This window comes from Vulpes vulpes, chromosome 2, assembly GCF_048418805.1.
Source record: "Vulpes vulpes isolate BD-2025 chromosome 2, VulVul3, whole genome shotgun sequence".
In the NCBI taxonomy this organism is placed as follows: domain Eukaryota; kingdom Metazoa; phylum Chordata; class Mammalia; order Carnivora; family Canidae; genus Vulpes; species Vulpes vulpes.
In genome coordinates, this window is record NC_132781.1 from 164,412,725 (window position 1) to 164,648,566 (window position 235,842).

Genomic DNA, 235,842 nt, shown 5'->3' on the forward strand with positions numbered 1-235,842 from the left:
TCGGGTGGGAGACTCGCCCTCTTTGGGCTTCATGAGTGCAGATGAGGGAGGCGTGGGCCACATGGGGGCTGTCACCCTCCGTAGTCACTGCCCGTCGGCCACAGCACCCAGACGGACCCGCACTCCCCTAGCACCCCCACCCCCCCGACCCCCAGCCAGTGCGGCCCTCCCCAGTGGTGGTGGTGTCCGAGGTCAGTGTCGGAATTTAAGCCTCTTTAGCATCCCAGGCGCTGGCTCAGCTCCCAGGCTCCTCCGCGGTGTCAGTGGCAGGTGCAACCCCAGCGCTCTTTCCCCTCGTCCTCCTCAGGCTCTGAGAGATGGAGAAGCAGGTGCGTCCTCATGGGCCAGAAAGACGTGTCAAGGGGGCAGGTGGCCTGTCCCCTCCTCCAGGCCCTCCCAACCGCCATGCTCTGCACAGCCACCCCCACTCCCTGATGAACGCCTCCGCACTGATCCTAACACAGCCACGAGGCTGCAAACGTGACCTTCCCCGTGAAGTCCCTTTGCCTCCAGGCAGGGACAGCGGAAGTTGCCTGGAGAAGGGGGCGCGTCCTGCCTGCAAGATGCGACTCCACGGCAGTCGGCCTCCCCACTGCAGACCCTGCTTCTGGAGATGAGGAACCCGTCAGGATCCCCCACGCCAGGCCCTGGGCCCGGTAGGGATGAATGTTCATGTTCAGGATAAATGGGATTGAATGAGGTGCCCGGGTTCCCAGCGTCAGGGGCAGGATGTCCTCAGGGCCCTGGCGCGCTCCTGCCAATGGCACCCCTTGCAGTTCGCTGGGCCAGTGCCTTGGCCACCTCCCGACGGGCCCGTCCTCCGGGCCTCAGGGTCAGTGCTGCCGGGTGCTCGGGGCCGACAGGTGCGGGCCCGGGGGCTGCCAGCGTGCGCCGCACAGCCTGTCTGGCCTGACTCCCTCCTGGTGAAGCGGGAGGCGCGGGCAGGCGGCGGCGGTCCCACTGGCCTCCAGCCAGGAGCCGGTGGCAGGGCAATGGGGCGCTGGGCGCAGGCAGCTTACTGCCCCCGGGAGCCAGGAGGGCCGCACCGGGCTGCCCTCCCCCCGCGCCCCGCACCTGCCTCGGCAGGCGGAGACCCCTCCCCTGCCGCTCACCGGGACGGGCCACACGCGGATGTTCGGGGAGGAAAGGCCCATCTGGAGGAGCCAGGCGGCCGCCTGCCCCAGGGATCGGCGCGGTTGTTACCGGGAGGCTCTCCCTCCGCCTCGCAGAGTAATTGCTGAACAGATTGCACCGGAAGGAGAATTCCCGGATTATGGAGTCATGATTCTAAACGGCTGTTTATCTGCGTTTTGCTTCGTTCCTTAAAAGAAAAACGGTGAGAATTTAAGTACGTGAGCTGAATGCCAGGGACGTGGAGGACGGTGCGGGGCACCCAGGAGACGCGGGGGGCGTGATGGTCGCCCTCCTTGTCTCCACGGCTTCCCCCTGCACACGCGAGGGAGCAGAGCCCAGGGGCTCCGGTGCCCGGGTCAGGGCCGCCTGGGGGATACGCGGCATCGGTCAGTCCGACCCCCAAGCCGAGCTCCCCGACTGCCCGTGGCGAGCCGGGGCACCTGTCCGCCGCTTCTCCCTGAGGCTCCCTGGACGGCTGCTCTGAGGTGCCGAGGACACAGAAGCCCCCACGGTTCCCACCCGGGCTCGGTCAGCGAAGACGGGGGAGCCACCGCCCTCGCCTGCGCCCAGGGCCCCCAGAGTCTGGGCGAGGAGACCGAGGGCCCCCATGTGGCGAGGTGCGAGGACAGTGCCGCGTCCTCAGCCCCAGGACACGTCCGTGTGCCTGGCTCCACCACACCGAGGCCGGGGCCTCTCCTGGGATCGAGAGTGCGTGATCCTCCCGCCACGGCTCAGGGTCCTCCTCGGGCTGCGGGATCCAAAGCTCTGCCCCTGTGACCCACCCGTCGTCAGGCCGTGGGCCACCCTGAGCTCAGTTTGCTGGTCTGCAAAATGGGGATACTGAGAGTCCTGCCTCGTGGGAGAGTAGTGTGGGGCCGCGCCTGCTCCCCGAGCCGGGGCTCAGGAACTGCTGGACACACCACATTCTTCCCCCAGGGAGCCACTTACCCAGGCCTGTGACCCACAGGCGAGGAGGCTGACGGGGAGGGGCACGCGGAAGAAGCCCCCCCCCCCCCCCCCCGCCAGCGGCAAGCCTGGGGGCGCCGAGGGAGCCCGGAGCACAGGGTCGCTGGAGGCTCCCGGGAGGTGACAGTCATGGGGGGGCGGAGGCACAGGGAGACACAAGCCGGGCATCCGGCAGGAGGAGCAGCGCACGGAGGCCCAGAGGAAAGAGAACGCCTGGCACATCTAGGGAGCCGCACGGGCCCGCGATGGCCGCGCATCAGGGCTGAGTGACCGGCAGCGACGAGAGATGGGGGTGCAGACCGCGGGGTTCGGGGGCCCTTGGGGTTTGAACCGTGTCCCCCAGGAAGATGCGCTGAGGCCCCAACCCCTGGCACCTGTGGATGTGACTTGATTTGGACCTGGGGTCACTGCACAGACGAGGCCGCGCCTGGGGAGCCCAGGGCACCAAAGGTAGCCGGAGCTTATTGAGCACCACTGTGTACCCGGCGCTGCCCTGAGACCTCGGCCTGCTGCGGCTGCTAAGGACACGAGGCAGGAGCTGTGAGTCTGCCCACCTTGGAAACCACCCTACGGAGGAAGAGAATCGAGGCTCAGGGACGCACAGCTGACATGTGGTGGGCCCCGACCCTGCCCTGGATCCAGGGCACCGCAGCTGGAGCACCCGGCAGTGAGGGTGGGGTGGTCTGTGGAGGGTCACCCAGCCCGGGGAGGCTTCCTGGAGGAAGTGGGTCTGCAGGAGCAGAGAGCTGGGGAGCGCTCAGCCCGGGGACGGGGGCCCACAGGAGCACAGGGCAGGCCCGGGGTCCTGGTGTGGGCGGCTGGGGGACAGGCTCCAGCCTCGGTGCCCTGGAGCGGGAACCCCACGAAAGGAGAGGCCAGAGGCCCCGTCTGCGTCTCCCTCACCGTTCAAGGGCTTCTAGCCTGAGGTCAGCTCCCCAGAAGGGGCCCCAGTGCTCTTGGCCATCCCCCACCCCCCCCCGACGGTGACAGGGGCTCCCTCCTCCCCCACCACCTCCAAAACTCCCTGCACCTCCCCTCACTGCCCCCCCCAGGAAGGTAGCCCTGGGCTTTGACTCGGGGTCCCCAGGCCTAACACAGGAACCGTTTCTCTACGAATCAATGAATGAGTCCCTGAGTCGAGCTGCGGGAAAGGAACAAATGCGAGCATCTGACCCAGCAGCCCCGCTAAGGCCCCCGACCCCGTGGCCGCCTGCGCCCCCCCTCCCCTGGTACAGCCCAGCCCTCGCCCCGCGGGGGGCTCGGCCCGTCACCCCAGCACAGAGAGCCCCGCCGTGCGCGTCTTGCCTCTCCCCGCAGCCTCAGTGGTGGGGGGACCCGGCGCCGGGGGACAGGCCGCAGACCCGCTGGGTCCCGGGCGGAGGCAGCGCCGCGGGGGGAAGCATCCCAGCCACTGTCCCCGCCCCGGACTCACCGCGTCCTCGGCCACTGGGCAGGCTCTCCATCTTCCAGGGCCTCTGATATTTAAGGAAATTAAGGTCAGGTCTGGCTGCTAAATATTTGTCTAAGCCGAATAGAAAATGGTGCCAGAGAAGAAGGCCTTCAATTTTATGAGCAAATAAATCATATGATGGGAGAGTGGGCTGGGAAGAGGGAGGGGGCCCATGCTCAACTATTTAGGGCAGAAAGTGCCTCCCAGAGCCTGGGGTCCGCCCATGCCCCCCCCACCTGTAAACCATGGACCCTTTGCTTTGCTCCGAGGGCCAAGGCCGGGAGCAGGTTAGGGTCACGCATCGGTGACCTTGAGGTGGGGCGATGCGCCCGGGTCCCCGTGTGGGCCCAGTCTCATCCCAAGGATCCACTGAAGTAACGGAGGGAAGCAGGGGCGTCAACGTCAACGCCACACGGCGGGAGGAAGCCTTGAGCAGCCGTGGCCGGCCTCGCGCGAGGAAGGACGGAAGGCCTTGGCCCCGAGGGCGCCCCTGAGCTCCGGGACTGTGGGGTCATGCATGTGCCATGTGTCCGGGGCGTGTTAAACGGCGGTCACGGGGGCCTAACGCCGTCCCTACGAGCAAGCAATGCCATCGCTACCCAGCTGTCACGCAGGGAGCCGGGAGTCCTGGGTCCCCGTCCGGTCCCCCTAACTGGCCGACCTGCCCGGGGCAGCTCCCCGCTGCTCGCTCTCCCGGGAGCTTCTGCACCACAAACCACCCTCTCGGCCTCCTGTCTCAATGCTGAACATCTTCTCGTTCTAATCGTCGCCGGGGCGGTTCCTGTGCTGCCCCCCGCCCCCCTTTCCACCTGCAGTCTGCTCCGGGGCCAGGTCCAGGCTGAACTGGAAGAGCTGGCCGCCCCCGGAGGAGGGAGTTAATAAAGGCGGGAGGAGAAGAATCAATGTGCGCTGACATCCCTATGACAGATTGGGGCGAGCGACAGATTTAATATCCTGCCGTTTCCCTTCCCCAGCCTGGGGGCCGGAATTGATTAAATAAATTAAAGCTCCGCAGCGGCTCGGGATGCTCTGGGTAAGGTCGTCTAGTCCTCCTGCTGTCACCCGCCCCGCAGCCCCGGGCACGGGGGTCCTGAACAGCCGGCGGGCCCCGGCCTCTGTTGGGGCCGCGCAGGGATGCAGACGGACGGTGGGTCAGGCGGGAAGCGCGGGATGGCGCGGGGAGGTGGGAGGGGAGGCGTGGGGCCCCCGCGGGGAGCCGGGGCAGGGGGCGCAGCAGTGAGCGAGACAGCTGTGGGCCCCGCTGCACGTCCCCGCTGCACGCCTGGGCTCCTGCGGGCTGGACACAGCAGGGCAGCGGGGCGGGAAGGGACCTGCCCCAGGAACGTGCGGCCAAGCCGGAGCCGGGCCCCGCTCCCCGCCGCCTCCCTCCCAGACCGCCCCGGCCCTGACCCGGCAGCGTACTGGCCGCGCTGACCTCCCTGAGATTGCTCCAAAAAAGCAGGCTCACCTGAGGCTGGAGGATTGGGGGTGACGTGGTGTTGGCGGGGTCAGCACCCTACGCACCCCGGGTCTGCCAGAAGGACGGGCTGCCTGGGGCGGCCTTCCGGGGTGTGCGCTCAGGCCCCAGGCTCCAGGGCGCCCCCTCCCACTCCCTACAGCCTCTGCTTGAGGCTCAGCTCCTCACGGGCGGGGACATCTCTGACCACCTCTCTTCTCAGGGTGCTCAGGTCATCCGGTTGGTTGAGTCCGGGGCAGGTCCCCACCGACGAGGCCAGAGCCGGAAGCCGCTGCCCCAGGTCACGGCTGGGGCCTGGACTGGAGCCCCAGGTGCCTGACGGTGCAGCGGGGACGGTGGGCGGGGACGACACCGGAGGCTCCGACGCAGGAGCAGGAGTGGAGGGGCCCGGGGACACCTGCCCCCCTTCCGCGCTCTGCCGAAGACGGCACCGGCTTCCACCAGCCCCCGGGACGGGCGGGCCCTGGAGTCCAAGCAGCCGCGGTGCAGGTGCGCGCCCTCCAGCACCCGGGGGCCTCAGACCAGCCGCCGGCCCGAGGAATCAGGCCCCCGTCCCTGAAGTGGCAGCGGTGAAGGGACCAGCTCCCCGAGAGGCGGCCCATCCGGGAAGGCGACACAGGGCTCGTGGAGCCTGCAGGACCCCACATCCAGGGACCCCCCCACGGGGCACAGAGCGGGCTCAGCGACTGTCAGCCCTGCGGCCCGCGGCCAGCACCTGCTCCTCTGTCATTTCCCAAGGTTGGGATCAACTCGCAGGTTCGTGGGACAGAGTCGTGGTGTTGGGGGAGCCAGCGGGGCAGGGGCAGCCCCTCCCTTGTTTATGAGGAACTGGGTCGGCACCACCCAGAACCGCCGTCGCTCAGCCCTGAGACCTCCGAGGGCTGCAGGATCGGGTCGGACCGGCCCAGAGCTGGCTCCCCCCCCCCCCCCCCCGCCGCCCCGCAGCTGCTTTGCTCGGGCTCAGGCGTCCCTGCTCCTGTCTGTGCCGTGACCCGGTTCTGTTTTCCCCATTCTCATGGTTGAGGTGAGAGGAAAGGCAGCCTGGCACCCAGGGAGCCCCCGATGTCGCCCTTGGCTGTCGGCCTGTCGGGCTCCCGCTCCTACTGCAGCCCATGGGGCAGCCTCTCTCTCCCTCTCTCCCTCTCTCTCTCTCTCTCTCATAACTAATTCCTGCTCCAACGTAAATCCTTCCCGGGCCTGTCGAGCAGGGGCCGGATGCTGGGAAGCAGGCCCCGCCGGAGCCAGCACGGGGGCGGGAAGCCTGGCGGTGTGGCGGGAGGCCCAGTGCAGGGGACGGGCTGCTGGCCCACTTCTCAGATTCTGCTCCCGAGGCCAGAGGCAAGCCCCAGCCGCCCTCCCCTCACCCCGGGCCAGCCCCGACCCAGCTCTTCCTTTTTCCCCAAATGTGCCTTCGAACCCCAGGCTTCCCGTGTTCGCGCTGGGGCCACCCTCACCCCAGGGAGCAGCCTTGAGGCAGGGCAACGACAGCCCCCGCTGCTGAGCACCCCCAGGGCGAGCAGCTGGGCCGCCGGGCGCTTTGCACCTTCGTCGCACCCACACTCAGTGGCAGGTGCGAAGTCCACGCCGGTTTCCAGAGGAGAAATGAGGCTCTGGGAGGAGTAGTGACTTGGAGGCCGAGCAGGAGGCGCCAGCGACTCCTGCCCCTGGGGGCTCCCCATGCCACGTCTGATTCCTGCCCTGTCATCCCTCCAGGTGATGGGACTTCTCAGTCTGCCCAGCCCCCACGATGCCCTTCCCCCATCCAGGCCCGGGCCCGGACGCAGGGAGGACGTGCCAGGTGCTGCCCTCCCCCACCCCTCCCCACCCCTCCCCACCCAGCCAGCGGAGCTTGTCAGGGAGGAGAAGCCACCCTGGCCCAGGGGGGTGGCCGGGGCCTGCCCAACATCATGGCCACGGAGCGGGGCCGCCCAGGACAGCGAGCTCCTCTCCCTGGGCCCCTGTGGCCCCCACAGGGGAGGGAGCTCACACCCCAGCAGCTCCTGGTCCACGGACGCAGCACCTGCTTCTACGTTACTCTGGGCTGTGTGCGCCGTGGCCTCGACCTGCCCGGAGGAGCCCCTGGGAGGTGAAGGAGTCGCCCCCGGAAGGCAGAGGGGCTCCCGTCCTCTGCTGCTGGGGGCAGGGGACAGATGGGGCTTGGCGGGAGCTGGAGGGCTCCGACTGAAGGCGGCGGGCAGCTCGCAGACGGGAGGTGCTTGGGCGGCGGCACGCGGGGCGGCAGGTCCAGGCCTGCCCGGGTCACCCGCCGTCTGTCCTCGTCCCGCTCAGCCAGGCCGTGGAAGCCGCTGCCGAGGTCCCCCGGGCGGAGCTGCACCGGCCTCCTGGCAGCACAGAAGGGAGCTGAGCTGAGGCCCAGGGAGGACCCCCAACTGCCCGGGCGCAGGAGCCGCAGCCTCAGCCCTGTGCCAACGCCCCCGAGGTAACGCTGAGTCTGTCGCCTGGGCCCGGGGCAGGTGCGTGGGCCGCGCAGGTGCGGGAAAAGGAGGAGCCTCGTTGGCACAACTGTTTTTTAAATGCGTTTTGTGGGGCGTCCGGGGGGGCTCTGCCGTCAAGCGTCCGCCTTTGGCCCAGGCTGTGACCCCGGGGTCCCGGGATCGAGTCCTGCATCCCCACATGGAGCCTGCGTCTCCCTCTGCCTGTGTCTCTGCCTCTCTCTGTGTGTCTCGTGAATAAATAAATAAAATCTTTAAAATAAAAGAAGACACATTTGGCAACACTTGTGTGTGGTGTCAGTCTATGCAGGGTGAACAGCCGCCCCGACTCTGCCCCTGCCCCTGCCCCTCCTCTGTCTCCTTCTGTTCGTCGTGGGAAAGTATCCGTGGCAGAAAACGCACCATTTTAAGTGTGTCTAAGTCACGACGCGGTGACACGGAGCATGTTCTCGCTGTTGCGCGGCCGTGACCACGGCCCTGCTCTGGGTCTCCCGCCCCCGCAGGAGTGAACTCGCTCCCACGAGGTAGCAGGTGTCCAGCAAGTGCCCGCCCGGCTGGCGCGGCCCGGGTCCCACGGCGGCCTCTCCAGGAGGAGACCCTGGAGACCCTCGGCGACCTCCCGGGCGCCCTGCCCCCAGCCCCTCCGGTCCCCCGCGGCCCCGGGGCTGGCTCCACGCGGCACAGCGGCCTCACTCCGTCCTGGACTCAGGCCTCCCTGCGCCTCGGCCCGTAAGTCGCAGGCCCCAGGGGTCTGGCAGCGCCTCTCCCCCGCCCCGATCCTGCAGCCTTACAGGATTCATTGCTGACAATAATTAGGTCTCACAAGGATAAAACTTAAACAAGTCCGGAGCCTTCGGGGACGGTATTAGCACTAACTCTGTTTGTGGTTTAAATATTAATGTCAGAGAGTAGTTCCTACCCCTCCTGTCGAAGGCAGTGGCTTGGAAACAGCCTCAGCCCAGCGAAGGGGACCATCCGGCCCGGATGGCAACGTGCACAGGGGACAGTCGGGCATCCGGGAGGACCCGGGGCTCTGAGAGTCCGGGGCGTTTAGAACAACGGGTACAAACTGGCAAGCGGAGGGCCCAATCTGGCCGCGTACCTGTTTTGATTTATTTTAACTTTTTAAAAAAAGATTCATTTATTTATGTGAGTGGGGAGGAGCCGGGGGAGGGGAGGGGGGCTCTCCAGGGGGTGCCCGCGCCGTGTGGCCGTGTGGCCGGCTCCACCTCAGGGCCCTGAGCGAAGTCAGGAGCCGGACGCTCAAGCGACCGAGTGAGCCACCCCGGGGCCCCGGTACCTGTTTTTAAATGTTGGTCTACACCACGTCTAAACCAAGCACGTGACCCAGATTTATAATGTCTCTCGGGCACCGCCGAACCTCGGCTGCGCAGGCCCAGGATCCCACAGGGGCCAGTGGGCTGGGCGGAGCGGCAGCAGCTCCTCTGGGGACGGGCGCTCACCGGGCCTGCTGCGCCCCCGGGGCCCCCCCGCCCTCCCGGCCCCTGTGCTTCACCTGTCTGGGCCCCGGCGGGGTGGGGGGTGTGGGGGGGTGTTTGGCTTCGCAGCTCCTGGAGGAGAATTCGGGCAAGTGTGGAAGGAAGAGGGTTGGGATCACAGAGCTAAGAGCGGGGAGCCGGAGCCGGGAGCCAGGAGCCTGGGCAGGGGCTGCCAGGGAGGGGGTTGTGGGGCTGGGGGAGGCGTACTGGGGGGAGGGGGACTGGTGGGCTGGGGGGAGGGGCTGTTGGGAGCCACAGGACCGACCCTGGGCCAAGGGGGAGGGGGTTTGGGGGTGTGATGCTGGGGGGAGGGTGCATCAGGAGCCGCAGGACTGGACCCCTGGGCTGGCGGGGGGGCTGTAGGGCTTGGAGGACTGGGGCTGGGGAGAGGGGCTGTCGGGAGCCGCAGGACTGGACCCCCAGGCAGGGTGCAGGGGGGCCGGGTGGTGGGGCCGTGGGAGCAGGGCTGTGCCGCGTTCCTTGGACAGGCCCAGGGGCCCACGTTCCCATCAAGGCGCCTCCCCCGCTGACCTGGGCAAACCGGGCAAACCAGGGGTTCGTCATTGAGTCTCAGGGCACCCCCCGACCCCCAAGGACAGGAGGGGCGGGGCTGGAGTCCGAGGGCCAGGCGGTGGGTCAGGGCTGCCTCTCGGGGCATCAGCCGTCCCTCTGTCCCTCTCACGGTCCCTCCCCGCTCTTTCTGCTTCTGTCTCTAGTCCTTTCTTTTTTCCTGTGTGTCTCTCGCTGCTTCCCTGCTTCTCTCGGTGTCACTGTCTCCATCTCTCTGCGTCTGTTTTTGTCCCTCTGCGTCCCTCCACCTGCCCACTTGGTCCTCCCGGCAGCACGCAGCTCTCCCCCAGCCTCCCGCCGTGTCCAGTTCAAGCGTCTGCCCCTTGGAGACATCGAAGCGCCGGCTGCCCTGCTCCAGGTCTCCACACGGAGGACGCTGGGGGCCCAGCCTGGTCCGGCTCCCAAACCCTTGGTCCAGCCCACCCTGGGGACCGGGGAGGACACGCCCAGGGCTTAGCTCCCATGGGCCTGCATTTCCTAGAGAACATGGGCTGGGCCAACCCCAAGGTGCCTCGGGACGCTGTGGTTGGGGGTCAGGTGGCCCCCAGTGGGTTGTTGGCACCGTGAGTGACCCTGGCACGTGGCAGGCAGTGACCTCGACAGTCAAGGGGTGCCATAGGGTCAGCCATCCTGCCACCACCACTGAGCTGAAACAGGGGAGCTGGCACTCAGGTCTAAGGAGGGAGCCCCCCCTTGCTCCCGGGGACGGATGGGCTCCTGGAGGTACCAGCACCCTCGCTGCCCTACGGGGGCCCAGGCACCTCCCTGCCAGCAGGATGGTGTAGCCGAAGGGGGGTGGGAGCTGGGCAATGACACAGGGCACGACCTCTGGTATGCAGCTGGTGCGTCGTGAGTGTTTGCTGAACTGTCTCATGAAGGAGTGGTCAGGTGGGGGCAGAGTCGCAGATTTTTTTTTTTTTACTTTTTTTTTAAGAGTCGCAGATTCTAACAGGACAAGGAGCGGGGAGGCGCAGAGCGCGGAGCAGAGTGGGGCAGCAGGAGCGGAAGGGAAAACCCGGGCAGAGGAGACGGTGGGGGAGGCCGGGGACTGGCTGGGGACTATACCGGGGAGCAGAGAGGGGAGGGGGGAGGACGGACTGCAACTCATTTCACTTCATCTCTGTTCATTTTGGACAAATAGAGCAGAAACTGCGGCCCAAGGAAGGAGGAAACAGGGCATGAAATTGCACTGCGCCTTGGAATAGGTCCGCCAGCCGGAGGCCAGGGGCTAATAACCCACCGGGGCAGCCTTGACCCGCCCAGGAGCTGAGCGGTGGGCACCCACCCCGCGCCCAGGCCAGGCACCAGCACGGCGGTGCCGGGGGGACGGGGGCAGCGGCCCAGGGAAGCGGCTCTCAAGCTGGCTCACCCTCCGTCCGCCCTCAGGTGCAACAGGATGCTGCAAGGAGCCAGGGAAGGGAGAGCAGAGAAAAATCCCTTTGAGTTGAAGGGATCTGGTGAATTAATACAACCTGGATTTAGATGATCCAAGGCATTTCTGGAGAGGTGGAGGTGGCCGGATGGCGGCTGCTGGAAACCCCGGCTGGAGTGAGCTCGGGAGCCTTCCTCCCGTCTGCAGGGCGCTGGTTTGAGGTGGCGGGTGGAAGGAGGATTGGGCCCGGGGAGGCTCCAGAGAGCTACTAGGGCCCTGGCGGTGCAGCCTGTCCCCTGATGCCCCGTCTGGGCCCACTTGCTGGGGCTGTGCCCACCAGCCAAAGTCCAGAGGTGAGGATTCAGAGTAGGAACAAATTCTCCGACGACAAACTCGGGTGCCCAGCTTCCTGAGTGGGTTTTCCTCCAGGGGAGTATGGAGGGCGGTGTGGCGGGAGGAGCCCCAAGCGTCCCCTCCCAGTCAGAGTCAGGTGCCACGGGGCACCCCGCTCGAAGAAGTGCCTCTCCTGATGCCACTTACATCTCCCTGCAGGTTAATCTTTGTCCAGCTCAGCTCAACCCCACGTCCTCCCTGCATAGTGGACCCTTTTGGCTTTGGAATAAATCACATCAACCCAAATAGCAAATGCTGCCGTCGTCTTATTATATCCCAAACACCAGGCCACGCCTGTGACGTGCATCAGCCCACGGGGCCATCAACGTCCCATAGCTGCTGACATCACCCCCGTTTAAAGAGCCCTGGCCATCGGCTCTGGGGTTTATGATCTTCACCGGGGCTGGTGGGTTGGGTGGCGGGTGGGTGACCTGAGACGGATGGTTTGAACAACGGGTTGGGAGGTTGGGTGATGAGTTGATGGATTTGGGGTTGGGTAGGTTGGTGGCTTGGGTGAGCGGGCTGGTGTGGTAGATTGTGTGTGTGGGAAGGTGGTTGGTGACGGGTTGGGTGTTGGGTGGCTGGGTTGGTCTGGAGGCCTGAGGGGTGTGTGGGAAGATGGCTGGTGATGGGCCGGGGTCGGGTGTCGGTTTGGAGGGTTGAAGGACTGGATTAGGGCTGGACAAGATGGACGGTGGATTCACTGACCCTAAAACACATCGTGCGCTTTCCAACCTCACAATCTCAGCTTTGCGGGTCCTCCCCAGGGACCCCTCCCCTCCTCTTCTCCCTCCCCCCCTCCACTACTCCTCTTTCCAGGCTCCGCCTGGATTCTGGGCCAGTTCTCACAGCAGAAAGCAAGTTTGTCTCTGCAGACAACAAAGCTTCACCCTGCGGCTCGTCTGCTGCTCTGTGTCCCGGTTCCTTCCCCCGGAGGATGAGCCCAGAAGCTGGTCCGGGGCAGGCGCCGCGTTCATCTCGGCATGAGCGACGGTGCCCCCATAGTGCCCAGGACACCCGGCTGGACACGCAGGGGCTCCTGCCCAGGGCCTGGCAGCGTCTGCCCCGGAGCCTCCGGAAGCCAGGCCCCGGGCGCGGCGGTGCTGGTGCTCTGGGGTCACGTGGGGTCACGGCCGCAAGCTGCCTGATGTAGCCCCGGTGCTCCCTGCTCTGCCGGGCACTGTCCCCTGGGCAGCCCACGGCCACCGGGTCCTGTGGGTCCTGATGGTGCGGCTTGCCCAGGCCTCAGAGGCTGCACGGATCGGCCCGGGGACCCGCTGCCCAGGAGCTGGTCTCAGAAGCTTCTAGCAGCCTCTGGGCCAGCGTGAAAGGCGAAGCCCGTGGCAGAGGAGGTCCAGGCCAGTCTCTGACGCCGCTTCACGAGACCAGGCGTCGCTGCTGCGGGTCCTCACGCTCCTCGGCGGGTGACATTCAAGCACAACAAGCCCCTCCTGCTTGTTCACCCACTTTCAGAGGCCCTGGGGGGGCAGGGCCCTGGAAGGAGAACCAGTCACCCCCTATCAAGGCAAATCCTTTTTCTGCTAATTGGTATTTGCATGGCAAATCTCGGGTAAAGACGGGATCATTTGCATGTTCTAAGGGTAATGATATTTGATGTTGTCAACTTATTACAACCTTAATCACCACTCAATTTCCTGCTTTCCGAGCTCCCAATCACGCTGCCACCCGAAATAACCACGTCTTCGAGACTCTGGCGGAGTCCCACGGAGGGAGGGAGCCACGTGGGATCCCACCGCCGAGGGGGCTGCGTGACATTCTGAGCCCGTGAAGGTGCTCCCCCTCCTCCCCCCTCCTCCCCCCTCCTCCCCCCTCTCCCTGCCGCCTCTCCCCTTCTGACCCCTCCCGGCCTTGCCTCCCTCCCTCCTCCTCCACCACCCGTCCTCCTTCCTCTCTTCCCCCTTCTCCTCCTCTGCCTCTCCGTCCCCCTCCATCCCCCTCTGTCCCCCTCCATCCCCCTCCGTCCAAGGTACAGGGACCTCACTTGCTAAGTCCATTTATCCTCCGTGGGAGACGGGAAGGGGAGTGGGTCTCCATTGCAAGGACAGGGAAAGAATCTCCCCTAAATGGCCCGGCTCCCATTAGGCTACTTGCTTCCAGGAGCAAGAGGGGCTCTTCTCCAAGGTCACCCCGGGGCCCCCCTAGGCCCCCTTACACGAGCAGTAAGTGGTTCACAGGAATATGAAGCCCTGATGTCTAGAGGGCACCGTGTGCGCCGGGCGCTGGGCCCAGCCGTTCTCTGGGATTCCTCACTGTCCCCCGTCCACTGGCAGTAGAGCCGGGGTCCTCACGGGGACCCTGTGGCCCCTCCTCACCTGCCCTTGTCTCCCATGCCCTGGCCTCTGCCCCGGCCACCCCGGCCACCCGGCCTCCAGCAGCAGGTGTCCTCCTTCAGGCTCGCGCTGGCTGCTCCTGAGGCCCAGACGCTCCTTCCCCAACGTCTGCTCGGCCCCTGGGCTCAGCCCCCTTCCATGCAGCCTATGCTGACCCCCCCTCAAATCCCTCAACGGAGCGCACATGCACGTGCACACACAACCCCACCCCTGCTGCCAACCCCCGAAGCCTTCCCGTCCTGATGGTTCCCTGGCCCCTCACGCCTGCCGTGCTCGGTGTGTCGTCTCCGTCCCACCCCCAGACCACGGCTGGGATCCTGTTAGACACTCGATGAAGACTTACCCCTTGAGTAGAGGAATCTTCACAATAACTGTAGGAGGGGGATCCCTGGGTGGCGCAGCGGTTTAGCGCCTGCCTGTGGCCCAGGGTGCGATCCTGGAGACCCGGGATCGAGTCCCACGTCGGGCTCCCGGTGCATGGAGCCTGCTTCTCCCTCTGCCTGTGTCTCTGCTTCTCTCTCTCTCTCTCTCTCTCTGTGACTATCATAAATAAATAATTAATTAATTAAAAAAATAACTGTAGGAGGTAATTCGTTGCCTTCACTCTACAGACAAGGAAACTGAGGCGGAGGGAGGTTCGGTATCTTGCCCAGGGCCACCGGGGGGTGGACGGCAGGCCCAGGACCTGCACCCAGTGCTCCCGCCCCCAGAGCTGTCCCGGGAATGCTGCCCTGGGCCCCCCGCCCCCCGTTTGCCTGGAGTGGACGCGACGTTGCCCTGCCAGGTCCAATGGGGCAATCCCCGTCGCTGGCGTGCGCTGGCGTGCACTCGGGTGCAGACCCCGACTCACTACCTAGTGCAGTCACGTGCCATCAGCCCGCGTCAGTGTGGGCCTCCCAGAGCGGGTGAGGACTCCGGGGGCTGGCGCTCCTAGACTAAGCAGCGGTCCTGTAGCCACGGGCTCAGGGACCCCCGGCTGCTCTTGTGGCCACTTCTGGGAGGTAAAGAAGTATTTCTCAGGGTTTGGGGGAAGGCTGGGTGACCCTGGGGCTCCCCGCAGGGGCGTGGATGCAGCAAGCTGGTGGGGAGCCCTGGTGCAGAGCGCAGGGCCGTGGGCTGGGCCAGCGACTCGGTGGGGCCTCCTCGGGGTCCTGGGCACACCTGCCCCGGGAGTCTGCTCCTGATACCCTGAACTTGCTGAGTTTGCGCAGCATCCGCCTCCCGTGATAAGTCTGGTTGGTGTTATGACGTCACCACCGTGTTGTCCGTCCGTCCCTCGGTGGAGAGAAAGTGGAACCGGCCGCAGCGCTAGGACACACAGGAAGGGGGGTGCGGGGAGCCACAGGGACTCCGGCGGCTCAAGGGGGGCGGAGGAGGAGGGCTGAACCGGCGAGGAGACCTGTCCCGGTCCGCGGGGCCCAGGCCGCAGGAGCAGGAGCTCCGGTGTCCCGGTCCCGAGACGCCCATAGACGGCCGACCACGAAGCTCAAGCCGCACTTTTCCAGATCAGGGCGGGCTGGGGCTCCAGCGAGCGGACGAGCCCTTCCTGGGGACGGGGGAGCGCAGGTGGACTGGGGGCTCCCGGCCAGACAGCCGGCCCCTCGCTGGCCCCACGTAGCCCCATCACTGGAGACGGGCCCCTGTACTCCACTGATGACAGCTGTGAAGGGGGCAGGACCACCCCCTAGGGGCCGCTTCCCCAGGTCCCCTCCTGGAGACAGCCCCGCGCCAGCAGCACCCCCCACGCACACACACGGGGAACCCCAGCCCCCAATCAGCATCCCCGGGTAATCAATGCTCTCATTTTTTTTTTTTGCCTCTAAACAGCCAAGGAAGATGATCATTAAATACTCCTGTAATTGTGGCCTTTTCAACCATCCCGAGGAGGGGAACCTGGGCTCCCACCCAGCCCTGCTCAGTCCTCCCGGGTTTCTGGGGCCGCCAAGCCGGGGAGCAGCCCAGCCAACGCGGTGGTGGCTCGGCGGGGCGCAGGGGGACACGCTCCACCCGAGGGTTTCCCGGGAAGCACTTTGAAGGAAGGAGGTGCCGGCGGCTGGGGGGCAGCTCTGAAACGATGAATTAAACATTCGCCGAGCTCGGAGCAGCTGCTACCAAAGCGGGGAAATGCTTTAATTAATAAAGCACAGTCGGGGAGAGGGAGCTGTTTTCCGACACCGCACCCCGGGGCTCCGGGAGCAAGATAAACAAAGCAGATGCCGCCGCGGGCGCCGTGCGGGGAGGGTGGGGGCTCCCACGTGGAGGCTCCCACGTGGGGTCTGCACTGAGCTGCTCGGGTGTCACCCAGGGGCGAGGGGAATGCCCGCTGCCGGCCTCCAGCCCAGCCCAGGACTGAGGGCACTCGGCCTGCGGGAGACCCCGGAGGTGGCAGGAAGAGCATTTAACCGGGAGTCCCATAGCCAGGCCTCGGGGTTCAAAGTTGCCGGGTGACCCTGGGCCAGTCTCTGGATGGTGGTTTCCTCGTCCGGGCTTCTCGGACTGGGTTCTGCGGGGCCTCGGGGTCCTTCTCGGGGCTGCCTCTGATGGTGGGAGCTCGGGCAGGCCAGGGTGGGGGGCTCTGGGCCTCCAACCCGGCTTCAGCCAGAGCAGCTTTGCTTTTGTCTGCTAATACATCGTGGGCTTCGTGTAAGATGTTCTTTTGAAGAAAGAACACAGTAGGCTTAAAAAAATTTAAAAAAAGGAAAACCTTTGGCTTAGATGTCCCTCCTCTCTCTTCAGGAGCCGGGCCTCAGCGCTGGGCGGTTCCTGCCAACAGCCGTCGGGCCAACACCGGGAACGAGCCGGGGCAAGGGGGGCTGCAAAGGGGATACTGAGGCCGCACCTTCCGTCCAGGGGTCTTCAGGCAGATGCGGGCACACAGGCCACGGTCCCTGCCACTCTGCCCGTGGCGGATTATCACTGGCCGGTCATGACCCTCCTCCCGCGGGGGGCAAATGTGACCTCCAACCCTTCCCCAACCCGGGGCTCCAGACAGCTGCGGCCTATCAGCTGGCCCTGCCCAGGAAACGGAGCCTTTCCCTGCCCCTTCTGCTTGGTTCTAACAAACAGCAGTTTTTCCCCCAATGCGATGGGCTGCCTCCTGGGGGGTGAGAGACCCACCCCTGTTTGCTCCTTCAGTCAATAGGTGTTTGCTGAGCACCTGCCCCCTGCCCGGTGAGGTCTGGGCACACAGCAGCCGGACGGACAGAGGGAGACACAGGCAAGTGGGAAGGGGGGGGTGTCTCGGGTGGTGAAGGTGGTCCCGACCATTGAGCGTAGGGCGGTAACGAGGCAAAGGGGCCGGCAGGGCGGTGACACATAGGGCGAGATCCGCAAGCCGGGAAGGAAGTGGGGGTGCGCACCCCAGACCGAGGGCACGGCCGGGACAGAGGGCCGCAGCTCACACGCCTGGGCCCGGCCCCGGCCAGCCGCCGGTCGTCCTAAGAGGCCACAGGCCGGTGACAAGGGGTCCCCGTGCACACACGCTCACCGACGGCCTGCAGATTAAACGGATCCCACGCCGCGGGCGTCTACACAAGGCCGGGGTCCGGGGCAGGAGGACGCCGTGCGGGTGGTGGAGGACAGATCTGTGCGTGGGCGGGGCTCCCGGGCCATGTGGGGGGGAGCGCACCCAGTCGGCGAGGCCCTGGGGCCGCTGCGCCCCGACTCCCGAGGCGTCGGGGCCGTGTTGGCTGTGCCGTCGGGCAGTGCCGGGAGCTGGAGCGTCAGGGCCCGAGGTCCTAAAGACACGGACGGAAGGGACCGCAAACCGGCCCGCAGCGAGGAGCGGAGGGTTTATGGGCTGTTTGGGTCATGCTCTGCGTCCACCCGTCTCAGTCTCCCGAGTGTGTCCTTGAAACCAGATTATACAAAAGGAGAGAGGCCTCGAGGTGCACGGGGAAGACGTGCAGGACACACGGCAGAGGATCCCGCTCATGCGGCCCTGGGTCCTGCTGGGGGCCCGGCCTGGGCGTGGGAGGGATGGAGGGGACAGGCAGCGTCCAGCAGCGGCAGGACAGGGGCTGGGCCAGGTCCCTGTGAGGGGCTCTCAGGCCGCCGGGCAGACGGGAGCCACAGCCTCCCCAGCCCCCCTCCACCCCGCCATTGGTCTCTCTTCCACCCAAACTGGACTTCTCGAGGGCAAAAGGGCCTTGGCTCACCTTAAAAAAAAAAAAAAAGAAAAGAAAGCTAAAACCCTGTGTTCTCATTCTGATCTAGGGAATGAAAGTCTATATAAAACGGCTTCTCCTCGGCGGCTCTGACTCTTTATACCTTCAAGGCCCTTTATTTCACTCCGCTGGCAAATTTCTCCCGACAATTATGCCTTTGAGGAGCCTGCCAGGCTGCAGCAGGCGGGCGGGCAGCTGGTCCTCACATCCTGCCAGTGGGAGACACGGAGCCCGGCCCCCTTTCAAAGGCAGGACAGGACGGGCGAGGGTGGCGGGAAGCGCAGCGCCCAGGCCCCCACCTGCCAAGAGGAAGACCACCAGCTGCTAAGGAGCCAGATGGGTCTGGGCCTCAGTGAGCCTGAGGGTGCCCAGGAGGAAGGAGGGGCCCGCGGCTCCCCAGGGCGGGCACGTGGTCTGGCTCCGGCCCAGGGGCCCAGGGCTTCACGGGGTGGGGCTGCCCCAGTCTCCCCGGCATCACGCTGGAGGTGGGCCCGGGGAGCAGAGGGCTGCCGTCCAGGCGGCCTGTGGGAGCTCCGCGGCTCTGCCCCCCATCTGCTCCCTGCTCCCCGGGGCTGAAACAGGCCCCAGCACCCGCCCCCCGCTCCCGAGCTGCAGGGAAAGGTCCCCGGGGCTCCGTGCAGCCGGCAGCCCGGCCAGGAGGCGGTGACAGGGGCCACTCCTGGGTGACGGGCTGGTCCTCAGTGGGTGATGCGCCCCTTGGGCTGCTCTCCTGGCTCAGCCACCGGGTGGTCACTCACAGGGCACCTCCGCTGCACGGACCCGCTTCAAGGCCACGGCGGGCCTCCTGCCGGAGCGGGCGCACGGCCGGCCAGTGTAACACGACAGCCACCCCACAGTGGGCCAGTGGCCCAGGGGTCAGCGGCCGGCTCTGCCCCCAACGGGGACATCAGCTGGTTTTCGCGGGGACTCGCTGCTGAGATGCCAGGACTGAGCCCTGCATCCCCCCCAGCCCACACCTAGGGCAGAGGCTTGTGGGGGACCCTGACCCCTGGCCAGCCCTCCTGCTGTGCTGTCTCGGGGCAAATTTCTCCCGACAATTATACCTTTGAACCATAACTCACCTGGGTGAGCCAGTCACTCACCTGGGGACGAGCAGGGAGGACCAGGGAGGACCAGGGAGGACCAGGGCGGCCCCCCCACCCCACTTCGCTCCCCCTCAGTCTTGAAGACCCTCCCGCAGCCCCAGGGCCGCCAACGGGAGGGACTCCGCGCTCGTCCCCAGAAGCGCCAGGGTGCCGGGGGCTCCGTGGAGGCTCGCCCGCGGGAGAGCAGAGCAAGGCCGGCTCCCGGGCCCCCCTCGTCCCAGAGGCCGCCTCGCTTTCCCGGCCCAGCCCGGCACCTGCTTATTCCACAGACGGCTTCTGAGCACGCACGGGGTGCCGGAGGTTGCGGGAGACCAAGGCATCCGGGCCGCGGAGGCCCATTCTCCTGCGGGGGGAGGAGCAGGCGCGAACAAGTCAGGGACGCGACACGGCGGAAAGCACGGGGCTGTGAAGGAAGCAAGGCAGGGAGCAGCGGCCCGACGGGCCTTCCACGGGGGGGGTGGGGTGGCGGACGTCGGAGCAAAGGCTGGAAGGAAACGAGGCCGTGGGCCTGGGGGTGTCCGAAGGCCGGGGCGGCCTGGGGCGGGGCAAGGGCAAGGGCAGCGCGCAGGCCGGTGTGGTGAGGGGAGGGGCCCGAGCCCCCAGGGACCAGCGGGGCCCCCAGGATGCGTCCACCTGTCCACATTCCCACCGCCGGGGCCTGTGACGGTGACCTCACTTGGGAAAGGAGCCTGCGTGTGGCTAATCAGCGGTATCGATAGGAGATCGTGTGGATCATCTGGGGCCGGGGACCCAAGGCCAACGACGAGTGTCCTTATGAGAGACGGGAGGGGCGCAGCCTTGTGAGGATGGAGACACGAGGCCATGAGCCGCGGAGCTGAAGGGCCGGCGAGGTCTCACCCGACGGCTGGACGTGTGGCCTCCAGAGCCCCTAGAGGTCACTGCCTGCCGTCCTAGGGCCCCGTGTCCACGGTAATCCGTCACCGCGGCCCAACGATGTAACGAGGAGGCCGTAGAGACGCCCCGTGCCACTGGGAAGCAGGACCCAGGGGAGGGCTCTGGGACGTGGGGCTGGGGTCGAGGTCCCCGGGTGCCGGTGGGGGCAGGGAGGGGCCATGGCTGTAGCAGGACGGCACGACTCCTGCGTGAGGGTGGGACGGGGCGGGGGGGGGGAAGCACTGCCCCAGGACGGAGCCCCCTCTGAGCTCGCCGCCCGGACACAGGGAGCTGCGGCCGCGTGGCCTGTGTGGACGAGCCCACAGGGCGGGGGACAGCGCCACGATGGTGCCTGCAGCCACCGAGCTCACCTACTCAGGCTCATGCCTGCCGCCAGCTGGCTCCTCGCCACCTACTCTCACCTCGGCGATAAGAACCGCGGGATGCTGTCCCCGTATTGCAGAGAGAGAAACTGAGGCTCGCCCGGACTCATGGAGCTGCCAGGGCAGCGCGGGCGCGAACCAGCTCGGTCGGCTGCTGAGGTCCTGTGCGTCGGCCGCAGCAGAGGGAGAGCGGCCCCGGGACCCCAGGGCTCACGGGCCCAGTCCCCGCGTATGCAGGTGCAGGAGCCACAGGTGCCCGCCGGGGCGGCCGGGGGCGTCTCCTCTGGGCACAGGGGACCCCACACTTGGGGAGCAGGAGGGTAGGGGGGCCGTGGCCGTGGGGACCCCAGTCCAAGAGCTGAGTCGTGCAGCGGAGCCCACCCACCCTGCCAGCCGACCACAGGGGCCCGCAGCCCTCGGGGAGAGAGCGGCAGCGGCGCCGGGAGCCTCCTGGGCCTTGACGACTCGCGTGGGCGCCGCCTCCCCACCTGCTCCCGCGTGAATGTTATCCTCTCCATCCCGAGCGAAATCAGCCACACGCCGGCAGCTTATTTTTAATTGCTTCCAAATACGCATCCTAATTACGACGCGGGTCTAAATCGGAGGTGATGGCAGGAGCTGCGCGGCGGCTTCGGGGACACGAGGAGTGAGGATCACACGCTCCCGTCCCCACAGCCGCCTCGGGGACCCCGAGCCCCCGCCTCCCGCCCGGTGTTTTGTCTCCTCTTGTAGCTGCTCTAATAACTACATCAGGCCAGAGCGCGGAGCGCGGAGCTGACACCTTCCATAAAGCCGCCGCGGAGATTGGGCCCCGGGGAGGCCCGGCTGACGGGCAGGAGAGAAATGGAACACGGCGTGGAAGCGGGCGGCGCGGCGGCCAGGGCGGGTGGGACCCGTCACCCGAGGGCGCCTTCCCCACGCACCCCACTGCGGCGGCCCCGGGTCACCCCAGCCCGCCCGCCTCGGTGGCCGTCCAGCTAAGGCCTCCTGGCACCGCGAGCCTTAGTTTGCAGCGGGCGGAGGGCGGGCGGTGGGGGGGGCCTCTGAGAATCAATAAAAACTGTAAATTCTCTCCCCCTGATAAATGTGCACACGTGCGATCCTGAGGGCGGGGTCGCGGGCCCTGAAGCCAACCTGGGTCCCCGTGAGCCTGCGCCAGTGGCCTGAGTGCGGCCGGAGCGTGGATCTGAGGGCCGTTCCGCCGAGCTGGGCCGTAGGCAGGTCCCCAGGTCCCCTGGTGCCGCCGCCGACCTGCCGAGCGACCCCAGGTGAGCCACTGCGCCTCCTACCCGTGGCGCCTCCCCGCGGGGCCATCCCGGGATAAGGAGCCCCAGAGGCCGCCTCCCCCGAGACCCCACTATCTCTGGCCGCTGCTCGAGCCTCAGGTGGAGACCCAGGAGGCAGAGGCGCAGGCTGGGCCCATCGGGGAGGGCTGCCCGAGGAGGGGGCGTCGGGGAGCAGGAAGGTTCTGGGTCTGACGGGAGGCAGGGAGGGACCGACCACGGGGTGGGCACGGCCGAGGGCAGTCGGTGCCCGTCAGCTCCCAAGGCCCCGTGCACTTGGCGGGCACCCAGGAAGCGCTCGCACACGGGCAGGCACAGGGCGCTGGTGTGGGCCCCCCCGGGCGGCTTGGGTGCGGGGGAGGCAGCGTCACGACCTACGAGCAGCCACAGCCACCAGACCCACCGTCCCACTGCCCTGGTCACTCGTGGTGTGAAGGTGCACGTCGTGCTGGGACCCGGGGGCGGGTGCATGGGAGGGTGTCCCCCGCCCTGACCCCAGCGTGGGCCTCTGCAGGCTGCGGCTTGGGCTGGGTCCCAAGGGCAAGGGCTCCAGGAGGGCAGGGGCATGGGCCGGGGTCACAGAATGGGGGGTCAGCATGAGCAGGCCGGGTCACCCCTGAGGGCTGGGGCCGGCGGGCTCGGGAGCCTCAGTTTCCCCGACTCTAAAATGGGGCTGAGTCGTCTGAAGCCCTGAGGTGGTGTTCAGAGCGTGGGGCTCGGCGGCCCCCGGGGGGAGTTGGGGGCGCGGAGCCTGTGTTTACTGGGACCCCGTGGGGCGGGAGGGCCCGGGGGGTGGCAGGGCACGGACAGGCCAGGCCCTGAGCACACCAGGGTGCCCGCGAAGCCGCTCTTTGGGCTCGACTCTCACCTGTTGACCTTGGGCCACACGCACCTGTTCAGGTAGAGCACCTGGGTCCCCATCTCCTCCCTGGGACCCGTCTCCTGGTGGGGGCAGGTTCTGGAGAGCAGGACACAGACCGACCTGACGTCCTCACTGTTCTGGGTGCGAGGCCTCGGGCCTGCGGGGACACGGCTGTGCGTGAGCCCATCATGGGGAGGGGACTGACCGGGCTGCTATTCCCGGGACAGGGGGTCCCCCGCAAGCCCCGACGGTCCTCCCTGGACAGGCCACCGGCCGGGACACACGACACGGCCTCATGCTGAGCGGAGCGTCTGCGGCTGGACAGCAACGCCCGGAGACTCGAACGGTGGCGAAGCCCAGACGCCCCAGGAGGGAGGATCGTCCGTGTCCAACGATGCCTGAGGCTCTGCTGCTGCCCCGATGGGGGGAAATAACGTCATGAGATGCACCGGGTGGAAAATCACACCCAAACCAGCGCATCCGACTTCACATACGAGCTTTCAATAGACGCACGTGATTAAACTGATAAGTTAAATGTTATCAGATTTAACCACCTTTCCCGGCGGCTTATGAAAACAAAAATTCGCGTTGGCCCAACAACTTTCTTTCACGTTCTCCTTGAGGACCTGGAGCGCCTCCTCGCACTCGGAGCCCATCTGCTGGCTGGGGTCTCTGCGCTGTGCCCCGCGCCATCCACCCCGGGGTGACGGGGTCGCTGTGGGGAAGCCGATCCGTTCACACCGGGCGGGACTGGGGACCTGCTCGCTCCTCCGCGCAAACGAGTATTTATTGAGCCCCGTGTGCCGGAGACTCGGCGGGTGGCAGCTGGAAAAGAAAAGCACAGCAGTGCCCGCTCCCCTGGAGTGGACGCGCCAGCGGGTGACACAATCACAAGTAAAGAAAATGTATGTGGTGTCGGCAGCATGAGCTGCAGAGAAAGCACAGAGCGTGGAAGACGGACGGGACGGACGGCGGAGGTTGACGCTGCAGGAGGAGGCCGGGGCAGGCTTCACCCAAGAGGGTCATTTAGTAAAACCTGAAAGGGATGAAATACGCCGTGTGGACTTCTGGGAAAGCAGGACAGGCCCTGGAGCAGGAGTGGCCAGTGCAAAGGTCCTGGGGCAGGAATGGGGGGCCTTGAAACAGCGGTGAGGCGAGGGCCGAGGGGGAGGAGACGCGGTCAGAGAGGAAGTGGGGAGGTCGCAGGCCACAGCAAAACCGTGGCTTTTCTTCTGAGGGAGACGGGGGTCCTGGAGGCCGGGGGAACGGGGCGGCAGCTGCGGGACACGCACGCGGGGACGAGGAACCAACCACTGAACTTGGCGACGACCGTGACCTCGGGGTGGACGGACCAGATGGGGCAGAGGGGCAAGAGCCCGAGGGGTGGGTTCGGGGGACGGCGTGTCAGGGAGTTTGCTGTAAAGGGAGAGAGACCGAGGGACGGGGACGAGGGAAGCAGGGCAGAGGGGGGCCAGGGGGCGAGGGACCAAGGACGCAGCTGCCTCCCCGGCGGGTGAGCGCGGGCGGACGAGGGTGCTGAGTGCAGGTCCCGCAAGAACCTCATTGTTTGTCCTGAGAGCGAGCGAGGGAGCGAGCGTGGGCCAGAATCCGGGGCAGAGCCTCCGGGGCCCCTGACGCCGACACCGCGGCCCGAGCCAGGACAGCCCCGCCTGAGCCCCGCGCCCCAGGCGCCCCGTGGGCAAGGATTCTGGGGAGCAAGCTCCGGCCCGACGGACCTCGGCTCCAGCCCGGGCCCTGCCACCTCGAGCCACGTTTCTGCGCGGACTTAGGGCGGTTTTGGCTCTGAGCCTCAGGTTTCCTCTACAAACAGGGACTCGCGGCACCTGCTTCCCGGCTGGCGGAGGATGGAGCCCGGGTCCCTGGAGACGTCTGCACGTGGCGCTGCGGTGTGCAAAGTGCTGCAGACGGCGACGTGCCCTTATCATAAGCAGCCCCCCCGCGCCCCACCCCGAGCTCATCCAGAGGTTGATGAAATCCAGCGCGTAGAAGGCCGCGGACGCAGCTGTAAAACCGCAGTGCACACACCCCACGACCGCCCACGGCTGTCCCGGCCGAGTGTGACCCTCGGTGACGAGACGGCCCTGGGGGCCCGGCTGTTCCCTGGGACGACGCCCGGGCCTCTTCCCCGCAAGGAAGCGGGTGGACGAGTGATGACGACCTTATTAGAGAGGGAACATTCAATCTGCTCCGCTTGATCTTTTTTTAAAAAGGCAAATTACTCACAGGAGTTGGTCCTTCAATGGCTGTGAGTGACGGCTTCGCAGCTGACGCCACTCCGGGGTGGCGGCGGCTGCGCTGTCGGCTGCGGAAAACCAGCAAACGGAAGCCTGAGATGAGCTTGGAAGGCCAAGGAGGGCTTCCTGTGGGAAGTGAGTCTTTGAGACAGAAGGGATGGGGGCGCCCGGGGGCTCAGCGGTGGGGCGTCTGCCTTGGGCTCAGGATGCGACCCCGGGGTCCTGGGATCGAATCCCGCATCGGGCTCCCTGCATGGAGCCTGCTTCTCCCTCTGCCTGTGTCTCTGCCTCTCTCTCTCTCTCTCTCTCTGTCTCTGTCTCTTGTGAATAAATGAATAGAAATTTAAAAAGTTATCAAAGACGGGAAGGCTCATGTGGTTCTGTCTTGTGTGTGTTTTCTTAGCAAACAACGGAGCCAAAGGGTTTGACCGGGTTTGTCCTGTTTGACCCCGTGCCGCAGCCAGGGCCACTTGCCTCCTCCCCAGGACTCGGTCAGGGCCCCACGTTGTCACGTTCCAGGCGGTTCTGACCTCCGCTTAAGCTCCAGACGCCATCAGCGTCCACGGCCCTAGGAAGCCGCGCAGGGGAAGGCGCTTGGGGCAGGCGCTTGACCTAATCCAGTTCCAGGGACAAGCCCGGTGGACCCGGGGTGCCCAGCAGGAGATGGAGAGGCGTAGGCCGGGGGGCAGCGGCTACGGTGACACTTGGGGAGTCCCACACGTGGGCCCCGGGCCAGCCCTGCCGGGGTGAGCGGGTCTCCCCACAACTGCAGGAAGGTGCTGCTCTGCCATTTCGCAGATGGGACCAGCGGGGCCGGGAGGTTGGCTGACCGTCGGGGGTCACAGAGCGGAGAGGACGGGGCGGCCGGGGCGGCGGGACGCCAGGCGGGACCGGGGCCTGAGGGGAGCAGAGATCCTTTGTCCCTTTGCGGAACCAAAGACAGGGCTCCGCCTCCGTGCGGTGCGGGCCCCAGACCCGAACCAGACCTCCCAGACTCCCTTGCAGCGGCTCTAGGCGGGAGCGGCTCTGCCAATGACCTGGCCGTGCTCGGACCCGGTGACCTCCCGGCAGCCCATCGGCGGCCACAAGGGACCAACTGACCCGGCCCCAGAAACAAGGAGGGTCCTGGTCCCCGGGGTGCAGGTAACAGACCTCGGGGCAGCTGGGGCCTGCGGGAGTGGGGGGGAGCCGGGCATCGGGAGGACCACGGGGCGGGGGGGGCGGGGGAGGCCGGGTCAGAGTCAGCGTAGCCCAGCGACGGTTACGAGCACAGACCCCGGAGACAGACCGTTGGGCTCTCACCCCGGCTCCGCTGCCCCGCAGCCATGTGACCTTAGACAAATTACTTGCTCGCTGTGCCTCAGCCTTCCCATCTGTAAACTGGGGCAGCGCCCGGCGTAGGGCACCGATGCAAGAATGGAGGACGTCACGGACGCGACACAGGACGGGGCCTGGCACGCGTGAGCGAAGAACAGACGGGAGGCGCTCTCATCCCTCTGCTGGGTGCGCTGCAGCCCTGAGCAGGGCGTCCTGGGCCCGTCCTGTGTCGGCCTCGCAGCCTCCCTGCCGGGCAGGTGGCGCCCCTTCACGGTGCAGGGCCAGGGTCCGAGGGGTGCAGCCGGTAGGCAGCGTGCTGGGAGATGAGCCCCGACGCCTGGTCTCCCGGGGCCTCTCAGGGAGGACTCCCCCGTGGGAGGGCTCCGGGGCATCAGGGGACCCAGGCCAGCAGGTGGGGATCCCAGTCCTCATTGCCACCCCCCCCAGCCCACAGAGTCCCAGTGTGGGGTCAGGGCACTACCCCAGGCACGGGCGGGCCCTCCTGTCTGTGGGACCTGCATCTGGGGAGGGCCAGGTGCTGGGGTGGGAGCCTGGGGCCGGGGGCGGGAGCACTGGAAACACATTTGCATCGCTGGAAGTTGAGGCAGCTGCTGCCAGGGGCTGGTCCACAGGGACACAGAGCGGGAGGTGGCTGGTGGGCGGGACCCCCAGCTCCGCTCCCCAAATCAGCCCCCCCACCCCGGACTCCGGGAGCTGCCAGGAGGCCTTTTCTCAGGAAACTGAGTGTCCGGATGGGGACACGTCCTGAGCCTCTCTCCCTCCTCGGCCCCACTGGCCTCCTCTGAACAGGGGGTGTCAGGGCGCCTCCCCGGGCGGCTGAGGCCACAAACGCTCAGTCAACAGTCGCGGAGCATCTCCCTGGGCGGGAAACGAGAACGTCCCAAATGAAGGCGGAGGGGCAGGCTTGTGTCGCCTCATCGGAAAGCCTCCCTTCTGGGTCTCGGGGTCCCCACTTGAAAACCCACAGTTTGGGGCTTGAGAAAGACAGAACGACGCCCCCCCGCCCGCCCCCCCCCCCCCCCCCGGGGACGTCCATGATCCGTGGGGAAAGCATCTTGGCAGGTGTGATACAGCTGAGGGCCTGGGGCTGCAGAGATGATCCTAGTCACGAGATCCTTAAAGGGGAAGAGCCTGGGGCGCGGTGGCCGGGCCGGTGGGGCGCCTGGCTCTTGGTTTCAGCTCAGGTCGTGATCTCGGGGTCGTGGGATCGGCCCCCAGTTGGGCTCCAGCTGCGTGTGCCGGCTGCTTGGGATGCTCCCTCCTCTCCCTCTGCCCCTCCCGCTTGTGCTCCCGCTTGCTCTCACTCTTGCTCTGGCTCTTTCGAAATGAATGAATAAATCTTGGGGGGGGAGGGGGCGTCAGGAGGGAAGACCCTGCCCTCCCCGAGCTGAGAGAGCAGCAGCCGCGGCCAGAGCCAGAGACCGTGGTGGCCCCTGGACCCCAGAAGAGGCGACAAAGCCGAGAGCACACAGCCAGGCCCACACCTTGATTTCTGCCCATGGGGCCCACGCAGCTCCGACCCCAGGAACCCCGAGAAGAGATCTGCGGCGATTCGACCCGGACCCAGGGCGTGGTCGAGGCGCTCAAGCCACCTGCGGGGATGGAGTGGGTCGGGGTGCGAGGCCGCGGGCCCAGAACTGTGGCCGGGGCGGCCGAGGAGACGACTGGGGAGCTCGCTCGGGTCCCCGTGACTGTAGGTCAGATTGACACGTGCGGCTGCCGCGGTGGTCGCTGTGACACGGGACGCTCGCAGCCCCCCGGAGAGCTCCGCGGACAGCCGATGTTGGCTGCAGAGAGGCTGTGCCGCTCGGAGGAGCTGGGGCCACAGGTGCCCCAAGATGAGTCTCCAGCAACGGTGGCCTCAGTCGGGGCTCCCTGAGGTCTGGAAAAATCCGGGTTATAGTTCCTGTTGGAGATGAGCTTCGGACGGCCCCCAGCTCCCAGCAGGCCCCTCAATCTCAGACACGGAGGAAGACCCCCAGTTACCAAGAAGCAGCCTCGTCCTGTCTTTCCTGAGTAATCTGGACACTGAGGAGGCCGTGTCCTCCTGGGGGGAAGCGTCCTGGGACCCAGCACCCCAAACTGCCAGCAAGATGCTCTGGATGCATTCTCAAGGCGTATCAGTCAATCACATTCATCAGATTTTGAAGGGGTCTGACCCCGTCCCCTAAAAATGTTCAGAAACACTGCTTTCTTGTGGCCTCGAGAAGCCCTCCCTGTCCTCGCCCCACCCCTCCTCAGCTCTCCTTGCCTCCCACAAATACTACCCAGGCCTGCACCCCCCACCCCACCCCACCCCACCCCGCCGCCGGGACGTCCCTCTCTCTCCTCCTCTCCCCTCCTCCACCTGCCACCCCCGCCCCAAGCAAGGCTCATCAATTCCAGGGGAAACCCCCAGGCATCCGATGTACTTCTTGGGGGAGACAAAGCGGGATGCGAAGGGGGAGAGCGTGTACAAACAAACTGATCTCCAGAAGAGAGGAATTACGCGAATTACAATTGATTTTCCACCGTTAATGAAGCATGAGCCCGTGTGATTGCATCTTGAAAAGATTTATAATTATTCATTGAATCTTGGAAGATAATTAAACTTCATTAAACGCAGACATGACAAGCCTTCAGAGCGCGCCGAGACCTCCGTGCAGGGTTCCAGATCAGAGCGGGCGAAGCGAGGCCGGGACCCTGTCGGGTGGGGGGGCTGGTGGGGAGGACGGGGTGGGGGGCAGGAAGGGGCGGCTCAGGGAGGTTCTGTTGATTCGCAGACACTCTTGGGCCTCTGGATTTCTCTCTCACCCCCCAGCTCCAGCCTCCTGTGCCCCCCATTCCCTTCCTCTTGGCAAGATCTGGGGACGGGACTGCACCTCCGTGTTCAGGGTCCCTGAGAGCCCAGGGCCTCCCAGCAGAGCAGCAGTCGGGGCGCAGCGAGAGGCGGGGGAGGGTGGAGGTTCTTCTGGACCCGTGGGTGCCAAAGCAAGGGGGGCGAGTGGATGTGTGTGTGCACGTGCTTACACACGCACACGCATGCAGGGGTGTGTGGGGTCTGCTCTGTCACAGGAGATTCGTGCGTTCTGGGGAAAGCCATCTGGCAGGAGACTAACCAAACTGCCGTCAACGGTTAGTTACCTCTGCGAGGGGACGGGAAGGGGGTGGTATAAAGAAAGGAATCTCACTTTTTCTCCATCATATGCTTCTTCAGGGCTTGCATTACATAATGAACATCTACTTGGATATAGCACATGTAATTAAAAAGATCGTAAGCGTGGAGCAGAGCTGCTCACCAGGTATTTATAGTTCAGAGCCAGGCTTCTGGCTCAGGGTGCTGTGGACAGAGAGATAATTGAGGCGGTCCAGGCCCTTCCTTGGGGAGTAAGTACGCCGTTGTGGGTGTGAGCGCGGCGGGCTGGTTGTGAAGAATATCTCCTACCCCACCCCCGGGGGGGCCGGTGGCCCTGCTCCTGACCTCCTGCGGGTGGGTACCCGGTCCCCCCACCCTTCATCCATTCCAAGCCGTCCCTCTGCATCCTTTGGACACCCCTTCCTGAGGACCTTCTGCTAGGCTAACCCCTCGCAGTGATGCCCTGAGACCCTTCCTCCTGCCAGGTACACAGTCCTCCTCCCCCAGTGGCTCACGGTTCCCTGCCAACATGACAGAAGGAGAGAATATTAATGAGGCTGCCCTCACCATATCCTTTTCATAGAGCTGCTTCTTGGCAGAGAGGAGGACTTTCTAAGGACAGGCTTGGAGGGAGTCATGCCCAGCAGGGATCTGGCCCAGGTTCCATGGCAGGGCTAGGTGGTTGAGGGGGGAGGCAAGGATTGAGGGATGGGAAGGCCTTCGAGGCAGGAGAGTAGAAAGGTGGGGAACCGTCTCTTAGCACAGAGGTCAAGATCTTCGTTCCTAAGCCAAACAGCCTGGTTTCCAATTGTGGCTCGACTACCTTGCAACTATGGGACCTTGGACAAGCTATTTTAGTTCTCTGTACCTCAGTATCCCCATCAGCAGCTCCCTTCTGGGCTGTCAAGAGAAGCTGATAAAATGATGCATGTGGAGTCCTTGGCACAGTGCCTGGCATAACTAACGGAGGTGCTCGGTAAATGGCAGCGGGTGTTCATTTGGAGGATTTGAATGATTTCCCCAAATACCATCAGTCGTGTTTCACGGCTCTTTACCTCATGGTGTACGCCCAAGAACAGGCTACGTGTCTTACGGATCTCTGTATCCCCTCTGCCTCACCCAGGACGTGGCCCCTAGCAGGTGCTCCAGGAAATAGGTGTCACATAAACAAGGGGATGAACAAAGAACAAATAAAACCGGGCCATAGGACTGATTTCTAATCTCAAGATATCTTCCCAACACAGAACACTTGGAATGGCTGAATGAACAAATTAAAAGATTCTTTTTTTTTTTCTTGCACATGGATAGGCTGGCAGGAAAGTAAAGCAAATCTTCAGAGGTCAGAAAGGACAAGAAATGCAGTTCCAGAGAATTAAGTGAGCATCTCCCTGCGGGCACTTGGTCAATCCAAAGCCTGGGCAAAGGCAAATCAGCTGCCCTTGCATAAAGTAGGGTCCTGCCATCATGAACTAAGAAAAGCCCGCTGTGACTCCGGTGGGGAGGGGGAAATGGAGAGGAAAAAAAATCTCCCTCTGTTGAGATTCTCACCCATAAGCTCACCCTCACTTGGGCTTGGGGCCAGAAATCATTGTATTCACGTGGCCTAAAAATCCACAAACAGAAAACTGGCCCACCAGTTCCTAACAGCACCCGACAAGAGCGTAAACAGATCTTCTCCAAAGAAATTCCCTCTTGAACCCAGTCCTGAAAGAATTCCTACAGAAAACAAGTTCCAAGAAACATGGGTGCTAAAAAAAAAAAAAAAAAAAAAAAAAAAAAAAAAAAAAAAAAAGCCAAAACACACAAGGAAACAAGCAACTATGAGCAACAGTCAGCAGAAACAGCCACACATGAGACCTGAAAAGACCAAAAGTGTTGGAATCGTCAGATATCTCGAATATAAAACAAATGTGCATTTAAACCATTGATGCGGACCAAAGGTATGACAAAGGGGGTTGAGATTACAAGAAAATACCAGGCTGATTTGAAAAAGAATCAAACAGAATATCTAGAATTAAGTAAAGACGTGGAATGGGTACAACAGAAGCTAAGATGAAGGTAAGCTGGGAAAAAGGTAAGAAAAGCTTTCCGGGAAGGCAGGAGGCAGAGAGAGACAAAGAGAGCAGAAATAGGGAAGAGACATCAAGAAATATGAGAGATAAAAATGAAAAGATCTAACGGAGTTCCAGGAGATACTAGAATAATGGAAATCCAAATTTAAGGAGAAAACAGCTAAGAATCTTGCAGAACCGTGAAAGACTCAACCCTCCGATTCAGAAATCGGAGGGTTGCATCCCAATCAGGATGAATAGAAAGAGATCTCGGCCTCCACGCACCACAGGGAAACCACAGAGCATTGTAGACAAAGAGAAAATCTTAAAAGCAGCCAGAGATAAAAGAGAGATTCCCTAAAAAGGAACACCAAATAGACTGATGTCAGGGCTCTCCGAGAAACTGGAAGTTCAGGAGACGGTTGAGGAACACCTTCAAAAAGCCGAGAGAAGATGTGTCCCGAGGATTCTGTAACCTCTGAAACTCGTTTTTAAGAACGGGAGCAAAATAAAGACTTTTTAAAAAAAAGATTTATTTATTTATGATAGACAGAGAGAGAGAGAGGCAGAGACACAGGCAGAGGGAGACACAGGCTCCATGCAGGGAGCCCGACGCGGGACTCGATCCCGGGACTCCAGGATCGCGCCCTGGGCCAAAGGCAGGCACTAAACCGCTGGGCCACCCAGGGATCCCCAAAATAAAGACATTTTTCAGACAAACAAAAACTGTCGGAGTTTACGAGGAGCGGCCTCGCTGCAGAAAGTCCTGAAAGCGTCGATTTCAGGCAGGAAGGAAAATGAGCCCAGCAGGACGGCCGAGGCGGCGAGAAAGAGCAGTGAGCAGAAGACATGGCACACGGAGGGTAAATTTAAATAAACGCCGATAATTGGAAATGTTTAATTTGTGGGGTTAGGACAAACAAGAGAGAATCAAAATACAGGGAACCAGGGTTAAAACATGTGAGATGCCTGGACTCGTGGAGGAGGAAGGTGAAGACGGAGCTCGTGGCTGGCAATTAGAGCCCGGAGACGTGCGACGCCTTTCCAGGGTAATCACAAGGGAATAAAAATAGCAGGTGTTATAGCTTCCAAGTTAGTAGAGGAAAACATGAAACGGGGAGAACCTTCCATGAATACAATTGGAAAGAGGCAAGAAAAAAGGAGAAGGAGGGAGGGAGGGAGGTGGAGGGACCAGAGAGCAAGCGACTCACCCAAGGCGACGCAGCAGGTGAGAGGGCAAGGGTGAGGGGCTCGTGCCCCAGAACGGTGCAGCCCCTTGGTCTCCGCGGGGATGGTCAGAGCCGGACTCTCAGCCCCGCCTTCCCAGCTGCGGTGGAACCACGCGCACCCCTCGGGCAGCTCGTGGGAGGCGTGACTAAGACACGTTTGGTCGGCACACACGGGTCCTCGGGGTCGTGTCTGCAACGACGTCATTGCCAAGAGCCCGGCGGCTCCCAACGCAGGCCCCTCTGTGTGTGACTCACTAGATGCTCACAACCACCCCGTGAAGGGGATGCTACTAACACACTCGTGTGTGCGCCACCCAAGGACGAGGAAGGTGAGGTCACCATCCAGGGTCAAACCACTGGGGCCTGACCCCGGATGCTGCCCCTGCCCTGGCTCGGTCCGCGTGCTCGGAGGCTGGGCTGCGCCTGTGAACCTCTGCATTCGGGGACAGGACAGTAGAGGTAGGCAGTGTGCTGGGCTGATCCGAATTAGATCCTGGATCTAAAATAATAATTTAAAAAAAAGAACAGCTACAAAGGGCATTTTTGGGTAATTGGGGGAAAATTTTTTTTTAAGGTTTTATCTACTTTTTCATGAGAGACATAGAGAGAGGCAGAGACACAGGCAGAGGGAGAAGCAGGCTCCCTGCATGGACCCTGATGCGGGACTCGATCCCGGGACCCCACGATCGCACCCTGGGCCGAAGGTAGATGCTCCACCGCTGACCCCCCCGGGCGCCCCTGATGGGGCAAGCTTGAACGGGGCTCTCTGTTACCTGCCACTACGCGGGATCAAGCGACTCGGTGTGACCACCGTGGTAGCTCATGCAGGGGGACGGCCTCGTGGTGGAGACAGAGCCACAGCAGGTGGAGAAGTGCCGTGGTGTCGACAACGTTCCAATGTTACGGAAGTACACGGAGAATAAAGCAAACATGGCAAAATGTCGATAATAGGTAAATCGAGGTAAAGGGTAAATGTTTATTGTTGTTTGCATTTAGAAGCCATCCCCAAACTTAAAACAGCAGCTACTTCTGCATCTTTAAAAACTTATTTATTTATTTATTTGTTTGTTTGTTTATTTATTTATTTAGCAAGCCCCGGGGTCACCGACCGGCCGTTGCACCGAGGCGGGCTGGCCTTCCTTCGGCACCTGTCAGCAGCTAGTGGGTGGGCCGTGGCCCGGCGGGGCGAAGGTGGCCGTGGCTTGCGCGGCTCAGCTCTCGCCCACCAGCTCCTCACTTTGGGCAGCCGGGTTGGCCTGGGACTGTCTTCCTGGCAGCGGCAAGAGTCCAAGAGAGGAGGAGGAGCAGGAACGCGTGCGTCTAAGCTGCTGCTCACGTCACTGTCCTGCTGCCCCGTTGGCCAAGCCCAGAGCCAGCCCAGGAAGACACGTCCAAAGACGGTGACCCCGGGGGGCAAGCGTCGTTGATGCGGTGCCCTGGCCACAGCTGTATTACTGTCTTAACTTTTCGATACGTTTGAAATCTTTCTTTTTTAAACATTTTTTTTTCATTTGATTTTAAGTTGGACTTGCCGATATGTAGTATCACACCCAGCGCTCATCCCACCAAGTAAAAAGCTAAGAGGGGTGTATTAGAATGCTCTAGAGAAACAGGACCAGGAGAACGGGATTAAATATAAAGGGGATTTATTGTAAGGAACTGGCTCACGGGATTCTAGAGGCTTGAGAGGTCCCCAGATCCGCAGCCAGTAAGCCGGCAACCCTGAGGGCGGAGGGTAGCTGCGGTGTGAACCCTGGCGGGCTCAACGGCCCAGGAGAGCGGATGTTTCAGGTCAAGTCAGAAGGCGAGAAGCGATGTTCCAGCTCTCGGGCAGGAGGCGCCCCCTTAACCACAGGAGAGTCAGTGGGTTTTGTTCTATTCAGGCCTTGACCTGATAAGGTCAGTCCCACCATCCGGGGCGGGGGGCACTTTTGAGTGTCGCTCTCATCAGAGGCACCCTCACAGTCACACCCACAACATCTGACCCCATACTGGGCACCCCATGACCCAGGCGACCGGACCCACGACATTAGCCATCAGCAGAGACGAAGGAAAAACAAGTCAGTCTGACCCTGTGACTCCTCCGCGCCGACCGTTCCCTAGGTCCACGGTGAGGCGCGTGTGTACAAGGGCGTCCACTGCAGCTCCGCAGCTCAAACCGCAGACTGGAGACCACCCTGACGCCCTTCAGCATCATCACGGAGAAGTAAACGTGTCCCTAACGTGGAATCCAACATGGAATGATAAACGGTGGCGAGGGAGACGCACCAGAGCACACAAGAGCGTGGGGAGTCCCACCGGGGGAAACCCACACGCCGCGGGGACGTCTGGGAAGAGAGAAATCATCGACAGCGGAGCCTTCGTTGGGGAGGGGCATGAGGCGACTTGTCCCGCATCTTGGTCGGGGGCCGAGGGTGGCTACGTGGACATGTTCGTGTGGAAAAATGTGTGAAGTTGGACACTTCAGACTTGAGGGCTTATTTATTTATTTATTTATTTATTTTGAGATTATCTATTTGAGAAAGAGAGAGAGTACGCACAAGCCGGAGGCAGGGCCGAGGGAGGGGGAGAACCTCGAGCAGACTCTGCACTGAGCGCGGAGCCCGACTCGGGGCTCGATCCCACGACCTGAGGTCACGGCCGGAGCTGACACCGAGAGTCAGACGCCCCATCAGCTGAGCCACCAGGCGCCCAAGACCTGAGAGCTTTCAGTCGAATCTCAAAAACCGTAGGGACACACGCGCACCCAGTGCTGATTCCTGGTTCCCCCTGAGCAAGACCCGGACTCCTTAACGCTCAGTTCAATTCAACCGAGCGCAGTTTTGTTCTCCCCCTAACGTGGCGGCACAGCAGCCCGGTGGACTTCTCAGCGCCCTGCCCCGCAGAGCTTCTCGAAAACTATGCATAGAATCCACGTGGGGCGGGGATCCCTGGGGGGCTCAGCGGTTTAGCGCCTGCCTTTGGCCCAGGGCGTGATCCTGGAGACCCGGGATCGAATCCCACGTCGGGCTCCGGGTACATGGAGCCTGCTTCTCCCTCTGCCTGTGTCTCTGCCTCTCCCTCTCTCTGTCTCTCATGAATGAATAAATAAAATCTTAAAAAAAAAAAGAATCCACATGGGAGCCTCCAGGGCGGGGACCTCGGATGCGCCGGGGGTGGCATCCCGGTCCCTGGCTCCATCCAGGCCCCTTTGGCGCCTGCGCGCAGGCTCCCTCTTGCAGAGGTGCCTTCCGCCCCCTCGTCCGCCAAGGCCCCCAGCCACCCCCTTTGCTCAGTGCTGCACACTTTACGGCCATTGTCAAACATAATGATTCTTACCCTGGAGAGAAATTGGGTTCCATTTCATGTTTTATTGCCTCAAAAAGGACATTTTTTACCTCCCCGCAGTCCGTACCCAGCAGGAACAGGACGATAAATCTCAGCAAAGGTTTCCTCTGAGATAGATGGTCCAGCGAGGGGACCACTGTGCTGCGGGCGGGCGGGGAGGAAACAGAAGCATTTGCACCTGCTTTGCCCCCCCAGCCCCGTGCCCCGTCCCCAACGCCACCTGGCAGCTTGGAGCTGAGCATGGGGTGGGGTGGGGGTGCTCCAGAGCCCAACGACAGCCAGCCGGTGAGGGAAAAAGCCTGGACATCGGAGCCTGCCTGTCCTCCAGCCTCGACACCTTCATTCGGAAGAAGCTTCTAGCGAGAGAGCACGTAGGAGGCGCGTCACGCACTTACTGTGCGCAGGCCGTGTCTTAACCCCGTGCTTTCAGCAGCCCCCGTGCTTGCGGGCGTGTGTTGTCCCATTGTACAGACGAGGGGACCGAGGTTTGTGGCGGTCAGGCCCGCAGCCGGTAAGGAGCAAGCTGGAGTTTGAATAGGGGTCTCGGGGGGGGGGGGACCCACTCGCGATGCTCCTGATGGTGGCTTCTTCGCGGTCCCCTAGGAGCCGGCCCGGGGCACCAGGGCAGCCGTGGGCAGATGGCAGCAGGAGTCGCACAGCCGCTGCTGCAACAGCCTTCGCCGCGGCCTCCTAGGCTGGGGGCCCACTGGGGAGCTCCTCTGCGTGGCCTACGGGGAGAGTGGTCACTGCGTGCACGTCCCCTCGGTCGTCATGTGGCTCGGACGGACCCGTCAGCCTCCCCAGAGAGGCTGCCGTCCTGTGCAGGGTCACGCACTGCAACATGGAATCAGGACTGGAGCTCAAGACCCGTGACTCCCGGCCCAGGGTCTTTCTTCTTTCTCCCCCAATTTCTTTTTTTGTGGCAACACACACGTGACGTAGAATTTATCACCTTAACCATTTCCAAGCGTACAGAGGCGTGAGATACGTTCACGATGTCGCGGAACCTCCGCCGCCATCCAGCTCCAGGCCTCTTTCCATCTTCGAGACTCAAACTCGGCCCCCGGCGAAGAAGTGACTCCCCTTGTCATCCTCCCCCGGCCTTGGCCACCGCCTCTGTGCTCCCTGTCTCTGAGCTTGACTCCCAGGTGCCTCGGGTAGGCAGGAGCACCCAGCGGTGGTCCTTGGAGACGGGCTCCCTGCCAAGTCCCAGTACGATGTCCTGGGGGTCCATGCACCCTGCCGCACCTGTCGGGACGCCCTTCCTCCTCCGGCTGGGAGATCCTCCAGCGTATCTCGAGACACCGCTTGCCCGTCCGTTCACCCACCCGTGGACTTCGGGGGCTTCCTCGTTTTAGCTCCTGCTGATCGCGCTGCCGTGAACGCGACCTACAAACGTCTCTCCAAGACCCGCCTCTCTTCTTACCCGTGACCCTGCCTCACTGGCTGCCTTCGACGATTTATCAGTGATCTCTTCTGAGACACGGAAATGCCTCGTGCAGCCCTTGCTTATTTAATAACCCGGAACCTACCCCACAGCATAGACCAGCCCCCCCAGGCCACGGGCTGCATGACGCCGTTGATGTGGAATGTCCGGCGTGGGCAACTCCGGAGACAGAAAGCGGGATCCTGGCAGCGTGGGGAGCCGGGCTGGAGTGACGGAGATGCTCCGAAATTGGTCGCGGTTCGGGTCACACGACTCCACGGATACACTAAACAACTGATTCAGGGGGTCGTTGGACTATGTTAAGAGCCCTCAAAAGCCGTTAAAAAAAACCCGTTAGACCCTCAGCCCATTTCCTCGCCTGTAAGTTAGGGATTGCGAGAGCCCCGTCTGCGCCGTCACCAGGCCGGGTCAGTACGTGGAAACCTCCCCGCGCCGCCCCCCGCGTCCCGCACTCGACGGCGTCGTCAGGAGCGCGGCTCAGGCGTGAGTTCGTTCGGCAGGTGGAGCGCGGAGCCCGGGTGTCGGAGGCCGCCCTGCCCCACGGCGTGTTCTCGGGCCCACGGGGGTCTAGCTCTGCGGCACCAGGTTGGGGCCACTACTGAGCCCTTGAGGTGCGGCCCCTGTGACCGTGACCGAGCCACCGGGCTTCCCTCTTTTCTTTCCATTGATTTACATTCAAAAAGCCCCCGTGGCCGATGGCTGCCTCGCTGGGTTAGGAGATACCCCAAGTGCTGGAAAGGACGCAGCGCAGAGCGGCCCCCCGGCCTCGTGGAGCCGACAGCCTGATGCGCAGCAGGTATTCCTGACGCGTAAGCCTGGAAGAAGCCCCGGTGGAGGCGCCGGGCGGAAAGGACGGGTGGGGACTGGCCACACGGGGTGGCGACCCCGAGCACAGCAGAGCACAGCAGAGCACAGCATTCCCGGCTGAGGGCGCGGCAGGAGCGGAGGCCCCGACGCACTAACTCGCGTGTCCAACTCAAAGAAGAGCCAAGGCCAGTGCGGCTGGAGGGCAGGGGTGGGTTCGGGAGCAGGGGGCAGCCGGTGGCGGGGCCGGGGCCACGGGAAGGGGCCCAACGCGCTCAGGCGCCGCAGCTGGGCGGCCAAGCCACCGGGCGAACAGGAGCCCCAAGGGGACACGGGCACGAGGGAAACCACCGAGGGAGCCACGGACCGGGCTGGGCAGGACCAGCGAGAAGCTGACGGGGGGCGATCGCGGCGCCCCCGGGGCGGCTCAGGGGCCCAGGGCTGGGCGCCGGGGCAGCCGGGCCTTCAGGACACCGGGGAGAGTGGGCTGTGAGCCACGGGGCGCACCTTGGGTCTGTGGGCCTGAAGCCCGTCGGGAACCCCCAGGATGCGCGGGAGTAGGAAGGCTCCAGGGTCCCCGACCCGCACTCCCCGGACCTGGGAGGTGGGGCCTGAGCCCGTCGTCCCTGAAGGTGAAGAAGGGGCATCACTAGTGGGCTGGGCGCGTCCTGCCCGCCGGGTGTGGGGGGTGCTGGCCTCCAGCAGGAGCGCGGACCGAGGCCTCGGTGCCTCCAGCAGGGCCGCTGGGCCTCTGCGGAGAAGCTTCCTCGGCATCCCCGGCAGGCGGTGGGGACAAGGGCCTCTGGACAGCCAGCCCCGAGCTGGAGGCTGACCCCCGGCGGCCCGAGCTGGAACAAACCAGATGACGGCCGAGAGGAAGGACCCCGACAGGCTGCCTGCTCGGTCCCGGGGGAGCTGGAGGCGAGGGACCAGCCTGCGTCTGCTTGGACGCAGCACAGCAGGCAGCAGTGGCGGAGGAATGGGGAGGGGGTCAATGCTGGGAAGACGGAGCACTGGCCCCTGCCCCCATCATCCACAGCCTCTGCCGCTGGCCCTGCTGCTGCCGACAGCCCCTCCACCATGCGCCCCTGCAGAGATGGACCGGGCCAAAGAAATGTACCTGGATGGAAGCTTCCAGAACTGCAGACCCGGAGTTGCCCCTCCGCAGAGCGGCCTAGCAAGTCCTCAGCTTCAAGGACATGTACCCACGCATCCAATTACCACTCGCTTCCTGAGGGCGTCTAGGTGCTGGCCGCTGTGGGCACCCGCGCTACACCCATGAACACAACAGACGATATATTCCAGTAGCGGGGGGGGTGGGGTGCGGGGCAAGCAGGGACAGACCAGAGCTAAGTAGGACACAGTAAGTGGGGGAACGGGGCGGCGAGCCAGAACAGGTGCAGGGCCTGTGGGCGAAAGGCAGGAAACAGCAGAGTAGGCTTAGGGGGTGAGGGTGGGGTGAGCAGTTGTCACCTCAACTAGGGCGGAGGAGGCCTCCCGCACAAGGTGATCCCTTGCAGACCCTCAGGCCGCTTTGACCATCAAATTGACATCAAAGATGACCCGGAAGGAAAGAAATTTTGTACCTATGAGAGCTCATAAAAATAGGAGACTCCGAGAAGGAACCAAAGGAGGCAGGTTTCATCCCTTTGATGCAGGGAAGCAACACCCGGTGAAGAGCTGACAAGACAAGGGGTAGATGCTGGAGGGGAAGAAACCAGGTCGGCCTCCGCGGTGCTCGCAGCCCAGAATCCCCGTCTCTGGGGATGAAGACGCCTCTCTTCTCCCGCTGCAGGGACGGTGCCTCTTACGTGGGAGATTATTTCCTGCTTTCAGGGCCCAGAGGAGGGTCTGAGTGTCCTGCCTATACTGGCTATTTCTTACACAACTTTAATTTGAAATAATTGCTATACCAAAGTGGCATATCTTGGGGCGGCCTGCCCTGGGCCCCACCAGTTCCCTCCTCTGAAGCCACTCTGGAAATTTCTTTTACTCATTAAAAGCTGAGTAGATGGGGACCCCTGGGTGGCTCAGGGGTTTAGCGTCTGCCTTCAGCCCAGGGTGTGACCCCAGGGTCCTGGGATCGAGTCCCACGTCGGGCTCCCTGCATGGAGCCTGCTTCTCCCTCTGCCTGTGTCTCTGCCTCTCTCTGTGTGTCTCATGAATAAATAAATTAAATCTTTAAAAAATATATAAAGAAAAGTAAAGAAAAGCTGAGTAGATGGCTGTGGAGGGAGGAACCACGTTGGTGGCCCAGCAGCCGATTGCTGCGTGTCGCACCAAACCGGTCCCTAGTCCCGAGAACAGTTGTGAGTCCCTTCCAGAGGCGGTGATGCGGGGGGGCTCCCAACGAGAGGCCCCGACTGCACACGTAATCGATTATTTAGTAAGAGGCCACTCTATGGAAACAAAAGAAGGACGATGCTTAGAGATTAGGGCAAATTATAAACCAGTTTCTGGGTTTCTGAGGGTAGCCCGTTGAGAAGATTTCTAGACCTCGGGCTTGAAGCATTTTCAGATAGGGTGAGGGCGGGCGATGGGCGTCTAACAGATTTTCCTGGTTTGAATGTATTTGGGGATCTTTTGAGCGGCAAACACAGCAACGGTGCAAAGACCTTCCCTGCGCGAGCGGCTGTCGTTTCTCCGAAGCCTACATCCAGTTGTCAGGTTAGCTTGTGTGGCTTCGGGGGAAAAGGCTGCATTAGTGTTAGATGATCCAGGTCAGAAGAATGGGAGAAAAGCTGAAAATATTGGCCTAGAGAGTTGTAGCCAGACACTGGAGGAAACGAAAAGATTTAGGATCTAGTCCAGTTTACAGGCAGAGAACAAAACCTCAAGGACAATGAGCAGCCTGGAGCCAGATACCCACAGGGCGCCGTAGAGATTGTTGCTAAGACAAGCGATTTCTCCCTGTTCTCATCGGAGATCACAAAAGACGAATTTGTTTACGAAATAGGTCTGGTCTTAATAAGCTCAGCTCGACTGCTTACATGAACGCGGCGACAATATACATATACTGACCACACAGGATGTTTTAAACCGCTTTGCTACAACTTGGTGTAAGGAATCTCTTTTTATCTTGCTGTGAGGATCGGGCTTTTAAAAGCCTCTCAAAGCTCAGAGGTCAAGCTATACCTGTGGATTTTGGTGAATTCCTCTTCTCAAGGGCCCCAAATATCCTGAGGTTCTTGCACCTGCCTCGAAGTGGCCCGGTGAGGCTGCGGGAAGCCCTGTGAGCGAAGCGCCGGGCTGATTTTTTCCAAAGGGTTTTATCGGCTCCGTAAAGTCGGCCTCAGTTCCCTCCAGCTGTCTGGTCATATCTGAGCCTTTGAACATCTGTCTTGGCTATGACCTTCCAATCAAAGGCTTGGTAACGTGACCCATATTTCCAGTTGTGTCCTGTTACGAGGAGAAGAGATTCTGAGTGAACTTACGCAAATCGCCACATTGCCATAAAAATAAAAATACTCACTGAACAGCTTCTGAATTCTAGAGGGGCCGGGGAGGGAGAGAAAGATAAATGTTTCATCTTTATTCCGAAAGTCAGGTTTTACCGAATTGCTGTGAGTCATAGACAGCTTGCGAGAGAACACGCTTTCTTTAAATATGGGGAAAAAAATTTTTTTTTTAAATCAGCACTGTTCCAAACAAAACAGCAATAAAACATTATAATCATCCTCATCAGTTAATTCAATCTGGTGTAATTGACTCTTGTTGATCTCTTGTTAAAAGCCATGAAGACATTAGTTTCTCCGTTAGGAGACTCTAAACCCTTGCCCAGGCCAGCGGTGTGATCCGGGAGTTCTCAGACACCTGTTCTAGAGCCCTTGGCGGAGTCCTCCCCGTGAATACTTCTGTAGGGTCAAGCCTGCGAAAGCCCCAGAGTAAAACAGGAACTGCCTGTGAATGACGAAGACCTCCCCGGGCCCGCGGCTACAGGTCCGATTAGAGTTCGTTACAGGGCGATGGACAAGGAGGTAGGGCTATTTCTGCGACGCGCAGTGTTTCAAGATAAAAACTAGAATCGTGACTGGTAACGTTACACCAGGGCCTATCCGAGTTTGGGGAATTTCATACAATTTCTACAACACCGAGGAATGACATTCACCCGCAGTCTATCATCTACGAAGCCTTCCCCTCACTCATCTGACGATGCTCCCCGTGTAATTACCAAATAAGCTTAATTAGTGTGATTCCTCGTGTAAGGGAAGAGAACAAATCTTTTGAGACGTTCCGGAGGCCCTCTGGAAAATCCCAAGTAACTTCCAGGTCAAAAGACTTTTTTTTTTTTTTTTTTTTTTAAGATTGTATTTATTTAAGAGACCGAGAGTGGGCATAATGCGCAGAGGGAGAGAGAGAGAGAGAAGGAGAATCTCGGGCAGACTCCGTGCTGAGCATGGAGCCCACCCTGGGCTTGACCTCACGCCCCCGAGATCATGACCTGAGCCGAACCCAAGAGTCAGACACTTAAGTGATGGAGCCACCCAGGGGCCCCCAGGTCAAAAGACTTTATTTCAAATCTAATTTTTTGGAAAGTTGGTCAAAATATTGGGAGGATTTTTTTAAACACTTGGCCAAACAGGATCATAGGTCATTGAAACAACTTCGTTATCCATTTAATCATGGTGACATTTAAAGACCTTGCAGGTGAACACAGAAAGTTAAACAGTTGTAAGTAAAACTTAGCTCTTTCAATAAAGAAGACTCAATTTTCTTTTTTTTTTTTTTAATTTTTTTTTATTATTTATTTATGATACAGAGAGAGAGAGAGAGGCAGAGACATAGGCAGAGGGAGAAGCAGGCTCCATGCACCGGGAGCCCGACGTGGGATTCGATCCCGGGTCTCCAGGATCGCGCCCTGGGCCAAAGGCAGGCGCCAAACCGCTGCGCCACCCAGGGATCCCCCAATTTTCTTTTTAAGTAATCAAAGATCTCAGGGCTCCCGGGTGGCTCCGCTGCCTTCAGGTCCTGGGATGGAGCCCGGCTTCGGGCTCCCTGCTCATCAGGGAGCCTGCTCCTCCTCTCCCTCTACCCCTTCCCTACCATGAGCGCATGCACGTGCATGTGTGCACACTCTGTCTCTCTCTCCCAAATAAATAAATAAATAAATTTTTTAAATAAAAAAGAAGATCTGATAAAAGCAACACAAGAAATTATTTTGATAAAACACAAATTCTTCACTTTCTAGACAGATTACTTTAAAACCCAGGAAGTCTTTTATAATCTCTTATCAGGAGCAGACCAATAGTCCAAGCAAATTTTTCCCTCGAGCAGACGAAAGAAAATTAGGTTCCAGTTCTACATTAGTACACCATGGCTATTAAAGCTTATTTTTAAAACCCTTACAACAAATTCATTCAATTTCATCCTGCTTGATCACACACAAAATTCCTTCGCGAGCATTCCTTTTTCACAACCTTCTCCAACTTTCTATTTTGGCTCAATCCCTCTCCCATTCAGAAACAACCAGTTTTACTTTAGGACAAAATTATTTTCTTTCCTTCCACAAAAATGCATCCCCATGCCTCATAAAAGTCATCAAAGAGATTCGAGAAACTGAGGAGACGCACCATAAAAGGGTCATCGCTGGAACATTCACTGGAAGACTCTTACATTCTCCTCTTTGGTTCATTTGTTCTTCACGATCGTACCTCGATCGCCCACAGTGATTTCATGAGATGTTAAACCGTGAGCCATCATCTTAAGTTTTTTCTCTTGGCGACAAATTTTATAACAGAGACAATATGAGCTTATTTGACTTTCAGTAAATCTAGATAAAAGTATGATTCTTAATGCCAACAACTCTAAAGACACGTCTACATTAGTTGAACCAACAAACTTTTTTTTTTTTTTAAGATTTTATTTATTTATTCATGAGAGACCCAGAGAGAGAGGCAGAGACACAGGCAGAGGGAGAAGCAGGCTCCATGCAGGGAGCCCGATGTGGGATTCGATCCCAGAACCCCGGGGTCACGCCCTGAGCCAAAGGCAGGCGCTTAACTGCTGAGCCACCCAGGGGTCCCTCGAACCAACAAACTTAAACTAGTTTCTATTTACCAAAAATTATCCTGGATCATGCCAACCTGCAAACAGTTGGGTTGGTTTCTATTACATTTCTGAGATTTTGAAATACTTAATATAAGCACTTATTTTTAAGCCGGTTACACAGAGCTCTATACATTAATTCTAGCAGCACCATCTGGAAGGAGGAAAATCTCAGGTTTCTGATGTACACCCATGGGCATAATGAGCAGACAGACACCGAGATGTCATAACTTTAGCCACGAATCAAGCCCCGAGCATTTGTCGGATACGATACAAAATGTGCTAGGACGACACGACACTCACGCGTTTACAAGTAACTGTGTCTGGCCGGTAAATAGGCGAAGATAAATTGCTTAAAAAGTCTTTCTTGCTAATATTTGTGGAGAAGTCTTAAGATCTGTATTTCTTCTTGACCAGTAATTTTAAGGAGGCCGTGTGGCCTAGAGTTTGGGCAAGAGAGCCCTTCTAGGAGTTCGGATTTTTTTTTTTTTTTAAGATTTATTTATTTTTTCAGAGAGAGAGAGAGGCAGAGACACAGGCAGAGGAAGAAGCAGGCTCCATGCAGGGAGCCCCACGCCAGGGCTCCAGGATCACACCCCAAGCTGCAGGTGGCACTAAACTGCTACGCCACCACCACTGCCACCGGGGTTTGGATTTTTAAAAGTTTGGATTTTTAAAAGGCCTCTTTCTCTCTCTTTCTTCTTTTTTCTCCCATATGGACAGAGTTTTAATGACCTCCTGGGGTGTTTACATTCCAAAGACCCGGTAAGATTTGCATCTTCAAGGGACAGAAAGAGCGTCCAAGTTTTCCCTGGGACTTTTGCATCTATTTCTCTATTATCAGACTTTCAGGGTCATTCCTATTTAAAATGTTTTTACCTTTTTCTTTTCTCTTCTTTTAAAGATTTTATTTATTTGACAGAGAGTAGGCGCGCAGGAGCACAAGCAGGGGGAGGGCAGGCAGAGGGAGAGGGAGACACAGACTCGATCCCAGGACCCTGAGATCATGACCAGAGCCGAAGGCAGACGCTTAACTGACTGGGCTGCCCGGGTGCCCCCTTACCTTTTTCTAAAGTGCGGGACAACTACTTCCCACGTCCTGAGTTCTGATAATATGTGCAAATGTCCGGAGGCAAATAGGAAAGGCTCTGAATGGATTTCGAGTTGCTTTTCAGAGTTTCGCCTTTGTTTTTGTGAAGAGTCAAGTTGTAAATTAAGAAATGTTGGGGCAGCCCGGCGGAGGGGAGGGGGAGGCGCCGCCTTCAGCCCAGGGTGTGATCCTGGAGACCCGGATCGAGTCGCACATCGGGCTCCCTGCATGGAACCTGCTTCTGCCTCTGCCTCTCTCTGTCTTTCATGAATAAATAAATAAAATCTTAAAAAAAAATGTTGATCTTCACTCTTTTTTTTTCTTTTTTTGGTCTTCATTCCTGCAAGACGTCTTCAAAGAACTGGGGACCTTTTCCATCATTAGGCTTAGGCATAGATGTGTCCTCTGAGCCACACTATTTTGAATTGACCTTTTTATATGAGGGACAAAATTTCCAACTAAGATGGAAACCGACAGATTTCTATGTCTTGCTGTCCAGCGGACGTGAATTCTTTGGGTGGGGGTTTAGAATATACCCACGAAGGACCCTGCCTAGGAAGGCCTGAATCTGGCAAAGCCTGATTATAAAGTCCAGCAAAACAAGCCTTATTGTCCATCCCGGATGCTTCTGTTAAATTTATTTCCTGGGTTTTAGCATTTGCATGAGTGTATCCTGGGCCTAGAGATTAGGCTGGGTTGTTCTCTGTAAATCTTGTAGGAAAAAGGAAGCTGAAATAAGCAGCTGATATTTAAGGGATTTTCTGGGGAACGTGGAGGAGTCTGGAGGCTAGAGGAATATGCTGAGAAAACAGGACCGAATTCTAAGACGGGGAAGTTATGTCGGATGGGGACTTCAATTTTCATTCTCATTTCTGTTCTTTCATCTAGTTGAAAGGGAGTCCCTAAGGCTAGTTGTTAGAGTTCTTTGTGTCTAATTTTTAATTTGGTCTTTCCAAAGGTACCAATAAGATGATTGTTTAGGATGAGAGCTCTCTAAAAAAAAAAAAAAAAAATTTCTTTCAAATACAGCCAGTTCAGAGGACCCATTGATCCCATTGATCCTCTGGCCATTGATGAATAAGGTCTTATATTCATCTCAGTAACAACTCAAACCACTGAGAGGTGTCCCACAAGATGGTGCAGAAGGCGCGGCCCTCCCAAGATCCAGGAAGTTCATTCTAGAGCTTGCCCAAAAGAGGAAAGGCAGCGACTGTGAGGGGCTCGGTGTTTATTTTTATTTTTTTCTCTTTGTAAGTAACTTTTATTTTTATCAACAACAGGATGGGTGGTTTTGTTCCTCTATCTTTAGGGACAGTTAGCAGCAGCAGCCAGATGGAAAGTCCCAAGTGAAGTCCAATGCATTCGGTCCCCGAGACAGCTCTGGAAGCTCGTTGGCTCGGTCCAGTCCTGCTTCCGCCACCGGCATCAGCACTTCTTCATCCTCCGGGTCCCACGACAGCGCAGCTCTGGGCACCGGGAGAAGGAGAGAGTGACCCCACCCCACCCTCCTGAGCTCTAAGCCCCAGCTCTGTAGGGCCCTGCCTTCCCTGGTGGGAGAGCGGCTCTGTTTTGTATTTTATTTTATTTTTTTTAAGATTTTATTTATTTATTCATAAGACACAGAGAGAGGCAGAGACACAGGCAGAGGGAGAAGCAGGCTCCATGCAGGGAGCCCGACGTGGGACTCGATCCCGGGTCTCCAGGATCAGGCCATGGGCTGAAGGCGGCGCTAAACCGCTGAGCCACCCAGGGATGCCCTGTGTTTTGTTTTATTTTTTTATTTTATTTTATTTTATTTTATTTTATTTTATTTTATTTTATTTTTTTTATTTTATGTTCCCGCCAAGTGCTCTGTTTTTATTTTATTTTTTGAATATTAAAATAAAATATTTTATTTATTTATTCATGAGAGACACAGACAGAGAGAGAGGCAGAGACACAGGCAGAGGGAGAAGCAGGCTCCATGCAGGGAGCCCGATGTGGGACTAGATTCCGGGTCTCCAGGATCAGCCCTGGGCCAAAGGTGGCGCTAAACCGCTGAGCCACCTAGGGATGCCCTGTGTTTTGTTATTTTATTTTATTTTATTTTATTTTATTTTATTTTATTTTATTTTATTTTATTTTATTTTATGTTCCCCGTCCCCCTGCCAAGTGCTCTGTTTTTATTTTATTTTTAAATTTTAAAATATTTTATTTCTTTATTCATGAGAGACACACAGAGGCAGAGGGAGAAGCAGGCTCCGTGAGGGAGCCCAATGCGGGACTTGATCCCAGGACCCCGGGGTCACGCCTGGACCCCGAGGCAGAGGCTCGGCCGCTGAGCCCCCCGGGCGCCCCAAGGGCTGTTCCAACGCACAGGGATCACATTGCCCTCGGCGCCCACCGCCCTTTAGCACAGGACCGGGTGCCCTTCCAAGCCAAAAGTTCATCTCCCTCCCAGTGTTTTTCAAGTACGCATCCATCCTCGGGCTGGGAGAAACCGGAGAGAATATTCCCACTGGCCGTAAAGTAGACAAAACAACGACCATCTGTGGCAGGAAAAAGGATCCATAGTAAACCATACCCCTCACCCAGTCTCTCCAGAGTCGCTACACCCCAGGCGCTAATTCTGCAGGTATTTCCCCCACGAATCTACTTTTAGAAAAGGAAAGATCCCTGCAGGCAGAGATCCTAGAGCCAGGCTGGCAGGAAATGTCACCTTGTCACAGGTACCAGGGGCTCTCAGCTGCAGCCCCCGAGTGAGCGGTGTCCAGACAGGGGGGTCCCCGGCATGGAGGGACCAAGCTGCGGTGGGGGCACAGCTTCTCTTCTTCCCTTCTAGATCCTGAGGCCGGTCTAATAATTTTTTTTTTAAGATTTTATTTATTTATTCATGAGAGACACAGAGAGAAAGAGGCAGAGACACAGGCAGAGGGAGAAGCAGGCTCCATGCACGGAGCCTGATGTGGGACTCGATCCTGGGTCTCCAGGATCACGCCCTGGGCCAAAGGCAGGCACCAAACCGCTGAGCCACCCAGGGATTCCCCCGGTCTAATAATTACATTGATACGAGACAGATTAACAGGAGAAAAGTCAATTTAAAATAAATAATAATATGAGAGGCACTTGGCTGGCTCGGCCTGTGGAGGGTGGGAGTCTTGATCTCAGGGTTGTGAGTTCAAGCCCCACATTGGGCGAGAGCTTTTATATGTATATATATATAAAATCTGTTATGAATAAAAATAGGAGACTCAAAGAAGTGACCAAAGCAAGCAGCTTTTATGCCTTTTTTTAAAAAAAAAGATATTTATTCATGAGAAACACAGAGAGAGAGGCAGAGACATAGGCAGAGGAGAAGCAGGCTCCACGCAGGGAGCCCGGTGCAGGACTCGATCCCAGGACCCTGGGGTCATGCCCTGAGCAGAAGGCAGACGCTCAACCGCTGAGCCCCCCGGGGGCCCCACTTTTATGACTTTTTTGACAAAGAAACAATCCATCTGTGAAGAGTTGACAAAAGGGGTTGGGGCTTGGGGTAGCTGTCGGAGAGGAAGTCAGCAGGTTTGTTTCTAGGGCCTTCTCAGGCCAGAGTCCTTGTCCCTGGGGATACGATGTCCGATGTCCGTCTTTCTCCTGCTGCAGGGAGGGCACCTGTCACATGGGAGACTATTTCCTGCTTTCCTGGGGACGGGGAGGAGCACAGTGTCCTCCTTAGACCAGCTGTTCCTTAAATAACTTTAATTCGAAATGATCAATAGGCCACAGGGGCGTATTTGGGGGCGGGCTGCCCTGGATCCCTCAGTGAGGGGTGAGCTCAGAGCTCCCTCGGGAGCGAGGGAGGCTCCTGCCCGGGTGCCCCCTGCCCCCGCCTCCCCGCGCCCCCTCCCTGCCCCGCCCCCTCCTACCTGCTGCTCCCGCACCTCCCGCACCCAGGACCCGCCATCTGGGAAGGAGGCTTCGCGAGGCCCTGGCCCACTGCCCAGGGCAGGTCGCCTCCGCCTCGGCTGCCCCAGGGCCCCCCTCCCACTGGGAGACCCGGCACCCAAGGCCGAGCACCCCGAGCACCGTCCTGGAGCGGCGGCCCCTCGGCGCCCCACTTGCCACCCCCCGGCTCGACTGTGCCAACCGACCACCGCCCCTCGCACCTCAAGAGTCCCAAGTGCTACATTCTACGCACGACATGGGGGCGGGGGGCACAGCCTCCACACCTCCTGCCTGGACACAGGGGGTTTACGGAGGCGCCCCCTCGCCCGGAGCCCCCGGGCCGACCTGCGCGGCCCACGCTCTGGGCCAAGGGGACGACGCAGTCCTGGAGGACCAACAGGATTGAGCCACCGGGACGCCTCCCGGCCACTGGGCAGCCCAGCCCCCAGGTCTCACCGCGGCCCGTCACCAGCTCCTCCGGGCAGGGCCAGGGCCAGGCAGGTCCCCTCCAGGGAGCATAAGCCCCAGAGCTCCCTGAGGCTCCCGGCTGAGCACAGAGCTCTGCTGCCATGTGGCTGCTGCCCCGGGGACCCCGGAGACCCGCTGCCCCTGGGGGACCCCCGCACACACCCCAGGCGTCCCCAGACAGAAGCGGGTAGCAGAGGGAGAGCGGCTGAGGGCCAGGGGCCCGGTCGGCTACTGAGGCCCCTTAGGACACGGGGGCGCCCTGTGGACAGGACCCTCCCGCCTGGGGAGAGGGGAGCAGGGGGCGGGGGGGGGGGGGGCAGGTGAGCTCGGCCTGAGCCTTGAAGCCTGGGCTGCTGGATCTGGGGTTTTCTCCACCTACACATGCTGAGCAGCCGCAGCCCGGTGGGGGGGGGGCAGCAGGGTCCTGGCAGGTGGGCTGTGTCCTTGGGGAGCTGGGAACCCACGATCGTCACTGTGGCAACCGCAGTGTCTGCTGGAGAGAAGGGGCCTGGCTGAGGCCCTGTCGCCTGTCGCCTGTCGCTGCCCCATCCCCGGAGGTGGAGGCGGAGGAGGGAGGGGGACGGAGGGGGCCCGCGGGTCATCACCCTGTCCAGGCCACGGGGACACACGCACACCGGGGGCGAGGGCGTGGCCGTCTCCCGCGAGACCTCGCAGCTCGGGGATGCAGTAAACCCTGCGCGGAGCGGCTGTGAGGATTCCCTTGGCTTGTTTATGCCAAGCTCGGGGCCGCTGACCTTACCTGCTGACCTCACCTGCCGTGGGCGGGACGCCGAGGTCCGGCTGCGGGGGGCGCGGGCGCTGCAGAGTGCGAGTCTCGGGGGTGTGGTGTGCGTGGTTTGGGGGGACGCGTGTGTCGCGACGCGGGGTTTACGGTCGTGGACAGGACGAGGACGCTCTGCCCCGGGATTGCTTCCGACGGAGGCAGAGCGGCCGGCAGGACCCCGTCGGGTGCGGCCAGGCCCGGGCCGGGTGACTCCTGAGCTGCCCGCCCTCGCCCTCATCCTCGGGAGCCCCTTTCAGCCAAACTGGCCATAACGGCCAACCCTGCGGCGGGGCCACCCCAGGGCACCCGAGGTGACCAGAACCCCAGGGGCGGCCTCACCCTGGAGAAGGGGCCGGGGGGGGGCGCGGCCCCTCCAGCCATCAGACCCCCTGACCGGGTCGGGCCACGCCCGGGCCCCCCAGGACCAGAGCGCTCCCCAGAGGCGGGAGCACAGTGCGACCTGCTGGCTGAAAGGACCAGAAGCTCCGGGGGTGATGCTGTCAAAGGCCCGGCAGAGGGGGCAGGGCTGAGCCGAGCCATAGGCTCCTTCCGGCGGGACAGGGGACGAAGAGGGAGCTCCCCCAGCGCGGGGCCGTGTGGGGTGAGCTGGGCCTGAGCTGGGCCAGAAATGACACACCTGCCCGAGAAGGGCTGCGGGGTTGGGACACTCACCCCGGGAACTGTTTCCTCCCTCCTGCCTCCCCGAGCAAAGTGGACACTCGCAGAGCTGCAGAGAGGCCACATCCTGCCCACCCCCCCAGGCTCCCTCTCGACCTGGGGCCTCGAGCACCTGCCACACCGAACTGCCACACCTGCCACCATGCCAGGCTCGGGGCCCCGCCCCCACCAGCTCCCGCTCCTCCTCCGGGTTTCAGCTGAAACAACACCTGGAGACAGAAGCTTTCCAGGACCCGGAGATGCCCCAGCTGGGGTGGCTGCGCCCCTGTGCTCCTGGGGACCTGCCCGCTGCCCTCTCCTTGCACACAGAACTCGTCTGATAACGGCCTGTGGGCTCCTGGACCAAAGAAGCCGGGAACGTGGAGCCCCCATAAGCGTCGGCTCGGCGGGTGGAGGGGTCTCGGGTGGCCAGATGGGTGGGCGATGAATCTGGACAATGAGCTTCGCACTGTGGGAAATCTGCTTTTCCACTGGTGCTGATGGCATCCCCCCAGCACCCGGACACGCCCTAGAGGACGACCCCAGAATATGACGCGCATCCTCCTCCCCCGGGCCCCTCCGGAGGCAGAGGGAGGACTGACACTTGGCGGCTGGGACTTTGCGAGTCACAATCCAGCGCCTTGAGCTGCAAGAAGGAGCGACCCGAGCAGGAAAGGGAACCATGCGATGCAGCCTCAACCAGCCGGCCCGCCCAGGCAGGGCCCAACGGCAGCAGGTTCTGGAAGCCAGCTGCCCCCTGCCCACCACGGTTCACGGGCCTGGCCCGCCGAGCTCAGCAGAACTGACATCAGCAACAGGAAGGGCAGATGCGCCATCAGAGACGGCGGGTCCGAGGCGCGGGAACGAGAGGAGGGAGGAGGCCGCGTGTCCTGCGTCCGCACGAGGGCAGAGCCAGAGCGGCCCCCAGGCCCCGCGCCCCAGCTTTCTCCACGGGCTTGGAGAGTCACGTGGGACCCACCTGCCGACTGCATGCAAAGAGCAGTCCTCCTCTGCCCCCGGGGAGGGAGACCGAGTCTGACCTTGAGCATCCTAGTTGCTTAGGAGCGAGGCGGGCCCTGCTGCGGGCGGGGAGTGCACACCCCCCCGCCCCGGCCAGAATCGGACACCTCCCAGGGCACACTCTGCGGGTCCACACTTAGCTGTGCTCCCTGGGGGATTCTCAGAGCAGGTGCCCCATAGTCCAAGTTGGCTGCTTGCACCCCACCCATCACAGCTGCATTCTGGCAGCAGGAAGTAGGAAGAGAGAAAAGCGACCAAAGGGACGGCTCCTCTCCTGTAAAGAGACGCCCTGGAAGTCCAGCCCGTCACGTACGCTCCCCGCCGACCGGCCAGGACCTAGTCACAGGGACGTACCCATCTCTGGGGACTCCCTCAAGAGCCTTGGGGGAACTGAGGACATGGAATATCTGCATTTGTAAGTGTGGGAGCAGATCCGGGGCCCCAGGGAGCCCCTCCTGTGCCCCAATCACCCCGCCAGAAAGCGAAATAGTCGAGATGAGAGCCGCTCCCCCTGCCATCGTAGCTCACGCTCTTCGCCGACACACGGTTTCCCTGAGTCCCAGCCCAGCTTCGCCCCCCAGCGCCATGTGGCCCTAGTCCCCGGGCCCCGATTTCTGTGCCTCTACAACAGGAGTCGTACCCATGGCCTCCCACCGAGGCTCGTGGAGCAGGACAGGGAAGGCCTATGAGCGAAGGCCAAGGTCACGGACGTATCAGACCAAGAAGCCGGGGATCTGAATCTGCTTAGTCTTGAGTTGAAGTCCCAAGAAAGGGCCTGGGTCCTGCTGCCACGTAGGTGCTGTCACAGACCTGCTGACGGCAGAGTCGTCCTACGGGGTGGGAGCGGGCGGGGGCAGCGAGCCCCCTGCAAAGTCTGCTCCGCGGCGCAGTGGCAGGAGCAGTCGCCTGAGTCCTCATCCCCAAGAACAGAGGCAGGGCCTTGTGGTTCCCTCCTCCGAGTCTGAGGGTGCCTCCTCCTCCCCATCGCATCCCCGGGGTCTGGCCCCGGACCCCAAGACCGTCGGCCGGTTCAGACAAGAGCAGCCCGCAGAATGAGGGCCGTTGCCATGGAAACCAAGGCCAGAGCCAGCCCCCTGCAATTCATTGCTCACGAGCTGCCGCGGGTGCCAAGTCCCCAGACAGCCCTCCCAGCCAGCGCACGCGGCAGCACACGCACTCGCCACCCGGCCTGTCCCAGAGGCCCGAGACTCTCCAGCTGGTGACACCAGCTCTCTGGCCAGAGAAGCCAGGCCCGGTGGCGAAGGACAGCAAAGGGCGAGGCTGACGAAGAGGAGCTGAGACAGGCCACTGAGGGCGACCCTCGGCCGTCATACCCGTGGGGCCACCCGCTCGGGCCGGTGCACACAGGGGCCTCACAGCGCCACGCACACCAGGGCGGACGGGCTTCGGGATTCCAGCGTCACCTCTGCTCCCGGCCAGGACCATCGGTGGCCGCGGTGGCGTATTCAGTCCTGCGGCATCTCCGCAGACGACGTGCTCATCACGAAGGGGAAAGACGTCTGCAACGGAGAAATCTGGTGACCCAACGGAAGGTCCCTCAAAAAAGGACAAGCTAACAAGCCTGCCTTTCGGGGTGCTGCACCAGCGGGTTCAGGGCACGCGTCCTGCCGTCTGCTCGCGGAATCCGGTCCGTGGAGGAGACCAGCGGGCATGGTCACACCGCGGGGCGCTTTACAGGACACGGGCCACGGGCTCTTCTAAACGCCAGTTACAGGAAACACCAAAAGACCAGATGGAAGGGGACCCGAGGGACGCGACCACGGAACGCCGTGCACGGTCCTTAGAGGGGGAGTCGGCCACAGCAGGCGTTCTCGGGGCAGTCGGGGGTCTGAACGCGAGCACTTCATCAGCTGACGTTATTGGGCCGGGGCTAAAGTCCTGGGCCGTGGTGACCTGTCACGGCGGGAACGGCCCGAGGGCCTCGTCCGCAGATGCCGGGGAGCGCGGGGCCAGGAGCCGACGCGGCCGTAACCTACTTTCGCACGATGGGAAGACGGAGAGAGCTCGTCAAAGCAGCCGGTGTCAGGAACCGGTGGGCCCGTGCGAAGGGCACCCCCGGGGTGGACTGCCTGCCCTTGCACCTTTTCCGGCGGTTTGAAATTTTCAGAATCTAGAAGTAAACACTCAGGGGGGAAAAGACTCTTTTGGAAGGAGTCAAATGACTCCATATCCTCCCCAATTTTTCTGGGCGTTTCTGTGCCGAGGGATGGGGGGGCCTCTTCCATCTTGTCCCGGTCACTTGGGCTCTGAGCTCTGGCTTCGCCCAGGTTAGCTGTTCGTGGACGGTCTTGCGATCCCCCGCGGCTCTCCCCGGCCTGCGCCAGGTCCCCTGTGGATTCCCCCCTCCCAGGGAGCTTGACGGGGAGCGGCCACCGAACCGACGGTCTGGGCTAGAGGACGTGGCCAGGGCAGGAGAGCCAGGACGCCGCCGCCTTTTCTTAAACCGATGAGCTGCTCGCCACTCCCTCCCCTGCAGCCCCCGGCAGGCGGCTTGGCTGTCCTCTCCACTCCCTCCCTCCCTCTCTCCTCCTGGCTTTTTCCTCTTCACCTTATTCCTCTCTTCTGTCCTGGGCCTTCACTACCCGTGATTGCTTCGAAGGACTCCTGCGGGCCTGAGACCCAGGGACCAGCCCAAGCTGGGTGAACGGCGGAGGCTCCCCCATAACCCTCCCCCCAAATCCGGGGAAGCCAAGTTAATCTTCCATACCCTAAACTCAACCCTTTAAGGAAACCCAAGGGCTGCCCAGGGGGCTCAGTCGGTTGAGAATCCGATTCTTGATTTCAACTCAGGTCATGATCTCGAGGTCGCGGGATCGAGCCCTCACTGTACTCGGTGGAGTCTGCTTGAGACTCTCCTCCTGCCCCTCCACCCCCTCCCCACGCACTCACACAAGCACGTGCTCTCGCTTTCTCATAAATCATCAATCAATCAATCAATCAATCTAAAAAAAATAACAACTGCCCGTCTTTGAGCCCAGACCACCTGCCAGCCACTGAGCCAGGCGTTCTGGAGTCATCACCCCTAACATCCCCCACAGCCCCACGTGGGGGGCGAGGAGGGCACTAAGGAATCTGAGACTCAGGACGGTGGATGAACCAGCCACCAAATGGACAGACGCTTCCCCCTCCGGGCCTCTTCGGATGCTTTCCAACTTGGTCAGTGCGAATCCCGTAGGCCCAGGGTGCACGGCCCGCCAGAGGTCACATGACTGCTCAGATAAACCGAGGCACGTCTGGGACGCAGAGGGCTTCCCCCCAGCTTATGTCCTCACCTGCTGGTCCCAAGTAGGCACCATCCCTCCTGCAGAAGGACAAGGCGTGCTCCTGCCGGGGATAGCTGGGGAGAAGCTCAGGCCTCAGAGAGGCTGGACAGGCCGAGTCTGGGGAGCCCGGGGCGGAGACTGGCAAGTGGCCAGGCATCCACCGCAGCGCTCAGCGGGCGGGCCTGGGCCAGCCAAGCCTCCTGCTGCAAGAAGCGCCCTTGGGTCCCAGGCCTTGGGTAGAGCGAGAGGATGGAGCTGGTGGGGATGGAAAGAAGGTCCGGGATGTGGGTCGGCTCAAGTCCCCCCGTCCGGAATGTGGATCCCAGGCATTGGGGGGTCACGGGGGTGTCTCCCTCAAGTGGGAACGGCCGCTCCTCCCCGCCCCCCTTCACCCCCTGACTCCCCGGCCATCTCCAGAGATTCGGCTCCTCTGCTCCCGCCCGGCTCCAAGCAAGCCAGGGGCCCCAGGGGAAATAAATGTGAAAAGAGACTGGAAATTTAATCAAAAGTGGCAACAATGAAGTGTGGCTGCAAACCGGGGAGGCAACGGAGTTGCAGGCGGTTGTGAACAGCAGCAGAGGCGGAGTCTGGGAGGCCTGGGGGGGGGGGGGGGGCAGCTCAGACCTGTGGCCCCCAGGGCAGGAGGCGCTCCTGGGTCCCTGGGGAGGGGTTAGCTCTAGACCAGCATTTCTCTGGGGCGGGGGGGGGGGGGTGCAGGGAGAGCCTCGTGCCCTCTCCTACCCTAATCCCCGGAGGAAGGCGCTGTCGCGTCCACCTTGCAGGTAAGAACACTGAGCTCCCGGGGGCTGCGTTAGCTGCCAAAGGCGCAGTGAAAGGCAGCTATGTGGAACTTACCAGAAGGGCTTCCCTTCAAGCGCTTGGCCCTAAGACAAGGTCAGTGAAGTGGGAGACAGAGGACCTTCCTGAGTTCCTGAGGCCCACATCCGGCGCGAGCAAGTGTGAGACCCAGAGGCAGGGAGGTAAGGATGGGGAGGCAGGGGGAGGCAGGAGGCCGGGACCTCACCCGCGAGTCCACTTCTAGGCCAGCTCACCGGCCCCACGACCTGGACTTCGCACAGGACCAGAGCAGCCACGAGGGGACGCACGGCGGAAGCATCCGCAAGGCGAGCACAGGGGGCCGCGTCCTCCCCGAGGGGGCCACAGAGCCGGGGGGTCCCCTGTGACCACCGCGCCTGGGGTCGGCTTCGTAGTGTGTCATCGTAGGCAGCCACTCAGCCTCCCTGGGCCTCAGTTTCCCCTTGTGTAAGATGGAGACATGAGAGTGCCCTCGTCGGAGGGTCCCCGCACCCTCACCGAGGGCCCCAGGAGCCGAGAACCGCAGCCTGCGGGAACCCCCCTTCTACTTCCCTCCTCGAGCACATCCTAGGCCCCGCGAGCTGCGAGCAGCCCCCACAAAGGGGCCCCGGGCCCACCTTCCGAGCTTCCCTGACGGCCCGCGTGCGGGGCCAAACCTGTGTGCTCCTCAGCGGTCAGCCTCAGGCGTCCCCCCTGCCCCTTGCTGCTGCGCCTTGGACTTTGCCTCCTCCCTCCCACTTCCGTGCTCACTCCCGGACCCTGGAAGGAGGGGGAGCGCCGCCGCCGACCTCCCGGGGAAACAAACCCGGGTCAGAGCTGCATGACCGGCGTCGGGAGGCTCGTCGGGAGGCCTGGACCAGCTCTGGGAGGGAGGCACGCAGCTGAGGCGCGGGGACGTGTCGACAACGACGCGCCACAGCACAGCCGGTCCCCCAGGGAGCTCCAGGGCTGCGCGGCCCTTCGAAGCCGCCCGGATCAAAGCAGAGGGGCAAACACTTGCACCCCTGCATTGACCAGCCAGTGAATCCGGGCCCCCCTGGTAGACGGCAGTGCCAGTTCCCGGCAGCCCCGTGTTGGTGCGGGGTCCTCGGTGGGAGGTCTGTGGGCTCACGCAGCATCCACTGCAGCCCACCCCTCCTCGTTCTGCTGGGACCCACCTGCTCACCCACCCACGGACAGGTTTTCCAGAATCCCGGTTGATCTCCTTCCCTATAAAAACATAAAAGAAGGGGATCCCTGGGTGGCTCAGCGGTTTAGCGCCTGCCTTTGGCCCAGGGCACAATCCTGGAGTCCCGGGATCGAGTCCTACATCGGGCTCCCGGTGCATGGAGCCTGCCTCTCTCTCTCTCTATGTCTATCATAAATAAATAAATTAAAAAAAAAAACATAAAAGAAGATGACTAGTGGGTTGAAGTAGGACGTGGCTGCCCGGACAGCCAGGCCTGGGGCTGTCGCTGGCACCCATCATCCCCCCACCCCACCCCACTTTAGATGCCCTCCAAGCAGCTGGCCCCCCTGCTGGCCTAGATAGTTTGCCTCGTGGCCTGGCCCAGATCCATCTCGAACCCATCCGGGGCCCTGGTCACCATGCCCTTGGCCTTTTACTGCTGAAAACGGACAAGGGCACACCAAGAGACAATCTAATGGATCCCTCAAGTAACAAAATGGATCTTCTCTCTGCCGGCGTCGTGCAAGGGCAACCCCACCTTCTCCCGCCCGTTGATGAGGATCAACCTCTCCGGCTGGGTGGCTCCTTCCCTTGCCTGCTGGCCTCGGTACGGGGACTCTGAAATGACCAATTGGCGGAAATAGCTCAAGTTTAACGGAGCCCTTACTCCGTACCCTGCTGAAAGCACTCCCCTCTGGGAACCAGAACACACCCCCCCGACACGCAGCGCTTTGCTAAGGGAGTCCCTGGGAGCGACAGGTGAGCAAGGCCGCTCCTTCCTGCACCCCTCGGGTCCCAGACTCCCCCACGCTGCCCACTGGGCACGTGGCACCCGATGGTGGCCGGGAATTGGGGCTGTCTTGTGTTCCGGAGGATCGCTCTCCGTCCTCAGAGGGCGTCACGTGTAAGCCGCCTCTATCCGGCTGATGGGAGCCCCGGCTCTACCGAGCCCCAGAAGCACAGGAAAGCTATTTTTCAAGCAGCGTGTAGTTCTCCACTGCAGATGGCACAGCCTTGGTGCGGAGCTCTAGGGATCTCTGCTGTCATTCTGCTATCGGGGCTTGCCACAAACTCCGCATTGTGTCTTTTCCCACCACAGACACGTCTGTTATCAGCCTGCTGGGTCACGTGCTCGCAAGGCAGCCCCGAGCTGCTGCAAACCCTCCCCTGCCGTGGCCCCTCCCACAGCTGGCGAAGCGGGCTGCAGCGCTATGTGTCGAGTGTGGAAAGTGTTGCTTAAAGAACCTAAAGACGCGCATCAGATGCTGTGTTCCCTTCTGAGCGTGGGAGATGCAAGATGCAATAATTTCTCCTTTCCTTTGGAGGCTACGTCCTGGCTGTACCCCCAAAAACTTCACTGATATACCATCCCCACCTTCGGAAGCATGTCTGTGTCTGTCTCACTGGGCCTCCAAAGTACTTGTCACGGCTTCCTCACCCAGACCCGTCACCATGATGTAGCTGATAGAACAGGCAGAGTTGTGCTCCACGGGATGATGGGGTGCTCCACAGGATGATGGGGTGCTCCCTAGGATGATGATGGGTCCCCCACGGAGTGATGGGGTGCTCCACGGGATGATGGGGTGCTCCACGGAGTGATGGGGTGCTCCCTGGGATGATGGGGTGCTCTCTGGGATGATGATGGGGTGCCCACAGAGTGATGGGGTGCTCCATGGAGGGATGGGGTGCTCCCTGGGATGATGATGGGGTGCTCCCTGGGATTATGGGGTGTCCCACAGAGTGATGAGGTGCTCAACGGAGGGATAGGGTGCTCTGGAGCGTCCCGGCCTCCCCAGTGCAGCACTGGGCCCACTTCCAACCCCAGTGGCGGGGCCTGTGCTGCGGACAGGTAGCAGCGCCCCTAATTCCACCCCCTTCGGTGTCCTAACCAGAACCATCTCTAGACGTCGTCGCCAAGTGTTTTCGCTCAAACCCACTGTTTTACGCTGTTTTGTGACAGCGGGGATCAGAGTTCGCGCGCGTCAGCAGGACCGTCCTGTAGGCTGTGACCAAGCCGCCGGAGCTCCCGTCCTGCCAGCGGGAGGCAGGGGCGCCTTCGGCTGCGGTCAGGACCTCGGCCGGGCTGGGGCTTCCGCTCTGCGGGGCGTCTGCTCCCCCCTCGCCCCCGGCTCCTTAGAGGACGCGCTCGCCTTCTCTCTCTCTCTCCTCTAATAAAAACCAGGGGGTGGGGGGTGCCTTTGCCAGGTCAGCAGCGCACGCTGCGTACCCGAGGCCCGAGATCTGCCTGAGCGGACGGACAACCACCGGCACCTGCGCTGATGGGAGCCCAGCTCACCTTCTAGAATCCTCCCGGCTCAGGTGGACGCCCCACACTAGTGCGCGCGTGAGCAGGAGCGCATCAGCCGGCAGCTTGGGTCTCTAGAGGTGACTACACCCTGCCCCCCCCCGGGGGTGTTTGGTTTGCTTTTCACTTGGCCAGGTTGGGGCCGCCTCACAGGCTTCCCCGCGTGGGGCCTGCGCCCCCGGCAGAGCTTCGGCCCTGGAGCCCGCGGGAGTCCTGTGACCCCGTGTGTCCGTGGGAATCCACTTCCAGGAATCGGAGCTGGGAGCGTTCTTGGCCTCAGTGGACCCGCTCAGTGGGCTGGACTCCCCCCCCCAGCAGGACCCCTCCCGTTCCCCGCCCCTCGGATCCCGCCTCCCACGGTGTCTCCAGTGTCTGGTCATTCCGCCTTCCAGGGATGCGGTTACTGGCTAATGAGGGCAGGGCCCCTTGCGGGAGGACGGGGCACGGTGACCGCGCACTCGCGCTGCGGTACCTCGGGATCTCCTCCCTGGGACCTCGCCGTCCCCCCAGATCTGGGCCGGAGCCCTTCCCTTCCTTCCCGGGTTGTATCGTAACTTGACTCCAGTCCCTCAGGTTCGGGGGCCAGAAGGGGAAGTGGAGGCATCATCTCCAAAGCCAGAGGTCTCTGCACCATCGTCCAGCCGGGGCGAGCACCTGTCTTCAAGAGAGGAGTGGGCGGCTTCGGCTCGCCGACCGGGTGGGGCGCGGTGACCCAGGACAATGTGGTGGCTCCAGACCTTCCAATGCATCCACCCAGATGTCCCCATCCCACGTCGTACATCAGCGTCCCGCTCCTGCCAGTCAGGCTTTGACCTCGCAGTGGCAGGTCCTTCCCTGCAGCTCCACTGTGGTGCAGTCTGGCCCGGTCCCCAGCTGCTGTCCCCGAGCAGAGCCATAGGAGATGAGCGCCTCCTGCCGCCAAGCAGGCTCTCCGATGTCACTCTCCACTTACCCGGGTGATTCGCCCCTCGGCCGCCCCCCTCCCCGCACCCCCAGCGACAGCCTGACTCCGCGGTCCTGTAGTTATTCCGTCCTCCAAGCCCTCAGGTCCCCGGGGTCTCATGCCCAGCGCTCCCCGGCCACGGCTGCTCCAGCCCGGTCCCCCCAGGCACAGGCTTGGTTACCCCACTGCTACCGCTTGGCAGGTCCTATGGGTTCCCCACCCGCCTCCAGGGACGGGGTTCTCGTTACCAGCTGACCGGCAAGTGATGCAACTCGAAAAATCCCATTTTAAAGTCCATTTCCTACAACCGGCTCCAATATTAAGTGCCTTCAATCAGAACTCAGGGGTATGGCTTAAAAAAAAGGAAAAAAGGAACCTAGAGGTAGAGACTTTTTTTTTTTTTTTTAAATTTTTATTCATTGATGATAGTCACAGAGAGAGAGAGAGAGAGGCAGAGACACAGGCAGAGGGAGAAGCAGGCTCCATGCACCGGGAGCCCGACGTGGGATTCGATCCCGGGTCTCCAGGATCGTGCCCTAGGCCAAAGGCAGGCGCCAAACCGCTGCGCCACCCAGGGATCCCTAGAGGTAGAGACTTTTTAAGGGAGGACAAAGCGGAAGTAGGCAGAGCCGTGCACCGTGATGCAGGGGCCACGGCCGGTAGTGCAGGGAGCTCTGGGCTCAGATGGCCCTTCAGGGTCCCCCCAAATCAAGGAAGCGCCCACGACCCCCGAGGAAGGCGCTGTCACCACTGCTACCCAGGCATGAGCGCGACACACGTGTCTGCTCAAGGTCACGGAGGGGCAGCGGCTGGGTCGGGATGGCCACCCCGAGCGCTCGGCCTCGAACGCTCCTCCAGCGTGTCCTGTGCCGCCTCCAGGCTGGGGTGTCTGGGGACCCTCTGCTTCTCCCGGGGCGGGGAGCGATTGCAGGGGAGCTTCCTCGGGACAGGCGTGTGGACTTGTCGCCCCTCCCACACCTGGGAGCCAGAGTTCCCCGGGGGGCCCAGCACCCCGCCCCCACCCGACGACCCGGGAGCCCGCAACATGTCAGGTGGCCGTGTGCCGGCCGCCTAGGACGGTCTGGGCCACGGAAAGGAAGCAGGGTCCCGCTCTTGGATGACGAGCAGCACCAAGCACCAGCAGCAGACCCGCCAGTGGGTTTGGGGGGCCCACAAAGTGCCCACGGGCAGGAGGGACAGGGGGCGGCTGCAGGGAGCAGCCAGGTGTCTGGGAACTCGGTCCGCCCAGCCCGCTGCCGGGGCCCTAAGCCTGGAATCCAGGAAGGGAGAGCGCACCTGCCTCGCTCCGGGTGGGGCCTGCGGGGCGTGTGGGCCTCAGCCCCCCACTGCAGCCTGCACCCCTAGGAGACCTCCGTGCCGCATGCTGCCCCGGGGGCACAGGTACTGTGCCGGGGACCAGGAGCCTGTGAGCGGGGGCGGCGAACACCCCCAGAGCACCCTGGAGCACAGGGCCCAGCCCAAGGGGGCCTAGGGCCGGCACCCGGGGACAGGAGGACCGGGGAGCACGGGCCGGGCCGCCATGGGGCTGCCGTGGGCACATCTCGCGCCAGCCAGGTGCTGCCTGCAGCGGCCAGGCTGGGTCAAGGCAGGGCGGTGGGGGCGCCGGGCACACGCAGACACACGCACACACGGGAAGGGGCGCCCGGTCCAGGGTCCGCCCCCTTGCACCCCCTTATCCAGAGCCCTCCGGGACCTTTCCTAATCCGCCCCGCCCCGTCTCTAGGGGGCTAGAGGCCCCGCGCCCTAGAAGCGCTGCAGGGAGCGAGCAGGCTGGCGGTGGGCCGGCCCCGGGGCAGTGCGGGCAGGACGCTCCCTCACCTGCCGCAGCCCTGGCTGCTCTGACGTCAGACGCTGGCCCTGGGGACAGCCCCGCAGGGCGCTGGGGATGCTCGGAAAGAGCGAGCAGCCTGCTCGGGGGCCCCCGGCTCCGCTGCCTCCGTCCAGTGCTCCCTGCAGCCGCGTGTTCCTCACAGGCCGGGGGGGGGGGGTGCCCGGGGTGGGGGTCAGGCCGGGGGAGGACACTGGGCAGAGGAGCAGGGGGGAGACGAAGGGTAAAGACCCAGGTTCCAAAGCCCAGAAGTTCGGAGCACGCACTTCAGAGCCGGGCACCCTAAGTTCAGATGTCCTCTCCACTCGTCCTTGGGGGCGACGTCACTTCCTCCCAAGCCTCGGTTTCCCCACCTGCACAAGGCGGTAACCTGTAATGTGCTCGCCTGGGAAAGGCAACCAAGTCTTCGCGGGTCGGTGTGAAGACCAGTGGGGACAACGCGGGCTCGTCTGCCGCTCAGTAAATAGGTTATTATTAGACATTAACGAGGGGGGCTTCTCACCTTCTCCCTACTGACAATCTTTTGCCAAAACCCCCAAAATATGGCATTTGTCATCTGATGCCCCCATCCATCCTCTTCACATTTTATATGGAACCAGGATGCTTGGGTGGGGGCCTCGGGGTGGAGCGTCCCCCTTCGGCTCAGGGCGTGACCCCAGGGTCCTGGGATCGAGTCCCGCCTCAGGCTCCCCGCATGGAGCCTGCTTCTCCCTCGGCCTGTGTCTCTGCCTCTGTGTCTCTCATGAATAAATAAATAAAGGTTTAAAAAATGAAGTTTATATGGAACCAGGTACGCGCGCCAGCACGAAAGCCGATCTCCCTTCGGAAATACAGTCCTTTAGCAGGAGTTCGGTGCCGCCAGCGCTTTGACTTCTCGGACCCAGCCCCAGGCCACGCAGCTGCTCGGGGTCTCCCCCAAGCCCCAGGCCCCCCTGCCCCCCGGCAGCCGGTGACCCCCTCCTGCCACCCAGTCCCGCTTCCCAGAGGCTGAGGCCGCTGTCACCTGGGTTTCATGCTGAGCCCAACTTCATCTCATCAAACCAGATTAGCAGCTCGTTTCGAGTGCTCCTTTGGGTGACGCTGACATCTCTCCGCCTCTTGTCCCTCGGCCTCCACCGAGCCGAGCCGTGCCTCCTCCCTCCCGCCGCCCACACTCCTCCTCTGTTTCCTTTGCCACCTCCTCTTCGTCACCAGTCCTCCCCCCGAGCTGGGGCTCCCCACCGAGGCCGGGCCTCAGCCCTCCCCACCCACCATCCCTTCCTATCTCCCAGCAAGCCAGCCAGTCCCCTGACTTGAAAAGCTGAGCAAAATCAAGAGGCACCTACGTTTTAAAGATTTTATTTATTTATGAGTTTAGGGAGTGAGCACGAGCGGGGGAGGGACTGTCCGGCAGACGCCCCCCCGAGCAGGGAGCCCAACGCGGGGCTCGGCCGCAGGACCCTGAGGTCAGGACCTGAGCCGAAATCAGGAGTCAGATGCTGAATTCACTGAGCCCCCCATCCCGGGTGCCCTAAGAGGAAGCTCCATTTTAAAGATATGAAGAAATAAATAGCTCCAAAGAGCAGAAGTGACTTAACCAAAGGCAAATAGCAAATTGCTGTGGCCAAACGTAGTTACCCGGTGATTTCTCTCCTGGGGAGGCCCCCAAAAGAATCGAACACGGGGACTCACAGAGGTGCTCGGACCGGGATGTTCGTAGCTGCGTCGCTCACAAGAGCCAAAGGGGGGTTTTCCACCAGCGAGTGTCCACGCACAGGTGGGTGGATGTCAGCCGGCCGTGGACCCGGAGTCCTGCTGCGTGTGGGGCTGCACGGATGAACCTGGAAAACGTGAGCTGAGTGAACTAAGCCGGACACCCAGATCACACCCAGATCACACCCAGATCACCAAAGGACAAATACCGCGGGGCTCCACTTACTGGAAACAGCTGGATCCACAGAGCCCGGCAGTGGACGTTGCCAGGGGCTGGGAGGAGGGAACAAGCCTATCGCTGCTTAGTAGACACGTTTGTCAGACGTGGGGAGAAAGTTCTGGAGATGGATGGTGGCGGTGGCGGCACCACGACGTGAAGGTACTGGCCGCCGCTGAACCTAAGATCGGTCACGACGCGGACCTTGTGTGTTGGCTGTATGGCTGTATTTAAATGTTTCTCTCTTTTTTTTTTAAGATTTTATTTATTCATGAGAGACGCACACAGAGAGAGAGAAGCAGAGACATAGGCAGAGGGAGAAGCAGGCTCCATGCAGGGAGCCCGACGCGGGACTCGATCCCAGGTCTCCAGGATCACGCCCCGGGGCTGAAGGCGGCGCTAAACTGCTGTGCCACCGGGGCTGCCCTGTCTGGCTGTATTTTACCATAATAAAAAAGAATATACTTATTTTCTTGACGACATCATTCTGGGACCTGCAGGCAGCTGCTGCTGTGCCGTTAGTACACCCTGGCTCACCTCTTCCGCGGCTGCAGCACGTCTGAACTGTCGCGGGCCGGTCCCCAGCAGGTGCACGGCCACCCCTGCGTCCCGAGCAGCCCCGCAATAACGGCCGCCGGTCGAGCTCCTCCCGGCCTCCATTCCAAGGGCATCGCGCTCACCCCGCTGCTCCAACTCGGAACACCCTCCGACTCGGCCCCCTTCCTCCTGCCCCCTCCGCTCCTTGGGCAGGCTGCGAGGCTCCTGTCCCCTTTCTTTTAAGTACCTGCCAGCCCGCACCCCAGCTCACCTAACTTCTGCTCCAACCACCCGGTTGCCTCTGCACCCCCGTGTGCTCCCGCCCTGGGCACCCTGATCACACCACCCAGCAAACCTCCGAGCGCGCCGTCTGCTGCGTAAAGGCCGCACACAGTCCAGCAGAGCGGCTGTAGCGGCGGCGGGAACCCCTCCGGGGACGGGCAGCTCGCTTCCCCCGGGCCACCGGGAGGCTCCGAGCTCCTGGCCCGGCCTCTGGAGATCTGACCCCAGCCCCTCCTCGAGTGGCCTTCAGACGGCTCCTCCGTGTCACCTGCCTTCCGGCCAGGCCTCAGCGACCCGCAAGGTCCAGCACCCGGCACCCACTTAGGCCCCCAAGCCTTTCCCCCCGCCGTCCTGCTAGGGATTCCCTTCCTCGTGAGTCAGAGGGTTTCTTCCTTAGTCTTCAAATCCCAGTTATTTATCTTCTCTGTGAAGCCTTCTGGGACGCAGCCTCCCCGGCCGCGGAACAGAGGATCCATCTTCGCGCCCCTGCCTCTGTGCCCCGCTCATCCCGCAGCCCCGCACACGGCGGTCTGGGTGTCTGGGTGTCTGGGTGTCGGGAACTCCCCGAGGTCAGGAAACCAGCCCGATCCCTACGTTCCCAAGATGTTGCCTGCGCCAGCGTTTAACACGTGGCTCGTGTTTATCGAGGGAGCAGTTAGCGACTCTTATTGACGAATGTCCAGTAGAAACAAAGGACCGGGGCCGCTCTCCCAGGCCTTCCCGGCCCGCAGGAGGCAAAGAGCAGCCAGCGTAGACAGAGGCCCGGATCGGGCCCTGAGCAAACAGACGCCGAGCGAGAAGCTACCGCGGAGCCTTCGCTGCAAAACTGATGAATTAACAGGTCAAAGATGAATACATCGCCCGACCCGAGGATGAGCTGTGAGCACGCGACGACCAGTCATCAGGGAGTGGTTATGGACTCGGACTCGGGAACCAGGCGCCGGGTCCATATCCTCGATGGGCCACAGAGTAGCCGTGTGACGCTGGCGACTTACAGACCTCTCTGTGCCTCAGCTCACCGGTAACACGCGGGATAACGGGAGGATCTCAGTTCCCTGGTTATTGGTCCATCTTGGCTGCGTAACGAGCGACCCCAAAGGCTCGGTGCCTGACAGCTCGGTACTCATCCTCCCTCGCACAGGTTTGCTGGGCAGCTGCAGCTCGGCTGGGCTTACTCAGGGGCACTGGGGGTCCTCGGGGGCACTGGGGGGTCCTCGGGGGCGCTTCCTCAGGGTCAGCCATTCTTGGGTCCAGGGCCCTGAGGGGGTTCAGGTCAGTTCCACGCGTGTCCTCGTTCTCCATGGCCCAGGTTCCATCTGTCTCACACAAGCGTGGAAAGACCAGCCAAATCCATCGAGGGGTGGAAACCTTTGCGGGAGTGCACGGCAGACACATCCCTGGCCACGGCAAGTCACTGGGCCAAGCCCCGTGTCAGCAGGGTGGGGTGTCCGTCTGCCTAGGCTGCTGCAACCGAACACCACAGCCTGGGGGCGGGGGGCTGGGGGAGGCTTCAACAACACACACTGATCGCTGCACAATCCTGGAGGCTGGGGGCCCCAGATTGAGGCGCCAGTGGCACTGCTTTGGGGCAGCTGGCAGCCGGTCACCTTCTCACCGTGTCCTCACGGGGCCTTTCCTCTGTGCACACACGCCCCTTCCCTTCCCCAGTCCTGTCCGGCCACAGCTCCAGCCCTATGACCTCATTCAACCTTAATTACTTCCTTAAAGGCTGTATCTCCAAATGCAGTCACGTTGGGATTAAGCCTTCAACATATGGATTCAGGGAGGAGCACGATTCGGTCCATAGCAGATGGAAAAATCAACTCCCGCTGGCGCCGGCGCTCCTGCCAAGTCACTGGACAGAGGGCGTAGGAGCACCACGGAGTAGGAGGGCGCGGAGCGACGACAGCAGTGGTCCTCTCTAGCACAGGTTGGGATGAGGCCTAAATATACACGTTCATGTAAAACGTCTAAGATAGTTTTGGCATTTAGTAAACTCTAAATGAGTTTGGCTATTTGTTGCTGTAGGTTCAGCTAAAATCCCTACTGTGTGATGATTCCACGGTTGCTTTTTTTTTTCTCGGTAGGTTCCATGCCCAGCATGAGCCCAACATGGGGCTTGAACTCATGACTCAGATTGACACCTGAGCTGAGACCAAGTGTGGGTTGCTTAACTGACTGAGCACCAGGCACCCCTAGTTCGCGTTGCTCCTGATGGGCTTGCAGACGCGGTGGGTGTCACGGTGCATACGTACGTCCGACTTAGCAAAATGTGTATTTTGTGCACGTGTGCGAGTCATTGTATGTCAATCATGCCTCAATAACGCTGTTTCATAAGTAACCGCTAACCACCTAGACAGACAGACCGATGGATGGATGTGTTTATTTCTTAAAACTCGAGGCCCCTCAATGCAATGTGGCATCCCGAATTGGATGCTGAAGCAGAAAAAGGACATGAGTAGAAAAACTGATGAAATACGATCCAAGTCTGAAGTTTACTGAACAGATTGTACCAATGCTAATTTCTCAGTTTTGATAAACCTACTGTAATTATGTAAGATGTTACTATTACGGGGAACCTAGTGAAGGGTGTCCAGGCGCTCTGTGTACCATCCTTGCAACTTCTCTGTAAATCTAAAGTTATTCTCCTAAAAAGTTAAAAACAAACAACACCCTCATGGCTCCCTTCTGCCTACCGCGGGGATGAGGAATTTCTGGCTACGAGGCCTCGCCTTATTGCATCTGGTTTGCAGGCGAACTGCCAAGATCTGACCACAGATCCCAAAAAGCCAACATACATCTTCGAGCAGATGAGAAGCTGAGCTGGCAGGAAAAGGCCAAAGACACGCAAACTCTCGCAGGCACCAGGTGGTGGCTTGGAGCTGCACCGTCCAGCGTGTCACCACCAGCTGCATGTGGCTGCTCAGCACGTGGAGTGCAGCTGGTCCACACGGATGGGCCCTATGAGGATAAAAACTCAGCAGGAAAAATAGGATGTAAAATAGCTCATTAGTGATTTTTTTTTTTTTTAGTGATTTTTTTTAATCGATTATACATTGACACAATAACGTGTTGGATATTAAAATTGACTTCCGCTGTTGCTTTTTCCTTTTTTTAATGTGTCTTCTAGAACATTTTGAACGGCCTACGTGGCACGAATTACATTACTACTGGCCAGCGTGGGTCTGAAGCGAGGGAGGTGCTGCAGGAGCGCAGGAGGGCCCTGCCCTGAAGTCTGGAGCGCAGGGTGGGAGCGGCTTGACCCCAAAGGAGGCGAGAAGTTCAGGCAGCTGGACACCCCGTGTTTCAACCAGGCCCCACCTGGAGGCGGTGGAGGCGCACAGGTAACAGAACACCGGCGGGATCAGCACAGACGGCCCCCGCGTGCACATCTAACCTTCCCACCTGCAGGGCCGTCAGACCAGTGTTGGGGACGCGGCCGCCCACCCTACAGCTGAAAATGGAAAAGACCAGAGGGTCCCGAGGCGCTGGCAGCACCCGGGGATGGAGGCCGACATGGGGGTCCCCCCAGAGGCACAGGAGCCCCCCGGGTCCACGGGGTGCAGCAGGGTGTTCCCCTCGCCCCCTCTGTCCCCGCCCCTTCTCCCAGGAGGTCACCTCCCCGCACGCAGGAGCCTCGGCCAGCCCCAGGTTCCCGGGGAACCGAGAGACCGCTTCCCCGCCCCGCCCGTGCGCAATCCCAGGGAAGGATTCTGATTGGCCCAGCTTGAGTCGCATGTTTGCCCCTGAGCCAATCGCTGGCGCTGGGCCTGCGTCACGGGGTCGTGGCGAAACGTGATTGGCTGCCGCAGAGCGAGGAGGGAGGGGGGAGGGGGAGGAGCGCTCGGCGCCGGCGGGAGCGGCCTCATCGGTAGAAGGGCGAGCGGGGCGGGCGATGCGGGCAGGACCCCCCCAGTGCCCCCCGAGGATCCCCAGCGCCCTTGAGGACCCCCCAGCGCCCCTGAGGACCCCCCAGCGCCCCTAAGAACCCACCAGTGCCCCCGAGGAACCCCCCAGTGCCCCCTGAGGACCCCCCAGCGCCCCCGAGGATCCCCAGTGCCCCCGAGGACCCCACAGTGCCCCCGAGGATCCCCAGCGCCCCCGAGGATCCCCAGCGCCCCCGAGGATCCCCAGCGCCCCCGAGGACCCCCCCAGTACCCCCGAGGACCCCCAGCGCCCCTGAGGACCCTTCAGTGCCCCCGAGGAACCCCCCAGTATCCCCAAGGACCCCTCAGCGCCCCCGATGAACCCCCCAGTACCCTCAAGAACCCCCAGTGCCACCGAGGACTCCCAGCGCCCCCGAGGACCCCCCAACGCCCCTGAGGACCCCCAGTGCCCCCGAGGACCCCCCAGTACCCCCGAGGGCCCCCCAGCGCCCCCGAGGAACTGCAGCCCCAGCGCCCCCAGGACCCCCCCCCCCAGCACCCCCGAGCCCCACCCCCCCAATGCCCCGGAGCTCCCCCCCTCCCCCAGGGCCAGCTGGGCTGCTCTCCCGCGTGTCAGGCACACTGAGCCTTGGCCCTGGAGAGGTCCTCACAGTGGAGCCAGAAGCCGAAGCCACATCCCGGGGCTCTGGGGACCCCTGTGCGCCCCCCAGGGGTGAGCAGCAGGGGGACCCTGGCGTGAGTTTCCTGAGCTGCATGTCGGGCTCTGGGGCAGACCCTGGGGGCCCAGGGGTCCAGGAGGCCGTGTCTGGGACAGCTGCGGTGGCACCTGCCTGGGTACGGGCGCTGTGTCCCCAGGGCGCACCTCTAACGTTAGCAGCAGCCTCAGAGGATGGGCGGCGAGGACCCAGCCCCCCGCCTGGATGCCCGCAGACCCAAGACCTGCTAGGTGGGTGCAGCCCAGAGTCGGAGGCGTGGGCACTGCCAGGGCGACCCTCCGCTGGTGGGGCCGGCCCTCAGGCGCGGGAGGCATGGGGCCTGCGCCCGCAGCCTCGCCTGCTTGTCCTCCCGCCTGTACCCGCTTCAGCTGCTGACGCTGAGGTCCTCGTTCTGAGTCCCGCTTCGGGGACGGGCCAGCCCCAGGAAGACATCCAGGACTCAGCCCACAGAGATGCAGAGACGGAGTGGGGTGGCCCCCGCTCTTGGTGCCGCCGAGTGTGACGAGCGGCAGGAGGACCCCATGCCGCAGTTCACGGGACCTCCGGGGAGAGCCCAGCATCCACCCCCCAGTGACGCCCGGGCCAAGGCGCACCTGCCCGGCCGAGCGCAGCCCTGCTGAAGTCCCCGGGGAGCCGCGGCGGCCCAGCTGCGATCCCAATCTCCACTACTGCTCTCCGGAGCCTGGCCCACCCCGCCCGCTGCCCTCCTCCTCCTCCTCTTCTCCTTTCTCCGCCTCCCAAGGACAAGGACACAGAGACATGGGCCCCCTGGGCCCAGCTTGTCTTTCTCAAAATGAGTTTCTGAAATGGAATCGGGGGTGACAGGCAGACTGCGGCTGGCACAGCCCCCGAGGGTGGCTGCTCTGCGCCCCGCCAGGCCCTGGGCTCTCGGCGACCTGAGAGGGCTGGAAGCTGGAGCCTTCACTGCGCCCCTCGCCCCCGGCCCTTCGCTCCTCCCGCATTCGCTTCTCGACTCGGGTGGTTAGTCCCTCCCCCCTTCCGCGGTGGCTCTCTGTGACAGAGGTGCCCGTGCAGCTCGCCAAAATCCACCGTCTCCACGTCGCCCAGACCCCTTGCGTCACAAAGGGCCCTGTGACTTGTTCTGGTGGAAAGGTTGTAAGTGCGGGTCACGTGAGCCCTTCGGGGCTGAAACGCTCCGAGCCCGTGTGCAGACTCCACGTTCCCCACCGGCTCTGTGACAACCACGGGAGCTCATTTCCAGATGTCGCAGGTGGCAGATGGATGATGACACAGCCTCCATCAGCCTGAATCCCGGGCAGGTGTGTGGGCGGAGCATCTCCTGGCCCCCCGGGGCCACACGGGGGGGGGGGGGGGGGGGGCCCTCTGGCTTGGTGACTGATGCGTTATGCGGCATAAGCCCACTTCCTCGACTGAGACGTTTGCTTCCGTGCTCCCCTGACTACATATCCTCTTGCTCGTCTTCCTCTCCCCTCTTCCTTCCCCCTCTATGCGCCACATGCACGCCCGCCTCCTCCCCGTGGTGGCTTCCGGAACAGAGAGGGAGGGCAGCAGCTGGCCACGCACAGGCAGACGGGGTTGCCTTCCCGCGACTTGATAACCTCGTTGAAAGAACCTGTCACTGATCCAACGGTTGACCCCAAGTTACAATTTCTGAGGATATGGTTGTTGGCCAAAGAGAAAGGAAGAACAGGAGGGGAGGAGGCTGCTACAGAGCATCCCACTTCCAAGAGCCTCAGAAGTCCTGAGAAGCCCCACCGCCGCTCACGGATGAGCCAGAAAGGTCCATGGACTCGCCCAAGCTCCCGTGGTGAGGACCCGAGACCCCAGACTCCCGTGAGAACACCTGTCTTCCAGGGGCTTGGAAACATTTCAGGAATTACAAATGCCGGAGGCAAACCTCCTGGGAACCCAACTAGAGCCCCGCGTTTCAGCAAAAGTCATCAGGTATGAAGCGGTGCCAACATGCAGAGCCTCAAAACCCATTTTAATAAAAGCAGAAGAAATAGAAGACCCAGACCCCGCTCAACCAGCCCGCTGACGGGACCTCAGGATAAACACCCTCAAATAAGGAGGGATGAGATACTCTGGTTTCATCACCTGGGTGTCGGCACTCAGCTCTAACACAATCTGGGTGCTGTGTGGCCACGTTTCCTTTCCTTCCCTCCTCTCAGCCTTGTCTCTTCCTACTTACAGGACCTATAAGCCACTTTCTGTACCCAAGGGACTTTGGGAACAGGTAGGTGAGGAAGGCCAAGGACGTAAGGTAGGCCTGGCCACACACCTCCAGGAGAGAAGGCTTCCCAGCTCGGGGGACTCCCTCATCCCTCCCTCCGTCCTCTGAGGCCTCTGTGAGCTGACCTGACTGTCCCCTGGGGCCCACCCCCAGCCCCGGCCACAGCCTCTGTGCAAACCTCTGTTGTGGTTCACGCGTATTTGATTATGTGTCTGTGTATTTGCAAAGCCCCTTGTTGCACACAGTCACTTCTTATCAGGTGTTTAGTGATCAAAGATGGATGGAAGGATGGATGGATGGATGAGAATGGACGTGGATGGACGTGGATGGATGTGGGTGGACATGGATGGACGTGGGTGGACGTGGATGGACGAGGATGGACGTGGATGGATGTGGATGGATGAGGATGGACGTGGATGGACGTGGATGGACATGGATGGACGAGGATGGACATGGATGGATGTGGATGGATGAGGATGGACATGGATGTACGTGGATGGACATGGATGGACGTGGATGGACGTGGATGGGTGTGGATGGGTGTGGATGGGTGGGTACATGGGTGGAGGGATGGATGGAGGGACCGGTGGGATGAGATGTGTCCGGGAGACACTAGGATCAAAGCTCCCATTTAGGAGCTCTACTGTGTGCAAAGCGCCCTAAGTCCTTTAGACGTGCATTTTTGTCATTTACCTCTTACAGTGACCTTATGAGTTAAATAATAAGCCCATTTGCGACAAGAAAATAAGAAGCCCGAGGCCGAGACTGTGTGCTCGATGTCACACAGGCAGAAACCATCAGGCGGACACCCTCGGCAGAGTGAGCGCCCCCGGGGGGCATACCCTCGGCCACCGTGGCTTACGGCCTCCGTGCGGACACACTGCCTTCTCTCTGCGCCTTGGTTTGTTCATCCATGAAATGGGGATGACCGCGGATGACTCTGCAGATTGCATGTGTCAGGGTCGAGCTGGGGCTGTTGGGGCCTCCAGGTTCCCAAGAGCATGTCTTTCTGGGTCCCCTGGCTCATGCCCGTGGGCTACCTCCCCACCCCCCACCCCCGGGAGGAAGCTTCCCTGCATGGCAAGAGCCAAACTACAATGCTTGGTTCGGCTCACTGGTCCCCAGGTTGGCAGGGGCAGTTGGGGGCCCTCTCAGCACACCTCCCTCCCCAGCTGCCTCTTCTCTCCACTGCACCTGCTTCCTTTAGGTTCAAGAGGTCATAAACGTGGCACGTGTCCATCTCATTTTTCTGTTCGGAGCAACAAATCTCCCACCGTGGAAATCCGCGTGATTGCTCTCAGCGGCCTGGGCGCTATCAGGTTGTGCGAGATCCCGGCTCAGAGCCGACCCCAAAGCCACCGGCACCGCAGCTCCCATTCCGTATTTCTGACTGTTCAGGGGGATACGGAGATTTGTCCAGGTTTTCTGGACAAGGGTTGAGAAGGTAGCTTGTTGGCTGAACCGACAGCAGGTGACAATCCTTAGCTGGCCGAACCCATTTCGATCAGGGTGGGCTTCCTGGAAGAGGAGGGATTTAAAGCAACGTTGAAATTAGGGTGGGGACGGGGAGGTAGTCTGCTCGGGGGAGAAGTAGTGAAAGTGGGGTGTTCTGTTGGAAGTGAGAGAAGGATGAGAGAAATGGGGTGTGTCCGGTGAGCTGCGGCGGAGGCTGCCGGGGGTCCCCGAGGTGCTGGCCACACGCAGCGGGAATCACAGGGCGGGCGCGGCCCGGCCGTGTCAGGTCAGCGGCAGCTGGTGGAAGGCGCAGCCAGCGCGGCCGAGCCTGAGCGGAGAGCAGAGCGGTGCTTTCTAAAACAGCCAGGACCTGGGGAATAAATGGCCTTGCTAATTGGCCGTTTTGTTTTTTATGTATTGTTATTAGCAAGATAAAATAACAACTAATCATGTAAGTGTCCTCTGTCTGGAAAATAAATGCTCGTTAAGCACTTGAGTGTTCTTGGCCACAGGGTGGAGCCGCAGCCCTGCCCCAGCTCAGCGCGGGTCACAGGCTGCGGGTGGCGGGAAGGTCCCCCAGCCAGCCTGCCCTCCGCCACCCCAGGCAAACACCCCAGAGCCAGGACTGGGGGGGGGGGGGACGGCGGAGGGGGGCAGACGCTCACTTAGCACCTGCCTGGGGGCGGGGAGGCGAGGCCTGGGCTGGGAGAGGCCCCCACGCCCGCGGGCGCTCCTCGAAGGACCAAGCCGGGGCGCCCCCGCAGGCCCACCTCCCTCCCTGGGCTGTGGAAACCGAACCAGAGACGGGCCGGGACGGGTCGCTGAGCAGACAGATCCCGAGCTCATCCCGACTCGGCCTAATTTGGCTCGTTTTGCAGGCGACCTGGCCAGGTCCCTTCGCAGACACGGCGGAGGACCCTCAGCACAACCTGGTTCCCCAAGGCTGACGGGAGAGCGCCGCTGGCCAGTTCGTGCCCCAAAGGAAACTCGGGTAGTGCCGCCGTCCCGCGTGGGGCTGCTTCATAACCCCACCCCGCCGCCTCGTTCCGCGTGTCGGCTCGGCTCGAGCGCCCCTCGTTTACACGCTGTCCCCGTGGTGTGTGCGCGAAACGCCCTTACCGGTCGCCGCTTCTGTGATCCGCGGGCTTTATTTGTGTGATTTCTGACCTTTTGACATTTCACGGCATCAGAAGTGGAATCCAAACACCACTGCCAAGGACTCAGAGGCTGGCGAGCGGGCCGGTGCTGGGCCCCACGGAGCCCACTGAGCCGCTTTCTCGATGACCCTCGACTTTGAGGGGAGCCCTCCCGGACCTGAGCTCTGCTCTCTTTGCATTCCGAGCTCTCAGACCTAATCGTGCGTGTCTGTGTTTTGTTTGCCGAAGCTTCTCGGTTTGTCACACTATTGTGTTCAAAAGGGGCAGGGAGGGCTGGGGGACACGGGATGCCTTGTGTTTTGGAACAGTGACAGAAAACAAGGCCCCTGACAGCTTAGACACCTTGGGAAGCCTAACGACAAAGGTGGACCCCATGTGGTCTGTGCACCTGGCTCCCGGGCCTTTTTGGAAAGGTGAGAACTTCTGGAATTGTAGTGGCCGCTTTAGGGAAACTGTAGCTTATATAAGTCGACGTCAAGGAGCACCCTTAAAAGGAAGGGGTTCGAAGCCTCGCAAAGACAATGGAATGAATCCTTTGGTTGGCGTACAGAAGCTTCCGTAGGACAAAACACACAGCTCCGAAAGATGCGTACTTGGAGCATGCAAATAAAAAATCTTTAGTAAGAAACTTTGCCCATCTGTGCAGATAACCTCAATCCACTGCCGGAAGGCCGTTTGGATCCAATATTCTTTTGAGTTTTGTACCTGAGACAGGGCTAAAAAAAAAAAAAAATTAAGATTTTTAAAAATTTTTATTTATTGGAGAGAGAGACTCAGCACATAGAGGGAGAGGGAGTGAGAAAGGGAGAAGCAGGCTCCACGCTGAGCAGGGAGCCCCGTGTGGGCCTTGATCCCGGGGCCCTGAGGTCATGACCTGAGCCGAAGGCAGACACTTAACCAACTGAGCCACCCAGGCACCCTGAAACGTGGCTAAAATTCTTAAAACAAAAGCTCTAAGATCCCTGTTGTGTCTCTGTGTGTCTCCCTGCATGTTTGTGTACATCTAAGCATGTACATATGGTAAAGATGTGTGATCTTTTTCTAACTTTGGATGATATTGCCAAAATTAAGTTGAAAAGGGCTCTATTGAAATGGCTTAAAGAAAATGAGGTGTTTATATAAATCAAGTATACTCAGAAATATAGGAACTAATCCAAATATTTTTCAAATTCACATGACCTGGGATAATCTTTGATAAATAAAAGCTGCTTTAAGCGTGTTGGTTTAATAAAAGCAGGCATGTCTTCGAAATTTGTCAATGAGAAAAATAACTTTAGGTGGTAATTAGCTGTTCAGTGTCTAATCCGAGTGTAATTGTTAGAACCAAGTAATTCAAATAAATATAAATAAAAGTTCATACTAAGTGAAACCAAATAATGGATGTTCATCGAGTATCTAAATATTTTCCAAATAATAATTAAGTGCTAAACATAAGTTTATCTGCTTTTGGCTTTTCGATTTTTTTACAGACAGACAAAAGATATTTGGGTCTATTACTAAACATGTTTTGTGCCACACTGAAAAATCTACTATGAGGAAGGATACATTTCTAGAAATTATGAAGTGTCTTTTCAAATTATTAACCTACTACAGGATGCTAATATGTGATCATTCAGAAGTACCTGCTGCCTAGTTTTCACTGAAAAGCAAAAATTACTGGTATTTAAATTTATAATCAACATGTAAAAATAAAACTACCAGAAATAACAAGGATGAAAAACTATATCTGAACAGCAGGTAAGAAATATAGAATGTTTTTTAGATAAGGAGAGGTATGAAGGACATGGGGTTGTTTTGTCTGTTTTGGTAAGGGAAAAAAGAAAGTAATTTTGTCCTAAAGTACAATGATTATTCCAGAATAAGAAAAAAAAAAAAAAAAAAAAACAGGACAAAACCTAAATGGATAGAGGAAATTGCAGAAAGTCCGCGGAACAGGAATTTCGAAGAAGAAATTTAACATGTGGTCAAGCGGACTTAGATTGGAATGGACTTAAATTTTTAAACGAGATAATTCTAGTATCAAAAGTATATTGGTACAAAATTAGGATTTGGTCTTCTCTCTGTTAAACTCACACACAAAAACATTTTTAAGTAATCTCTGCACCCAATGTGGGGCTCGAAACCTCGACCCCGAGATCCAGAGCCACCCGCACGCTCTAGCAACGGGGCCAGCCGGGAGCCCCCGAGCCACAGCGCTTTTAGATTACGGGTCTGCTCTTAATTTTAAAAATTGCAAACAAGGTACCTTTAATGCAACCTGCCTAGGAAACAAAGACTCTACATCTTGTGAAGGTAATTTCCTGTGCTCCAGAACAGGGTCTCGGCGGGTGTTTGACAAGTGGACAAGTTAGAAAAACAAACACGGGGTCTCCTCTATTATTAAAAGACCTAAAGTTTTTTACAACTATGTAACTTTCTGTATTTGCTTTTGAAATCTTCTGTCACTTTAGTTGAATACCTCAGTACCTCAGTATTGTTTCACGGTGACCTGTGATCTCATTTGATCGTGTTTTAAATCTTCTGACAATTTTTTAAAATATTTATTTATTATAGACACACACAGAGAGAGAGAGAGAGGCAGAGACACAGGAGGAGGGAGAAGCAGGCTCCATGCAGGGAGCCCAACGCAGGACTCGATCCCGGGACTCCAGGATCACACCCTGGGCCAAAGGCAGGAGCCAAACTGCTGAGCCACCCAGGGATCCCTCTTCTGACAATTTTAACAAACTTTCCCAAATCAAATTCTGAGTGAAGTAGAAAGAGAAATGTTCACTTGCTTAGGCTTATTGATTATTTAGATTAAGTCGCATGGGAAACATTGTCAAATAAAAAGTGATATGTAGCCTTCTTAGATCATATTTAACCAGGATGTATATACCGTTAAAATAAGTGATTCCGAAATTATATGAAATCCCTAAATATCTCATATATCCTGATACAAGGTTATCGGTCATAATTCCAGGCATCTTAAAATATTATATAATCACAAAACTAACCAAATGTACTTGTCAACTGCATCACCGTGCGTGCGTGTGCACGTGTGTACACACGAGTGTGCATGTGTTGGTGCGCACACGCGTGTGTGAACTCTTAGCAGACCGTTAGCCATGATCATTTTTTATTCTTCTCACTCACAGTCATTGTTTTACTCTTGATTCTTCTCTGAAAATATTAATAATCAACAACAAACATAAGTGTTTCATCTTCAGAGAGGTTCGTGGAAAAGACCCTGACAAGTGCTCTAAAAGGCAGGTTTCTGATAACTTTAAAATCAGTTAAAAAGAAATTTTAAGAAATTTCTAAACTGAGGGTAACAATTTCTGAAATGTTAAACGGAATGAACTGATGAAGATGATTATGATTTTTATTATTTCATTTAAAACATTGCTGGTTCTCTACCGTGTGACCCAGCCAACTGCACTGCTGGGGATTCACCCCAAAGATACAGATGCGGGGGACGCCGGGACACCTGCCCCCCAGTGTTCCCAGCAGCAGTGTCCACAACAGCCAGACTGGGAGGAGCCTCGGGGTCCTTGACAGATGATGGATGAGAAGCCGTGGCCTGTGTACAGGGGGTGTCCCTCAGCCGCCAGAAACGACCACCACCCACCATTAGCTTCGACGTGGCTGGAGCTGGAGGGGGTGATGCTGCGTGGAGTCAGTCAGTCGGAGAAGGACAATGAGCATATGGTCTCGCTCACACGGGGAATATGACATAGGGGAAGGGATCGTAGGGGAGGGAGGGGAGCTGAGGGGGAAGCAGAGGGGGAGACAAACCACGGAGACTCCTGGGTGTCTCCTGGAGACTCTGGGGAGCGACCAAGGGGCAGTGGAAGGGGAGGCGGGCGGGGGTTGGGGTGCCTGGGTGACGGGCACTGAGGGGGGGCACGTGACGGGATGGGCACTGGGCATGATGCTGTACGTTGGTAAATCGAATTTCAGTAAAATATTTTTTTAAATAAAAAATAAAAATAAAACATTGCTGGTTCTTTAATATTTTGTTCTCCTTAAAGGACCGCTTTTCCTTCTTTTAAGCGACCTGTAACTTACAGCAATTTGGTAAAATGCAACCAAGGCCAAAACATGTATCTTTCTTCTCCTTAAACTGCTCCCTCCAGATTTTGGAAACTCTTATTAAATAGTCTTATTTTTTTATATGACAATGTATGTATTCGCATAAGTGCAAGAAAAACCTGTTCTTGTAGCAGGATGTAGTTAGACCAGCGTTTAGCTTGGCTCCCCAGCTCGGGAGGCTTCGGAAGGTCCAGTCCGGGGTTCCAGCGGGGGAGAGTTCAGCGCCGACAGCGGGGCGCGAGGGTGGCCCAGTTAGGGGCCCACTCGTGATTTCAGCTCGGGTCATGATCTCAGGGCCCCGCATCCGAGCCCCCATGCTGAACCCCGCAGGGAGCCCCACTTCAGGCTCTAGGCTCCAGGCTCAGCCGGAAGTCTGCTTCTCCCTCTGCCCCTGCCACTCGCTCTCTCAAATAAATAATTTTTTTAAAAGATTTTATTTATTTATTCATGAGAAACACAGAGATGTGTGAGAGAGAGGCAGAGACACAGGCAGAGGGAGAAGCGGGCTCCATGCAGGGAGCCTGATAAATAAATAAATCTTAAAATAAAAAAAAAAAAGAAGGAACCTATATAGTCAATCAGGATTCTTGCTGCACTTATGCAAATAATCAGGCCACAGTTTGTTGAAACTGGGCTTCATTTGCAAACAAATGAGACCTGCTACCCCTTGTCTTGGCCTTTAATAGAAATGGAGATGATGCGAAAGGGAAAAAGTACGTCCCAGTAACACAGCTGTGTGGGCATCGGACTTTAGTGCCCTTCGTGGTCTTTGAGGTTTTGCCCTCTACCCTATAAATTGGGGCGGATCCTGAATTCTCCTAGTTCCCGCCAATATTTGGCTAGAACTTTCCAAACCAACATCTCCGACTGCTCCCACTCTTCTGACTCGGAATCACCGCGAGATTAAACTGCCCTCCTCCCAACGCCGTGGAAGGTGCACGCGGGCACCCCGATAGCGGCGTCAGGGAGGCCACAGGGCAGCCGTGCGCGGACGCGCTCCGTGCCTGTGCGACGTGGCCGCTCAGAGGTCACCAGAGATGTCCAGGCCGCACCCAGGGGCCCAAGTCCGACGGCGGCTTCCGGCCTTGGCTGCAGCTCAAGATGCTCAGAGCCCAACATCCGCAAACCCCAACTGGCTCTTCTCCAAACTCAGAAACTGAATTTCTAATTTGCTTGAACTATTAACCTTTGTTTCTCTTCTGTTTCCATAGAAATGCCTCTCGTGAAGTCACCTGCTTCCCATCTAGGCGAACCGCCCCAGCAACACCACCTCCCGAGACGCAGCGTCGCCGAGTTCCTCTTGCGAAGGCATCGTGTCGCCCCATGACCCCCCAGTCGGCCAGAGTTGGGCCCCCGGGAGTCCCTTTAGATGCTCGGCTGCGGTTTCCTTGTGGTCATCGCACCCCCGCTGCAGCGCATCGGATACACCCAGGCTCTAAGCGCCTGTCGCAGCCCCTCACTCGCCAAATGCCAGCCCTCAGCATCGACGAGTGGACGAAGCAGCAGCAGCCACACGCATGGCGAGGCTGGGGACGGCCCCCGCCCCATGACCCAAGTGGGTGAGAACGCGCGTGGGATTCTTCAGCCTGCCTCCGTCCGCGGTCGTAGCCCAGCATCGTGCGACGCGGGCTGGTCATAGGCTGAGCCTGCCGAGAAAAGGATCGGGCGGGGGGGGGGGGGGGGTGTCAAAACACAAAGGACAAAGGGACACCAGCCCCGAACACTCCGAATGGATGGGACCAGCGCGGTCTGGCACACGGAGCTCAGCTTGGCTTGTTTTGCCAGACGACCCCGACCCGCGTCATTTCTTGCTTATGCCTCTGAAAGCCATAGGCAGAGCTTAAACTGTTTCCCCAGATTGATACGAGGTCGTGGCCGCCGCTTCCTAGCGTTCCGGAAGATTCCGGCGTCAGAGCCAAGGGCCGCGCAGAGCCAGCAGCCTCGCCGCCCGCACCGGGCTCCGCGCTGGGGCCCGAGCGCCCCGGATTTGCAAACTCCCGGTGGACGCACATTCGGCTTCTAGTAATTACTACTTCTGTGGGTCATTGGCTTTACTTGTGTCGTTTCTGGACTCTGGGCACCTCGAGCCCCCGTGTTCTCAGCCAGACCGGGATCGCCCCCAGAGGTCCCCTCTCGATGGCCAGCGTGAGGCAGGTGCTCTGGGAGGGGGCTGGGTCTCCACGTGACCCTGTCCGCTCGCCCTCCCAGCACGGGCGGGGTGGGGGGAGGCTGAGGAGGTGCGGTTGGCGGGGAAGTGGGGCCACGGAGCCTGGTTGCCCGGGCAACTCCCTGAAGGTCCCAGCCGAGGGCTCGGCTCCCACAGGTGGGGGCTGGTGTTGTCATGGAGACTCCGGGGCAGCGGCAGCATCGCCCGGGCCGCGGGTTGGGGTACGGCTGGCAGAAGGGATCAGGAGCCTCTTGGAATAATGTGGGTGTCAGAGCGGCAGTGTGCCAGGAAAGAAAGTTCCAGAAGACGGTGCGCTCTCCCCCCCGCTTCTCCGTACACACGCACACACGCACACACTGTCTGCCCTGCTCTCCGCCCGCCTCTAGAAATCTGCGGGTGCCCAGCTCTCCTCCGTGCCATGTGGTCCTGTCTCTCTGTCTCTTGGCCCTTCTCTCTCTGCGATGCTGCTGGTTTCAGGCAGAGCCTCCCCGGGGGTCGCCATGACAACTAACCAAGCCTTTGGTCTCCATGGCAACAGGCCCTCAAAGTTATTTTTATTTATTTATTGGGAATTTCAAAGGATTTTCCGCTCGTTGGCCCAGGCCTGGTATTCGGGACACGGCGACGGGACCCTCCCTCTTCCCGGGCCCTGGAAGACGAGAGTAGTGTCAAGGGATTGACGGCTGAGACGCGGCCGAAGGGTGGGCCTAAGGCCCTCGCAGCCGGAGGCAGGGCCTTCCTGGGTTCTTCCTGCATCTGCCGACGCCTGAGGAGGGTCCGAGAGCCCCCCAGCAGCCACCACCCTGATGGAGGTTCTAAGGGCGGCTTCAGGGGATGGAAGGGTAGACTGAGGCATCCCCTGCTTCACTCTAAAGACTAACGGACGCCGATTACAGACACGTACAGAGGGACCCACGGACGGAGGAGAACGCCAGGCGGAGGGGACATCACGAATGCGCCGGCCCCAAGGTCCTAACGATGCGTGACGGGTGCCACACACTGAGCTCTGGGCTGCCTGGTGGCCACGGCAAAGGAGGCAACAAGACTCATGGTCCTTAGTGGAAGAGAGAGGAAGGGGGGAGCTGGCCCTGCGGTTCCCCAAGCCTCCGCTGGCGCCTGCTTGTTGGCCCTGCCCCGTCAGTCTGCTCCTCTTCCCGGCGAGCCTACTCCGTAAGCCGTGCCGCGTGACGCCGTGCGACTCACCCCGACCCGGAGCGTGATGGAAACCAGAGGGGGCCCGTGTGACGGTGCACGTCGCGCAGCACCTGAACACCGTCTGGAGTGAGAGCCGCTGCGGGTTTTCGGCAGCAGGTGACAGCAGGCCCACCCTGCATCGGCTGCACCGGGAGGAGAACAAGACCCTCTGCGGCAGGACGAACCCCGAGCTGTGCTGGCCTCACCCGGGCCCCTGGTGCCTTTCACCCCGAAGCTGCACCACGGTCACGGTGTCCGTTTAGCCTCCTCGGCGCGGCCATCGGGGCTCCCGCCATCACACGCAGTGTACCCAGCAGGGAGAGTGGGTTCATCTGCGGTTCCCAGGGAGCCCCCAGCGGACACCCCATCGCGCGTCCCGGGCCACATCTGGTCACCTGCTTCCTGTTGACCCAACCGAGGCCAACGGGGACGGGAGGGAGTTTGGTCACAGTGAGTGGTATTCACGCCGACTCACACGGGGATCGGGGTGCGGCAGAAGGGACCCCAGAACAGAGCTGACCACCCGCCCACCGAGGACAGATCAGTGTCAGCGAGGCCCCCGGAAACAAGCCTTGAGATGAAGGCTGAACGTCCTTACGGGGTCTGGCAAGGGAACGGGAAAGCGGGACAGAGAACCTGTGTGGGAAAGTTCTGGAACAGAGACCACGTCCCGGGGGTGTCTGAGCTCGACACGGCGCGTGGGGCTTCGGCCGTCCACGCTCATCAGTCACCGGCTGAGGGTGCCTCTAGGGAAAGGTGACCTCGGGGCACGCGCGGTGCTCTGCACAGTGGGCACAGCCGCTCTGGCAGCCCGGGGGCAGGTGTCCGAGGGGGGTCACGGGCCGGGCTGGCATGAGGAGCGACGCACAGGAAGGTGCGGGCTGCGCGCACAGAGGCGGCCACAGGGGCGCCGGGCATCCAGCCAACCAACAGCGGCCACCGCGAAAGTGAGCTGCCCCCCCCCAAGGTAAGCACCCCGAGGACCCAGAGCCGCCGTGTCTTGTCACAGGCCCCGTTTCCAGCCTCAGCACAGGGCTCGCACCTGCCGGCGCCTGGTAATCACGCATTCGACACGCAACGAACGTTCCAGGCTCCAGGGCTTACGGGCCCACGAGGTGAGCCCCAGGTCAGCATCCTCGGGTCACTCTGCAGCCCCCAGCCCCAGCCACGCGGGTCTTCGGGGTGGGGCGTGATCACCGACTTCACGGAGCAGGGGCTCCCCTTGGAGAGGGCTCCCGGCCTGACCTGGGGGCGCCGAGGGTGGCCCGTGCAGGAGCCGGGTGTGCCCACGTGAAACTACGTGGCCTTGTTGTTCTCGTTATTACGAGAAAAAGTCAATTCAGAGCAGCCCGTGCGGGTGCCTCACCTTCCAAAGGTTTTTGCAGACGTTACGTCGCGCGCTTCTCCCACGCGCCCTGCGTGTAGGGCTGTGTCTGTGGCACCGTCGTCGTGCCCGAGGGAAGAACTGAGGCTCAGGAGTGAGTTTCCTTGCTCAAAACCAGAGTCCCGAGGGCTCAGAGCCCCGAGGCCCGATCCTGCACGGGGCGCCCCGGTCACCCCGGCCGGGCCGGCTGCCTCCTGCCGAGACCCCGAGCTCCCAGGGAGGAAAGACCGGCTGACGGGGGGCCTGTGGGAGCCACCAGGGCACTCACAGACGTCCCCTCCTGTCCCCTGCAGGGAACACACTGAAGCGACACGTTCCCACCCACCTGAGGCCGGGCGCGGCCGTGACTGCTTTGGGCCCGTGGACTGGGCGCGGAAGGGACGCGCGTCGCTCCCCAGCAGCAGCTTTGGGAGCAGGCGCGTGTGCAGCAACGTCCAAGACGGCGGCTGCCCCACCGGGAGGACACAGAGCAGGACCCCAGTGGCCTGCGATGCTGAGCAACCTGGGTGGGAACTAAGGCCCGTGATGTGATGTGACGCCCCCAAAATTACTGCATCAGGGCCCAGCCCCGCGTGGCCTCAGACTCTACGGATGGACACGAACAAGGGGAAGGGGATGGAGGGACGGAGGGATGGAGGGAAGAGGGCAGCGGGAGCGATGCCAGCAAGCACCCATGGTCCCCTCCGAGCAGTGAGATGCTTCTGGACCCGGGAGGAATCTTCTAGAAATAGGTTAGGCAAGTGAGTTCCTACTCAGACCCTCTCCCCCTGGCGCCCCCCCCCCCCCCCCCCGCCAACCCTCCTCCTCCCTACCCAGGGCTGCTGAGCTCTGGAGCCTACCCAGGGAAATCCGGGTGCTCCCGGCGAGACCCCCCAGCTGGGGGGAGGGCAGAGAGGAGGGCAGCTCCCCTCCCACCGAAGGCGTCCAGGCCAGATGAGTAACGCAGTGTGAACGACTCTGGGACAAATTGAGGCTCCGTGCTGCCCCCCATGACACGAACCATAAGGAGCAACGACAGTAGTTCATCTCCCTTCTCTCTAGGGGGGGGCGTGGGGAGGGGGGCCTGGGGAGGGGCCGTGGGAGGGCCGGACGCAGGCTCCCCTCTCAGCTGGGCTGCAGGCGGCTCACACCTGCACGGCCTTGGGGACAATCCAGGGGGCACAGAGGAGAGGGTCCCACTTCCCTTCCTGGGAGGGGCCCGGGGCAGGGAGAGAGGAGCCGGGAGGGATGGGGGAGGAGCGGGCTGTGCATTCCGGCCTCACTGGTTCATCCGGAGGTCGGAGGTCGGAGGTCATCATCTGTCGAGGACAGAGGGTCGCTGGGGCCTGAGCTGCAGGTGACAAGCTCGCATCCGAGCAGTTCCCGCTGCTGGACAGCGCAGGGACCCACGGCTCCGGGGACGCTCCCGGCCTTTCCTGCCACCCAGCAAAGGACATACACGTGACCCCAGAGGGAAGCCCGGAGCTGCTCCTGCAGTGCCGCTGTTTATGTGTTGACACGAATGTCTGTCTCACACTCGGGCAGCGCACCGAGGACCCTAGGGACACAGGACTGTGCCCCTGCAGCACACGTCCGCCCGCGGCATCAGGGGCCCCTCGGGCTGCCCACACTCGTGTCCCCTGGGCCAGGAGGCTCGACCCCGGGGCCCTGAGAGCGGCTGGTGCGCAGGAGCCCGGCCTAAGCCCCAGACAGTGCCCTGGAGCCACGAGCGACCAGCAACGAGTGGACCTTTGGCAGCCGCGCTACCAGAGGCTTCCAGAGGCTTCCAGAGACTTGTGCCTGCTGGAAAAACAAAGGAAAGCCGATCCCAAAGGTCACACACCCTAGGGGGCTGCTTATGCAACGTTCTGGAAACATCATCACCTAGGAGAAGAGACCCGAGGCCGCCAGGGGTCAGGGGTGCGGGTGGGGCTGTGGGTCCAGGCCGTCCTACAAGGGCCACACGGGGATCCCTGTGCAGCGGAGCCGCTCTGCATCCGACGGGACTGGGCATGAAAACCCCCAGGTGTGATAACGTTGCACCAACACACACGCAAATCGGCGCCTGCAAACAGCCGGATGTACTGACCTGGGTGCCTGGGGCCGCGCCGACGAAACATGCTCCCGGGGGAGAAACCGAGGCAGAGCAGGCGGGGTCTCTCCTCCCTTTGCGCTGCAGCTTCCGCATCTACGATCCCGTTGAAACAAAAGGATGAACAGCTCCTTTGAGCCCCGCGAGGGACCGAGTCGTCAGAACGGGACCCAGTGCAGCTCGGGCCCCCCCTAGATTCACCTCCGGCACAGGGACCCTGGCTTCCCTGCCCCAGGTCACGGCGGGAACACGCTCCCACGGGGGCAGCAAGGGGGGCAGGGGACAGCGACAGTCTCCAGACACCCCCTGCACACCTGGGACCCCCTTCCCGCACACCCACTGGGGGGACACGAGGGGAGGACAAGGGGGTGGGGGGACACCCCTAGGACGCGAGCTGCCGGCGCTGGCTGCTGTTGTGCACATTGGTGGCATGTGCACTTTGACCCCGTGACCCCAGCGCCCCGGCGGGTGCCCCGAGTTCTCTTTGGCTTAGAATGAACGTGTTACGTGGGCACTCTCTGGCCTGACGGGCGTCTGCCTGTCCTCAGGCTGCGCAGGTCCCGGGAGGTGACAGCTGCCTTGTGTGTCCGCTGAGCGCAGGACGGCCGAGGGCGCAGAGAGCAGGCCCCACACCCTGAGCCCCGCAGCCGCCGTCCTCGCGGGCCGCCCAGCAAGGCGGCCTCCCAGAGAGGTCAGTGGGGCCCAGCTCCCACGGCGGGAAGGGGCACAGCTCGGATTCGCTCCCAGGCCGGTGTGACCTCGGAGACCCTGCTCTCCACGCGAGGCCCAGCGGCGTCAGGGCTACGCAGGCCCCCAGCTCCCAGTGCACCCGGCTCTGGGGGCATCGGCGCAGGCCCGATGGAGGCCGCGGGGCGTGAGCGCCTGGGGTGGAGGGGCCCGGGCTCCGCGGGGGAGCCAGGAGCCCCCAGAAGCCAACCGGGGGTCCGTGGTTCCCCGCCTGGCCGGATCCCACTCCGTGGGAGGCAGAGCGCTGCTTCGCCACCTCCCGTCTGGGCTTATCTTGGGAGACGCGGAGAGCACGTGGACCCCCGTGGACCGGGAAGCGAGAGATGACACAGCGCAGGGATCGAAACCTGCAGGGCTCCCTGTGCCGTGCGGAGCGTCCCCCAAGCGCTGCTGCGATGGCTCCATGGGGCGGCCGCCCGGCCTCGGGTCACCCAGGAAGCTGCGTATTCAAGACAAGGGGGTGGGAAAGGCAGGGCGAGCTGGGGAGCCGCGAACCCCCAGCAGGCTGCGCTGGAATACAGCTCTGGGTGGGAGTGAAGGGCTGATACGGGGGGTTCCCGACGCGCCCACCTGCAGGGGACGCCCCGCCCATCTCCCCCCACCTGTACCTGCCCTCCGGCTGCGGACCTCACGGGACCCTCGGATCAGCCCTGTTCCGTAGGCAGGACACCGCCGGGGGCCGAGCGTTCCTGGGGCCACCCGCACGGGCGCCTCCGTGTCGCTGCTCCGGACAAGCCTGGGTCTGCAGAAGTTCAGGAAGGCAAACACCCAGATCCCAAAGCAGAGCCTCGTTCATCGGTGTCCACGAGGCTTTCCGAGGGGTCTCCCAACAGTGACCGCCGGGTGGGCTGGTGCCGACCTTCCTCGGGGAAGGGGTCGCGCGGGTCAGGCCGGCCGTCTGTGTCCTTCCGGTCATCCCAGCACCAGAGGCGGGACCCACCTTGCCACGTGGCTTCGGGGACAGGCCCCTAAGTGTGCCCCCGGCGAACCCCAGAGGCGCCACCGGCGGGCCCCCGTCCCCACACACGGCAGGGACCAGCAGGGCCGCCCGGCTCCACGCAGGGTCCCGGGACCTCCTGGGCTCAGCGGGCTGCTGGGGCCAGTGTGCGTGTGCCCAGCCGGGCCCCGGGGCTCGGACCGCCTGCCCCTCAGGCTGCGCAGGCCCCTCCGTAATTGGAACGCCAGGCCGCACCTGCCGACGATTTTATCACACTCCGTATAATGTGTAAATACCATTAAGTCAGACAGATTCTCTCATTAATTCTCGGGCCCAGTGACAGACTAGGAATTAACACAATTGATTTTCCGGTCCCCGCTCATTATCAATCATCCCCCAGAACTTAGTCACATTTCATCTGCTCCACCTGGGCCCCAGCGTCTATTTGGAGGCTTCAACATGTATTAAACTAATAAAGAGCAATGGGTACCGCCGTGTCAGCCCCGGAAACAGGTGGGGATGGGCAAGGAAACAAATCTTGGGCGAGAACAGTTGCTCCCGGGGCTTCTAGGTGGGGAGAGTGGGCCGGGCACTCAGGGCACAGTCCCGTCCCCCGGGGCACTGGCCTGCGGGTGCCCAGGCAGGGGCGGCGGGAGCTGTGCGGGTTCTGAACCCCCGAGTGACGCACCGCCCCCAAAACCTCGTGGCTGCTTGCCCAGGGTCCTGCGGGGGCGGGGGTCTCGGGCTGGGCCTCCCAGACGCGCTCACGAGCGCACGTATGTGGTGGATGGCGCTGGGCGTCCGCTGGCCGGGCCCAGGCCCCGAGCTGTGACAGCCCGTCTCCGCGTCGTGCAGCTTCTGGCCCCTCAGGAGGCCCAGCGGGGCTCCGACCAGGCCCGGGGAGGAGGGCGGAGGGGCGAGGGCCCGGCCTGCGAGCGCTGCTTCCCCCGGATCGTCGGCCGAGGGAAGCCGGGGATGGACCAGATCTGCGGGGACGGGAAAGGGACCGAGCCTGCTGACAAGGACGCTGGAGCGCGCCACCCTCCGCTCCCTCCTGCCTGTGCCGGCTCTCCCTGCGAGGGATCATTTAGGTCCAGGGACGTAACGGGGCAGCACTCGTCGCTACCTGACAAAGGGCTTTTGGGGCAAAGGTTCCTCGAGGCGCGAGGCACACTGAGCAGTGCCCGGCTCTCGCCGAGGGAACGCACCTGCTCCGTGTGAGCCCCGAGGCCGCTCCAACTGCTCTCCTGACCTCTGACACCGCGGATTGGCTTTTAAAAGTCTATCTGGAGGGGCCCCCGGGGGGCTCAGCCCGCTAAACGTCTGCCTTCGGCTCAGGTCGAGATCCTGGGGTCCTGGGGTCCAGCCCCAGGAGCGGCTTCCTGCTCAGCGGGGGAGCCTGCTTCTCCCTCGGCTCCTCACCCCACCAGTGCTCATTTGCTGTCGCTCTCGTCTCTCAAATAAGTAAAATCTTAAAAAAAAAAAAAAAAAAAAAAAAAAAAAAGACATATTCCAAGGGAACATGTTTTAAAGAGGCCGACGTGCCCGGACGTGGGGAGGCTCGGTCCCTGCCTTCAGGGCTGTTGGATCGGGAGCCCCTGCTCGGGGGCGAGGAGATGACTTTCCAACTTCCCAGGCCTCCTGCCCATCCTAAGCCTTTTGAGCGTCATCCTTAGGGCAAAACCCTTTGCCCGGAGAGCACCTGTTGGGCCACGACAGGCCTGAGCACGGGAGCAGGGGTGGGTGGGGGTGAGCGTGGAGGGGCGCGGAAGGGTCTGGGGAGGGAGTCAAGAGCCACCGGAGGTGAGCAAGCCTTTGGGGCTCTGGCTGGATTCCTTCCGCTTCCCCTGGATGATGTTCCTCGTCTAACCCCTGGGCGCGAGGGGGTTCGGGGCAAGTGTCGGGGGCGCACTCACGCTGGTGTGGAAGGCGGGGGGGCGGGGGGGGGCATTAGCGCCTTGGGAACTATTCCTCCGACCCTCCCCAGTGCTTCTCGGAGCAGAAGCAGAAGAGAGCGTGTGGGCCCCCCCTCCCCCGGCTCCGGTAGTGGGTAAGCCCGTGCGCTCACCCAGAACCACCCCTGGATAATAATTGTCTTTACGGAAACCATTTCAAACGAATTCTAATGTGCCCTAATTAGGTGACTCTTCTGGAAGTTCTGCTACAGGGAGGTGAAGTAGGTTCTGAATATTAAGCAGTAAGAGGTGACGGAGGGCGCCTCTGCCTGGTGGGCGCCTCCCCAGTTAACGAGCTGCCTAATACCCACCAGGTAAAGAGGGTGGCACGTCAGCGCTTCCGTCCCGCCTTCCTCCTTCAACTCTTCAGGGTGGACCCGGGCACTCCCTGCCCCTGGAAGTGGGTGGCTGGGGGCCCCGAGCGCACCTGGGATGGGCCCCCGGCCCTGGCAGGGGGTGGCAGGAGGCAAGGCAGGGGGGACTCGGGGGCGTGGGTCCATCTCCACCCCATCTCTGTCCCTTTGACCCCGCTGAGCTATGGGGGAGGCACCCGTGGGGACAGAGGGGGCCCATCTCTGGGCTTCTGGGGTTTGAGGGTCAACAGGGCATAAGTTTCCCCGCACTCCAGGGGGGAGCAGAAGGGCCGGACTAGTTCTTCTGTCCTACCCTGCGGGTCTCAGCGGAGCGGGGCCACCAGCGATGCTCAGGGCCAGGTCCCTCTAGGATCTGCTCTCCTGCACCCCCGATTTTCTCTCACAGCCCCTCGGGCCTCCCTCCCGGGGCAGCAGCCCAGGGGCTGGACATCTCTCTTCTCATCCGTCTCCAGCCAAAGCTCATCCACCGTGTGTGGCATTCATTTTGGGCCCCGTTGTCGCTCTCCTGTGATGGGCAGGTCCCCCCCCAGCCCTCCTCAGTTTCACACTTGTATCTTGGCGGGGGCCTCTGGGAAGTAGATGCCTTCATCCGGAGGCCCGCCTGATGGCAGGCAGGGATGCCGCCGTGCGGGCAGGTCGCTGCAGAGCTATTTCTGCGCAGGAGAGCCTCTGGGCTCCCATCAAGTCAGAGCCGCGGTGACCTGAGGTAAGAGGATGTTCTCTTCCGAGAGAAGTTCCTGCCGGCAAACCACCGTGCTGCTCCCAGAGCTCGGCTAAGCCTTTAAGAACGTGCTCAGCAGACGGATGGATGGGTGGATGGGTGGATGGGTGGATGAATCCCAAACAAGAATAGGACTCAGGACCTCGGTCCCATCAGCCCTTGACCTCACCCAGCCTCCCAAAACCTGGAAGTGGAGGCAAAAGGCCAGGGGCGCCCCCGACATCAGCCCGGGAGACAAGCACCCTCCTCCCGGAGCCAGCCGGTGGCACCCACTAGCCCTGGAGCCCGCCGGCCGGGGAGGCCCTCCTGCCCCACTCCCCCCCACTCCCCCCGCCTCCCATGGCAACAGCCCAGAATAGATGCCTGATTCCGTCCCCAGTTCTCCACCCCCTTTCTGCGCTTAAGTGCTTGTTGGGGACAAAGGGACGGAACTGAGGACAAGAACATCTGTTTTTCCAACAGGCGGGGACAATGCGGACCTGGGGGTGGAGCCCTGCAGCTGTGGAAGCACCTGGCACTTGATGGTTTCTGCGACGGTACCCCCTGCACCCCCCCCACCGCACTCACCCCCCACCCCCCTGCCCCCTCTGCCTCCCGCATGGCCCAGGCCCTGTTTCGAGCAGCTGGGAGCCACCAGTCCTCCCGACCCCGGGTCAGGGCTGGCCCACTGTAGGGCTTGCTGGGAAGAGTCACGGGACCTGCCTTCCCCAGTGGGGCCGCAGCTCGGCGACCGTGAGTGGCCGTACCCGCCCAGGGCCGTGGAGAGCAAGGCACTGACCCTGCTGCCCGAGCCCCAGTCTGCTCGGCTCTGAAATGGGGACATTGTAACCGCGTTGCAGCACCGCTGCGTCAACACATGTGGGGGCCCCTTCCGGGTCCCACCGCAGCAGGGCGGGGACAGGCTCCGGCCTAGGGAGGGAGGGATGGCTGGGCTGAGCCCTGGGTCACTCGGCACACAGTGCGGGTCACCCAGGCCCCCAAGACCCTGTGTGGGGCACCCCCCGACCCAACCCCTTCTGTGTCCTCCTCTGGCAGCTGGGCCAGCGGTGCAGGGGGAGCTCGGGGCAGCGCCGAGGGGAGGGGGGAGCAGGACGAGGACCATGGGGCACAGTGGCAGCAAGACAGCTGTGGTTCCTTCGACATTTTTAAAGAGATTCAAATTCAAGATGAGATTTATAAAATAACAACAACCCATCGTGCTTTCTCCCCTTCACTAGAAAGGAGAAGTGTTGGAAATGAGATTTTTTAACCAAACGAGCGCCCGTCCAGGTCTGCGTCCCCGGCCCCGCGGCCCTGAGCTCGTCTGTCACCTCGGAGCCCGCGCTGCCGGTTTGCTGAGCAGCTGCAGGTGGGCCGCGGCCACCCCCCACCCCTGCTCCACCTCAGGGCGGCATCACCCAGGCAGCCACGGGGTTTCCAGGGGACCCCCCCAAACGGGTGGCCCAGCTCTGGGCAGCCACCAACCCTGGCAGGGGTGCTGGAGGGCCACGCGTCACAGCGCTTTCCCAGTTGACCAACTGGGGTCTCTGCTCTTCTCCATCCCTCCTCACCCCCCTCACCCTCCCACCCCCTACCCCCTACCCCCCCACCCCTAGGAGAAGGAATCGCTCTCAGTACAGAGGCCCCACTGGGCCCCCCTCTGATCTAAGCTCCGGCCCCGGCCCGGCCCGGCCCGCAGCCCCACTCTCAGGGGCTCAGACCCCGCGGCCTCCTCCCTCCTCCCCGGAAGGCACGGAGACTGGGTATCTGGTAATTGAGATTGTTTAACAAGGTGTCGCTCGTTGCCTTGGGTTCCATTAACTCTCGGCTCTTCCTGAACACCCAGAATAACAATCACCCTGCTGGAGAAGGGGCAGAGGGCCCCCCCCGCCCCACGGAGCGCACATGTGCACGTGGACACTTTTTTTAATATGCTGACGACCTGATGACGCTGACTTCAGACCTTTCCTGAACGTCCTTCCATGGAGAAGTCTGGGGGGCCCAAGGAGGTGGCGTTGCCTCTGCGCGGTGCACGTGGGGGAGGGACCCCCTTAAAGGGTCGGTCACCCAGCTTGCCAGCGACACGGCCCGGACTTGACCTCACTCAGAGCTGTCAGGCTCCAGGGTGACGGGAGGACGCCTGCCTGCCTGTCCTCCCTCCGGGGAAGGGCCGGGTGTGTCTCAGTGCTGCCCCCCAGCTAGGGAGGCTTCACCCCAACTCCAGGTGGCAGTCAGGGCGCTGGGGGCCGCCCGCACCTCAGCTTCCAGGCAGCTACTCACCCTCGTGCCCACCTCTTCCTAGAAGCCCGATCACAGGTCCTCAGCGCCTCCTCCGGGAGGCCCTCCTGGAAGCCTTGCTGACTGGCTCCAGTGAGCACCCCCTTCTCTGTCCCCAGAGCACCGTGGCTGCCAGTGTTTATTCTTTAGGGGACACGCATCAGCCCCGTCTCACTGAGTCTCCTGAGGCCTGAATGCTGGGTGACCACTGGCCCCGGGTGCCCCCAGCCACGTTCTGGGGGAGGAGTCACCCCCCGGTTCCCGATCTCGGCACCCTTAGCCAGTGGCTGGGTGGGACCTGTGAGGAACTCAGGAACGAGCACGGGCCAGTGGGCGCAGGAGTAGAAACCCACCCGGCCGGGCCTCCCCGTGTGGCCGCGACCCGGGGCTGAGAGACTGAGCAGGGCAGGTGAGGCAAGCTGCTGGACTATCCCCTGGAGCCAGCCCCGGAGGTGGGGGGCAGGAGTGGGGGGCACAGGAAGGGACGGGGGGGGGCAGGGGCATGGGAGGTGGGGGGCAGGAGCGGGGGGCACAGGAAGGGACGGGGGGGCAGGGGCATGGGAGGGGGAGGGCAGGGGTGGGGGGCACAGGAGGCATGGGGAGGGCAGGGGTGGGGGCAGGGGCACGGGCAGGGACGGGGGGCATAGGGGACACGGGAAGGGGAAGGGAGGGCAGGGACGGGGGGGCAAGGGGGCAGGGGAAGGGGAGGGGAGGGGAGGGAAGGGTGGGGGGCACGGGAAGGGACGCTGCTTGAAGCCCATAGGGCAGCCGGCCAGCACGGGGCCTCCTCTCCCTGCTGCAAGCCCTGCCAACCGCCCCCCGTCAGCCTGTCCCCCGCATCAGCCTCTGTCCGCTTCCCCGACGTCCCCTCCCGGAACTGAGTCCCCAACGTACCAGGGGCTGCGGGCACACGACGGAGATGAAAGGGCCCAGGTCTGCACCCACCGCGCCTCCGTGGCTTCCTCGCCGGGACCCCAGGGAAGCGCCATCAAGTCCCTGAGCCCGGTTCCTCCCTCCTGCAAGAGGCCTGAATGCCTCGGCCGCGGGCTGTTCCAGGAACGTGGTTTTGCTGGATCGAGGCCGCCTCACGCGGGGGCTTCGCTGTGGCATCGCTCAGTCACCGGGCAGACGCTCACTTCCGTGCAGGCTTCCGCGTGAGGAGAAGAGGGCGGGGTCCTCAACCGGGCGCCAGCACCTGCTGACCTGGAGCCGTATGGTGCTGGCCAGGCCTGCCGCCTCCTGGGGACACGGACCACAGGCATGTCGGCGGGCTGGGGGCGCGGGGCAGGGATGCGCAGGCGTGAGGGCGTGGACGCAGGGCGCCTCTGGATGCACGAGCCCCTGGTACACCCGCACCAGCCTCCCTTTCCGCCCAAACCTGTTTGAGAGCAAGTGGTCGAGACCCTCCCAGAGCCCCGGGGGCGTCCGGAGGGTCAGGGCGCTGAAGGGGTCCCCGCCCTGCGATGAGAGGCTCCCCCCAGGGAGCCCCGAGCAGGTGCCCCGGGAAGCCTGGGCTCAGCCCCGCCCCCTCTGCAGGCGGGGACCCGACGTGGGTTACGGGGCGCCGTTGGCATCCCGGCAGGCCTGGGGCCCGTAAGGAGGAGGCTGACAGTCCATTAGCCACACGGTGGTCCGCGGGGCTCGGGGGACGGGGGCGGCCTGCCATCCACCTCACTTCAAGGGCAGCATCAACTGTGCGTGCGCGCAAGGGTGTGCAGGTCTCTAAAAAAAGGAGAATCAATCACAGCTGTGCCGGTTAAAATTGGCACAGACAACAATCTGACATCACAGAGAGGAAACGGTGACATAGTTCTTGTCCTCTGTCCCCCTGACCTCTGGGGCCCAGGGAAACGGAAGAATCATACAGGACTGGGACGTGCTTAGGCCCTTCTGGTCCCCCCGTCTCTGACGTGCAGCACTTTGCTTCAGCGTCTCTGACAAGCTGTCCTCTCACTTGAATGCCTCTCGTCACAAGGAGCTCACTGCCCCCGCGAGGCCTCCACCATCCCACCTGCCAATTCTCCTAATCGCTAGAAGGTTCTTCCTGCCTGAGAGCTTAACCTTGGGGCCACATGGCGTCTACCCATTGGTCCTAGGTTTGCCGTGGGAAGTCACACACGCACACGCAGCGGCCTTGCCAAGCCAACAGGGCTTAGGGGCCCTCCCCAGCGTGCCCGCTGCTCTCTTGGCAAGACCTGGTCTGTGAATCACATCTTCAAAATGCAGCTCCCGTCCTGAGCCACGTAAAAATCTCTGCTGCAGCTGTGACCAGTGTGAAAACACACGCGTGCACGTGCACAAGGGCACGCGGAAATAAAGCCCCCCCGACTGCATTTTCGTCCATCTCTCATTTCGTGCCACACCGTCAAACGCTCTGCGGAAGCCTGAGCGTACTACATCCCCGGCATGTCCTCGGCCCGTCCCCATATTGACAAGAAAACCTAAGACAAGAGCGGAGCTCGGAAAGGGAGCCAGCCCGCCAGGTGTGACCCAGCCAACAGGGACAGGCGGGACCCGCGCCTTCCTTGTTCTGGACGTTGGTCGCCTGCTAATTCGGCCTCGGATCGCATTAACCTTCATGGGAGTCAGACCTCGTTACTGATTCACACTGACCTTCCGGCCAGGTTAACAGGCTCGGGCTTTGGTGAGTGTGTTTGGATACAAGATTAACAGAGGTGTTAATAGTTGCCAGCAATGAGCCCCTGACCCTCCACCCCCCTGAGATTTTGTGCAAAGGTCCAACAGGATGGGGAGGGGAAGCAGGGAAATGCTTTGAACAGGGGAGGTGGACGAGGTAGATGGTGGAGGGAACAGGCGCTTCCCCGAGACCAGGCAAAACGGGGATTGGGTGGCAGGAATGAGGGCCCTCCAGGCACACGGGACTCCAGCAGGGAGCACCTGCTGGCAGGGGCATTTGGGTGCTTCCAGAACAATGCCTCAGAGGCGAGGGTGGATCCCAGGGCTGAACGCCAGCATGCAGCAGAAGGGAAGTGAGCAAGTAGAGCCAGGGCCCAGCCAACACCCCTGGCTCCTGCCCCCTGGGGACCCAGGAGCCCAGAGGGATGGGAGTGGCCCCAACGGTGACTGAGGCTGAATCTCCAGCCACCACACTGGAGAGCAGAATAAATCAGAAATGAAGGCACCTGATACCGTACCCCAGGCTCGTTGATAGAATTCATACCGACCACATCTGCTGCTGCCATGCCGTGGCTCCCCCCTTCTGATGTCATACGGCTGATTTTGGGGACCCAAGTATATTTATATGCACCCATGCTGAATCTCTCCTTTGACCCATCAAAGTGGGCTTTTGATTTCTGAGGATCCTAACGGTCAGCCATTTATTAAGCTCTTCCTCCAGGGTTTACAAGCCCTGTGATTTGGGCTAATTCCAGTCGTTGACCACAGGCATTGGGCCCAGCCAGCGAAGGGCGGAGGGCAGGCTCCCACGGGTACTGTGGGCCTCCTCGCCCATCGGCACGACACCCTGACCAGCCAGCTCTCTCCCACAGCGTGTGGTCTCCTGCAAATTCCTCTGGCTGGACGGCTATCCACTCTGCATATCTCTTTCTTCCCAGGACATAGTGTCAGATGCCTAGCCGAAACCCAAACGTACTCTACTACGTGTCCTCCATCCATCAGCACGGCGACCCTATTAAGAAGAAAGAAAAATGAAAGGAGCTCAGGACAGAGGGAGTGAGGTTAATCTGGCCTGGCTGGCTCTGAGCAGTCCCTCCTGCCTTTCCTAAAGGCTCATCAAATCTGGTCAAACCCTACCCAGATTCATCACCGGAGATCAGGGGCCGCACCCCCCGCCCCACCCCCACCCTATGTCCCCAGTGCTCCTGGGCTGGTCTCCAGAAGATTTATGGATCCGAGTTCACAATAAGATAAGAAGTAGGAGGAAAACAAAGACAACGGATAAACATTGTTTTTATTAACAAGTCTAAAGAAAACTTCATTGAATCAGGGGGTGTCATATAAAGTATGGTGACCTGCATATAAAACCTGGCACTAAACTTGGCCTTTTAGAAACACTTATTTATAAAAATATGCATTAAAATCTGTACCACGACGCAGTGCAGAGGCCGACACCTCCCGACGTGAGAGCTCACGAAGGTGGGTCTGGTCTGGGGATGCAGGGAGCTCTGGTCCTAGGGCCGCAGGACGGAGCCCCGTGTGACAATGGCCTGCTCTCAGGGGAGACACGAGAGCCCCTCTTTGAAGGCAGGACCCCTGTGAACACCACGACGCCACGGGCCTGGACTATAAGAAAAATGGTGCTGGGAGGAATGGCAGGAGAGGAGGGCTGTCCCTCCTTCCTCGTTACTGGGCTCTGACCACCACTCGAGGACTCTGGGTCTCTGCAGACAAACCACCTTTAACTTTGGAGGAACGTTTATAATTTCCAAGTATGTTTTTTCCGAGAAACTAATTCTAACTCCAGGACCCAAATCATAATTAGCCTGATTTTAAGGGGTAAGAACCAGTTCTTGTCTTTTCGGCGGCCGAGATCCTGAAACGCCAATCAGAAAGGCAATAATCACAACAGAAAAGGACAATGATGATGGTCTCAACGTATTTCAGGCTTGGACCAAACACAACGGAGCGACTCTGGCCCAGAAATCCTACTTTGCAGGCAGTGAAGTGAAAAGCAGCTACGAGCAGCGTTGGAATTCCCCCATTCTGGGAGCAAAAGATCTTTGCACAAGGCAGCTTGTGCCCTGGGGAGAAGCAGGGTCAATACTGCGCATCTGTCTCCAAAGAGGAAGACACGGTGCCTTCCCTGGCAGGGCCTGCCACTCTGGCTGAACGGGGTCAGGCCTGCGTCTATCGGCTTATTCGTTCACGGATGAGTGGACCTCCCTGGTCTGCTCGTCCTGTGGTTCTGTGGGAGATGACAACTGTCCCCAACTCAGCTGCTAAGCCGCTACCCAAATAGGCTCCACGGATGGGAGACGCACAGATGGGAACCCGGCAGATATGGGGGGCCCACGGGAGCACGAGGAAAGGTGATGGGTGGGGAAGAGGCTGCCCGGGGGTGCTGAGCGGTCCACAAGGACAGCAGTGCTCTAGGATTCCAGGGCTCCTAATAGTTACTGAAAGGGCTGGAGTCCTTCCTGTCATTCTAGTAGATTCTACAAAGGGAAAAACAGCAGCCCTACCAGCTTCTGTCCACAAGCAGAGTGATTTTCTCAGCTGCCTCCAGGGCGAGCGGCCGTTCCCTCCCCAGCCCTCAGCTTGACGACCTTGCTGCCGCTGACCTGACACTTCTCTTCCACTGTGGCAGCAAGCAAAAGGAGAGAGAAGGACAACAGTGTCCGAATCACACCCCAGGCAAAAAGCTGGAGCCGAGTCAGGCTGTTAATGAGGGACTTTCTCGAGCAGCATAATTCAGGCCCAAGTGCTCAGGGTTTGAGACAGATGCGCCGCGTCCCTGGGGCCTGGCTCCGATCACCAGCGCATCCTGCAGGACCTCGCCTCCAGGAGGACGCCTACCGGGTGAGTGGGGCAGCAGGAGCCCAGTCACTGGGCCTTCCCACGCGGGGCCAACCTGGAGGCTCCTTCACCAAGGCTTAGGGCCTTCTAATAAATATACTTTAAAGTGACCTAACAACACCCCCTAGTGGAAATTATAAATAAAACAAGGGCCAGGCATCCAGTTCAACTTGCGGTAAGAGTGGTTTCAACAGTCACCATAAAATGGAGTGATACAGAAACAAAACCTTATCTTTAGAAATATGATAACAAGAAAGGTGAAAGGTTAGAAGCCAACCTTAGGCCCCTGCCTGCCAAATCACCCTCCCTCCTGATTCTCTGCCTTCCAGAAACACATTCTAAGGCCAGGGGACAGCGGAGGGCAGGGGGGCGTCCCCTGTCCCCTTACAGTTTGGGCAGGCTGCCCGCTGGGGCCAGAATGATGCCAAAGACATAGAAGAGCCCCAGCAGGAGGTTGAGTTTGGCAGTCCTCTGGGGCAGCTTGTTGAAAGTCTGGCTGCGGAACTGTCTCTCCAGGGAGAAGGCCATGGGAATGGTGAGCAGCGGGAGGGCCAGGCTGATGCTGCAGCGTGTGGCCAGGATGCTGAAGATCAGGTATGGCAGGAAGAGCAGCGTGTTGTAGAGCATGTAGGAGAGGGTGGGGCCGATGAGGATGGCGAGCGTGACGATGCCCGCCTCCCTGTCCGACTCCATGTCCCGGGTGTTGTTGGAATGGAGAATGGCCTCGGTGCTCAGGGCGAGAGGGATGGCGTAGACCAGTGGGAAGACCGCCAGGGACCCCACCTGCACGGCGTAGGCGAACATCACAGCCAGCGGGCCAAACGTGATGAGGATGACGAGGTCTCCCAGAGCCACATACTTGAATCCAATTCCTACGGCCAGAAAAGCCAGAGAGTTGGTGTGAGATCAAGGCCTGGAAACGGAGGGGCCGTTCCTCAGTCCCAAGGCAGGCTACTCCTGGCCGGGAGCGCGGAGTCCTCGGGTGGAGGGCAGGCCAGTCCGTGAGCTCTCTGCCCTCCAGAGCAAACGCGACCTTGGCTCCAGTGACACAGCTCTGGCCTTCAGCACCCGCTTACTTAGGCTTCAGAGTCACCCCCAGTGTCCCTTCCCGCTCCCCCCAGCAAAGTCCTGCAACACAGAGCAGTGGGTTCCCTCTACACACGGGGTCCGACCCGAGAGCCAGCAAAGGATCTGGAAGGTCTTATAATCCCGTCCCCTGGCTTCTTTCTCCTCCACCACCCCCTGCAGGACAGGCTTCTGTCCGTCAATCCCTCACAGAGCCCCCGCCGGGTCTCATACTTTTCTGCCTCCGTCTTCCACAACCTCCAGGGGGATCTGGTTTTGAAGACCCCCAGGGAATCTCGGTGACATCTCAGGGTGCCCAAACTCCACATAAAGCAACTTCCAACCACGATGACGAGTAAAACAGCTAAGACGACGAAGTTCCAGTGCTGCTTCCCCTCTGGCTCCCCTGAACTCACAACGACGTCCCCCCCAACTCCTCTTCCTGCACTGCCAACCCACTTCAAATCCCGGCCAAACCACCTGGTTCAAACCTGCCCAGTTCTCCCCAGCGATGCCACTCCAGAGGACCGCTGTCCGTCCCCAGCTCTGAGTCACGGTCACCCAACGCGGGAGACATTGCGACACCTGTTCCGAGGACCGGCCCCCAACCTAATCTCTGCGGGCGGCCTCATCCGACAGCCCCCTGCCAACATACACCTGAAAACCCTGAAAGCCCGCGGACCTTTCAGCAGCTCACCTGTGGGCCTGCCCTGCCGCCTCCCACCTCACCTCGGGCTCCCCTCTCCTCCTCTCACGCTTCTGCTGGTTCTCGGGGCCTGCAGACACCCCACCCTGCCTCCGCCTGGCTAACTCCTACTCACCCTTCAGGACACCAAAGACACTCCCCAAGGCAGCCTTCCCTCAACCCCTGGGCCACATCCTGTCCTCCTGCATAACTATGCGCCCAGGGCACCCAGATTTCCACCTCTGGAAAATCCCGTAGGTCATGTGAGGGCAGGGCCTGGGTCCGGTTTGTTCACAGCTCCCTGCCCAGTGCGTGGCACAAAGGCTGAGGCCAACACAGAGCTACAGTAACAAGCACCTGGAGTCCGGCCAAGGTTAACTGTCCGACGGGTGGGCACACAGACCGCTAGGGGGCCGGGGCCCTCCCGGGCTAACCAAGCTCCCGGCTCCAGGCCTCGGTACTGGCTCATCAGGTGCCCTTCCACCGCCTAACGTGAGAAGGGACGATGGTCTGCAGGGGGCCAAGGCCGGGGCAGCCGAAGACGGGATTCAGCTCCAGGTCGCCTTCACACTGGTAGCTGGGGCTCTGCGCTGCTTCTCTTCCACCTCTATTGAAAGAGAACCGACACACGACACCGGGTTAAGGCGGACGGCGTGCGGCCTGGTAAGCTCGTGTGCCACAGGATGACCCCACGCAGCGCGAGCAGACACCTCCTCTAGTCGGTGCTCGGGTGCTAAGCGACCAGCCTGGGTTCCTTGGAGCGAGCGTCCCCAGGGAAGCGTCACAGCCGCGGCCGGTACCCACCGAGTAACCCCACGCGGCGTTCTGGGTGAGGACACGGCCTCCAGGAGGAGGTCCTCAAGCAGAACAGGCGCCCGCTAGAAATCAGCAGGCCGACGGCTCCTGCAGGACCTCACAGCGAGAGCCACCCCCAGGGAAGCGCCAGGCCGCCAGCCGTCCCGGCGGGGATCCCGCGGCTCTCTCCACCAGCCGCCTGCTCTTCTTCTGCTCCCGTTCGCAGCTCTCCATGCAGGGGTCTTCTGCAGCCTCGGAAGAGCCCACCACAGCTCTACAGCCGTGGGCGCTGGCCGGACCACCCAACTGGCTGGGTCTCCTTAGACACCCGGCAAAGAGCGACGTGAGCAACGGTGAGCAGGAACCTGTGCCTCCAGGGATAACCCCCTCCTTAGACACCAGCCACACCCCCTCAGGGGCCGGGAGGTCTGGAGCCTTCTGGAGGTCATGTGACATGAGACCATGTAGTCCCCTGGGCAGAAGGCTGCCTCCCCAGGGCAGCCCAGGACTCGCACGCTCGCCTGCTGCAGAAGGCGGCCCGCTCTCCTACGAGGCCTTCCCACCCGTCCCAACACCCCAAGCGAGCCAACACAGCGGCCGCAACAACCTCGTTAGAACATAAATCAGAACATCAGCCAGGACGTGGAGCAACCCTCACGCACGGACAGTGGGAATGTAAAACTGGGACAATCACTTTAGAAGACCTCCCGGGGCTACGCGTTCATCCACCGAAGGCCCAGCCAGTCTACTCCGGGGCATCTACGCCAGAAAAATGAAAACAAGTCGCCACAGAAAGACCTCCGAGTGCTCGGGCCCAACAGCCAAAACACGGACGCGACCCAGAGGGCGCTGGACGGGATCGAGCGTGAACACACCGTGGTTCGCCCACACAACGGCCCCCGCTCAGCAAGAGGCACCACGGGTGCACATGGCAACACGACGAATCTCCAAACCAGCGTGCTGAGCGACGCAAGCAGGCACGAGGGTCCGGACTGAACAGCTGCACGCACACAACGTTCGAGGCCGGGCAAAACCAGCGACGTGAGAGAAACCCAACAGTGGTGGCCTCTGGACCGGGTGGGGGGACTGGGAACTGAAAGGGAAGGAAGCTTCTGAGCGTGACGGAAACATCCTGTACCGGGCAGGGCGCGGGTCACACGGCCGTACGCATCTGTCGAGACTCGTCAAACTGGAACACTTAAGATCTGTGCGCTTCACGGGAAGACAGTTTTATCAATAAAGGTCGATGTTTAAAAAAAACACAAAACCATGAATCAGATTGTCATCGCCCTGATCGATATACGTTTCTGTGTCTCCCCGTTTGTTCATTCAATGAGAATTAAGTACTACCTACATCCAGCGGTGCTCTGGGCCCCGGGGTTCGGCAAAGCACAGGGAGCAAAGTCCTAATCCCGGGAGCGGAGCGTCCAAGGGGAAGACGACAAAGTCAGTACTTCAGACCGCGTGTTAGAAGCGCTAGGTGCTGTGAGGGAAGACAAAGCAGGAAAGGACAACAGGGAAGGCACTGTGGGGGGAAACACAGGCCGTGTGTGTGCGTGTGTGTGTGTGCGCGCGTGTGCACTTATTTCATTTCCAGCTGCTGCAAAAAAACCCTTTATTGGTCATTTTAGTAGGGTAGGAAGCAACACCTCACTAGACAGCTGCCATGCGGGCAAACGGGTGGAGGTTAGACAGTGAATCGGGCGCGTGCCCAAGCCAAGGAAAAGCCCCTACAAAGGACCTGAGGCAGCAGCACGCGCCGCCTGGACCAGAAACCACCAGGAGGGCAGTGCGGCCGCAGCAGAGCAGCAGGGGGAAGGGGGCAGGTGGGAGAGCTGCAGGGACGGGACAGGCCGCGCAGGTGACGCCCGGGCCTTTCCTCTGAACAAGGTAGGAGCCGCTGGAGAACTCTGAGCAGGGACCTCCTGAGGTAGTGGCCTTGTCTTAGCAGGACACTGCGGCCGCTCCTTTGGAAGTGCCTGGAACGGGCCCCGGCCGAGGCAGAGAGGGACAGGGAGGCTGCCGCCACAATCCAGGACACGGGGGTGGGGTGGGCGGTGGGGGAACACGTGCAGATCCCATGTGCATGCTCGAAGTAGAGTCCACAGGATTTGCTGATGGACTTACGGGAGGAGTTAGGGAGGATGCCCGTGACTTCAGGGGGAAGTTGCCGTGGAGCGAGCCGGGGGACGCCGAGCATAGGGCGGGTTTCTTAGGAGAGACCAGGACTTCATTTGGGACATGCTGGGCTGGCGAAGAAGCCACTGAGGAAGCAGCTGGACAAGTCTGGAGCTGAGTGCCGAGACCTGGGCCAGAGCTGAACACTTGAGAGTCACCGGGTTAACAGTTGGCGTACAAAGCCGTGAGACCGGCTAAAACCACCCAGGGAGTGAACAGAGTTAGAGGAAAGCTGGCCAAGGGCTGGAGCCCGAGACGGAGGCCCCGTGAGACCAGCACATCCAGTCCCGGCCGGCCTCCCCAGCAGTATCTCCCTGCCCCTCCCGATCACACTGGCCCTTTGTAGATCTAGAATATGCTGAGCTCTCCCCACCCCAGGACATTTGCACGTGCTGCTCCTCCAGCCCCAAAGGGCCTGGCACCCAAATCAAACCCAGTTCTGCCCCGGGGCTGGCTCCTGACCCTCCACGTCTGAGTCACTTTCACAGAGAGGCCCCTTCCCTCTGCCGCTGCTCCATGTGTGTCACCCACAGCACCCTGCCCAGTTCCTTTACTGAGCTGTTCACACTGGCGGCTCCATCACCTTCTCCTCGCCTGTTCCTTCTTTTCTTCCCCTCTTAACGTCGGGGCGCTCCAGGGCTCGGTCCTGGTCCCCCCCATGTCCCTATCACCACTCCCACCTCTGGAGATCTCACCCAGTCACATGAGCTCACTACGCCAGAGACCCCCAGAGATCTGCAGCTCCGGCTCGGGCCTCTCCCGGGAACTCTGAGGCTTACACCCAGGCATCCACCTGACATCCCCACTTGGAGATCTAACACATTAAGATGTCCAAAGTCAGTCTCCCCATTTTCTCCCCCAAACCCTACCTTAGGCCTCCTCCATCTGACTGGACATCCGCTCTGTCCTTCCAGGCGGTGCTCCGCCCAAAGCCTCCAAGTTATGTGGAATTCCCGTTTCTCTCCTGCCTTGTGCCCCATCCAGCAGCAAACCAGTCTACCTTCAGGATATGTTCAGGATCTGGTCACCCCCTCCCTTCTCTACCACAACCGCCCAGTCCAAACCCCTCTCGTTCCCACTGCTCGGCAGCCCCGTCTCCTGTGTCTGTCCTGGCCCACTCACCCTCGCCCACTGTCAGCACCGCAGCCAGACGGATTCCTGTAAAACCTTGGGCCCGCACCAGCCTTGCACCTCCCTGCCTCCCCAGACCCACTCCCCTTGCTCTACCTCCTGTTACTCTCTCCCTCACATACTGGACACGACACACGCCTGCCTCCAGGGCATCCCGAGACTTGGAACATCCTTCCTCTGCGGTACCTGCCTGGCCGACTTCCTTCTAGCTTTGCTCACATTACCTTTTGGAGGAGACCCACCCTGATCGAACTACATCAGACACCCATGTCCTCCTCCCTCGCTCTCCTTATGTCTTCCCTACAGCGCCGGTCGTGTTTTTATATTCGATGATGGGGCTACCAGCCCGTCCTCCAGGCTTACTAGGAACTTTCCCGATTTCCAAACCAGAAGTCCCGGCATCCCAGGAATTGCCCTAAGTCCTAAGTCCTCAGCACACCTGCAGGCGGGTCGTCCTGAACATGACTTTACTATTATCTACCTGCCCTTGAGATTTATACATACAAACGACCTGTCCTCAAGGTCACATATACAACAACGTGCGCCCCTGCCCAACATCTGTGACTCCGGGCTCGCAGCAGGTGCTCAGTAACTAATGTGGGACCAGCTACCTGCCCACCATGACCTTAATGAGCTGCTGCAAGGGGTCAGGCAGCAAACTAGCTGGGTGTAACGATCTATAGGACTTTGAGCTCTTTGAATGTAACTGTGTGAAGACGTGAATCGGGTGTTATGTAAACAACAAAACGGAGCAGACAGAAGTATTTCCTTGTGTAGGACTGCGGACGTCCCTGCAGCAGGCCAGCATCTTCCCCGCCGGCTGCTGTTCTCAATACTATACATCCACGTGCCCCACACATCACGATGGCCCCCGACGGCCTAGCCCAGCGCAGCCCCTCGGCCGCCTCCTCTGTGCCGCTGGGTCCTACGTGGTCTCCGGCCCCTGCAGCCGGGAGCAGGCCAGGTCTTACCTCCCGTGTAGAGGAAGGAGCCCGACAGGCCTCCGAAGTAGATGAGGGCCAAGTGCTCCAGCCTCAGGGGCGACAGGGAGTAGAGGCCGGCGGCGCACACGCAGCCCAGGGTGTAGAGCAGGACTCCGAACCGCACCACGTCCTGCGGCTCCAGGATGCGGTCCACCAGCGTCCTGTCGTCGCTCTTCTTGTGGTCGATGCCCTTGGAGAAGTCGTAGTAGGTGTTGACCAGGTTGCCGGCGCCGTGCACCGCCAGGACGGCCACGGCGCAGCCCGCCAGCAGCCGCGGGTCCAGCCCGCCCTGCGCCCGGTAGGCCAAGGCGCTGCCCAGGGCCACCGGGGTCAGGGACGCGCTGAAGCTCCAGGGCCGCAGGGCCAGCACGTACGAGGCGCACTTGTGCCTCCAGGAGCGGCGCGGCGGCCGGTCCGCGTCCGGACAGTCGGGCCCCGGCGGCTCGCGGTCCCCGGGCCTGCCCGCGTCGCCCGCCGGGATGTTGACGTCCCCCGCGGCCTGCGACGCCGCCATGGGAGCTGCACGTGCCCGCCCGCAGTCGGAGCTCAGAGCGGGAGCCCGGGACCGGCGGCGGGGGCGGCCGGGGCGGGGGCGGGGGCGGCGGGGGCGGGGGCGGGCCTGACCTTCCTTCGGTTCCGCCCTGGGCAGGGCCGGGGAGGCGGCGGCCCCCGAGGCAGCAGAGAACGCGCCTGCAGCCCACGCGGCCCGGCGGCGCCGCCCACACCGCCTGTCGCCCGGGCGAAGGCCGTGTCTGGGCCCCGAGTCCCGGGCTAGAGCCCACGGCGGAGCTGCGGCCGCCCGCCCCGGGGCACCGGCGCCGCCATCTTGCGCGCCCGCCTCCGGAGGCCGGCCGGAAGCGGGGCCGACGACGCGGCGGGGGCGGGGGCGGGGGCGGGGCCCGACGCGGGGGCGGGGCTGAAGGCGGGGCCGGGTCTGGGGGCGTGGCCCTGTGCTGAGGGCGGGACTGGAGGCGGGGCCTGTGCTGGGGGCGGGGCCCGAGCCTGAGGCGGGGTGAAGGCGAGCCCCGGACCTGGGGGCGGGGCCCTGCGCTGGGGGCGGGACTGGGGGCGGGGCCTGAGGCGGGGTGAAAGCGGGCCCCGGGCTGGGGGCGGGGCCCGGCTGGGGGCTGGAGTAGGGGGCGGGGTCTGTGCTGGGGGCGGGGCCCGGCTGGGGGCTGGAGTAGGGGGCGGGGTCTGTGCTGGGGGCGGGGCTGGGGCGGGGCAGCGGCGACCCCAGCCGTGCAGCCCTCCTCCCGCCGAGCATCCCCGACCGCAGCTGGAAGCAGCCTCACTTAGTATCACAAGGACGATCCCCGTTGCCTGTCGCTTCCCGACTTACCTAGAGCTTCCACTCACCAAAATAGGACTCATCCTGTTTTTTCATTCAGCAAGCATTTATTGAGCACTTACTGTATCACAGGCAGCGCGGAACAAAATGGGCAAAAATCAGGGAGCCCGTTGAGGGCGATGAGAAACGTAGATTCACGTCCCACTTTAAAAAAAAAAAAAGAGGGAGAGGGATCCCTGGGTGGCGCAGTGGTTTGGAGCCTGCCTTTGGCCCAGGGCGCGATCCTGGAGACTCGGGATCGAATCCCACGTCGGGCTCCCAGTGCATGGAGCCTGCTTCTTCCTCTGCCTATGTCTCTGCCTCTCTCTCTCTCTCACTGTGTGACTATCATAAATAAATAAAATAAAAAAAAACTACCTTTAAAAAAAAAAGAGGGAGAGATTATTTATTCATGAGAGAGAGGCAGAGACGCAGGCAGAGGGAGAAGCATTGGCTCCATGCGGGGAGCCCGATGCAGGACTCGATCCCAAGACTCCAGGGTCACGCCCTGAGCCAGAGGCAGACACTCAACCGCTGAGCCACCCAGGCGCCCTTACCTCCCACTTTTTAATTTATTAATTTATTTTATTTATTCATGATATACATAGAGAGAAAGAGAGAGAGAGAGGCAGAGGGAGAAGCAGGCCCCACGCAGGGAGCCCGACGTGGGACTCGATCCTGGGACCCCAGGACGGTGCCCTGGGCCAAAGGCAGGCGCCAAACCGCTGAGCCACCCAGGGATTCCCTACCTCCCACTTTTTAAATAGGAAACGAAGCTCCGAAATGGGAGAAGATGTCCAAGAAATTATAAGATCTAGTAATAATCACGACAGCAATAGTTCCCTCTCTTTATTGTGCAATTACTATTTGCCATACCCAGTCCTGCCTGCATCTTTACCCGTAGTCTAGGATACTCACTTGCTCGTGCAAATAACCACCCTCCTCCCCACGCAACCATATGGCCAGCTCTGTGTCTTCATTGCCCGATTTCTGGAAGCTTATGGAAGCTTATGGTCAGTATCTGTAGCTTGTTCTGGCTGGAGGGAGCCAAGTGTTAAATGTTTAGTGATTTTCTGAGCTGGTCATTAAGCACAGCCATTATTAAAAATTTATACAAACTTACAATGAGATGAATTATATTAGAAACCAAGGTAGCAAACCTCGTTACCTCCTAATTATTTCACTCCATTTTACTGTTTACGCTCTTCAGATTGTTTATGTCTGTTGTATCTTCTTTTGTGGAAATATGATATGCTCGTCTCTTCCCGGCTTTTCATCCAGTGACATCCGTTGGTAGTTTGAAGTCTGCCATAGTGGGAGTATTTATACCACACAGATCGGAGGATGCTTGATGATTATTTTGTTGATCATCCAGACTTAAGAAGTGACAGAGAGAAGTTAATAATGCAGATTAAACTTAAAAGTGTGTCAACTCTGTAGCGTTATGTTGTGAATAGCAGCAGAAATTTGAGGAAATACTCTTCCGGTATCGGAAAGTCATTATCCAATGCAGCAGAGAAGCCCTCGTGTCACTGACAAACTTGTGAAGTTTCAAACTATCTCTTCATCGGTTCACTTTCCTGTTTCACATTAACATGAAAGAAAATATCAATCAACATTCATGTCATGACTGCACTCATCGGTCAGTGGCAACCACAGAGAGGCCATGAATATCCAAAAAAAGCACACCGTTAGAATTGATCTGCCATGTGGAATTTGCAATAAAAAGCATTGAGCCTGGGCAGCTCAGGGGTTGAGCCTCCGCCTTTGGCTCAGGGTGTGACCGCCGGATCCTGGGATCGAGTCCCACGGCGAGTACCCTGCATGGAGCCTGCTTCTCCCTCTGCCTGTGTCTCTGCCTCTCTCTCTGTGTCTCTCATGAATAAATAAATAAAATCTGTTTTTAAAAAAGCATTGTGTATTTATTATCATTTATGAGTTATATGCAATCCTTTATGTGGTGAAAGTTATAATACACATATATGTCCATGGGACAGACTACATAATTTTGGTGCCCGGTGCAAAATAAAAATGTGCAGCCCCTTGTTCAAAAATCATTAAAAATTTCAAGACAGAGCAACATGACCTCACACAGCCCTGTACATACATGCATGCCCCTTTCCCTATTGGCTAGCCGGCAGTTAAGCATTTACAACCGTCCCACCCAGCACATACTTGTGAAACTGGCCAAACCCAAGTGTCCTATGCTATCAAGTTGGACAAAAGGAAGAAGCAGATATTTCAAAATCCCGGCTTTATCACTTACCAATTCTATGACCCAATCCCACTCTATGTCAGTTTACTCAGGTGTAAAGTGGGAACAATACAACGCACCTCATAGAAATGTTAAGGAATAAGTGATAGAATGTATTGACTGCTCACCTCTGTCGTAGAATATTTTAGGTATTTTCCATGTATTAGCATTTAACCCCACAACACAGCCTACGGAGGTAGGCACATTATAATCCTTTCATTTTTATAATTAAAGCAAAAAAATAGGTACCAAGAGATTAAGTGCCTGGTCATAGAGCTAGTAAGTGTTGGAGAAAAGTTTCAGATTGATTCTGATTTGCCCTCAACCCCTACTTTATGATGTCTACCAAAATGCCTGATGTTGTAGATGCTCAATAAATATTAGGTATTACTTAACATAAGAAAAGTTCAAAAAAAAAAAAAAGAAAGTTCTTTGTAAACTGAAAAGAGACCTACAAATGCATGGATTACTGTTGCTAAAAATATATATATCTTTTTAAATTAGAAAACAGGGCTTTATCGTATCTTGAGGGGGCTGAAATATCATATATTGCTGGTGTAAACGAAAATTAGTATAGAGTCAGTTTGAGGTTGTCCATCAGCTACATGTGCGTTGACCTTGACCCTGTAGTTCCATTTCTGGGTGTCTATTTGGTATGGCTGCCAGGGGGGAAAAACTACATATATACAAAGGCATTCATTGCCACATCATTAGTAATAGCAAGAATTTGGAAACAACACAAATGTCCATCAACAGAGGACAGGAAAAATAAATTACAGTACATCCATGTGACGGAATTCTACGCAGCTATAACAACAACAAAAGAACAAGGAAGCTTCCTATATATTAAGAAAGATCTCCAAGATCTACTAAATTTTTTAAATAAAGATTTTATTTATTCATTCATTTTAGAGAGAGTGTGTGAGCAAGGGGATGAGTAGAGGGAGAGGTTCAAGCTGACTCTAAGCTGAGCACTGAGCCGCACGAGGGTCTTGATTCCACGACCCTGAGACCACGACCCAGGCTGAAATCAAGGGTTGGACTCAACCAACTGAGCCCCCGAGGCACCGCACGATCTACTAAAAAGTCATAAACTGCAGAGCAAGCAGCATAGATAGTAACAAAAGGGGAAAATAAGAATGTGCATTTATATTTGCGTAAAGAAACTCTAGGGATACATAAGAACCAAGGACATGGTGAAAGGGCGGGAGTGGGGTTGGGGCACCTGGATGGCTCAGTGGTTGAGCATCTGCCCTCCCCCCTCCAAAAAAAAAAAAAGAAAAAGAAAAAGAAAAAGAGAGGGCAGGGGTGGAGTGAGACTTTTCACGATAAATACAACTTTTTATTTATTTTGGGATTTGAACAGTGACTAGACGTTTTTGAATGTTTAATGGTGACACATAGAGATATTGAGCACACGTGGGAAATGTGAAATTCAGGGGGACAATTATTTCGGAGAAGAAGCAAGCAATGGATTCTCAACCTAAAGCAGTAGTCATAAGTTAAATTGAAAAAAAAAGAAAAAAGAAAAAAAGGAATCTGCCAAAGCATGTCGTTAGCCACAGAACATTGCCAAACCTCTTTAATTCGGCAGTTTAGAACTTACGGAAACTTACAGCCCTTCAATAGATAACTTGCATTTTTTATTTTTTATTTATTTTTTTGATAACTTGCATTTTTTTGATAACTTGCATTTTTTTGGTAACTTGCATTTTTTTGATAACTTGCATTTTTTAAACGAATCTTGAACCCTCTTCCTTCTTAGCAAATATTCACCCACGTTACCACTATTAGTGGCTCTGCACGTTTTTATTAATTTGAATGCATCGTATTTTAATCAGACTCCTATTGTAAGATATTGAGGAATTTTTTTTATCGTAATAACCGTAATTTAAAAAAAAATTGACAGGTAGTCTAATTCCGTTGTGCCACTGATTGTTTGAAAGGACGTTTTTATTTCATTTATTAAGTCAGCTCTGCGCCCGGCCCGGGGCTCGAACTCGCCGCCGACGGGGCCCGCCCGGTGCCCCCTGGGACGGGGCTGTCACGTGACGCCCTTCGGAAATGACTGACTCAGGAGCAGGCCATTCGGTTAAAACCCTGGTTATGGTTTCCCGCGGATGATCTGGCGAGCTCGAGAATTTTTGGAAAACTGGAAAATTCTAACTAAAAACGCTCCGCAGGGCACATCGCACGTGACGACAGGGAAAGCGGGGGCGCGGAGGGAGCGCCGGGCGGAAGGCTGCCGAGGAGCGCGCCCCGGTGACCACAGGGCCTTGGCGTCGCTCCCGCTCCGGCTGAGGCGGGCGCACGCACAGCCCCCGACGCAGCCCGCAGGCGCCGCCGCCCCCGCTGCGGGGGGAGCCACAGCCGCGACGCGCCGGAAGTGCGCGGACATCAGCTCGCGACCCATTGGCTCCCCCGAATGGACGTGGGGCTCCCGTCGCCCGCCACTGGCCGCCTGGTTTGTCTGTTTGAACAGTCCCCGCCCCCCGGAGAAGCCGGTCCTGAGGCCTCACGGCTCCTTCGTTCCTATTGGCCTGTGTTCCGGTCCGTCTCCTCCTTACGCCTGGCGATTGGTCCTCGGGGCCGAGAGCCCGCCCCACTTCCCGCCCGGCTTAGAGGACAGCGGGGAAGGCGGGCGGTGGGGCCGGGGGCCTGCAGCGGCGGTGCCCGCGCTGGTGGCGGCAGCCGAGGCCGTGGCCGGAGCCGCGCGGTGAGTCTGGGGCCTGGCACGGCGCCTCCAGGGCGGGGCTGTCCGGGCCGAGGGTCAGCCTGCTCCGTGGGGGCGGGAGGTCGCGCGTGTGGGGCGCGGGTGCCCTCCGTGCCGGGCCCCCGCGGGACCCAGGCGCCGCCCGGAGCCCCCGCCGTCCGCCCGCCGCGCGCCCCTGCCCCGCGGCCGCCCGCACCCGAGCCCCCGAGCTCCCGCGGCGTCCCCGGGAGGAGCGGCGTCAGCGCGGCCCCCTCCGCGCCCCACCCCCTCCGCGCATCCTCCGCGCCCCCTCCCGACCCCCGCCCGCCGCGGTCCCCCCGCCGCGCCCCTTCCCCGCCCCCGTCTCCTCCGCGCACACCGCGGGGGCCTTGCGCCCAGGCCCGCCGAGGTCCCACCGGGGTCAGCCCCCCCCCCCCCCCCCCCCCCCGCAGCCGTCACTCCGCTACCCCGCGCGAGAGGGTGTCGGGCTCGCCTCCCCTCGGTGCCTGCGCTGTGTCCGGAGCGCGGCCGTGGGCCTCAGACCCTGGAAGTTGCTCCTTCCTGAGACCCGCCCCCCACCCTGCGGGGCGCCACAGCGACTGCTCGCATGGGGACCCTTGGCCTCCGCCCCCCCAGAGGGTGCCGGTCCCCTGCAGGCCTGCTCCTGCCCTGGAGCATCCAAAAGCTTTACACAACGGACTATTCCCTGGGGTGGCGTTTTGTTTGTCCCCCCACCCCCACCCCCACCCCCACCCCGCATCTCACGGGTATTTTCCAAAATAAGGGTCTTGAAAAGTTGATTTTGTGATCGAATCCGGGGCATCCCCAGAATACGTATCCTCGTATCCTCGCTGCTCCCCCAGCAGCCTGGGCTCAGCCCCTGGTGTGGACGTGCAGAGGGAAGGAACAGCACTTGACTGAAGGAGCAGCGGCCCCAGGAACTCGCAGTCTCAGCTCACATTCCGAGGCCTCACAGGTCGGAGGACCGCGCCGGCCCCTACAATGACCAGCGGCCACAGGTGGCCCCGGGCACTTGGAGTGTGACAGGCCCCCCCCGAGATTGCCGAATCTTAGTACAAAAGAGCACAAAAGAGCATGGAGATACATGGATACTGTTTTACGTTCATGACGTGTTGAAACGATATCTTGGACGTATGGGATTTTTATTTATTTATTTATTTTTTAGATTTTTATTTATTTATGATAGTCACAGAGAGAGAGAGAGAGGCAGAGACACAGGCGGAGGGAGAAGCAGGCTCCATGCACCGAGAGCCCGATGTGGGATTCGATCCCGGGTCTCCAGGATCGCACCCTGGGCCAAAGGCAGGCGCCAAACCGCTGCGCCACCCAGGGATCCCCATGGATACTGTTTTACGTTCATGACGTGTTGAAACGTTATCTTGGACGTATGGGATTTTTATTTATTTATTTATTTTTTAGATTTTTATTTATTTATGATAGTCACACAGAGAGAGAGAGAGAGAGGGGGGTAGAGACACAGGCAGAGGGAGAAGCAGGCTCCATGCACCAGGAGCCCGACGTGGGATTTGATCCCGGGTCTCCAGGATCGCGCCCTGGGCCAAAGGCAGGCGCCAAACCGCTGCGCCACCCAGGGATCCCCTGGACGTATGGGATTTTTAAAAAAATGTATTAATATCTCCTGTTTTCTTTCTTTTTTCTTTACCGTTTTAGTTAGGGCTGCCAGGAAATGTGAAATTACAGTTAGGGCTTGCATTTCTACTGCATGGTGCTGGCATAGAATAAAAACCAAGGTCCCTCTTTAAATTGAACACCTTGAGGAAAGGGGCAGTATTAGGCTTGTTTCATTCCCCATCTCTAGTGCCTGGCACTGTGCCCCATATGTGGCTGTCATAATGATAAAAATAGCTAACAATTACTAAGAACTCACTGTGTGCCTGGCCCCGTTCTAAGCACTTTTTAATATTTATTAACTCAGTTAATTCTCACATCAACACTGTGAGTTAGGTGCTAGTGTCCTCCTCCTGCAGGTGAGGAAACTGGGACATACTAAGTATACAGTTTCGGACCAGGTTCGAACCCAGGTAGTCTGGCTCCACGGCCCATGCTGTGACCCTGACCCTGACCCTGTCTGCCCCGCCGCCTGTCTTCAATGCCAGTCATTGCTGACCGAATCAAGGCTTTCTGTACGTTCCGCGGTGAGGTCTCCCAACCTTCTAGGATCCCCTCCCAGACGTGGGCAGGGTGGAGACCTGTGTTGAGGCACTGCGGCCGTAAATAAGTTCATCACGATAGTTTGTCGTCCAGAATATTAAAGGAAGTTTCTCTCCAAAGAACCTCAGGTCAAGATGCTTGGAACCGGACCTGCTGCCGCCACCGCAGCCACCACCACGTCGAGTAACGTGAGCGTCCTACAGCAGTTCGCCAGCGGCCTGAAGAGCCGGAATGAGGAGACCAGGGCCAAGGCTGCCAAGGAGCTCCAACACTATGTCACCATGGAGCTCCGAGAGGTTGGGGCTTCCGGGATTCGTTGGGGAGCATTAGGCCTAAATGTACCAGCACTGGTTGAGATCCCTTTGGACAGCTCAGTGAGGGATTGATTGGAACACGAAGGCCCCCAGTGTCTCCTGTCCATAAAATGCGCAGGTGCCTTTGCAGCGGCTACATGGCTCTGTGGCATTTCCTGTGTTGTGATGGCATTTTAGGAGTCAGTGTAGAGTTCAGCTGTCGCTTTTCGTTTCGTTTTGTTTTGTTTTTTTCATTTTGCCACCGTGTTCCAGACTTTCAGTTCTTTCCATCTGATAACAGTGGTTGGGATGCGTTTGAAGAGCTGGTAGCCTGGGGCTTTCTAGATAGAGAGCCCACGTGATGTCAGGACAGTGTCTCATTCATCCTTGTAACCTCAGGATGCGGCCTACCTGCGGTAGATGCTCAAATGAGCATTTATTCTGTAAACTGAACCGCGAGTTCAGTTGCTCAACAGTTTACAACTATAAGAGTGGCAGCAGCTTTGTCCTCTTTGGTTTGAACCGTATCCGCAGGCCACCTCTCAGGCCTCCCGTTTGGAAGCCACCCTTCCCCCCCACTCCCTGCCCCCACCGCCAGCATCAGGGACATCTCGGAAGCTGTTCTGAGTACATCTTCCTTTGCAGATGAGTCAAGAGGAGTCTACTCGCTTCTATGACCAGCTGAACCATCACATTTTTGAACTGGTCTCCAGCTCAGATGCCAATGAGAGGAAAGGCGGCATCTTGGCCATAGGTAAGGACAGAGTCCCTGGTGACAGTTACAGCTGGGAATAAAGGGTGGGTCACCTTTGTGTCCACTGCACCTGTGTCTGCTGCATACCGATGCTTCATTCTTACCTATTTAAGGAATTTCTTAAGGAGGCTTGTGGCTTTCAGTGTGCTTATTCAGGCATTAATTCTAACAACAGTCCTGGGATGTGGGCAAAGCTGGTATTTTCAGATACAGAGTCTCAGAACTGTGACACAGCTTTTCTAGGGCCAGAGAGTGGCTGCGCTGAGACTCAAAGCCAGCTTTCTTTCTGCTACCCTGTGTTGCTTGTGGCAGGCTCTGGTGTCTCTGTAGAGCAGTCTGGTATAGCCAGCCGGGCTCACGAATGGAAAGGGACAGGTGGGGAACAGTGATAAAAAGCATGTGGTTTTCAAGTCCCAGGGACTGGTCTGGTGAATTCCTATTCGTTCTTAGTTTGCTTTCTTTTTCTTCTTGGGAAAACAAATTTTAAGTACCAAAATGAGGTTATCTTGCTTTACGTAAGTAGTTCTGGCACAAATATCAAATCTGTTGCTTTTAAGTGAAAATTATCTGTATCCTTCCCATTTGGGAGTTGCATTCTGTGCTCAGGGTAGAAGGAAGGGGTCACTTGCCAGCCTTCCTTTCAGGGCAGGGCACGCTCCTAGACAGGATGTGCCTATCCTCACCTTTTGCCTTCCTCTCTTAACCAGCCAGCCTCATAGGAGTGGAAGGTGGGAATGCCACTCGGATTGGCAGATTCGCTAACTATCTTCGGAACCTCCTCCCCTCTAATGACCCAGTTGTAATGGAGATGGCATCCAAGGCCATTGGCCGCCTTGCCATGGCAGGGGACACTTTTACGGCTGAGTATGTGGAGTTTGAGGTGAAGCGAGCCTTGGAGTGGCTGGGCGCCGACCGCAACGAGGGCCGGAGACACGCAGCTGTGAGTGCCTGTGGCGGGGGTGAGGGTGTGGGGGGCACAGCTGGCTGGGGAGCCGTGGCGCCGTGTCGGGGTCCTCCACACAATGGCTCAGGTCCCTGAAAGGCAGACAAAGGAGGGGACACTCCAGGCAAAGGCACTGTGCTTCTCAGGGGCCTTCGGTTTCGTCCTGAATCCCTTTCTCTTTTTGCCCTGAGCTCCGAACCTGAAGGGCAAACTTTAAGTTCTCTTTTGTTGCTTGAGAGGCAGCCCTAAGTGCAGCGCTTACCTTGATGTCTAATTTTCTAGAATCAAAGTTGCCTCCTAAGCAGAAGGCACACCTCAGCCATAGGCAAGGGAAAGAGCCGCGAGCCAAAAGGCTTCCAAAGCCCCGGACAGCTGTCCGCTCTGTACTTTCCCATCAGTGTCTTCGTCAAGGTCTCTGTACGGTACTGAAGGAATACAGAAGGACGAGGAGGAGGGGAGGCGCGGGGCAGCAGGGCCTTCAGTTCCTCCAGTGGAAGCAGTGGCCTGCCTCCTTTCAGGCCTTCCTTATTTATTTTTTTACTTATTTGTTTAAATTTATTTATTGATTTGAGAGAGAGAGAGAACATGTGTGAGCGTAGGAGGCTTGCTGGAGGGAGAATGAGAAAAAGGCTTAAGTCAACTCTGTGCTGAGTGTGGAGCCAGTGGCAGGGCTCAGCCTGAGATCACCACCTGAGCCGAAACCAAGAGCCTGACGCTTAATCAGCTGCACCACCCAGGCGCCCTTTTTGTCTGTTTTTTAGGCATTTGTTGATTGGTTGGTACCTAGCCCAAACTTCCTCTTTCCCCATTGGCTGTTTTGCACTTTGGGATGTAGGAGCCTCTTATCCTCTTCTTGTAGTGCATCTCTACTGCTTTGGTTTTTTTGTTTTGTTTTGTTTGTTTTTAAGTAGGCTCCACGCCCAATATGGAGCCCATTGTAGGCTTGAACGCATGACCCTGAGATCAAGACCTGAGATGAGATCAAGGGAGACTTAGTCACCCGAGCCACCCAGGCACCCCAATATCCCCACTGCTTTTTGAGGTTTATCTCTGGAAAAGGCTGGTTTGAGGGACAGGCTTTCAGGCTGCAAGATGAGGGAGAGTCTATCCTTAAGGGAAAGGATCTGGGAATGTGTGTGTTGAGGATCAGAGCATCATTTGGATCTTTGCTGTGGGCTCCCTCTTTAGGAGCCAGCCCCACCAGGAGGGGTCCCAATACTGGGGGAGCGATAGACACATGAAGTCTGCTTCAAGTCAGCTTTGTCTTTCCTAAGTCTGAAGCTTAAAACAACCTCTGACCTCCAGTTTCTTCCACTGTCAGATGAACACAAAAGCAAGATTAAATATTGAACATTCATTCAATAAATGTTTATTGAATACTGCCGTGTTCTGGGGATGCTTTTCAGCTGTCAGCAGGGCAGCATACAAAGTCTAAAACACATCTGCCTTCCAGAGCTTATGTCCTAAGATGACAAGCATCCCGTGTTTGTAAATACTCCAGTGTAACGAACACAGATGTTTGATCAATTTTGCTTTACTCCTAGGTCCTCAGAGATTCCTAGCTGGAAGGGTGGACAAGTGTGCTCTTTTCCTGATACATATACACGCCCCGGGACAACAAGAGGCCATATCGGGATAGAGCTAAACTCTCTGATAAAGATGAGAGTCCTCCGTGTGCTTTTTCCTCCCAGGTTCTGGTTCTCCGTGAGCTGGCTGTCAGCGTCCCCACCTTCTTCTTCCAGCAAGTGCAGCCATTCTTTGACAACATTTTTGTGGCTGTATGGGACCCCAAACAGGCCATCCGTGAGGGAGCTGTGGCTGCCCTTCGTGCCTGTTTGATCCTCACCACCCAGCGTGAGCCGAAGGAGATGCAGAAGCCTCAGTGGTATCGGGTGAGCACATGCCGCCATCCCATCCACTTACAAAAGCATATTCACAGACAGAATTACCTGGCTGAAGTGGTGGCCACAGGGTCTTTGCCACAGAGCAAGTGTCACAGTCGCATTGGTCTCCAGTGATTTCTTCCCTTTTTTTTTTCTTTTTTTAAAGATTTATTTATTTATGATCGGCATATAGAGAGAGAGAGACACAGGATGAGGGAGAAGCAGGCTCCATGCCGGGAACCCCATGTGGGACTCGATCCCGGGACTCCAGGATTGTGCCCTGGGCCAAAGGCAGGTGCTAAACCGCTGAGCCACCCAGGGATCCCCTTTTTTCTTTTTTAAAGATTTTATTTATTTTAAAAAAAGGATTTTATTTATTTATTTGGAGAGAGAGAGCATTAGCAGGGGGAAGGGGGCGAGGGAGAGGGAGAAACAGGCTCCCTGCCGAGCAAGGACCCTGAGATCATGACCTGCCAACTGAGCCACCCAGGTGCCGTCTCCAGTGATTTCTTAGGCTCAGCACGAATTAATAGTTACTTTGTTGTATTTAGTGGAGCAAAGATCTGTTGGCAGGAGACCATTAATTTTTGTACCACTAAGAATGAAAATGTGAGGAACGCCTGGGTTACTCAGCGGTTAAGGAATCTGCCTTCGGCCCAGGGCATGACCCTGGGGTCCCAGGATTGAGTCCACATCGGGCTCCCCGCATGGAGCCTGCTTCTCCCTCTGCCTTTGTCTCTGCCTCTCTCTGTGTCTCTGGTGAATAAATAAATAAAAAATATTTTTTTAAGATTTATTTATTTATTCATAGAGACAGAGAGAGAGAGAGAGGCAGAGACACAGGCAGAAGGAGAAGCAGGCTCCATGCAGAGAGCCTGACGTGGAACTCGATCCAGGGTCTCCAGGATCATGTCCTGGGCTGCAGGCAGCGCTAAACGGCTGTGCCACTGGGGCTGCCCAAATAAATAAAATCTTTAAAAAAAAAATGAAAATATGATACAGTTAAACTATAACTTCTTTCTTATGAACAATTGTAAGAGTTCGCAGAGATATTAAAATATAGAAAAGTGGGTATCGGAGAAGCAGCAACATAGTGATACTGATTTAGAAAGGGCTGGTTCTCTCTCCTTCAGTGTCCTAAGCCCTGTGCCAATTGCTGCTGCCAAGAAAACCTAACCAAGAAGCTTGTACCACAAAGACAGCTCTGACTGTGGCATTAGAGACCGGCGTTCTAGGCTTGGCTTGGCTCTGTGACCTTGGACAAGTCATTTAATTTCCTTGAGCCTCTGTTTTTCATCTGTTAAGTAGGACAGTCATGGTATCGTTCGGTTTGAAGGTAAACTGGACGAGAGAGCTTGGTAAATTCATGTCATTGATTTGCTGGCACAAGCCAGTGCGCGGGCGTGGTAATACTGCAGAACCCCCTGTGTAGGGGGGTGGGCCTATGTTCTGTCTACCTTTGGATGTTGGCTGATGAACACATTCTGTATCTCTAATAGCACACGTTTGAAGAAGCAGAGAAAGGGTTTGATGAGACATTGGCCAAGGAGAAGGGCATGAATCGGGATGATCGCATCCATGGAGCCTTGCTGATCCTCAATGAGTTGGTCCGAATCAGCAGCATGGAGGGAGAGGTGAGAAGCCATGCCAGAAGGGAGTCTGGCCTCCACATGCCGTTCTGTGAACAAGACAGGCGAGATCCTTGTCCTTACAGAGGATATTTTTTAAAGGAAACAGGCAATAAGCAATTAACAGGGTCACTTCAGAAAGTCCTATGAAGCAATGAGATGGAGGGTAGCAGGGGGAGGGCGTGACTTCCTGTCTGGGTGGTGCCATTGGAGCTGAGACCCGCATGACGTGGAGGGGTGAGCCTTGCAGTGGGCAGGGAGGTTGTGTTCTGGGTGAGGCTCTGTGGTGGGAGAGAGTTTGATAAGTTCAGGGAACAGAAAGAAGGGGAATGTGGTCAGTGCAGGAGAGCAGGGGAGAGGGGAGGGGACACATTCAGAGGCCTCTCGGGTTCGTAGTGAACACTGGCTTTGATTCTCCTTGCAAACATTGGAGGTGTGTACACAGGGCAGTGCTGTGAGGGCCTCCATTTTTAATAATCATTGACGGCTTGTGGGGCAAAGCTTGCACCGTGGCAGGTAGGAAAGCAGGAGACTAGTTAAGGGGGTGTGGTTAAGAGCATAAGCATTTTTGTTAGGGAAAAAACACGGGGAGGGATCAGGGAGGGCCTGGCGAGCAGGGCAGCGCTGGCCCTGAGTGAGCAAGACAGTGAAGCAAAGTGGGCTGGAAGCATGCTGGGCCACCGTGCAGCGTGCAGCGCCCCGTGGGGGCCTCAGGCCACAGTTGGCTCTCGGGGGAGGCCCGCCCAGCATTCCTCCTGCGTGCTGTCATTGGCTAGAGCCGACCACGGCAGGCGTGGCTGTGGCACAAACATGGTGACATTGTCAGAGTCACAGTGGGGCCCTTGGTCAGCTGCAGTCCTTGTGGTTGGGGCCCATTCTCCCAGCTGCCCTGGGAGGCTACTGAAGTAGTCTGGGCGGGTGATGGTGGTGGCCTCCACTGGTGTTGGCAGTGCGGACGCAGAGTAGATTCAGCGTGAGTCCACTGGCTTCAGGATGGATATGTTTGGTGAAGAGCTCCATCGTGTCTTCCTGCACGGGAGTGAGTTGGTGTGAGATTTTGCCGCAGGGCTTCTTGCTTTAATACACCTGGGGGTGGGGCAGGGCATTTGGTAACGGCAGTGCTGTAAATGCCGGGCAGCACCTGCTGCTCTACCTGTAGAACACGGGGGTCTAGCTTTGAATCCCCACCCCTCTCAATACCGTGGACTTGGGTACATTATTTTATTTTTTTATGCGTCATATTTCCTTGCTTTTGACGGGGATCTCATCCACCTTACTGGGCTCCTGTGAGGTTTCTAGATCCAATTGACCCTGATGAACACAGGTTTGAACTGCATGGGTGCATGTACATGTGGATTTTTTTTCAGTAAATATATTGGGAAATTTTTTGGAGGCCCGTGACAATTTGAAAACTCACAGATGATCCATATAGCCTAGAAATACTGAAAATGTTAAAAAGTTCGATATGTCATGAATGCATAAAATACAAGTAGATAGTAGGCTGTTACATTATTTACTACCACAAAATATATACAAATCTATTATTGAAATTAAAAATTTACCCAAACTTATGCACACCAGCATTTACAGACTATACATGGCGCCGTTTGCAGTCGAGAGAAATGTGAGCAAATAGGAAGGTACAACATTAAATCCTAACTGCCTAAGATTAATTGTGGCACACGCCGTCCCACTGTAGTAATTCCGCAGCCACCTTCTGTTCCGTCGCGGTGAGCTCGTGTTGCGAGAATCTGGTTAAACCGCTGTGCACGGCTGATCTGTGTGCACAGTTGGCCCCTCCAGTAAATTGCGCATTGCAGTAGAAAGGGCTCTGTCGCACTTCTCATGTATTTTTCATCGTGTTTAGTGCAGTACCGTAGACCTTGAATAATCCTGTGGAACCCGTAACGAGTGCCATTAGTGAAGTTCTCCCAAGGAGCAGAGTCATGACATTATAAGAAGAAATTGAATGCTTGATAGGCACTGCAGATTGAGCTCTGCAGCTGTGGCTGCCCACCATTTCAAGATAAATGAATCCAGCACAAGGACCATTGCAAAAAAAGAAAAGGGAAATCCGTGAAGCTGTTGCTTCAGCTTTGCCAGCAGGCACAAAAATCTTGTACTTTTTGAGAAATCTGTTTTATCTCATGTTGAACAGGCAGCTTTTATGTGGGTACGGGATTGCTGTAAGAAAGGCATACTTGAACACCCTAATACGATTCTAGAAAAAGCGAGACCATTATATGACAACTTAGAGCAAAAGGAAGGCGAGATATTGAAAGCTAGAGAGCTGAATGCCAGCAGAAGATGATCTGATAAGTTTGGAAAGAGGTTCGACCTAAAAAAAAGTCAAGATAACAGGAGAAGCCGCTTCTGCTGACCAAGAGGCAGCAGATGCGTTCCCAGATGCCATAAAGAAGATCACTGAGGAGAAGTGATATGTGCCTGAATGGGCTTTAATGCAGACGAAAATGCTCGACTCTGGAAAAGAAAATGCCACAGAGGACGTTTATTAGGAGGCAAAACAGGCACCAGGATTTGAGGCAGGCAGGGGCAGGCTCATTCTCTCACTGTGCTGCACAGTGGAGCTGATGATCAGGACGGCCCTGATCTAGAAAGCTGCTAACCCTCGAGCTTTGAGGGAAGCTACAAGCACCACAAAAATTCTCTTTCAGGATTTGTTCCCTTAACGCTTTGTCTCAATCCAAGCACCACCTTGCCCATAAGGGATCGCCTTTTAAAGTTCTTTTGATACTGGACAGTGTTGGTGTTGGACAATGCCCCTGGCCGCCCTGAAGCTCATGAGTTTAACGCCAAAGTCCTCGAAGTGGTCTACCTGCCCCCAAACCCAGCATCTCTAACTCAGCCTCTGGGTCTGGGTCGTGACCTTTAAGGCTCATTACACATGATACTGTAGGAAAAGGATTGTCAACGCTGTGGAAGAGGACCCTGATGGAAAGTGGAAGGATTACACCGCTGAAAATGCCATCGTTGTTGTAGAAAAAGCCAAATGCCTTCAAGCCCGAAACACGAAATTCCTGCTGGAGAAAACTGGCCAGATATTGCACATGACTTCACAGGACTTAACGGCAGATCCAGTCAAGGAAACCGTGAAAAAGATTGGAAGAAAGTGGGTGTGGCAAAACAGGTGGGGGGCAGAAGGGCGATATGGATTTTGTAGAATTTCAGGAGCTAGTAGATGCCACACCAGAGGAGTGAACAGAAGACGACTTGTCGGGGCTGAGTGTTTCCGAGCCGGTGCCGGATGAGGAGGAGCAAGACCTGGAAGCCGCAGTGCCAGGACGCAGAAGGCAGCTGACTGTTCAGGACTGCTTTGACTTCCTTTGTGACAGGATCCTTCTATGATACAGGCACTAAAAGTGAAGCAGACCGTGGAAGGAGGATCAGCGCAGTATAAAGACATTCCTGGAGAAATGAGAAAGAAAAAAAGTCAAACAAGCGAGGATGCATTTCTGTAACGTTGCCCAGGGCGTGCGAGTCTCCTGCTGCCCCCACCCCCACGCCTTCCGCGGCTGCCACCCAGCACGCCGGCCCGCCTCTGCCTCAGCCTACCCACCGTGAGACCCACGAGGTGCAGACCCTCGCCGCGAGCCTCTGCCCGCTGGTGGATCGTAAACAGTCATTGTGCCAGACGGTTAATAAACTTACTGTGTGTTTGTGAGTCTTTTCTTTGTGTGGAAATCTGTTGACCGGACGGCAAGACTGAGAGATGTTTTTGTGTCATTGCCTGCGAATTGATCACGTGGGACCTCGTGTGGAGGTAGACAGCCTATCCCTGTGTGGGCGTAAGGTGAGCGATGCCTGCTATAAAGTTAAAGTCAGTAATGTGTTGGTTTTCTTACTGTTTTGTAACTTAGCTTTCAAAGAATTTCATTGCCGTACAGTATGCCTCCCTCATAATTGGAGAAACTGCATATCAACCTATCATCACAGGTAAGTGCGTTTTAAAAAAATGTATCAGTGTGTCCAATAATGTTATAAATAGGACTGTGGTACTACACGTGATAAAAATTTGATCAGGACTCATTCATTAGGGTATAAACTAGGTTACCACAAAGCAACCATCTAAAACAGTCTTACTGCTGCTTCTTCGTTATTGGTACCTGAATCGTTGTATCTGTAAATAAATACTAATTTCTTTTTCACACTATCTTTTCATTTTTGCTGTCTGGTGTTAGTAACACCTCAAACATCTATGTTGTTTTGCTCCAAATAGGATAGTATTCATGTAGGTACTGACAGACGATTCATCTTATCCATAGATGACATACACTTATGGTATCGAAAGGTACAGTATGGTACCGTAAATGTATTTTCTCTTCCTTATGGTTCTTTTGACAACATTTTCTTTTTTCCAGCTTTTTCACTATAAGAATTCAGTATATAATACATACACAAAATATGTGCTAACCAATTGTTTATTATCGGTAAGATTTCTGGTTAACAGTTAGTAGTTAGGTTTTGGGGGAGTCAGAAGTTACACATGGATTTTCTTTTTCTTTTTTTGGATTTTCAACCATACAGGATGTCTGTCCCCCTAGCCTCCACACTGTTCAAGGGTCGACTGTATACATGAAGGGCCCAAGGCCTAGCACAGCACCCAGTGGAGTTGGTATTCCCTAAGTGGTAGCCCTCACAGATTCCCCCACCCAAGTATCTGTGGGCTTTCCACCATAGCCCACATGGCCGTGAGATCTTTGTTTTTTTCTAGGAAAACAGCACAGTGTCACCTAATAGATTTATTTATTTATTTCTAAGATTTTATTCATGAGAGGCAGAGAGAGGCAGAGACACAGGCAGAAGGAGAAGCAGGCTCCCCGTGGGGAGCCCATTGTGGGACTCGATCCCAGGACCCTGGGATCACACCCTGAGCCGAAGGCAGGTGCTCAATCACTGAGCCACCCAGGGGCCCCATCACCTAAATAGATTTAAATGAAATGGTACTTTGTAAATTTTGTAAATTCTGAAGAACTATCTGGATGTCAGGTATGATTTCATAACTTATCCATTCATTTAACAAATATTAATTGCATACCTACTGTGAGCCAGCTATACCAAGTCCTAAGAACTAGAACAATGCAACGGTGAATAAAACATTCTAGAAGGAGGAGATAATACACAAATAAAAAAAAAAATACAGTTGATCCTTGAACAATGTGGGGATTGGGGCATCAACACCCACCCCCCACCCCCCCACCCCCCCACCATGCAGTTGAAAATCCACATGTAACTTTTGACTCCCCAGAACTTAACTAGTAATAGCCTACTATTCATCATAAGCCTTACTGGTAACATAAGCAATCAATACATATTGTATATGTTATGTGTATAATATACTGTGTCCCTACAATAAAGTAAGCTAGAGGAAAGGAAATACTGTTAAACTCTTAAGAAAGAGAAATACTTTTACAGTCCTGTATTTACAGGGGGAAAAAATCCACATATAAGTGGATCAGTGCAGTTCACATTCCTGTTGTTCAAGGGTCAGCTGTAGTATATCATATGGTGATGAATGTTCTGGAGAAAATTAGGGCAGGGACAGGGACCAGGAGTGCCAGCATGGATCAAAGATTTCATTGCAAAACGTGACATCTGAGCACAGTTGTCAAGGGGGTAAGAAAGAAAGCCGTACAAATAAATACCTGGGAAGAGACCCAGACAGCTGGTTCTGCAGGCACGGAGGCCTCAGGACGACAGCGTGCTGCCTTTGGAGGGGAACAGGCTCATTGGACTGAGCTGTGTGACGGGAGAGGGGAGGCAGGAGATGGAGTCGGAAGAATACCTAGAGTAAGGAAAGGGGCACATCGTGTAGGGTCTTAGGAGCGACCGTACAGACTGTGTGTGTGAAGTGGGAAGCTGTTAGTGGGTTTTGAGCATTGGAGCGACCTGTGACTCGTGTTTCAGAGGGATTGCTGTGGCTACCATGTTGGGTGGGTTGTCGACAGGGCACGTGCGGATGCCAGGAGTCCAGTAAGGAAGGACTTAGTGAGGACTTTTGTGGCTTGCACCCTAGTGGGAGATGTGCAGGCTGCTCATTTCTATTTCCCAAAGCTCTCCTCTAGTCAGTATCTAGTACTGGTAGAGTTTAAAAATTAAAATCAATGCTCAACGTTGACCACTGTTGTTTACATTTTGGTATGCGTCACTCAGGTTGGTTTTCTGTATGCAGAGTATTCAGAAGTTAAATAGCTTTCTTTAAACAAATCTGTATGCCCACTGGCTTGTTTTTAAGTGTTATGGAAGCATGACTTTTAGCCTCTACGTTGGATTCCAAGGGGTGGCAGGGTTCTGAATTTGGGACTTGGGGGTCAATGGGAGAGAGAGAGAGGAGTCAGGGTTGGCCTGAGCCACTGGGGGGATAATGTGGCATTTGCTGAGACGGGAGGACTGAGATGGAAGGAGCAGGTTTGAGGTAGGTCAGGAGTTTGCTTCTGAACATGTTAAGTTTGAGATACCTGTTGGGCATCTGAGAAGAGAAGTGAGTCATTCCAGGGGGATCTGGGCAGAGACACTGACTTGGGAGTCACCAGCACAGTCGTGACTCAAGAGACTTCAAGTCCGGAGACCCGATGACCACCAGCAGAGCACTGGTGTCCTTGGAGAAGAGGTGGGGCCTGGTAAGCTAAGGTCGGGAGAGGAGGAGCACCGAGGTTCCGGGAGGGGAGGAGAGGCCGGGAAAGCAGGGGATCCAAGAAGCCAAGGGAAGAAAGAGTTTCAAAGAGGAGGATACACAAGGTTGGATCAAATGCTGCAGAAGTAAGTCAGATTAGACGAGGACTGAGAATTGACCAGCCGACGTAGCAGCATCGTAGTCCTGGGTGATCTTGATCGTGATAGTGCGGAAGATCTCTGAAAAGCGAGAGTATGTGTCGAGAGAAACGAGCGGTTTCATGTCCTCCTCAGTTTGGACAGTGACTGAGCAGCTTTGCGAAGGACATAGATGTGAGTTCTCGGGCAGTCAGGTTAGCCCCCGCCTGCCACGGCGTCTCAGATCCCCGGAAAGTTACTTGCCCAAGTTGTTTCTGCCTGGAAACAGAGAATGTCCTCGCCAGGACCCCGGCGTGGGGCTGTCCGTCACCCTCGCCAGAGGCTTCCTGGCCGCAGCCTGCGGTCTGGTCACGGCCCTGTGCAACTCCTCCGCTTGCCCCAACTCGGGGAGGGACCCTTGGCGGCCAGCCCCCTGCTACTGCTTCCTCATTCGGTAGGTGGTGCTCTTCCGCCTGAATTAGAACAAAGCCAGGCCCCCTGCGGGGTTCTGGGGAATCCAGAGAGATAGGGGTGGGCAATAGTCCCTCTTCAGGGTGGGGCAGACGCCACGGTAGACCCCACGGTGGCTCGGCACGTGGCACTTGTGAGTAAAGGTGACCCCCCCTCCCCCCGTACAGCGCCTGAGAGAAGAAATGGAGGAGATCACGCAGCAGCAGCTGGTGCACGACAAGTACTGCAAGGACCTCATGGGCTTCGGGACGAAACCTCGCCACATCACGCCCTTCACCAGTTTCCAGGCTGTCCAGCCCCCGCAGTCCAACGCCTTGGTGGGACTGCTGGGGTACAGCTCTCACCAAGGCCTCATGGGGTTCGGGGCTTCCCCCAGCCCAGCCAAGTCTACCCTGGTGGAGAGTCGGTGTTGCCGAGACCTGATGGAGGAGAAATTCGATCAGGTGAGTGGCGAGAGGCCGGCTGCCCCCCAAGCCCCTTCCCCGTCCCCAGGCTCTACGGTCCCTTTCCCTCACCGACCCTGCGTCCTCCTCTCTCAGGTATGCCAGTGGGTGCTGAAGTGCAGGAACAGCAAGAACTCGCTGATCCAAATGACAATCCTTAATTTGTTGCCCCGCCTGGCCGCGTTCCGACCTTCTGCCTTCACAGGTGAGGATGTCGCCGACGTGTCCTGTCATTACCCGTCTAAGGGAAACCAAACGGAAGCGATGTCAGAAAGTCACGCTTGCCTCTCATTTGAAGTGACGCTGACTCTGGGGCTGGTCTGGGTGCCTTGGCCTCCCGTCTGGTTTCGGCCGCGCCACGTTCAGGCAGCAGACACAGGCAGAAATCACAATGTGGAGACCGAGGCAGTTCTGGAACCAAGCAGCTTGCGTGTATGGAAGACAAGTTCATGACAGGCCTACCTGTCATGAGAGACCAAAGGAGGGGCAGTGTGGGTTTACATACCTGCAGCAGCCTCTCTGTGGGGCAGGGGGATTTGGTGACCGTCCTGCCTCTGCCCCTGACGTGGTTGCCTCCGCACTCTCAGGGAGGAAGGACTGGAGGTGCCAGAGGCAGGTTTCAGGGATGAGGGACTGCGGCTTCCCATATTCCTGCCCTGGTTTCCCTGGGCAGTGGGAATCCTGGCCGTGGAGCTGCCCCAGCTTGGACGCTGGCTGCTGCCCACGGCCTTCCTGGGTGACTCCAGCTGGAAGCAGTCTCCCCCGCCCCAGCCTTTCTTTATAGCCCCCAGCTGTGGAAAGTTTGGCATCAGACCTGGGACGAATCCTGCTTCTGTCCTTAACTGTAGGTTCCAGACAGGTTGACCTTCCTGGGCCTCTGCTTCCTGACTCGTAAAACGAGAATGACAGTCCTTGCCTTGCAAGATGAACTGCGTTAATGGCTGCACACCTAGTCCTAGGGCCGGAGTAAGCCCCAGTGGATGGGAACCATTATTATGTTTTTACTGCCTCCTCTACCTCCTTCAGATTCATTTTAGAAGTAAGGTCAAGGGCAAGAATGATAATACTCCAGTCGCCTGTTTCTACTTAATATCCTTATCTTACCTCCCTGCTTGCTGAGTGGAGAGACCCTGTCTTGAGCTTCTCTTTGCACCTCACTGGGGTGCACCTTGCCTGTGCTTCAGAAGCATTCAGGAGCAAATGAGAGCCAGGAGTGGAAGGGCAAGGTCAGCCTGACCTTCAGCAGATGCGATTCCCAGTGCACACCACCCAGTTGAAACGAGAAAAATACATCGTTGGCGTCCACTGTGCTGTAGGGAGACTAGAATGTGTTAAGTAAGGATGAGACAGCCACATAAAGTCAGTGAAGCAGAGAAATGATATCATGGAAATCAGCTGCATCTTTCCAGTTTTCCATTCTTCCTACCTGGTGCCCAGCAGCTGTTCTCCTTTTTACTGACCAGACATGCCCCTGTTCAGTAGAGCTTTAAATAACTGTGGTTTGAACGTCTGTGGTTCAAAAGAAAGTAGTAACTAGGCCGAATTTGATCAAAGTCTGGCATGAATTTGATCAAAGTTACTCCAGTAAGTTCAAAGGACCACCTAGGAGCAAGGATACCAAGGCTCAGAGGTCCCCTAGGTTTAGGCATTTGATGTGGGTTTTTGTTGTTTTATTAAATAATATACTAAAATGTGTCATGGAAATTCAGCCTGGACAGCCTCCATGCACGTGCCTCATTGGGGAAGTGCCACTTTTTAAAGACCTGCAGTTTGGAAGTCATTGCTTGAACTTCCAACGATGTAGGCTTTGGGCATATCAAGCACCCTGAGAACAGCGTCAGATTCCTAGTGTCTGAGGATGCTGAATCGGGCAAAGGACATCACCCTCCTGGGTTAAGCTCCTTTCCTGCTGAAATGCTGTCCCCGTGCAGAGGTCCCTTTTCCCTCGTGAGCATGCTCTGATTTTAAGGTTACGTCACTTGCTCTTCTGACTATTTTCAGGCCACAGAGTGCCACAGCGTCACTTGATCACGAGAGCCACGAGACAAGACCTTTCTTATTAGAGTAAATGCAGGGAGGTGTCTATGCTGTCTGGGACTCCACTGCCTCCTAAATGTGCTTCTGGGGGGCCTTGCGCACCCCTCACTTTCTAGCGGATGTGTGGTTTTGCCTTCCCTACTGCTACGTATGTTCTGCTGGTGCACAGACTTGAGGCCGGCAAGATGGAGGGGGAGGAATTAGAGGCGAGGCAAAAATCAGGAAATTCCAGCCTTCAGAGGAATAATAACGCTTTGGCTTAAATTGCCCAAGAATCGCCTACCCGTGCACATTGGCTGATGTAAACTTAATGAAAGTACACTTGTGGCCTCCCAAATTACAGACTAAATCTTGTTCTATTGAATATAACTCTAACAGAAATCTCTGGGTAATAGCAAAGTGATTTCCCGGCCTAAGCTGGGTAGAATGGCCTGTTTATTGCAAACAGTATTCGATATTACTTTAAATTTCAATATAACATAAAATCGTTTAGATGATTGTCTCTTTGTTTTTAAGCAAGATTTAATATAGGTTTCTTAAACAAGGGCATATAGTGTTTCCCTCAAAGTATAGCACTAACGGGGACAATTATGCAATGTTATTGTTTTGGAGACCCTTTAAGATTTTGTGTGTGTGTATTTTAATTAAAGGGGGAAATTTTTTCTATTTCTAATATTTCCAAAAGATATATCTGATGAGTGATTATCAAGCATAAGATTTTAGTTAATACATCCTTGAAATTCTTTATCTTTTTCTAACAAGCTATCTTAATTTTTTTTTTTTGAAAGATTTTACTTATTTATTTGAGAGAGAGAGAGCACAAGCAGGGGGCAGACAGAGGGAGAGCGAGAAGCAGGCTCCCCCCTGAGCAAGGAGGCCAACACAGGGCTCCATCTCAGGACCCTGAGATCTTGGCCTGAGCTGAAGGCAGATGCTTAACTGACTGAGCCACCCAGGTGTTGCGCTTTTAATTTATTAAATTTAAGTGTTTCACAGGAACTCTGACCTTTAATATATACACCAACCTTAACCCTGACCCATATGCTTTGTCTTTCTTGTGATCAGATACCCAGTACCTCCAAGATACCATGAACCATGTGTTAAGCTGCGTCAAGAAGGAGAAGGAACGTACAGCAGCCTTCCAAGCCCTGGGGCTGCTTTCCGTGGCTGTGAGATCTGAGTTTAAGGTCTATTTACCTCGTGTGCTGGACATCATCCGTGCAGCCCTACCCCCTAAGGACTTTGCCCATAAGTAAGCATCCCTGTTATGATTTCACCGTCCACCCCATTTGGTCGGAGAGAAGGGATGCTCCATCCCAGTTTCCATGGAGCTTAAACCCATTCTCTGCATCATTAACCTTCAGGGGGTAGCATATCATTCACCGCCCGGCCCTTCCTTGGTTGGGTACCAACCTTTTTCAAATGAAGTGATGGATATATAAACATTTGGGGAAATTGGATACCCTGTGAACACGTAGATGTCAGCGCTGTTTTCAATATTGTTATTAACTGGGAATCTCCTAGTTTTGCTGTTTTCTCTGGCTTTCAGAGGTCTTTTGATGTAAGACCTAAAGAGAGAGCCTCTGGACTGGAACTGAAGGGAACTAATGGTCCCTTTTTCCTGATCACTGAAGTTGGGTGCTATATTCCACCCTTCAGAACCTTCAGGTGAATAAAATACAAGAAAAACCCTCAGTGCGCAGCTCAGTGTTGATCAAAGCTGTGTCAGTAGCAAGGATTGGTCTGGTGACGGCATAAGCCTCCGCATTCTAAAGCCCAGCCTTCCCACGGTGGGGAGGATTTCTTCCCATAAGATGGATGCGCCCTACACCCTGGCCCTTGATACACACATCGGTTTGCTTCCTAAATAGGTTCTTTGGCCAGCACCGCACTAATTGGTGCCTTGTGTGCAAATTCCGGAAAGGGGCCCCTTAAGACACACGACTGCCATCTGCTGGATTGTTGTTAAATTCAAGTCTCCAGCGTCTCCAGTGTGGTGGGCCCCTAGAGTTGTGCTGTCAGTTCCCTGCCTGGATCACCTGCCCTCCTTGCCCCAAGGCGATTTTGAGGTGGGGCATCACACCATGTCCTTGTGTCTGAAGTAGCCACCTTTTTGGTCCTCTGCAGGAGACAGAAGGCCATGCAGGTGGATGCCACAGTGTTCACCTGCATCAGCATGCTGGCCCGCGCAATGGGGCCGGGCATCCAACAAGATATCAAGGAGCTGCTGGAGCCCATGCTGGCAGTGGGACTGAGGTGGGTGTCAGAAACTCGAGCTTCTCCCATCTTAGGTAGTGTGAGCCTTGACCCGCAGCATCAGGACGGCGCTGAGAGAGAGCTGTGCATGGGTGTCTGCATGGTAAACTGGATAGGCAGGCGAGCTCACGCTAAACACACCGGCTGGTTTGAATCCTGGTTCCATCTCTAGTTAGCTGTGTGATCCTGACCAAGTTATTTGACTTCTCTGAGCCTCCGTTTTCTCACCTGAGGAGCGGCCACAATCTCAGCTCCCATTGCCCGGGGTTGTGGAGGGGGTTAAGTGAAAGAATTGATGGAACAGTCACTCTGGTCTCTGGGTCTTGCACATAAGAAGTCCTCGAGCGATATTTGCAGGTGTTTATGTTACCATTGGGAAACTGCCTAGCTTTTCTCACTTGCATTCTCTTAAGCTATAAAGTAAGAATAATGTTCTCAGTTTGCTTCCCAGATTGTTTATTGAGCCTTGGTCTTCTGCAGTGTCTAGATTATATTTAGCAAGTTCTGGCAAAGACTAGAAATCTGTACATTGTTTGGAAATCTCTGACTAGGCCAAGAGAATTCAGGACATTTCTATTTTATAGTATCCTTTGTACTTTAAAGACCAAGCAGGGGATCCCTGGGTGGCTCAGCGGTTTAGCGCCTGCCTTTGGCCCAGGGTGCAATCCTGGAGTCCCGGGATCGAGTCCCACGTCGGGCTCCCGGCATGGAGCCTGCTTCTCCCTCCTCCTGTGTCTCTGTCTCTGTCTCTCTCTCTCTCTGTCTATGTCTATCATAAATAAATAAATCTTTAAAAAAAAAAAAAGACCACGCAGTATGGGCCCAATCTCCTCTCTGACAAGGAGGGTTATTTCTTCTCAAGAAAAAACATCTTGTGCAGCGCCATAGGTGCCTGATTTCCTTCCCCTTAGCCCTGCCCTCACTGCTGTGCTCTACGACCTGAGCCGTCAGATTCCGCAGCTGAAGAAGGACATCCAGGATGGGCTCCTGAAGATGCTGTCCCTGGTCCTGATGCACAAACCCCTCCGGCACCCGGGCATGCCCAAGGGCCTGGCCCACCAGCTAGCTTCCCCCGGCCTCACAGCCCTCCCCGAGGCCAGCGATGTGGGCAGCATTACTCTTGCCCTGCGAACTCTTGGCAGCTTTGAGTTTGAAGGTAAGGAATCACAGCCACTCTTGCCAAGATAGCGAGTGTTCCCGGGAACCCCAAGAAAAGAATGAGGGCTCCTAGAATTCCTGGGTCTTGCTGGGGATCCTGGAGGCACCGGGGAGCTGATCCTGTAGTGGCTCAGCCTCCAAGCTCTTTGCATGTATTGTTGACACCTCTTCGTTTCTTTCTTCCATCCTGAGTTTGAGGGCAGATGGTGTTCAGGGAAATTATGCATTGATCAAGGAATTAATGCTTCAGAGATGAGAAGGTCAGAGATGGAGCCCCCCGAATCCCTCCCCTTGTCCATGAAGCTGAGATGGTATTTAATGCTTTAAAACGTTTAAGCTGGAGACTTTTAGGTGTTTCATTCCTATGGCAATGTGATTTTCAAGATTGCTGTACTGTGTAGTTCTGTTTGGAGTTCTAAGCTGCAGATAAACCCACATCAGTGCCCTAGGGAGATTTATTCAGGAGAGAAAAAATGGATACTTTTGAAATTTAAGATCATGTAGGTGGTATTGCTCAAGACTGCGGGGAAACAAGCAAGTACAAAAAGCCTGAACGTGCCATCTGAATGCTTACAGCCGTCTGTGGTTTCCCTCTTGTAGTTCGTCCCGTGCATTGATCAGCACTCAGGGTAATTTATGTCTAATAAATAGAAAGTAGCTATATTTAAACCCAGCCTACATCAGACTGTCTTTTGGTATTCAAATCTGGGAACTAAAATAGACAAGGTAAATTTGATCAAGAATTGTTCTTACTCTCTGGGAATATAAAAGTTTGGGTCAAAATAAAACAGAATCATTCATTCTTTGAAGGAAATAAAGAAAGGATTAAGGTGGGGGGGTGGGAGGATGCCTTTTTTCTGTCTCTCAGCTCCTCCGCCTCCCTTCTGCCTCTCTGCTGACTGCTAACCCATTTGTTGCCTTTTTTAAAGAGAAGAATTCTGGGTCAATATCTTGTTGAAAATTGAATTCGTAACCATGAAATGAAAAATGCAGCTAGCAAGTTGTAGACCTACCAACCAAAGCAGCAGCGTTTATTTTGTTTTCTCTCTGCCTCTGTATCCAGGCCACTCTCTGACCCAGTTTGTCCGCCACTGTGCGGATCATTTCCTAAACAGCGAGCACAAGGAGATCCGCATGGAAGCTGCCCGCACCTGCTCCCGCCTGCTCACGCCCTCCGTCCACCTCATCAGTGGCCACGCTCATGTGGTCAGCCAGACTGCAGTGCAAGTGGTGGCAGATGTGCTCAGCAAACTACTTGTGGTTGGGATAACAGATCCTGGTACGGTTTATGAGACAGGAGCAGTCTGTGCGCCTGGGGCAGTTGGAATTAGCCAGTTTCATTGCGTGGCTCTCTAGAGACTTTCAGCCTCAGCAAGCTGATGTCCAGCTGACGTCTGCCAGAGCATTAGGCTTGGCTACTGTAACCTACTGGTGTAAAAGGATCTGTCTTTAGTTCTGTTGTCTTTGCTCCTATGAGTAGAGGAAAAGCTGACAGGTTAGATGAGAGAAAGGTACATGGCATCCTCTCACTAGGCCGGAGGCAGTGGGGACAGAAACTGGGAAATGACCGGAGGGATGATGGCATTGAAGAGGCGTTCAAAGGCGAAATTGCTCTTGCAGACCCTGACATCCGCTACTGTGTCTTGGCGTCCCTGGATGAGCGCTTTGATGCACACCTGGCCCAGGCAGAGAATTTGCAGGCCCTGTTTGTGGCCCTGAACGACCAGGTCTTTGAGATCCGGGAGCTGGCCATCTGCACCGTGGGCCGGCTCAGTAGCATGAACCCGGCCTTCGTCATGCCTTTCCTGCGCAAGATGCTCATCCAGGTAATGGTGTGACCTAGAGGCAATGGGGAAGGGCCGTTTGGGGAAAGACAGATGAGGACAAGGAAGGGGAGAAAGATCGAGATACCTGGCAAAAGCCCTGTTTGGCTTCAAGGGTCCATGTTTTCCCAGCCTCTTGGCAGCATGACTCCAGGGGGCCTCTTATCCCAGGCTAACCTCTTCTGCAGCTCTTGTCTTGTTCCTGGCAAGTCACCAGAGGTTCCACTCCTTGGCCCTCTCCACTCGGTCTGCTGCACGTGGTGTCAGTTTTCCTAGCACCTCTCTGTCCTTCCACTCTCCTGCTCTTGCTGAGTCCCTGTCAGGCACAGAGACCAAGTTTGGGAACAGTTCCAGCACTGCTTCTTGTAGTCATTGCCCTGGTCTGTGGTCCCTGGCTTTGGTTCATAAATAAGGTCAGATGCCAAACTAAGCTGCTGGACTAGAGTCAAAGGTTGAGATTGGCCTTGCTGCTCCGTCTATTAGGAATTTTTTTTTAAGTAGGCTCCACACTGAACGTGGGACTCGAGCTTGCAACCCCAAGATCAAGAGTTGTGTGCTCTACCGACTGAGCCAGGCAGGCGCCCCAGGATCTGAGCTAAAACCTGCCTCCCCAGTTTTTGTCTCCACCTACCCCATAAATTGTCTGGCCTCCTTGTGATTGGTGCATGGTCCAATCCTTCCTGCCTCGAGTTATTTCCACCCAGCTCTTCTGGGTCTCACTGTGGCTCACCCAGTCCTTTCCTGTCCCCTGACTCCACCCTGTCTCTACCTCCTCCTCTGCTTCCTGACCCACCCACATAAAGAACATAAACACAGAAAAATGATTCACACATGTAACTTTCATCGTAGAGAAACATTGTGTATTCACAATCCATCGTAGGTAAAGTGACTATTAAGTCATATTATTAGTCAGTAAATTAGAGGATTAAATTATGTTGGCATCTGTTTCTTCAAGTGTTGGCCAAATCCTGCTTTAAAGCATGATATAGAAATATCTCCTAATGAGAATATTAGCATGTTCGTTCAATCAATAGATGTTTGGACATCTACCACGTTCTACGTGCTGCTGGGCCCTGGGAACATCCGTGAACAAGCCAGGCATGGCCTATGTCCTCAAGAAGGTTACAATAAACTGTTGGGCTATCAGGCCATCTCATTGTTCTGATTTTGGAGAATGTGAAGCACCGTTAAATGAATTTACCGTGTACTGAGCTTAGCCCTTGAAACTCCGAAGTTCTTAATTTTCCTTGTTTTCAAATGTGGATACACACCTTCCCAAGTCAAATTGCACATTTTCATGCCTTAGTAAGGGACATTGCCCAAATGTGCTTCAAGTGGCCTTTTCTGATGCCTGAATCATCAGAGTGGGCATTGGGTATTGTTGTGAGGGCACAGTGATGCTCTCGGCTCTGGATGTGAATTTGGGGATCTTTGATTTGGCCCTTGGTGCTCCGGAGATCTGTGCTCTCCTTGCAAATCCTGTTTCCTCCCTGCCAGCCATCTCCTGGCTCTTGTGGGTCCATTCTCAGCATCCCTCTCTCTCACTGCTGTCTTCTGTGACGGAGGAAAACAGACTGCCAGGGGATCCAGAAAGTTAGGATTATTAAATCAATAACCTAAGACAAAATATATTATTAAATCATAGACTCCTCCTCTGGGTAGAGAGTTAGCATGTACTTTTCTCACGGTCCAGAGATTTCCTTCTGGCAACTTCAGCTCGCTAGAAATCTGTCTATATTAGGTTGTTTATATCTGTGTCACTCTGAGTAGAACATGTTGATTTGCTGGTATTTTAAGGATGTCAGAACAAACATGTTACTTCTTTTCATTAAGGTCCAAGGGGATTCGATTGATAGAATCCCTCCTATTTGGGTTTATCTAGATGTCCCTGAAACCAATACTGAGTATTAATATTTCTTTCAACAGCGTAGCTGTTCTAACTGTTCTCTGGTCCTTTTGTCATTATTTACAGGCCCTTAGTGATTTGCTGCCCAAAGATTTTCATTCTCTGTTTCTGCAGACTCCTGCTCTCACTGTCCCTGTTGGTTTTCTCAGTTCCCTGTGCCGTACCATGAAAGCCATGCTCGGGGACAACTATGGGACCGTGGGGGCGGGGACTGGTTTCCCACAGTCCTTCCCACTTTTGCTGTGTCCCCGACTGTTTGCCTCCGTGGAGTATTCAACGGCTACTTGATCCGCGGTCCAGTTCTGGTTCCTCCCTCTAGCGTCCTCTTCAACACACCGTTCCTCTCTAGAGCTCCCTCTACCGCCTGGGCTTTCTTCCCTACAGATTCTGACGGAGCTGGAGCACAGCGGTATTGGAAGAATCAAAGAGCAGAGTGCCCGCATGCTGGGGCACCTGGTCTCCAATGCCCCCCGGCTCATCCGCCCCTACATGGAGCCCATCCTGAAGGTAACTCATGGCAGCTGGAGACACTGGCACTTTCTCTCCAGGTCACCCTGTGTCACCTCCTTTGGGACATTGGGAGTGTTTTGATAGGTAACATCTTCGGCCCCAGGCTCAGGGTCAAGGGCCACATGAAGCACTCTCAGTGGAAGATCAGCAAAAATCTCACCAGTTGAAGGAAGGGCTCCCCTTATGAGAGATAAGATACAGTGCTTCGGGCACATGATCGGATGCGCTTGAAAAGAAGTAGGTAGATAATGGGATAAAATAGTTCCCTCAAAGGGAAGAAACAATGAGCTTTAAAGTCTGAATGTGTTAGAGGCATGTGAAATCTTTCAAAACTTAGGTGAATCTGGGCAAATGATCAGAGATACCATTTGAGGAGGCGCAAGAAATGTTTTTAAATCATGGTGTTTCTCAGCTCTCTCATAAGTCTACCTGGGCTCACTATGGAGAAAAGTTTTAGAATCCACATTCTGTAGAAATCCTGGATTCATAAATAACAGTAATTAACCTACAGTTGAAATGGTCTCTTGGGAATTTTACTTACGTAAAAGAAAGGTTTCTGGTAGATCCTGTTCTGCATTCATTTTTACCATACCTTCTTTTCATAGGCTTTAATTTTGAAACTGAAAGATCCAGACCCTGATCCAAACCCAGGTGTGATCAACAATGTCTTGGCTACAATTGGAGAATTGGCTCAGGTAAGGGGACAGCAGCTTTTTTCCATAGGATGGAAAGAGTACTGTTTAGCCTCGAAGGAAATCAAAGTACTTCTTAATGCCATCATTTCTCATCTTACCTCCCACCTTCTTTTTCATTTTGCAGGTTAGTGGCCTAGAGATGAGGAAGTGGGTGGATGAACTCTTTATTATCATCATGGACATGCTCCAGGACTCCTCTCTGTTGGCCAAAAGGCAGGTGAGTACTCCTTCCAGACTGAGCAGAGCAGTCCCCTGCGAGGCCTGGGCCCTTGCCTCTCTTCATCACTTAGTGTCCCCAGCCAGTGCCTGACCCAGAGCTTGACACCTAGTGGGTACTCAGAAGTATGTGTTATGGAAAATGAAGAAAGACCTGGAGTCAGAATTAGCTGTCATCCTGACCGGGAGTCACTCAGTAAGTTTCAGGGCTGACCCTGCCATTTCCTCCAGATAACAGAAAATCCAGATCATCTGTCAGAACCCCAGCCCCTAGAGGGAAAAAGAAAGCCCGGGCCTGTGGCTGTGGAGGCAAGCAGAGCTTCAGCACAACCTGCCCCAGCCCTGGCTACTTTTCATTTGGTCACCAAGGTCATTAGGAGACCAGCCTAAAATTAAGAACAATCTTAGGGATCCCTGGGTGGCGCAGCGGTTGGGCGCCTGCCTTTGGCCCAGGGCGCTATCCTGGAGACCCGGGATCGAATCCCACGTCGGGCTCCTGGCATGGAGCCTGCTTCTCCCTCTGCCTGTGTCTCTGCCTCTCTCTCTCTCTGTGTGTGACTATCATAAATAAATAAAAATTAAAAAAAAAAAAAAAACAATCTTAATTTCCTTTTAAGTCGGATTTCTCCCATTAATCATTCAGGATGTGAAGGATTGTGTATTTCCTTTGAGAACAGTGGGGCTCTTCTTTTGTCTTTTTATCCAGTGATTGTTGCATTGATTTGTGGCCTTGTTTTTATGCCCAGACTCTCAAGGTTCATGGTTAGTGCCTCGACTGGAAACTTCTTTTCTTGTAAAAGTTTCTAACACTTCATTGGAATAGTTAAACAGAGAGTATAAACCATGCTTTCTCTTCCCTCTTACTGGTTCAACAAACCACATGATCTGTTGCTTGTCCAGGTGGCTCTGTGGACCCTGGGACAGTTGGTGGCCAGCACTGGCTACGTGGTGGAGCCCTACCGGAAGTACCCCACTTTGCTTGAGGTCCTGCTGAATTTTCTGAAGACTGAGCAGAACCAGGGTACACGGAGAGAGGTAGGGAACGTGGCAGACTTGGTTCTTTAAAGACTTTGCTGGAAGAATGGAGAGAGATTGTGGCATTAACGTGCTCTGACAGCGTGTTGATTAGGTGTCCTGTCCTCCGTTTTGTTCATACAGCCGGTCGTTCAGGTATGAACTGGGTGTCACAGGACACGAGAGGAATATTCATGAAACCCGTTGTCATCAGATGTTGTGGTGAATGTTTTCTTTTTCCCGTCCCCTTCCCCACCCAGGCTATCCGTGTGTTAGGGCTTTTGGGGGCCCTGGATCCCTACAAGCACAAAGTGAACATCGGCATGATTGACCAGTCCCGCGACGCTTCTGCTGTCAGCCTGTCTGAATCCAAGTCAAGTCAGGATTCCTGTAAGTTGAGGGGAACTGTGAGAGACTTGCCAAGTTCCTGCCCCACAAAGCCCTTGCTGGCTCTGCTTAGAAAGAGCCTTGGGCTGGATAACAAATTATAGCATATTGGCTCACTTCGTGACTTTTGAATGGAAAGTCAAGTTTCCTCTTGAATCACAATAGGGATGCTGCTCCCCCGTGTGTCCAGAGTCCTTACATCTGTCCAGATTCTTTGTCCAGGGTCAACAGGCTAAGCCTGTACCGACTTTTTGGTGCTGGTGAGAGAGATGCGAATTATCACCCTGTCACCTCTGTTTATCTCTCATTCTTTGTTAGCGCTTCTTTGATGTTTTCTATCCTCACGGCACCCAAGGAGAAGAGGGTAGAATTTATTCTCCCTGTTGTAATTGCTAGGGAAACCCGAGGCCAGGCTCAGGGGATGGTCAGACTGGAAGCAATCAGAATCCAGGGCTCTCTTTTTCATCAGCTGGTCTAGCCTTGGAGCCCCTCTACTTTTGACAAGTGGCCTAAGAGATTGGGTAGGGTATGGGGCTCCGGCAGATTTTCCTAGACTTAACCCATCGTTCATCAGGGCAGGCTTATTTCCGAAAGAGAGTAAATAAAGCAGTGGCTCTCCCAACTATTCCAGCAAAATGTTGTTTTCCCAAAATAATTTGTTTCTACAAGAACAGTGCTCTGACCCCTGAGCTGTGGAGTCTACACCTCAATAATTTACTTCTAAATTCTACAGATGGAATCCTATCGCTTCTAGTTTGTTCTTTTTTTTTTTTTTTTTTTTTTTTAATTTTTATTTACTTATGATAGTCACAGAGAGAGAGAGAGAGGCAGAGACACAGGCGGAGGGAGAAGCAGGCTCCATGCACCGGGAGCCCGACGTGGGATTCGATCCCGGGTCTCCAGGATCGCGCCCTGGGCCAAAGGCAGGCGCCAAACCGCTGCGCCACCCAGGGATCCCTAGTTTGTTCTTCTGTATAGTAGAGAAGCCTAGCTGTGATGTTACCCTGTGGGACCCATGGCTGTCAGGAGGAGAGTCAGCCCGGCCCCTGCAGGTGTCACCCAGTCTCTTGGCTGGTCTCATTCTTGGACTCTTCAGTGCACTGTTTCTCCTCCTCTCACCTAGTCTTTGAGATCCTTGCTGTTCAGGTCAGCTAGCATTTGCCGCTCCCTCATCTGAAGTCCCTAGGGGGACCAAGCAGCTGCTGAACAGATGTTAGCCTAATTTGATTCCCTTTACTTTCTTTTGGGGGAGTAATTATTTTTATTGATGGTTTCAACCACAAAGTTGTCAACTGTAATGATAAGCGAAGTTAAACATTGCAATTTAACGAGCACCGGTCATGTACTGTTGTGGTCAGGGTAATAGAAAAGCCAAAAAATCTTGAATCCTAATGCGGAGAGCCTGTTTGTGGGTTCCTAATAGACCCTGTACTCCCCGTGAATGCTGAACGACAGCTGTTTGTGGTGAGCCAGGTTCTGCTTAAAGCCAGCGACATGTCCTGGATAGCTCATGATTCTCGCCATCACTTTGTCCTAGCCGACTACAGCACCAGTGAGATGCTGGTCAACATGGGCAACCTGCCCCTGGACGAGTTCTACCCCGCCGTGTCCATGGTGGCGCTGATGCGGATCTTCCGAGACCAGTCCCTCTCGCACCATCACACCATGGTTGTCCAGGCCATCACCTTCATCTTCAAGTCCCTGGGCCTCAAGTGTGTGCAGTTTCTGCCGCAGGTCATGCCCACATTCCTCAATGTCATTCGGGTCTGCGATGGGGCCATCCGGGAAGTAAGTAGCTAAAACCCCACCCCTGCTCCGCACGCCCTACTTCCTACCCATGCCCTCCTTTGGCTGTTGGGCCGAGTACCTCGCCTAACCCCTAACTCCTGACCCCTAAGGGTACAGGGTCAGTCGGCTGCCTAGTGTCCAGGGTTATCCCCTCGGGATGGCTAAACCATGACTGGCTAGGTGGATGCGTGTGTGCATATCCAGAGGTCAGTGTGGTTGTCGGGTAGGATGTCTCACCACGCGGACGTGTGGCCTCCTCATCATTAGATTGAGGCCCATCATTTTTAGTGAGACTGCTACAGGGTGACATGCATACGTCTTAGCAGATCTCACGTCAGCGTCTCCCGTTAGCGCTGAACCAGAGTTTGAGCACACGGTTAAATCGGTCTCTGTTAGATCTGCCCGTGGTAAGGTCATCTGGGGTGTGTGACCATCCTCTTCCCTGACAACCTTTGACCCAGTGACCGAGCATCTGTGGAGAATCCCTGCCTGAGTCCGTGGTCACACTGGTTGCAAAGTACGGACTTCTAGTTTTACCATTTCTTCTACTTCTAGCAGTGGGCACTTTGTTGTAAGGTAGAACTTGCCACTTTCCCTCTGTCTCTCCCTTTTGCTTTCCTTTCTTTAAACAGCAAAATATGCAGAGTGGTTCTGTGATTATCTACTTAGGCCACTACTGGCAGCAAACCTACTAAATACAGTTCAAGGGGCCTTTTTTTTTTTTTAATACTGATTTATTTATTTTAGAGAGGGAGAGAGAACACATGTGCGCATGTGTGTGTACGAGCGAGGGCTGGGGGTAGGGGAAGGGGCAGCTGGGGGGGGAATCCCAAGCAGACCCCCACTGAGCATGGAGACCCAAGGCAGGGCTCGATCCCGAGACTCTAAGATCATGACCTGAGCCGAAATCCAGAGTTGGATGCTCAAATGACTGAACCACCCAGCCATCCCTTCAATTAATTTTTTAAATCCATTTTTTCCTCTGTGATTATATATTCAATGTGATGTGCGTATAGAGGAAATAATACCTTTTTAGAAAGTATATTCTCTTACACTGTGCCTGGAGTACAGGAGCGTAGTTTATGTACTCGACCTTATCAAATTCTTACAAATTCTGATAATTTAAATAAATTTCCCTGGCTTTTCCCTCTAGATAATCCTATAGTCTGCAAAAAGAGAAAGGCAGTTCTAGTTTTTTGTTTTAATCTGTAAACTAGTTGCTACTTTTTCTCATTTACATTTCTGGGACCTCCACTGCAATGTTGATTAGACTCTGTGAGACTAGAAATCTTTAATCTTGTTCCTGACTTCAGTGGGACTGCTGTTAAGATTTCCCCACTAAGTAAAACGTTTGCTGTAGGTTTTGGCAGGTAGCTTTTAAGGGTTATAAATGTCCTCTTATGGTCTTAATTTGCTAGAGTTTTTATCATGAATGGGTATTGGATTTATCAAATGTGTTTGTCTGGTGTAACAATTACATATTTTTTTCTCTTTTAGCATGTTAATATGTTGAATTACACTGATACATGTTGAAAATTTTTTGAATTCTTGTTTTAAAACCATCATGATTATGATGTATTTCTTGACACTTTGAGTTTATATCTAATACTTAATTTAAATTTTTTACATCAACATTCCTGAGTGGAATTGGCCTGTAAATTTTTTTTAACTATAAGCTTAAAGATCGGTTTAGCTTTTTTATTTCTTCAAAAACAGTTTAGGTCACATTTCTTGAAGAAATTATTCATTTTTTTTAAATGATTTTATTTTTTTATTTATCTGAGAGAGAGAGAGAGAGAGCGCACATAAGCAGAGGGAGAGGGAGAGGGAGAGGGAGACTTCCCGCTGAGCAGGGAGCCCAATGCAGTTTCGATCCCAGAACCCCAGGATCATGACCTGAGCAGAAGGCAGATGCTTAACTGACAGAGTCACCCGGGCACTCCTAAGAAATTATTCACTTTATTTATGTCATGACTATAGATTTGCCCTTTTTTTTTTTTTTTTGATATTCCATAGAATTGGAATCATGTGGGTTTGTGTCTAGCTTCTTTCACTTAACATAGTAGTTTTGGGGTTCATTATGAATCAGCAGTTCATTCCTTCTTCATAGTTGAATAATAATTTAGTTTCATTATTACTCAGAGAAAAGTATTTTTAATGTTTCCTATGATTTCTTTTTTCACCACTGAGTTATTTAGAAGTGGATATTTTAGTTTGCAGATTTATGGGATTTTGAATTTCATTTTTGGATCTCTGTTTTCTAACTTAACTGCACTGGGTTTATGATTCTTTAATGCTTGCTGAAACGGCCTTAATAGTCCAATGCCTGATCTCTTTTGATGTTTCCGGTGTGCTTGAGAATAGCGGGTATTTACTGATGTGTTATATACAATGTTCCATATATGTCATTAGATTTGAACTTACTACTGCGTTCCTTTTTTTTTTTTTTTTTTTTTTTTGCATTCTCTTTAATTTTTTTTTCTTATCTGCCCATTACTGAGAGAAATGAGATAAAAATCTTCCTTTACAATGGTGGGTTTATTAATTTCTCATAGTTAAGTCAGTTCTGTTTTATATATTTGGGGGGATATGTTAATTAGGTATGTTCAGATTTAAAATCATGGTATCTTCCTGGTAAGTCGAATCTTTTATCATTTTGAAAGGACTCTTTTTATCTTTAATAATACTTCAAATTTATTTTGCTTAATTTTAGTATAGCTACACCAACCTTTTTTTGGAGGGTGTATCTCTTTTATTATCCTTTTACTTTAATTATTTTGTGACTTTTTGCATTAGATGGGTCTCTCATGATAATATGTATAATAAGATAGCTAGATTATCCCTTTAATGTAGTCTGAAAATCTTTATTAATCAGTGCATTCAGTCCAGTTGTATTTATCATGATTGTTGATATATTAAGGTTCATTTCCACCATCTGATGTAGTGCTTTATTTTTGACCTGCTTTATCTATTTATTTTCTTTTTTTCTTTCTTTTTTGGGCTTGGTTGAGCTTTCATTTTCTTACCTTTGCCCTCTACTTGTTGGCCACCTTTAATTTTAGTAAATGTTTTGTAATGGGATATTTCAGTTGTAAACAAAAGTAGACAGCTGGGGCGCCTGGGTTAGTCAGTTGAGCATCCCATTCTTGGTTTCAGCTCAGGTCACTAGGTCATGGTCATGAGACCGAGACCCACATTGGTCTCTGCTTAGAGGGGAGTCTGTTTGAAGATTTTCTCCCTCTGCCCTTTCCCCGACTTGTACGTGTGTTCACGCTCTCTAAAATGAATAAATCTTTTTTTAAAAAATAGACAATTTATATTAAATTCCCATATTCATAAGTAATTATTAGCATTTTATCAATTTGGTTTCATCTTATTACCCCTCCCCCCATCTCTCCCCACACACATACACAAACATTTTTTTCTGGGGTGGTTTTTTTTTTTTTTAAGATTTTATTTATTTATTCATGAGAGACACAGGCAGAGGGAGAAGCAGGCTCCATGCAGGGAGCCAATGTGGGACTTGACCCCAGGTCTCCAGGATCACACCCTGGGCCAAAGGCGGCACTAAACCACTGAGCCACGCGGGCTGCCCATTTTTCTGGGATATTTTATTTTATTTTATTTTATTTTATTTTATTTTATTTTATTTATTTTTTAAAGATTTATTTATTTATTTGCTCATGATAGACACACACAGAGAGAGAAAGAGAGGCAGAGACACAGGCAGAGGGAGAAGCAGGCCCCATGCCAGGAGCCCGACGCAGAACTTGATCCCAGGATTCCAGGATCGCGCCCTGGGCCAAAGGCAGGCGCTAAACTGCTGAGCCACCCAGGGATCCCCTTTCTGGGGTATTTTAAAGCAAATAACAGATATCATACTTTTTCACCAATACTTTTCCCCCATATAACCAAAATTACAAAAGTAAAAATGATGCTTAATATCTTCTGATACTAAATATTAGAAGTAAAAGTATCTACAAAAGTAAAAATAATTGCTTAATATCTTCTAATACTAAGCCTTCTTCACATGTCCCTGTTTGTCTTTAAAATGTCTTTTTATATTTGATTTATTTGAATCAGAATCCAGATAAGGTTTGTACATGGCATTCAGTTGATATATCCATTTCTCCTATCCTCCTTTTTCCCCCACTTTTTTTTCATGCCACTTATTTGTGGAAGAAAACAGATCATTTGTCTTACAGAATTTCCCATTCTGGATTTGGTTGTTTGTATCTTCAAGGTATCTTAACTTCTTGTAAACAGATTAGATATAGTTGATTAAATTAAGATCCCTTCTTTTGGAGAGAAATACTTTATAGGTGGTACTGAATACTTCCTATTTCAACAGTTAGTAAGCAAGTCTTTTGTAAAATGATCCACTTCTAGTGATGTAAAGGTTAATCAGTGGGCTCAGGGACTATGATCCCATCAATCAGCCTTTCTCCTACTCATTTAGTGTTCATTGAAGATTGTTAGAATTCTAAAATGATTATTTCATTAACGACTGGAAAGCTGTGATTTTCTAATTCTATTTCCTGGATTTATTAGCTAGCGATCACCTATAAAGAACTTTATGTTGTCAGCTATTCAGTTAATCTGAAGTATAGTTCATGCAAGAAGGGCAGAATAAATACGTGATTCTTTCCTTGTGTTTATCAGTGTTTTCAGCGTAATGAATCAAGTCCCTTGCAACTCCTCAAAGGTGACTCAGGCACAACCCCTGCTGTTTAGGGAGTATCCTCATCAACTCATGGAGCTATATATAGTATTTCTGTTCATTGAAGGCACTATTCTTTCTCGTGATCTAATTATCCCAGTCAGCCTGACTGTTGGGTTCTTTTTATATTGGCCAGTGGTCTTAATCTTCGATCGCTTTTTTGCTTTCTGGCAAAAAAAAAAAAAAAAAAGGCTATTCTGAGTTGTCAGGTACATTTCACTAAAGGCTGGGCATGGCCTCTTCCAAGGAGCTGTGGTGTCTTGAAGTGAGAGATAATAGCTAGAGACTGAGTTGGTGTGTTGGGTGCTCATTGCTACTGGTGTATCACTGTTTCTCAGCCATTCGGTGAACAGAACTAGAAATAGGTAATTTTTAGAAAGAGGAAAAATAAGTCATGATGTAGTTGCTGTATCTTGCAGAATATGTCCCTGCATGTATCTTGTATACATATAAATGGTATTAGTCACAGTAAGATTTCTGAATGTAGTTCAAGGTTTTTTGATTTTTGTGTGTGTGTGTGTGTGGTTCTTAGTCTGTGTCCTTTGGAGATACACACCAAAATATTCTGTGTAAAGTCTCTTGAAATTCATCTTTGAGCGATTGTGCAACCAACTTGATTTATAGTTAAATTAGTTTCTGTTTATTTTCAGTTTTTAGAAATTTCTTTGAGTTTTTTCTAATATAACTTTTATTCTAGTAATGTAAGACATTAACACAGTTTCAGAGCCAAAACTATAAAGTATGTTCAGTGACATATAGTTTGTCTCCCCATCCAATACCCTGTTTCTTCCTGTAGCATTTCCTATTGCTACTATAACAAATCCCCACCAATGTCATGGCTTCAAACAGCACAAGTTTATTATCTCACAGCTCCATAGGTCATAAGTCTGACAGAGGTCAAACTAAACCAAGTCAGGGTGCCACTGGGGCACAGTCTTTCCTGGAGGCTCTAAGGGAGAGTCCATCTCCTTGCTATTTCTGGCTTCTAGTGGCTGCCCACATTCCTTGGCCCTCTTTCTCTGCCTTCAGAGTCAGCAATAGTGCCTCGCTGACCCTTCTTTTGCTGCCAGATCCAGCTCTCTGTGCACTGTCATCAAAGGTTCTCTGCTTTTAAGGGATAATCTCCATATGTCAAAGTCCTGAACCTAGATCATGTCTTGAGGAGTCCCCTTTGTTGTACAGGGTCATTTATTTGTGGGATCTAAGGTTTAGGACATAGACCTCTTTGGCCTACCTTTATTTTGCCTATACCTCACTTCCCCGTAAGGTAACCATTTGATCGTTTTTCAATTTATCTTTTCATTCTTTGTTTTTGGAAATGTAAAGAAATCCATCTTGCCTTGCCTTCCTTCCTCAGAAGAGAACTTAATGTAAACAATGTTGGGCGCCCCGCCTTTTTTCACTGTCACAGCAGCGTGTCCTGGAGTTTGTGCCATGGCAGCACCAGGATGCCTGCATTCCTTGAGAGGTGATGGCACTCCACTGTGTGGACAGCCGTGTGACCCGTCCCTTTGGATGAATGCTTGCATTTTTTCCATTCTTTTGGTACTTAAAATGATCCTGTAAAAAAAGCTTTGTATGTACATCATTTTTACCTCTTTCTGTACTTGACTGGCCTTGCTTTTTCCATTTATTTTATTTTATTTTATTTTATTTATTTTTTTGGAATCTGTACACCCTGTGTGGGACTTCAGCTCACAACCTGGAGGTCATGATTCGCACGCTCCTCCGACTAAGTCAGCCAGGTGCCCCCTGATTTTTTTACACTCAGATCTTTGAGCTCTTTGGAATGTGTGCCTCTGTACAGGATGAGGGATGGATTCATTTTGTCTTTTTCACCCTTAGATTTAGTCTCCCATCCCTAACTTTAATGCCTAATTTTAAAAAATCAATCCATATCTTCATCCTTCTCCTGAATGACATACAAAACTTAGAATGATTGCTCAGGCTGTCTGATTCTCTCTTTGTGGTATCGCTTTTTTTTTCCTACCATCAAACTAAACATCATTGCTATTTTATGCAGACACGCTTCCTGTCTCGATTCTCTGTGTTCTGTTTCCCCCTTCAGGGCTTTCTCCTAGGATCTTTATTCTTCTTTAGAATGAGGAACATTTGTGAGCATCCATCAAAGTAAACTCTCTGTTTCTGTGTATCTAAAAAAAAAGGTGGGCAGCCCAGGTGGCTCAGCGGTTTAGCACTGCCTTCAGCCCAGGGCGCGATCCTGGAGTCCCAGGATCGAGTCCTGCATCGGGCTCCCTGCATGGAGCCTGCGTCTCCCTCTCTGTGTCTCTCATGAATAAATAAATATTTTTAAAATAAAAATATAAAAAATATTTATTTCACCATCATTTAAAATCTTGATTTAGCTGAGGATACGATTCTGGGTTCTCCTACAACTGTAGATAAGATCCCACATTTTATGATTTTTTTTGTTGTTGTTGTTGTCATTGAGAAATCATGATTAACCTTTTCATTTCATAACCATTTCATTCACTTTTCTCAGTGGCTATTTCAGGTCCTCTCATTATATTTGTTGCCCCAAAGTTGCAATTATTGTGTATCTAGATAGAGATTCTTTCTCACATCCTCTCTGGGACTTGTGGACTTCCTGAATATGAGAATTCCACCCTCTGTTTTTTCCTTCCAGAGTTTGATTCACATGTAGAGCTCACTTTGTCCTTAATGTCTATTAGTTTCCTCTTTGTATTTTTCCTCTTGATCTCTTGGAGATCCAACCTGGATATTTCTTCACACCCCTTTTTGTTCATGAATCCTCAACTGTGTCTCAGTTGATGACCTGTCCTTGAGTTTTTAGTTTCAACTACATTTTTTAAAATATCTAAAGTTATACTAGGTTCTTTCTAACTATAATATACTAGTTATACTAGGTTCTATATGCTTAGTATTTTTTGGTGGTATCCTATTCTTTACTCATTATTTTAATTCTCACATTTATTTATTTAAGCACTTTATTTTATTTTATTTTTTAATTTTATTTATTTATTCATGAGAGACACACAGAGAGAGGCAGAGACATACGCAGAGGGAGAAGCAGGCTCCCTGCGGGAAGTGTGATGTGGGACTCAATCCCAGGACTCTGGGATCACGCCCTAAGCCAAAGGCAGACCCTGAGCCTCCCAAGTGTCCCGATTTAAGCATTTTAAACAGATCTATTTTATATTTTTTATCCAGTAATTCCAATATATATTAAATCCTTGGTGGGTCTGATCCTGCTATTTATTGTTTCTGCTGAGTCACATTGGCAGTGGTCTATCCTTATGTGTCTTATAATTTTGGATCATGTAGCCTATGCAGCTGGGCATTTCCTGGAGCAGTACTAGAAAATGTGCTCTCAAGTTGCATCTCTCCAGAGAAGACTTGCACTTGCTTCTGCCATATGACTCTTAAAAGAAAACTCTAAGTTAATTTCTTGACTTAAAGTTTCTCAGTCCACATAGTCAAATAATGCTCTAAACTCATATGGGAATGACCTGAAATTACAAGCTATTGGCGAAGCCGTTTTTCCTACCTACTAGACTCCACATCCAGCCTGACAAATGTCTTTGTCTCCTTTTGCCAGTGGACAGATTTGGGGGTGGTGGGGGAATGAGGTCACTATTTCTCTTAACACATAGCCCTCTGAAGGTCTGGTTTGCTGCAAAAGGTTTCCATTCTGATAACAATACAGTATTTTTTATTGCTTATGCGTTATCTTTAGGCTTTTCATGGCAGAGACATCTAACCCACCATATTTTCAAGAACAAAACTCTGTGTCCTTTTAAAGTACTAATGTTCAGGGGGGAAAAAGAGGAGAAAAGCTTGTGGAAGAATGGAAGAATCTAAGGGAGAAGAAATGAGGGGGCTGCTAGACTCTTTGCTGTGCAGAAGGCCCTTGCTGTGGGCATCTATCCTGTGGCCGCTGCAGGTGGCTTAGCACCGATGAGCTTCCCCCATTACACCTAGTGCGAAATGACAGTAGGGGTCAAAAGGCTCTGTCCTTTCTGTCTCCTGGTTTTCCTGACCTCCCTGCCATCCCTAATGCCCTGCTTTTCCTCCAGCTTCGGTTTTCTACCTTCTTTCAGGTTTTGCATAACAAAAATGTAGCTAAAATCCATTATACTTAGAGTCTCACATCCCTTGACTTCTGGAATGTCCCCTTACAAAGACCATTTCGCAAAAACAGCATGATTTGATGAGGTGGCTCCCAAGAGGTAGGTAGGGATGGCTGTCCTGAGTTGAGTCAGACCTGTGCCATGGATAGGCAGGTTCTGACCACCTTAGAATCCACTGGTCTCCCTGTCTTTAGAGAATGTATCCACATTCCTTGGAGCCCAACCCTGTATGTCATGTGAGTCTCACCTCTCCAGGTAGTAAGTCTGTTACTTGCTATTTGAAACAACACTTTTTACTTATCCCTAACTTGCCCATGTTTCAAAATGCAGGTAAGAGTAGAAATATGTATGTTCATTGCTAAATTGTCCTTATTAATGAGGGGAGGCAGAGGCATAGAGAGCTATAAAAATCTTTCCAGGAGGGGGGTTTAGAATATGATTTGCTACTGCATATAACAAAATAAAGACTATACCATAAAGACATCTTTAGCCAAGAAAGTAGCTGGGTCACCTTTACTCAAGCCTTTTTATTCCGAGCCTGTTTTAGCAGAAGGCATGTCTTCTTATGCCTACACCATATCAACCTGAATAGAATCTCCTTATCCCATCCCTCCCCCAGTTTGCTTACTGTCTTGGCTCACGGTTTCTTAGAGACCAACAATTTACCTAATGAACTAAGATCTGATTGATTAATTAATTACTATAAGTGAACCACAATACCCATCATATGTCACTGTATTTATTTAGAAAGTAAGTGGTAGTGAATTAGAACTGAAGAGACAAAAGATACATTTACAGTTGATGAAAAGTCTCGTGTCCATTGTGAAGTCTGAGTCACCCGGCAAATCCTTCGGTGGTAGCTGGTGTTCAGGGGAGCACTTGAGAGGCCTCACATCCCGCTGCTGGTGCTTCCCAGGGGTTCTCCACTTAATTTCAAGGGAGCCCGGAGACAGGTACTGTTATCTGCCTCTTGCCCCTGAACAGGCCCAGGGCAGAGAGGTTAAATGAAGGTCGCAGAGCCGAGGTGGCATCATGGCTCTCGATGGCCAGTGTGGCCTTGCAGCCCTTGCGGCGGGGTCAGGCTGGGGGCGGGGGGTAAAACCACTGAGAGTTGTTTCTAGTCCCCACTGCGATCACTGCCGAAGGGTTTCAGTCTGGTTTTTTTAAGACTTGATCTCAGAAAATGGATGTGGTGGAAACGGATTGCATAGCTGTGTTTGTTTGTTCCCACGGACTTCGGATAACCCTGGGAGTTCTCCGTCATTCCTGATGCCAACTCTCTGCCCTCTTCTCCGCTCCAGTTCCTGTTCCAGCAGCTGGGAATGTTGGTGTCCTTTGTGAAGAGCCACATCAGACCTTACATGGATGAAATAGTCACCCTCATGAGAGTGAGTACAAGTTAGTGCTTTGGCCGGTCCTTCAGTGTTTGGGTCAAGGCACCTGCAGAGGCAGGTTGGGAGAGCATGGACATTTTTGTCCTGGGTCTTGGTAGAGCTGTGACATCCGGAGTGTAAAATGTGGGACAAGGGTCCCCGGTGGGTGATGACAAGGGCGGAGGGCAGCTGCCAGAGGCTCTAGCACCTGAGTCTATAAGGTGTGAAGTCGGAGGAAAAGTCCTGAAGTTATTGTTTTGCCAGAAATAGACTCTCGAGTTCTTTGCCTCGCACACAACAAAGCAATTTCACTTTAATATCACAACAGTGCTTTACTGTTCCCAGGAAAGCCTTCCTTCATACGGCCCATAAAACCGTGGCCTTAAGAGAGGTTTGGGGATTAGCACTATTAAATATGATGAACTCCTGTCGGGCACTGAGGAGGAAGGCGAGGCTTTACCCCACCGCCTTCCAGAGCGTAAAAGCCACCTTCTGACTGCAGCAGTACCCGAGGAAAGAGGAAAGGCTCCCGTCCCAGATTTTATAACCTGCTTTAAGCAGGTGCGGACGATTCCCCATCGTCGGTGGCAATATCGTTTTTCCGTCTGAGGAGGCGGCCTGCTTCCTGCTGTTCTGTATCATTTAAATGTCTCTGTTGGGAAGCTTGCTTTGCAGAGATGGCTGTGCCCTCAAAGAATTGGAAGACAATTCTTCCCTGATTTCTGCTCTTCTCTGCCAGCCCTTTGTAGTCAGCTTGGAGGAAGCCGCAGGACTAAAATCAAAGTGGCTCACTTCAAAACTGGAACTTCCCTGAAACCGGGTCTCAGAACTGAAAAACTCCTGTCTGTACAAATAATTAAAACCGTGCGGCTCTCAGACTCCTGCTACGGAGGCCTCTGTCGAGCGCAGTGCTGGAGGGCCGCGGGCCGTGTGGGCGAGGGGCCGGGGGTAGCCAAGCAGCACCAATCAGAGACTTAGACCCCAGAAAAGGCTTCGGACCAAAACGTGGGAGTTTGAGACAGGGAGCTTCATACCTGCAAAACGCAGCTTTCATTTCCTCCAAGGTGGATGAGCTGCACCAGGGGCTCTTCCTCTGACTGCCCATCCTGGGCATTTTAGAGAAGCCCCTGTAAGCAGCCAGTAGTAATACAGTGGAGAGGGCAAGCGGACTCTGTCCAAAGAAGGCAAAGTGCGGGCTAAGCGACTGCACATCAGACAAACTGTGGAGGTGTAACATCTCAAGTGTTTCTTTGGCAAAGGTTTTTATCTAGAGAAAATAGCCTTTTTCAGAGAGAATACTTCTCCCTTCAAGCAGAGGGAATGTTTTACCAGCATCTTTTAATATGGTTTTTACTTTCTAAACTGTTAGGATTTTTAAGACATTTTTATTTTTTTATTTTTTATTTATTTATTTTTTTAATTTTTTTATTTATTTATGATAGTCACACAGAGAGAGAGAGAGAGGCAGAGACACAGGCAGAGGGAGAAACAGACTCCATGCACCGGGAGCCCGACGTGGGATTCGATCCTGGGTCTCCAGGATCACGCCCTGGGCCAAAGGCAGGCGCCAAACCGCTGCGCCACCCAGGGATCCCCTTAAGACATTTTTAAATAAAAATATTTCAAGCTTCTGTAAAGCCTTACTTCTGAGGAGTTCTTTCTTTCTTTTTTTAGTTGAGGGCCCCAAAGTATGAATATGCATGTGTTGCCATCATCATTAGGGCTTCTATCATCATCAAGTCTCCTTCTCCGGAGGTTTCAAACAAGGCAGTAGGCAAGTTTCTTTTTGAGTTGATTTGAAGTGACAGCTTTTCCTAGAGTCAGAAACTAAGACCAGTTTGGGTACCGAGCCAGATCCTGTGGCCATTTGGCCAAGTTTTTATTTTGGTAACTTACGTGGAACATAACTTCGTGGGTATAGAAAAAGTACTCCTTTTGTGGCATTATCCAGGCCTGAAAATGATTTGGGACAAATGTCAAGTGCTACCTATATCTAGCAAAGTCTAAATCCAGAAAGGGCAGGAAACTTAGTTAACACTGGGATCACGCTCTGCTGGATACTGGATGGTACCCAAAGTAAAGAATCTACCGGAGGCAACCTGAGAGCCCCTTGAGTGAAGTAAACCATTCACTCACTCTGTAAATGTGTGTTTGGGTGGCTGGACTATGCCAGGTGCTGTGCGAGATTCTGGGGAGACAGAGGTGGCTCAGAGGGGCTTCCTGCCCTTAACTAGTTTACAGTCTAGTAGAGAGAAGGGGGCAAAGTGAAGTTCTTGCAGGTGCTAGAAAAGAGGGAGCAAAGGGACCCAGAGTATGTAACAGAACGGGAAAGCCTCCATAGAAGTGAGGCTTGAGCTGGGTCTAGAAACACAGGTGGGGCTTTAGCTGAGCAAGAGGAGGAACTCTAGGCAGAGAACAGCACAAACAAAGCACAGAGGAGTGGAGGAGCCTGGTGCTTTTGGTAAAATGCAGTTTAATTTGTACACTGTGGGGATCCCTGGGTGGCGCAGCGGTTTGGCGCCTGCCTTTGGCCCAGGGCACGATCCTGGAGACCCGGGATCGAATCCCACATCGGGCTCCCAGTGCATGGAGCCTGCTTCTCCCTCTGCCTATGTCTCTGCCTCTCTCTCTCTCTCTCTGTGTGACTGTCATAAATAAATAAAAATTAAAAAAATATATTTAAAAAAAAATAATTTGTACACTGTGACTATGAGCTAGGATACGAAGAGCCCTGGGGAGAGGAGGCCGGGGAAGGACTCCCTCCCGCGGCCAACTGCTCACTACAGTTTTGCTTCTTTGGGGCCATCTCCGTTCCTTACTTCTTAGTTCAGCAGAAAGGCACTTGGCTTTGCTTCTCACTCTTTTCCCTCTTCATAGGAATTCTGGGTCATGAACACCTCCATCCAGAGCACAATCATTCTTCTCATTGAGCAAATTGTGGTAGCTCTTGGGGGTGAATTTAAGCTATACCTGCCCCAGCTGATCCCACACATGCTCCGCGTCTTCATGCATGACAACAGCCCAGGCCGCATCGTCTCCATCAAGGTGAGTCCAGAAGGGCGTCCTCTAGAGACGTTTCCAGCAGCTGTAAGAGTCCAGGGGTGATCAGCTAAGAGGCAAGCCCCTATTTTGAGTGACACAATGGTGCTCGAACCACAAGGTGGAATCCAAAGACTGCTAATAGCCGATGCGTGCAGTTAACAGGATGTTTACAGCCAGTCCTCTCTTGATTGGCCGTATGTTTTATCTCCTTTAGTGGATTATTCTCGGTAACTGTTGTATCCTTGACCCATTCTGTCTGTTATCTAGCAACTGATTCTTTATCCATTGAAAGCAGCTCAGAGAAAGCAAAATAATAACACACAAGCAAAATAAAATGGGGAGAGTGCTACCAAAAAAATGTAGCTCGAGACCACTTTTCAGAGTCCCCACAGAATTCGGGGGACCCACACACTTGCCCCGCTCCGTGTGCCTGGGTACTTGGTACCTGCCTGTATTTGTTCATCACTGGGCCTTTGCTCCCTCTTGCAGCTGTTGGCTGCCATCCAGCTGTTTGGTGCCAACCTGGATGACTATCTGCATTTGTTGTTGCCTCCTATCGTGAAGCTGTTTGATGCCCCGGAAGTTCCTCTGCCATCTCGGAAGTAAGTACCTGCACTTTGGGACTAAGTAGCCAGCAGGCTTTTCACGTTTTGTTGAAGATGTCCTTTTTTTTTTTTTTTTTTTTTCTTAAGGATTTTATTTATTTGTTCATGAGAGACACAGAGAGAGGCAGAGACACAGGCAGAGGGAGAAGCAGGCTCCATGCAGGGAGCCCGATGTAGGACTCGATCCCGGGGTCATGCCCTGGGCTGAAGGCAGACGCTGAGCCGCTGAGCCACCCAGGCGTCCCAAGATGTCCTTTTCTTAAGTTTGCAGGCCATCTTTCCTGTTTTGTTTTTTTTTTTTTTTTTTTTTTACCTCAGCTTCAGCTCTCTTTATTTAATCCAGATATGCCCCAGGTTTCTTGAGCTCTTAAGCATCCCCATCCCACTGGGGCATAGGTTGGATCCATGTCACCTGGGATGCCTCCAATCCCTGCCTTTCCATTTGGTACTGCTTGTTAAGATAACTCTCAGCCATTTCTCATTCTTTGGGACCGTATATTAGCAATTACCATGTGTCTGCGATTGTTGTAGGGCAGCGTTAGAGACTGTAGACCGCCTGACAGAGTCCCTGGACTTCACTGACTATGCCTCCCGTATCATTCATCCGATTGTTCGGACGCTAGACCAGAGCCCGGAGCTGCGTCCCACAGCCATGGACACATTGTCTTCACTGGTCTTCCAACTGGGGAAGAAGGTGAGGCAGGAGTCCTAACCAAACATGCTCTTCCGCCTTGCTTGGGGAAGATGACTCTGTCTGTGAACGTCTCTACTTGTAGCTCTCAGCCATCGTCAAAGAACTAGGAACCTTTGCTTTTTTTGTTCCTTCATTTATTTAGCAAATATTTCTTGAGCCACCTCTGTGGGCTAAATGCTGTTCTGGCGTTAACATAACCGTGTTGTCCTCATGGAGCTTACATTCCAGTGAGGTATGGCTCATACACAGTCTGTCTCGTCGAGCACAGAGTGTGAGTGGGGAGAGATGCTGTGTATTTAGGGTAGACAGCGAAGACCTCTTAATAAGTTGACATTTGACCAGAGACCTAAATAAAGGTCTGAGCCCAGAGAGTCGGATGCTGGCAGAAGGAGTAGCAGATGCAAAGGTGTGAGGAGGATGCTCGAAGGGTCCAGGGAACAGCAGGAACGCGGTGTGGCTTCAGAGGAGGCAGCGGGGAGGCTGGGGGATGGGGAGGGCTTGGAGTTCTGGTCAGAGAGATAAGCTGAGGCTGGGTGGGGCGTGGAGACAAGGTTCTGTAGACCAGTGGTTCCCAAATGTCCCCGGACAGGAACTACATAGCTGGGAACCTGTTAGAAATGCATATTCTCAGGCCTGTGCCCAGACCTGAACCAGAAACTAGCTGTGGAGCCCAACAGTCTCTGGTTTGATAAACCCTCTGGGTGATCCTGACGCCCACAGAAATGTGCACATCACTGTTACGGGCCGTTACAAGTGCTTGGGCTTTTTTTCTGAACAGGACTAGAAGCCTTTGGAGGCTCTTGATCACAGGAGTGCTGTGGTCTGACCCGGTGACTCACAGTGCTCTGTGAGGAACAGACTAGGCCAGGGGCAGGAGCAGAGAGCCATCAAAGGCCATCGTGGTAACCTAGACGAAGGTGATGGGGACTAGTATTGTAGCGGGGGAGGTGTGAGAGAGGTGATTCTCCTTAATAACACAGAGCCACCCAAACCCAGGAGAACTAGCTGGAACATAGCAGGGGGGGTATTGTTTTTTCTGCTTCCCACGCTGCAGCGTAACGTTTCTGACCTCTTCTCTCTCCTTCAACAGTACCAAATTTTCATTCCAATGGTGAATAAAGTCCTGGTGCGACACCGAATCAACCATCAGCGCTACGACGTTCTCATCTGCAGAATCGTCAAGGTGAATTGCACTGATTTCTGTTCCAAAGTCCCGTTGTCTCTCCCTGTTAGTATTGGAGCATGTTTAGCTTTTTAGCTCTGAACTAACTGTGGGCAAACAGTTTCTGTAAAGATAGCAAGTTTTTCTCAGCTCTGTAGGCAACGTGGGCTCCGAGGCAGTGATTGGACCCCACTGTAGCCCTAAAGCAGCCACACGCGCCTGGATGATGGTGAGCCTGGCCGCCTGCCAGTGCTCTTTTACTTAGGGACACCACGGTGTGCCTCTCTAATAGCTTGCACATGTTACAAAATATTAATTTTCCTTTGATTTTCCCCCCAGCAATTTGGGGGAAAATAAACCCTTCTTGGCTCTCAGGCCAAACAAAGCCAGGCAGTGGGCCATTTGCCTTCCTGCTTGTAGCCCTTGATCCCTTTGGTCATTGCCCACAGTTTTAGCTTTGCCAGCTACATGCTCATCCTACAGAGTTAATGCCATCAGTGACCTAGAGTGCCCAGCAACGACGGGTCTGCAGGGGGGAATGATGCCCACCGTGCTTCATTTTGTCCATGAGTGTAACTGTTTTACTTCTTTTTTTTTTTTTTTTTTTTTTAAGATTTTATTTATTCATTCATGACAGACAGAGAAAGAGGAGGCAGAGACACAGGCAGGAGAAGCAGGCTCTATGCAGGGAGCCTGATGTGGGACTTGATCCCAGGACTCTAGGATCACACGCTGGGCCAAAGGCTGGCGCTAAACCGCCGAGCCACCCAGGGATCCCAACTGTTTCACTTCTTGTTGACATCCTGACTTTACCAGAAGCTGAGACCCTCCCAAGGTGTGAGGGTGTTTTCTAAACTGGGAGGACCTAGCGGAGTTGCACGGTTTTTCTGTGAATCTCTGGTTGCAGGGATACACCCTTGCTGATGAGGAAGAGGACCCTTTGATTTATCAGCATCGAATGCTGAGGAGTGGCCAAGGGGATGCGTTGGCTAGTGGGCCAGTAGAAACGGGACCCATGAAGAAACTGCACGTCAGCACCATCAACCTCCAAAAGGCAGGTCCATGATTTCCGGGGGGGATGAGGGGAGGCGCTTGGAGAGGAGAGCCCTGCCCCTCTCTTGTTCAGAACTCTTAGCTCTTACTGCCATCAGCTTAAAACAACCACAGACCAGCCCAAGCAGTTTTGTGAAATTATATATACCATGAACTTAAGGTGGGTCATTTGGTCTTTTTCCAAGTGTCCAAATTACACATTTTTTAAATAAAGGGTAAGTGTAGAACAAAGTTTGAAGCTTCCTGGGAGCTTTGATAGTGGAATCCTTTGTTGCAAATAACGTTCTCATTTTTTTACGTGAATGGAACAAAACCAGTGAGTCCCCTGGTTAGCACTGAGACTGGTGCTTCTCAGACTCTGTGACTCACGGGCTTATGGACTGCTGGGGGCTGGTGACAATGCTTGTTCTGACTTGGGTGGTCTGAGGTCAGGCCTACATTCTGCATTTCTGCTGAAGCCCTAAGTAACACCAGTGCTGCTGGTCCAGGGACCACACTCTGAGTGGTGAGTTCTGAGATCTTTGCAGGTAAATAGGAAGTTCTCTGTGCTGAGAGATACAAGCCCGGGATATAACCAACTCTCACTGTATGTGCCACCAGCCGTCCCCTTAAAACAGTTTCAGAGCATTGCTGGTAGATCTGAGCAGAATAACCAGAGATATGTCACTGACTTTTAAATAAATATACCAGGTCTCTTAGTTTGTGCATTTTGCATTAGCGTTCGTGCTTCTGGTGACTGTGAGCAGCTCCCTGTGGTAGGATTCTTCCTTTGTTAGTAGTTAACCCACAGCGGCGACACTTCAGGATGGCCGTGGACCAAGTGATGGGCTGAGCGATGGACTGGGCAGGGCTGGGTCCCTGCTGGCTTGTTCTCTTCTTTGGACCAAGCCTGTAAAGATTTGGACACAGAGCCCTCTGTGTGTGGCTGTGTGTGTGTGCGCACCACGTGCACACAGCTGGGGAACACGAGCTCATCGCTGACTATGGAGCCAGCCTTCCCCCACGCCAGCAGCTGTGAAGTGCCAGCTCCCGAGGAGTGCTGGGGGGTTTAAGAGGGAAGTGGTGAAAGACCCCGGGGCAAGCGCATGCACTTTCTCTGTGTGGGGCGGGCCACTGCTCGTCCCAAGACTGCAGGAGGAGAAGGCCACCGGTCCTCCAGCGTCCCCGGGCAGCTGTTGAGGCCACCCGCTGACCCCTCACACTTCAGGGAGGGGCCCGGGCAGAGAGGCCAGACGCACATTTCCACCCAGATGTTTTCTGCTTGCCTGGGTTCAGAGTGTCCTTCCAACCAGACAGCTGTCCACCCTCTTACAGCTGTGTCCTGCCTATTTTAGGAAACTCCCTGGTGGTCTGGGTTGCTTCCAGGAAGGTTTGCTTTCTGCCCAAGACTCAGTGAAAGAAGCATGACCTTTGCCAAACAGAAAAAAGAAAGAGTCTCTAGTTTATCTCACCTGAGAGAACAGACCCAGCCCAAGAACCCTAAGCAGAATGTGCAGCTCTGGCTCTTGGCCCCGTTTGTGCTTCCACGTCCTCATGTGCTGGTAGCTCAGGTTGGGTGCAGTGACCGGTGTGAGCCGCTCAGAGGAACAGAGCCCACCTCGGTCATCCTCCGAGCTATGCTAACGGGAGTCACACGGAGAGAAGGCGGAGAAACCGTTTGTGTGTGCCTCCAGGGTGCCTGCCAGGACTTGGAGCACCTTTCCCGTCTTAGGAGAAGCTCTTCGGACGCCTCCTTAATGAATAACCTGGCATCTATCCGCATGCGCCAGCGTCACCGCAGGAGGCAGTAACCTGTGGGCGGTGGCAGCAGGCAGCTGGCTGGCGTTGACACGGTTACCATGGAACCCGGAGGAGCGAGAATGGATCAGGCTTCAAATGAAAGAACAGCAGGGAAAGGCCCACATGGGGGATTCACCTGTTCAGTGGGTCGTGCAGTTGTCCACGAAGCTAAGGTTTCTGGAGACTTCTTTGCTACCATTTCTCAAATGGCGACAATGTTGGTACTGACAGCTGCCGGCGTTCGTGGAGTGCTTCCCGCGTGTCAGGCACTGATACGAGCACGTTACGCTTATCGACTCCTTTACCCTTCACCCTGTGAGTTAGATGCTATCGTTACTGTCGGCGTTCTGCAGACATGGAGGTCGAGGCCCTGGAAGGTTAAGTGATTGGCCCAAAGTCAGCTAGTAAATGGTGGAGCCAGGATTTGACCAAGGTAGCATGACTGCAGAGCCCAGTCTCTTAACCACAGTGCTGAGCTGCGTCTGCCTCACGCAGGCTCAGCCCCACATCACGAGAGGGAAAGGCATTCGTGATTCTCCCTTGTGTATGTTCAACTTTTGAAATGCCGGGTGCTGTGGGGCTGGCCTCTGGGAGAAGGGGCTTGATGCTCCCATTTTGTTCAGCAGAACAAGGTTAAAAAGTCAAGTAACAGGTGTCACTCTTCCTCCTGGCTCAGGGCACCCATTGTATCGTCAGTGAGAATCACGCACGTTTCAGTTTGTCCCTTAACATCTCTAGCTCACTTTCTTCTGACGTAAAACGGTAGTTTGTATGATATCACTCATGGGTAACTCCTCGGAAGCCACAGCAGATCTGCAGCTTATCCCAGGGACGGGATGGGTTGTGTCGTTGATGGTTAGGTGTATAGCACGTGGGGATCTCCGCCGCTCCCTGGATGGCTTCACTGGAGAACCTCTGCTCAGCTTAGTTTCCCTAGTTTAAGGATGACACATGTGTGTTCTGCTGGAAAAATCTAAGAATGTATTTTAAAAGGGCTAGCCCCGCTCAAAAAGATGCCGTTTTGATAATATGAGCAACTATTTTTGCTCATCTCTTCCAGCCGGGCTCTTTAGATGTTTTATCCCTTGGTGCAGAAGACTGGGGCTCTGATGCGGCATACGGGTCGTTTGGCCCGAGTGCTCCAGCTGCCCTGGCGGAGCCAGGATTCCAGGCGGTGTTTCTGAGCAGACAGTAATAGGCACTCACAAGAGCACGAAGTCTGGGCCCATCGCTGGTACAAATCTGTGACACGTACTCAATCCTGAAAACACCCTGGGAGGTGGAACTGTTATCCTCATTTTACAAGTGAGGAGACAGACCCAAGAGAGAAGTAACTTGCCCAGGGTCAGCCAGGCGGGCAGTTAGATAACAGCCGTGGGAAACGCAAGCTGCCAAGCTCCAGAGAGCAGCTGTGGCCACGACACTGACTGCCCGTGTCCAGAGCCCGGGTCTTCCCATCCGCCTCCCTAGCTTCCCCGGTCATAACTGGATGCCTGGAGCGCTTAGAGTTTTGAGGAAAGCCGGAAGGGACAAATCAGAAAGTAAAAGTTAGATCTGTCCAACTCCCTCGTCTCCCTCTGCACCGTGCCGGGTGCTCTGGGCTCGGGCTCGCCCGGGTGTGCTGTGACTCACGGTGCTGCGAGCCTGCCCGTTTTCCCTGTGTCCCTGCTGTGTCCTGTGTCCTGCACAGCGCCCGGGCCGCTCACACGCCGCGGGGGCCCTTAGGCTCTGTGGAACGCACCCAGCGTGTGACGGCCCCGTCCACTGGGTGTGTGAGCTTCCTGGCTCGCTGATAGAGTCCAGCACAAGTGAGCCGTACAGCAGGCTGTTCCGGAGGTTGCTGCTCTTGTTTTATAGCTTCTAATTAAATACTGCTCTTTTGTATTTGTGCTCTGAGGGGATTTTGTCACGAGCAGCAGGATTGAATCATTAAATAGACGAGGGCTCTTTACAGTTGGCCTGGAAGCTGATGGTTTTCCGTTGTTCCCTGGGGATTACAGGCCTGGGGAGCTGCCAGAAGGGTCTCCAAAGACGACTGGCTGGAATGGCTGAGGCGGCTGAGTCTGGAGCTCCTGAAGGACTCCTCGTCGCCTTCCCTGCGCTCGTGCTGGGCCCTGGCTCAGGCCTACAACCCGATGGCCAGGTATGTCCCCAGCTTCGGGATGGGACCAAGAGGATTAGCACAAAGAGACGATATGTAGGAAATCTATCTTAGCGGCAGTAATTATAAAAAGGGCTTGTATTTTTTTTTAATTAATTAATTAATTAATTAATTAATTTATTTATGATAGTCACAGAGAGAGAGAGAGAGAGGCAGAGACATAGGCAGAGGGAGAAGCAGGCTCCATGCACCGGGAGCCCAACGTGGGATTCGATCCCGGGTCTCCAGGATCGCGCCCTGGGCCAAAGGCAGGCACTAAACCGCTGCGCCACCCAGGGATCCCCAGGGCTTGTATTTTTTAATTTTGCCCACTTGTGAAGGAAAAAAATAAAGGCAGGTTGAACAAGCTCATGTTATAGGAAAAGCATCCATCTTACCCTTGGTAGCAGACCTTTCCTTAGTAGACTTGGGTCCAAAATTTTAATTGCAAAGTCATTTACAGCTCTGAAAACAACCACGGAACGGTCTAATATAACTGCTTTCCAGTAGCAATGAACTCTAATTATTTATTGCTGTATCGCACATACCCCCCAAACTTAGAAGTCTTAAACAGCAGCAGTCATTTGTTTTGCTCACGGATCTGGAATTTGGACATGACCTGTGGGGACAGCTTGTCCCTGGGTCCGTGTCACTAGGGGTCTCTGTCCAGGGGCTGGGGGACCCGCTTTCAGGGTGGCTCATTCACCTGTGAGGCAGGTTGGGGCCTTCAGATGGGAACCCTGGCTAGGGGCTTGGTTCCTCTCCCTGTGGGTCATTCTGTGGGCTGCTTGGCCTTCCTCACAGAAGACTGGTGGGTTTTCAAGAGTGAGCGTCCTCCCCAAGGAAATGAGGCGGAAGTATATGGTGTTTGTATGACCCGGCCTGGAAGTCACACAGTGTCCCTCCGCCACACTGTGTTGTTCAGGGCAGTCACAGAGGCCCACTCAGATTCTGGGGGGGAGATACAGACGTCATCTCTCGATAGAGAAGTAGGAAGATCCTAGAAGAGCATGTGGAACAGGAGATACTATTGCAGCCATCTTCAGGAAATAGAATCTGCCATAAAATACTGAAATAATAAATACTGTTTTAATAAGGTCTTAAGAAGCCGTTAAAGGTTTGGTTTATAATATTTGCATATAGAAGGTTTATAGTATGACGTAAATGAATGTAAAATGGAATATTAAACGATGGAAGTGTGTGATTTCAACTGTTAAAAACAAACGTACATGGAAGAGGACTGGAAAGTAATAGAGCATTGGTGAAGTTGGAAGGCCTAGGGAGTATTTTCTTTGTTATTCTTTTCCAAATTTATCTGCAACACACAACTATTATTTATAACGAGTCATAAAATGGTATTTTTTTTATGCTCTAAAAATAGTTCCTAGGATTCCCCTGACTCCACAGTGTGCAGATTTCATGTGCTCAGCCGACTGTAGTGTACCTCTCTTCTGCTCCAAGTCACTTCTGAGCACAGTGTCATCTGAAAGAGGCTTGTGATAAACATACATCTGTGTGTTTATCCCCATAGCGCCAAGTGTGCTTCTTTGGGATCCAATGTGGCCTTGGATGTAGGTCAGAAAGTCTGTTTCTTAATTTACACAGGACTTCTTTTGGTCTTCATGTCACCTTTTGTGTTTCGAATTTTGTTTTTTTCCAGCAGATTCCAAAATTATATACATTGGTCTGACTTAACTTTTTCAATGTGTAACACAAAGTATGTGTGCAGGCAGCAGGTGCTCAACCAAAACATTTTAAGCATATCTTACAGTTTCCAGCTCCCTCCTCCTAGCATTCACCGAAAAAGAAGGGATGGGATTAAAGTTCAGATGTCGGGCAGAGCAAATATGCCAATCCATGTGATGCTTGAATGATTTAAGATAGTCATAGTGGACTTAGAAATGGCACCTCTGCTTCCAGGTCTCTGTAAGTCTTCAGAAATAACACTGGCTTAGAGGACCTTTCCAGGATTTATGGGTTGGGATTCCATTTTCTAATGCGTCTAGTTTCTTAAGTTCTGTTGTGTTGTTTATGACCATTCAACTAAGGGTTCTGATTGTATTTTGAAAAGCAGTCACAGGTGCTGCCTTTGCCATTTCCAATCTTGCCTGAGAAGCATCCCAAGAATCATTTGAAGATTATTATATTCTGAATCTGTTAATCCCAACTTCTATGTTAGAAGTTCCCTTTCTGTTCATCTCCTCCAGGGAAGAGAAAAGATGAAAATCCTGCCAAGAAATATGCCTGTGGAAACAGGTTATTTAGCTCTGCTCTTCTTTCTCCTCTGCCCCCCACGTCAGGGCTTCCTGTGTAGCACAGTGTCTATACTGCGCTATAAAACAGTAGTCACCAGCCACACCATGATTGCATTAAGGCAATTAAAATTAATGCAACCTAAAGCTCCATTCCTCGGTTACACTTAGCACACGGTTCAAATACTCAGTGGCTAATGGCTACTGTTTTGGAGAGCAAAGATAGACCATTTCCAGCAAGTTTTGTTGGACAGCAGTGGTCTGGATGGGCAAAATCAGTGATGCCTGGAGTAGATTGATAAGTGACTTTGTGGTACCAGGCAGAGGCACGAGAGGCATTTCCAGCATCTTTTTCACTCCTCTCTGCCTTCAGGGATCTCTTTAATGCTGCATTTGTGTCCTGCTGGTCTGAACTGAATGAAGACCAGCAGGATGAACTCATCAGAAGCATCGAGTTGGCCCTCACCTCACAGGACATCGCCGAAGTCACGCAGACCCTCTTAAACTTGGCTGAATTCATGGAACACAGTGACAAGGTGAGATTTTACCCCTTTGTCCAGATGGAGCCTGACAGAAAACAGGTGGGAGGGGAGAGGCACCCAGGCAGCCTCCCCTTGGTCATGCGCCGCTGTTTTCCTATGCTGTGGCTTCTGCTCTGCCCTAGGGCCCCCTGCCATTGAGAGACGACAATGGCATTGTCCTACTGGGTGAGAGGGCAGCCAAGTGCCGAGCATATGCCAAAGCGCTGCACTACAAAGAACTGGAGTTCCAGAAAGGTCCCACCCCCGCCATCCTAGAGTCTCTCATCAGGTAGGCTCTAAACCCTTTTTTAATTGCTGCCTTCATCTGAAATGACCTCTCTCCCCCTGCTGCCTGCTGCCAAATCACTGTAGTCACGTGGAGGCTTCTCTGTGAAATCTGCCTTCGGGTCCGGCCAACAGGTTTAAGTGAGATGTGGTCGCAGATGGTTCTCTCCACTCTAGGAGCTGTAATTGGCGTTTCTGTTGACCCTCAGCACACGGGCTCCCGTGGTTTTCCAACGCGTGCTGGCGTGTCCCGGTGAAATCAGTCCAGAAGCAGTTCTGAGGCAGCAGCCTAGGAGCGATAGAAGTTGATACCCGCGTTTGATTACGCTCTCAGGTTGGAATACGTAGTACCTGCCCCGGTGTCTCAAAGGCCTCTGGGGTTTTACTGCCTGGGTCCTCCTCCTCCAGTGTTCCTTTTTTTTTTTTAAGATTTTATTTATTCATGAGAGACACAGAGAGAGAGGCAGAGACACAGGCAGAGGGAGAAGCAGGCTCCCTGCGGGGAGCCCCATCCCGGATCCCTGGGGTCACGCCCTGGGTTAAGGCGGTGCTAAACCGCTGAGCCCCCCCCCCCCCTGCCCCGGGCTGCCCCCCTCCCGTGAGTGAAACCAGGCAGGGCTGAGTCTGAGATTCAGTGATCTTTATCTCGAGTTTGGCTTCATTCTCTCCTAAGATGGTTTTGAGTCTTCTGGGTATGGGAAAAATAATCAATTTTCTGCTGTTATGAAATTAGAAGCAGCCTCAAATGTTAGCTCCAGCTCCCAGAGAACTGTTCACCTCCCCTAATGGTTATCAGAGACTATTAACTCTGGGATCTAATTATCTTCATGTAAATGCTAACATGGTTGATTATTTCACTGCAGATAGTTGAGGGGAAAATCACCCAGCTAATAGGTACCTCCTCTGTGGCTGAAACAGTCTGCTGTGTATGGCGCTGCCTTCATTTGAGAGAGTCATCAGATAGCCAGCTTCTTTGCCAGCTCTGCTTTCGAGTGAACGCTAAACAGTATTCCTTTAAACACTTTAAAAGGGACCAAAAAGATAGAAATAGAATCGTTTTTGCCCAAAGGGAGCTTTGAGAGACTGCTGATTTCTAAAATGCCACAGATACACAGTTATAAACACGCCATCCTGTGGAGCAGGCTTCCATGTCTGATTAGGTACAGCAGGTGTGAAAACCTGCGTTCCTTCTCCTCCCATCATCTCTGGCTTAGGGAACACCATCTTCCTTGATAACTGATAGAAAACCTGGCAAGGACTATAACAGCGTCGGTGTCAAATACCTAGCCCTGCAAGCCAGCCTCCTTGCTAAGCTTTTTCTCTTTGACACTTCTCGGAGAGCTCCCTCGTCCCACCCCAGGGCTTTCGCCATATTTGGGACAATCATAGAAGCATTAATGCGTGTACAGATTTGCAGCAGGAAGATAGACTCAGAGGTCTGGAAAAATGTTCAAGAAGGCCGTTAACCTCTTAAGCCAATGTAACTGAAAACACGTCCTCAGAATACCCTGCAGGTGGACCTTGACTTTTTTTTTTTTTAAAGATTTTATTTATTCATGAGAGACAGAGAGAGAGAGAGAGAGAGAGGCAGAGACAGGCAGAGGGAGAAGCAGGCTCCATGCCAGGAGCCCGACGTGGGACTTGATCCCGGGTCTCCAGGATCAGGCCCTGGACCGAAGGCGGCGCTAAACCACTGAGCCACCCGGGCTGCCTGGACCTTGACTTTTCACACAAACAAGCGGAAGCTTGTGCTCCCAGCAAAGCCAGTGCTCCTGGCCGTGTGGTTTCATCCCAGCCTTATTCAGGTCAGCTTGCGCTTCAGCCTCCCTCTCTCTGGTTGTCTTCCCCTCTTCCCATTGTTCTTTTCTCTTTCCATTTGCTGCTTTTCCCACTTGCTTTTGTAAAACTGCTTTTCCTAAGCACCGGGGCAATGTCCTGCCATCTTTGTCACTGCAGAAAGTTTTAAGAGAGAGACAGCCTTAGACAAAGCTGCTGGTAGAGAATGTGAACTCAGCTGCACCGCCCCATCCTCTCGGGGGGCGGGTTGGGAGGGGGTGTCAGACCGCTGGGGGTCATATGTCCCCGTTACTTCTTGGGCCCCAAGTTGGAGGCCTTGTTCTTTGGTGATAGATTGAGCTGCCTTCCTCACAGTGGCTCCGGGAAGCTCACAGATCAGGTCCTGGCCCACCTCTAACAGACTATGGACCCCTGACCCCGTTTGTCTACTGCCCCCCGCCAGCCTCATTTTACCTTTTGTACTTTTACTTAAGTTTATTCTAATATATACGTTTGAGTCACCTGCCTCAAATTCTCTTTGAAATAATCAGCTTAAATAATCAAGTTCACAAAAACATCTTTGCAAAGCTATTTCTTACCTTTTGTTTTTGTTTTAAAAAAGGTGTGTTCTGTTGATAGTACTGTTCTCTGGCTACTGGCTCAATCTGTCTGACACCCTACCTAGTGACCCTTTTAATTACTGATCTGCTCCAGGACAAATTAAATCCCACATGTAATCCCCAAACCAGCCTAACATTGAGACAATTTGAGCCACTCCCATCTCCTCAAAGCCTCTGTATATATCAAGTATGATTGCTTCTTAAGGGAACAGAGGATTAAGTGGTACTGAATTATCTGTAAGCATACACGTGCATGCACGTACACCTGGCGTTTACTTGGTTAGCCTGTAGCATGAGGTCAAGTTCTGTGGCCTGCTGACTCAGACTGCTGGGGCTGCTGTGGCAAATCACCATGGCCTGGGGGCTGAAACTACAGACCCTTCTCACAGGTCGGGATGCTGGGCTCTACCGTCGTGGCCTAATCACCTCCCAAAGACCCTGCAACCATCACATTGGGGGTTAGCCTTCAGCATAGGAATTTGGGGGAATATGAACATTGGTCCACAGCATTCCTCCTTGGTCCCCCAAAATGCATATCCTTCTCAAATGCAAAATTCATTCTGTCACAACAGCCCTGAAGCCTTAACCTGTTCCAGGATCAGCCCTAAAGTCTCGTGTAAATGCCATCTTAATCACAGGTAGGGATGAGACTCTAGGTTCAATTCATCCTGAGGCGAACGTATGAAAACAAACAAATTACATGCTTCCAGGATATGCTGCTGGGGCATCCCCCACTCCAAGAGAAGTGGGCAAGAAGGAAAGGGTGGCAGGCCCCAAGCAAGTCCAACACCAAGCAAGGCAGACTTCATGAGAGATCTCCAGGCCTGGGAGTAATCCATCTCGGCCGGATCCTCTGCCCTCTGGGGCACGGTCCACCCTCTGGACCCACGAGGCAGAGGTCCTGCCCCCACAGCTCCACCTGGCGCACAGCCCTGCCCGTGGCTGTATCCTCGCAGCTTTGGGCAGAGTCCACTGGGCCTGTTCAAAGCAAGGCAATGGTCCTCCTTTTTTAAAACAAGCAGACAGCCCTGACGATCTCTGGCTGGCCTTCAGGATCATTCTTTTCTCTTCTGGAAGAATAGTGCATGTTCACAGCCAAATAACTCCATAGTTTTGTCTGTAAAATCCAGAAGTTCGACAGCCTCCCTTCATTCCTTCCTGTGTCTTTCCCCTTCTGTTGAGTTTTGTGGTTTATTCTGCTGGAGTAGCTGATTAGGTCCATGGTTCCCACCACACGAATCCCCTTAGCAAAGCCTCACGTGGCTCCATGTGGCCTCACGTGGCCGTACCCTCCGTGTTCTCTTCCAAACACGTGCTCATTTCCTACAGTATGGACAGCCGAGAATTTCCAGGTCTCTAAGTTCTGGCTCCTTTTGGTTTAATCCACCTTTTTGTCGTTTCTCTCTTCTCTCATTTTACTCGAAGCAGTGGGGAGGAACCAGGCCTCCCCTCGCCCTTGGCTTAGTGACCTCCTCAGCTAATACCCGGTGTCATTGCGTGCAGGGTCTCCCTTCCACAAGGCACTGGAACACGCACACTTCAGATTGTTGGCCACTTTGTAACAAGGGGTTGCCATCTCTCTATTACCTGATAACCGTTCCTCATTTCTGTCTGAGAAGCCATCAGAATGGCCTTTACCCTCCGTATCCTACTACCCTTGTGTTCGCGATTACGTAGGTGTTCTCTCAAGACAGAAGCGCTCTCGCTCTCGCTCTTTTTCCTTCGAAGCTCTCACCAGCGTGTGCCCGTGAGAGTCCAGTGGCGGCTGAACACTACTCTGTGCGTGACGTTTTCTTTATCCATTCTTCCATCATGGAGACTCAGGTTGCTTCCGTATCCCGGCTACTGTGAATAGTGATGCAGTGAACGTGGGTGCGCAGATATCTCTTCGAGACACTGATCTCTTTTCCTTTAGATATATACCCAGAAGTGGAATTGCTGGATCATAAGGGAGTTTTATTTTTAATTTTTGAAGAACTACCAGGCGGTGTCGCATAGCAGCTGTACCCATCTACCTTCCCACCAGCAATGACAAGGGCTCCCTAGTCAGCACATCCTCGCCAGCACTTGCTGTCTCTTGCCTTTCTGATAACAGCCATTGTAAGTGTGGGAAGGTATCTCATTGGATGACTTTGATTTACATTTCCCTGATGCTAAGCGCATTTTCATGTATCTACTTGCCATTCCAAGAATATCTTTTTTGGAAAAAAGTCTATTCAGGTCCTTTGCCCATTTTTTAATTGGACTGTTTAATTTTTTGCTATTGAGTTACATGAATCCTTTATATGTTTTGAATATTAACTCCTCATGAGGGGCTATAGATAGCAGATCTTTTCTCCCATTCTGTAGGTTGCCTTTTCAGTGTATTTGCTGTTTGCTCTGCAGAAGCTTTTTAGTTTGAGGCCTTCCCACTCGTTTATTTTAGCCTTTGGTGCCTAGAGCTTCAGGTGTGTTTTAGTTGGGTTAGAGGAGGTAAGAGAGAGAATTATTAGCTACTTCTGCCAGAGGCGTTTGTGCTTTTCTCCCTCTTCCCTTAACCCCCTGATCTTTTTATCCTCCCTTCCCAGGCAGTATTGTGCTGGCTACTAAGCATATCAGACTCCCTGCCTGCCTCGGGAAGTTTCTGTTTGAATGCCTGTCCTGTGGGATGCCCTGCTCCAGTGCACTTCTTCTCTACTCACTCTATGCCTTTTAAAATCCCCGAGTTCTTGTTTTTTAAGGTTAAATAGGTTCCCAGCAATCCAAGGACTCTGGGTACAATAGAAAACACTGAATAAGAATAATGGCTTACCTTCCACTGACTGGTTCGAGGGAATGGTTCTTTTTGACGAGGGAAAAATGACTTCCAAACACTCAAAATTTTATTTGGCATCTGTTATGACTAAAGATACGCTCCCTCTCTGTATGTGTTAGTTTGCTCAGGTAGAAAGTAAGAGTGTCGGTTTGCGAAGGATTCTGAAGCCGAGTGGTGGCACTGGGCTCCGTTGGGATTGGGTGGGAGGCTGGATCTGACTCTGCCGCGCCAGGCTCCACTGGGATTGGGTGGGAGGCTGGATCTGACCTCTCCCCAGGGCTGCTGCCCTTTTTGTCCCTCCACCTTTTTGCTCTTTGGCTTGTAGCTCCTCCCTTGGTTTCCCTGAAGACTGCAACAAAATCAGTCTCTTTCTCACTGCTCACCCTCTGATTTTTCAAGTTTTTTTTTTACCTTGCTCTAAATGAAAATGGCAGTAATTTAAAAACCAGCAAGTTTCAAAAAAATTTATTAGAGAAGGAAAAAGCTTTGAGTGTTTACAACATACTACAGTATTTTATTTTCACAAAGCAAAATGCTTATATACAGCATGAATTATTAACCGTAGTGTCATCTACCTTCATTTTGTAGCCAGTATTTTTTAGACAAGTTAAAAGAGAAAGCTCTTTGAGCCCTTTCCTTACAGATATAAAATAAAAATAGATATATCTGTATTGACTGACATTTTAAGGCAGTTTTGTGCAAGCATCCACGAGAGACTTATCCCCACCCCGTGCTGGAACTCTCCAGCCACCACTAGACCCGCTTCTGCCTTCCAGCGCTCTACCCTGATTGAGGTGGAGCAGGGAGGTGCCAGAGGCCGGCCACCAGGCCCGGGCCTAGAGATCCCTCTGGGGCAGTCCACCTAGGTCCACTGGGGCTGAGCCAGTCCAACGTGGGTCAGTCCACCACCAGTGGAATAATTTTTGTCTTTAAAAAAAAATGTAGACTGAAGGTAATTTCATCGGATTTGAAAAATCAGAACTCTCCTACACTGCTCTATCATGCCTTTTCTCTAACACCCACAAGTCCTGTCCTTGAGGATCAAAATCACATGGTTCTTTTTAGGCAGCGGATCTATTTTCTGCCCTCCCATGACCTGGGCCTTCAACTGAATAGCGGAAGTGATGTCATAATTACCTTTCACAGAAACATCAATGGAAAGAAGCTTTTAGTGAATACGTCAGGGATCTGAAGCCAAGGGAGCCCACTCAGGCCAGCCCCCTGAGAAGTACATGTGGCGACCCACTGTGTTAAAATAATTCATCCCAATTAGGTAACACCCTTGTACTAAAATTTTATTGTGCTCCTGAGAGCCTGACTCTCACCAGTGACCACAGGCCATTTTCCATCCTGCTGTCCATCCTGCCCTCTCCCCACCTCCCCCTCCTCCGCCCTCACCCAGCCTCCATGCATCCCCATCTCCAGCCCTGCCGCACAGCGGGCCTCCACTTAGGGCTGGAAGTCTTCCGGGCGGATTTTCATCTCGACCCGTCTGAGGGAGTAGCTAGACCCGTGCCAGCCGTACCAGGTGATGCCGTCCAGGTGCTTGTTGTGCTCACCGAGGCGGTAGTACACTCCGTTGAGGTTAGAGTCTGTGCAGCAGTTGTACCAGTAGCCACCTGGCACGAGAAACAGATCGGGGCCGTTGGGTCAGTAGGCTGGGTGCATCCTCCCCTCAGAAAGAACTGATACTAGACCTGGGGATCTGTGACGCTGCTCTTGGAACAGTGGCTAAGCAGTTAGAGCCGGTGTCCAAGAAAAAAGTACCAAAGCCAGAATACCAGCTGTGCAGCTGAAAATCCATCCTCTTTTCAAAATATTTTTCTAAGATGTTTTTTTGTATTTTATTCATTTATTCATAGAGACAGAGAGAGAGAGAGAGAGAGAAGCAGAGACACAGGCCTTAGAAGGAGAAGCAGGCACCATGCAGAGAGCCTGACGTGGGACTCGATCCAGGGTCTCCAGGATCACACCCTGGGCTGCAGGCGGCGCTAAACAGCTGCACCACCAGGGCTGCCCTCTAAGATTTTATTTATTCATGAGAGACCCAGAGAGAGGCAGAGACACAGGCAGAGGGAGAGAAGCAGGCTCCCTGCGGGGAGCCCCATGGGGACTCAATCCCAGGATCCTGGGGTCACGCCCTGGTCCTAAGGCAGATGTTCCACTGCTGAGCCCCCCGGGCGTCCCTCAAAATCCATTCTTCTCAGATGGGACTGACCCCCGGCCCCCAGATCTCACCTTTGCGGAGTTGTGCGCACTTGTCTAAGCAGTTGTCGTTGTCCTTGTCCTTGGTGCTGAAGGCCGTGTTGTTGTGGTAGAGCAGGGCGTCGTTGCCCACGTTGCCACTGTAGTTCCCCAGGAAGAGGCGGTAGCTGTTGAGTTCGTTGCCCAGGACGAAGCGGCTGTACTCCGCATAGCGCACGCTGCCCTCCCAGTCCTGTCGGGGAGAGGGGGGCAGAGCCTTAGGGGCCCTGCAGCGGCCTTCATTTCCCCCCATCCTGCCACTCCCCCTCCGCTCACAGCCGCACGCACGTCCAGGTCTCCCAGGGACCTAGCGGGGCTTTACTGCGGGTTGGCTGTGTTGGCGGTTAGGTGAGCACACTACGCTGGGCATCAGAAACCAGGGTCCTAGATCACACCTCCCACCTGTGTCCCCCGCTGGCCTGGACTGGCCTCTTCCCATAGCCCTCCCTGCACCTATCTGGAAGGTGTCGGTGTGTGTTTTGCTAGATCCCACAGGGAGAAGTCAGAGAGTGACATGAGAGGGGTGTGCGCGTGGGGCTGCGTGTGCCCCAGGCCAGGGAGGACCTCTGGGTTTCAGCACCGCTGACTGGATTGGTCTGGCCCAGGTCCAGCCTCTCGTGTATCTGCAGCCTTGCTTGGGGGGACAGGGTGGGGTGGGGTGCAGGGAACGGACAGGAAAAACCTTGTCCCTCGACGTACTACAGTCTGCAGGAAAACCGTCATAAATACACAGGTCTATTGTGAACAGAGAGCCAGAAGGGCACCCCCAGAGTTGAGCACAGTTGTGGCAGCCTGCTCCAGTCCCAGGGGCCTAGGCCTCGTGCTCACCTCCATCTCCACACGTAGCCGGGTCGGCCGTCTGGACAGCCGGTGGATGTGTTCGTTCCCCAGCCAGAAGTCCCCACGGATGCTGCCAAAGCCCTGCTTGTACTGCTTCCAGTCCCGGTAGAAGGAGACAAGGCCGCTCTTCCGTCTCTGAATGATGGTCCAGCCGCCACCTGCCGTCTCCATGTCACAGAACACCTGCGGCAGAGAGGTTGCTCTGGTCAGGGGCCCACAGAGGCAGGCAGAGGAGCGTGGGGGCGGGCCGCACCGCCTTCCTCCCAGTTCTGCAGAGCCAGTGGATGTGTGCCCTTCCAGTCACGCTGGCTCCCAGTGGCGACTGGTCTGCCGTGTTGGCGAGCGGGAGCAGAGTGACAGTTTGCTGAGCAGGAATTTGGAAAGTCGGGGCTGGGGGCAAGTGCACATATAGTTAAAGAGAAGAAAATCCATGTGTGCTCTCAACATGTTCTCCCTTGTCTCCTTCCCCAAAGAAGAACTGCTCTAGGTGTGGCAAGAGAGGTCAACTAGTTGGGTGGAGATTATAGAATTGTCTAATCTATGTTAGAAGATTTGGTGTTTGGTTGATAATAATTTGAAGGGGCAAAACAGATGTGTGGGGTTCCTCCCCACCCCAAAAAATAGCTCTCTGGAGTGTGCGGACAGCTCTCTGGTATTTGGTATGTTTGATTCTCTGTCTTGAGTTTCCCTTTGCTTAGACTATGACTAGTCCTTGGCCCAGCTCTGGGAGGGGGTGGAGGACAGATGGGAGCGCACGGGCACTGGGCTCTGCTGACCTCACCTCCAGCTCGGGGCTGCCCAGAAAGTCATCGGGAGGAAGCTTGTACACTCCAGAGATGCGGTAGTTCTTCTGGTAGAGGGACGAGCAGTCATAGATGGCATCTGCAATAGGAGCAAACCGCACGGGTGAGCATCCAAACCCAGGGGCTCCACGGTGGTGGGCGTTTGTGCTATGTCTCACTTGGAAGTTTACAACTGAGATTTCATTTCTACCATGAAACTCACATGAGTGTTCATTACAGTGTCTAGAGTTTGGAGCGGCGCGGGCATCGGGAGACTAAACAAGGAGTATATTTTGGCTTCACTGGTAGTGGGGCAGAGGGGTGGGGAAGCCCTCCATCTGGGTAGCATCAGTGGACAAACAGGTGGTTTCAGGTTAACTCTGAAATAGATTATCCTGCTGAGGTTCTAGGCCATGAATTCTGGAAACACTCCGATGTGTGAGGGCTGCATAACAGATCCTCTGTTTAACAAATACAGCTTCTGGGACAGCCAGTCTCTCTTACCACATAAGTCATGAGTATCTCATAGGGTCCGGTTCGGTTGTTCTCCTGGTTGGTTGGTTTGTGTGATGGTGGTTTTTCAGAGGTAACGGCTGTTTTTACCTATGAGAATGGCTATTTTTATCTAGACTGCCTCCTAGGACCCTAATAAAGGGAGCTAGATTTCACATCTGATTCCCCCCCCCCCCCCCCCCCATCTTAACACTGCTCAATTCTCAAATGGAGATGCAAACACTCTGAGGAGTGCTTGGAGGCCTTCCCTGGCAGCATTATTAAAACAAGCAAACGAGAGCATTGGACAGGCTGGTTTTCACTCGGGTTGATTTAAATGCCTCCTGGGCTGCCTGGGGGGCTACTGCTTTATGCCAGATTTTGTCTCCATTTTGCAAATCTCCAAGAGCACAGTGGAAGAAACCACCTTAACTGATAGGGTGGATTCAAAGAGCAGGAACTTTTGCTAGCCAGGAGATGCTTCCCACCCTCTGTGTCTGGGATTCTTTTCTTGGTGGCCCCTGCCCTGAGCCTTCAAGAAGAGCATGCTGATGGTGGCACGTCCAGCAGGAGCCTTCCCAGGTGGAGCACGTTTCGGAGCGGGCGGAGAGACTTCTCTTTCTGTTAGGGTGAAAGCATCAGCTTACTGCTTTCTCTGCTGGGCTACCTGCTTTACACAGTATGAAGGTGCCCCAGCAGCTGGTAATAGAGAAGAAAATTGAGGGATGATTTTCTGGGCAGGACGGGGAGCAGGCACAGCAGGAGAACTGCCTTTGGCCCCCCAAGAAACTCCCTGCTGGGAGGGCAGGAAATCCCCACTGGAGGAGCAGGAGGCGGTGCAGGCACAGGCACAGGCAGGTTCCCTGCTGGCCCGCTCTCCCGCGGGGCTGGTTTCATCTCACGGGCCGGATCAGGACACACTTGTCTGGAAAATGTTTCAGAGGTAACTACAAAGGATACCTTTCTAGCCCCACACTGAGGGGCAGGAAGTCATGCTTAGAAAGCGATTTATACTTGGTGGTTTATTAGTAATGGGATGTCGAAGCCTAATTTCTTTCCTTTGAACAGAGAGTAACCAGTGACTTACTCTGTTGTGTGTCCTGACTTGGTCTATGATGTGACCAAAAGTTTTTATATCAGCAATAAGTGACATAGCTATGGGATATTCTTCTTGTGAGTAGTAATTTCTTGATGATTGTGGAAACCCAGATCTCTTCTTTCTGAACAGTGAATTCACCTGGGCCAGTCTAAGGCAATCTAGCTAGAAACAGACTTGTTTTAGAAAAGAAAACATGAAGTGTATCTTATTTTGGGGCTCCTGAAAATCCAGATCTCAGCTTTGTGTTTTCTTATTTTCTGTGGTGGGAGAATTTTATTTGAGATCATGGGAAAAAATAGAAATCTTAGAAGCAAAGAACCTCAAGGAGCCTGTCCTCTCCTAAACACAAAGTAATTCTTCATCTGGCCCTGGGCAGCATCTACACCTAATTCTGAGCCAGTGGGAAGAGTCAGGTTTGCAGACAGGACACACAAATCCATGAATGCCTGTTCCACTAAATCTTAGGGACACGAGAGAAATGTTTTTGGCAGAACTTGGCTTCAGGAGCAACAGATGTTAGAGTTCTGGTGTTCATGCCTGCGTCCTTGGGTCTGAGGATACAGCCTGTCAGCTCTGGCTAAGGAAGCAGGTCAATCAGGGAAACCCAAACCCTGTTTCTAAGACCTGCAGTGTGACTCCGGGCCATCTAGGTCATCTCTCTGTGCCCCGGGATGGCATATAAACCTTTCATCTGCTGAAATATGGTGTGAGTAAAAGAGATGGTGCAGACACTGGGTAAATTTAGAGAAATTAACAGAGCATTAGAGCCGGTGACACGTACCCAGGAAAGTATACCCCAAGGAACCCCCTGTCATGGATCTGATGGCCAAGGTATCTAGAAACCATGCTACAGGCAGAGACGCTCAGTGGTTTGGGCAGGAAGATGATGGGTAGCGTGAGGACATGTTCTCCTTACCTGCCGAGGTCTGGGTGACAGTCTGGGCTGCCTGCAGCTGCATGATGTCGATCTGGTTGTTCATTTCCGAGTACTTGCTCTCCGCATCTGTGAGCCGGGACTCCATGCGCTTGGTGCTGCTCTCCAGCTCCATCACCTGCATGACCACGCTGACCCAGTCCCTCTCCTGCTTCTTGCTCAGCTCACTCAGCAGACTGGTTAGATTGGTGATCTGGGCCTTGAGCTCCTTGGCCTCCTCACAGCAGGTGGCCACCTTGAGCTGCCCAGGTGTCTTGCGCTTCAGGGGCTTCTGTGGCCACGCCGGGTGGCTGACAAACACCATGATGAAAATGCAGAGCCACGTCACAGCCGAGAGAGTGTTTTTCAGCATCTTTCTCCGGCCTGGGTGAGGAACGATCTTCCTTCGGGGGATCCGGGTATGCCCAGCTGGGGTCTGCAAAGCCGGAGCAAATTAGAGCTGTGCACTTTCTCTCTGGATGGGCTCACCACTCTGTTGCTTTCTCTTCCCTGTCTCTTTCTTAGCCTTGCTCAAAGCTTGAGTTTAAAAGTACAGGTTAATTGGACTCCCTATACCCTTCCTCCTCAAGCCTGAGCGCTCTACAGACTCAGCATCTTAAATATTGTCTGCTGCCTGCACCTCCACCCCCACTGTGGCCCATGCATGGCGCTCTCGCCCCTCCCAGCTCATCTGGGAGGGTCAGGTGCCTGCTGGGTGAAGTCAGCGCAAACTTAGGCCAGAGGGGAGGAGGGAGACAGGGGCGAGTCTTTCTTTCCTTGCCTGCTTAGTCTCGGGGCTGAGACAAGAGGACTGTGAATTTGTGTGTTTCCAATTTCGCCTATTAGATTATGCCCCTGCCAGCCACTGGCTCAGCTCTATCAGCGAGCAGGGCAGGGTCAGAAGAATTTCCAAATTCCATTCTCAAGGTTACATAACCATGGGGTGAGGGTAAGGTAGGCAGAGAGCGTTGGGAATAAGACTCCCCGCTCCCCCGGGGAGGCCTGTTAATGTAATCCACGCTGTTTATATGAGGATCTGGAATATTTTGGCATCCTGCTGAGCGTGCTGTTAACAAGGCTGGTTATTCCTTTCTCTGATCATCATTCAGTGTTTTACAAAACCCCCATTGTACCTAGATCTAACACTGTGTCACATTTGAAAATCTCCAACTTAGAAGAGCTCTAGAAATAGAGTAAGCCTCTTAGGAAGCAGAAAAAGACGTTGTAGTTTGTGTCCAACAGGATTTACTCAGTTGTCTCCTTACATTCTTTCTCCCTCACCAGTGGCCTAGCGTTAGCTTCTCACACTTGGCATTTGGCAAGGAAGTGTTGGAGAGGGCAGCAGGGACGAAAACTCAGGAGTGCTGGACATGGTTCTGGGACGGTGACACACGCTTCATCAGTCTGTAGGCCTAACGGAGAACAGGCCCATCCTCGTCCTATGATTCGATTCGAAACTTGGAAAGTACATTAAATCATCGGGAGAAGAATCCCCGTCACCTCATAAATCCATATCTGCAGTCTCATTGCCCTCTTCCTGTGTCTTACAGTCTGCAGATCTGCAGCTGTTCTCTCTGTAGGATACATATCCCTGAAAACAGGGTTACTGTCACTTCTCATGCACTGTGTTTGAAGGGCACTACTCCTTGGAAGACAAATGAGAAAAACCTGGGATTTTAGCAAACCTTAAAATACCTCAAATGAGCCTTTCACTGAGAATGTATGCAGAGGCCCCTCTGTCCTCAGACAGTAACTAACTCTGTCTTTGGAACATCACTCTCGCCATTTCCCTGATGCAGAGCCACTGAGGCAGTCCTTGTGCTGGTGCCGTGCGGTGCGGGTCTGTCACGCACAAGCCCGATGCCTGACCGCTTGCCTTCCCTGCCGGGATCCCCTGGAATCTTCTTCCAAATGAGACGTCTGTCCAGGCGGCTAGAGTTACCGCGCAGTTTTTTCCCCTCTGACTCAAAAAGCAGTAGGGTTCGGGTTCGGGTAGATCTGGATGGTTTGCGCCCTCCCTGGTCTCCTTGCCCTCGGAGGGGTGAGGATGTGGCTGGCGCCCCATGGCAGCCTGTCATTCCACTCAGAAGCCCGTCCAGAGGCAGCAGCTAGCCCCTGCTCTCTTTGGGCAAATGCCCCCCCCCCCCCCCCCCCCCCCCGGCTGGGCTCTCTAGTCTGCCCCGCGGAGTTCACGTCACTAACGCGAACCCGGCCCCGCCGTCCGCATCCGACGGCCTGCCGGACCCGCGGGGGATCTTCGGGTCGGCCTCGGAGCCAACAACTGACACAGCTTGTGCCGAGTCCCGCAGCTGCGTGCGGAGCGTCCCGTGTGAGCCACTGTCTTAGCGCTGCCGCACAGCAACACGGTAGACGGTCCCAGGGGACGGTGCACCTCTACGGGGTCCCAGCCAGCTTCCTGTTTGTTCTTCCCAGTGGCCGCTTCCCCAGCCCAAACAGGAAACGGTTATGAATAGATTCTCATATTTGGGCAGAAAGTGAATCAGTCGTTTGTATTTGCAGCCCATGTAGCAATCCTTTCTGGGGGTTCGTGAGTTTGGGTCAGAAGCGTCTAGCTGTTAGCATGAATGCCTGCTCTCTGACATTTGTTTTTCTGAAAACCAGTTTCTAACATGAGGCCTAAGTTGGAGACAGAGGCTTTCCTTATTCGAACATTTTCTTACATCACCCAAGCTGCCCAAATGTCAATAAGCTCCCCCTCAAATTAAAAAATTTAGCAGACTAAGAGTGGTCCCTTGCCAGATTATCCATCCTCCAAACATCCATAACGCTGCAATGTCCTAGATTCTGAGTCTCTGAGAGAAGGAAAAGTAAACCCTTGTTTTGAGTACAGCTAAGCCAGTAGACAGAACCAGGAAGGACGTGGGGGACTGGACCGGTTTTCCTTCTCCAGGACGCTTTTACTCCCTTCTCTGCCCTTCATGAATAAAGTGGCCATGAAAATGGGAATTAAGTGAGAAAATCTGGAAAGCCTGTGTTGGACACCTTGAAGTTTTTCCTTTTCTCTATTTTGCTGGTGGTGAAAGAGGGTCAGCTCGGTGTTCCTGGGAAAGATGTTTATGAAAATCAAGCTCATATTCCTGATGAGAGAAGCCAGTGAGCTTTCACTTAGCCTGGAAGTTCTCAGAAACCCCACAGTCTGGGCCACGCGGCCTTGGGCTGGCACCAAGGACTAGAGGCGTTCGGGCGGCCCGAGGAGCACAGAGCAGGGGAGGGCCTGGGGGTGGTCTCTCTTTCTACCCAAATGGAAGTGTCATGTCTCATTTTCTTGAAAATGTCCCCGTTGGAGAGACTCCTCCCTTTCTAGCATATTCCTGTCCCTGCCTGCTCTTAAACCGCTACTTGCAAAATTGGTGAGGGAAGGAAACCGCTGCCCTCAGAACCAGACTCTGTTGTTGGACGAATTCATCTCAGAAGAACCTGCCTTACCGTTAGATTAATTGTGTGCTGAGTGGGGATGTTCTGCTTCTCCTGAAGCCTGGTAACGGGCCGCAGCTTACCCTACTGTCCGCGGCCGCCTCATACCCGACCCTTCGTCTCTCAGTCCTGTTCTGTCCCAGGGGGAGGCCCACATCCACCCCAGAAGGTATGGCCATCTCTTCCCTAAGCTGCTCACTCGTCACTTCTGCCAAACAGCGCCCCCCAGACGGACAGTTAGGAATGGTTTCTCCCCGGCCTCCTCCTAGAGTCCGCTGTTCCTGTTCCTCGTAGCCCCTACCCAGGAGTCTTCCTCTGCCCTCCCCGGGCTTTGTGGCAAACAGCTGTCCTGTGAGCCAGCAGAGCATGCGAGCCGAAGGGGGCGTGGTGAGCAGGTGCGGCTTTGTGGAAGACCTTGACTTGGTAGGAAGACACAAGTCGTTGGACGTGGCTTGGGAGTCGGGGGCCGGGGGGACAGGTAAAGCCGGAGAGGTGGTGGGGAGCCAGGCGTGAGGGACGGGATTGCTGCTCTGGAGACAGAGGGAGCTCTGGAAGGAATCTAAGCAGCCTTTACCGCTTGGTGCTCTGTTTTCCTGAGTCTCACTGGGAAAGTGGCTTTTTGTAGTTGCCAAACAAGATTTTTTAACTGGAAATGAATGGCTTAGAACATTAGAATTTCTTGAAATTGTAACGCAATCATATTAAATGCCCTGAAGGGATCATCTGGTTTGAGGATGAGGGAGGCCGTATGTGAAGGACTTGAAATAGTTGGGTGGGTCTAGAATCCACCAAATCTGGGTTCTAATCCCTTCCCATCATTTGATAGTTATGTGACCCTGGGCAAATTGTTTCTCAGAGGTTTACAGATCTGTGCCATGAAGATGAAAATCATAACTACTTTACCTCACAAGACTTTTAGTTAAATAAAGTAAAGGATTAAAATAGTTAAGACAGGGGCACCTGGGTCGCTCAGTGGTTTAGCGCCTGCCTTCGGCTCAGGGCGTAACTCTGGGGTCCCGGGATCAAGTCCCACGTCAGGCTCCCTGCATGGAGCCTGCTTCTCCCTCTGCCTCTGTCTCTGTCTCTGCCTCTGTCTCTCTGTGACTCTCATGAATAAATAAATTTAAAAATCTTAAAAAGGGGGGGGGGGCGGGGGATAGCCAACTTAAAGAGTGGCAAGAGATGTCAGTCGACACTTACTTCATAAAAGAGGGGCTCCCCCAGGCCAGTGAACGCTCGTTAGGCATGACGGAAATTCAAATGCAAACTATCACATGCCACCACCAAACACCAACTAAAATGGCTACAGTGGAAAACACTGACAGTACCAAGTGTTGACAAAGATGTGGAGCAGTTGGGATTTTTTTTTTTAAGATTTTATTTATTCATGAGAGAGAGAGAGAGAGAGAGGCAGAGACACAGGCAGAGGCAGAGGGAGAAGCAAGCTCCATGCAGGGAGTCTGACATGGGACTCAATCCCAGGTCTCCAGGATCACGCCCTGGGCCCTGCTGCCCGGGATTTTTTTTTTTTTTTTTTAAGATTTTATTTATTTATTTATTCATGAGAGACGTAGAGAGAGGCAGAGACACAGGCAGAGGGAGAAGCAGGCTCCATGCAGGGAGCCCAATGCAGGACTCGATCCCAAGACCAGGGTCACGACCTGAGCCGAAGGCAGGTGCTCAACCACTGAGCCCCCCCCCCCCCCCCCCCCCCCCCCCCCCCCCCCGCCATGTCCCAACAGTTGGCCTTTTCATATACTTCCCATGGAAATGTAGATTGAGAGAACCACTTTGGAGAGCAACATGCCGGTGTCCTCGAAAGCTGAACACACCCGTAGCCCAGCAGCGCTCCTCTAGGTACAGTCCCAACAGAAATACGAGTGCACTTGCACCAAAGTACGTACAAGAAGGGATCCCTGGGTGGCGCAGCGGTTTGGCGCCTGCCTTTGGCCCAGGGCGCGATCCTGGAGACCCGGGATTGAGTCCCACGTCGGGCTCCCAGTGCATGGAGCCTGCTTCTCCCTCTGCCTGTGTCTGCCTCTCTCTCTCTGTGTGTGTGTGACCAGCATAAATAAATTAAAAAAAAAAAAAACGTACAAGAACATTGGTAGGAACGCCGCTCGTAGTAGCCAAGAGCTGAGAGCCACCTCAGTGCCCACCCGCCACAGGACAGGGAGGTTGTGGTCAGTCCCAGTGGAAGTACCTTCAGCAGTAGAAGGGGAGACGCGGGGCAGGTGGCAGCATGCACGCACGTCCCAGTGTCGTGTTGAGTGTTGAGGTGATGCTGGTGAAACTAACCAGTTGCGACAGAGGCAGATAGCTGTTGCCTCCGGGGATGAGGAAGGGAGCCCTGGCCGGGACGAGCCTCCGTGCTTCTGGGGTGCTGGCAGTGTACTGGGTTCTGTTTCTCGGTCTGCATGGCAGTTACTAGGGCGTCTTCGCTTTGTCGTGATTTATCAAGCTGTACCCTATGTATACTTTTTTTTTTATATCCTTCAACTAGGAAATTGATTAAAAAAAAAATAGGGCACATGAAACAGTAGCAGCAGACACGTAGTCAGTGCCCAGCGAATAATGAGTTGTATTTAGGGGCACCGTCGGTTACACGTCTGCCTCTTGGTTTCGGTTTAGGTCGTAATCTCAGGGTTGTGAGATCAAGCACCACCACGTCAGGCTCCACGCTGAGCGCAGAGTCTGAGATTCCCTCTCCCTTCCCCTCTGTCCCTCCTGCTCATGTTTGCATGCTCTCTCTCTCTCATAAATATTTTTTTTTTTAAAAAAAGGTATTATTTAGGTGTACAGTTGTCATCTCATCAGAAAAGCCCTCCCTGCCTTCCTGAACGAAAAGCAAGCCCTCCGCATTAGTCTCCATCTGAGTGCTCTGCTTTCTTCGTGGTATTTAGCTTCACAGCACTTACTTTGGGGTTGATTTTTTTTTTTTTAAAGATTTTATTTATTTATTCATGATAGAGAGAGAGAGAGAGAGAGAGAGGCAGAGACACAGGCAGAGGGAGAAGCAGGCTCCATGCACCGGGAGCCCGACGTGGGATTCGATCCCGGGTCTCCAGGATCGCGCCCTGGGCCAAAGGCAGGCGCCAAACCGCTGCACCACCCAGGGATATAACCACCAGTTATATCTCCTTAACTGACCTGGAAGCTCTTCAAAAGCAAAGACTGTATTTTACTGTGGTAGCTCTAACACCTGGCCCTTAGCACAGAGCCTGAGACCAAAGAGGGCCTTCGTTGCAACCTGTCAAGTGAAAGAACGAGTTCCCGGCGGAAGGTTCTCTTCCCTTGAGTAAACACCTGTCATGGAGACGTAGAGTCTCTCTCCGTGCTCGGTGGCAGTACCTTGTCGTGCTGAGGCCTTCCTCGTTGGCCACCACATTCTGTCTTGCTCCGAGTCCATTTTTCTTCTATAGGCGTCAGTCACAGAACCAAAGGAAATGGGAACTGGAAGCATTGAGATCATTTGGTTCAACCTTGTATCTTAATCAATAATGGAGGCAGCGTCCTTGCTATATAATAATCACTTTGTCTCCCTGGAAACCATTGATTGCCGTCTCACCCCCTCTTCTTTACATATGAAGATGACCAGCAAGAGGACCACAGAGCATGTGGGGCAGGGTCTTGTCCTGCTCTGCCATATGACAGAGGCCCGTGTAACTGTCGTAGCTGATTACTTCACGCCGCACCAGCCTGTTCGTTAGTCAGCCCTCATCATGGCCCGAGGGCCACAGGTTGAAAACCGAGCAAGTGACGTGGCCCCATAAAAAGAGCTGCGTCTCTGGGCAGCTGCATTCCCCATAATTTATCCAAGAAACTGACAAATCTTGCTGTCCCCAAAAGGGAATGAAATGCCCAGAAAGTCCCTCTTCATCGGGGACGAGATCATCGTGTCCAAGGTGCAGGATACGATGACATGTCTGTACCCAGCCGGGACTGCAGAGCTTCCCTTCCGGCCAGTCCTCTGCCACGCTGACACAGGCAGCACTGAGGGCAAAAGGGACTGTGATGCTTTGAGAATATTAGAGAAATTGAGCCAGTTGTGCCAGAGCAACCAGTTAATGGCAAGTGTGATTGGGCTTTGCAGTCTACGGGCGAGGGGCTAGACGGGTGAATAAAACCCACACTCTGTCTTAATTCTAAACACGTTCCCAAGGTGTCACCACGATGTTGCTTGGAAGTATGAGTCTTACTTTTTCAGTTGTTTCCTGGCTTCCAGAAAAGGCACAGGGTCTTGTTTTTTTCCCCTACCTCTGCTGGAAGAAAAAGCAGACCAGAGGGGTGAGGATTTGCTCAAAGTTCCTCACTTCCTGACAAAAACACTTCCCAAATCTGTGGGCTCATGCTGACTTCAGAAGTGCACTGTGCCTCTAGGACTCTGCACCCCTTGTGGGCAGGTCCACACAGCAGAGGGTGGATGGACAGAGGACGCCCTTGTGCGGCCAGAGCACCAGCACAGATTGGATCTTCCGAACCCCGTCTTCCTCTTTAATGCCCTTTTACATCCAGCCCTACCCAGGAGGTCAGTCTCTCACCAGTCGCTGGTAGAACATCAGTTTATTTCTGGCTATTTTGAAGACTTCCTACAGGTCCGCTGTACAACAGCTTGTCATTCTAGAACACCTTCAAAACCCCGAGGAAAGCTGCCCAGCACAGGAAGCTGGCCACCAGTGAGGAGCGGGACAAAGGGAGGAGACCTGGGCTTTCTCCTAAACTGACCCAAAGGACAGAGGGTCTTTCGTTGCAGCCTGAGGCCAAAGGGGGAAGCTTGCGGTAGTTCACTAGTGAACGTCTGCCCCTCCACTGTATCTGGCTCAGCCTCCGGGATGCCCAGAAGGTCATGGGGCCTCTCTTGTGGTGAGTCCGAGAAGCTGCTTCTGAGTTCTATGTACTGCGAAGGCGGCGCGGCCGGGGGTTGCTGCTGGCAGGTAAACCATGTCGCGGTGCTCCGAAACCTCGAATCCTATGCCCAATCCTGATTCAGAGATGTCAAAGTGCATGGCTTACAGCTGATGAACCGTGACAGGCGCCAGGTTCTGCCCCACAGTCCCCTCTGACAGTCGATCCGGTGATGGCATATCACTGGTGGGGACACTGCTGGTCTCCAGATCTTTGGATCACCTCATAGGCCAGGAGTCTTGGCAGCCCAGTCAGTGTGTCCTGGTCATCTTCCGTCAGCCTGTCCTTTCCCTGAGGGAGGCTTCTTTTCTCTTCTCCCCGATTCCAGAATGAACGTTGGCATTTCTGCAGTGTGGCCTCTCCTTACAGAGCAGGAAGCCGTGTCACATCTGCTTACTCAGTTACGAGGGGAGCCCAACTCCCAGATCACTAGACGCCAGCTCGTGTACCTTCTGTGTCCCAGCTCATCCCCACGAGAGCCTGAATCTTAGACATCGGGGGGAAAGCCAGCAAATCAGGATTTTAGCCAAAATATCAACTGTGCTTGTGAGTCAGATAGTTGAAAATGAGCTTTGGGTTCACCCGAGCAGCCCAGCCCAGTGTTGCTCCCTTCCTGACAGCTCCTCTTTCTCCTTGTGTCCCTCGGAGCTCTTCTTTTTCGCTCTGGATCCTAAGAAGCAGAAAGGAAGAGAAAAACCTCCAGGCATCACCCTAAAAGGAGCAGTGCTCATTGTTGTAGAATAAAAAGATAATGGCCAATTTGTCAAGAAGTGTTGACAAGAAAGATAAAGTTGGAAGTAATTAACTGGCTGACATGCTGGGAGTGATGCGTCTGCCAATGGCTCCCTAAATCAGCCGGAGCCTTGGAACTGTGACAGCCATTCGTCATTTTTACAGCACGCCTCTGACAGGCCCCCGGCTTGGAAACCCGGCCGGCACAGATCGTGCGCTTTGCCACTCCGGGGCGTGCGGCCTCTCGGTGACTTACTCCAGATCGGGCTAGGTACCCGGGCCCTACGTGCAGCCGGGGGCGGGTGCCTGGAGGTGATGGGTCGCGCGGAACGGCTTGCCTGGCTTCTCGCTGAGCGCCGTGTTCATCCTCGGGGTGGGCGCTCTGATCCCCGTCTGATTGCAGACTTCCGCTGGAACGTCGCCGAGTGTACGTGGGAGAGCGCTGGATGTGCTCCCGAGCACCTCGCCTGGTGGCCAGTAACCTCACGCGCGCGCTGCCCACCGCCAGCCAAGAAGGTGTACCCGGGAGATGGGTCACCGGCGTGGGAGTCGCGACAGGAGGAAATCCTGGAGCTCTCCCGGGTAGTTACTGAGACGGGATCAGGTGGGAAACATCTCGGTTACGTGCGGAAGCAAAATACAAAGTTCTATGAGTGCTCTGCTCACCGCTGACGTAGAAAGTACTTATTTGTGTAGAACATGTAGAACATGCCTGGGTGAAAACACTGTTCTGGAAAGGGGATTAAATGGGAGTGACATTTAACAAAAAGGCAAACCTTTTCCCAATCTTAGAAAGATAGGATTCTTTGTCTCCCCTGCACCTAATCCACGTGCCCACACGGCTGTTAGCACTCTGTCTTTTTTTAATTCTCGAGAATTCCCTCCTTGTGACATACAAATTTAGCGTGTCCTCGAGGTGCTGTGGCAGACGCGCTGTTTAAGCTGCGGCCGAAGGAAAGGGGGAAGACCAGGCAAGAGCTCTTTACCCTTAAGACACTCCGGACTGAGACGTCAGGAGGCCACTGGACTGTCCAAGGCAGGCCACCTCTTCTGCATCACATCGTCTCTTCTCTGGATGCCTCAGGTGCCCTAGAGCACCAGGGGCACCCCGTGTCCCAGCTACGAAGCCTCCCAATGAGGCCAGCCTCGTCTTTGTTAACATGCAGAGAAGTTAAGTGACTTTTCCCGAGTTCCTGAAGCATCAAGAGAAATCTGACCCTACCAGGGCCAGGGGCGCTGCGGTCCCCCACCACCTCCCTCCGGCCGTGGGTGGACGACTGAGGCCAGCCGGCCTGCCTCACTTTCCTGTGACCTGCCTTTAAATCGTCCTTCATGGCCTTTCTCCGGGGCCCACTTCATGTGCTCTCGGGTTGCCTTCTGTCTTCGCTCCCGTCCCTTTGCTTTCCACTATCTATTCAGGAGACTGTCACCGCCTTGAGTTCTCCGGGGTGACTGCCTGGGAACGGCGTCGGGGCCCAGCCTGCTCTGGATCTTCCCGGCAGGAACCAAGCTGTTCTGTTTTGAATCATGCTTGGGGCACAGAGCTCAGGAGAGGGGCCAGGGAGGGGTCTGGAGCAGTCACCCCACCTGTAGGTGAAGCAAGAGAGACTACTCCGTGGCGCTGGTGGTGACCCCGGGCAGGTCCAGCCTGGCCCCGTCTTGGCTGCCGCGGGGCTCCTCGGTCAGACCTGCCCAGGTCCCCGGTTGGCTGGGTTGCGTGTGTCACCAGCCTAGCGCTAAGGGAATTCAGAGAATCCTTCCTTGACGGGGAACCAAATAAAACACAGACTGTGGTCTGCACTAGAAACAGGAGAGAGAAGGCCCAGAGCCATTTGGGAAGCGGCTGCATAACGTTCTCATAAATTCCTGTCGGGAGCACTAGGAAAGCCTGAGCGGTCCCCCAGATGTGACCGTAGATGCTCCTTATTTGACTGACTTTCTGACCGGCTCGAGCTCTGCTCTCACAGCCTGAAGGTCGCTGGGGCACCAAGGCTGAGACACCGAGACACCAGGGCGATGACCGAGTGAGCCATAAAGAAGGAATTCGTTCTCAGGCCACGTGACTGGATTTGACATCAGTCCAGAAGCCTGTGGAGCAGTGGCCTCCAAACGCCTTCAAGAAACCACGGAATTCCTCGGGTGGCAGGAATGGCATGTGGGTGGCAAGCCGGAGACCCTCCCGCTGCTGTGGGCCGGCATTACGCCCTGGAGCAGGCAGTGCCTGACGCTTCCGGTCAGCTCATCCTGCACAGGACAGCTCGACGGGGAGAGCTACGGCCGAGTACGCGGGCCGCCCGCCCAGCCCTGGCCCTCGGCCGTCGCCCTTGCTGGGGCACCTGCGAAGGCCACCGGAGGAGCCCCTTCCCGTCTGAGTGACCCGCTCACCCTGCAGGCGCTCCCCGCTTCTGAAGAGGGATTTGGGGAGAGTGTGGAGGGGAGGCGCCTGGTGTCCTCTGCTGTGGGAGGCAGCGCGGCAGTGTCTTGTTCTAGTTCGTTAATCCAGCTCAGCTCCGGAGAGCGTTTACCTCAGTTGCCAAGAATCTTCCCAGTGTCTAGTTCTCAACTCAGCCTCCCTTGATAAAAATTAAATCTTGGGGGACACCTGGGGGCCTCAGGGGTTGAGCATCTGCCTTTGGCTCAGGGTCCTGGGGTCGAGTCCTACGTCAGGCTCCCTACGGGGAGCTTCTCCCTCTGCCTGTGTCTCTCCAGAATAAATAAGTAAAATCTTAAAAAAAAAAAAAAAAAAGATTTAAGTCCTGGGGAGCAGGGGTGGTGGGGAACGAGTGAAAGTGGACACACCGTGCAACTGCCCCTTGCTGACCTCCCTCGCTGGGTTTGCCTGTCTGTCTCCACCATCCTTGTGTCGGCAGGTTCAGTGGCGGGTGCTGGGATTTAGTACGTGGATAGGCCATTTCTGGTTGCTCGGTACACGCACAACTAAGTTCTCCAGTGGCTGCTCCCGCTGGAGGCCGGGGCGGAGTGCAGCTGGACCCCACAGCGCCGTACTCTCGGGGGCTCGGGGCTGCCCGGCCTCCAGCTCTCCCAGCTGGTTTGTGGCGAGATCTTCCCACCCGGCCGAGGTCGGCAGGGTCTGCTTTGCGTGGGAAGCACTCCCGCCGTCGGGAATGTCCGGCCTCGTTACGCCCACAGCAGTCACAGGAGACCGGGGCATGCGAGGGAGCGTTGAGAGAAGCGCTCGGGGGCTCCCAGCCGCCCCATAAACAGGAGCTCGCAGGGGCCTGGGAGTGAAGGCGACTTCTTCCCACGAGCCAGCCTCTCCCTCGACTCCTAAAAAGCACGTCTGAGTTTGCAAGGGGAGTGTTTCAGAGGACAGCCTCGTGTCACCCGAGTAGGCAGCTTATGCCTACTGTCACCTAATCGCTCAGCTTCTGGAAGATGGTGCAGCCTGCACTGGCTGTGTGGCCCCAGCCCCCAGCAGGTGGCCTTGGAAAGCCCACCGGGGCGGCCCGCTGGCGCGGGTTGGGGGTCTCAAGGCATATGGGCGGCTCATGAAGTGGGGAGAACCTGGGGCCGGAGGAGGGCGTCGGCCTCGGCGTCCCTGGGGACATGGCCAGGAAAGGCCGCAGGGCTGCTCGCCCGCGCGGCGCATCCAGGGTTGGCCAGGTGCTCCCGCCGCACGCTCTTCGTGTTACGGGGTCCCCATGGCCATGTGGCAGCCTGTGATCTGGGCCACAGCCGGGTCGCGTGTGGCGTGGAAAGGTCGGTATTAGCACCGCCTTCGGCGAGGTGGGACGACCATGTGAGCAGTAAGCTGCCCGTGACCTGGGGACCCCTTCGTGGCTGTCCTGGTGCATCGCCTCCCCTGATGGACCTCCAGAAGGGGTGGAGGACGGAGAGCAGTCAGGGGCCCAGGCAAGAGCACAGGCTCTGCGTCCCGAGTGGTGGCGGCTTCCGGCTCCGGGAGGTGGGGGCACAGCTGTGCTCTCCAGCCACCTCGTGGCCCACCCGGGGAGGCCAGAGGGACAAAGTCCTGCAGGAAAATAAAGTGGGGACAGGGAGGAGGAAAGAATAGACGGGGGCTGCAGCTGGGTAACGCACAGGTCTCTCCTCGGAGCCATCGAGGGACGTGTGCACCAGCTCCTCCCCTTCGGGCCCTCGATTCAGACCGGGGACCTCGTACTGGGAAGGGACCCTTTCTCAGCCTGCCTGATCCCACTCCCTTTTCGTGGCTGTGTTTAGTCATCTAGTCGAAGTTGTGATTTTGCAGTGATCATCCCTATCGGGAGCCTCGGGCTGCGCCTCCCATTTTCCTGGCGGTTGCTGAAGACCTGGTCGGTGGTTCCCCCAAGGAACCCAGCCCCCTCTCTCCTCCTCGCTGGGCTCTGTCTGCGGCCTCGCTCCCCTCCGCCCGCGTTTAGGTGGGACGTATGGTGCCGGTGACTTACTTGGACTTTCCCATAGAGGAGTGGGGCCATATGATGACTCCTGGTTGTGTGTGTGTGTTTATAACTTGCAAAGCTGCGTTTGTCCTTAGAGGAGGGCGATCGAAGCTGGAGCAACGTGAAGGTGAAATTCCTGTGTCTCCTCTGCGGTTCCTAGTCGCTACTTCTTGATTTGGATCAGTTTGTTGTAAAGCCCTCCTTTTCGTGTATCATGAGTGGGAGAACGGAGTGGGGAGGGCCTTTTGCTTGTTTCTTGTTTTGTGTTGCTTTTGTCCCAAGTGAGGCAAGCTTTGCCAGTGTTTGTAATTTGTTCCTGAGAATCGCATCTGCTGCAGAACACAGGATTGAAGACATTTATTGAAACTCCTGGATTTTTAGGTCTGATTCGTGGAGTTAACTTATTTTTCTTTAGGTAAGGAGCATACTGCCTTCCTCCCCAGAGCAGTCAATACCTAATACCGTGGCCATCCTAGTCGTCCCCTCTGAAACCCAAAAGAATATAAAGATGATATAATTACATGTATTTACATGTGGCATATAAATATACATGGACTCCCTTTCTTCCCTTTTTACGCTTCTAAATTTTTATTGGGTTCAAGGAACTAGGTAATCACAAGTTCGTACCTACTAATATTGATTATTAATACAGCTCACCTAGCCCCAGGTGAGTGAGCTTGTTAGAAAGGCTCATAAGGAGCACCTGGTTGGCTCAGTTGGCGGAGAGTGTGACTCTTGACCTTGAGCCCCACATTGGGTATAGAGCTTACGATAGGTAGATGATAGATAGATAGATAGATAGATAGATAGATAGATAGATAGAAATTTTTTAAAGAACCTCATATAGGACTTTCTGAAAGAAATCATGATGTTATGGCTCCTCTTTGAAATTAAAAACATTTCTGAGCCCCACAGCAGACTGACTTATAGGGAACATTCTGGCTCATTGCTTTGCACAGAAGTACAGGTGGGTCTGCCCAGTGGAGCCCACGAGAGTCGCCTGCCTGCTATGAATAAAGGAGAAGGACGTCTGTAAGGTGACTCTGGCCTCCAGTTGCAAAGCCTGGAGCCTGGGCCCCTTGACTATCTGAGTAAGGGGCCCAGGATGAGTTTGGAACCTGCACTGATGATTCCCTAGTGCTGGCTCGAGTCTTGGCCTTAGGTGTGCACTTTTTCTGTACACAAGCCTATAGCCATGTATGTAGCAACCTTAATTCTTAGACAAAATCAGGTGAAGGAAGAGGCATTTATCAGGCTCTGCTTCACAATTTCATACCCTTTATCCCATTTTGTTCCCTGAAAAAGCCTGTGGAAGAGGTAGGATTAGCCACATTTTATAGATGAGAAATGTAAAACTCAAAAAAGGTGTCTTGCTTATGGTTGTAGAGCTTATAGGTAGCAGAACTGGACCTCCAGGAATGCAGACCCAAGCTTTCTGACTCCAAATCCAAAGCTGCTTCACCCCGCACCTCCCCTTAACAAAGGAGAGTCACAAGGTTGCTTCAGATCATACAGAGACTGTCCGCCATTCACGGTGGGCCTTGGGGAAAATTGCTGCCCTTTCAGGCCTGGGTCTCCCCAGGAGTGAAACAAAATTGAAAATACCTTTCCTGCCCACTGTCTCGGGGATGCGTGAGGTCAAAGGAGTGATAGGCTGGAAGGATTATTTGAAATTTGCTTTGTAAACATGAGGCATTAGATTATTACTTTCACAAATGTTAATGTCTCTGGTTTGACAGATTTTGGGCAGTTCCTTTGTGGTTTTCTTGGAATAAATGTGGAATTTGAATTTTAGAAAAATAATATTTATACCAGCAATCTGTTGCCATATTACCATGTTAAACCTCAATCCTGGAATTTCCCAAAACCACTTAAAAATTCATTCTAATCAGATAGACAGTTTGCACTTAGGGCAGTAAACTGGATCCCTCACTCGTTAGAACAGCCTGGACTCCCAAGCTGGACTCTGACGGCTTGCTCCCCGCCTGAACAGAGAACGTCACCGTTGGCCCCTGACTTCCTCGGGCCCGCTCCATCCCCCGTTTCCTTCCTGAACATTAGCAGCCACTTAGTTGCCGTTTGCCCTCATATGTACGTTCCTTTCGGAACAAGGGTGTCAGCCCTGCTGCTGTCCGGCTTCCAGGACGTTCTCCACAGCCTCTCTGTTAACCGGCTCCAGGCCTGCTTGTCCCCATACATTACAGTCCCCCGGTCGGTCCCAGTGGCCACATGCTGCCCACGGGCGACAGTGTGTCGTCAGTGAGAAACCTCGCTCTGCCAGACGCGGGGCGCCCGGGCCGGGTGGGCTCTGCAGCAGGGGGCTGGCCCTGGAGGAGGGTCTAAGGAAGCGTGTGACTGCGAAGGAGACCAGTTCTGTCAGGGGAGCAGTCAGATGCTTGCACAGCCACAGTAGCCGGGGCGCCCTGTCCCTACTGCAGGAGGCCGGCCTCAGCGCCACCGCCGTGTCTCATTCTCTGGGCAACTGATGAGAGGTGGCGAGAGCTGGAAGTTCAGCGGGACGTCATCTGGTTGTGTTCGACAACAGGGCCAATTTTGGACGCAGGCCTTCTAGGTTCTAGGGGACAGACGCATGTGGCCCGGCTGTGCTGGCGGAGAAGGGGCCCCACAGCCAGCGAGGCGTCCTGTCTGCCAGACACTGCGCCCTCAAACCAGGAGGGTGGGATCAAGATGAAATCATTCCTTAGATGAAGTCATTTGGGCTGAGCTCGCTGGGTGGTCGTACAAGTCAGTGCTGTCTCTGCACCTGCAAGACACTGTCCCCAACGCGCGGGTGAGCCATCCGCCTGCGCTGACCCCCACGCCTCCCCCCCCCCCAACGTGAGTGTAACCACCTCTTCCTTTTGTTTTCCCAGCATTAATAATAAGCTACAGCAGCCAGAGGCAGCGGCCGGGGTGTTAGAATACGCCATGAAACACTTCGGAGAGCTGGTAAGTGCCTCGTTCCTTTTGGAAAAGCAAGAGGTAGAGACGTGGCTAGGGAGGCGCTCGGCCACACCCCTGAGAAAGCTGCTTTCCTTTTCTGTCTTTCTCCCAATCGGCGACGTCCGATGCTGACTTTCCTGTATCGCGAGGATGAAGGCTGTGTGGATTCTGTCCACACTGAATATAGCTCGTGAGGACAGGATCTGATGAATAGTAACAGCTGGTGGATTTCAAACCCCTGGCGTGTGCCCGGCCCTTCCGGTATTTTCTGTTCTCCATCTCACTCAGTCCTCACAAGGGCCCTGTGAGTAGAGGTACGACTGTTACCCCGTGCGACAGGAGAGGAGCCTGTGGTCCCATCAGCGCAGCAGCCTTGCCTGAGCAGACAGTGAATCCGTGGCCAGGCCAGCACCTGAACCCAGGCCGTCTGGCATCACCTGTATGACCCCAGCCTGAGTTATTGTGTGTCTGTCTGTGGCACCAGCATCGCCGCTGGCCCACGGTTCCTGCTCAGTAGCTATCTCAGAAGAAAGCACGGCCAGTTCTCCAGAACGCCATGTACCGTGATGACACGTGCCGTTGAAGAGCTGTTCCACTTGGTGCGTGCTTGCATAGCTGCGTCTCTCCTGCCGTCTCTGCCTTATATCACTAGTAAACGTTTCCATTACCCTGTGTGGCCCTGGCGGTGCTCTGGTGACTCCCTAATCTTATATAAAGCATTGACCTCATCAACTCAGCATTGACTCCCCGGAATGTTAAGTTCTGGGTCCATTCGATGAGCCTTTTGTGAGTCACGGAGGCCACTTACCCAGGTTTGCTGGAGTCCAGAGCCCGGTGTGTGTGAGAGAAGACATCGGTGCTGCCTCACAGGCTCTGCCTCACACGGGGGCTAGGAAGTTGGAGCATTTTGCCGTCCTGAGTTCAGATCTGTAACTAGACCACGATGGCAGCTCTCCTGATGACAGCAGAAGGGACTGTGTCTCATCCACCTTTGCCACCATCCTCGGCGGAGGGGGCCGTAACTCCAGGCAGAGACACCCCTCCTTGGGTGACCCCAGAGCGTGGGCCACAGTAAGCGCCCCGAGAAGCAGGGATTCGCGAGCATCTGGCGTTCAGGTGGTCTGCCAGCGGATAGCATATCCCCCGCGGCTCAGAGGGCCGGCCTTCGGGGCCAGTTCCTCCGTCTCCAGGCCCTAAACGTGGCCCTGAGTGCCAGGATCATCGCTAAGCAGGGTGGATTTTCTGTTATATTTAGGTAGCTGAAGCACATTAGGCTCGACAACGATTTGCCTTTTCTTGGCAGAGTCTGCGCTTTCTCAGCACAATTTATGTAACAGCAATCCCATTAGGATCTTGTGTGATTCATTGCTTAAACCTTATAGTTTCTGCAATCTATTGCAATTCAGAATATCCTGCCCCCTGCCTGACCTGCCCCATATGCTGCTCCCTCTGCCTTCCGCCCGTTCCTGCCGAGCGCCTGCCATCCGCCAGTCACGGGCCCCGTTCTCTTTCCCACCCGGGGCAGAAACCCAAAATGGGAAAATACCAGCGTTCCTTTTCAGTTTCAGCATTTTTCATTTGACACTGTCTTCACAGTGACGCCTCTGAAGGACAGTGACTCTTCTGTTTTCTCTCTTATATTCTTCTCAACAGGCTTAGAAAGTGAAGTTTAGGTAGTTTCACCTGCCACAGAGCCAGGTGTGCCTGTGTTGGTGAGCCGTGCCGTTCCCGGACGCTGGGGCGAGGCTCGTGCAGGGCCCGCGGAGGGGATTGGCCATGCCAGAGACCAGCGAGGGGATGTCGGCACGAGTTCACAACCGAAAGTAGAAGTGACCTCCTTACAGAGGTTCGGGAAGGAAAGGCCCTTTCAGCGAGCTCAGCAGAGTAGCGGTCAGCACGTGTACCACACAAATACCAGTTTTATTTAGAAAGGAGAGGAAGGGAGAATCCCTGGGTGGCTCAGCGGTTTGGCACCTGCCTTTGGCCCAGGGCACGATCCTGGAGGCCCGGGATCGAGTCCCACGTCAGGCTCTCGGCATGGAGCCTGCTTCTCCCTCCTCCTGTGTCTCTGCCTCTCTCTCTCTCTCTCTCTCTCTCTCTCTATGTCTATCATAAATAAATAAATAGATCTTTAAAAAAAGAAGAAAGGAGAGGAGGATGGTGGGGGAAATTCACGTGGGGCCTGCATCGAATAGATTCCACTGCGGAATCGTCTTGTTAGCAGGATCCCTGGAGAGTCACTACCCTGGCCTGGTAGGGAAATATCCTCTTTCGGAGCTGGAGATAGAGAAGCCCAGAAGACCGGCTGAGGTGGGGGCCGGTGGGGGGCAGGCAGAGACATAAAACAGTCCATCCCCTGACCACTTAGAGAGCCGGAGTCTGTGCTCACGTGGCCAGCACCACGTGTCAGCGTGGCACACCATCTGCCCGGGTGATGGAAACCAGCCTTTGGCCCCTGACACTGGTGAAGCTGCCAAGCGCTGAGCAGGAGGGAACATTGGGTGGAAGGAGGAAAGGCTTTCCAAAGAATTTTAAGTGGCAGTGTTATATTGTGTTTTAAATCATTATTTCCTGAAAGTTTGAAAACGCAGAGCATCAGGAGCTTTTGAAAAGCGAGTTATTTTCCTCTAACAACTATGCATAAAGGCCTGGTCTTTCTGGCCCCGCCAGGAAAGCAGCTGCCATCCCGGTCCTGTGGCCCACCATCCGCAGTCCAGCGGATCCAGGCCGTGGCATCTTGCGGGAGTCCTGGTCGGGGCTTCCTGCCGTCGCCAACGATTTCCCCTGTTGTTGCCTCCCCACATGCGGAGCTCTGGGGACCCTGGCGTCTGGGCAGGAAGTGATGAGGCATGGACACAGCCTGCCATCTGCTCCTGCATCGTCCCAGGATCGTTCCGTCCGTGTGCCAAGTCACCAGCATTCACACCACCCCCAGACATAGCTCCAGACGTTCTCAAGTTCTTTTCAGCCAGAGCCAAGACGTATGGGGATGGGTGAAGCACCTAGCGCCTTAGGAAAGGCAGTGTGTGGCTTGCTCTCCATGCCCACAACAGCCTCTTTCTTTTCCACTTGGCAGGAGATCCAGGCTACCTGGTACGAGAAACTGCACGAGTGGGAGGATGCGCTGGTGGCCTATGATAAGAAGATGGACACGAACAAGGATGACCCCGAGCTGATGCTGGGCCGCATGCGCTGCCTCGAGGCCTTGGGGGAATGGTGAGCTGCGTCCACACAGCGGCCAAGTGGCTGCCACCGATGTCCTCACTGGGGTTTTGGGACTGGAAGGGCTTCCTCCGTGCAGAGTTCTCACCTTAGACCCTTATGTTTGTTTCACCTGCTACCTTCCTGAGAATCATCTACCACCCGGGTGTTTTGGGGTTTTTTGTTTTTGTTTTTTTTTTTCAAACTTAAACTGTAGTGCTCTAGGACAGGAGAGGCTCGGGTAAGCCCCTGGGATCTATACCTGCTCCCTCTTGAACTCCGACTGGGAGGACCTCGGGTTCTTACTCTGCAGTCTCGGTTTTCTCTTTATTATCTCTTGCTAATGATTTTGAAAAAGAAGAAAAATCCCTGCCCTCTTGAGACGCTTCATCTTTATAGAATGCTTGCTTCATGCCCAGCACTTTACCAGGCTCCAGAAAGACAGAAAAAAAGGCCTTCCTCCATCGTGGGAGTCGTGAGACAAGCACATTGCAGATAGTAAAGCTGGGGAGGACAGTGACAACAGTGTGAGCAGACAGCTTTGCGAGGCCAGCGGGGGGAGCGAGGTGGCCTCGCCGTTCTCCCTGGAGGAAGGAGTAAGACTGAGGCGCAGCTGAAGGAGATGGGGATGGGGAGGGTACCCCAGCTAGAAGCAACAGTAACGCTTAGCTGAGAACACTTGACAAGATCTTGGTCTGGGAAGCCTGCGGGGGACGTTGAAGTAAACCTGGCCCCTATTCTGTTTGCCAGCATCTAGTGCAGTTTTTAAAAATAGTTGAAACAAAGTGCCGTAGTATCATAGTGAGATATTTTACGGTTTTTTTTTTTTAATTTTTTTATTTATTTATGATAGTCACAGAGAGATAGAGAGAGGCAGAGACACAGGCAGAGGGAGAAGCAGGCTCCATGCACCGGGAGTCCGACGTGGGATTCAATCCCGGGTCTCCAGGATCGCGCCCTGGGCCAAAGGCAGGCGCCAAACCGCTGCGCCACCCAGGGATCCCTATTTTACGGTTTTAAATGGCATTTTTACGGTTAAAATGCCATTCCACTCCCCGTGAGTAGATGATCCAGACTTTCTCTGAGACATGAGACCAAAGGTCCCGTTTATCCTTTCAGCCAGTAATTATTTGTGGCCATTATCTGCACCAGGCCTAAAGGACGCAGTGGTGAACAGGACAGACACAGCCCCTGCCTTCCCAGAGCTCACAGGCCAGACAGCTGGGCTGCCGTGATACGGAGCGAATACGGTCATCAAGAGGAAGCACAGGGGGCCGTGGGAGATAGGAAGGGGCCCCGATCCAGGTTTAGAAGGTTTTGGAAGGCTTCCAGGAGGAAGTGATACCTAACTGGAACGTGTGCGGTGAGGAGTGAGCACAGCGTGTTCAGCATTCTGAAAGTCCAGCGTGGCTTGGAGGGTCGGGGGTGATGTGGAAAGGTCAAGGTGAGGCAGGAGAGGTAGCCAGGGCCCTGATGCTGTGGGGCTTATATGCCAGGTGAGGGGTTGGGGCTACTGACAGGCCATCCAGGGACTCGGACAAAGCCCTCTCGGAGCAAAGTAAGAGAGTGAATTGAAGGGAGACCAGAGAAGGGCTGGCAGGACCAGCTCAGAGGCCCAAGGGGACAGATGGTGGGGGTGGAGAGGGAAGGGGCTGTTTAGGAGGCGTGTTGACAGGATTTGGAGGCTGATTAGATGTGGAAGTGAGGACAGAAGGAGTTACAGTTCTAGCTTCTGGAATAAAGGCAAGACCTTCCAACACCCAGAGCTCCTCAGAGGCCAGATCAGCCCAAAGCCTGAGGTTCCCCCGCAAGCAGGCCTCAGGGGCCGTCCACGGCCTGAGCCACCCCCTGTGGATCTGCCCCAGAAGTGTTTGTTTTTTTAATCTACATTCTTATATTCGTCTTTTATTTTTAAAGCATTATTTTTTAGAAAAGATGATGGCACAAAATTCACTAGTACAAAACAGTGACAGGATTGTGTAAACCAAGTCTTCTCCTTGTCCCCCGGCCTCCCTGTGCCCTGGGCACCGACCCTGTCCTCCTGTAGGTTTCAGCGACGGTCCACAGCTGTGCACCTGTGTGCATCAGGACGGTGAGCCCTGTGCACCGTTTGCACCTTGTTTTTCCACTTTTAACACGCATGAGCCGCTCCTTCACATCACTGCCTACAGGTTCCACTAGACTGGTAAACGGCAGGCTACCTAAATAGGCAAATGTAGATTTGTTTTGACATTTTATAGCTTGGACAATTTAAGAATGTTATTGGGAAAAAATATTAAAGGAAGTCTTCTGAAAAGAATGTCCTCCCACTACACATTCCTTCTGTGCCTAATTATAGACACTCTTCGATAAATGATTGCTATTTTTGTTTTTTAATATAAGGTTGTTACTGTATTTTTAAGATAGGAGATGTAATTGTACCGCATGAAAATTTAATGTCAATGGTTTTAGCCTTAGGCATTGGATCACACATACACAGATAATCGTTCTAAAATTACTTGAAATTAGTTTGTCTGGTTTAACCATTAGCAGGGAGATTCAAGTACTTATTTCTGTAATTAGCATTCGCACTCCTTCACCTCCGTGAAGAAGCATATCCTATCAGACCTGCCTCATTACTTTGTACAGCTAAGGATTGGGGGTTTTGTTTTTGTTTTCTGATGTCCAGCAGGTATCTAGAAACTGCACTAGCCACTAGCCAAGTGTAGCTATTTAAAATAAATAAAATGAGATCTCTGGGTGGCTCAGCGGTTGAGCGTCTGCGTGGGCCCAGGGTGTGATCCCGGGGTCCTGGGGTCGAGTCCTGCATCGGGCTCCCCGGTCTCTGCCTCTCTCTGTGTGTCTCTCATGAATAAATAAAATAAAAAATAAAATAAATAGATAGATAGATAGATAGATAGATAGATAGATAGATAAAATTAATCATTCAGGTCACACTAGCCACATTTCAAGTACTCCATAGCCACACATGGCTAGCAGCTACCACAGACGGTGCAGATGTAGAACACAGAACGTTTCCATCACTTTCGAAACTTCTTTTGGACAGTACTGATCTAAAGCAAAAGAATAGTATGTTGAGAAATAGCCACATTATTTCAAAGATAATTTTCTTCCACTATCAAATTGGTTATCATGCAACCATGTTATTAAGAGAAAGATTAAAAAAAAAAAAAAACCATAAGAGGTAAACATTCCTAAAATTCAAGTCTAACCAGTTCCTAAAATGTTTTAGTATCTCTCTGTTGGCCTTGGGCTTCGTGTAAATGTCACAGCCTAGCATCCAAGTCTTCGTGTTGTGACTCCAGCCCGTTTCTCAGTGAACTTTACCTCATAATCTGAACTCTGGCCAGACTTCACTTTTGTCCAAACCCCACAGAATTTGTTTGGTCTGCATTTGTTCATTCACTTTGCCGAAGTGCCCACCTCCTCCTCTGCTCTTTTTTCCACTTTTTGAAACTCTCCCCACCTTTCAAAGACCACCTGTCCTGTTTCTTCCTCCCTGGGACCCTTCCCAGCCCCTCCTGCACTTTAGGAATTAATGACAAGCACTTCCTTCCACAGGTTACGTAGGGATAGCTTGGGTGTATGGAAGGACTTTCTTACTGTCTTTTTTTTTTTTTTTAAGATTTTATTTATTTATCCGTGAGAGACACAGGCAGAGGGAGAAGCAGGCTCCCTGTGGGGAGCCCAGTGTGGGACCCGATCCCAGACCCCGGGATCACACCCTGAGCTGAAGTCAGATGCTCAACCGCTGAGACACGCAGGCATTGCTGGAAGGGACTTTCAGTGTGACTCAATCTAATCCCCTGTGACACTCAGGGAAGTTGACTGTGTGAGGTCGACACAGGCTGCCTGAGGGGTCCCGAGGGCAGGTGATCCGGGTCTCCTGCCGTGGCAGGACTCGGTCCCCAGTACCTCTACTCTCTTGGATTCATTCCAGTTTCATAATTACCTATAAAGTATAAGTGGCTGGTGATGCTGACCACGGGATTTAGAAATGCAGCAGACTGAGAGGGATTTTTAAAAAGAGATGAAAGAAGCAGAATGCTTTTCCCGATCATCCTACAGTGTTCTTGTATGGTTGGCTCGGTCAGTTCCATCAGCCGTGATCGGGGGTTCCCAGGGAGTTGAGAGCCCCCCCCCCCGCCCCCCATGCTCCTCTGGCCCCAGGAAGCAAACTACAAGAGCTCGCCCCCCAGCCCCGCCCCAGGGCACACACACAGCCCTACCTGCTGCCACAGCAAATGCAAGTAAGCGGCTCCCCGCCCTGCTCCGTAAGGCGGCCTCTGGGTACCAGAGAACAGGCTGCTCAGGAGCGAGATGATAGGCAGCCAACCAGTTAGGTGTCCACGCGAACGAATGCTTTCTGAGCTTCCTGCACCGTGCCAGGTGGGAGAGTCACAGTCTGGAGGGTTCTCCCCCGGTGTGCTCAGAGGGGTCAGAAGACAGATCTTGGTGTTTGCCCCACAGATGGTCTCATATTTTTTATTCATTGGATTTTGTTTCCCCCTGCCTTTGAGAGTTCAGGTTCAGTATTCTTATTTGTAGCAAATGCTCATGAGAAGGGAACCCACCTCTGTGTGCTGGCAGCGGTTGACATAGCCGTGGCCCAAAGGCAGTGCCCGTTACATCAGGGGCCACTGCTCCAGGATGCTGCTCCTGGACTGCTCCCTGTTTTGTCTTTGGAGGTAACAGTTTGTGATGTCTCATACTGAACTCACTGCCTGCCTCCAGATGAAAGTGAAGCTATACCCCAGACCCATGGCACAGAACTGGGTGGTCCGGAGAGAAGGCTAGAGGACGGTGAGTCCCCTGCGGCCACCAGCTGTGCACATTACGAATCTGGGGTTGGAGGGACCATCCAGAGATGAGATAGCTTTCTCCCCTACGTCCAGGAAGGACCCCAGCCAAAACCTGCTGCTGAGCCAGTGGTTCTCAAACTGTGGCCCCTGGGCCACAGTCTCAGCATCACCTAGCATCTTGTTAGATGTTGTGTGCATTGTTAGCCCCAGTGCAGGGCTCCAGAGTCGGAACTCGAGGGGTGACACCCAGCAGTCAGTTTGACGGCCCCCCGGGATTGCGATGCAGAGGCAGTGTGAGCACTGCTGCTCTCGGGCCAGCCCTCACGGGGCCCAGCAGGGGAAGGTTTCTGGGTGTGGATGGCAGGAAGCCAACATCCACCTTCATCCTGCTCCGTCCCTGAGCTTCAGTAAGTGCATAGGGCTGCCCACTTCCCCTTCCTCTCTTTGATCTGAGCTGTGCATTGAGCTAGAATGTTGTGTCCCTGGCTGTCTGTGGCTCCAGGTCTGTGGAGCACCATTCACATCTCAACAGCCATGGGAGTTGTGCAAAATCTGAGTGAGCATCTGGATTTCTGGTGGGTGTGACCGTGGTAGAGCCTTCTTCCTTCTGTGCTGGCTGCTTTCGCCCGAGCCTCATCTCAGACCGCAGCCATTTGTCTCACACTTTTAGGAGCCCATTCCCCCTCAGCTTTGAGCCCAAAACGAGGGTCCAGATGTGTCTCTTCAGATTGCTTTCTCTGTAGGCCTGCGAGGGGGAAGAGCCGCAGTTCTTGGCATTGGACAGAAGCTGTTTAATATTTATGAAGGGGGCCAGATGTTCAGGACATTTTAGATCACAGAGAGTTAGACACAGTCCCTCTCTTTGATAAAGTCAACTTGCAGACAAATCGTAAGCCACTAGGCCACAGAAACAACAAATCGCTGACCACTTCTCCTATATTTTAGGACCCAGTCAAGGGTGCTTTTTATTTAAAGGCTCCCAGGTTTGGGCAGGCCCTCGTCAACCAGTCTCGGTGGAGCCCAGCTTAACCCAGGGGTGGCGAGGAAGAGGAGCAGGTTATGGAGGTGATTTCAGCTAACCCAACTCTATGCTTCTTCTCCTCCAAGGGGGCAGCTCCACCAGCAGTGCTGTGAAAAGTGGACCCTGGTTAATGACGAGACCCAAGCCAAGATGGCCCGCATGGCTGCTGCAGCTGCGTGGGGCTTAGGTGAGAGGCTTCCCTCGCCGGCACCCCAGGCAAGGTGGGGGGAGGCCGGGGGCTCACGTTCAACAGGGAAGGCGCTGTGGCTCCAGGTAGAGATGTCAGGTCCACAGAAGTGTCCAGCGCTCTGTGTGCACATGTTCCTCTCCCAGGTGTCCCTTCTACCTGGTGACCACGACTAACTCGTTAGACGCAGGTAAAGATGGCCCTTCCTGGTGAACCCAAGGAAACTGGTGAGCAAGCAGCAAACTCGAGATATATCATGGGGTTTGTTTGGTATCATTTATGTTAAACAAATTACTGGGCCATCTTTCTGTGTTATAAATAAAATCTACAAGTAGAAATTTCCTACCTACTGTTCTGGTTCCACTGTCATTAGCCTCTCTCCGTATCTTCTGCTGTGCATGAGGCCTCCATATTTGAATCTACATCATGATACGTTGTGGCTGCTGGAGCTCCAGCCATCGTGTCTGTAACCCGAGCAGGAATAAAGAGAGAAGACAACCTTCTGCCCTCTCTCATTTCTTAACTGTTATTCTAGAACTTTCCTAAAACATATAAAAGTTAAGAAAATAGTACAATACATCCCCATATGCCCTCACCTTCTCCAACAGTCATAAACATTTTCACAATTTTGTATTTTCTCTTCTCCTTGCCCAACACTCACCCACCTTATTCCAACTCCCTGAGTATTTTAAGGCAGAGATTTCCATTTAGTCCAGCAGGCACAGGTAGATTTCTGACAGCAGGCGCCCGCTGAGAGGATTACCCTCTATTCGAGAGATGTTCTCAACGGGAGGGGAAGGAATCCACAGGCTGTTCACCTATGGAGCCCAGAGGAAGGTTATGTAACCTTCTACCTCCATTCCATCCCTCTGGAGTCACAGAGCTTATATCCTTCCCGTTCATGAGCTCTGGGCTGGATCCAGAACATTTTTCAAAAACAAATTGCTTCCTGAGGAGTCATCGTTTGCCATTTGCTTTTGCCCAGAGGCACAGAGAATGAATGAGCTGATGGTCTGGAGTGAAGGGCAGTAAAATGCCTTGTAAAATCAGCTGCCCTGCAGTTTGCAGCTAATGAGGCTGATATCTTTTCTGCAGATGGTCTTGGAAATGTTGGCGTTTGATACCCGCTCACCCCATCGGGGGAAGCGAATCTCTCTTCCCGGATGCAGCCGTTTGCCCCGTCTGCCCTGATAGAGCCCACCGTGCTATGACCGAGCCCATCTTTCTGTTACAGCGCAGCCTCTTAAAATATTTCTCTCTTCCCTCCTGAGGCACAGGTAGTGCCAGAGCGAGGCGGGCAAACTATCTGTCTAATCCTGCCCCTGTCTGGTAACGGCCGCGTTCAGGTGCTTAGGGGATAATGTCATTTCCAACGTACCGTTGAAGTGTGAGCTGCCTTGCGAGTAGGAAGAAAGCCATTCCATCTCACCTGGGGGAGCCGGAGAGTTCTCTAGGTTAATGAGGTGCTACATTAAAGCCTCTTGACATGTAGGCTTGGCACTCACGCGGATCCTCCCATCTTTCATGGAACTCCCCGGGGCAGCAATGGAGGCCTGTGTTTGGAAGACAGATGTGGCTTTGTTTGTTAGATTGGCTCGCGCAACCCCATAGAGTACAGAGAGTCTCTGTAGGGTTTTGATACATCGGGCACAAGTTTGTCTTGTCTGAGCCCCAAGCTAAATGCAAGTAACGGTGACAAGGCCTGTTTGAGCTGCTGCCTTAGCGCGGCGAGCTGACGGCCCTAATGCTTCTGTGTGTTGTAGGCCAGTGGGACAGCATGGAGGAGTACACCTGTATGATCCCTCGGGACACCCACGATGGGGCATTTTATAGAGCTGTGCTGGCGCTGCATCAGGACCTCTTCTCCTTGGCACAACAGGTAAAAACTCATGTGTAATCAGAGCATCTCACAAAGAAGGTAACTGTGTACCCCGTCAGTTCCCAGGCACGCGGTGCCCCTAGACATGGGCTCACGTACTTCAGTTCTGGTGTTTGGCCCTGTGAGCTCATTAGATTCTAGGCTTTGGAGCATAGTACCCCTACGAGGACTGCCGGCACGTCCGCCAGAGCCCCTTTCTGCTCTGAGAGGGACAAGCCACCGTTTACACTGTTCTGGAATTAGCTTCTCGGGTCATCTCTGCGTGCCGTGGTCACTTTGCCCAGCGATCCTCATAGTGGAGAGAAACCGGCTGTTTCCCCGAGGAGGCTTTGGACAGCAGCAGTCCCCTCTGCAGCAGAGACCGGCCACTGGGTTCTCCTGGCTGTGCAGCTATGTCCCAGCTTCTAGGTGATGACCTTCCAGGAAAGATAGCACGTATGTGAAAATCCTGTGCTGGCTCGCAGAATGAAAGAAGGAGGCCATCACATCCTGACAGGCGCTGGGCTGTCTTGGCTGAGGTGCTGGGGTAGATGACCTGAGCACCTCAGGGATGAGGATGCGGTCATTAATCCCAAACATTCGAGAAAGAAAAGCTCCACGTGTGAGGTGTTCAGTTGATGAAACAGAAGTCCCCACCCGCAGTCCTGTGGCCGTGCTCCGAGCTCGGACTGACCCCAACTGAGGCCTGTGCCGTCCGAGTCGCGAGCACAGAAGCCCCTGTGACATGGACAGGATTGGGTGTTCTCTGCTGGTAGCAGAGGGCTCCCTCGTGAGGGCAGGATGCTTAGGAGCCAGTGACGACCACGTGGAGCCCCTGAGAGTTCGCATAGTTGAGTTTCACAGGTGTGTCCAGCAAGGAGAAGATGGAAGCAGGCAGGTCCACGCTGGCCTCTGGAGGTGCAAGAACACAGTGATTCCGTTTCTAAGCCTACACGTTCCCTCCCCGGTTCCCAGGATGCAGGACAGGAAGCTTTCGCTTCTTACATGTTCTGTGTTTTCTGAGAAATGGGATAATGTTCTTTAGCCTTACAGATCTGATAAAAGGTTTCTTTCTTTCTTCAGCGAACTTCTCTCTTCATCACTTGATTTTTAAGCAAAGTGAGTAACCTCCAGCTCGCTGGCCAGGCTGAAAACAGCACAACCCCTACCCCGAGGCCCGCGCTCAGTTCTGTGGTTCTCTTGTTTCCCTTCTAGTGCATCGACAAAGCCAGAGACCTGCTGGATGCGGAGTTAACTGCTATGGCAGGAGAGAGCTACAGTCGGGCATATGGGGTGAGTGTCGAACGTTTAGAGGCTCATTTCAGTTCTTTTTTCAGCCTGGGCTAGAGCGCACTCCCAGGCTGCTGGGAACATGCCTGTGTATTCTCAGCAGATACCCTGTCACCAGAAGGAATGATTGCAATGAATCCTGGCTTTTGGATTGTTGATGCAGTATTAAGTCGGAATGTGGTTTGCTTCCACCAGGCCATGGTTTCTTGCCACATGCTGTCCGAGCTGGAGGAGGTTATCCAGTACAAACTTGTCCCCGAGCGACGGGAGATCATCCGCCAGATCTGGTGGGAGAGACTGCAGGTGAGCCTGCTAGAAAGCCCCGGGCCGCCCGCTGCCTCTCGCTCCCCTGCGCTTGCTCAACACGCACTTGCTGCCTCCCCACGGAGGCTGGGGTTGCATTCGAGGCAGAGCACCCAAAGGCTGCGCACCTAAGCCCTTAGGGGTGAGCAGATGACCAGCTCTCCAGCCTGCGCCTACCCTTCTCTAGAAACACAAGGAAATGTCCTTAGTAAGTGACGCTTCCAGGCAGCCTGTTGGGAATCTTAGCCTCGGGATCAGTGGTTCCTGGCCTCAGCTGCCCGATGGAATGACCTGCAGAGGTTTTTAAAATCTGGATTCCCAGGCCACTTCCCAGACCAAATAAAAGAAAACTTTTGGGGATAGACCCGGGATCAGTATCTTTTCAGCCACCCCACATGCTTCCAATATGTGGCCAACCAGAACCACTGCTCTAAATCCACTTACTGGCCGCCGGCATCCAGCTTTTTAAACGGGGCTGCCTCGTGTTTCAGCCAAGCAGCCCCTGCCGTTTACAGTTCCTCAGGCCAGAGTCCTCCTCTGTCTCTCTTCAGACTTTTTTTTTTTTTTTTTTTAAGATTTTATTTATTCATTCATGAGACACACAGAGAGGCAGAGACACAGGCAGAGGGAGAAGCAGGCTCCCTGCGGGGAGCCCGATGCGGGACTCGATCCCGGGAATTTGGGATCAGGCTCTGAGCTGAAGGCAGGCGCTAAACCACTGAGCCACCCAGACGTCCCTTCAGACTCTTTTCTACTGAAGTTCCTCTCGTGGAGAAACCTCTCCAGGTCCTCGGTCGGTATTTTCATTGTACATTCTGATCACTTGAGTGTGAGGAGCGGTCAGTTCCAGATCTGGGAGTCAGCGGTCTTAAGTGTTCCTGGAAACGACAGCTCTCCCGTTCTGTGAGTCGGTAGGAGGGCACGTTCAGAAGCTGCTCATCCCCCTGCACATTGTAATCCGCCTCCTTGGCTTTAGACTGATCTCTTGGCCCATCCACACCTATTTCCAAATTCTGTCTCCAGGCCAATCAGGGTCTGGGGTTCCGGGCCCCTCAGTAGGCCGTGATAAAACCTTTTCACTCCAGGCTGCATTCCTGTCTGGGAAGCTCAGGGCACATTCCACTGGCAAGGAAAGAGCAGCGGGCAAAGGATCGTGTTCGTGAATACAGTGGTTTATGCTCTGCAATGAGCACATGCAGTTCTTTCATATGTTTTATTAGCAATTATGAAATGCCCAGTGAATGTTTTGATGGAAAATTGTCTATTGGACACCAGAAAAGAATTCCACAAAGCAAGCATTTCCCACCTGACTTGTACATGCCTCATTTTTTTTTTAAGTGCCCATAATGGGGTGAAGTGTTTCCACATCAGAGATGTGGGGAGTCTTCCACCATCCTAACAAGGGCGACTTTATCCAAATAGAGACCCAGACCGGGGTGGAGTAAACGAGTGTAGGGGAGGGGAAACCCATGTTTGACTTTACCACATCCAAGATGCTGTCGTCATCTGAGGCCTTCGTGACTTTCCTACCTTGAGACAACAAGATGCTTTTAGGCTTACAGGGGCCAGATTATTTCAGCATCTGGAAGAAACTAGCAGATGGTGAGAAGTTCCCAAGTCACCCAATGTACTTTTTCCTGTTTTTATAACTTTCCAAATCACTGTTGTCACACTTAATGGGATGGGAAGATATGGTCCAAGGCCTGAAAATAAAGCATTAAGTTTGTGGTAGAAATCTGGCTTTCATGGATGGCTTGCTGTCACAGTGCTCACTGAGCCGCCTTGGTTGGATGGATGGCTGCCACTTTGTGGTCAAGTCATTTAAGTTGAAATCCCCTGCCAGAGTCTCCCGTGGGGCAGCTTGAGAGGTCAGCCCCACTTGCCTTGGGTTCTCTATTTAGGTCATGCTGGATCCTGTCACATTTAAAAGCCTGCAACTATTGTTGCTCGACTCTCAGGCTCACGTCCATGGAAAACCGCTCGTTTGGTCCCATCCACCTTTCAAATAGACCTGTCGCTGGAGCGATAAGCCCTGCTCCCCTGGTGGTTTGTCTCTGAGTCTTTGTTGTTGTTTTTGTTTTCTTTTGTTTTTATTATTTCATGTATTTATTTGAGAGAGTGAAGGAGTGAGCACAAGCGGGAGGGAGGCACGAGGGAGAAGCAAACTCCCTGCCAAGCAGGGAGCCCGATGTGGGGCCCGACCCCAGGACCCTGGAATCATGACCTGAACCAGCAGAGCCCCCCAGGTGCCCCTGAGTCTGACTTCTTACAGGTAGGATAGAAGAGAAGAGGCTCCCTTACCCTCAGTAGTTTTTGATATGATACTAGCTTATCCCTTTTCATAATGAGTAGTTCACCCTGTTTTTTAATTAAAAAATATATTTATATGTGTGAATGAATGAACGCTTTTCCTTCTATATGCAGTTTTTTATCTGAGGCAAATGCAAATGAAGCAGAAAGAATCTAGACAAGTCTTCATGGAGGTTTAGGCATCAATAACTTCAGGACTGTTGATGCCCCTACTTACAGGCAGCATCATTTGAAAATTTAAGTATTTAAACTTCTGGGATCCCTGGGTGGCTCAGCGGTTTAGCGCTGCCTTCAGCCCGGGGTGTGATCCTGGGGTCCCAGGATCGAGTCCCGCGTCGGGCTCCCTGCGTGGAGCCTGCTTCTCCCTCTGCCTGTGTCTCTGCCTCTCTCTGTGTGTCTCTCATGAATAAATAGATAAAATCTTTAATTATTTAAACTTCTTTTATACTTATTTCATCTTTCAAATTCTGAATGATACATTTTTTTAAATTTTATTTTTGAGTAATTTTTATACCCAACGTGGGGCTCAAGCTCACAACCCTGAGATCAAGAGTCACGCCGTACCGATGGAGCCTGCCAGGCGCCCCTGAATGACACATTTGAAATTGAATTTATCAGTGATAGTCTCCCTCAGCCAGAGGATCTGAAGCAAAAAAAAAAAAAAAAAAAAATCAAAATTAAACATGCATTATTTACAATCCAGAAAAGAAATTAATTTAATTCATGCCGCCCTCCTCGTAGCCCTCTGAAGGGGGTACCGTGTTCACGCCGTGTTAGCGGTGAGGCAGCTCGTGCGGCTCACACGGAGGGTAGGTGGCGGGGCCGGGACTCGAGCGCCAGAGCCTGTACTCTCCGGGTCCTGCATCCTGAGAGCTTCCGGAGACGTGTTTTTCTTCACCGTTCCCTTCACTTGAGAACGTTGCGGTTGTAAAAATGAATTTCTTTTTTGGTTCAAGGCAGGTTTTGCTATTGCTTGTTGGGGGTCAGAGCTGTAGCGGAGGCTAAACCTAGTTCTCCCTCTCGAATGTACCAGGGCTGCCAGCGCATCGTGGAAGACTGGCAGAAAATCCTCATGGTGCGGTCGCTGGTGGTCAGCCCTCACGAGGACATGAGGACCTGGCTCAAGTATGCCAGCCTGTGTGGGAAGAGTGGCAGGCTGGTGAGTAGCCCCCACGCAGGGTGGGCGGGAGGCTGCGGGGGACGGCGCTCCTGGTCCCCTTCTCTTCATAACCGGCCCCTCTCCTTCTTAAGGCCCTTGCTCATAAAACCTTAGTGTTGCTCCTGGGAGTCGACCCATCTCGGCAGCTTGACCATCCTCTGCCAACAGTGCACCCTCAGGTGACCTACGCCTACATGAAAAACATGTGGAAGAGTACTCGCAAGGTCTGTATCCCCGTCCATCCAACAGTAGACCACGACTCTCCAGAATGCTCGCTAACGGGCTTCTCACAGCCTCGGGGCCCAGAAGCAAACAGCATCCAAACCCGAGTGCCAGGGAGTTTGCTCCTGTTAGGAAGCTGTTTGCCCTGATTTCGAAAGTGAATCCTATTCGAAGGCATGCACGTATACCATTGATCCAACTATTGGGTGTGGCCACAGTTATACCCATTAGCAGACAGAGGATGCTGGAACATACCGCCAAGAGAAGGTGGGCCGTTCGGTACCAAAAATGCAGCGTATTTGTGAAAACATAGACTAGAGATTTCACAAGACCAGCTTGGTTTTTCAGACTCCTCGTCTCCTTTCCAATCATCAGTTGGGATTCAGAGGCAGCAACACCCGGAGTATGATGCTGAATCCAGTAGGGAGCGTCTTCTTGGAGCCAGCATAGAATTCCTTCTTAACTTTCCCTTCCCCGGACAGGGAAATAGAGGTGGTTCCTGGTGTGGGTTTTGGTTTTATTTTTTGAAATGGTCTCCCTGGATGATGGTGATGATTAACGAAAAGTTGGCCCTGGAGGCAAAATCAGCACCTGCTTTGGCTCCTCATCCGCTTTACCAGGCAGAGAGAGCGTCCCAGCTCTGCTCCTCTCGGCACGGTGGTCCCCGTGGTGGGGCCTGCGCAGAGCGACCACCGCGGCCGTGGCTGTGGGGGGCCTGCTCGAGGAAATCCAGGACCGTGTCCAGAAGTGGACTGCTCTTTTGGGCGGCTGACTCTGTGACTGGGAAAGCCACTGAGTGGGATCAGGAACCCTGCCCCGCAGCCCTGGACCTTCGACGTGGGTTCACTTCAGTAGTAACGACCCGCATTCTCCACGTGTGTCGTTTGGGGGCTTTGTTTTCTTTTGTAGTTTTTAGGGGTTTGGTTTGGTTTGGTTGTAAGTCTTCTGCAAACTTCCCAGGCCAGAGCAGTTCTGATTCAAAGCCTGACCTTCCTCCAGGCAAATGAGAAAAACAGAAGGTGCTGGATCTGAGTGTAGTCTGGTTTCCTTCCTATGTACAGCGTCCAAGTCTTTGAACGTCCTGCTGAAGGGCAGGCAGCAGGAGCCTCCTGGCTAATGTGTCAACCAGGGAGTGGCTTCTTCCAGCGTACGACCACAGCCCGACCTCTCCACGCTGTGGCCTCCTGATGGGAGGCCATGAAACGACATGCATTAGAAATTTAGAAACCTCTTTCAGGTTAGGTGCTTGAACCCCGAGCCCAGAGCTAGAGGTGCCACGTCTTCACAGGAGTGCGGCAGTTACTCAGAGGACCAGCTACGTAACAACAGTCGTGCTAGAGAACAAGCCCTTCCCTGAGCTTTACGTTCCTCCACTACAGACAGTTCAGTAAACGGTGGTGTTTTGCCCCGCATGAGGTGTCAGGCCGTAGGTGTATGTGCTCTGTTTTCCGGAATCTAGAGACAGGCCAGTCCTTCTGTGAAATTTCACTAAGCTGAGGACGCTGATCTTATCCCCAAACCAGGAATACAACGTGCAGCTGTACTCTGGGCACGGAGAAGCCCCTTCCTCTGAGTGGCCAGTCCTTTCCTTCATCCATGACAGAAAAAAAATCAGTTTTTCCCCTCCTTGCTTCCTGGAGGTGGAGAAAAGAATATTTTAATAGAACGCTTTGAATTCCTTAAAAATAAGCGGCCTCCATGCCACGGAGTAGAAGGATATGGATTCTTCTGTGCTGGATAAATTAGTACTGAGCTTCAAATCCAAGCTACTACGCAGCCCTCCCGGCTTGGGCGATTTAATTTTTGTTCAGTGCCCTGTTGAGTCTCCTGAAAAGGATCTAAACTGTCTGGACTGCCAGCGACACGGAGCTCGCAGGCCCCCGACAGCCCCGGTGTCAGAGCTCTTGCTTGGTGCTCAGTGCACCGACTTACCTACCAGTCCCCTTTCGCGTGATTGATGTTTCTGGTGCTTCCTCTTGGTTCTTTTTTTTCCCTTTCCAATCAAATTTAAGTCCGGTCAGTGCAGTTCTCACAGAGGAAAAAATAAAGGAGCATGTATCACTTCCAGGTGCAGGCTGCTAATGTAGTTCATTTTTCAAAGCCAGGGTGAGTAATGGAACCCCGTAACGGCAGCTGTCTGAGGGGGACAGGTGTCTTGTTAGCTGTCGGAGCATCTGTGTGTCTGCCCCGTCCCCTTGCACGGATTAGCTGCCTGATAAATTGTTCATCACGTCGCTCTGGCTCTGGGGTGAGCCCTGTCTCGATGCCAATTAATTCCTTACAGTTGGAAAGTATCTGAGGTTAGCCCTGGCCCCCAAGCCAGGTAGTTGTGTTTTCTTTCAAGACCATCATTGCCGACATGTTTCTAGTTTTTAAAAAAGTGGAAGGAGAGACCATTCTGACCTTATTTATTTGAAGTATTGATTTTTTCCCTCTTCTTCTGCAGCAGAGAACACATCGCCTCTTCACTTTCTCTCACATACCATTTCCCCTCCCTGTGTTGTGGATTTACATTCCACCATTTTTCCCGTGGGAGCTTTTCACGTCTATATGCTCTGTTTCCACCTGTGAAGTTCATTAAAAATAGCATAGACCCCGTTTATCAAGATGCTGGCATGTGTGGACGTGTGGGCTTCTACCGATGGCTGGTAGCTCCGAGATCTCTGGCTCTGTGACTCTGCTCTTCCCTGTTCAGCCCCCTGTTCCCAGCCCAAGTGCCTCTGCTCCCTTTGTATCGAGTCCCGTAGTGTAAATAGATCAAACTGCCTGAGGAGGCTGTGAAGGTTTTGCTCCCAAGCCTCCCCGGTCAGCTACATGTCTGCTCAGCCAGTGTCTTCCCCCCTGCTTCACTTGGATGGATGGATGAGGGACTTCACCCCATCTCTGTGTTATTTGGGCACTGACGCTTCTATTGGATTTTTAAAACTATAGTTTGGGCTCTGCTGGGGTGTCCAAGGTATAAATATTAAAGTTTTACCGGCTCGAAACAGTCCCCCATGAGCCTGGTTTCCCCGCGGGCAACGTGATGATGGTGCAGTAAGCAGTTGTTTCGCATTTCTTCCTATGAATCGTTATTTCGAGGGAACCAGGCCAGTAGCTTTTCCAAGGCTTATTAAATAGTGGTACAGTTAGCCAAGGAGAGTCTTCTTGAAAAGCCCAACCGTCTTCCAGCGTCATGCCTGTCCTAGGGGACCCTTTCCCTGTGCTCCAAGGTGCTCTCCTGGTTGGGGGAGGGGGTTGGCTCACTTGCTCGTGAGCTGAAGGGGGGTCCTTTCCTGTGAGGTGAGCCCGAATGCCAAGCAGCACCCCGTGCTTTTATCCCATACAGATCGATGCCTTCCAGCACATGCAGCACTTCGTGCAGACCATGCAGCAGCAAGCGCAGCATGCCATCGCGACCGAGGACCAGCAGCACAAGCAAGAGCTGCACAAACTCATGGCCCGGTGAGGTCCCCACTGGTGCCCAGGGCCAGTCATACTCCTGTCCCCCCAACAGCAGCAGCCTCCACAGCGCAGCAGGAATGCTCAAGGCTCCCTGGGCTGTGGCTTGCTGAGCCCCCTCTGGCCTTTGCAGTAGGGACCCCAGGCGGCCACAGAATCGTGCTGCACCAGAGCTGCTGCTGCTGTTTTCCCAGGATTCGGCAGCCCTAGAGCGCCCCTGTGCTGCTGTCCTCCTGGCGTCTGGCTTTAGAGCCAGACTCCTTTCTGCAAATGCTGGCTGTGCTGCTGTTTTGAGGTGTGACTTTCAGTGAGTCACTTAACTGCTCTGTGCCTCAGTTTCCTCATCTTAGGCAAAGGGGATGATGAGAGCTCCTCGTTGTGAGGGTGGTAGAGGGCGGTGTGAGGGTTAATGGAACAAACCCTTCAACCATTTAGAGCCGTGTCTGGAAGAGAGTAGCAGTCAGTAATGCTGGCGTTAATATTATCATAAATATGGTCTCTTAGAGATAACGCATCTGTAATAGGCTGCTCCGTAGTCTATCGGTTATCATTGTAAGCGGAGGAGAAGGGCTAAGTGAGGGGAAGCCAGTAGCGATCAATAGGAAAAGTGACTCAGCAGCCAACACCCACCAAAAAGTGATGTCGGTGTGGGTAGGTCCACACCGACCTCCCCGTACCAGGTGCTGACTTATGCTGGCATTGAAAGGTCGAGGGGAAGAGGTGAAACGTTAAAAACGCATCCCTAAGGCCCATTTTTTCCTTCCGTGTGGTTGAGAACCCTGGGAGTTCCATCAGTTGCTTCTTGGGGGCCAGCATAATACCAAGGAGGCGTTCACGTTCCTCAGACATAATGGGCTGTTCTCCTGGGGGCCGGGGGGCGGCTGCGGGCGGGGGTAGCAACCTGGGGGTGGTCTCTGTGTCTTCAGGTGTTTCCTGAAACTTGGGGAGTGGCAGCTGAACCTTCAGGGCATCAACGAGAGCACAATCCCCAAGGTGCTGCAGTACTACAGCGCTGCCACGGAGCATGACCGCAGCTGGTACAAGGTAAGCCCGAACCAGCCCGGGGTCCCCAGCGGTGCCCCCCTCCGGGTGGGGACCCCAGTGCCCAGCAGCCTGCACTGTTGTGGTCCAGGGCACAGCCTGGCGGGTGCCGGCCGAGGCGGTGAATTTGCTTGTCTGCGTGCCAGGAACCAGTGTGTCGGAGCCCCGTACAGGCTAGATTGATGCAGGAAGCTTGATGGGGTCTTTGATTTGCGGAACACGGCACCACCGCGTCATTCTGTGTGTGGCACTGGGGAATGCTGTTGTCTTCTAGACTCGGCTGCTTGTTTTCCTGCGAGCATCTGGACACATGGTTAATCTCTGGAACTTTATCTTCCCTTGGGTCATCTGTTCCTTCCCGGCTTCTTCCTGATTTCCATCCCTGCCTGCTCCTCATCTAAGAACTTCACTTTCTCTATTTTTATTGGAAAGCTCAGGGTAACATCCTGTTATGCCATAGGAAACTTTCCAGGAAGGTAAACAGAATTAGAAAATGTATCAGAGATGCGGTTGATTGGGGGAGGAGGGAGGTCTTCCCGAGGGACCTGCCTGCGGTCACAGCTGCTCGCTGTAGCAGACGTCATGGATTTCTTTCCAGTATTCCCTTAACTTGCTAGTACTTTGTGAATTAAACCCTCTGAGATCAAAACGTGCATCTGAGGACACAGAAGCATTCTACAGTAAGAGTCTTCTCCCGATGGAGGCGTGCTGCCTTCTGATCTGAAACACGCCCATTCCGTGCTACCAGCAGTAGCCACTGTATCTAGGGCAGCTTCCGCCCCAGGCTGCAAAAATACATCCGGTAAACCCTGGAGTAGCTGGCCCCTCACCAGTCAGTAGGTGTCTTCCAACCAGATTACTTTCCTTCATTCAGATCTCAGAAAAGAAACAGATTATGAGGGAAAAAACTGGCTCCGGGAATTTCAGGTTTTCCCTGTGCGGGTCCTTCGGGGTTGATGTTGTGTCGCTGTCAGTGGTGTGGTCCCAGGTGTGTCGGGCTCGGTGCCTGGCAGGTAGTGGATGAAGAAGAGCTGCTTGTTGAGTAAGTGAAGGTGAGGGGAGACTGAGCTGGGTCGTTGCGGGGTCGTTACTCATCCACGATCCGACCCAACCCTCTCTGCTTGGGTGGAAAAATGGACACATTTGTGGTAAAGGTTTTAGCAAAGGATGCAAAGGAATCTCCCGGTTTTCCAGAAAGCCCGACTCAGTGGAGCGTTTAGTGTCCTGCCGCAGCTGCAAACTCACGGGGCCCCAAACCAGAGTGTGCCCCATGCCGTCTACACCAGGCGGTGCTGTGCCCTCGTGTCACTGCAGCTCACAACTGCAGAGCGTGGACAGTGCTCTTGCACAGGCCACCACGGACCCGGTGGGCGAGCTGGACAGATGACACACATTCCCCCGTGGCAGGCTCTTGACCACTACCTTCCCACTGACCTAGGACCCGATTACAACCTTCATCACCCTACACCTGTGCTCTCTCACATAGCACATCCTATGCGGCTGCCAAAGGAATCTTTAAAACCTAGAACGAAACGGGACCTCCTCGGCCTAACATGTTAGCCCGTCCACGATCCGACCCTGCCACTCTGCTAACCCTCCCCCTCACCTCCCTCCTGCACGGACCGCACTCCAGTCGGATCTGTTGATTGGCTTCCTGTGAGCCGCCCAGTGCGGGCCACCCTGCGCGGGCCACCCTGCGTCTTCGTCCCTGACCTCCCCAGGCCAGGAAGTCCCTGCTGCTGTCCTCTTGTCCCCTACTTTGTCCATCGAAGGCTGGTCCTCAGTCACTACCCCAGATCCCTGCTCCCTACGAAGCTTCCCCTGACCCTGGGCTGCCCGGCGTCCGTCTCCCGTTGCCCCTCACACGTGCCTGCCCTCGGGTTGCAGGCCCCCTGCCCTGCAGACCACAAGGTCCCCGAGGCAAGGGCCTGGCTCACTCCTCTCGGGTGCCCCTCCCCGTCCACCCTCGCCGCAGTCCTGAGGCCCTAAGGGCCTCGTGAACGAGTCAGGCTGAAGCTAGGAAAGGGCCCCACCCCCGAGGGTTCCAGTGGAGGGAGGCTCTGCTCTGCTGGCCACTGAGAAGGGCAGTCCCCGCGCCCTTCCTCGGCCTCGTGCTCCTAACGGCCTTGGCACTCAAGCCTCCTCGTCCTCGACTCTCGCCCCACCAGGCCTGGCACGCGTGGGCGGTGATGAACTTTGAAGCTGTGCTGCACTACAAACACCAGAACCAAGCCCGGGACGAGAAGAAGAAGTTGCGTCACGCCAGCGGGGCCAACATCACCAGCACGACCACCGCCGCCACCACAGCGGCCACGGCCACGGCCACGGCCACCAGCACCGAGGGCAGCAACAGTGAGAGTGAGGCCGAGAGCACCGAGAACAGCCCCACCCCGTCTCCTCTGCAGAAGAAGGTCACTGAGGTACCCTCCCCTCCTCCCCCAGCGAGGACTGAGCAGGGCAGCAGGTGCTCCGAGGAGCGGAAGGCGCTGGAGGAGCCTGGGCTTCACCCTGAGGGGCCCCACGAGGCGGACGGCGTGGCCTCTCTGCCACCCGGCGCTGTTGGAGACGGAGCTTCCGCGCGTGTGTTTGTTTGAGGCGCGGCCCTAGCCCCTGAGCTGCAGACTGAGTTTCTGGTCGTTCTTCCCACAAGAATGAGGTCATCCCCATAAAGCCTGCATCTGCGTGCGCGTGGGTGGCCGTGCACATGTGCGGCTCCTCCCGAGAACGGAGGCTCGTGGGATCCGTCCTCTGCCCGTGCGGCCCCCTCCCTCCGGTTGTCCGTTCAGTGCACCGGGCGGCCAGCAGGCCCGGGGAGCCGCGTGTTCAGACTCAGCCCGCTTAGGAAGCCACCATGAGCCCGCGATGATAGGGATGGTGACACAGCTGGCATTTCCTGCGAGCCTGCTGCGTGCCAGCTGCTAATCCAGAGGCTTCTGGCGCAGTAACTGCTTTAACCTCGTCGCACCTCTGAGGGCGGGGACAGTTATGTGCTGTCAGGCCACTTTGGCAGCTGAGAACACTAAGGCAGGCGTGTGTGTTCCAACAGGATTTGTCCAAGACCCTCTTGATGTACACGGTCCCCGCCGTCCAGGGCTTCTTCCGTTCCATCTCCTTGTCACGAGGCAACAACCTCCAGGACACACTGAGGTATCAGAGGAGGGCGGGGCCCCTGCCAGGCCGTGCGCGCAGCAGAACACAGAATACCGCGGCGTCCCCTTCTGCTTCCCCACCCGATGAGCACGTCCCCGTGTAGCCACTGAGCAGCTTGCACCTGCCAAGGCCGAGGGGGAGGCGTGGCCTGAGACGCTCGCTCGGAGTGCGCTCGGCTCTGCAGGAGGCGGCGCAGCTGTTTGTGGCAGTCGTGCTGAGATCCCCTTAGCTTTTAGAGGCCACTTAGGCCGACACAAAGGGCACAGACTGACCGGTCGGCAGACGACGGGGTGACTAGGACAGCCAAGTCCTACGTTTGCCCCGTTGCCACGGGTCCACAGATGGCTTTCTGTATGTGCAAACATTATCCGTGGATCGTCCCTGGGCTCATCTGTGAGATTTCTGAGCTCACACCACGCTGATCCCTCTATTATCTAGAATAAAATAAGCCTTCACTTGGGATGCTCCTCCTTGTGTTGAGCCAAGTACTAACGACCATCGCTAACCACTGTCCTGACACCAGACAGGGGAACCATGTCTGGGGCGGGGAAACCACTGATTTGAGGCCCCGCCAGTTATTCCTTTTCTTTTTTTTTTTAAAAGATTTATTTATTTGAGACAGAGTGAGAGAGTGGGGGGAAGGGAGGGGTGGGCGTGGGGAGAGAAGCTCAGTAAACTCACACTGAGCGTGGAGCCCATCTCTGGGTTTAATCCCAGGACCCTAAGATCATGGCCTGAGCCAAAATCAAGGGTTGGGCGCCCAAGCAGCTGAGCCACCCAGAAGCCCCTTCACCGATTAGTCTTTTTTCAAGTCTTAAAGATAAGAAACCAAACAGACAAAAGTGAGAAAGTACATTTTCTGTGGTTTTTTTCATTTTTCTTCTCCAGAGTCCTCACCTTATGGTTTGACTATGGTCACTGGCCAGATGTAAACGAAGCCTTGGTGGAGGGGGTGAAAGCGATCCAGATTGACACCTGGTTACAGGTGAGGCTGGCTCGGGTCTCCCCCCTGCTCTGTCTCCCCTGGGATCACGCGGTGTTTGGTGAACAGTGGGAAGAGGGGGCTCAGTCCCAAGGTTGAGACCCCGTGTCGTCTTTAGTTTCTCCCAGAGAACTGAAGGGAGTGACCCGTTTCAGAGCTTAACAGCATCTCCCACAAACAAGTTTCAAGAGCGGGTCATTGCCCAGAAGAGTAACTAGTTGTTTCTGCATCTCACGCGCCGCGTACCGTGTCTTTCCGAATGCCAGGTTATACCTCAGCTCATTGCGAGAATCGATACGCCCCGGCCCTTGGTGGGCCGCCTCATTCACCAGCTTCTCACAGACATTGGCCGGTACCACCCCCAGGTATGTGGGCCCCCGGGGCAGTTTCTCCTCAAACCACAGATCCGGATCCTCTTGATCCGGATCGCAGCCTTCCCTAGAGCTGCTCTCGAGACACAGTGCAGGAACGAGGAGCCAGGCCCCGGCCCGGGGGCTTTCCTCAAGAGAAGGAGCCCCCACCCACCCCAAGATTGAGTGGCCCCGGCCGGGTGGCCTCAAATGAGCGTCAGCAGCACCCTCTCCACAGTGAGAGTGTGCGAGGGTTCCTTCTGTGTCCGCCCCAGGCCCTCATCTACCCCCTGACCGTGGCGTCTAAATCCACCACGACGGCCCGCCACAACGCAGCCAACAAGATTCTGAAGAACATGTGCGAGCACAGCAACACCCTGGTCCAGCAGGCCATGATGGTGAGGCGGGGGGCAGTGCGGGGCTTTGCCGACCCACCACCTAGCCGACGTCTTCAGGGAGACTCTTCCTCACAACGGTGCTCCTGTCTCCAAGACGGGCCTTTCTGAGGGGGCTCATCGTCCGCCTTCCCTCCCTCCCCACTTTGGTCCAGGTGAGTGAGGAGCTCATCCGCGTGGCCATCCTCTGGCACGAGATGTGGCACGAAGGCCTGGAAGAAGCATCACGTTTGTACTTTGGGGAGAGGAACGTGAAAGGCATGTTTGAGGTGCTGGAGCCCCTGCATGCTATGATGGAACGGGGCCCCCAGACTCTGAAGGAAACATCTTTTAATCAGGTATGGGATAGGAAGGCACGGCGTGGCATGACCCAAAGCCCGTACCAGACCCCTTTCCCCCGGCCCTCGTGCTGACTTGAGTAACACGTACTCTGACGGAGGTCGCAGAACATAAAAACCCCAGCACTTTGGTTGTCACCAGCTTACGAGAACCCTCCAAGGCTTTCCCTGGAAAACCACAAGGTTCTTCCCGAGGTCGTCTTGCCTCTCCTTACCGCGCCCGGGAGCCGTCCTGAGGCGGGGGCCTCCAGGCCTGGGCTGCACCCTTGCTGAGCCTGGCTGAGGGCCAGAGTTGGGCCGGCCGCAGCGCGTGCCCGAGCAGTTGTGCTGTGTGCGTGGGGTTCACCTGCGGCTGAGCCTGCACCCTGCCTTTCCGCAGGCATATGGTCGAGACTTAATGGAGGCCCAGGAGTGGTGCAGGAAGTACATGAAATCGGGGAACGTCAAGGACCTCACCCAGGCCTGGGACCTCTATTACCACGTGTTCAGACGGATCTCCAAGCAGCTGCCTCAGGTAGGAACGTCCGGTTCTAGCAGCATTAACTGTCATCGCCCCTTCTCTTGCTGAGCGTCCTAGCCCTCACTGCGAAGCACCTGGTCTCACTGCTGTCTGCAGACGTGGGGATGAGACATTGCCACTAGCAATCCATTGAGAAGGACCTAGACTGCATTTACACTCCTCCCTGGAGGCAGAAAGCTAACCCCCGTGGTAATTATCCACAGCTCACCTCCCTGGAACTGCAGTATGTTTCCCCCAAACTTCTGATGTGCCGGGACCTTGAGTTGGCCGTGCCAGGAACGTACGACCCCAACCAGCCCATCATTCGCATTCAGTCCATAGCACCGTCCCTGCAGGTCATCACCTCCAAGCAGAGGCCCCGGAAGCTGACGCTCATGGGTAAGGACACGTGTGCTTCCGCCCCCTGCGTCTCTCTCCCACCCTGGCTGAACCTCTCCCCACTTTTCTGAAATCACGGCTCGACGTTCCTACCCCTCCTCTCCCGTATCCGTGGAGAGGGAAATAGAGGTCTGTGCATCCTCCTGCGGACTCCTGGTGCTCGGACCGTTGTGCGTGCTAATGGGAAGCCTCACTGCCGTGCAGGGCGTGCAGCCTGGGCAGCTGGGGCGGCAGGCACTGCAGGGGACTGACGTGGTGCAGCAGGGGTGGCAGGTGACAAGCAGGGCTGAAGAAAGGGCTCCTGGGCTCTTGAATGTTCTCTTTTACCATCAGGGTATCTCTCTGTGGGAAATGACTGTGTAAGAGAAACAAACTGATGTGGAAATGGGTTCTCACGGTGAGCTCCGTGAGCACCTGGGCAGTTGCAGGACGTCCAGATGCCCTGGCGGCCCTTTGAGGGCTCTCCCCTCTCGGACGGCTCATGCGTCTTAAATGCAGTAGTTACTCATCAGCACGGTTCATCGTGGCGCAGGTGACCGCCTCTCCGTGGGCCGGCGTCTCCTGGGACGAACACACGGGTCAGTCGGGCTCTCCACGGTATTTGCTCAGAGACCCGGATGAAGGACCTGTTCCCAGGGAAGCTGTGAACAGAGTCAAGAGAGCCCACAGTGGGGAGCTGTGACTCACGCCCCTGCCTGGCCCGAAAGGCCGGGGAGCCTGTTGAGAGCCCACGACCTGGAAAGAGGCCATCGCCAGAAGTACAGCCCGGATGGGGGGACACTGCTGCCTTCTAGCACGGGAGCCCGGCCGGCTGTCAGGGGCAAACCCTTGGCCTCTCCCTCTCCCACCCTCTGACCTCCCTCCTGCCAGTGTCCCCATGGGCCCAGCTGGGAAGGTGGGCGACCTGGTCTCTAGGGCTCAGGCTGCACAGGCCCCAGCAAGACCGAGAAGGGCAGACAGTGGCTTGTGAGGGAGCATACAGAATGGCCTCCCTGTGCACACTCACGCCTGATCTTCAAAGAGCTGTTTTTATTTCATTATTTTTTGAAGATTGTATTTATTTACTTGAGACAGAAGGGGCGCACAGGCAGGGGAGCAGAGGGAGACGGAGAGACAGACTCCCTGCTTGGAGTCCCTCTCAGGGCTCCATCCTGGGACCCGGGACCCGGGACCATGACCTCAGCGGAAGGCAGGCGCTTACCCGCCTCAGCCCCCCGGGGGCCCTCGACAGGGCTGTTTTATATTGTATTTGTTTTTAACTTGACCGACATTTCATTGGGAACCATCAAGAGCAGGGCCATTCTTTGCATCAGTTCTAGGGAACTTTCTTGCATTTGTGTGGAAATAGGGCTGGGTAGGGAACGTGTAGTCTCTGGGAGCTTGTGGGTACCGGGCTGGTTGTGCTAACCGCTCCCACCTTCCTCACAGGCAGCAACGGGCATGAGTTTGTTTTCCTCCTGAAGGGCCACGAAGACCTGCGGCAGGACGAGCGGGTGATGCAGCTCTTCGGCCTGGTGAACACCCTTCTGGCCAATGACCCAACGTCTCTTCGCAAGAACCTCAGGTATCCGGGACGCGGTGCTGCGTGGGGGTGGGCAGCGATCTGACCCGTCTTCTAGGGTTTCCTTACTTCCCATCCATGTGCTCAATCGGCTATAGACAAACGTACCTGACAGGAAGTCGTCAGTAGCCAAGGTGTCAAACACAACAAGAGGAATTATCCATACTTTGAGCGTACTTTCTAGGGAAATGCCTGAAACAGCCACCAGAGAGAGGGTCTGGAACGGAACAGCCCATGGCCACTAGACTAGAGATGCTGTGCATCCGGGGTGTTTCACTTTTCCCATCCGCCCTGCTCCCTTCCTCCTCTTCCTGTTAAGAACGTGGGTATTGTGCTGGGAGGTTGTTTTGGCTTAGAAATCATCACGAGGCTGCTCCCCCAGGGCTGTGAGTTCATCAGGCAGGTTGAGGAGGCTGGTGGTGCTCAGCCCTGTGCAGGGGGCGTCCTTCAACCCGCTTCCGTGTGTGCTGAGTGGGCCTGTTTCCTGTCCCATAACCCCAGCATCCAGAGATACGCTGTCATCCCCTTATCAACCAACTCGGGCCTCATTGGCTGGGTCCCCCACTGCGACACGCTGCACGCCCTCATCCGGGACTACAGAGAGAAAAAGAAGATCCTTCTCAACATCGAGCATCGCATCATGTTGCGGGTATGTGATGAGGCTGCCAAACCCAGTGCCTTAACCCCAACTCCCAAGTTGAGAAATCTGAACGCAGCTGCTCGCCATTCTGTGTGCACAACACCGAAGAATCTGTTTGGGAGAATTGTCTACTGAAGGAGTTTCAGTGAAGTGAGTCCTAAAGCAGATCACCTCTGAGACACAGAAACCTAAGGCCCAGAAATTGGATTTTCAGCATTCGAGGGGAGACTGGACGGTGTTGTTTATCCAGCAGCGTGTGTGGACCAAACACCTAATGTATACAGGGCACTGGTCACGAGGAAATGACGTTAGTAGGTAGGCAGGTCCTAAGAAAGAGACTGGTTTGTTACTCAGAACCCTGATGCCTCCAGGGCTCCCACTCATACCAGCGGGCTGTACTCCGGCCTGTGCTGGGTGGGCCCTGCTGACTTACCCGCAGCCCCTGGCACTTCCCGTGGTCAGGTTCGAGGGGCCACACCCGTTTCTTTCCTTTCGCACCATTCCTACTTCCTTTTCCTTTGGACTCGGGTGGTGCCATCAGAACCCAGCTGTGCCCGGGCCCAGAGCGGCGCCTCTTCCTGGGGTTAAGCTGCTAGGCTGGGGCTGCTCTCAGAATGCTGTGTCCTGATGCAGATGGCTCCAGACTACGATCACCTGACGCTGATGCAGAAGGTGGAGGTGTTTGAGCACGCCGTCAACAACACAGCCGGGGACGACCTGGCCAAGCTGCTGTGGCTGAAAAGCCCTAGCTCCGAGGTGCGTGCACCCCTCTGCCCTCGGGCCCCCTCGCTTCTAGTGGGACTGGCTTTTGTGTTTGTTCACGGGCGTTTGCTGCTGGACTCCTTGCGACCGCTAGCTGTAGGTTACGTGCAGTCTTCTGTAACAGAAATTAGGCAGGTGAGCCATGCGCGTTAGCAGATACAGATTTAGTAAATTCATGTTTCTCCTGTTTCTTACAATAGTATTTGAGCTGCTTTTATACTAAGGATATTAAATCTTTTTCATATATGTTAGAAATTTCCTGCTTATTTGTCTTTTTAATTTTGTTATGGTATATTTCTTGGCTTGGGATTTTTGTTTTGTTTTTGGCATATGGGCATTTTTAAAAGTTAGAAGTTATCGAATTTTTTTTTTATCATTTTCTTTGAAGTTTCTGCCTTTGGCTTTATATTTGGAAAGGCCCTCCCCACCTCAAGGTTATATATCATTTTACACTCATTTTCTTGTGCTGATTATAAAATTTGTATTTCCATTTAAATCCTTGGCTCAATTCAGGATTTAAGATTTTTTAAAAAAATTTTTTGAGCCAACACCACAGTATCCACCAAACAATCCACCCTTTCTCTGCTGTTTAAGAGAGACCATTATTCTTTTTTTTTCTTTAAGATTTTATTTATTTATTCATGAGAGGCAGAGATAGAGAAGCAGAGACACAGGCAGAGGGAGAAGCCGGCTCCATGCAGGGAGCCCGACATGGGACTCGATCTCAGGACCCCAGGATCCTGCCCTGAGCTGAAGGCGGCACTAAACTGCTGAGCCACCCAGACTGCTCAAGAGTCCATTATTCTTATATGAAAAATATTTTTATGCCATTGGATTCTTTCTGGAGCTTCTGTTTTATTTCATTAATCTCTCTAAAGCCTGTTTTTTCTCAAGTCCCATACTATTAATACAACTATTAATAAAAAAAAGTCTCTTTTCGGGATCCCTGGGTGGCGCAGCGGTTCAGCGCCTGCCTTTGGCCCAGGGCGCGATCCTGGAGACCCGGGATCGAATCCCACGTCGGGCTCCCGGTGCATGGAGCCTGCTTCTCCCTCTCTCTGCCTGTGTCTCTCTCTCTCTCTCTCTGTGACTATCATAAATAAATAAAACTTAAAAAAAAAAAAGACTTATTAAAAAAAAATAAGTCTCTTTTCAGGCAGCCCAGGTGGCTCAGCGGTTTAGCGCCGCCTCCAGCCCAGGGCCTGATCCTGGAGACCCAGGATCGAGTCCCACATCGGGCTTCCTGCATGGAGCCTGCTTCTCCCTCTGCCTGGGTCTCTGCCTCTCTCTCTCTCTGTCTCTCATGAATAAATAAAATATTTTTTCTATAAAAAGTCTCTTTTCATTGGCTATTTTAATTTTTTCTTCTTCCAAATAAATTTTGGGATCATTCTGTCATGGTCCCCCAAAAAAGTACTACGGAATTTTAAGGGGAAAATTACATTCAGTGTATCAAATAATTTGGGAGGTTTTTACATTTTTACGATATTTTCATTTACTTGGGTTTTTATATTCCTAAGCAAAGGTTAATTTTTTTTATTCATCTAGGTTCTGTACATCTCTAAGTTTATTCCAAGCATAGTTTATTGTTGTTCCAATTATAAATGAGATCTTTATTCCACTTTATGTTATTAATTGGCTACTGATGGAACATAAGAAACAACTGATTGAGGTGTAATTATGTTGAAGCTACTTAGCGTCCAGAGCCCCGGTTCATGTGCGCGCCTGTGTTCCAGGTATGGTTTGACCGAAGAACCAACTACACCCGCTCTTTAGCGGTCATGTCCATGGTTGGCTATATTTTGGGCCTGGGAGATAGGTGAGTAAATTGATTTTGTTTTCGAAGTCTTTTTCTGCATTGTACCTTTCTTAAACAATTTCCTTTTATTTCCTACTAAGATTTATGACCATTTGGAAAATAATTGTATTTTATACCTTCAGGTCTTATTTTCAGCATCAGCTTTAGTGTTTTTTTAGTATGCACACACAGAATAGCACAGCAAACTAAAGAGAAGAAAAACCTTAGTTCTAAGGCACTGTTTTCTCCCTAGGCTGGTGTAATATGTTAAAAACCACAATCAGGGGCTCCTGGCTGGCTGTCGATAGAGCATACGATTCTTGATCTCAGAGTTGTGAGTTCAAGTCCCACACTGAGCTTACTTTAAAAAAAGAATCTAATTGATTTTACTGAGTCAATAAACATTTATCAGTCATCACTGTGCTGAGATAAATAATTCTGTTTCTGAAATTGAAAGCAACCAAAGTAGATCCTTCTATTATTTCTGCATAATACATTTTACCCACATGTACTGACTAGAAAAATAGTTAATATTTCAGAAATGGACTCTCCAGAAGTCTTTGAAAAATTAATTTCTTGATCTCTACCCTTTCTCCTGGGATCATGTCTTGTGCAGTTATTTGAGAGTAAAGATAATTTTTTCCCACAAAAACAATGAATCCTTGTTTTTAAAAAGAGCCAGGAGAATTCCTAATGACAAAAGCCAGGTGACCCTTCCTACATGGGTCTGGGGGCTCAGGAGATGGGACCCTGTGATGGGTGCTGAGGGATAAAGATAGAGCCTTGTCACTCTGAGACCCCGGCACCACCAGACAGGACTTACCTTGTGACCAGAGACTCAGGAATGCAACTTGTGATTCACACAGATGAATCTTTATTTCAGACCTGGAGTGGCGATCAGCAAACTTCCTCTGTAAAGGGCCAGATAAGAAATGATTTAGGCTTTGCTGGCCATATGATGTGTCACAGCTACTCATGTCCACTTGTAGCACCAAAGCAGCCTAAGACAACACGTGGCAAATAGGCAGGGCTGTGTCCCGCAGATGGGGTGCTGGCTGTGGCCTGCGGATGGGGCCTGGAGTATCCTGTCCTTGTTGATTTATTCATCAGTGCTGCTCTAGTGACCCCTCCACGGTCTCTCTTCTGTTTCCCAGACACCCATCCAATCTGATGCTGGACCGGCTGAGTGGGAAGATCCTGCACATCGACTTTGGGGACTGCTTTGAGGTGAGCACTTGCTCCAGAACACCACGTAGAGCTCACCTTTCCAGTCACACTTTGGTGGTCTGACCTTTCGGGCAAATTTGAGTTCCACAAGCACTGTCCTGACCCCTGCCTCTCCTACCAAAGCAACAAAAAGTCAACCTCAGAAGTGGAAATTCATGCTCTTTGATACTTGCTCTCATTGGACTCTAACCCCTTTTACGGTGAGGGCCGCTGTCCACACACCTCTGAGCGGAGGAATCTTCATCCCTGAATTGGCCCGCTGGCCAGAGCCCTGGTGTGATGTACATTTATCCTTTTTCTTTGTTCCCTCTATCCCTTTGTATGTGTGTGTGTGTCTCTCTCTCTCTTTTTTAGTTATTTTTTTAAATCCGCGTGACAAGTCCCCTCCCTAAACTAAAGCTACTTCATTTCTGTGCCCCCAATGAAATCAATACAAAGAAAAGCTACCTGCCCTCTGTTGGCTTTAGTTAAAGAAAACAATCTAGCCTGGGAAAAATAAATAAATAAAATAACAAAGGAAAAAAAAGAAAGTTAAGAAAATCATCTAGCCATTGGCCTTGGTCTTTCTCTTTCATTTCCCCACAGGTTGCTATGACCAGAGAGAAATTCCCAGAGAAGATTCCATTTAGACTAACGAGAATGCTGACCAATGCTATGGAGGTGAGTGGATCTGGGAATAAGTAAGGGCTTTGGAGTGGGACCAATACGGTCAGCACCGGCTCTGCACAGACTGGCCTGCCGGGTCTCAGCAGTTCCCCTGAACGCCTGGGTTAGTTCTCTGGTTGTTTCCTGGTATTTTCATTGTGTTAGAAATGATCGACCTTGGAGAGTCTCACCGTCCTTCACGTCAGACCTTGTGTCCTATGTATCCCAGGCCTGACCTGACCCCTGGCTCTGACCACATTCCTGGCCTGATACATCAGTAATGGCCTGTGTCTGCTTCCTTAGTGCGGGTGACAGACCCTCTCAACTTCCTTCTGGTCCTGAGGCCGTAAGGGGCGGGGCGGGGGCGGCTGACCTCTGTGTGACTGGCTCGGGCCCTGCAGGTTACGGGTCTGGACGGCAACTACAGAATCACGTGCCACACGGTGATGGAGGTGCTTCGGGAACACAAGGACAGCGTCATGGCCGTGCTGGAAGCCTTTGTCTACGACCCCTTGCTGAACTGGAGGCTGATGGACAGTGGGTATCAGAGAGGGCCTGGGCCTCCAAATGGGAAATATCCGAACATTTCACTAACCTTGGAACCTGAGCTGTATTACTGGGCTGTTGCGCTACGTGTTCACAGAGCTGTTCCAGTGGCTAGAAATGAATTTCAAGTATTTTTTCTTATTACTTAGAACAAAACACACAAATCATCCATTGATATTAATTACAGTCCTTCCAGGATAAACCCTGGTGGTTTGTGTTTGTTTGGATTTCACGTAGAGTAGCAAGCTGGAATCTCGACAGGACACACAAGCAGTTGTGTGCTGGGGAAGAGGCATCCCCGTCTCCCGTTTGCTCCTCCTCCTCAGAAGAGGGGGACCGAGCCCCATGTCTCATCCACGGCCAGTCAGTCCCACTCTCGCCTTCTGCTGTCTGGTCCCCAGCGTCCAAGTTCAGCTCAGCTCAGCGACACAGAGTGTCCCATAGGATTAGACGCCCCTGCCAGTGCTCACCCACTGACTCCTGAGTGATCCATCCTGGGTTCTCTCTTAGGGGCTTTGGCCTTTAGTAAACTTGTATTTTTATGGCTGTAAGAAAATACCAACTTTCTTTCAAGTCAAAGTCTGAAGTGCTGTTTATCCTCTGTTTCTTCCCCTAGCAAATACCAAAGGCAACAAGCGGTCCCGAACAAGGACAGATTCCTACTCTGCTGGCCAGTCAGTAGGTGGGTCCATCCCCTGGGGCCTGCAGATTCTGTCCTCTTCTATCCAGAGTGTCTTGAACAGGGCGAGCTTTGTGATTGCCATTAGGAGGCATAGCTGAGACGGTAACAGATGCCAAACGTGAAGGAAGGAAGCATGTTTTCTAGAGGCTCTGACCGGGGCTGCAGTCCCGCAGCAATTCTGCCAAAATAGCATCTGATGAGCATTTAGTTAACTTCAGAAAGACGGTCTAGAAATACTTACTGAGCACATGTTTTATTTCATCCCCTTCAGGATGGAGTGGGTACCTAAGGCTCAGAAATTTTGATCAAACTATCCGAGCCTGATCTCTCTATAAAAACACAATTAAAAGCATGTCTGAATATTAGCCAGTATTTAGTATGCCCTTTAGTGGTGTCGGGACTAGGATAATTAATTAGATCTCACTATGGTCCTAGAGCATTGGTAACAGCTCAGGAATAGGATGGTGGAAGCAGTAGGAGTATATTCACGCTGCTGGCGGAGGAGCCGGGAAGCCATAGGAAACACTCCCCAAGAGTGCATCCACAGCATAGGGTCCCAGAAGGTAATGCCCCTCCAGGAGCCAGAGCAGGTCTGTGTATGGAACCTCTCAAAGGTCTTAGAGTAAAACTGTTTAACTTTATTTCCCTCACACACACCTTGCACCGCCCTCCCCAGCCCATTGCTTTCTCCCTCATAACCTGTAACAACATCCTACAAGTTGAGAAATACTGTTGAGGTATGAAAAAGTAAATATTCCCTACAGACATTTATGGAACATTTGCAACTAGTTGCCTAGCTAAGCCAAATAATGTGTAAAGTTAGTGCAGAAGGAAAGTGACACACAGAGATTGCCACGGGGAAGCACAGGGTCACATCATAGAATTGACCAAACTGTATAGTATATGAACTAGTAAGAGAACGGTGAGGTCCACCGTGTGACCCAGCAGCTCACAGTTTGGCTGGCAGGAGAGGCCGTGGGGCTGAAAGAGGGCACCGCTCTGAACAGCAGTCGTTGGAGGGAGCTCCTGGGCTGGTGGGATTTAAGCTGGCCTTCCTGGATGGGGGAGAAGGAAGAGGGTGTCCTGGGCCGGAAACTGAGGTCCCGGCTTGTGGGAACAGGTGTGGACTCGAGCCTGGACACCCCGACAGGGATTGTGAACGCTGCCTGAACTACTCCCGGTGTCCGGGTACCTTGTGCAAGTGGCTGGTCTCATCCAAAGTATGTGAGACTTAGCGGGTTTAGTTCTCAGGCCCACCTCGTTAGTATGTTATCGGGGACTCCTCTGTGCTATCGGGGTGTGTCGGGGGGACTAGGACAGCTGGTGCTGGTGGCCCCAGACAGTGCTACCCCTGGCTGGTTCTCCTGTGGCTTCAAAGTTAGGTCCCAAGTGGTAATTCATGAAAGTGTTTCGCCCCTGGGTCCATTCTGAAGGCCTGTGGTATAGAAGGGCAGTGTGTAAATAGCTTCATTTTCTGCTTCTGGACTCTTCTCCCCTGGAGGCCACAATCAGTGGAGGGTGACCCTAAAGCCCCAGGACTTTCTGCGCAGAAAGGATGTATAAATTCCTCCGAAGGACAGCTCTTGGGTCATGAGTGTCACTTGGGTCATGACGTGCTGAAAGCCAGTCCTCCTTACACTGTCGTCAGTTTTGGTTTTGATGGATTTTGTCGCCAGGGATTCGTTCATGCTCCTGTTCTCTGTCAGAACACTTATAAATGCAGTTTGCTTGAGAATTCATGCCTTGGAGATGTAAAATCTCCAAGACACATAGTGAGCGTTCTCTCTCCCTCCCCCTCGGAGGCAGGGCGGGTGTTAGAGGACTTCAGCGTGGGAAGAAGCAGAGCAAACGCTCGCAGCAGCCGTGGCTTCTTGCTGTCTGACAGTTCTGCCAATCGACTTTTTTCTCCTAGAAATTTTGGATGGTGTGGAACTTGGGGAACCCGCCCACAAGAAAACGGGGACCACAGTGCCGGAATCTATCCATTCTTTCAGTAAGTCCGCCCTGGGGAGCTGCACCACTGACGGGCGCCCGCGAGGGGCTTCGGCGAGAAGCCAAGAGCCGCCTTTGAGCAGCCGCCTGTGGACTCGCTCGGTCCCGAACACGGACGGGTGCGGGGAAAGACTCACTCGGCAGTTACAGAAGTGAATATTGGAGAAGAGCAGGGGCACCCGGTGAACCTGTGCTGACGACCCGATCTGACTGTTGTCTCTACTTCTGTGTCTTCCAGTTGGAGACGGTTTGGTGAAGCCAGAGGCCCTAAATAAGAAAGCTATCCAGATCATTAACAGGGTTCGAGATAAGCTCACTGGTGAGTGTGTGTGCACCGAACAGGAATGTAAACCTGGAGAGACTTGCCCTCCGAGTGAGGGAGTGCTGCTGGCCCGGAGCCTTAGCCCTGCGGCCACCGGGGGCTCGGATTCTCGCGGCCACTGAACTCCTTTGAGTGATGTTGCCTCTCTCACTTTAGCAGTCGGGGGTGAGTAAAGCTCTTTCGGGTCCAACGTCAGCCACATTCAGGGAAACGTCTCATCGTCGTGGCTTGATCCTGGAGCTACCCTGACCAAACCCGGGCGCTCCTGCCCTTTGGTGGCTGTTAGGGAGTCGAGCGTGTGGGGGGGACAGGAATGTGTACTCGTGAGAACAAGACCTGTCCTGTAGACCAGGGGTGTGACGGCAGACAGGAGTCGGGGGGTGAACACCCCAGCTGTCCACGTCCTGTGGGACCCCGGGCCTCTCTGTGTGTCCGTCTGGAGGGATTGCCTCTCAGGAGGTGGCTCCCATGAGATGTCGGATGCCAAGCCTCAGCACTGGGGCCTGGCACCGAAGTGTCGTGGTCAAGGTGTATTTACTGAGCACCTACAAGCGCACACTGGTAAGAGCAACAGACTGCCTGCCCTCGTGGGGTCAGCATCTAACTGGGACACTTAGTTGCAAGAAAGGGCCTGAGCCGTGATGCTGGTCACAAGGGAATTTAAGGGCCGGAGTTACAGGAAGGCTTCCCCAGAAACAACCCTTGAGCTAAAACCTGAAAGAGGACATAATTAGGGGCAGATAAAGGAATGAGCATGTGCAAGGGCCCTGTGGTAGGAGGGGATCTGGCCAGAAAAAATGGTCTGAAAGCAGACGAGCCTGGCTGCCCTGAGAGTGGGGTGGGAGGAGCACAGGGCACCGTGCTTTCCCTCTGAGGGCTGGGGCCGGTCACACAGGGCCTCTCCTTCCCTTCTCCTCAGGGCAGCGGGTAGGCCCTGAGGGCTTGAGGGGGTGAGGGGTTCGCCGTGGGGAATCCTGCCTTCTCTGGATGGGGGGGCAGGGGGGATGGGGGAGGCTGCTGCCAAATTTGCGGCTGGACAGTTGACTAGACCAGGGAGGTGGCCTCCGGGGCTTCGGGAGGTAAAACCCGAGGGGCCGACGAGGGGGCGCCAGGCCGCGGGGCTGGTGGGCGAGTGCGGCAGGGACGAGTCTCAGGACGGAGAGGCGCCAGGCGGGATGGAGCCTGGCTGCTCAGGGGGCCGCGAGAACGCGGGCAGAAGTCTGAAGGGCGGTGCAAGGGGGTCAGCGACCCAGCGGAGCCCCGGGAGGTGGGAGGCCATGGGGTCGGAGGGTCCCCAGGGTCACAGGCGAAGGGCCGAGGGTGCCCCCACCAGCGGATGCAGTGCCTGGAGTGCCGCCTGCCACCCAAGTCCAGACAGTGAGCAGGGAGGTGGGTCCCGAGCAGAGCAGGATGGGGGAGGGCCTGTGCCACGGTGAGAGCCAGCGGGGGACGGGACACGGCCTGCACGGAGCCCAGGGGCATCTGCTCCAGGAGGGCAGGAGGTGACGGGCTCAGGTTGGCGCAAGCCCCCAGATGGAGGGGGCCCGGGGGTGGGAGGGCAGCGTGGAGGCCACCTGCCTGGTGGTGCGGGAGGCGAAGGAGTCTGCAGCCCCACAGCCCGGCGCTCAGCGCCCCAGCTCAGCCCACCCCCACCTGTAGCCTCCTTGAACAAGTCTGTTAGGGACACGTGTGCATTCACATCGCGTGGGGTGAGTCTAACCTCCAGCGGCCACGCAGCGCTCATTCCCACAGACGAGGACAGGCTGACGAGGGCGGCACAGGTCGGCGAAGCGGGCGAGGGCCTTGTTCCACGCCAGGTGCAGAACGGCGTTTCTCCTTCCTAGGGCGGGACTTTTCTCACGACGAAACCCTGGATGTCCCGACACAAGTCGAGCTGCTCATCAAACAGGCAACATCCCACGAGAACCTGTGTCAGTGCTACATCGGCTGGTGAGCAGACGCCACCTGTGCCCCGCCCCCACGAGCCCAGAAGGGTCTGGGGGCACCGTGAGGGGTGATCGTGGTCCTGAAAAGGGAGGAACTTGAGAGACGTGGGTGCACGTGCGAAGGCAAACACCAAATCTACATTAAAAAATGGGTTAGGAAAGAGGCGAGTCCCCCTTTGTTGGGAGGGAGAGGGATTCTCTTTGGACTTTGGCCATCGATTCCGAGAAAGAGGGAAGGGCCGAGAACAGAGCGACAGGAGGAGAGATGCAAAGACGGATCTATGATCTGGGATTGTAACCTCGAGGACCACTCTGGGGCGCGCCTGAAGCTAGGGAGAGGGGGAGGGTGGAGGGGAAGCGTCCTCCCGGGACTGGGACCGCAGCGGGCTTCGGCCCCGGAAGTGAGGAGTGTGTCCGACAGTCGAGGGAGATCTCAGCGGTCGTCCCCGGGGTTGTCAGACCTTGGGCTCTCCAGTGTCAGTGTATCTGTGAAAAGCTTTGAAAAAGCCCAAATTATTAAAATAATCCTTTTCTCTGCGTCATCTTAGGTGTCCTTTCTGGTAACGCGAGGCCCAGACATGCCCACAGCGTTTCTCCGGAGGCTCTCGTGCTTTGGAATACGCTTCCACTAAACTGAAACCACGGTCAGAGAGTTCGACTTTGTTAAATATCTTGAGATGTAAATGAAAAGTACTACTGTATATTAAAGGTTGGTTTGAGCCAACTCTCTAGCTGCTGTTGAAGAATATATTGTCAGAAACACAAGGCTCGATTTGGTTCCCAGGACAGTCAACACGGTGATACGACACAAATCAAGCCATTGATTCGGGGGAACAGAAGATCCATAACTTAGATATACGGGTTTTGACTTAACTCATCAGAGAACTCACCATAAGCGTTGCTGATAGAAGAGTGGCCTCGTCATTCCTCTCGACAAGGATACAGCAAACCCTGCACGGCCAAGAAGCCTCGGACCATGGCGGACACGTATTTGGAATCAGAAGCTGACGTGGTCACTTGCACCCATCGCATTACCTCACTGGCCGCCCGAATGGGGAAGGTGTCTGCCGCTGCCTCACCTGTGACGCTGCGACTTAGGCACTTCCATCCAAGACCCGAATGCTGGGAGGGGAGTTTCTTCCGATGGCTGGGCAGCCTCGGCGGAGCAGATGCACGAAGACCACGGAGCGGGAGGGCAGCCCGCGGCGGCCTCCCTTCCTTCCCCAGCACGGCCCTGGGGTGTTCTCGGTGAAGTCGGAACGCTCTGCTTAGAGCAAGGGCTTGGAAACAGAAATGCCGTCCTGCGGCTGCTGACGGAGAGGGAAGGTCTGGTACCTGCTGGGAGCTCTGAGCAAAAGAAATATTAAACTAAATGCACAAAGTATCAAGTGTAGCCATTCTAGACACCATGTTGTATCTGAATAATTTTTGTGCCAATAAATGACATCAGAATTTTAAAACCACGTGTATGTGTGTCTTTGTTATAGTCCCGAGTTTATAAGGGAAGCAGGTATCCAGCAGCCAGCATCCACCAGGCATGTGACACGAAGGACTGTGCAGGACATGGGGGCTACGTGGCGGCGTCAGCATCGTGTCGGGGTGGACTGGTGACCCCCCAAGCTCCGCGGGGAGAAGAACACATCCAGGGTGCGAGCCTCAGTGGGAGGAGGCACAAATTCCACCGGGCGAGCCAGGAAAGCTACACGGAAAGAGGACATTTGCCGTGGGCTTCAAAGGACGCGTGGGGTTTATCAGATGAAGCAAGCGAAGACATTCAGCAGAAAAGCACAATATTGGCAGGAATGGCACGTACTGAACCGTATTCGACTACAAGTCTTAGGCCGGTTTGAATACACAGAAGGGCCTGATGGTTCGGCGTAGCTGGCTGAGGGGTCAGGAGAGCAAAGGGAAGGGTAGCAACTGAAAGGGGGCCAGAGAGGGGAGTTTGGGGTCGGTGGCCCGCCTCGGTTCAACAACAAGGAGTTTGAGCCTGATGCAGGGACAACGGGGAATGTGTGAAGTTCTAACAACGGGGAATGTGTGAAGTTCTAAAACGGAGAAGCAGAATCTGAGTAGTATTTTTTAAAAAGATAACCAGTGTCCTACAGGTAAAGGGGAAGTAGCGCCGCAGGACCTCGTGGAGGACCACACGGTACCGGGGAGGGAAGGCGCCAAGCGCAGCTCCGGAACCACAGAGGCCCGCTGTAGAGGGCGTCCCTGCGGTGCTTCCGAAGAACGGCATTTTCAGTCCAAGCAAATTTTCTGTTTCTAAATTCCTGTGGGCGCGGCCACCCGGTGAGAAACACTGAATCATGAAATAGTGTCAAAGGACTTGCATCAGGAAGAGCACGAGTTACAAGGCCGGGAACCGTGTCTTACATGGCGTAACCCCGCATCTCCCAGAGCCCCGGGCCACAGTGGTGCTCTGTACACATTTGGTGGAGGACTCCTCTATTAAAACCAAAGATGAATTCATTTTTTTTTTTTTAGATATTTATTTTGGGACGTGGGTGGGGGGGAGGTGGACAGAGAGGGAGAAGCAGACACACCGCTGAGCATGGAGCCTGACACAGGGCTTGATCCCGGGACCCCCAGGATCATGACCCCGGGTGCCCCAAAAACCAAAGATGAATTTTTTTTTTAAGATTTTATTTATTCATTCATGAGAGACACAGAGGCAGAGACACAGGCAGAGGGAGAAGCAGGCTCCATGCAGGGAGCCCGACGTGGGACTCGAACCCGGGTCTCCAGGATCGCGCCCTGGGCTGAAGGCTGCACCAAACCTCTGAGCCACCTGGGCTGCCCCCCAAAGATGAATTTAAATATCAATAGTAATACTGCTAAGTTCTAACCTTCACGGAGAGAGAGTCTCATACTGGCCTCAGATTTTCTATGATTCTAAACCATCAACTCTTGCTCCAGAAAATATGATCGCCGTAACTTTCTTGGATCTACAAGAACTATCAGTGACCAATGATGTTACCATTCGTGAAAGATAAAGTATGGGAATGAATGGACTACGGGGAATGGTGGCCATCAGTTGGAAAGACCTACTCCTTAGGATGGGAGTCCTTGGGATGAAGATTGTTAGTGAACCAAAAGGGTTTCATTTTTTTTTTAATTTATTTTTTATTGGTGTTCAATTTGCCAACATACAGAATGACACCCAGTGCTCATCCCGTCAAGTGCCCCCCTCAGTGCCCGTCACCCAGTCACCCCCACCCCCCGCCCTCCTCCCCTTCCACCACCCCTAGTTCATTTCCCAGAGTTAGGAGTCTTTATGTTCTGTCTCCCTTCCTGATATTTCCCAACATTTCTTCTCCCTTCCCTTATATTCCCTTTCACTATTACTTATATTCCCCAAATGAATGAGAACATACACTGTTTGTCCTTCTCCGATTGACTTACTTCACTCAGCATAATACCCTCCAGTTCCATCCACGTTGAAGCAAATGGTGGGTATTTGTCGTTTCTAATGGCTGAGGAATATTCCATTGTATACACAGACCACATCTTCTCTATCCATCATCTTTCGATGGACACCGAGGCTCCTTCCACAGTTTGGCTATTGTGGACATTGCTGCTAGAAACATCGGGGTGCAGGTGTCCCGGTGTTTCATTGCATCTGTATCTTTGGGGTAAATCCCCAACAGTGCAATTGCTGGGTCGTAGGGCAGGTCTATTTTTAACTCTTTGAGGAACCTCCACACAGTTTTCCAGAGTGGCTGCACCAGTTCACATTCCCACCAACAGTGCAGGAGGGTTCCCCTTCCTCCGCATCCTCTCCAACATCTGTTGTTTCCTGTCTGGTTAATTTTCCCCATTCTCACTGGTGTGAGGTGGGATCTCATTGTGGGTTTATTTAACTTGTATTTCCCTGATGGCCAGTGATGCGGAGCATGTTCTCATGTGCATGTGGCCATGTCCATGTCTTCCTCTGTGAGATTTCTCTTCATGTCTTTTGCCCATTTCATGATTGGATTGTTTCTTTGCTGTTGAGTTGAATAAGTTCTTTATAGATTTTGGAAACTAGCCCTTTATCTGATAGGTCATTTGCAAATATCTTCTCCCATTCTGCAGGTCGTCTTTTAGTTTTGTTGACTATCCTTTTACCCAGGGCAATTTACACGTTTAATGCAATCCCTATCAAAACACCATGGACTTTCTTCAGAGAATTAGAACAAGTAATCTTAAGATTTGTGTGGAATCAGAAAAGACCCCGAATAGCCAGGGGAATATTGAAAAAGAAAACCAGAGCTGGGGGCATCACAATGCCAGATTTCAGGTTGTTCTACAAAGCTGTGGTCATCAAGACAGTGTGGTCCTGGCACAAAAACAGGCACATAGATCAGTGGAACAGAATAGAGAATCCAGAAGTGGACCCTCAATTCTATAGTCAACTAATATTCGACAAAGCAGGAAAGACTATCCAGTGGAAGAAAGACAGTCTCTTCAATAAATGGTGCTGGGAAAATTGGACATCCACATGCAGAAGAATGGAACTAGACCACTCCCTTGCACCATAACAAAGATAAACTCAAAATGGATGAAAGATCTAAATGTGAGTCAAGAATCCATCAAAATCCTAGAGGAGAACACAGGCAACACCCTTTTTGAACTCGGCCACAGCAACTTCTTGCAAGATACATCCATGAAGGCAAGAGAAACAAAAGCAAAAATGAACTATTGGGACTTCATCAAGATAAGAAGCTTTTGCACAGCAAAGGACACAGTCAACAAAACTAAAAGACAACCAAAAGGGTTTCAAGTTACACCTAGACAAAACTTTCCAACTTCGTTGAGGTGAATTACCAAAGGCCGTGAGCTAATGGAAGCCTTGAAGGACAGGGTCATCAACCTATCAATCCAGATGGTTTCAGGTAACCCTGCGAGAAGGGAGGGATATGGCAAAGAATGACTTCCGGGATCCCTGCACACATTGGTACGGTTCTTTTTTTTATTTAAATTCAATTAACATACGGTGTATTATTAGTTT

The 235,842-nt window shown here is 55.0% G+C and overlaps 3 protein-coding genes and 1 long non-coding RNA gene across 7 annotated transcripts; 2 read left to right on the forward strand and 2 right to left on the reverse strand.

Annotated features, from left to right (window-relative positions):
• The first annotated feature begins 70,911 nt into the window (after positions 1-70,911).
• Positions 70,912-84,243, forward strand: LOC112929741 (uncharacterized). The gene is made up of 3 exons (XR_012000185.1): positions 70,912-71,803; positions 72,503-82,973; positions 83,525-84,243. It is a non-coding gene; the product is annotated as an uncharacterized lncRNA (long non-coding RNA).
• Positions 78,918-105,492, reverse strand: UBIAD1 (UbiA prenyltransferase domain containing 1). 2 transcript variants are annotated; one of them, XM_072751207.1, is made up of 2 exons: positions 104,614-105,492; positions 78,918-93,531 (listed from the first exon to the last, which is right to left on the reverse strand). In XM_072751207.1, the coding sequence occupies exons 1-2, from the start codon at positions 105,137-105,139 to the stop codon at positions 93,470-93,472; spliced, it is 588 nt and encodes a 195-aa protein (XP_072607308.1). In that variant the 5' UTR covers positions 105,140-105,492; the 3' UTR covers positions 78,918-93,469. The 2 variants fall into 2 exon arrangements, with proteins under 2 accessions (XP_072607308.1, XP_025867652.2); XM_026011867.2 differs by lacking the exon at positions 78,918-93,531 and adding an exon at positions 96,206-98,660 and having other exon boundaries at positions 104,614-105,486.
• Positions 105,493-110,805: 5,313 nt separating this feature from the next.
• On the forward strand, positions 110,806-232,306 carry MTOR (mechanistic target of rapamycin kinase). 3 transcript variants are annotated; one of them, XM_072751208.1, is made up of 60 exons: positions 110,811-110,922; positions 113,212-113,387; positions 114,030-114,138; positions 114,846-115,078; positions 116,773-116,973; positions 118,464-118,598; positions 122,471-122,546; positions 125,666-125,814; positions 125,999-126,274; positions 126,371-126,479; positions 129,377-129,563; positions 130,439-130,567; positions 131,479-131,723; positions 132,789-133,004; positions 133,346-133,551; positions 135,839-135,961; positions 136,570-136,659; positions 136,784-136,876; positions 137,776-137,910; positions 138,150-138,279; positions 139,814-140,064; positions 150,198-150,284; positions 153,147-153,314; positions 153,801-153,913; positions 154,448-154,610; positions 155,701-155,793; positions 156,680-156,826; positions 160,605-160,747; positions 163,370-163,532; positions 163,661-163,806; positions 191,708-191,783; positions 194,854-194,993; positions 200,888-200,988; positions 202,752-202,867; positions 204,062-204,139; positions 204,332-204,439; positions 207,783-207,908; positions 208,001-208,132; positions 211,459-211,574; positions 212,498-212,615; positions 214,781-215,032; positions 215,659-215,759; positions 216,651-216,747; positions 217,011-217,109; positions 217,370-217,492; positions 217,645-217,827; positions 218,207-218,341; positions 218,551-218,725; positions 220,154-220,289; positions 220,788-220,935; positions 221,560-221,682; positions 223,425-223,507; positions 224,641-224,713; positions 225,299-225,373; positions 225,760-225,895; positions 226,521-226,586; positions 228,499-228,579; positions 228,817-228,897; positions 230,745-230,850; positions 231,395-232,306. In XM_072751208.1, exons 2-60 carry the CDS (start codon positions 113,226-113,228, stop codon positions 231,408-231,410), a joined length of 7,878 nt encoding a protein of 2,625 aa, XP_072607309.1. In that variant the 5' UTR covers positions 110,811-110,922; positions 113,212-113,225; the 3' UTR covers positions 231,411-232,306. The 3 variants fall into 3 exon arrangements, with proteins under 3 accessions (XP_025867696.1, XP_072607309.1, XP_072607310.1); XM_072751209.1 differs by having other exon boundaries at positions 110,850-110,922; positions 125,517-125,814; XM_026011911.2 differs by lacking the exons at positions 122,471-122,546; positions 125,666-125,814 and having other exon boundaries at positions 110,806-110,922.
• ANGPTL7 (angiopoietin like 7) lies at positions 169,442-176,366 on the reverse strand. The gene is made up of 5 exons (XM_026011912.2): positions 175,366-176,366; positions 172,858-172,958; positions 172,065-172,259; positions 171,231-171,429; positions 169,442-170,611 (listed from the first exon to the last, which is right to left on the reverse strand). The coding sequence occupies exons 1-5, from the start codon at positions 175,733-175,735 to the stop codon at positions 170,442-170,444; spliced, it is 1,035 nt and encodes a 344-aa protein (XP_025867697.1). The 5' UTR covers positions 175,736-176,366; the 3' UTR covers positions 169,442-170,441.
• Positions 232,307-235,842: the final 3,536 nt, after the last annotated feature.

Bases quoted from the DNA above. Each gene is read 5' to 3' on its own strand.
- UBIAD1 (XM_026011867.2), bottom strand. From the start codon at position 105,139: ATGGCGGCGTCGCAGGCCGCGGGGGACGTCAACATCCCGGCGGGCGAC. The intron at 98,661-104,613 runs GTAAGACCTGGC...TTCTGGCCGTAG, and splicing joins CTCCTTCCTCTACACGGGAG to GAATTGGATTCAAGTATGTG.
- MTOR (XM_072751208.1), top strand. From the start codon at position 113,226: ATGCTTGGAACCGGACCTGCTGCCGCCACCGCAGCCACCACCACGTCG. The intron at 118,599-122,470 runs GTGAGAAGCCAT...TTTGTAACTTAG, and splicing joins TCAGCAGCATGGAGGGAGAG to CTTTCAAAGAATTTCATTGC. The intron at 122,547-125,665 runs GTAAGTGCGTTT...TGTCCTCGCCAG, and splicing joins ATATCAACCTATCATCACAG to GACCCCGGCGTGGGGCTGTC.
- ANGPTL7 (XM_026011912.2), bottom strand. From the start codon at position 175,735: ATGCTGAAAAACACTCTCTCGGCTGTGACGTGGCTCTGCATTTTCATC. The intron at 172,959-175,365 runs GTAAGGAGAACA...CTCCTATTGCAG, and splicing joins TGTCACCCAGACCTCGGCAG to ATGCCATCTATGACTGCTCG. The intron at 172,260-172,857 runs GTGAGGTCAGCA...TCTCTGCCGCAG, and splicing joins TGGGCAGCCCCGAGCTGGAG to GTGTTCTGTGACATGGAGAC.